The sequence below is a fragment of the Pseudophryne corroboree genome, chromosome 6, assembly GCF_028390025.1.
Source record: "Pseudophryne corroboree isolate aPseCor3 chromosome 6, aPseCor3.hap2, whole genome shotgun sequence".
In the NCBI taxonomy this organism is placed as follows: domain Eukaryota; kingdom Metazoa; phylum Chordata; class Amphibia; order Anura; family Myobatrachidae; genus Pseudophryne; species Pseudophryne corroboree.
The window spans coordinates 747,973,922-748,262,279 of NC_086449.1; the positions used below are offsets into that span (position 1 = coordinate 747,973,922).

The following is a 288,358-nucleotide window of genomic DNA, read 5'->3' on the forward strand; positions in this document are numbered from 1 at the left end:
CAAGTCCAGAGGACTGGCCCATAAGAAATGGCCCATCCTTAAATCGATTGCAGACAGACCGGCACAGCCGCCGCTGCTGCACAGTACACATAGCGGCAGGTAAGCCTACCGATATGGGAAAACGCTTGGGGCCCCCTTCCGCAAACAATTCTCAGTGTGTGCCCCCAGTGTCTTATTGGCATGCCTCCTCCAAAGCAGCATGTTCCCCACTACACAACATCACTACACCCCCCCCCCCCATATGCTACAATACTTGCTGCACTACATCACTAAACTACACCCCACCAATATGATGCACTACATCACTACGCCTTCCTATACGGTGCACTACATCACTACACTACACCCCCCCCCCAATACGCTTCACTACATCACTACACAACACCTAATATGCTGCACTACACTACAATACGCTGCACTGCATCTCTCTATACAGTTCACTAAGTCTTTACACCCCCATACACTACACTACATCCGCCTATATGCTGCACTGTCATTACACCCCCCATACACTGCTCTACATCAACCCTATATGCTGCACTGTCATTACACCCCCCCCATACACTGCTCTACATCAACCCTATATGCTGCACTGTCATTACACCCCCCCATACACTGTTCTACATCAACCCTATATGCTGCACTGTCATTATATCCCCCATACACTGCTCTACATCAACCCTATATGCTGCACTGTCATTACACCCCCTCATACACTGTTCTACATCAACCCTATATGCTGCACTGTCATTACATCCCCCATACACTGCTCTACATCAACCCTATATGCTGCACTGTCATTATATCCCCCATATACTGCTCTACATCAACCCTATATGCTGCACTGTCATTACATCCCCCATACACTGCTCTACATCAACCCTATATGCTGCACTGTCATTATATCCCCCATACACTGTTCTACATCAACCCTATATGCTGCACTGTCATTATATCCCCCATACACTGCTCTACATCAACCCTATATGCTGCACTGTCATTATATCCCCCATACACTGCTCTACATCAACCCTATATGCTGCACTGTCATTACACCCCCCCATACACTGTTCTACATCAACCCTATATGCTGCACTGTCATTACACCCCCTCATACACTGTTCTACATCAACCCTATATGCTGCACTGTCATTACATCCCCCATACACTGCTCCACATCAACCCTATATGCTGCACTGTCATTATATCCCCCATACACTGCTCTACATCAACCCTATATTCTGCACTGTCATTATATCCCCCATACACTGCTCTACATCAACCCTATATGCTGCATTGTCATTATATCCCCCATACACTGCTCTACATCAACCCTATATGCTGCACTGTCATTATATCCCCCATACACTGCTCTACATCAACCCTATATTCTGCACTGTCATTATATCCCCCATACACTGCTCTATATCAACCCTATATGCTGCACTGTCATTACACCCCCCCATACACTGTTCTACATCAACCCTATATGCTGCACTGTCATTATATCCCCCATACACTGCCCTACATCAACCCTATATGCTGCACTGTCATTATATCCCCCATACACTGCTCTACATCAACCCTATATGCTGCACTGTCATTACACCCCCCCATACACTGTTCTACATCAACCCTATATGCTGCACTGTCATTACATCTCCCATACACTGCTCTACATCAACCCTATATGCTGCACTATCATTACACCCCCCCCATACACTGTTCTACATCAACCCTATATGCTGCACTGTCATTACATCCCCCATACACTGCTCTACATCAACCCTATATGCTGCACTGTCATTACATCCCCCATACACTGCTCTATATCAACCCTATATTCTACACTGTCATTACATCTCCCCATACACTGTTCTACATCAACCCTATATGCTGCACTGTCATTACATCCCCCATACACTGCTCTACATCAACCCTATATGCTGCACTGTCATTACATCTAACCCATACACTGTTCTACATCAACTCTATATGCTGCACTGTCATTACATCTCCCATACACTGCTCTACATCAACCCTATATGCTGCACTGTCATTACACCCCCTCATACACTGCTCTACATCAACTCTATATGCTGCACTGTCATTACATCCCCCATACACTGCTCTACATCAACCCTATATGCTGCATTAAGTCATTATCAATCACCCCACCCCCACCCCCTACCACCCCATATGCTTCATTTATCACTACACTACACTAAATAATTACACAGATTTACAGGACCAGCACTACATAATGGGCGTTGTACAATGTGTACAATGTGGCCAATAGACAGTACAACAGTACAATGTGGCCAATAGACAGTAAAATATGCACTCTGCCCAGTCAACATAAATGTGCTACAGGTGCACTGTGGACACCCAGATCTCTGGAGTCTTACCCGAGTCCTGGCAGGCTGACAGCACATCCTTTCCTGCAGTCAACCCCCAGGAGATAGCTGGATGACTGTCCTCAGCGTTGTATCGTCGCCTTAGCGCACACAGCGGGTCATTCCGAGTAGATCGCTCGCTGCCGATTTTCTCAGCACAGCGATCAGGTGAAAAAACAGCATTTATGCGCATACGTATGCCCTGCAATGCGCACTCGCGACGTACGGGTACAAAGCCCTTTGTGGTTGTGCTCAGGTTCTAGCTAAGTTTTTCTCCGCACTGGCGGCTGCTAGAAGATTGATAGAAAGGGGGCGTTTCTGGGTGTCAACTGACCGTTTTCAGGGAGTGTTTGCAAAAACACAGGCGTGTCTGAAAAAACGCAGGCGTGGCTGGGCGTTTGCTGGGCGGGTGTGTGACGTCAAATCCGAACATGAATAGGCTGAAGTGATCGCAAGCGCTGAGTAGGTTCAGAGCTACTCAGAAACTGCACAAACTGTTTTTGCAGATCTCGCCTGCACATGCGTTCGCACTTCTGCTAAGCTAAAATACACTCCCCAGTGGGCGGCGGCATAGCGTTTGCACGGCTTCTAAAAACTGCTAGTGAGCGATCAACTCGGAATGACCCTCACAGTGAGGAAGTCCGCAGGACACTGGAGAGCAACTGCGTGAGGAACTACTGGGTCCTAGGGCCCACCAGCTACTGTTGGGGTGGTAAGTTTAAGAGACAGCGCAGGGTTTACTTTGGACAGGGGCCACACATAGAAAATAAGTCCATCAGCCACCCCAGCATAAATATTCAGCCCAGTTGGCGGGCACGTAGGCCCCTCTGGGCCCTAAGCAGACACTTTGGTTGCTTTGCGGTAAATCTGTCACTGCTGGGATGTGTAGTTCCACAGCTTGAGGACCACTTATTGCCCACATCACCTAGACTATAAATGCATACTAATTTATTTTTAAATTGTTTTGGGAGCCTCCTATTATGAAACATTTATACCACTTATTGTGAGGGAGGTCCTAGGTGACATGGCCACTAGCAGCAGGGTGGCCATGTCACTATTATACTCCTAGTTACTGCTGCTGCCCCCCTGCTTCTTGTGCATGCTCTCTGCTCAGCTGTGACACACTGAGCAGAGTGCGCTGCACACAAGCAGTTTCCATCCACAGCGTGATATGGCCGCCTATGCTTCCCAGAAGAGGCTCCCTGGGTCAAAGTTCTGTCCGGCGCATTCCGCAGAGAGGTCCAACCAACCCCATAGTATGTCTTCTGAGATCCACTCAGATCAGATACTAGCTGAAGGACCCAGCATTGCCCGGGTTTCCATTTTTCAGTTATTACATTATCAATGGGGATCAGTATGAATGACCGATGGATGGGATGCCGGTGGTCAGCATACCAACATTGGCATACCATCCATCATAATCCAGACAGTCCCCCAGTAAGCCCTCTATAACCCTCACCTTTTCCCTACCCTAACCCTCCCTTGTGGGCAGGGTCGGACTGGCCCACAGGGGTAAAGGAGAAACCACTGGTGGGCCCCACTGGGTGAGGGCCCACCTTCACCTCTAGGGATCAGATTGTAGACTGTGTACTTGAATTTTACATTATACATGTCCCATTATATGGCACAGGACTATGGTGGATTTTCTTTAGTGCATTGCTGTTATTACTCTGCTTCATTAGCATGCATGACCAGCAGTATTTACTATATTCATTTTTAAAGGGACCCAAATCATACACTCTCTAATAGTTAGCCAAGCCTCTGGTGGATGGCCACACCCCTAAGCATGGGCCCCTACCACAACATCCCCCCGGTGGGGCCTTCATGCCCCAGTCCAGCACTGGTTGTAGGTGCCTAACCCTGACCCTCCCTGATGGTGTCTAACCCTAACCCTCCCTGCTTGGTACATAACCTTACCTTCCCCGCTGCCTAAACTTTACCCTCCCCGCTTGATACCTAACTCTAACCTCCCCTCCTATGTGCCTAACCCTAACCCTCCCTCCGCGGTCCCTAACCCTAACCCGCCCTGCGCTCCCCCCTAACCCTGACGCCCCTCTTCTGCCCAAACCTAACCTCCCATCCCCCGCGGCAGGACACCAGTGCGTCCTGCTGTCAGGATGTTCGGGATGCCGGCTGTTGGTATTGTGACACCAGCAACCCGTACGGCGTCGGTATTTAGATGACGGGATAGCATCCCTCTTCGGGATCCTGGCGTTAACGAGGTAACTGCTTACCTATCAATGAGTTGGATGTAACTGTCAACATATTAAAAATAATTAGTAGCTCTTCCAACACACCCATGAGGTGGCTGCCCAGTGTCGTTTTTGTTTTTGCGGTGTCGCCAGCAGCCCTGATCCCCAGCTTTTTTTTCTGTTCAGTTTTATTATCACTTTTCCATTGCGAGATGGGTTTAAAGTTTTCCTTCTGTTATCAATGTTGCTATTTCAAGGTTTTAGGTACATAATTTTTTTTGTCTACCTACCTTCATTTCTGTCAGTTATGTTAGTGCATTGATCTATGGTTATTTCAGTTCAGTTATTTCAGGTCATTGAATTATGGTTGTTTCTGTCAGTTATTACAATTAGTACAGTTTTCATCCAAATCCATCCAGTGGAAAACCTAGAACAAGCTCCCTGTGTCAAAGTTCTGCCCAGCGTACACCGACAGGAGGTCTGACTGGGACCCCAACCCCCTAGTATATCTCCTGGGATCCAATGTTACCACTTTGTGAAGGTTTCTTCAAAATCCACAAACCAGAAATTAGAACCCTGTCATACACCACAAGCGCTAAAGAAGAATATCACCATAACGTTCCTTTTTGGACCAGGAGATGGGCTCTATTCTTCTGAGTAGAGTCTTCAATTTAGTTCAATACAAATATGGGATTTCTCAGATGTTGATATCATAGAAGACAAAAAATGGCGAGAACAAACCAATGTGTAGTACATACAATCAGGATTTGTTTTCAATCATACAGTGTCATAAGATGGATAATACCAATATGTCCCACTACTATTCTCCGATTTAATTATAGACCACCTCTAAGTTTCCTTTTTTGGGGTCAATTTCTTTTTAGGGTTATAAAGCCCCTGGAGTAATCTGCTAAAGTTCCAATCAAACTGGGGGAAACTTTATCACAGTTTTCTGGGGAAGGCAGATGATGCGTACCCCAACACTCACACTCTGTGTGCTGCTGACAAACATATAAAGGTATCTTTCGCTCTTTCAGCAATAGAGGTGATCCACTAAACGCGTACCCCAACTCACGATTTGGAAGGCTTTATAACTCCTATAAAGGTATCTTTGGGTATCTCCTTGGAGGTCTCGGTAGGGAGTCTCTGATGTGGTCTCCAGAGTGACAATCACACATAGAAAAATAAAAAACAGCCAATGTGTAGGAGGTTCCACTAATTTCAATATGGTGTGTAGGGTATCTCTAATGAATATTTAAATAGACATAGAGTGTACCCCACTTACACATGTATAGGGAACTTTACGCATATAATGGTTTCTTTCTTGTTAGACATACACCAGGCTGACACAAAATTTCAGGGATAAACGATCGATGCGTACCCCAACACTCACACTCAGGCAATCGGTTAGAAGCATATAAGGGTATCTTTTACTCTTCTAAGTATCAAATTGGTGATCATTCAATATGGCGTACCCCAACTCACGGTTTATTGTGGCGAAGGACTCTTATCAAGGTATCTTTGGACTCCCGGTAGAGGATGAGGTTTGTGTACTAGGACAGGTTTAGTTCCATTAACCCCAAAAAAAATGAAAAAATAGCAGGGCTCATACCAGACTTTAGATAAAAAAGTTTAACAAATTTTATTTAACAGTACAAGTGAAAAGCTATGTGCAGGAACAACCCCGCATGACAGTATCACAAGGAGAAAAATGTGGAATTAAAAATCGGCAAAGAGAGATGATTGACTCTTGCAAAAAAAAAAAAAAAAATTATTTTTAAAAGAAAAAAATCAACAATTAAAAAGGTATCAGAAAATCCGGATAAAAAGTGGCTACTCACACTCCAATTTGTCGACGCGTTTCTGCCCACATCTGGGCCTTTATCAAGACATGTTGGAGTGTGTTTGTAGCTTGATATTTAAATGGTAAAGCGCCAATGGAGGCTGAGCAGGAAGTGATGTCATAATTAGATAAATTTAAATATTCACTCTCCTTGCCGTTTTTTTTAAAAATCCCATACATAGACTATCATCCAGCTAAAACGGTGCTCAATGAAGTTCAGGAGACAGACAGACTATATAAAAAAAACAAACATTAATACATATTCAGTTGCGTATTGTAGCTGCCGGCGGAAGTGACGTGGCGGCGTTACGCTTTATGGGAGATGTAGTTTCTTTCCCCGTGCATCAGGTCTCTTATCACTCGTAACCCGCCGGACCGGAAACAGATAATAAGGTTTATGGGAGATGTAGTCTTTTTCATTAGGTATCTCAAAACGTCACCGGAAGCTGTATTATTTGCCGTGATGTACATGGGAAATGTAGTTCATTAGTGGGCTATGTTTTGACGTTTAGCCCATTCTTTTAACATGGTATTCCATAACATATGGGGTACAGACATGAGATCCTAGGTTGGCATTACAATATGTCTGGAGCAAGTGAAATCTAGAAAACAAAATCAAAGTCAGAATATCGATATATACATATATATATATATGGTTATTGATTTTTCCCGCAAAGGATATTATCCATATAAGTGATCAGTGACATGTCTAATAATCAAGACATTCATATAAAGTGCTTTGTGTATATTGCTGTAACACATCTGTGTGTTGGTATAATCTAATATAAGGAAATGTATTTAAACATGCAAAATGTCCAATTATTGGACTCATTATTCTGCATGTTATATATAAAAGACCTATTTGCACCCTGACTCCCAATTTTTATTTTTTTTTTAAATTGATTTATAAAAAAGGTACAGCAGCTATTTTGCAAGGAAAAATCTTTTAAGTCAAAACATGGATGTCGTATTTCTGAGGTGTCGGGATTCTATGGTCTGAGACATGTAAAAGGGAACAGACGTAACAATAATACAGCTACACAGTTAGCAAAAACCGAGATGAGTCTCATTTACAATTATAATACGCTGATCCCTACAGGATTAAACAGCGACTTTGAAATCAAATGGTTCATGTAAACTACCTTTTACTTTTTAAAAAAAATCTGGTCTGTGAAGATTTATACAGATAATTGGAACCTCAAAGATTTTTCCTTGCAAAATAGCTGCTGTACCTTTTTTATAAATCAATTTAAAAAAAAAAATAAAAAAAAATTGGGAGTCAGGGTGCAAATAGGTCTGCACACTGCACATTATTGCTCTCATGATCACACCGCACTTTATATGTGAAAGCACTTTAAATCTTATATTCTTTATTATGGCACTTTATGGTGGTATCGTTAGTAATAAATTTGATTACAGCATTTGACTATATGGGGAGTGAATATAACATGCAGAATAATGAGTCCAATAATTGGACATTTTGCATGTTTAAATACATTTCCTTATATTAGATTATACCAACACACAGATGTGTTACAGCAATATACACAAAGCACTTTATATGAATGTCTTGATTATTAGACATGTCACTGATCACTTATATGGATAATATCCTTTGCGGGAAAAATCAATAACCATATATATATATGTATATATCGATATTCTGACTTTGATTTTGTTTTCTAGATTTCACTTGCTCCAGACATATTGTAATGCCAACCTAGGATCTCATGTCTGTACCCCATATGTTATGGAATACCATGTTAAAAGAATGGGCTAAACGTCAAAACATAGCCCACTAATGAACTACATTTCCCATGTACATCACGGCAAATAATACAGCTTCCGGTGACGTTTTGAGATACCTAATGAAAAAGACTACATCTCCCATAAACCTTATTATCTGTTTCCGGTCCGGCGGGTTACGAGTGATAAGAGACCTGATGCACGGGGAAAGAAACTACATCTCCCATAAAGCGTAACGCCGCCACGTCACTTCCGCCGGCAGCTACAATACGCAACTGAATATGTATTAATGTTTTTTTTTTTTATATAGTCTGTCTGTCTCCTGAACTTCATTGAGCACCGTTTTAGCTGGATGATAGTCTATGTATGGGATTTTTAAAAAAACGGCAAGGAGAGTGAATATTTAAATTTATCTAATTATGACATCACTTCCTGCTCAGCCTCCATTGGCGCTTTACCATTTAAATATCAAGCTACAAACACACTCCAACATGTCTTGATAAAGGCCCAGATGTGGGCAGAAACGCGTCGACAAATTGGAGTGTGAGTAGCCACTTTTTATCCGGATTTTCTGATACCTTTTTAATTGTTGATTTTTTTCTTTTAAAAATAAATTTTTTTTTTTTTTTTGCAAGAGTCAATCATCTCTCTTTGCCGATTTTTAATTCCACATTTTTCTCCTTGTGATACTGTCATGCGGGGTTGTTCCTGCACATAGCTTTTCACTTGTACTGTTAAATAAAATTTGTTAAACTTTTTTATCTAAAGTCTGGTATGAGCCCTGCTATTTTTTCATTTTTTTGGGGGTTAATGGAACTAAACCTGTCCTAGTACACAAACCTCATCCTCTACCGGGAGTCCAAAGATACCTTGATAAGAGTCCTTCGCCACAATAAACCGTGAGTTGGGGTACGCCATATTGAATGATCACCAATTTGATACTTAGAAGAGTAAAAGATACCCTTATATGCTTCTAACCGATTGCCTGAGTGTGAGTGTTGGGGTACGCATCGATCGTTTATCCCTGAAATTTTGTGTCAGCCTGGTGTATGTCTAACAAGAAAGAAACCATTATATGCGTAAAGTTCCCTATACATGTGTAAGTGGGGTACACTCTATGTCTATTTAAATATTCATTAGAGATACCCTACACACCATATTGAAATTAGTGGAACCTCCTACACATTGGCTGTTTTTTATTTTTCTATGTGTGATTGTCACTCTGGAGACCACATCAGAGACTCCCTACCGAGACCTCCAAGGAGATACCCAAAGATACCTTTATAGGAGTTATAAAGCCTTCCAAATCGTGAGTTGGGGTACGCGTTTAGTGGATCACCTCTATTGCTGAAAGAGCGAAAGATACCTTTATATGTTTGTCAGCAGCACACAGAGTGTGAGTGTTGGGGTACGCATCATCTGCCTTCCCCAGAAAACTGTGATAAAGTTTCCCCCAGTTTGATTGGAACTTTAGCAGATTACTCCAGGGGCTTTATAACCCTAAAAAGAAATTGACCCCAAAAAAGGAAACTTAGAGGTGGTCTATAATTAAATCGGAGAATAGTAGTGGGACATATTGGTATTATCCATCTTATGACACTGTATGATTGAAAACAAATCCTGATTGTATGTACTACACATTGGTTTGTTCTCGCCATTTTTTGTCTTCTATGATATCAACATCTGAGAAATCCCATATTTGTATTGAACTAAATTGAAGACTCTACTCAGAAGAATAGAGCCCATCTCCTGGTCCAAAAAGGAACGTTATGGTGATATTCTTCTTTAGCGCTTGTGGTGTATGACAGGGTTCTAATTTCTGGTTTGTGTATTTGCGTTTTAAATGTGGTGACATTTATTCAGAGTCCTGTTACATCTAAGCAGCTTAGCGCCAGCTGAACCACCCCCACAATTCTTGTTTATATTCTTCAAAATCCATCCAGTGAAAGACCCATAACAGGCTCCCCGGGTCACAGTTCTTTCTAGAGCATTCCGCTGTGAGGTCCACCCGACTCCACCACCCCAGAATGACTTCTGGAATGCAATGTTTTCATTCTGTGAAGTTTTTTTCTAAATTCATCCAGTGGCAGGCCCAGAATAGGCTCCCTTTGTCAAAGTTCTGCCAATGTATACCAACATATATATATGTACCGAATCTAACCAGTGGTGCAAGTAGAAATTTTTTCTTAGGGGCCCTACACACTCGGCGATGCGCCGCCGAGGTGCCCGACGGCCGATACGGCCGACGAGCAACCCGGCGGCGGGGGGGCAGTGACGGGGAGAGTGAAGTTTCTTCACTCCCCCCGTCACCCGGCTGCATTGAAGTGCAGGCAAATATGGACGAGATCGCCCATATTGGCCTGCATGCACAGCCGACGGGAGATCAGCGATGAACGAGCGCGGGGCCGCGCATCGTTCATCGCTGGAGTCTCCACACTGAAAGATATGAACGAGTTCTCGTTCATTTATGAACGAGATCGTTCATATCTTTCAGAATATCGGCATGTGTGTAGGGCCTATCAGTGGTACTGATAGTAAAATTGGGTGTGGTCACGTGTCATGAGAGGGCGTGGTCACACAAAACTAGGGGAGTGGCTACATGACAACAGGGGAATGGCCACAATATGCCACACACCATAATGCCCCTTACACATTATGCCAAACACCGTAATGCCCATTACATATTATGCCACACACATAATGCTTATTACACATTATGCCACACCGTAATGCTTATTACACATTATGCCACACACCAAAATACCCATTACACATTATGCCACACACCGTAACACCCATTAGTCATTATGCCACACACCGTAATGCCCATTACACATTATGCCACACACCGTAATGCCCATTACACATTATGCCACACACTGTAATGCCTTACATATTATACTACACACCGTAATGCCTATTACATATTATGCCACACACAGTTATGCCACTGACACCATTTTATGTCCCACACACAAAAATGCCCCTTATAAATTATGCCCCAGCAGTGGGCTGGTGGTACTGAGTACCACCACCATATTTATTAATGATACTCTGTACCACCCCGTACACCCTACTTTCAGCACTGAAACTAACTCTCTCTGCACGTCATATCTGCCCCACCTACAGTGCACATGGTTTTGCCCATTAGAGGAAGATTTTGCTTTTGCAATCAACCTTGAATTAGGCCCTTATTCTGAGTAGGATGCAGTAGCAGCCATCCTTGTGTCTTTTGCCACCATCGTGTTTGCCACTAAAAGTCCTACCCCAATGTAAATCTGTGCTTCTGAATGTACACATACTGCGACGCACACTGTCAGCATCTGTAGCTGCTGAAATACTGTTTGTTGGGTAGACACAACCATCAGTCGCATCATCAAAAAATGCACCTGCCCTATGGCAAGTGCAGGAGTATGGTCTCATACGTGAGCAGGTGAGCATCTCCGTATGCAGCTGCTTTCAGTGACATAATCTCAATGTGCCTACAATGATCCCATACGACGCACCCAGGGCCGGCAACAGAAATCTTGTGTCCCGGTACACGGATATCTCTGGGACCCCCCCTCAACCACCGCACCCACACATCCCACCCTGGGAGCGAAAGATAAATGGTGTCAGGGTGAAAGAGCAATGGTTTAATGGAAAAAGAGCGAATAAGAGAAAGAGCGAGCGAAGAGTGAGAGAGAGGGTGTCACGGAGTGAGAGACAGAGAGAGAGGAGTGCGAGAGAGGGTGTCAGGGAGAAAGGGATAAGAGAGGGGAGAGGGAGAGAGAGAGAAGGCATCAGGAAGAGAGAGTGTGTAGGAAAGGGAGAGGCGCAAGAAAGAGAGGGAAGGGAGCAAGAGAGACTGAGAGAGACTGTCAAGGAAAGAAAGAGGGAGCTAGAGAAAAGAGGGGGGATGAGAGAGACAGTGTCAGGGAGAGAGAGAGAGAGTCACAGAGATAGTGTCAGTGAGAGAGACAGTCAGTGAGAGAGAGACAGTGGGCCTAATTCTGAGTTGATCGCAGCAGCAAGTTTGTTAGCAGTTGGGCAAAACCATGTGCACTGCAGGGGAGGCAGATATAACATGTGCAGAGAGAGTTAGATTTGGGTGGGGTGTGTTCAAACTGAAATCTAAATTGCAGTGTAAAAATAAAGCAGCCAGTATTTACCCTGCACAGAAACAAAATAACCCACCCAAATCTAACTCTCTCTGCAAATCTTATATCTGCCCCTCCCTGCAGTGCACATGGTTTTGCCCAATTGCTAACAAACTTGCTGCTGCGATCAACTCGGAATTACCCCCAGTGTCAGGGAAAGAGAGACAGTGTCAGGGAGAGAGAGAGAGAGAGAGAGAGAGGGAGAGACAGTGTCAGGGAGAGAGTGTCAGTGAGAGAGACAGTCAGGGAGAGAGAGGAAAAGACTGTGTCAGGGAGAGAGAGTCAGAGAGAAAGTGTCAGGGAGAGTGTGAGAGAGACACCATCAGGTGCTGTGGTGCTGTGCTTGTGAAGATCTGAAAGGAAAGTAAGGCAGCATGGGGTATCCTTAATGCGTTTCTCTGTGAAAACAAAACCACGGTTTCTGATGAAACCGTGGTTTTGTTTTCACGGAGAAACGTATTAAGGGTACCCCATGCTGCCTTACTTTCCCGTCAGTTCTTCACAAGCACAGCACCACAGCCTGCACTCCATCAGCAGCAACTGCCGTGGACTCTCAGCCACGAACGGCGCCCTCCCTCCCCTGTGAACTGAGCAGAACACCGCCGCTCCCACAAACTGTAATGGACCCTGCATGCTGACAGCGAGCCTCAGATGAGACCATAAGGAACCAGTGGTGAGCATAAACTTTCCTGGCGGCCGGGGAGGTAGTAGCACAGCGCCAGTCCAACATACAGCTGAGCATTTACCACTAGTGGTAAGCATCCACTTACATTCCCACAGAAAAATTTGGGACTTCATATTTTTCTTTGGAGTGGACCAGTCATATTGCCCTTTGGTTGTGGACATATGTGCAATATATAATTGGGATACGCTATATGGCAGCGTGTAATATTATCAGCAGTGAATAAACTTTTAAGTCATTTTTAATTTATGCATTGCATTTATAATATATGTTCTTAATTCATGTGATTGAATAAACTGTTTATGAAATAGTAATTGATATTTAGCGATCTTTTGTGATATTGCATGTCTCATATATATTTTCTATTGATCTGAGTACCACAGAATACTCAAATGGGAGCTGCTATAATTATATTGATATAAATATATTAATATAATTAAATAATTGGGTGACCAACAGCTTGTATTTATTTGCCTTTAAATAAAGCGCCTGATTTGATAATTTTAGGAGTTTATAATTGTCAAGTACTAGCTTGTTTAACCACTTAACTGACAATTTATTTCGCCGAAAACCGCTCCGAAATTGTCGGGTTTTTTTATGAGTGAATTAAGTGAAGAACATGACTTTAACCCTATCCCAAATGATTTTAGTAAAAAAAAAAAGGAAAATATATAGTTTAAAAAAAAATAAAATAAATAAAGTTGTTCAAACATCGAAACATTGACCAGGAACATCGCGACCATCGGAACATCGCGACAATCGCGGCTTTCATTTTGATAGCCGGGACAGCCTGCAGGTATTCGGGGGGGGGGGGGGGGGGGGGGATGGCTTGGGAGGGTTCATTTACTCTCCCCAGCGGCTGCCATTGTCTGCAGCCACTGGAGGGGGGGATCCTGCCATGCTGACCGATCAGCAGTGATCGGCAGCACGGCAGACACAGGGGGAGAGTGCAGGGAGGCAGAGGGACCTTCCGGTCCCTCTGACAGCAGCACCGGAGGGAAGTTTCTCTTCCCTGCCGCTGCTAACACTCTCTATCTGACTGGTCGCATCCTGTGCAACCAGGTCAGATAGAGCACTTGCAGTCATGGTCAGTTAATAGGCTGTGGCCATTGGTGGGGAGGGGTGGCGATGGGGAGGAGAATCTAAAACACGGGTGTGCCGCCGGCATTTTAGGGGTGTTCCTAAGCCGACAACTGCATCTTCCAATGCAGAGTCACTGGCTATGGCAGCTTACTTGCGACGTACATTCTGAACAACCTGATGGTTTACTCAGATGTCTGTTTACCGCGATGTCGCTGATGGTGATCTGGTGCTGTGTCTTTGGACAAAGGCAGCAGATTAGAGAAGCCGGATGTGGGCGTCTCATTACACAAGATGCCACCTTCAGCATTACCATCACATCTGTGCTCCATTGCGGCCGAAGATGCAGCACAGACACCACTTGTGTCCCCCTCTGAATCAGGCACAGAGTTGCATTCTTAGATGGTGTTGTTTTGTAGTTAATTCTAATTAAACGGAATACATACTATATCCTGGCGGTCGGGATGCCGGCGATCACATGTCCGTCCACAGCATTCCCGACATTGAAAATCCCGACATCGGAGGGAGTAAGAATTTATACTCCCCCCTGTCCCCTACCCTAACCATTGGAGGTGGCGGTTAGAGCTAACCTTAACCCCCCCCCCCCCCCCACTAGTGCCTAACCCTAACCTCCCCTTCCTCGGGCCCTAACCCATACCTTGAGAATCACCTTCGGGCTGTTGACTGTCAGTGATCCGACGCTGGTCTCCTAAGTGGTGTCAGGATTCTGGCGTCAGTCACATGACCGCTGGCATCCCGACAGCTGGAATGCTAAAGGCATCCCCTATAAACATGCATTGCCTTGTAATTCATTGAATTGATAGTATAGAAAACCATCAATAACCTAGCAAGCCACACCAACAGCCAAGCAAGATACCAAGATTTTACAGTGAGCCTCAATTATAATATTTATGGATGTACCTGAATCAATACACCATTACCTTTTCTTAAATGTCGACTTAGATTTCCCTTATATTGTCCCTGAATAACATTACTTTCTATAATAGAGCTGGGAATCATGGGGAATAATTTTACTCTTCAGTGGAATTGTTGCTTGTTTGCAAATGTATTACTGAACCTGAAACCAACTAATTGTAGTGTTTGTACTGTAGATTGGAATACACATTAATCTTTATAAAGTTCTACGCCATTAAACAATATAATGTGTGGTCTGAAGTAGAGATGAGTGGGTTCGGTTTTACTCGGATTTACCCGAATCTCATTATTGGCTCACGGACGTCACGTGTTTTGGTTAGCCAATAAGAAAAATCCAGAAAAAAAGAACTTGCGATAATTCTGGCGTTAAGAACCGAGTAAATCCGAACCCGCTCATCTCTAGTCTGAAGTGCTTGACTGGTTTCCAAAGTACACTATACTGTAGCTTCTAGAGAAAAAGTGGGTCATGCTGTAGTTACGGTAGAATAAAACTAACTTTGGAAGATGTTTATTCAAAGACTTTAGGTGGTCATTCCGAGTTGATCGCTCGCTAGCAGTTTTTAGCAGCCGTGCAAACGCTATGCCGCCGCCCACTGGGAGTGTATTTTAGCTTAGCAGAAGTGCAAACGAATGTATCGCAGAGAAGCTACAAAGTTTTTTTGTGCAGTTTCAGAGTAGCTCAAAACCTACTCAGCGCTTGCGATCACTTCAGACTGTTTAGTTCCTGTTTCGACGTCACAAACATGCCCTGCGTTCGCCTAGCCACGCCTGCATTTTTCCAAACACTCCCTGAAAACGGTCAGTTGACACCCAGAAACGCCCACTTCATGTCAATCACACTGCGGCCACCAGTGCGACTGAAATGCTTCTCTAGACTCTGTGCAATCTACATCGTTCGTTGCGCCCGTACAACGCGCGTGCACATTGCACCGCATTAGCATAAGCAGAACTGCCATTTTTTAGCCTGATCGCTGCACTGAGAACAAATGCAGCTAGCGATCAACTCGGAATGACCACCTTAATTAGGCGAATCCATAGATTGCGTTTTTTTATCAACATATTTTTATTGAGGTATTGCAAAGTACGTACAAATGAAGAATAATAAAATACACTGAATTTAACAGAAAAGAAGAATATCTGTAATACAGTATGACAAATTTTACAGTGCATCCGGAAAGTATTCCCAGCGCTTCATTTTTTCCACATTTTGTTATGTTACAGTCCTATTCCAAACTGGAATAAATTAATTTTTTTCCTCAAAATTCTACACACAAAAGTGGTCATTCCGAGTTGTTCGCTCGCTGCTACTTTTAGCAGAATTGCTAATAGGCTAAAATCCGGCAGTTCTGCGCATGCGTATAGCAATTTTACACAAAACTATGCTATTTTACTCACGGGCGATCTGCTGATCGTAGTGTGATTGACAGGAAGTGGGTGTTTCTGGGCGGAAACTGGTCGTTTTCAGGGAGTGTGCTAAAAAACGCAGGCGTGCCAGGTAAAAACGCAGGAGTGGCTGGAGAAACGGAGGAGTGGCTTCCCGGACGCTGGGCGTGCTTGTGACGTCAAACCAGGAACTAAACGGACTGAGGTGATCGCAATCTAGGAGTAGGTCTGTAGCTACTCAGAAACTGCAAGGAAATACTTAATAGCAGAATTGCTAATCTTTCTTTAGCAATTCTGCTATGCTAAGATACACTCCCAGAGGGCAGCAGCTTTGTGGCCCTCATTCCGAGTTGTTCGCTCGTTCTTTTTCATCGCATCGCATCGATTTTCCGCAAACTGCACATGCGCAATGTTCGCACTGCGACTGCGCCAAGTAAATTTGCTAAGAAGTTTGGTATTTTACTCACGGCATTACGAGGTTTTTTCTTCGTTCTGGTGATCGTATGGTGATTGACAGGAAGTGGGTGTTTCTGGGCGGAAACTGGCCGTTTTATGGGTGTGTGTGAAAAAACGCTGCCGTTTCTGGGAAAAACGCGGGAGTGGCTGGAGAAACGGGGGAGTGTCTGGGCGAACGCTGGGTGTGTTTGTGACATCAAACCAGGAACGACAAGCACTGAACTGATCGCACTGGAAGAGTAAGTCTCGAGCTACTCAGAAACTGCACAGATAAATCTTTTCGCAATATTGCGAATACTTCGTTCGCAATTTTGCTAAGCTAAGATTCACTCCCAGTAGGCGGCGGCTTAGCGTGTGCAATGCTGCTAAAAGCAGCTTGCGAGCGAACAACTCGGAATGAGGGCCTGTGTTTGCATTTCTGCTAAAAGTAGATAGTGAGCGAACAACTCGGAATGAGGGCCAATACCCCATAATGACGACGTGAAAAAAGTGTTTTTGAGATTTTTGTTTATTTATTTAAAAAAAAACTAAGAAATCACATGTACCGCTGGGATCCCGACTGTTGGGAAATCATACTGAATCCCTTTGTGTTAATGGTTTGTCCCAGCATGTAAGCTGTATAAAGTTAAAGTGCTGCCTTTTTAAATTTGCTAATCTGAGCCAATATACCCAGTTCTGTGGGGGTCATACCGACCCGTTCACACGCAGCGATTTTTTGCTGCGGTGTGAACGGGTCGGATATGCGCATGCGCGGCGGAAGCATAGCGCACGGGTGCTGTTGCCTGGTGACGATCGGCGCCGGGCAACGCCGCCGCCAGTGACAAATGTGATTGCAGTGGCGATCGCAAGAAGATGGACAGGCGGGAGGCGTTCCGGGATGGATACTCACCGTTTCCAGCCATTTTTGGGGAGTGGTAAGAAAAACGCAGGCGTGTCCAGCCGAACGGAGGGCGGATGTCTGACGTCAAAGCCGGAACCTGCATCGCTGGATCCGTCACACAGGGTAAGTAGGTCTAGGGCTAGTCTTGTTTTGTGTGAAACTTTTTTAGCATAGCAGGGCTGCACAAGCGTTCACAGTGCTGCTATGCTAAAATACACTCCCCATAGGCGGAGATTAGTTGATCGCACCAGCAGCAAAAAGTTGCTTTGTGCGATCAACTCGGTATGAGGGCCTATATACAGTGTTTTGGAACTACTGTATGTAAAACTAAAACATAGATTGCTGTGCAGTGCTACATATGTCTAGTAATACACATGACTGGGTCCTCCATTCCTCCCCCTCTGACTTCTAAGCCGAGGAAAATGTTTTAATTTATAAGGGGCAAAGGTAGCCAAAGATGGCCCCCGAAGGGGGAGGGGCGCAAGGCAGCTCATGGGGGCAATGGAGGGAGCCCCCCAGGCAGGGGGGATGGGGGGGAGGTAGCAGCCAGCACACCGGTCCCCCTTTTAGCACCTGGCTGATCATAACGCATACCTCCCAACATGACCCTCTCCAGGAGGGACAGAATACTCTGCTCCTGGACTTCTCTCTTCATTTACGATTGCCCTCACCTGTGCTGAAACACCTTTCTCTGAGTGCATTCACCCCCCAGCAAGGACAAGACACAGAACAACAGCAGCAGCAGCTACCTCCAGACAGAACAAAGGGACAAGCAGCAAGGGTGTTTTGGTCTGCATCAACATCTAATCAACAGCAGAGGCATCGGATTACATCCAGCCACATCCAGGCAGGAAAGCAGGGACACATCATACAGTGAGAGGGCATGAAGGTTAATCACACAGCCCCAGCAGTCCAGGGCATCAATCAGGCAGCACGGAATGCAGGAGGTCAGCCTGAGCGGAGGAGAAATCAACCCACTCGGTACATAGAGCATGTGGGCAGCATACACAGAGGCACTTCCCGTCCAGGGAGCATGCAGCCCAGCAAGAGGAAAGGGAGCAGAGGGGCGCCACCTGGTGGTCGGAGAGCAGAAGGACGGACACAGGCAGGGCATCCGAGCAAGAGAGCGGTGTGCAGAGGGGTAAGCAGTGCCAGGGACAAGGATGCAGAAGCGGAGAGCCAGCGCATGCTGGTGGACGTGTTGGCAGAGGGCACGGAATCGGACGGGTATGAATCAGGGGAGGAGGAGCGGGGCAGCAGCATGGTGCTGCAGGAGAAAAAACAGCCATCCACAGGATCGTATCATCATCAGCGCTCGCCTCACGGGCAGCCAGGAACCACGTATCGAGGCACAGGGGAGGTAGCGGAAGCAGCAGAGGCAGCCGAGCAAGGTCACAAGAGATGAGGGGAAAGTGGGTCTTTCTAGCGGAAACCCAGAAATACAACAGCCCCGCACGGCAGCCAGGATTCACCCCCAGCCGCTAGGGATATATGGAGCATCACCGGGCGACATCAGAGGACAACAGATCCCGGGAGGGTAGGCAGGGGTTCTTCACCCATTTCCCCCGGTTGATCTCCCCCCCCCCAGGAGAGGTTACCACGACCTTACTACCCCCTCCAGCGGACAACAGGCGATGCAAGATTTTCTGACGGAAGCCAGAGAAGGGAGGACGGCGAACCAAAGCGTACCCAAGAGCATCGCGGCACTGGCCTCTTCCAGCCAGGAAGCAACACAGTCAGGCGCTGCGGCAAGCGCAGCAGAGGGGCTGAGGACAGAGGCCGTCGCCCAGGCAAGCGCGGCGCTGGGAAGCAATGGATCGCCATTACACAGGAACGGTGAGTTAACTATTGCGTGTAATGCTTATGCTGTAAATGACATGTTACTGCAGGGTAATAGCGCACAAAGTTTTCCAGTTTCCAATTTAGCGCAGGGCGGTTTGTATAGCATTGCGCAGAGCTCAGGGGCATTGGGGGCTAATGTTAGTGAGCAGATCGAAGGGGGGGACAGTGAGTCTGGGTCAGAGGATGATGAGAAGTGTAAAGAGCTAAAGGAGCGGCTACGCTTGGCACGTGAGAATATTAAGAAAAAGAAGTTGGCAGCCCCAGGGGCTGACGTGGTATTGAGCAGAATAGGGCAAGCTGAGACGGTTAAGTCGGGTTTCTTGCAGCAGGGAGGAGCAATAGACCATGAACTAGACGCGCTAGACTCGCACCTACCCATGCGGCTCAGGAAGTAGATTGCGAAGGGAGACTTTATAGATATATGTTCCCTTACTGAGGAGGGCTGGATGGAGAAGGAAAGATGTAGCGAGAAAGGGAGTTGGCAGAAAGAGTCCTATAAAACTATTGAGCACTGGGTAACTGGCATGTTGGCGTACTCAGGCTGTTATGTGGCCGCGTACCCCGACATGGCGATGAATATGTTGAAGTACATTAACCTCATCTACTCCATGTGTAAGGATCAAGGGGGACAAGCTTGGCGCAAATATGACGAGGCGTTCAGGCTCAGAGCGCAGGGACAGAAGCCAATTAAGTTTGGCGCGAGAGACATTGGGCTATGGTTTAAAGCGCAGGCTAGGGGCGCAGTCGAGAAGGGTAGCGCGATGCAAAAGCTAGCAGGGAGGCCTGGCACGGCCAAGCAAGACAAGCTAAAATGCTATGCCTTTAACGATGCGCGTTGTACCAGACCCTCCTGTAGATTTAAACACGCTTGCACCCTCTGTAACGGGAGTCACCCAGCAAAAGAGTGCTTTAAGCAGAAAGGACAGCAAGGTGAGAAGGTATCCGGAGCGACTGTCTCTGGCAAAAGCAACTAGCCCAGTGAGGCTAGGGGGAATCTGGGAGTGGCTGTCCAGATACCCCATGCGGGCAGAAGCCAAGCTGCTACAGGAGGGCTTCCTGGGGGGTTTTAGGATCCCCATAAGGAAGCCCGTCGCCCCAAGCGCATGCACCACGAACCTGCACTCCATCTGCGCGCAGCCAGAGGCGGCACACGTAAAAATTGTTAAGGAATTGGCCTAGATAGGATGGCGGGTCCGTTCAAGGCCCCTCCGCTGCCAGGCTTAGTAATTTCCCCTTTGGGCCTAGTACCAAAGAAAGCAGTAGGGAAGTTCAGGCTCATTCAGCACCTATCTTTCCCGGAAGGGGAGTCAGTAAATGACGCCCTAGACAAGGAGCAATGTTCGGTGCAATACCAGTCATTTGATCAAGCAATTGCTATGGTTAAAGGGCAGGGGAAAGGAGCATTGTTAGCAAAGCAGTCAGCATTTAGAGTGCTCCCCCTGCACCCAGACAGTTTCCATCTCATGGGGTTTTGTTTTGACGGTTATTTTTTCATAGACAAGTGCCTGCCCATGGGCTGCGCCATATCCTGCGCATTGTTCGAAACATTCAGCTCATTCCTGCAATGGTGCCTGGATGTGCGCACAGGGCGCAAGGCGGTGGTGCATTACTTAGATGATTTTCTCCTGGCAGGTCCAGCGCAATCAGATCAATGCGGGCAGTTGCTGCAGGAGCTAGAGCGTATGCTAGGCGAATTCGGGGTTCCAATTGCCACGGAAAAGACGGAAGGCCCCAAAACAGTAATTTCTTACCTGGGCATAGAGATAGACACGGTGTGAATGGAGTGCCGACTTCCAGAAGAGAAGGTGCAGAAACTAGGCTACGAAGTAGGGGCATGCGCCAGGGCTAACAAAGTCACCCTAGAGAGGATGCAATCGTTGCTAGACCTCCTCAATTTTGCCTGCCTGGTAATCCCCATGGGTAGAATTTTCAAGAGACGATTAGAGAGGGCCACTGCTGGTGTGAAGAGAAGACAGCACCTCATACGCATCAGCAGGGACCTGAAAGATGATTTGTTGGTATGGGAGGGGCTTTTTCAGCACTTCAATGGGGTGCGTATTTGGCCTAAGGCTGCGCAGTCAAGCCGCGCGTTGGAGTTGTTCACGGACGCGGCGGGGGCCACAGGTTTTGGGGCATATTGGCAAGGCGAATGGTGTGCAGAGTCATGGCCAGACAGGTGGAAGGAGAAAGGCCTCACAAAGAACCTGGCAGCCTTAGAGTTATTTCCCATAGTGGTAGCGGTAGGCATCTGGGGCCAGAGGCCCGCGAACAGACGTATTCAGTTTTAGTGCGACAACATGGGAGTGGTGCAAGCAATAAACAATCAGTCTGCTTCGTCACCCCCGTTAGTAAAATGACTGCGAGGTTTAGTGGCGGCATGCCTCCGCCACAACATCACGTTCAGGGCAAAGCATGTGCCCGGCGAGCAGAATGTGATCGCAGATGCGCTGTCGCGTCCAAAATGGGAGCTATTTAGGGCAGCAGCACCGCTTGCGCAGGAAGAAGGCTTAACATGCCCCTCTCATCTTTGGCAGATAGTCGAGCCTGTCTAGGCAAGCTGGTGGAAAGGTCCCTGGCACCCAAGACGCGGAAAGCCTACAGGGCAGCTTGGGGGAAGTGGCAGCAATTTCAGAGGAGAGGAGCCTCACAAGGGCAAGACCCCTTGCGCCAGTTACTGTCCTTTCTGGGTAAGATGAGGCAAGAAGGAGTGTCGAAAGCCTCGGCTAGCACCACACTAGCAGGTATTTCCTTCTTTTCCAAGTTGCATGGCAAAGGGGACGATACTAAAGTCTTTTTGGTGCGCACCGTGATGAGGGGATGGGCCAGGGCAGAGCCAAGGAGGCCGGATAAGCCCGAGCCAGTAACTGAGGAAAGACTCAGGAGCATTACCCGCGTCATACAGGGCGTGTGCACTGATAAGAATGAGGCAAAGCTGTTCAGGGCAGCTTTTACTATGGCGTTTGGTGGAGCATTTAGGGTGGGGGAGTTGGCAGAGCAATCAAGCAAGACAGCAGGAACCGGCCTGCTGTTCAAAAACGTGGTGGTGAACGAAGACATGGTCTTGTGCAGGATCCACAGGTCAAAGACGGACCAAGGGGGAAAGGGGAGATGGATCCGGCTAGGCCAGCGCCGGGACTCAGCAATTTGCCCGGTTGTGGCAGCGCTAAAGTTCCAGGGGGTCAGGCCAGCAGGAGGGGAAAATTTTGTGATTCACGTAAATAGGGCGGCCCTCACCAGGTACCAGTTTGCAGCAGTTTTTAAGAGATGTGTGGCAGCATTGGGCTGGAACGCAAGCAAGTATGGGACGCATTCCTTCAGGATTGGCGCGGCTACGTCCGCAGCCAGTCAAGGACGCACCGCGGAGGAGATAAAGGGGCTAAGAAGGTGGAGGTCAGACAGTTATAAGAAGTATGTCAGGCAAGAGCTATCATTGTAACCTCCCTCCCCCCCCCCCCCCCCCCCCCCCCGTTCTTCACAGGGATCGGTGCATAAAGGAAGATTTGGATCATGGGCCATTCGTACGTGCATTGGGCAGCGCAGCGTGCTGCAGTAAGGCCATACGGGCGGCAGCTGGGGCTGCAGCCGGAATCAAGGAAGGTATTTTGGTACGGCAACAGGGGCATGGCATGGGCATAGGCCAGAGAGACACTGTGCAAGGCAGAGTGGTTGGCAGGGCGGCCGGACGTGATAGTGTTGCACCTTGGCGGGAATGATCTGGGACCTCGTGTGGCGGGGAGGGAGCGGTGCACAAGGCATGAAAGTAGGGGATTTACAGAATGCCTCGCATATTCACCAATAGGTGGCCGCACGCCTGGTTCCAGCATTAATACGGCAGGGGCCATACGGGTTGCGCGCCAAGGTATGGTGCTGTGCGGATGGTAGCTGGTCCCAAAATGGTAGGGGGCGTGGTCCCGTAACCACATGGTGGGGTCGGGCACGCCCCGGGTAGTACCAAATTGTAGGAGGCGGGGCCGCATACCCACGAAGGTGGGGCGGCCACGCCTCAGGTGGTACAACATTGCGTGAGCATGGTGCACCGCTCCCCTTGTTTTTTCGTGCCCTGCAGTTTGTTTTGGTTGTGATTATGTATTTAATCAATAAAGCTGTGACCTTTTGATTTGCCCAAGAAACTAAGTTATCTTGTCTCAGTTATTGGTTGACCAAACAGAGGTGCCGGCATGTCGCCCTCTCCCTCCTTATGAAGGAACTTGCATGTGGTAGGACCCAGCACGGTATTGTGCTGCCCCTCCTCTGGCCACCTGGTATGTGTTCTAATGAACCTGGAAGGCTAATGCTTCCTGTGAGCCTGAAAGCTATGGCTCTGCCTCTGCTCCTCCAGCTCGCAGGGCTGTGCTTCTGGCTCTGAGGTGGCAATAGACCCCAGGGACAAAGCCCTGTCTGAATGCGAGAAAAGATATGATCCCAAGTCCAGACACAGTGATACCAGGCATCGAGAACATGGCTGGTTGCACCTGGAAACTTACTAATACAGTCCTCGGACACTAAAGCTAAGATAAAGTCAAATGACCAGGAGGATTCTTATGCGCTAAGAGGTATTAAAACTATGGGGGTCATTCTGACCTGATCACACGCTAGTTTTTTTTGCTGCGCTGCGATCAGGTCCGAACTGCACATGCGTATGCACCGCAATGCGCAAGCGCGTCATACGTGTACAAAGCGGATTGTTGCTGAGTGATGGATTTAACGAAGAATCCATTCACACAGCCGATCGCAAGGAGATTGACAGGAAGAAGGCGTTTGTGGGTGGCAACTGACCGTTTTCTGGGAGTGTTTGGAAAAACGCAGACGCGTCCAAGCGTTTGCAGGGCGGGTGTCTGACGTCAATTCCGGACGCCAACAGGCTGAAGTGATCGCAGTGGCTGAGTAAGGTCTGGGCAACTCAGAAACTGCACAAAGCTTTTTTGTACCGCTCGGCTGCACAAGTGTTCGCACACTTGCAAAGCGAAACTACACTCCCCTATAGGCAGCGACTATCTGATCGCAGCGCTGCAAAAAGTAGCTAGCAAGCGATCAACTTGGAATGACCCCCTTTGAAAGAAAGGATAGTAACAAGGGGTAGCTATCACAGGTGTAGGGAGAGCAGCTGCTATGGGGCCCAGAGCTGAGAGGGGACCTCTTTACCTTGTCACAGTTACATGTGTTATATACATTTGGGTGATACATAGGGGCCCCTACAGACTTTGCCATGGGGACTACAATATATCTAGTTATGTTGTCCTGGACCTGCTCATTGTAATGTGGTATAAAATGAATTGGAGGGCATCTTACAGAATGTGAATTGTGGCATAATAAAATATAGAAACACTATAGTGCATACCTCCCAACATGACCCTCTCCAGGAGGGACACAATGCTCTGCTTCTGGACTTTTCTCTGAATTTAAAATTGCTGGCACCTGTGTTGAACAGGTTAATGGATAAGAAAGGTGTTTCAGCACAGGTGATGGCAATCATAAATTAAGAGAAAAGTCCAGGAACAGAGCATTCTGTCCCTCCTGGAGAGGGTCATGTTGGGAGGTATGATAGTGTGGCATAATACTAACTGGGGCAATGTAATGTGACATAATACAGTATGAACTGGGGCACTGTATGTCATAATGAATTAGGGGTACTGTGTTACATAATGTGTACTGGTAGCCTGGTAGACAATATGTGGCATAACATGAACTAGGGCACAACTGTGGTTAATAAAATTACCAACTGCTGCGAAGTGGTCTCTCTCTAGAACACAGGTTCTCAAACTCAGTCCTAAAAACCCAAAACAGTTCACAGTTTCCAGGTCTCCTCACAGAATCACAAGTGAGATAATCCGCTCCACCTGTGGAACTTTTAAAAATAAGAATTTACTTACCGATAATTCTATTTCTCATAGTCCGTAGTGGATGCTGGGGACTCCGTAAGGACCATGGGGAATAGCGGCTCCGCAGGAGACTGGGCACATCTAAAGAAAGCTTTAGGACTATCTGGTGTGCACTGGCTCCTCCCCCTATGACCCTCCTCCAAGCCTCAGTTAGGATACTGTGCCCGGACGAGCGTACACAATAAGGAAGGATTTTGAATCCCGGGTAAGACTCATACCAGCCACACCAATCACACTGTACAACTTGTGATCTGAACCCAGTTAACAGCATGATAACAGAGGAGCCTCTAGAAAAGATGGCTCACTACAGCAATAACCCGATTTTTTGGTAACAATAACTATGTACCAGTATTGCAGACAATCCGCACTTGGGATGGGCGCCCAGCATCCACTACGGACTATGAGAAATAGAATTATCGGTAAGTAAATTCTTATTTTCTCTAACGTCCTAAGTGGATGCTGGGGACTCCGTAAGGACCATGGGGATTATACCAAAGCTCCCAAACGGGCGGGAGAGTGCGGATGACTCTGCAGCACCAATTGAGAGAACTCCAGGTCCTCCTCAGCCAGGGTATCAATTTTGTAGAATTTTACAAACGTATTTGCTCCTGACCAAGTAGCTGCTCGGCAAAGTTGTAAAGCCGAGACCCCTCGGGCAGCCGCCCAAGATGAGCCCACCTTCCTTGTGGAGTGGGCATTTACAGATTTTTGGCTGTGGCAGGCCTGCCACAGAATGTGCAAGCTGAATTGTACTACAAATCCAACGAGCAATAGTCTGCTTAGAAGCAGGAGCACCCAGCTTGTTGGGTGCATACAGGATAAACAGCGAGTCAGATTTTCTGACTCCAGCCGTCCTGGAAACATATATTTTCAGGGCCCTGACAACGTCTAGCAACTTGGAGTCCTCCAAGTCCCTAGTAGCCGCAGGCACCACAATAGGTTGGTTCAGGTGAAACGCTGAAACCACCTTAGGGAGAAACTGAGGACGAGTCCTCAATTCCGCCCTGTCCGAATGGAAAATCAGATAAGGGCTTTTACAGGATAAAGCCGCCAATTCTGACACGCGCCTGGCCCAGGCCAGGGCCAACAGCATGACCACTTTCCATGTGAGATATTTTAACTCCACAGATTTAAGTGGTTCAAACCAATGTGACTTTTGGAACCCAAAAAACTACATTGAGATCCCAAAGTGCCACTGGAGGCACAAAAGGAGGCTGTATATGCAGTACCCCTTTTACAAACGTCTGAACTTCAGGGACTGAAGCTAGTTCTTTTTGGAAGAAAATTGACAGGGCCGAAATTTGAACCTTAATGGACCCCAATTTCAGGCCCATAGACACTCCTGTTTGCAGGAAATGTAGGAATCGACCCAGTTGAATTTCCTCCGTCGGGCCTTACTGGCCTCGCACCACGCAACATATTTTCGCCAAATGCGGTGATAATGTTTTGCGGTTACATCCTTCCTGGCTTTGATCAGGATAGGGATGACTTCATCCGGAATGCCTTTTTTCCTTCAGGATCCGGCGTTCAACCGCCATGCCATCAAACGCAGCCGCGGTAAGTCTTGGAACAGACAGGGTCCTTGTTGGAGCAGGTCCCTTCTTAGAGGTAGAGGCCAAGGATCCTCCGTGAGCATCTCTTGAAGTTCCGGTTACCAAGTCCTTCTTGGCCAATCCGGAGCCACGAATATAGTGCTTACTCCTCTCCATCTTATCAATCTCAGTACCTTGGGTATGAGAGGCAGAGGAGGGAACACATACACTGACTGGTACACCCACGGTGTTACCAGAGCGTCTACAGCTATTGCCTGAGGGTCCCTTGACCTGGCGCAATACCTGTCGAGTTTTTCCCAACGGTTTATAATCATGTGGAAGACTTCTGGGTGAAGTCCCCACTCTCCCGGGTGGAGGTTGTGCTGAGGAAGTCTGCTTCCCAGTTGTCCACTCCCGGAATGAATACTGCTGACAGTGCTATCACATGATTTTCCGCCCAGCGAAGAATCCTTGCAGCTTCTGCCATTGCCCTCCTGCTTCTTGTGTCACCCTGTCTGTTTACGTGGGTGACTGCCGTGATGTTGTCCGACTGGATCAACACCGGCTGACCTTGAAGCAGAGGTCTTGCTAAGCTTAGAGCATTGTAAATGGCCCTTAGCTTCAGGATATTTATGTGAAGTGATGTCTCCAGGCTTGACCATAAGCCCTGGATATTCCTTCCCTGTGTGACTGCTCCCCAGCCTCGCAGGCTGGCATCCGTGGTCACCAGGACCCAGTCCTGAATGCCGAATCTGCGGCCCTCTAGAAGATGAGCACTCTGCAACCACCACAGGAGGGACACCCTTGTCCTTGGTGACAGGGTTATCCGCTGATGCATCTGAAGATGCGACCCGGACCATTTGTCCAGCAGGTCCCACTGGAAAGTTCTTGCGTGGAATCTGCCGAATGGGATTGCTTCGTAGGAAGCCACCATTTTACCCAGAACCCTTGTGCATTGATGCACTGAGACTTGGCTCGGTTTTAGGAGGTTCCTGACTAGCTCGGATAACTCCCTGTCTTTCCCCTCCGGGAGAAACACCTTTTTCTGGACTGTGTCCAGGATCATCCCTAGGAACAGAAGACAAGTCGTCGGAACCAGCTGCGATTTTGGAATATTGAGAATCCAATCGTGCTGCCGCAACACTACCTGAGATAGTGCTACACCGACCTCCAACTGTTCCCTGGATCTTACCCTTATCAGGGAATCGTCCAAGTAAGGGATAACTAAAATTCCCTTCCTTCGAAGGAATATCATCATTTCGGCCATTACCTTGGTAAAGACCCGGGGTGCCGTGGACCATCCATACGGCAGCGTCTGAACTGATAGTGACAGTTCTGTACCATAAACCTGAGGTACCCTTGGTGAGAAGGGTAAATTTTGACATGAAGGTAAGCATCCTTGATGTCCCGAGACATCATGTAGTCCCCTTCTTCCAGGTTCGCAATCACTGCTCTGAGTGACTCAATCTTGAATTTGAACCTCTGTATGTAAGTGTTCAAAGATTTTAGATTTAGAATCGGTCTCACCGAGCCGTCCGGCTTCGGTACCACAACAGTGTGGAATAATACCCCGTTCCCTGTTGCAGGAAGGGTACCTTGATTATCACCTGCTGGGAATACAGCTTGTGAATGGCTTCCAAAACTGTCTCCCTGTCAGAAGGAGACATCGGTAAAGCCGACTTTAGGAAAACGGCGAGGGGGAGACGTCTCGAATTCTAATTTGTACCCCTGAGATATCACCTGAAGGATCCAGGGGTCTACTTGCGAGTGAGCCCACTGCGCGCTGAAATTCATTGAGACGGGCCCCCCACCGTGCCTGATTCTGCTTGTAAAGCCCCAGCGTCATACTGAGGGCTTGGCAGAGGCGGGAGAGGGTTTCTGTTCCTGGGAACTGGATGATTTCTGCAGCCTTTTTCCTCTCCCTCTGTCACGGGGCAGAAATGAGGAACATTTTGCCCGCTTGTCCACGAAAAGACTGCGCCTGATAATACGGCGTCTTCTCATGTTGAGAGGCGACCTGGGGTACAAACGTGGATTTCCCAGCTGTTGCCGTGGCCACCAGGTCTGAAAGACCGACCCCAAATAACTCCTCCCCTTATTAAGGCAATACTTCCAAATGCCGTTTGGAATACGCATCACCTGACCACTGTCGTGTCCATAACCCTCTACTGGCAGAAATGGACAACGCACTTAGACTTGATGCCAGTCGGCAAATATTCCGCTGTGCATCACGCATATATAGAAATGCATCTTTTAAATGCTCTATAGGCAAAAATATACTGTCCCTATCTAGGGTATCAATATTTTCAGTCAGGGAATCCGACCACGCCAACCCAGCACTGCACATCCAGGCTGAGGCGATTGCTGGTCGCAGTATAACACCAGTATGTGTGTAAATACATTTTAGGATACCCTCCTGCTTTCTATCAGCAGGATCCTTAAGGGCGGCCATCTCAGGAGAGGGTAGAGCCCTTACAAGCGTGTGAGCGCTTTATCCACCCTAGGGGGTGTTTCCCAACGCACCCTAACCTCTGGCGGGAAAGGATATAATGCCAATAACATTTTAGAAATTATCAGTTGTTATCGGGGGAAAACCACGCATCATCACACACCTCATTTAATTTCTCAGATTCAGGAAAACTACAGGTAGTTTTTCCTCACCGAACATAATACCCCTTTTTGGTGGTACTCGTATTATCAGAAATGTGTAAAACATTTTTCATTGCCTCAATCATGTAACGTGTGGCCCTACTGGAAGTCACATTTGTCTCTTCACCGTCGACACTGGAGTCAGTATCCGTGTCGGCGTCTATATCTGCCATCTGAGGTAACGGGCGCTTTAGAGCCCCTGACGGCCTATGAGACGTCTGGACAGGCACAAGCTGAGTAGCCGGCTGTCTCATGTCAACCACTGTCTTTTATACAGAGCTGACACTGTCACGTAATTCCTTCCAACAGTTCATCCACTCAGGTGTCGACCCCCTAGGGGGTGACATCACTATTACAGGCAATCTGCTCCGTCTCCACATAATTTTTTTCCTCATACATGTCGACACAAACGTACCGACATACAGCACACACACAGGGAATGCTCTGATAGAGGACAGGACCCCACTAGCCCTTTGGGGAGACCGAGGGAGAGTATGCCAGCACACACCAAAGCGCTATATATATACAGGGATAACCTTATATAAGTGTTTTTCCCCTTATAGCTGCTGTATTGTTAATACTGCGCCTAATTAGTGCCCCCCTCTCTTTTTTAACCCTTTCTGTAGTGTAGTGACTGCAGGGGAGAGCCAGGGGAGCTTCCCTCCAACTGAGCTGTGAGGGAAAATGGCGCCAGTGTGCTGAGGAGATAGGCTCCGCCCCTTTTTCGCTGACTTTTCTCCTGCTTTTTTATGGATTCTGGCAGGGGTTAAAATTCATCCATATAGCCCTGGGGGCTATATGTGATGTATTTTCGCCAGCCAAGGTGTTTTTATTGCTGCTCAGGGCGCCCCCCCCCCCTAGCGCCCTGCACCCTCAGTGACCGAAGTGTGAAGTGTGCTGAGGAGCAATGGCGCACAGCTGCAGTGCTGTGCGCTACCTTGGTGAAGACAGGATGTCTTCTGCCGCCGATTTTCCGGACCTCTTCTGTCTTCTGGCTCTGTAAGGGGGCCGGCGGCGCGGCTCTGGGACCCATCCATGGCTGGGCCTGTGATCGTCCCTCTGGAGCTAATGTCCAGTAGCCTAAGAAGCCCAATCCACTCTGCACGCAGGTGAGTTCGCTTCTTCTCCCCTTAGTCCCTCGATGCAGTGAGCCTGTTGCCAGCAGGTCTCACTGAAAATAAAAAACCTAAACTAAAACTTTCACTAAGAAGCTCAGGAGAGCCCCTAGTGTGCACCCTTCTCGTTCGGGCACAGAGATCTAACTGAGGCTTGGAGGAGGGTCATAGGGGGAGGAGCCAGTGCACACCAGATAGTCCTAAAGCTTTCTTTAGATGTGCCCAGTCTCCTGCGGAGCCGCTATTCCCCATGGTCCTTACGGAGTCCCCAGCATCCACTTAGGACGTTAGAGAAATGTATCAGTGAGTAATGATGATTACACCTGTGCACCTGCTGGGTGATCTGGAAAACATGAAGTGTGTGGGGTCCTGAGGACCGAGTATGAGAACCACTGCTCTAGAAGCATTGGGACAGGGGCCGCTTCAAAATATTGTTATAGGGTCCACAAAGTTTTGGCTACGCCCCTTGCTGGGTAGGTCATGGCCAATGTATAACACCACTACTTTCACATGGTGAACTTAATGGAACAGCCCTTGCAGGAGCAATAAACATCCAGCTATTAATGCTCTTCCCGCTACCTACTCCAGTAAGGATCCCGGCTGGCAAAAGGCCGACGCCGGAATCCCGACACTGATCAGAATGTCGGCGCTGGCATCCCAAATACAATCACAATGCCAGTGCCGGGATCCTCACCTAGTGACTGCCAGGATGTCTGAGAGGTAAGCCGGGTGGCGGTTAGGTTTAGGCTGTGGTAGGAAGGGTTAGGTTTAGGTAGGCTGCGGGGAGGGTGGGAGTTTAGGCACTGCCAGGGAGGGTTAGGGTTATTGTGCGGTGGTGGGGGAGGGAAGGGGGAGGTAGGTTTAGGTGGGGTAAGGGGTTAGTGTTAGAGGAGCAGGGGGTGAGGGATAGCATGCTTCCTGACCCCTGTCGAGAGATCTAAACAGCGGGATGCCGCAGTCGGTATTCTGACCGTCGACATTTCAGTCCCAACCCCTGCAGTTACAGGAGTGTTTAGCTATGGTAACATTGGCTGCTTCTCACTTGTCCTGCACAGACAGCACATTAGCCATTTCTGTCATTTGGGTTTATTAGAAACAGGTTTGCACAGAGCAGGATTTAGGCCCCATAGGGCCCTAGGCAAGATAGTCGTTTGGGCCCGGGTCTTGTTATAAAGTGAAAAAGTTTTATCAAACCTCACAGCAGCATTACAGATTGGGTCGATGTTTCGGTCCCACTATGGACCTTTTTCAAGACCAGTTACATACTGTAGCAAATAGGTTCACAATCCCAACTGGCTATCCTTGTGGAACTACAAGTACCATGCTCTGGCCACACCTCCACTCTAATCAACCAATAGACAGCGCCAGATCAAAGACACTCTTACATTTCCTATTAATAAACCATCTAGTACGTTACTTTTAATATATCAATAAACCATATGTTACCTGAGTGAGTAGTCAAACATTTTTTAGTTTACATCGCTGCTTGCGTATTCAATGTAGAGCGTGTGTCCCCGGCTATGGAGCGCGCACTGCCGGAAGTGCACGTTACTTGGAATGCACACATGACCGGCAAGTATCTCCTGCCGTGGACCGCACGCTACCGGAAGTGTTTATTTGCTGTTCTGAGAGGCATAGGCAGCAATCATACTGTATATTAAGAGGGAAGTCCAGGTAGACAGCATATCGTCCCATCTGGAATGGTCATGTTGGGTGGCATGCACAATCTGATATACACTCCCCCCATTCCCCCGGGTCCACATGTGTTAAGTGCCCGGCTTCCCCCCCATCCCAGGCTTAATCTGCCCTTGTCTATAAGTATCCCTGAACAATCTGTATTTGGTGTTGCCAGGGGTACTTGTAGCTTGTACAGGCATCCCCCAAGTGCGATTGGTAGGTGTATACCTTGAAGTGTGCTAAGCTTACACTAAGCATCCAGGCTCTCAGTATCCATATCACCATATCATGGGTAAGAGAACTATAGCAAGAGCTGAAGGAGTACACAAAAAAGAATTCAGCACATTTGGCTCCCCTGTCTTGTTTTTATTCTAGATATACTGGATATATTTATATATATCCAGTACTGGATATATATATAAAATTGAAGAAGGGATACTGTTCCCCAGGCCCTCCTCTGTCAGGGGCCCCCTCGATCGGAACACACTGACATCACTAGCTCTCCCTTTTGTGCAGCAGCAGAACCAGGCAGCGAGAATGTGAGCAGGACAGCATGCAGTGCAGGTAGAGACACAGGAGTATCAGGTTTCATGAGCTACCAATGGAGCTTTCCAACCAGAGGAGAGATAGGATGGGGGAGAGCGCTGTAAGTTACTTAGGGATCCCAGCTTCTCCTCCTCCCCACCTGTGTGTCTGGATCCTATGTAACCTGTTATCTAATGAGAGCATTCAGGTCTAGAGTAAGAGACACACAGAGAGTCCTCCCGAGTCTTGTCCCAGTGTGTTAGTTGTACAGAGGCTGCTGCTATTACACTTTTGCAAGATAAACTAAAGATTTTGTTTTTATAACTACATAAACACAACTTTTCCTTGTCTTTTTACCGTCATGGTTGAAAATAAATCACAGCACTGGCATATAGCAAAAAACAGTTGTCCTTCTAGGAATTAAAACCCGTAGTCAATCTTCTCCGCTCGCTCTGCCCATGCAGTTGCTGTATGAGTAATTAAGCTCAGCATGGAGAAAGAAAAGTGTACCCTGCAGATAGCGCAATTCCATTTCTTATCTTTCTAGGACACTGGTCTGCAGCGTGCGTCACTACACAGGATCAGTTCATTAAAAAAGGAAATGCTTTCACACAAGCAGGAATGGCTTTGCTGCATCACACTGGTTATGTACTGTATAAAGATAATTAAACCCTTCTTGGAAGCATGTTTGTTTTTCGTAAAGAAATATTATTGCTCTGAAAAGAATACAGACTTTATTTCAACAGTTGTGCTACAGTATATTGGGGGTCATTCCGACCCGATCACACGCTGCACTTCTCGCAGCCGTGCGATCGGGTCAGAACTGCGCATGCGCCTGCACCGCAGTGCGTCGGCGCATGGCAGTCATCGTTGTCTAGGGATCGCCTCTGAGACAAAGGCGGTCGCTAGGCGGGAGAGGGCTGATCGGCGGCGTTTAGCCGCCATTTAGGGGGAGCGGTCCGGCCAACGCGGGCGTGGCTGAAACGTTGGGAGGGCGGGCCGTGTCGGCAGCGTGACGTGTCACGCAGCCGCTGTGGCCAGCGAGAGCGACGAGTAACTCCCAGCCTGCCGCAGAAGCTGCGCTGGCCGGGAGTTACTCCTCAAATACAAAGGCATCGCCGCTGTGCGATGCTTTTGTATTTGTGCGGAGGGAACCGGCACTGACATACGGGGTGGACTAGCCCTGTGCTGGGATGTCCCCCCGCATGTCGGAGTTAACGATCGTAGCTGTGCTAAACTTAGCACAGCTATGATCAACTCGGAATGACCCCCCCTTGACACTTGATTAACCAGAACTTATCATTGAGGAGAATTATTAAATCTTGGAGCTAAAATTCAGAAGTTGCTCCGTCTCTGCTTCTAACTTTTTCTAGCACAGCCTGTAAACTGACAGAATCTGATTGGAATGCCAACTTCTCCACTCATCTCTTTTTATCTCTCTCCAAGATTTGATAAATATCCCCATAAATGTCTACATTTGTATTTTGTAGCATTGTCGCCTTACAACTCTGGGGCCATGGGTCCTTTTCCAGACTGGTACAGGTTGTTAGTGTTTATGGGAGGTATTAAATTAGCTGCGGTAATTTCGGAGCTATTCAATTCGCCCCCCTGTCTATTCAGTTGATGCTTGTTTTCACTCTTTTTATAGGGAAATTTTCACCAATGCCGTTTCACCTTTTTTTTTTTGTGAAAAGGCATTGGCGGAATATGTCTCAAAATCGCCAATCAACGTGTTTTCACTCCTGCTTAATTTTTCGCCTAGGCGAAAAAACGGCCCTGCTATTGAATAGGGCGAATCCCGATTTGCCCTAAAAATAGCGCAAATTCCACTTTTTTTCACCTAGGCAAAAAAAATGGACCTAATAGAATGCCCCCCTATGTGCTAAAGCTTCAACCCAGCTAAGCTTATTGCTCTATGCTAAATATTAAACTTATGTCATAACCCTTTTAACATCTAAAATGAGCACTAAAGGGGCCATTATTCATGTTTAAATGGAGCCCTTAGTCTGTAACCTCCACGAAGACAGGGCCTGTTGTCAGCAAAATCTTCCCTGCAAATCTATAGGGGGGTACACACGGAGAGATCCATGCTTAAATTCTAAGCAATCTGACTAGATTGCTTAGAAATGAAACACAAATCTCTCCGTGTGTATGCCCATAGTGATAGCGATGCTCGGTCCCACGCACCGCTATCACTGACTCTAGATTTGGCCTGCATGCAAGCCAAATCTAGTTAGATCGCTCATTTCACCACTGGGTGAAATGAGCGGCCCCTCGGTCCCTCCCCTCTCGCTCAGCACACATCGCGCTGTGTGCTGAACGGGGGGAGAGATGTGTGCTGAGCGGTCTGTGATAGATCGCTCAGTACACATCTCACATGTGTGTACCCCCCCTTCCTTATGTGTAATTAGAGATGTGCACTGACACCCATGTTTTGGGTTTGGAACTGTATCGCCTTCATGTTTTGGATCTGGATTTGATTTTGCCAAAACCGCCCTTGCATGTTTTGGTTTGGGATTTTTTTTTTTATATCATAAAAACAGCTAAAATCACATTCAATTTGGGCCTGTTTTTGTTCCTAGTATGGAAGAACTACCTCCGATCACTAATGAGGAGGTTGATGATGAGGGTGTTAATTACATTATAATCAGATAAAATAAATTTTAGATGGTTAACATCCCTACTTCTACAAACTTTGGCCTCACAAATGGAGCAGATGGATGCCTTCACAAATGTCAGGATTTGGGTAAAAATAATCCCACACCCAAGAGGTGGATTTTTTTCATTTTCTTTTTATCACGGGCAAGAACTACAGCCACTGGTGACTGACTTACACAAACAACATCATCAACATCCTCATCCTCAGTGTCAGATAGTAGTAGTGTACACATATCCCCCTTATCCTGTTCTATTTCTACACAAGAATCCTACATTTTTATTATGTCCTACTCCTAATCACCATCTTTACTTTAATTTCTCCCCACATATGCAGATGGTGCAGAAATGGTGGAAGGAGGCGAAAGAGCTTTCTCTATGAGGACAGTGTTAGAAATGTCAGACTCACACACAGCTAACCAGTGCCGTAACTAGGCATTTTAGCGCTGTGTGCAAGAAACGACAGTGGCGCCCCCCCATGGAAGATAGGGGCAGTGCGCGTCGTAGGCGCGCGCAAAATTTATAGGGGCGTGGCTTCACGGGGAAGGGGCGTGGCCACAAAATAATAGCAATTCATACTATGGTGCACAGTAGTCTACATTATTCAAATTACGCTGCACAGTAGCGCCACTACACCAGGTAGAGCCCCTTTTATACATTACAGCAGACAGCGTCCCCCTTTTTACACATTACGGCAGCCAGTCCCCCTTTTTACACATTGCGGCAGCCAGGACCCCTTTTTACACATTGTGGCAGCCAGGCCCCCTCTTTACACATTGCGGCAGCCAGGCCCCCTTTTTACACATTGCGGCAGCCAGGACCCCATTTTACACATTGCGGCAGCCAGGACCCCTTTTTACACATTGCGGCAGCCAGGACCCCTTTTTACACATTGCGGCAGCCAGGACCCCTTTTTACACATTGCGGTAGCCAGGCCCCCTCTTTACACATTGCGGCAGCCAGGCCCCCTTTTTACACATTGCGGCAGCCAGGACCCCATTTTACACATTGCGGCAGCCAGACCCCCTTTTTATACATTGCGGCAGCCAGGACCCCTTTTTACACATTGCGGCAGCCAGACCCCCTTTTTATACATTGCGGCAGCCAGGACCCCTTTTTACACATTACGGCAGCCATTCCCCCTTTTTACACATTACGGCAGCCAGTCCCCCTTTTTTCACATTGCGGCAGCCAGGACCCCTTTTTACACATTGCGGCAGCCAGGCCCCCTCTTTACACATTGCGGCAGCCAGGCCCCCTTTTTACACATTGCGGCAGCCAGGACCCCATTTTACACATTGCGGCAGCCAGGACCCCCCCTTTTTACACATTGCGGCAGCCAGACCCCCTTTTTATACATTGCAGCAGCCAGGACCCCTTTTTACACATTGCGGCAGATGGTGTCCCCCTGAGAGAGAGAGAGAGAGAGAGAGAGAAAGAGAGAGACAAAGAAAGAGAGAGAGGGATATACTTACCTTCTCCCCGCTGACAGGCTCCTCGTGCTGGCATCTCCCTCTCGGTGCAGGCAGTGAGATGAGAAGGAAGAGGAGGGAGGGGGAGCAGGGAGCCGCAGCAGCGCTATTTCATTGGTAGTAAGCGCCGCTGCAGCATCCCCCTCTCCTTCTGTATTGGCTGCCCGGCGCTGCTATGGATGCTGGGATGAAGGAACCGCATCCCAGCATCCATAGCAGCGCCGGGCAGCCAATACAGAAGGAGAGGGGGATGCTGCAGCGGCGCTTACTACCAATCAAATAGCGCTGCTGCGGCTCCCTGCTCCCCCTCCCTCCCTCCTCCTTGAACCCGGCGCTGGTCTCTTCTCCCTCCAGCCGCGCACGGCGCACACAGAGGCGGCATGTAATGAGTCAATTTGACTCATTACATGCCGCTGGCCGTTGCGCCCTCATGGCAACTGCGCTGTGTGCCAAGCCCCCTTGGCACACACGTAGTTACGGCGCTGCAGCTAACCAGGACTCAGGAATGTGTGACGGTTCTGAATGCACAGTTTGTTGTACTGCTTTAGTTGTTTTCATTTTTTTGACTCTGAGTGAAAAGTTCTAGTATCGTCATGAGAAACAGAAAATGCCTCACTGACAGTTGCAGAACCACTACTTATAAATAAAGACCAAGGCCTGAGTGTTTCCTTGCCCCTTAGTGTGGTGAATGGCATATTGTCAATTTTATGTTTCTCTACAGCTAACTTTCCTTTTGATGTTTTTTTCTTTACCATTGTAAAATTATATCCACAGTGCGAGAAATGTCAGACTCAGTGCCGTAACTAGACTTTTTAGCGCTGTGTGCAAGTAACCGCAACTGCGCCCCCCCCCCCCCCCGTCATGTTTTGAAATGAATGCTACCTCTCCCCCCTCCCCATCCCCTCCTATAATTCACACACCGCTAGTTACGCCACTGCCAGAGCGGCAACTAGACATTTTGGTGCCCTCTGCCAGAAAGAGAATTGCCCCCCCTCCGTTAGCCACATTACACTGCATGGTCACATTACACAGCACGGTAGCGTCCGCCAGTTACATTACACAGCACGGTTGCGTCCGCCAGTTACATTACAAAGCACGGTAGCGTCCACCAGTTACATTACACCGCACGGTAGCGTCCGCCAGTTACATTACACCGCACGGTAGCGCCTGCAGTCACATTACACCGCACATTAGCGTCCATTAGTTACATTACACCGCACGGTAGCGTCCGCCAGTTACATTATAAAGCACGGTAGCACCTGCAGTCACATTACACCGCACATTAGCGTCCATTAGTTACATTACACCGCACGGTAGCGTCCGCCAGTTACATTACACAGCACGGTAGCACCTGCAGTCACATTACAACGCACATTAGCGTCCATTAGTTACATTACACCGCACGGCAGCGTTCATTAGTCACATTACACCAGACAGTAATACTCCAAATATATATATAATAAGAATTTACTTACCGATAATTCTATTTCTCGTAGTCCGTAGTGGATGCTGGGAACTCCGTAAGGACCATGGGGAATAGCGGCTCCGCAGGAGTCTGGGCACATCTAAAGAAAGCTTTAGGATCACCTGGTGTGCACTGGCTCCTCCCCCTATGACCCTCCTCCAAGCCTCAGTTAGGATACTGTGCCCGGACGAGCGTACACAATAAGGAAGGATTTTGAATCCCGGGTAAGACTCATACCAGCCACACCAATCACACTGTACAACTTGTGATCTGAACCCAGTTAACAGCATGATAATAGAGGAGCCTCTAGAAAAGATGGCTCACTACAGCAATAACCCGAATTTTTTGGTAACAATAATTATGTACCAGTATTGCAGACAATCCGCACTTGGGATGGGCGCCCAGCATCCACTACGGACTACGAGAAATAGAATTATCGGTAAGTAAATTCTTATTTTCTCTGACGTCCTAGTGGATGCTGGGAACTCCGTAAGGACCATGGGGATTGTACCAAAGCTCCCAAAACGGGCGGGAGAGTGCGGATGACTCTGCAGCACCCAATGAGAGAACTCCCGGTCCTCCTCAGCCAGGGTATAAATTTTGTAGAATTTTACAAACGTATTTGCTCCTGACCAAGTAACTGCTCGGCAAAGTTGTAAACCCGAGACCCCTTGGCAGCTGCCCAAGATGAGCCCACCTTCCTTGTGGAGTGGGCATTTACAGATTTTTGGCTGTGGCAGGCCTGCCACAGAATGTGCAAGCTGAATTGTACTACAAATCCAACGAGCAATAGTCTGCTTAGAAGCAGGAGCACCCAGCTAGTTGGGTGCATACAGGATAAACAGCAAGTCAGATTTCCTGACTCCAGCCGTCCTGGAAACATATATTTTCCGGGTCCTGACAACGTCTAGCAACTTGGAGTCCCCCAAGTCCCTAGTAACCGCAGGCACCACAATAGGTTTGGTTCAGGTGAACGCTGAAACCACCTTAGGGAGAAACTGAGGACGAGTCCTCAATTCCGCCCTGTCCGAATGGAAACTCAGATAAGGGCTTTTACAGGATAAAGCCACCAATTCTGACACGCGCCTGGCCCAGGCCATAGCCAACAGCATGACCACTTTTTCTGTGAGATATTTTAACTCCACAGATTTAAGTGGGTCAAACCAATGTGACTTTTGGAACCCAAAAACCACCTTGAGATCCCAAAGTGCCACTGAAGGCACAAAAAGGAGTCTGTATATGCAGTACCCCTTTAACAAACGTCTGAACTTCAGGGACTGAAGCTAGTTCTTTTTTGGAAGAAAATCGACAGAGCCGAAATTTGAACCTTAATGGACCCCAATTTCAGGCCCATAGATACTCCTGTTTGCAGGAAATGTAGGAATCGACCCAGTTGAATTTCCTCCGTCGAGCCTTACTGGCCTCGCACCACGCAACATATTTTCGCCAAATGCGGTGATAATGTTTTTCGGTTACATCCTTCCCGGCCTTGATCAGGATAGGGATGACTTCATCTGGAATGCCTTTTTTCTTCAGGATCCGGCGTTCAACCGCCATGCCGTCAACGCAGCCGCGGCAAGTCTTGGAACAGACAAGGTCCCCGCTGAAGCAGGTCCCTTCTTAGAGGTAGAGGCCACGGATCCTCCGTGAGCATCTCTTGAAGTTCCGGTTACCAAGTCCTTCTTGGCCAATCCGGAGCCACTAATATAGTGCTTACTCCTCTCCATCTTATCAATCTCAGTACCTTGGGTATGAGAGGCAGAGGAGGGAACCCATACACTGATTGGTACACCCACGGTGTTACCAGAGCATCTACAGCTATTGCCTGAGGGTCCCTTGACCTGGCGCAATACCTGTCGAGTTTTTCCCAACGGTTTATAATCATGTGGAAGACTTCTGGGTGAAGTCCCTACTCTCCCGGGTGGAGGTCGTGCTGAGGAAATCTGCTTCCCAGTTGTCCACTCCCGGAATGAAAACTGCTGACAGTGCTATCACATGGTTTTTCGCCCAGCGAAGAATCCTTGCAGCTTCTGCCATTGCCCTCCTGCTTCTTGTGGCACTCTGTCTGTTTACGTGGGTGACTGCCGTAATGTTGTCCGACTGGAACAACACCGGCTGACCTTGAAGCAGAGGTCTTGCTAAGCTTAGAGCATTGTAAATGGCCCTTAGCTTCAGGATATTTATGTGAAGTGATGTCTCCAGGCTTGACCATAAGCCCTGGATATTCCTTCCCTGTGTGACTGCTCCCCAGCCTCGCAGGCTGGCATCCGTGGTCACCAGGATCCAGTCCTGAATGCCGAATCTGCGGCCCTCTAAAAGATGAGCACTCTGCAACCACCACAGGAGGGATACCCTTGTCCCTGGTGACAGGGTTATCCGCTGATGCATCTGAAGATGCGACCCGGACCATTTGTCCAGTGGGTTCCACTGGAAAGTCTTGCGTGGAATCTGCCAAATGGGATTGCTTCGTAGGAAGCCACCATTTTTACCCAGAACCCTTGTGCATTGATGCACTGAGACTTGGTTTGGTTTTAGGAGGTTCCTGACTAGCTCGGATAACTCCCTGGCTTTTTCCTCCGGGAGAAACACCTTCTTTCTGGACTGTGTCCAGGATCATCCCTAGGAACAGAAGACAAGTCGTCGGAACCAGCTGCGAATCTGGAATATTGAGAATCCAATCGTGCTGCCGCAACACTACCTGAGATAGTGCTACACCGATCTCCAACTGTTCCCTGGATCTTACCCTTATCAGGGAATCGTCCAAGTAAAGGATAACTAAAAATCCCCTTCCTTTGAAGGAATATCATCATTTCGGTCATTACTTCAGTAAAGACCCGGGGTGCCGTGGACCCTCCCTACGGCAGCGTCTGAACTGATAGTGACAGTTCAGTACCATAACCTGAGATACCCTTGGTGAGAAGGGTAAATTTTGACATGAAGGTAAGCATCCTTGATGTCCCGAGACATCATGTAGTCCCCTTCTTCCAGGTTTGCAATCACTGCTCTGAGTGACTCAATTTTGAATTTGAACCTCTGTATGTAAGTGTTCAAAGATTTTAGATTTTAAAATCGGTCTCACCGAGCAGTCTGGCTTCGGTACCACAATAGTGTGGAATAATACCCCGTTCCCTGTTGCAGGAGGGGTACCCTAATTATCACCTGCTGGGAATACAGCTTGTGAATGGCTTCCAAAACTGCCTCCCTGTCAGCGGGAGACGTCGGTAAAACAGACTTTTTGGAAACGGCGAGGGGAATACGTCTCGAATTCCAATTTTGTACCCCTGAGATAACACCTGAAGGATCCCGGGGTCTACTTGCGAGTGAGCCCACTGCGCACTGAAATTCACTGAGAACGGGCCCCCACCGTGCCTGAACTTGTAAAGCCCTAGCGTCATACTGAGGGCTTGGCAGAGGCGGAAAAGGGTTTCTGTTCCTGGGAACTGGCTGATCTCTGCAGCCATTTTCCTCTCCCTCTGTCACGAGCAGAAAAGAGGAACCCTTTTGTCCGCTTGCCAACCAGGACTGCGCCTGATAATACGGCGTCTTATTATGACAGGCGACCTAGGGTACATCCCCTTTTTTTTAAGGCAATACTTCCAAATGCCGTTTGGAATCCCTGACCACTTTACTGGTAGAATACAACGCACTTATACTTGATGCCAGTCGGCAAATATTCCGCTGTGCATCATGCATATATAGAAATGCATCTTTTAATTGCTCTATAGGCAATAATATACTGTCCTTATCTAGGATATCAATATTTCCAGTCAGGGAATCCGACCACGCCAACCCAGCACTGCACATCCAGGCTGAGGCGATTGCTGGTCGCAGTATAACACTAGTATGTGTGTAAATACATTTTAGTATACCCTTCTGCTTTTTATCAGCAGGATCCTTAAGGGCGGCCATCTCAAGAGAGGGTAGAGCCCTTGTTCTTACAAGCGTGTGAGCGCCTTATCCCCTGTAGGGGGTGTTTCCCAACGCACCCTAACCTCTGGCGGGAAAAGGTATACTGCCAATAACTTTTTAGAATTATCAATTGTTATCGGGGGGAAACCCACGCATCATCACACACCTCATTTTATTTTTCAGATTTAGGAAAACTACAGGAAGTTTTTCCTCACCAAACATAATACCCCTTTTTTTGGTGGTATTCATATTATCAGAAAAGTGTAAACATTTTCCATTGCATCAATCATGCAATGAGTGGCCCTATTGGAAATCACGGTTGTCTCTTCACCGTCGACACAGGAGTCAGTATCCGTATCGGCGTCTGTATCTGAGGTAATGGGCGCTTTAGAGCCCCTGTATGAGCTGTCTGGACATGCACAAGCTGAGTAGCCGGCTGTCTCATGTCAACCACTGTCTTTTATACAAAGCTGACACTGTCACGCAATTTCAACAGTACATCCCCTCAGGTGTCGACCCCCTAGGGGGTGACAACACTATTACAGACACTCTACTCCGTCTCCACATCATTTTTCTCCTCATACATGTCGACACAAACGTACCGACACACAGCACACACACAGGGAATGCTCTGATAGAGGACAGGACCCACTAGCCCTTTGGGGAGACAGAGGGAGAGTTTGCCAGCACACACCAGAGCGCTATATATATATATAGGGATAACCTTATATAAGTGTTTTTCCCTTTATAGCTGCTGTATTGTTTATACTGCGCCTAATTTGTGCCCCCCTCTCTTTTTTAACCCCTTTCTGTAGTGTAGTGACTGCAGGGGAGAGCCAGGGAGCTTCCCTCCAACTGAGCTGTGAGGGAAAATGGCGCCAGTGTGCTGAGGAGATAGGCTCCGCCCCTTTCTCGGCGTCCTTATCATCCGTTTTTCTGTATGTTTTGGCAGGGGTTAAATGCATCCATATAGCCCAGGAGTTATATGTGATGCATTTATTTTAGCCATATAAGGTTTTTATCGATTTATTGCGTCTCAGGGCGCTGCCCCCCCAGCGCCCTGCACCCTCAGTGACCGGAGTGTGAAGTGTGCTGAGAGCAATGGCGCACAGCTGCGGTGCTGTGCGCTACCTTATCTGAAGACAGGATCGTCTTCTGCCGCCGATTTCACCGGACCTCTTCGCTCTTCTGGCTCTGTAAGGGGGCCGGCGGCGCGGCTCCGGGACCCATCCAGGCTGAACCTGTGATCGTCCCTCTGGAGCTAATGTCCAGTAGCCTAAGAAACCCGATCCACTCTGCACGCAGGTGAGTCCGTTTCTTCTCCCCTTAGTCCCACGATGCAGTGAGCCTGTTGCCAGCAGGTCTCACTGAAAATAATAAACCTAAACTAAAACTTTCACAAAGAGCTCAGGAGAGCCCCTAGTGTGTACCCTTCTCGTCGGGCACAGAAATCTAACTGAGGCTTGGAGGAGGGTCATAGGGGGAGGAGCCAGTGCACACCAGGTGATCCTAAAGCTTTCTTTAGATGTGCCCAGACTCCTGCGGTGCCGCTATTCCCCATGGTCCTTACGGAGTTCCCAGCATCCACTAGGACGTCAGAGAAATATAGTTTTATACCATAGCGGAAAAATATTTACACACAATCTTATGTATTCAATTTACAGGGGACATTACATAAATGTATATGCAGTTTATCTTTTTTTCTTTATTATAGATAAACTACACAGTAGTTTATCTAATAAGTCACTGAGAGAAAGTCCAGAATTTCCAAACACAAGAAAAGTAGTTTGTTGTTGTATTTATGTTGTTTTACTGGAATAAGTAGTAACTAGCAGCACATACCTACAATATAAGGAGCACTTGCACGAGGGGTGGGAGGGAATGGAGGGAGAGACTTCACTTGCTGTGATAAGCAGCAGCTGCAGCCGTCGTCTCTCCTGTACCCGGAAGTCAGTGTACAGTGCAGGAGAGCAGGAGGAGGGGGGGCGGAGCAGAGCCCAGCAGCACACGGAGGACGGAGAGACTCTCACACACAGATTGCCCAGCGCTGCCTGCTCTGCCTGTGATCTATATTAGCAGCGCTGCCTCCGGCGGGGAAGGAGCCGGGCGCAGCGCTACTAATATACTGTACACTACAGCGGGCAGCGCAGCAGCTAATCAGTGTGGATGCTGATGGTGCGCCCACAGCGCGATTGCGCTGTGTGCAATGCCCCCTCAGCACACACCTAGTTACGGCACTGGTCAGACTCACACATAGCAAATCTCGACACCCCTAGACTCTCCTCAGGAATGTGTGACAGTTCTGAACGCATGGTTTGTTCTACTGCCACTCAAAAATAAAGGCCATGGTTTGAGTCTTTCTTTGCCACTGCGTGTGGTGAATGGCATGTTGGTAATTTTATGTTTTTCTGCACCATATTTTCCCTTTATTTGAGGTGTTTTCTTTACCACTGTGAATAGTTTTTTTTGGATTATAGATGCCCTGACTTAAACACTCTATACCCTTTGTCATTGGCTTTAGGAGATATCGTTGAAGGACTAGTATCGTAATGATTGGTGGCAGAATGAATGGTTAAACATGCTATATGAATTGTTATGTGTTTGAATAGACACGTACGCACTCTCTACAAGATGCCCTTGTCTGTTCATATAATATAAGGCTTGTGTGTGTCTTATCTTCAAGGACAATTACATACCAGATCAAAACTGTTACTTCTGTGTGTTACTAATTATCCTGCATGTAATGTCGTATGCTACTTCTATTTATCCAATCATATGCTTGCACATATTATATACACCCATGCACGTTGTCTTTATAAACCTTTGTTAACCATATAATAAAGCAGAGTGAATCTTAACTACTGGGTGTCAGACTCATTACATTGTATGTTAAGGATTGCTCTCACTGACGTCAGATAGACCATCACATCGAGGGGAACAAAGAGAGGCAGGGATCCTTTCAAGTGGGGGCTCGTCCGGGATTGTAGTTTTAAGCTGGGTTATACATAATTGATCATGGCCAGGGTGGTCACCACCCTCAAGAGGAATGTTAGAATCGCCATCTACAATAGCTACGTCAGGGGCACTAGGGGCGGGGGTGGTTACGTCTATGTGGAGGGTACTGTCAGGGGGGGCTATTCCTCCTGAGCCTCCTGAGCCTCCTTCTCCTTCCCCTCCTCCCCCTCCCCTTTGCATCGGCATTCGTGACAAAGCAACTGCAGCTAAAAGATCTGTGTCTTTTAAGGAGGGGTATAGGGGACTGTAGGGCGGAGGAGAAGAGTTTTTCAGAAACTTGTTGCTTCTAAATTCCTCAGCTTTGTGTAGTCGGGAAGTTACAGATTTTATTCTACGCTGTTTCTGCTTGATATTTTTGTCATACCAATGAGGTGCTATCGTGAGCCATTGCTCTCCTCCAGCGCGCATATATGTCATGTCCCATTGTGGGTCATGATCATACCACGGCCAGGCTTCCTTGTCTTCCAGACAAAGCCCTTTGATCATGTCCATATAAAATGGATAATTAATACCATCACGGGGGAATGGGCTGGGGCTGCCAACTTTCTCGGTCCACCCCGCTAAGTTATCTACCCAAGGGTTAACTAAATAATAATCTGTGGTGGAGTTACGGGCAACATACTCCTTACATGTTTCCCCTGGTAAAGGTGGGGGGTAAATGACTGTCTTACTCTGACCCCCTCCCATAGTAAAAAATGCAATTTGCACCAACTTTCTATGCGATTTTACAATAAAAAATGCAATTTACAACAACTTTCTATGCATGCATCAGCTAACCAGTTAATTAGTCATTGACAATATCACAATATTATCTGTATAGTGAGAACATGAAATCTTTTGACGTGTACGATACTTACCATTCGTACAAGATGTCAGAAAAATACAGCGTTTTAAACAGGAAGCAGGAAAAGTGTTTGAGTAAAGATATCTGGCAGACGAAAACTTACCAGCCGTCTGATCAAATATAAGAACTTATCTCACTACAAACATACAAGAATATATAGACGATCAAATCGAGGTATAATCTACGTTATGTATAGACCCCAGGTCTATTTTAAGTATCCCAGATACTCACGTCTCGTTATGTATAGACTCCCAGGTCTATTTTAAGTATCCCAGATACTAACGTCTTTGGAGAATTGCGCTTGGACCCCTGGTCCCTTCTCAGACGTATCTTTAAGTCCCAGACATTAAAGATGTTTGGTCACGTGTTCCCAGAACACTGACACGGATTCAGCTTCAGTGTATGACCGCAATCCCGTATAGCAAAGACAGACAATAAATTCTCTATCTTACCATTCGGGGACGATCACTGAATCGCGGACGGAGCCCCCACTTGAAAGGATCCCTGCCTCTCTTTGTTCCCCTCGATGTGATGGTCTATCTGACGTCAGTGAGAGCAATCCTTAACATACAATGTAATGAGTCTGACACCCAGTAGTTAAGATTCACTCTGCTTTATTATATGGTTAACAAAGGTTTATAAAGACAACGTGCATGGGTGTATATAATATGTGCAAGCATATGATTGGATAAATAGAAGTAGCATACGACATTACATGCAGGATAATTAGTAACACACAGAAGTAACAGTTTTGATCTGGTATGTAATTGTCCTTGAAGATAAGACACACACAAGCCTTATATTATATGAACAGACAAGGGCATCTTGTAGAGAGTGCGTACGTGTCTATTCAAACACATAACAATTCATATAGCATGTTTAACCCTTCACAGAATTTGAAGCACTAGTATGTGGTTCCTGTTTTTTTCTCTACTGATCATTATCCATATGGATAAACACGAAGTAGTACAAACAACAGAACAAAATAACTTTTTTTTTTTTTTTTTAATTCTGCAAATGATCGCTCACACTGTGGGATATCACAACACCTATATGTATGCGAACAACAATGCAGTGGGGTACTGCACACACAACAATTTGTACTTTTTATTAACTTTTTTTTTACTTTGTTCACATATAACATTGCGGAGTCACAATGCTTATGTGAACACAGTGTGGTATGACCTGCAACGTCATAGTACTTGCGTTATAAATACACACTTCTGTACGGCCTGAGGCGTCACAGTACTTGTAAGAATACACTGGAGAACGGCCTGCAGCGTCACAGTACTTGTATGGATACACTGGGATACGGTCTGCAGTGTCACAGTACTTGTGTTTAGGAGACACTGGGGTACAGCATAACACTTTTTTTTAACTTTGCTTTACTTTTTTTAAGTGTTTATAACTTTTTGAACATTTTTCTTACTTTTTTACTTTTTTATAAATTAAATATTGTTTTACTTTTTGAAATTTTTTATATTTTTTAACACTGGAGCAGATGGACACTGGACAGGTGCTTCGGTAGAACTGGAGTGGAAGGACACCAGACAGGTGCGTAGACAAAAATGGAGCGGATGGACACCGGACAGTTGCGTCAGCATCACTGGAGCATGTGGACACCAGACAGGTGTGTCGGTAGCACTGGAGCGGACGGACACCGGACACGTGCATTGGCAATACTGGAGCGGATGGACACCGGCAAGGGCGTAGCTACCATAGGTGCAGGCAGTGCAGCTGCTATGGGGCCCAGAGCTGAGAGGGGCCCATCTTCCCTGTCACCGTTACATGTGTTACTGTCTGTACATTTTTCATTAGTAGATACATAAGGGCCCTTACAAACTTTTGCCTTTGGGCCTACAATACATCTAGGTATGCCCCTGGTCCTGACCATTGTGATGTGATATAAAATGAATTGAAGGGGATTATGTTACATAATATGAACTGTGGGCACAATATCAAGTGGAGGCACTGTAATGTGTCATAATATGAACTGGGGCACTGTATGTCATAATAAGAATTGGGGTTACTGTGTTACATAATGTGTACTGTCAGCCCTACATTGTGACATAATGTGAACTAGGGCATTACAGGTTGAGTATCCCTTATCCAAAATGCTTGGGACCAGAGGTTTTTTGGATATGGGATTTTTCCGTATTTTGGAATAATTGCATACCATAATGAGATATCATGGTGATGGGACCTAAATCTAAGCACAGAATGCATTTATGTTACATATACACCTTACACACAGCCTGAAGGTAATTTTAGCCAATATTTTTTATAACTTTGTGCATTAAACAAAGTGTGTCTACATTCACACAATTCATTTATGTTTCATATACACCTTATACACACAGCCTAAAGGTCATTTAATACAATACTTTTAATATCTTTGTGTATTAAACAAAGTTTGTGTACATTGAACCATCAAAAAACAAAGGTTTCACTATCTCACTCTCACTCAAAAAAGTCAGTATTTCGGAATATTTGGATATGGGATACTCAACCTGTACTATGGTTCATAAAATAAAACAATGCTCTACTATGGGGCATAACGTTAACTAAGGTACTATGGCTCAAAAACTCAACTACGGTTGGTACTTTACTTCCTACCTCGCTCTATGTCTGTCTGTTTTTACCCAGTTTTGTTCTAATAATGTTGTTCTAATTGTAAAGCGCAACGGAATATGCTGCACTATATAAGAAACTGTTAATAAAGACATAGATAATAAATTATGGGGCATACAATTTACACCTGTTGCGGATAGGTGTATCTCTAGAAGCATTCAGACAGGGGCCATTTTAAAATATTGCTATGGGGCCCACAAAGTTCTGGCTACGTCCTTGGACACCGGACAGGAGCGTTGGCAGCACTGGAGCGGAAGGACACTGGACAGGTGTGTTGGCAGCACAGGAATGGATATACACAGCATTGAGCACAGGAGCAGCCACTGGAATGCATGGAAGGAGCAAAGCACAGTCCCTGGACAGACACAGCTCAGCCACACAGCAGAGTACAGCATATCCGGAGTGAAGAAAATGGTGGCTATCACTGCAGGAAGGGACTTATACATACCTCGCAACTGTCCTGATTTTCGCGGGACAGTCCCTTTTTTTAGGACTGTCCTCTGTCCCACCCGCGAGCCGCAGTGTCCAGCGGTGAGGTGGGCAGTTGGGAAGCTCCTATCAATGCAGAGAGAGCGACTGGGGCATGCCACCTCACTGATGGAACACGGGGCGTGGCGCTTGAAAGCGGCATTGTTGTGAGGCCACGCCGATTTCACATAGGACACGCCCATTTTTGGACGCGAGAGTTCCACTGTACAGATTTAAAATGTTGTGAGGTATGTTTATATGAACCCCCCAACACCACACTGCACTGCACTGGACTCTGCACTGCAGTCAGTGACATGGAACATGCAGGCAGTGTGGTGGCCACCCAGTCCCTCTATTCAAGTCCTCACCTCCTACCCTGATTCCCGACTCCCAGCCTGTTACAGAGAGCCTGCACCTTCTGTCCCCGCCGGTGCCTGAAGCTCAAGTTCCACTTGCTACGCCCCTGAATAATCAGTGCCGTAACTAGGCATTTTAGCGCTGTGTGCAAGAAACGATAGTGGCGCCCCCCCCCCCCCCCCCCCCAATGTAAGATAGGGGCAGTGCGTGCCGTAGGCGTGCAAAAAATTTATAGGGGCGTGGCTTAATGGGGAAGGGGCGTGGCCACAAAATAATAGCAATTCATACTACGGTGCACAGTAGTCTACATTATTCAAATTACGCTGCACAGTAGCGCCCCTTTTATACATTACAATAGACAGCGTCCCCCTTTTTACACATTACAGCAGCCAGTCCCCCTTTTTACACATTGCGGCAGCTAGTCCCCCTTTTTACACATTGCGGCAGCCAGGCCCCCTTTTTACACATTGCGGCATCCAGGCCCCCTTTTTACACATTACGGCAGCCAGTCCCCCTTTTTACACATTGCGGCATCCAGGCCCCCTTTTTACACATTGCGGCATCCAGGCCCCCTTTTTACACATTACGGCAGCCAGTCCCCATTTTTACACATTGCGGCAGCCAGTCCCCCTCTTTACACATTGCGGCATCCAGTCCCCCTTTTTACACATTGCGGCAGCCAGTCCCCATTTTTACACATTGCGGCATCCAGGACCCCTTTTTACACATTGCGGCAGACGGGACCCCATTTTACACATTGCGGCAGCCGGGACCCCATTTTACACATTGCGGCAGCCGGGACCCCTTTTTACACATTGCGGCAGCCGGGACCCCATTTTACACATTGCGGCAGACAAGACCCCATTTTACACATTGCGGCAGCCGGGACCCCATTTTACACATTGCGGCAGACGAGACCCCATTTTACACATTGCGGCAGACGAGACCCCATTTTACACATTGCGGCAGACGGTGTCCGAGAGAGAGAGAGGGAGGGAGGGGGGGGGGATATACTTACCTTCTCCCCGCTGACAGGCTCCTCGTGCAGCTTCCTCTCGGTGCAGGCTGTGTGAGGTGAGAAGGAGGAGGAGGGAGGGGGAGCAGGGAGCCGCAGCAGCGCTATTTGATTGGTAGTAAGCGCCGCTGCAGCATCCCCCTCTCCTCCTGTATTGGTTGCCTGGCGCTGCTGTGGATGCTGGGGAACCGCATCCTTAGCAGCGCCGGGCAGCCAATACAGGAGGAGAGGGGGATGCTGCAGCGGCGCTTACTACCAATCAAATAGCGCTGCTGCGGCTCACTGCTCCCCCTCCTTCCTCCTCCTTCTCTCCGCTGCCCGGCGCTGGTCCTCTTCTCCCTACACAGCGGGGCGCACGGCGCAGACTTCGGCGGCATGTAATGAGTCAATTTGACTCATTACATGCCGCTGGACGTTGCGCCCTCAGGGCAACTGCGCTGTGTGCCAAGCCCCCTTGGCACACACGTAGTTACGGCCCTGTGAATAATAGACCACTGAAATACAGAAGAGCAGAATAATGGAACATGTAATAGAACCCCTGTGTGTGAGTGAAATTGTACCTGCTTTCTTCAGGCGACGCTTGCGTCTTTGAGACCTCTCCCGACTTCTTCCTCAGGAGCCTGTGGCAGAAGAATAATCATCCCAAGGAGGACCCCACGGATAAAGGAAATGCAAATGGTGGTGACAACACGTTTATTAAATCAGGGGAGAGAAATGTCACCGTTTAATACACTCAAATGACGACTAAGTCTACCTCAGAGGCACGGGGTGGAATATCGCCTATCATCTGTATCATAAGCATAAGTGTCATCACATATCATTTGCATAATAAGCATAAACGTTATCACATATCATTTGCATAATGAGCATAAACGTTATCACAACTTAAACATAAGTGTTTCCTTTGAACACAGAAACAAAAAGAAAGTAACCCAAATGTCTTTTAACCCGGAGGGTTCAAGAATGTTCAAACAGTAAACTAACACGCCACTAGATGGCGATAGGCACTCAAATTAAAGAAAGTCTTTAACATGATTCACAGTCCGGAGAAGTCTATAAGTATCGGTTTAGGCGGACTACAAAAGTCACGTGATATAAATAACCCAGCTGCAGAGGGACCAACGTGGTGAGAGTGTACCGGCCTCAATATGAATTTATTGTAGGATTCCTCTTCGGGAGTGAGGCATGAGCTCTCAAGTGCCTTAATAATAGTCAGGACACTAACGTTGGCTTTTATCCCTGCGGATAACACAAACAGGCCCTTCGGCATGTATTACTTTGGGGTAGCACTGTAGATTTATCTTGACCTGGTCCCTATATCCCTGATGTGGGGCAGGCCAGAAGTCTTTAGCCTGATCAGGGCTGAGAGGCAGGGAAGTGAAGGCTTAATCTGGCCTGGTGTCAGTGGCGTGGGATATTTCACTAGGCTTACCCCAAGTCTTGGGTAGGCTGGCGGCAGCGCACGGCTCCGGTCCTGTAGTGCTGAGGTGACCGGCTGCGCAGGGCTCCCCTTCTCTGCAGGCTGTTCGTGGCTCCCCCCAGCGGTTGGCGGGCAGTTTGCGGCTTGCGGGTCCTGGCTCTCCCTCTCTGCAGTCGGATTGGGCGAGTTGCGGCTGGTGGCTTCCTTCCAGGGTCACACCTCCTCCACCCACGCTGCGGCTCTCTCCCCCTCTGTGCTGCGCCCGGCGGCGGTGATCGGCGTCTCTCTCTCTCTGGCGGCACTTGGCTACTCACAGCGCGGCCGCGGCTCTCCTCTGTGTGACGGGCAGGTGGGTGATAGCAATCGGGTCCTGGCTCTCCCTTCACCAGCCGCGCTCAGCCACACTGCTTCACTCTTCTCCTCCTCACAGTGAGTCTCCTCCTCTCCCCTCTTGGCGCGCAGCTCCTCCACCAATCATGGTGGTTCCTGAGCTTCCCACGCAGATCCCACAGCAAGCGTTGCTAGGCAATGTGGGCGGAAGAAGAATTAACCCCTACCGGGTCACTTGAGCAGTCTTGCAGGTAGCGTTGGCTGCCATTTGAGGCTGCAATGATATGCAGCAGGGATGCCCCAAACGTGGGTATCGCACACATATAAAATAAAATAAAATAAGCGACATATTCATTATTTGAATGAAACAAACAATAAGATTACATTTTGCCCACTGAATAGGAAAAACATGTTTTGACAATTCTGGCCCTTTACATGCTGTAAGGATAGTCAGGTAGCATAAGAAATTATTTTCAATAACAAAAAAAAGAGATTATCTTTACACATTTGCTCTTTTTTAATAAACATATGTATTGCTAACTGTCATATGAATTATTGTGCTGCTGAAGATTATAAAATGACAGAGCTCTACACATAACAAATATCTACTATATACAAGCGAAAATCCGTCCTTCTGTCTTTCTATCCACAGGATCGTGAAATTTTACATACAAGCGTAGTAAAGCACTGCGGAGGCAACTAAAACAATTAGAAATCCCTAGTACCCCTAGGGTGGTGGTGGTGGTGGGGGGGGGGGGGGGGACACAGCAGCACAGAGTATATCAGGAGACAGCATAACTACGGAATTGCTGGAGCAATGTACTCCAAAATTGGTACACATATGCCTTACAATCTGGGAACAAACACTGTGGGGGTCAGACACCCCTAGCACCCCTAGGGGTGAGGCAGCAGCACTGAGTATTTCAGCAGACAGCATAACTCTGGAATGCCTGCAGCAATTTACAACAAACTTGGTACACATATGACTTACACTCTGGAAACAAACACTGTGGGGGTCAGACACCCCTAGGGGTGGGACAGCAGCACAGAATATGTCAGCAGACAGCAAAACTGTGAAAGGCCTGGAGCAATTTACAACAAACTTTGTACACATCTGACTTACAATCTGGCAACAAACTCTGTGGGGGTTAGACACCCCTAGCGGTGGGACAGCAGCACGGAGTATTTCAGGAGACAGCATAACTCCCGAATGCCTGGACCAATTTACAACACACTTGGTACACATATGACTTACAAGTAGTAAATCTGAGTAAAACTGAACCTGCTCATCTCTACTTACAAGCTGGGAACAAACACTGTGGGGGTAAGACACCCCTAGCACCCCTAGGGGTGAGGCAGCAGCACAGAGTTTTTCGGCAGACAGCATAACTCTGGAATGCCTGGAGCAATTTACACCAACTTTCTACACATATGACTTACACTCTGGGAACAAACACTGTGGGGGTAACACACCACTAGCACCCCTAGGGGTGGACCACCAGCACAGGCTATTTCAGGACATGCAACCTTACAATCTATAGGGAAATAGGCATTGATACACAAGGATAGATGCTACCTATTGCATAATGGTCCAACAGATTGCTAGGTTTTTTAATGGGTAGTATGATATGATCACCCTGCAATGTTAGCCAAGTGTCAGGAGGGTGTGAGAGTAAAGAGACAAAATATGTGATGTTATGTGTACTGTACAGAGAGAATGTAATTAGATAGGGGAGCACTGAAGGTTATGTGAGTGGGTCTGGAATTTGATAGGCTTGTCTGAAGAGGTGAGTTTTCAGGGAACTTTTAAAGGTTTGGAGGTTAAAGGCGAGTCTTATTGTGCGTGGGAGGGCATTCCACAGAGTGGGTGAAGCCTGGATGAAGACCTGTAATTTTGAGTGTGAACAAATAATGTGTGTGGATGAGAGACGCAGATCTTGTGCAGAGCGGAGAGGTCGGGTAGGGAGATATTTTGAGATGAGTGAAGCGATGTATATTGGTGCAGTTTGGTTAATAGCCTTGTATGTCAGTAAAAGTATTTTATATTTAATACGGTAGAATATCGGTAACCAATGGAGGGACTGACAGAGCGGATCTGCAGATGATGAACGTCTAGCAAGGAAGATAAGCCTCGCCGCTGCATTCAAAATGGATTGTAGTGGTGAGAGCCTATGTTTGGGAAGACCGGTCAGGAGGATTAGAGTTTTTGCTGTGTCTTGTGTAAGATATGGTTGTATTTTGGATATGTTTCTTAGATGTAAGTAACATGATCTTGAGATAGATTGAATGTGGGGAACAAAGGACAGTTCAGAGTCAAGAATGACACTTAGGCAGCGATCTTGTGGAGTAGGGATGATTGCCGAGTTCTCAACAGTGATAGAGATATCAGGTTGGAAATTACTATTGGCCGGTGGAAATATAATTAATTATGTTTTGGAAATATTAAGTTTGAGGTGGCGAGATGTCATCCAAGATGAAATAGCAGAAAGGCATTCAGTGAGACGGCCCAATACAGATGGTGACAAATCAGGGGAGGATAGGTAGATTTGAGTATCATCTACATACAGATGGTACTGAAATCCGAAAGAGTTGATTAGTTTGCCAAGAGATGTGGTATAGATAGAGAAACGCAGAGGACCTAAGACTGAGCCTTGCGGGACTCCAGCACAGAGTATATCAGTAGCATGGATCCCCAGCACAGAGTATATCATATATATAAGAAACGAGATACATATATATAAGAAACTGTAAAAAAATTGATAATTTCACAGGGGCACTCACATGATGTGAGGAGGGGAATGGAGGCAGCAGGAAGCCACAGACTGAGAGTTGTATAGTGGGAAGAGCAGGGTCCCTTGGGGGAACAAAAAGGGATCCGGCCACTACATAAAGTGTGTCAGGGAAGCAAGATATGCCTATATACTAGATCTCCAACCAATGTAAATTAACGAACAACTATCATTCTCATTTACCATCCTCATCCCATAGCGAAGCATGGGTATTCAGCTATCTACAATGTTAGTTATACTGTGTGTTTAATATTTAAATTTATTTTTGAAAACAGACATTCTTAAAATCCCAGGCAATGCCGGGTACTCCAGCTAGTACAGTATAAATCCTTCCAATTAGCTGTGTGAGTCCAGCGAGCTGTGTTTGAGATCACAATTTCAGCAGTCACGGCAGAAAAATAAGCAATTGCGTAGATGTTACAGGAAAGGCAGCACACATGGCATAATGGTTAGCATTACTGCCTCACGTCACTGAGGTCATGGATTCAACTACCAGTCATGGCCCATCTAGTGGGGTTTGTATGTTCTCCCCGTGTTTCCATTTCCTCCCACATTCCAAACACATACTGGTAGGTTAAATGGTTTCTAAACCCTAGTTTGTGTGATAGAGGAGTGCGCTACATCGCAATCTCCTGTTACTGCATTGAAATAGGCCTGACACCTTTGCTAAGATGGCTGCCGGGACATTTTCTACCCATGCGCTAACCGGCGCCCCTGCACCAGCTTACCGAGAGTGTGTGATGCGGACCTGCTGCACATGTTCCTCTGGGGTGTGAGTACTGCTGTCACCTTCACTGTTACCACTAGAGATGTGCGCCAGACCATTTATGATGGTTTTGGATATGGATTTGCCTCTGATTCATCGTCCGGCTTCGGATTTGGATTTTCCAAACTGCCGTGACTGGCTTTGGATTTGAATTTCTTTCAAAAATTAACCAAATAAGCTAAAATCACATAACTTGCTCCTAGAATATTATTACCTCAATAACATTCATTTCCAATCTTTTCCAGTCAAATTTGACCACCTCACAGCTCACAATATTGTTATCATCACTATTGGCCAAAGGCTGCAGTTAACGAGGCCGAGCCTGGTACAGGTAATGTAATTACCCCTGATGGCCTGGACACCGAAATGTCCATTATGGGAGGAATCTCCCATCTCCTTCTATCCTCCTCAGGAAAGGGATATGTCTTGAGTACTTTATTGGGGATGTGAAAAACCTCTTCTGGGTTTAACCAGGATCTTTCAATAGGGTATTCAACTCTTCCCAAACCGGGAATGTCACTAATGATTTTGCAGATAGCATACAAGAATTTTCCTCTATTTGTATAGGTATTTCTAACAGATCCCTAATGGCATTGATAAATTGCTGAATTTTATATTCCAATCTATCATAGTGCCCCCCTCTAACTTCTGTGTTGATCTCTGTGTCGGCATCGATGTCCTAGTTGGCCTGCAAGACCTGAGGGGGTCCTAGATGAAATGGACTGATCCATATCTAGAGCATTCTTCATAGCTTTTTTACAGCAACTTAATAGAGTATGCCCTAATGAACTCTGAGGAATCTTATTTCCTAGGCTATCCAGCCATTCTGTCTCCATCCTAATGGGATGAAACCACTCAAGGCAATCCTGAGTACCTGGTACAGACTCTTCTGAGGAAGACACCTCCACAACCTCCAAAACATTTTGTACTGACATGACACTGACCAGTGATACTGAGCACTGTTCAGGATACTAGAAGTGACACGGAGCAGCAAGATACAGCAATGGGCTACTGTACTGTACTACTATATACTGGTCACCACAATGCAGCACTGACACTGAGCACAGATACTGAGCACTGTTCAGGATACTAGAACTGACACTGGGCAGCGAGAACAGCACTGGACTACTGTACTGTACTACTATGTACTGGTCACCACAATGCAGCACTGACACTGACCAGTGATACTGAGCACTGATGAGGATGCTAGAACTGACACTGGGCAGTGAGAACAGCTCTGGACTACTGTACTGTACTACTATATACTGGTCACCACAATGCAGCACTGACACTGACCAGTGACACTGAGCACTGTTCAGGATACTAGAAGTGACACGGAGCAGCAAGATACAGCAATGGGCTACTGTACTGTACTACTATATTCTGGTCACCACAATGCAGCACTGACACTGACCAGTGACACTGAGCACTGTTCAGGATACTAGAAGTGACACGGAGCAGCAAGATACAGCAATGGGCTACTGTACTGTACTACTATATACTGGTCACCACAATGCAGCACTGACACTGTGCACAGATATTGAGCGAGCACTAATGAGAATACTGGAACTGACACGGAGCAGCAAGATACAGCAATGGGCTACTGTACTGTAGTACTATATATTGGTGGTCACCACAATGCAGCACTGACACTGAGCACAGATATTGAGCTTTTTAGGCAGAGAACGCAGCCACGTCCTCTACGCTCAATCTACAATGTACGAGTGAAAATTGCGGCGACGCGCGGCTCTTTATATGGAATACAAATCTCGCGAGAATCCGACAGCGGGATGATGACGTTTTGCCTCGTTCGGGTTAACCGAGCAAGGCGGGAAGAACCAAGGCTGCCTCGGACCTGTGTAAACCACGTGAAGTTCGGGGGGGTTCGGATCTCAACGAACCAAACCCGCTCATCTCTATAGATTATATGGTGGGTTCTGGACCAATAAAGTGCTAAAGTAAAGGGGAGGGGGGGGAGAGGAAATGTATCAGCAAAAAATGTAAATCCAATTAACAAATAAGATCATTTACATAAAACACAGGGCATTGTTTTGAAATAAAATTCTGACATGTGAAAGACATTCAGTTGTTATCCGCAGACATGAGGAAAAAGCTGGATGAAGTACTTCAGGAAGCAGAGTGCCTCGCTGACAGGCTTTTATAGGGAAATTACTTGCCCGATATCATTAGTAAATGTTTCATTTTATGTATTATGAGTTTTTATTTCACAATAACAAAGTTTGTTAAATTTCCTAAATACAGAATCTGAACAGTATTTCAAGGACAGTGCTCAGTGATTTACATATCTCATTGCAAACTTCCCAACATTCTTGTTCTTCAAACCTGGGGGTAAATTTACTAAGATGGGAGTTCTATTTAAGATGGGATGTTGGCTGCCCATAGCAACCAATCAGATTCTAGATCTCATTATCTAGCACCTTCTAGAACATAGTACCTGGAATCTAATTTGTTGCTATGGGCAACATCACATCTTAAATAGAACTCCCATCTTAGTAAATTTACTGAGCTCCTTCAGCACGCGTGTTCAAAAAGGCAGCAACCCCTCATGGGAAGGTGTGTGGCCTCGCAGCACCCCTCCCCCAGTTTTCGTCACTGTGGGGGCGTGCCCAGCACTTTTCGAGATGCTGAGCTGCCCCCAGGCTCTCCCTACACAGTGAATAACGGCATGCACAAGCTGTACAGCACTCCCCCCCAAACTTCCCCCTACCCCCGCGGGACAATACATTAATTGTTTTTGCATGCTGGGTAAATGCTGCCTGCTTTTCATGTAGTCAACAAATGATGGACAGTTCTATTATTACACTGCAATTCAGATTTCAGTTTTGACACAACCCTCCCAAATATAAATCTGCGCATGTTACATATGTCATGTCTCCTCACAGTGCAACATAGTTTTGCTGGGAAGCAAAATTACTACTAGTTTTTGCTTTGCTTCCAACTCATATTATTAACCCCCATTGCTTGGTTAATTGCATTAATTACTGCATTATGAACCATGTAATGATTGACTTTCATTAAATCAATGCTAAGTCTACTTTCTGTGCAGGTGTATTTGGGCTAGGCATCACCTAATGTTAAATCAGTTTACTTGCCTTCCGGGCACTTGGGAGGGCACATGCATGCACAGTGAGGCATTGTTTGGGCATTTAGTTCTTCACTGCCCGTGTTCAGGTAGACCAGCGTTACAGGGCCAAATAATAGCTGCATATATCTGGTAAACTGATCTGCAGAATAAGGAAAGGAGGCCCATAGCTAAATGAAGCTCAGCTCCCTAATAACACTGACCATCAGACCTAGGGGGTAATTCAGACCTGATCGTAGCAGCAAATTTGTTAGCAGCTGGGCAAAACCATGGGGGTAATTCCAAGTTGATCGCAGCAGGAATTTTGTTAGCAGTTGGGCAAAACCATGTGCACTGCAGGGGAAGCAGATATAACATGTGCAGAGAGAGTTAGATTTGGGTGTGGTGAGTTAAATCTGCAATCTAAATTGCAGTGTAAAACTAAAGCAGCCAGTATTTACCCTGCACAGAAACAAAATAACCCACCCAAATCTAACTCTCTCTGCACATGTTATATCTGCCTCCCCTGCAGTGCACATGGTTTTGCCCAACTGCTAAAAAATGTCCTGCTGCGATCAACTTGAAATTACCCCCCATGTGCACTGCAGGTGTGGCAGATATAACATTTGCAGAGAGAGTTAGATTTGGGTGGGTTTTTTTTTGTTTCTGTGCAGGGTAAATACTGGCTGCTTTATTTGTGCACTGCAATTTAGATTTCAGTTTGAACACACCCCACCCAAATCTAACTCCCTCTGCACATGTTATATCTGCCCCCCCCCTGCAGCGCACATGGGGGTCATTCTGACCCGTTCGCTCGCTGCGTTTTAACGCAGCAGAGTGAACGGGTCCCTGCTGCGCTTGCGCCGGCGCCGTAGTGCGCTGGCGCATTCCAGACGGCCGAAGGCCATAGCAGTGATGCGATTGCCTCTGCCTGATTGACAGGCAGAGGCGATCGCTGGGCGGGAGGGGGCGGAACGGCGGCGTTTGGCTGCTGCTTCGTGGGTTTGGTCCGGCCAATGCATGCATGGCCGGACCGAACGGGGGGCGGGTCGCAGTGATGAGTAGCTCCCGGCCAGCACGCTAAAGCTGCGCTGGCCAGGAGCTACTCTTGAAGTGCAAAGGCATTGATGCTGTGCGATGCCTTTGTACTTCTGCGAGGGGGGCCGGACTGACATGCGGGGCGGGCTAGCCCTGTGCTGGGCGTCCCCCCGCATGTCAGGGAAGAAGATTGGAATGACCCCCATGGTTTTGCCCAACTGCTAACAAATTTACTACAATCAGGTCTGAGTTACCCCTCTAGTCCTTAATGCTTGCCAAGCCAGTTAGGTGTAAAGGAGCACAGGCAGTGGCAAACGCAGGATTTCTAGAGGGGGGGTTTCAAATGCAATCCATAATCTCCCACTCTGCGGAGCAAGTGCAGGAGTCTGGGGGAGCGGTAGAAGAACCTAGTAATGACCCTGAACATTGGTACTTTTTATACATTGGATACTGTATGGCATACAGTATTAATATTTAATGCTATAGATTGTCTATAGTATAGGCTGTATCAAACATATTTAAACAATATAAATAAGATAAGTGGTCAGGAAAAGGTTAAACATACCATACTAAATAAATAAACAAACAAACATAATACAACCAGTAGTAGACAGAAGTGCACTTTCTAAGCACACATTCTCCCACCTCATGGAAAGGCTTCTGTCTCTTCTTTCTGGCAGCTACCTTCATGTTATATATACCATTGCTATTGTTATTATAATTTGAGCCACTTGCCAAGAGGAGGGGGGTTTCCAGGCAACCAGAACCCCCCCCCCCCCCTGCACTTGCCTATGACAGGGGTCACTAGGCTTAGGGGCTACTGCATGCGCACTGGAACTGAGAGCCCAACTCTAGCTCTAGGTCAATAAAAAATAAAAAAAATGTATTAAAAAATGAAAAAAAAAAGTTAAAATAGAATATTGCAGGGAAAAAAAATTCTACACCATACATAAGATTCAAAATCTGGAACTGAAGCAGCGTGACTGTGAACTTGCAAGGCAAATGGAAAATAACAGAAAACATTTAATAACAGATTTTTATTTTGGAGATTGACATGTTGTAGATGCGTTATTTATTATTGTAATTGACATATGTGTTAGTGTATTTGCTGCATAGCTAGTACAATTGAGATATACAATATTCTACAGTTACAGTATATACAATGGTGTTATTTATGGATTGCAGTATCTACTTATCATATACTGTTGCTGCAAGATGGTTGCCTTTATTTGGAGGCACGGAGGCCAGTTATGATGGCACAGGCATGCTGTATTTTTGTAAGTGACTGAAATGTATTAAAATAGCACCAACCTTTAGCCAATCTGTGTCCCATATACTGTATAGTATTAGTAGATAGACAAATCTGTAACCAATCAGTGTGTTAAATGATTACAGGGCTAGGCCAGCTTGTAGCCAATCAGAATATTAGTATGGTTACACACTATGTTTATCACAGCCCAGTCTAGCACCTCCCAATGGGACTGCCTGTAGTATCTCTGACTGGCGGGTAGGACTTCCAATAGGAAGTCACTGCCAGTCACAGTGAAGCCAGTGCAGTCACGGACGGCATCTGGCTTCACGGACACTGAGCTAGGTGGTGGATTTTACCTGAGGGGGGTAGGGGGGGCTGCAGTTCCGCAGCCCATAGGTAAAATCCGCAACTGGATGAGACCATCCTATAGCCAATCAGAGCATAAAAACCATCACAGCAGAAAGCAACAGTTTTAATCTCAATAGTCTCAATGTCTACACATAAACCAAGATAGAGCAACAACAGTAACACCCATAAGTTGTACTGAAACAATAGTTGACATATTTATAAAACATACTTTGATGACTGTTCTGAAAATATACTCCAGTAATACTTCAAATAATATTTTAGTTGTCATTAGGTAAACATTTGGCTAAAAATAGTTTTTTATTGTCTCTGTTAACCAAAGATCTATCCTGAAAGGTTTATAGAGCAAAACCTGCCCTACAGATGTGTCCTCATATGCCTACAACCTTTACGCCATACGGAGCGAGACACTTGTGACAAGTGACAGGCTCTGACACGGATAGTGCAGAGTACTTATTCCCTAAATATTACATCTTAGTCGCATAGTAGCCACATACAAAGACACTCACACTGGGCCTGTTGCAGATGTGGTTGAAGATACTGGGCGGGATGTACTAAATAACATCGCTGCCTATCGCCACCATTCGTCACGATGCTAAGTGCATGTGTACTTACGGGTGTAGTATGGTTTGCCGGTGGTCGGGGTACCGGCAACCAGTATACCGACAGCTGGGCGAGTGCAAATGAGCCCCTTGGGGGCTCGCTGCGCTCGCCACGCTGCGGGCACGGTGGCGTGCATCTATTCTCCCACCAGGGGGGGCGTGGACCCCTAAGAGGGAGAAAAGATGTCGGTATACCGGCGGTCGGGATTCCGGCGCCGGTATGGTGGTCACCGGGAGCCCGGCCACTGGCAACCTGAAGACCACCCGTACTTACATATGCGCTTAGCATTGCGAAGGACAGCTCTTCTGATAAGAGCTGTCCTCCGCGATACCCGGCGTATCCTTGACTTGACAGATGTGCAGAATGACGGCGCCGGACGCGGGGCATGGTGGGAGGGATCTGATCAGATCCCTCAGACAGTGCTGCGGAGAGAAGCCCATAGGCTTCTATGGGGTATCGCCAGCAAAAGCTGGCGAACCCCTCCGCTGCACTGACCTGGCGTCTGGGCGATAGTACAGTCTAAAAACTCCAGTTTACCGCATTTTCCATTTAGTACATCCCGCCAACTATCACTGCGGGTTCTTTGGAAGCAGTAGTGATAGCTCTGCCTTGTAATGCAGCAGGAGGCATCTATTACAAACAGATGCCTCCTGCTGCAGCAGTGATCTATCCTGCATCCTAGCTAACAGCATCAGTTCACTCACTTATCGTCGGGTGGCTTGCAGCGGAGATCCCTGGCCTCTTCCCTTCCTCTAAACCGCGGTGACACTCCTCCATTTTCACAAACGCCCCCTCCCCACCCCGCAGTCAGCAGCAGACTGTCAATTACTAACAGTCTGCTGCTGTCCTGCATTACACTGTGGCACAGGGCACAGCTCCAACAGCATCTGAATTAGGCCCAGTGTACCAGAGATGCTAGGGTGCAATTTTTGTCGCAAAGGATATGATAGTACAAAGTTGCGAGTCAGTATAACGGGAAGTGGCGGGAGGAACAGCTGCAGTCGCTCATATCAGAGCCTTTTACTGAACAGATTTGCGACTTAGTCGCACACAGGTCTACAAGTACCACAAGCCCCAGTGTCCCTTCTAGTCATTTTAGCAGTGCAAATTAGGATGCTTGTAAGGACCTTGGCACACAAAGAGGGGCTATTTGGCACACCTACAGCAAAGGTGAATGAGGACACAGCTGTATACGGATAAACAAATCATCCTAGTCGGTTTCAAAAACAACTTGGGCATTTTTATCTATCAACAGCAGGTATTGTCAAAAAATAATGCATCAAAATGATGAAATACTATACAGGGAAATGGCTTTTGAAAACAACACACTGTAGCACAACCAAGTTAGACATGTGTCGGGGGCTGTCCATTCTCTCCAGCATGACGGAAACTCCCATGGTACGTCGTAGCACGGAAAGTATAGGAGTTGCCCCGGAGAGATCCGTCTGGTTGACTGTTTTGCAGCTTGTTTTTGCAGCCAAAAAACAAGAGAAACCCATTCCTATAGTTCTTATTCATCCATCCATAGAGGAGAGGATTGACAAATGTGGAGCACATGGCGATGACATGAAAGATGGTATAGAGAAGCTTGTACTCTTGGAATAGGAGGACCCAATCCAGGTCGATGGCCAATTGAAAGACATGGAAGGGAAGCCAGCAAACGGCAAACACGACGACCATCACCACCAGCATCTTGGTGGTATTTTTTCGTCGTTGTTGAGTTTCACATCTGGGTGTTGGACTTATGTGATTCTTAAGCTTCAGCCATATCCTGATATATGCGTAACAGATAACCACAAGAGGCAGAATGTACTGCAGAAGCAGCATTGACACACTGTAGATGGCTGCGTCTCTGTTGTTTGAGGGCCACTTTTCAGCACAGACGGCTATCCTGAGATTGAAGGTTGGTAAGTCCTCATACCTATACTCTCTAAAAACAGCCAGCGGGATGGCAAATATGGAAGCTGCCAGCCATGTGACTGTGATAGTTAAGATACTGAACTTTTTAGATATTCGACTGCTTAGGTGAAATACAATGCACCAGTATCTGTCCAGAGCAATGACGATTAAGGTGAGGGTGGAGACGTTGACACTCATAGCTTGTGCGTAAGGAAACAAATGGCAAAGTACTAAGCCAAATTTCCACTCATCTAGCAATGTGTAGACCAGGGTGAATGGCAGGCACAGGCTGTCCACCATAAGATCTGCCACAGCTAGGTTGGCTATGAAAAAGTTTGTTACTGTCTTCATGTTCTTGTATTTCAAGATTATGTAGATGACCAAGGAGTTGCCAACAAGTCCCAAGAGGATGATTAAAGAGTATGCTGCAATGAGGATCACCTGAACCCCAAGGATATTGGTGCTGTCCATCATGAAACTGGCACCATGGATAAAGTGGATGGGGGTAACTGTGCTCTTCAGTAGCCATCCCCTCACGCCAAGTTCTTCAGTCATGTTGATTTGCTTTAATGTCCCCATGTGTGCTGAGAAGGTTCCCTGTTTTAGCCTAAAACAGAAAAACAAGAGTGATGTTCATCAAATTAATCTTGAAAAGATTAATGGCAAAGTAATTTAGCAATATAAGAGTGACCATAAACTGCTAACCCCAGCCACAAACCAATAGGGCAGGCATTCCCAACCACGGTCCTCAAGGCACACCAACAGTGCAGGTTTTAGTGATATCCAGGCTTCAGCACAGATGGTTAAATCAAAATAACTAAGCTACTAATTAAGTCACCTGTGTTCAAGCCTGATATCACTTAAACCTGCACTGTTGGTGTGCCTTGAGGACCGTGGTTGGGAATGCCTGCAATAGGGTCTACCCTCCCTCCCCCTTACCAAATACACAAGTACCTGCTCTATAAATCATAGGGAAGCTCTTTAGTCAAATCTATCTGGTAGGAAATCTCTCTTCCCTGTAATAACATTACAACATACCTTTATTATCCCACCACCACAACAAACACAGACGTTCATTCAACATTTCTCAATGCATATTTAAATTAGGGATATATTTCCCTGTCATCCCTTAAAATTTACATTAGTACTCCCCTACAGTACCCTCTCCAATGTAATTAAGGTAAATGTAGGCAAACCAGTACAAACACTATCAGTCTAATGCAGTAACTGATTTTACCCAGGGTCTGCAAGGCTATTTGAGAATTGATAAAAATGGAATCCTCAAATTAAATGCACTGGCTCCAGTGTCAGCAGAATCATTAGTAGGAACGGAAGAGAATTCATTTTGATTTGACCTGTGCACAATCTCCCATATACTATAACAGAGACCACCAAAGCTCAAGCATACAAATAAAACTATATGAATACATAATAGTCTAGTAGAGGGTGATTTACAGTTGACTCCAATCAGACCTTTATTTGAAGATTTTCTGCTTTGCTCTTCAAGAAATGAATGCGGTTCATTTGTTTAGGACTAATGACCCTGCTGTGCTGTAAAACTGCATTTATACCATATCTGTTCAACCAGCGCTATCCCTGTGATCTTTAATTATGAAGCAGAAACAGAAAAATGGTCTTCACACAACTCGTGCTTAAACTCATTACTGCTGGGAATGGTGATGAATTCAAAAATACACTATTTGTATTTATTGTGTGCTTATGAACTGTTTTATAATCTCATTTTATCATTTGCTCATATGCCATTGCAAGTGTCTTCATATTCAGGTACGTTAAATGGTGGATTGGATATAAACATGCAATCTGCTCATTGCTCGTTTTTTAATGAAACATTCAAAGTGCTTAGACAAACAGGCATATTATAGTCTTATTTGCCTGTGTTACTACAACTCGACAGCTGCTGTAAAAGCTAATTCTGAAGGTGATCTGTCACTGGGACAGGTGTCGTAATAATTTTCCATATGCTGTAAACTTAAAACGCTCGGGGCTTATTCAGATCAAACTTTGATTTTAAAGCATGTTTAAAGCTATATTGAAGCTTTTTCATACCTAACTACATTCACAGTTGGAAACCCTGAGGCCTAATTCAGAGTTGATCGCAGCAGCAAATTTGTTAGCAGTTGGGCAAAACCATGGTGGTCATTCCGAGTTGTTCGCTCGTTGCCGTTTTTCGCAACGGAGCGATTAGGTGGAAAATGCGCATGCGCATGGTACGCAGCGCGCATGCGCTTAGTAATTTTACAGAAAACTGGAGATTTTTTACACAAGCTCGAGCTACGTTTTTTCAACGCTCGAGTGATCGTAAGTGTGATTGACAGGAAGTAGAGATGAGCGCCTGAAATTTTTCGGGTTTTGTGTTTTGGTTTTGGGTTCGGTTCCGCGGCCGTGTTTTGGGTTCGAACGCGTTTTGGCAAAACCTCACCGAATTATTTTTGTCGGATTCGGGTGTGTTTTGGATTCGGGTGTTTTTTTCCAAAAACACTAAAAAACAGCTTAAATCATAGAATTTGGGGGTCATTTTGATCCCAAAGTATTATTAACCTCAAAAACCATAATTTACACTCATTTTCAGTCTATTCTGAATACCTCACACCTCACAATATTATTTTTAGTCCTAAAATTTGCACCGAGGTCGCTGTGTGAGTAAGATAAGCGACCCTAGTGGCCGACACAAACACCGGGCCCATCTAGGAGTGGCACTGCAGTGTCACGCAGGATGTCCCTTCCAAAAAACCCTCCCCAAACAGCACATGACGCAAAGAAAAAAAGAGGCGCAATGAGGTAGCTGTGTGAGTAAGATTAGCGACCCTAGTGGCCGACACAAACACCGGGCCCATCTAGGAGTGGCACTGCAGTGTCACGCAGGATGGCCCTTCCAAAAAACCCTCCCCAAACAGCACATGACGCAAAGAAAAAAAGAGGCGCAATGAGGTAGCTGTGTGAGTAAGATTAGCGACCCTAGTGGCCGACACAAACACCGGGCCCATCTAGGAGTGGCACTGCAGTGTCACGCAGGATGGCCCTTACAAAAAACCCTCCCCAAACAGCACATGACGCAAAGAAAAAAAGAGGCGCAATGAGGTAGCTGACTGTGTGAGTAAGATTAGCGACCCTAGTGGCCGACACAAACACCGGGCCCATCTAGGAGTGGCACTGCAGTGTCACGCAGGATGTCCCTTCCAAAAAACCCTCCCCAAACAGCACATGACGCAAAGAAAAAAAGAGGCGCAATGAGGTAGCTGTGTGAGTAAGATTAGCGACCCTAGTGGCCGACACAAACACCGGGCCCATCTAGGAGTGGCACTGCAGTGTCACGCAGGATGTCCCTTCCAAAAAACCCTCCCCAATCAGCACATGATGCAAAGAAAAAGAAAAGAAAAAAGAGGTGCAAGATGGAATTATCCTTGGGCCCTCCCACCCACCCTTATGTTGTATAAACAAAACAGGACATGCACACTTTAACCAACCCATCATTTCAGTGACAGGGTCTGCCACACGACTGTGACTGATATGACGGGTTGGTTTGGACCCCCCCCAAAAAAGAAGCAATTAATCTCTCCTTGCACAAACTGGCTCTACAGAGGCAAGATGTCCACCTCATCTTCACCCTCCGATATATCACCGTGTACATCCCCCTCCTCACAGATTATCAATTCGTCCCCACTGGAATCCACCATCTCAGCTCCCTGTGTACTTTGTGGAGGCAATTGCTGCTGGTCAATGTCTCCGCGGAGGAATTGATTATAATTCATTTTAATGAACATCATCTTCTCCACATTTTCTGGATGTAACCTCGTACGCCGATTGCTGACAAGGTGAGCGGCGGCACTAAACACTCTTTCGGAGTACACACTTGTGGGAGGGCAACTTAGGTAGAATAAAGCCAGTTTGTGCAAGGGCCTCCAAATTGCCTCTTTTTCCTGCCAGTATAAGTACGGACTGTGTGACGTGCCTACTTGGATGCGGTCACTCATATAATCCTCCACCATTCTATCAATGTTGAGAGAATCATATGCAGTGACAGTAGACGACATGTCCGTAATCGTTGTCAGGTCCTTCAGTCCGGACCAGATGTCAGCATCAGCAGTCGCTCCAGACTGCCCTGCATCACCGCCAGCGGGTGGGCTCGGAATTCTGAGCCTTTTCCTCGCACCCCCAGTTGCGGGAGAATGTGAAGGAGGAGATGTTGACAGGTCGCGTTCCGCTTGACTTGACAATTTTGTCACCAGCAGGTCTTTCAACCCCAGCAGACCTGTGTCTGCCGGAAAGAGAGATCCAAGGTAGGCTTTAAATCTAGGATCGAGCACGGTGGCCAAAATGTAGTGCTCTGATTTCAACAGATTGACCACCCGTGAATCCTTGTTAAGCGAATTAAGGGCTGCATCCACAAGTCCCACATGCCTAGCGGAATCGCTCCGTGTTAGCTCCTTCTTCAATGCCTCCAGCTTCTTCTGCAAAAGCCTGATGAGGGGAATGACCTGACTCAGGCTGGCAGTGTCTGAACTGACTTCACGTGTGGCAAGTTCAAAGGGCATCAGAACCTTGCACAACGTTGAAATCATTCTCCACTGCACTTGAGACAGGTGCATTCCATCTCCTATATCGTGCTCAATTGTATAGGCTTGAATGGCCTTTTGCTGCTCCTCCAACCTCTGAAGCATATAGAGGGTTGAATTCCACCTCGTTACCACTTCTTGCTTCAGATGATGGCAGGGCAGGTTCAGTAGTTTTTGGTGGTGCTCCAGTCTTCTGTACGTGGTGCCTGTACGCCGAAAGTGTCCCGCAATTTTTCTGGCCACCGACAGCATCTCTTGCACGCCCCTGTCGTTTTTTAAAAAATTCTGCACCACCAAATTCAAGGTATGTGCAAAACATGGGACGTGCTGGAATTTGCCCATATTTAATGCACACACAATATTGCTGGCGTTGTCCGATGCCACAAATCCACAGGAGAGTCCAATTGGGGTAAGCCATTCCGCGATGATCTTCCTCAGTTGCCGTAAGAGGTTTTCAGCTGTGTGCGTATTCTGGAAAGCGGTGATACAAAGCGTAGCCTGCCTAGGAAAGAGTTGGCGTTTGCGAGATGCTGCTACTGGTGCCGCCGCTGCTGTTCTTGCGGCGGGAGTCCATACATCTACCCAGTGGGCTGTCACAGTCATATAGTCCTGACCCTGCCCTGCTCCACTTGTCCACATGTCCGTGGTTAAGTGGACATTGGGTACAACTGCATTTTTTAGGACACTGGTGAGTCTTTTTCTGACGTCGGTGTACATTCTCGGTATCGCCTGCCTAGAGAAGTGGAACCTAGATGGTATTTGGTAATGGGGGCACACTGCCTCAATAAATTGTCTAGTTCCCTGTGAACTAACGGCGGATACCGGACGCACGTCTAACACCAACATAGTTGTCAAGGACTCAGTTATCCGCTTTGCAGTAGGATGACTGCTGTGATATTTCATCTTCCTCGCAAAGGACTGTTGAACAGTCAATTGCTTACTGGAAGTAGTACAAGTGGGCTTACGACTTCCCCTCTGGGATGACCATCGACTCCCAGCGGCAACAACAGCAGCGCCAGCAGCAGTAGGCGTTACACGCAAGGATGCATCGGAGGAATCCCAGGCAGGAGAGGACTCGTCAGACTTGCCAGTGACATGGCCTGCAGGACTATTGGCATTCCTGGGGAAGGAGGAAATTGACACTGAGGGAGTTGGTGGGGTGGTTTGCGTGAGCTTGGTTACAAGAGGAAGGGATTTACTGGTCAGTGGACTGCTTCCGCTGTCACCCAAAGTTTTTGAACTTGTCACTGACTTATTATGAATGCGCTGCAGGTGACGTATAAGGGAGGATGTTCCGAGGTGGTTAACGTCCTTACCCCTACTTATTACAGCTTGACAAAGGGAACACACGGCTTGACACCTGTTGTCCGCATTTCTGGTGAAATACCTCCACACCGAAGAGCTGATTTTTTTGGTATTTTCACCTGGCATGTCAACGGCCATATTCCTCCCACGGACAACAGGTGTTTTCCCGGGTGCCTGACTTAAACAAACCACCTCACCATCAGAATCCTTCTGGTCAATTTCCTCCCCAGCGCCAGCAACACCCATATCCTCCTCATCCTGGTGTACTTCAACACTGACATCTTCAATCTGACTATCAGGAACTGGACTGCGGGTGCTCCTTCCAGCACTTGCAGGGGGCATTCAAATAGTGGAAGGTGCATGCTCTTCACGTCCAGTGTTGGGAAGGTCAGGCATCGCAACCGACACAATTGGACTCTCCTTGTGGATTTGGGATTTCAAAGAACGCACAGTTCTTTGCGGTGCTTTTGCCAGCTTGAGTCTTTTCAGTTTTCTAGCGAGAGGCTGAGTGCTTCCATCCTCATGTGAAGCTGAACCACTAGCCATGAACATAGGCCAGGGCCTCAGCCGTTCCTTGCCACTCCGTGTGGTAAATGGCATATTGGCAAGTTTACGCTTCTCCTCCGACAATTTTATTTTAGGTTTTGGAGTCCTTTTTTTTCTGATATTTGGTGTTTTGGATTTGACATGCTCTGTACTATGACATTGGGCATCGGCCTTGGCAGACGACGTTGCTGGCATTTCATCGTCTCGGCCATGACTAGTGGCAGCAGCTTCAGCACGAGGTGGAAGTGGATCTTGATCTTTCCCTAATTTTGGAACCTCAACTTTTTTGTTCTCCATATTTTATAGGCAGAACTAAAAGGCACCTCAGGTAAACAATGGAGATGGATGGATTGGATACTAGTATACAATTATGGACGGACTGCCACGGTTAGGTGGTATAAAAAAACCACGGTTAGGTGGTATATATTGTAATACAATTATGGATGGACGGACTGCCTGCCGAGTGCCGACACAGAGGTAGCCACAGCCGTGAACTACCGCACTGTACACTGGTTGATAAAGAGATAGTAGTATACTCGTAACAACTAGTATGACTGACTATGACGGTATAAAGAATGAAAAAAAAACCACGGTTAGGTGGTATATATTGTAATACAATTATGGATGGACGGACTGCCTGCCGAGTTCCGACACAGAGGTAGCCACAGCCGTGAACTACCGCACTGTACACTGGTTGATAAAGAGATAGTAGTATACTCGTAACAACTAGTATGACTGACTATGACGGTATAAAGAATGAAAAAAAAACCACGGTTAGGTGGTATATATTATAATACAATTATGGATGGACGGACTGCCTGCCGACTGCCGACACAGAGGTAGCCACAGCCGTGAACTACCGCACTGTACACTGGTTGATAAAGAGATAGTAGTATACTCGTAACAACTAGTATGACACTATGACGGTATAAAGAATGAAAAAAAAACCACGGTTAGGTGGTATATATTATAATAATACAATTATGGATGGACGGACTGCCTGCCGAGTTCCGACACAGAGGTAGCCACAGCCGTGAACTACCGCACTGTACACTGGTTGATAAAGAGATAGTAGTATACTCGTAACAACTAGTATGACTGACTATGACGGTATAAAGAATGAAAAAAAAACCACGGTTAGGTGGTATATATTGTAATACAATTATGGATGGACGGACTGCCTGCCGAGTTCCGACACAGAGGTAGCCACAGCCGTGAACTACCGCACTGTACACTGGTTGATAAAGAGATAGTAGTATACTCGTAACAACTAGTATGACTGACTATGACGGTATAAAGAATGAAAAAAAAAACACGGTTAGGTGGTATATATTGTAATACAATTATGGATGGACGGACTGCCTGCCGAGTTCCGACACAGAGGTAGCCACAGCCGTGAACTACCGCACTGTACACTGGTTGATAAAGAGATAGTAGTATACTCGTAACAACTAGTATGACTGACTATGACGGTATAAAGAATGAAAAAAAAACCACGGTTAGGTGGTATATATTATAATACAATTATGGATGGACGGACTGCCTGCCGACTGCCGACACAGAGGTAGCCACAGCCGTGAACTACCGCACTGTACACTGGTTGATAAAGAGATAGTAGTATACTCGTAACAACTAGTATGACACTATGACGGTATAAAGAATGAAAAAAAAACCACGGTTAGGTGGTATATATTATAATACAATTATGGATGGACGGACTGCCTGCCGACTGCCGACACAGAGGTAGCCACAGCCGTGAACTACCGCACTGTACACTGGTTGATAAAGAGATAGTAGTATACTCGTAACAACTAGTATGACACTATGACGGTATAAAGAATGAAAAAAAAACCACGGTTAGGTGGTATATATTATAATACAATTATGGATGGACGGACTGCCTGCCGAGTGCCGACACAGAGGTAGCCACAGCCGTGAACTACCGCACTGTACACTGGTTGATAAAGAGATAGTAGTATACTCGTAACAACTAGTATGACTGACTATGACGGTATAAAGAATGAAAAAAAAACCACGGTTAGGTGGTATATATTATAATACAATTATGGATGGACGGACTGCCTGCCGACTGCCGACACAGAGGTAGCCACAGCCGTGAACTACCGCACTGTACACTGGTTGATAAAGAGATAGTAGTATACTCGTAACAACTAGTATGACACTATGACGGTATAAAGAATGAAAAAAAAACCACGGTTAGGTGGTATATATTATAATACAATTATGGATGGACGGACTGCCTGCCGACTGCCGACACAGAGGTAGCCACAGCCGTGAACTACCGCACTGTACACTGGTTGATAAAGAGATAGTAGTATACTCGTAACAACTAGTATGACACTATGACGGTATAAAGAATGGAAAAAAAACCACGGTTAGGTGGTATATATTATAATAATACAATTATGGATGGACGGACTGCCTGCCGACTGCCGACACAGAGGTAGCCACAGCCGTGAACTACCGCACTGTACACTGGTTGATAAAGAGATAGTAGTATACTCGTAACAACTAGTATGACTATGACGACGGTATAAAGAAAGAAAAAAAAATACCACGGTTAGGTGGTATATAATTATACAATTATGGATGGACGGACTGCCTGCCGAGTGCCGACTGCCGACACAGAGGTAGCCACAGCCGTGAACTACCGCACTGTACTGTGTCTGCTGCTAATATAGACTGGTTGATAAAGAGATAGTATACAACAATATACTACTATACTGGTGGTCAGGCACTGGTCACCACTAGTCACACTGGCAGTGGCACTCCTGCAGCAAAAGTGTGCACTGTTTAATTTTAAATTAATATAATATTATGTACTCCTGGCTCCTGCTATAACAACCTGCAGTGCTCCCCAGTCTCCCCCACAATTATTATAAGCTTTTATACATTGATGTGCAGCACACTGGGCTGAGCTGAGTGCACACAGACTGAGTCACACTGTGTGACTGCTGTGTATCGTTTTTTTCAGGCAGAGAACGGATATAGCAGAGAACGGATATATTAAATAAAAGTTAACTTAACAACAACTGCACTGGTCACTGTGGTAAACTCTGTCTGCACAATCTCTCTCTCTCTCTTCTAATCTATTCTAATGGAGAGGACGCCAGCCACGTCCTCTCCCTATCAATCTCAATGCACGTGTGAAAATGGCGGCGACGCGCGGCTCCTTATATAGAATCCGAGTCTCGCGAGAATCCGACAGCGTCATGATGACGTTCGGGCGCGCTCGGGTTAACCGAGCAAGGCGGGAAGATCCGAGTCGCTCGGACCCGTGAAAAAAAAAAGTGAAGTTCGTGCGGGTTCGGATTCAAAGAAACCGAACCCGCTCATCTCTAACAGGAAGTGGGTGTTTCTGGGCGGAAACTGGCCGTTTTCAGGGAGTGTGCTAAAAAACGCAGGCGTGCCAGGTAAAAACGCAGGAGTGGCTTTAAAAACGGGAGTGGCTGGCCGAACGCAGGGCGTGTTTGTGACGTCAAACCAGGAACTAAACTGACTGAGGTGATCGCAATCTAGGAGTAGGACTGGAGCTACTCAGAAACTGCAAGGAATTATTTAGTAGCAGATCTGCTAATCTTTCGTTCGCAATTCTGCTAAGCTAAGATACACTCCCAGAGTCGGCGGCCTAGCTTTTGCAATGCTGCTAAAAGCAGCTAGCGAGCGAACAACTCGGAATGACCACCCATGGCCCTCATTCCGAGTTGTTCGCTCGCAAGCTGCTTTTAACAGCATTGCACACGCTAAGCCGCCGCCTACTGGGAGTGAATCTTAGCATAGTAGATTTGCCAACGAAAGATTAGCAGATTTGCGAATAGACAGTTCTTAGCAGTTTCTGAGTAGCTCGACACTTACTCTGCCATTGCGATCAGTTCAGTCAGTTTCGTTCCTGGTTTGACGTCACAAACACACCCAGCGTTCACCCAGACACTCCCCCGTTTCTTCAGACCCTCCCGCGTTTTTCCCAGAAACGGCAGTGTTTTTTCGCACACATCCATAAAACGGCCAGTTTCCGCCCAGAAACACCCACTTCCTGTCAATCACACTACGATCACCAGAACAAAGAAAAAACCTTGTAATGCCGTGAGTAAAATACCTAACTTAATAGCAAATTTACTTGGCGCAGTCGCACTGCGGACATTGCGCATGCGCATTAGCGACTAATCGCTCCATTGCGAAAAAAAATAACAACGAGCGATCAACTCGGAATGACCACCCATGTGCACTGCAGGTGTGACAGATATAACATTTGCAGAGAGAGTTAGATTTGGGTGGTGTGTGTTCAAACTGAAATCTAAATTGCAGAGTAAAAATAAAGGTGCCAGTATTTACCCTGCACAGAAACAAAATAACCCACCCAAATCTAACTCTCTGTGCAAATGTTATATAATAATCTGCTCCCCCTGCAGTGTATATGGTTTTGCCCAACTGCTAACAAATTTGCTGCTGCGATCAACTCTGAATTACCCCCCTGGTACATATTAGGCTACGACAAGAACCTTCTAAACCATGACCCAATTTACTAATGCCACACCCATTCCTTGTGAGACTGCACCCCATATGAGTAATCTATGTTCTCTTGGCTTCTATATACAGTATCTTATGACTTTTATAATTCTGTGTAGAATGTTTTGGTGCTTTTTGAGGTGCTTTTGCAGATATGTTGTTTCTCCATGTTATACATGCATGGGGACATTTATATAATCTGGGAGAGAGATAAAGTGGAGAGAGCTACGTACCAGCCAATCGACTCCTAACTGTAAATTTTCTGTAAAATGACAGAAGCTGATGGTCGGTACTTTATTTCTCTCCACTTTATCTATCTTCAAACTTTGATAAATATCTCCCACAGTGTTTAAATGATACACCAAAAAGATGCACCAAGCTTTAAAAAAAAAAAAAAAAAAAGATTAACAAAATTACAGAAGCTGATTGGTTGTTACTTTATCTCTCCCTCCATTTTATCTCACTAATGCCTTTATTTATCAATGAGTGATAAATTTCACTGTGAGTGATAAATTGCACCAGCCAATCAGCTCCTAACTTCCATGTCACAGGCTGTGTTTGAAAAATAACAGTTAGGAGCTGGTTGGCTGGTGCAATTTATCACTCACAGTGAAATTTATCACTCATTGATAAATTAGGGCGTAAGCTTTTTTTTAAAAAAAAATGAGCATACATCTGTGCTTGATAAAAGCATTGTCCAGGGCAGCCTAGGCAATTGCCTATTGGCGGAATCAAGGGTAGGGGGTGGCACGCACCAGCACTATCAGCGATGGGACCGAACCACCATCGCCGAGAAGCAGCTGGTGCATTGGCCGCAGGAAATTTAGGGGTGGGGATTTGCACCCCCCCCTCCTCTGTCTGTTGTTTGTCTGTGACCCCTCCCCCTTTCCAGCACCTGATACATAATTATCTCCAGGAATGACCGAGCAACTACCATTGTTTGTCTACTTGTGTGCGAGAGGCATTGAATGGGAGCAGTATTTGGAAGGCATGCTGTTCCTTGTAGTGCCAACAGGAGATCCTGTGGGTGGCTCCTGGGTAAGTTAGCTCTCTGTCTGGATGTGTTTTAGTAATAGCCTTTATCATGAGGCCTACTGTGACAAATTACATGGCCCTATGTGGGCACTGCTATTATGTACTGTTAGGACTGCTGACATCAGAGAAGCCTTGAAGTAGCTCAGCAGCTTAAACATGTGTTTGCAAACATGTGTAAACTAATTCTCTGAATTTCTATTACCAGATAGGTTCAGATATGGTTACAGGTAATTCTTAGTGTGCTGAAGGGAAATGTAGGGGTGGGATTTGCAACCCCCCCCCCCACCCCTCTCTGTCTGTTTGTCTGTGACCCCTCCTCCTTTCCAGCACCTGATACATAATTATCTCCAGGAATGACCGAGCAACTACCATTGTTTGTATGCTTGCCGCAGGCTGTGGTAATGGAGGGGCCTACTATAATGAGTGACTCATTATAGTATGCCATCAATGAAGTGTGGGCCATGGCAAATGAAGGAGGTGGGGGCTAGTCCACCCAGAGGGGAGCCCCTCTCCTCCTTTCCTCCTGTGCTCTGCAGCTGTTGCCAGGGAATGTCTGGATGAGACAACAGACTTCACGACTAGGCTCTCGCTGTGCCTGGTGTCGGTGCAAATAGCAGCGGAGAAGAGCCACTGCCGCCCTGCCCCTGCAATCCCTGAGCCAAACTCAGCGCTGTCATTATCATTCAGCTGAGCTAAATCAGCTCCTAACTCAGAACAAAGTGTGGGATGGAGAGTACAACACAATGTGGGATGGGGGAAGATAAGCACAGTGTCACAAGGCCACACCCTTTCTGTGCAGCCCTTTTAGGGCATGCCAAAGGGTCCCACATGGGGGCAGGGTAGGAACACCAGCTAAAATCTTGCCTAAAGCCCCAAATCACTCAGGGACGGCCCTGGTGTTGCCCAAGGGAATAATGTATTCCTTTTGAAGAGGTAGCAAGAAATAGGGACAAAAACACCACATGGAGTAGATTTTGAAAGAGGCAATAATATTAAATGCAAAACATGCCTGGTTTTACATTTCAGGGGCTAAGGTCTTTTTTGGGGCATTTGGGGTTTTTATTTCACTCAGTTTATACTCTGAACAGAAGTATAATTTGGTGCTGTAGACAGTAACAGGGACAATATAGATATGACCTACAGTAGGCTGACCATACTAGCCCTTTACACTGGGACACTCATGAATTACACAGGTTCTGTGGCTGATTGAAACCTGGTAACATGCAGGCTTGAAGTCAGCCAGCCACAGAACCTGTGTAATTCATGAGTGTCCCAGTTTAAAGGGCTAGTATGGTCAGCCTACCTACAGTCTGTTCATAGAAATTTACACTGGCCCCACCATTTCTCACATTGCCATTTCGAAGTCATAGTTACTGTAACATTACACATCTCTTTACAGGGCCACTCAGGGACGAATTACTGCTCATGCTATGATTATCTGTGCCGTAAATCATACCTCCTCCTCCATTATTTTTACTAGTTTATAAGTGATTATAACTAAAAGAAAACAGAAAAATCTATAAAATCAACAAAAAAAGTAAATAAAATGTTGCCCCCTGAAACATGAGCCCTTAGTTATGAAACTAGTTTGCCTACAATTATTCTCCTGGCCTAGCCCTGCTTTAGGGCCATCTGTAAATATGAGTGGTTGTACATTCACCAATGATACATCACTGTATTCTGCATTCAGCAGGAGGTGAAACTAATATGTTGATCAATTACCTATGAGTAAGTGCGGCTATATACCGGTCCTCCAAACTGCTGATATCTCTGTCACAATGCATACAAAAATCTGCGAGTCCAGGACAAGATCGGATTGTGAATGGGTGGACGGACGACTTGAGGTGCTATTGTAGCGTTTCCACACACAAACGCAGGATTTCTGGAGAGGGGTTTCCAAATGTTTGATTTTAGAGCAAGTGTTGCCAGCCCATTAAGGATGCATAATTAGCATGTAACAAGCTATAATCTGTCCCAAACAAAGTACAGTTTATGTATGTAATATAGTACATTAGACATATGCAGGCCCAATGATCACGTTAAACCACTTGCCAGATTTTCTCTCTAGTGCAATGAATGAGTGCTCCGACACACAAACACACACAGTAGACTTGGTAGGAAAATCTGCCACTGGGCATGGGCAGTAGCTCCATTCCACTTTTTGTACTGCATGTAGTGGCCGCTTGCCAGGATGTGTGTATGGGGATGTCCATGCAACTGGAACCCCCCCTCGCCCCTACCCTGGGCGTGTTTGCCTATGCTTGTGACTAATTAAATCGATACCTAATAATAATAATAATAATTGGCAACACTGGTGATTAGAGGCATGGGTTCTGAACAAACACACTTCTGTATATGACAAAGAAAAAAGCTAAAGGTATGCACTAGGTTATGTCAATATTTTTTAACCTAAAAACGGCAGATTTTGTTTTATTTTTAACTTCTTTCACTATTCCAGAGGTGTTACGTGACATAGGACGTACAGAAACAATTGCAAGTATGGCAAATGTGATATGGTTACTAAAAAAACCTGCGATATTAAGGCCTTGGAGGAGAATTTTGAGAATTCTCCTCCACTTCCCTTTATACATTTCAGTGAAACTAAAATAATGTGAAAGGGTTTGAAAAAACCCTATTTCACATTATTTTAGTAAAAATGATATTGATAAATATGCCTGTTAGTCACTAGATAGGCTGTGCACCAAAGGCGTAGCTACCATAGGTGCAGGCAGTGCAGCTGCTATGGGGCCCAGAGCTAAGAGGGGCCCACCTTCCCTGTCAAAGTTACATGTGCTATATACATTTTTTGCCATTGGGTGGTACGTAGGGATCCTTTCAAACTTTTTCCTTGGGGCCTGCAATATATCTAGGTATGCCCCTGGACCTGCTCATTGTAGTGTGGTATAAAATGAACTGGAGGTCATTTAAATGTTATATAATATGAACCGGGGCACTGTAATGAGGCACAAAATGAAAGGGATAATGTGAATTGGGGGTGCTGTGCGGCATAATGTGTACTGGCAGCTCTGAAATGTGGCATAGGGTGAACTTAAGCATTACTGCAATTCATAAAAGAAACTAGGGCACTACTATGGGGCATAACATTAAACAAGGCTCTACTATGGTTCAGAAAATGAAATAAGGCACTATTATGGGGCATAAAATTAACAACTTCTGCAGAGAAGTGTCTCTCTAGAAGCATTGGGACGGGGGCCCTTTAAAAATGTTGCTATGGGGCCCACAAAGTTCTGGCTACACCCCTGCTGTGCGCTATTATCCCCTCTAACAATATATTAATTGAGATTTACTATGAAGAGTTTTTTGTATTTGTTTTTACCACTTTACGACTAAGGTGTGTGGAACCAGTCCCAGGCATTGCAGGGGTTTAAATATGAGGGTGAACTTATGACCTTCATACATTAATGGCCCCGATTCTCTGATCCATCATCACAGATCACGGATTGCTGGTGATAATCAGCAATCCGTCAGGGATTCTGGGAAATTATAAATGTTAAAAATGCTCGATTTGCTGAACTCCACCATATTCGGTTGGGATTGGAGAATCGGGATCGGGACATTGACCCTGGTGCTCTCCTCTGGCTCTGGTTTTCTGATATTTGGCTCCTGCACTGTGCCCCCCGTCATCTGCTGTATACCGGCATTTACAGCAGTGTACAGCATCAGATGGCCGGGTCACAGTGCAGGAGCCAGAGATCACATGACTGGAGCTGGAGGAGAGCACCAGGGGACTGATCACTAGTAAGTATGCGGAGAAGGGTGGGTAGCAGCGCAGGGGGGTAGTCATGATGACGGGGGTGGCCCGGCGGCGGCCCAGCGGCGCATGTGCAGCCATTACTATATATATATATATATATATATATATAGGCGTGTGCAGGAACTGACACGGGGATGCTGCTCTAAGACTTCCCCCCTCAGCCAGGTAACAGACTACCTCCTCCATCCCTTGCTCTGGGACACAGACTGCTCACCTGGGCTGCCCAGGTAAGCAGTCTATGTCCCGAACAGGGGAGGGAGGGGGGAGTAGACCATAATGCAGCAAAGAAGGGAAGTCCCAGAGCGGCACCCCCGTGTCAGCTCCTGTGAACATATATATATATATATATATAGGAAAGAATTTCTCCGGCACTCCAAAAGTAAAGAAAACAATGTGCTGCGGTGCCCTCCTGGTTGGCTTGGCATAAGCTAACAATGCAGATGAAGGGTGATAGGCGGCACTCATGCAGACTGACACAGTGTCAGGCATTAAAAGGACACTTATCTTCATACGCCTGTGTCAGTCTGCATGAGTGCCGCCTATCACCCTTCATCTATATATCTATATATATATACAGTGGTTAAAGTGGGCCGGAACAGGGCGCAACCAGTTCCGTCACCTCTAATTGCAGGCGGGACCAGTTCCGCCTCCGTCCGGCCACAGCATCAGGTCCCCACTGCATTGTAAAGGTGGCAGCACCAATCAAAAGAAGGGGCGGCATTTTTAAAATCGGGCATGAGCCAATCACTGCTCACGGACCGCCAGCCAATGAGAAGCTGCCAAATGTCAGCTTCTCATTAGCTGGCGGTCTGGGAGCCGTGAGTGGCGCACAATCAAAGTGCGGCCTCGCTTTTTCCAATAGCAGCCCTGCCAGGTCCACTCACATCACATCTCCCCCCCCCCCCCAGCCGCCACTCAGTCACAGCGCATCTCCTCCCCCAGCCACCACTCAGTCACACCGCATCTCCTCCCCCAGCCGCTACTCACACCGCATCTCCCACGGAGTCCCACCTCCACCCCTCTCCTGCCAGGGGCAGCCAAGGCATGGGATTACTAATGTATTACATGGCACAGTTTTCCAGCGTGGCGGCGCGTCCTTTGCTGTGTGACGTTACACATCACTGCCGTCAGGTGTGAAGGAGGCGGCGGCCAGCGGGATTTGTGACAAGACTGATGCTGCTGTCTGCTGCTGCTTATCAGAGGTGACCACCTAGCTGCTGCTAATCGGGGATGGGGTCCGTGTCCTGCAGCTTCAGTCTATTAGGGCAGTGCCTCTGAAAAAGGTATGAGTGCACCTGCCACTGACTGTGAAGACTTTAATGTTTATAATGTTTTGTGTGTCAGAAAGGGGTGTGGCCTTATAAGGAAGGGGCGTGACCACACAAAAGTTGCAGTTGGAAAAAAGCGCAGGAGGTGAGTACCCGGGTGGCATGGGGGTTGCCTGGGGTGCACTTTGACTCACAGTGCACCCCAGGCAACCCCCATGCCACCTGGATACTCACCTCCTGCGCTTTTTTCCAACTGCAACTTTTGTGTGGCCACGCCCCTTCCTTGTAAGGTCACACCCCTTTCTGCGAAGGCGCGCGGGGTCGTGGGGGAGGTGAGTTCCCCCACCTCTCCAGGACCACTTTAAGCCCTGTATATATATATATATATATATATAGAAGAGAAAAACGTGGCACTCACGGCAGCTTGAATAAAGCCTGACGACAGTGGGGTGCCACTGAAACGTTGCTCTGCTACAATTCATTGTTGTGGTCGTGATTATTGAAATCTGCCGTGAGTGCCACGTTTTTCTCTTCTAGAATTGCTTTGTTTTACGGAGGCACCGGCGTTTGTCCTAATTAAGCTTATTGGAGTGCCTTGTCCATCTACTTATATATATATATATATATATATATATATATATACATCAAGAAATAGTATATCTCTGTGGAGCGCACTTAATGACTGAAATAAATATATTTATGTATAATACAATTTAATATGGTTATATTGGTTTCTGACAAAAAGAGGATGACATCACACAAACACCCTTTAAACTTTAAAACATCTATTGCTTTTTATTGCTAAAATAATTAAATTTCAATACTGATAAAAAATGATGTACACTTTTACAATGTGTTATTGTTCATTACAGCCAAAAAATTGAAGAACAACTTTTCCAAACAATAAAAGATTTTTTCACTCAACGCGTTTCGTCGTATGTCGACTTCTTCAGGAGTGTTTTTTATGAAAAGGTAATTAATTAATTTGAAACAGCTGTATTTTCACAAAATTATAATCCATATTTTACTAAGAATTATTATGTATAATTAACTTCCATAGTTTTGTAGTATTTAATGAATCTTCCTATTTGCGACCATCTGATGGTTAATATTAATCTTCCAAAGGCTTGTAATTAATTTGTCCAAATTTTTATTTAATTTACCTACAATACTTTCATATGTCCAAAAAATATATATGAGGATCCGGCAATGGGATAAATAATATTAAGCTTCTTTTATTTCCCAGCAGCTCTCCTTGTGTGTCCTCATACACAGAGATCCAAAAGTAGAAAATATATATATACATATTTATATTTCTTCTCCTCTCTCTCACTCTCTCTCTCTCTCTCTCTCTCTCTCTCTATATATATATATAAAAACAATAATTTCTCCAACATCCCCTGCCAAAGTATGCTGGTAGCAGCCCCACTACCGACAGCACATGGCTGCTTTCATAGGGGCTTGGCGTGTGTCCCCAAATTACAAGAGGGTCACACCCTGCTGAGTTCCCCGTTATAATTTTACCAGCTAAGCCTGTCATAGCCTGGTGCTGATTGCAGCTTTTGTCACCACACGGTATGTCCCCACACTAGCAGTAACGACCCCAGGCTGAGCTTTTGTCCTTGTTCACTTTTGGAGGGGTGTAGTATGGTATGCCGGCGGTCGGGCTCCCGGCGACCAGCATACCGGCGCCGGGAGCCCGACCGCCGGCATACCGACTGTGTGGCGAGCGCAAATGAGCCCCTTGTGGGCTCACTGTGGGCACGGTGGCGCCACACTATTTTATTCTCCCTCCAGTTGGGTCGTGGACCCCCACAAGGGAGAATAAGTGTCGGTATGCCGGCTGTCGGGATTCCGGCGCCGGTATACTGTGCGCCGGGATCCAGACAGCCGGCATACTGAAGACCACCACTTTTGGAGATGGGTTGCAACAGCAACATTTTTCTCTAATGGGCAAAACCATGTGCAGTGCAGGTGGGGCTAATGTAACATGTGCAGAGAGAATTAGATTTGGGTGGGGTGTGTTCAATCTGAAATCTAAATGACTGTGTAAAAATAAAGCAGCCAGTATTTACCCTGTACAGAAACAAATAAATAACCCACCTAAATCTAACTCTCTCTGCACATGTTACATCTGCCCCTCCTGCACTGCACATGCTTTTGCCCATTAGAGAAAAATGTTGCTGTTGCGATCAGATCTGACTTAGGCCCTCAGTTGCTGCAGTATTGGAAGCATTAATTATTGGTTAAATAAAATGCAGCCCTATGAGAATGCTCATTGAGTACACTATAATAATACACTATGCTACTTTGAATTCCCTTAATGAACACTCTACTAACCCTTCATCAAAGCGTGGAGAGAGCGAAAATCTTCTGTTTATTCTTTTAACTATAATTTTTCTCCATCTGTATGTACGAGCCCTTAAAGTTGAACATCCATTCATTTTGGAATAATTAGCGGTGATCTTAGCTGTACTCTGTTACAGAAATGATGGGAAATGGCTAGTAAGGAGATATTTCCCTGCAACATGTGATCTTACTGTATGACCGGAAGGCGGACAGCGCAGGGCAGTGTGAGAGTGAGTTCTAGCTGTAGGGGTTCACCCACATGCAGAGAGGTATTGAGATGATTTATTAATAAAACAGATGAGATCCTACAATTACACATTTTTGAGTATACAGCAAATTGGTAGAAAAGACACAATGATTTACCTTAAACTGAATCAATACCAGGGGGTAAATTTACTTAGATGGGAGTTCTATTTAAGATGGGATATTGCCCATAGCAACCAATCAGATTCTACTTCTCATTTATCTAGCTCCTTCTATAAGATAATACCTGGAATCTGATTGGTTGCTATGGGTAACATCCCATCTTAAATAGAACTCCCTTCTTAGTAAATTTACCCCCAGGACTGAAGGAAAATGAACTCTCTCCAGCATGGGGGGTAAAATAATGTGCGCAGGCGCTGAAAACATTAGCATGATTAGTATATAACTGTATATGGACTTTTGCTGCAAGTTTGCTATCCAGATCTCTTGATGAACACCAGCAAAATAAAATACAGAAGAGTAAAAAGAATAAAGATCTACAGAGTGACATAAAAAAAATCTGTGCAGGGATATTGTCCAAATAGAGTAAAATGGGCGACTCATTAGTGGATTGAAAAATATACATGGAATTGAATTGGGAGTAAGTTCCTGAAAAGAAACATTCTCACATAATGGCCGGCATATAATGAAGTCCGAGTTCAGTGGTCGTGCGGGGTGCAGGCCAAACTCTGATGTTTTTTTAAGGGGACAATCATGTACAAGGCTAAACCCTGCTTTGTACATGATTGCCCCTTTAAAAAAAAGTTCGGCCGGGATCCCACATGGCCGCCGAACTTACATCCTATCCAAAAAGTATATTTCGGAATATGATTCACAAGATACTGTGCAGGCATGTTGTGTTTGCATTGACATTGTCAGACAAGTCATCATCTTCTGCACACACTTGCAGGTCTGCATGGCCGGCATTCATGTCAGCATGTCCTAACTGCGAGGCAGATTTATTAAGCCTGGTGAAGTGATAAAGTGGAAGGTGATGACGCACCAGCCAGTCAGCTCATAACTGTCATTTTTCAAATCCAGCCTGTAACATGACAGTTAGGAGCTGATTGGCTGGTGCGTTATCACCTTCCACTTTATCACTTCTCCAGGCTTGATAAATCTGCCCCTGAATGTTTCCTACATGACAACTCCTCTACCAACCCCAGTTTCAACTTTTCAACCTATGCACCTATTCTCCCATAATGTCCTAACACTCCCACTGGGGCCTAAATGTATTAAGCCTTAACAAGAGATAAAGTGGAGACGGATAAAGGGGGAGATTGAAAAGTTGTTTGGGTGTCTGTTTTTTGCTATTAGATAGGATAAAACAGACACCCAACTGACTTTTCAAACAATTGAATACCCCCCAAAGAGTGATGAATGTCCAGCCAGCTCCTAACTGTCGTTTTTCAAACACAGCCTGTAATGTGACAGTTAGGAGCTGATTGGCTGGTACTTTATCACTCTTTATCCGTCTCCCCTACATTTCTTCTTAATTCTTAATACATTTGGGCCCCAATTCTCGGATTGCCTCCCAGATGCCTGGGCAAGTGTGCAAGTCTCCCCCTATAGCTGCCATCTGCCATCCACTCCCCGGGTACTTGATGACACAATTGGTGCTGGATTGCATTGCTGTGGCCCTTCCCATGCATTACAATTCCTTCCTGGGAAAGGGACAGTCAGACATTTGCATCATCATGGCCATGTCCCCTGCTGTACAAAGTCGCAATGCCCAGCTTGGAAAAGTGGGGAGTGGGTCCACAATCCATGTTCATGTTGACCTAATGCATGTCGACCTAATGGCATTGTCGACCTTCAGTGGTCGACCTAATGAGTGTTGACCTAAGTTGTGTCGACGTAACGTCCGTAACCCGCAAAGAATAGGTATTGTAATATCTAGCCCATACTGTGTGTTTGGCCTGAATTGACCAAGATAAATAAATTGACCAGAACTTACCTATCATTGATAAATATAAAAGGATGTTTTACATAAAGAGTCGGTCCCTGACAGGATCGGCACATCAGGCCGCTGATCCAGCACTGAATACATCAGAGGAAGTCTGCACCTGCAGCAATGAGGCAGCAGTTTATTAGCTTCATTAAAGGCTCATTCAGCAGGGCCGGATTAAGGCTCCAGGGGGCCCGGGGTACATTATACAAGGGGGGCCCCTCAGGACTAAATATAGTGTATATAGAAAGGGGAGGTTCCTTACATGTGTGTGTATATATATATATATATATATATATAAAAGATAGATAAAAGTATAAGCAGAAAGCTGTTGGAGGCAGTAATAAAAATATAGCACATGTTATTGAATAGACAACTAGCGTATGTATACACTGTAGAAAAACAATATCACACAACACACATACCTACAAAAAAAACACACGCACAGCACTAACCAATGTAATAGAAGAGGAGGAGATTTTGCTGGAGTTAAATGGTGGTGTGTTTGTGTGTGTGTGTGTGTGTGTTGTTGTAGCTATGCTGTGTGTTTGTAGGTGTGTAGTGTGTGTGTATGTGTATGTATGTATGCTAAGTAAGCATGCTGTGTGTGTGTGTGTATGCTATGTGTGTTGTGTGATACTGTTTTTCTACAGTGTATACCTACGCTAATTTTCTATTCAATAAAATGTGCTACAGTATATTCTGTTACTGCCTCCAACAGCTTTCTGCTTATACTTTTATCTATTTTATATATATATATATATATATATATATATATATCCAATTGTAAAGAAGGCACTCACCAGACTGATATTGAAATGCAAAAAGACGTTTATCGAATCTCACATAAGCGACTTAATCATGGTTGGTCGACGTTTCGGTCCCAAGCCGGACCTTTTTCCAGACCAGTGTGTACAATCGTCAGAATCACAAAACCAAATGACCCTCAGTGTGGAACTCTAAATACCCCACCAGAGCCCGCCCATCAGTGCAATCACCAATCATGGTCATTTAAATTACATATGGTTACATGCTCATTCCACACACATGGATCACATCATTGTGCATATCTGCACATCACTCACAAAAGTGTCACATATGTATAATATATGAATATTGTATAAATACTATCACACCGCTCACCTCTTACCAGCAAAGAACACAGCTGCGGGTGGAGCGCACGCCGTCGGTGACCCGCATAGGACTTCCGCCCTCATTCAGTCAAAGATAGTAACTTCCGGCCCCGTGGTTCCACACTGAATACTCAGTGGAACGCCCGTCGCGGGTGAACCGCAAGACGCTTCCGCCTCCAAAGGTGATGTCATTAAGGGGAGTCAAGACAGATACCGGAGCGTAGCTCAAAAGAGCTAAAACGTACCAAAAACTGGCATCATAGATAAATATAAATCAAAATGAAAATAACATGAGCATGATGACGTGTGTGGTTGTATATTAGTGGCATGAACCCTGAAATTTTTTTTTTCAAGTAGGGCAGCTTAGGTAGGTATAAGGAGCTCCACACCGGACAAGTACTGCATAATAGAAACCCGATATTCCACAAACATACATATAAAGACGGTATCTATAGAGACTTACTATAGAAAACTTAACAAATAACATAATTAAAACCTAATGCTCAGACTGAAGCGCTGGAACGCCATGTTGGACACCCAAAAATGCAAATTATGCAAAAAGTGCAAAAAGTGCAAAAAAGTGCAAAAAAGGGGGGCTGTATCCACAATATATAATGTTTAAAGAAAAACACTTAGATGGTTCTGTTCATTCAGCCCTCTTGGAGATACTGTTCCCAAATAGTGTATCCAATAAGCCTCTCTTTTTAGTAATAATACACCTCTGTCGCCCCCCCGTAGGGGTGGTGGAATCCAATCAATGATCATATGCCGCAATGTCACTACTTGGTGTTTCATCTGCATAAAATGAAGTGCCACTGGTTTATCAGTCTTGCCACTGGTGAGTGCCAACTGTATTGAGGATCTATGTTGGTTGATCCGTTCGCGGTAAGTCCTGATGGTTTTCCCCACGTACATTTTTCCACAGGGGCATGTGAGATAGTAGACGACATGATCCATCAGACATGTTAAATGGTGTCGTAGCTCAATTTTGGTGCCATACAGTGGGTGATTAAAGAACCGTCCAGTTATCATTGCTCTGCAGGTCATGCATTTTAGGCACTTGAAGCATCCTGGGTTTATATTCAACCAGGTAGTGCCAGATGTCATCGATGGTCGCATGGTTGGTCTCATCAGCATGTCCTTCAAGTTGGCACCTCTTTGCACGCTTAATAGAGGAGGTCGACTGCCGACTTTTTTGAATTTGGGATCAGTGCTGATCATAGACCAGTTTTTCTTTATTGTTCTCTCCACAGTGTGTAGGCCAGTATTGCAACTGGTCTTGAATATAATACGATCACGGTTCTTGATTTTGCTGTTAGACTTGTTCATATGTAGTCTCCGTGCTTTAACCAGACATCTATCCACCACTGTGGCTGTGTACCCACGTTCAATAAAGCGCTGTCTGCATTCACGTAGTTGTATGTCGGCATTGGTGCCATTGGAGTTGTTTCTTAATACCCTAAGGAATTGAGAGACGGGTAAATTCGACTTTAGCCTATCTGGATGATGGCTAGAGGCCCATAGTAGGGTGTTCCGGTCTGTGGACTTACGGTATAGGGTGTATTCCAAGACCGATGGTAAAGACGGATCCTTGTAAATAGTAACGTCCAAAAAATTAATACTGGACTCACTCAATGTGGCCGTTAATTTAATTGGACTGTTGAGAGCATTCAGGGTGTCCACCATGGCATAAAACAGTTCGGCGGAGCCCCGCCAGACAATAAAGAGATCATCGATATATCTCTTATAGCATACAATATGCTCGGCATAATTGCACAAAATATTTTCATGTTCATACTTTGCCATGTACAGATTGGCGAACCCCGGGGCCAAATTCGAGCCCATAGCGGTGCCCGCCAACTGCACATAGTAATCATCCTGGTATTGGAAATAGTTATCAGTAAGTACTAGTTTAATCAGACTCAAAATGAATTCAATAGGAGGACCCTCGTAAGGACCCTTAATCAGTGCTTCCCTTACGGCAGCAATCCCCTCCTCATGGGGAATAACAGTGTACAATGATGTTACGTCAAGAGTAGCTAGCAAACAAGAGGTTACATCATCAGTAATGAGAGCCAACACTCCCAAGAGATCGCTGGTATCACGAATATAGCTGTCCATCACCCTCACACATGGTTGAAGGAAATGGTCAACAAATCGTGCCAGTGGTTGTAACAGGGATCCTTGTGCCGATATTATAGGTCTCCCTGGGGGTCTTGTCAGGGATTTATGCACCTTGGGCAGGGTGTAAATGATGGGACAGATGGGGTGAGACACCGATAGGTAATCATAGACATCATCATTGATCCATGCATATTGTAGTGCCTGAGCCAGTAGGTCATCAACCTCCTTTTTGAATCGGGGAGTCGGATTGTGGGCGATCTTAGCATAGGTGTTAATGTCAGATAATTGTGTTTTAATTTCAGAATCATAGTCAGTGAAGTCCTGAAGGACTACCGCTCCTCCCTTATCTGCATTCCTAATTACCAAATTAGTGTTTTGTTTCAAGTGTCTTAATGCTTGCCATTCAGACTTAGATAAATTAGAATAGCCTCCGCTGCACCTGTTGTGTTGTAGTACCTCGCTGTCAATTACCTGTAAAAAGGTTTTCAAACTGGCGTTGTTGGAAACCGGGTCAAATTTACTGGTGTTTCTAAACATCGCAAGCGGCCTTGTTTCAGGCTGCGGCTGGTTATTAATAAATTTATTATCAAAGAATTCCCTGAGACGTAATTGGCGTCCCATCCTGTATCTTTCAATGGACCAATTAAATGACTTGAAGTTACAGGTCGGGACAAAAGAAAGCCCCTTGCTCAATAGTGAGGTTTCAGCCTCAGATAGTATATGCGAGGATAAATTAAATATTAAGTTCGGGAACCTCTCCCTCCTCGTCCCCGTGTTTTTGATCCTCCCCCTCCGCGGGTGGGGTCGCCTGTGGCGACTTTGGCTCTCCGAGCTCTGGTGCCTGGTCCTAAAAAAGAGGATGAAGCCCCCGTCCCGGATGGTGGTATGCTATCAGTAAATTCAGAGTCAGAAGAGGAATATCCCTGTGGATGACTAAATCTCTGCTGTCTATGATTGTATCTGTTCTGTCGGTTACGTCGCCACCTGGTGGATTGATCATCACCAGATAACCACTTGTATACCGAATGTTGCTGATAATCAGCTTCCACAGTCTCCCATTTTTTTCTCTTGAATGCTAACAAGTCAGTACGGTATTTATCAATTTGTAACTTGATTTTGTCTAACCAGTTCTCTGACTTGTCAGCCTTCAAACTAGAGGTGTATTCCCGTTCAAAGGTATCGATATCGCTCTTTACTTTTTTAAGCTCAGTCCCTACTTCCTCTACCACAAGTATAAGCAAGTCAGATGAACATTTGTTCAATATTCCACACCATTTCACACAGAAGGAGGGATTTTTTCTACCAATGGTGGGAGTATTGGCAATTCTAAATCCTCTAAGGATTCTTTTCTTCAGATAGTATTCGGACAAAAACTGTCCGTGGAGGGTCAAATCAATTTCCCTCTTTTTCAGTTTGTTAAGTTTGTGGAAAAGATCTAACGGTGTCCGAGCTGGTAACTGATCAAAGTCTGTCTGATTAAATAAAACTTTTTCAATATCGTCATCGGTATAACTAACAAATGCATTCTCCGCCTCACTTAAAGAGTTTTCATCCAATATGCCTACATTCAGAGACATTCTAAACCAGGTGAAAGTATGAACACTAGCATCCAGCGGTTCAGTCAACACATAAGCATAGACAATTAAAATAACCAAAAAATATGGTCAAATAGAAGAGGATACCTGACAAATTGCATAAAAATAATCACTAACAAAAATTTCCTTTAGAGAAAAAAATTGATATAGAGTCATCAAAAAACGAGAGAAAGACAACAATTGTCCATAACATTAATGGAGGGTGCTCACTTAGAGGTATATCGTATTGATATCATCAAATATTCCAAGGTAAGAGAAGTGGCACTCACTATACAATAAATGTCATCTGCTGGGGTGTCGCAGTTCCAGGGAAAAACTTGTGTCCACAAGGTCCCATATTATATCCAATTGTAAAGAAGGCACTCACCAGACTGATATTGAAATGCAAAAAGACGTTTATCGAATCTCACATAAGCGACTTAATCATGGTTGGTCGACGTTTCGGTCCCAAGCCGGACCTTTTTCCAGACCAGTGTGTACAATCGTCAGAATCACAAAACCAAATGACCCTCAGTGTGGAACTCTAAATACCCCACCAGAGCCCGCCCATCAGTGCAATCACCAATCATGGTCATTTAAATTAGATATGGTTACATGCTCATTCCACACACATGGATCACATCATTGTGCATATCTGCACATCACTCACAAAAGTGTCACATATGTATAATATATGAATATTGTATAAATACTATCACACCGCTCACCTCTTACCAGCAAAGAACACAGCTGCGGGTGGAGCGCACGCCGTCGGTGACCCGCATAGGACTTCCGCCCTCATTCAGTCAAAGATAGTAACTTCCGGGCCCGTGGTTCCACACTGAATACTCAGTGGAACGCACGTCGCGGGTGAACCGCAAGACGCTTCCGCCTCCAAAGGTGATGTCATTAAGGGGAGTCAAGACAGATACCGGAGCGTAGCTCAAAAGAGCTAAAACGTACCAAAAACTGGCATCATAGATAAATATAAATCAAAATGAAAATAACATGAGTATGATGACGTGTGTGGTTGTATATTAGTGGCATGAACCCTGAAAATTTTTTTTTCAAGTAGGGCAGCTTAGGTAGGTATAAGGAGCTCCACACCGGACAAGTACTGCATAATAGAAACCCGATATTCCACAAACATACATATAAAGACGGTATCTATAGAGACTTACTATAGAAAACTTAACAAATAACATAATTAAAACCTAATGCTCAGACTGAAGCGCTGGAACGCCATGTTGGACACCCAAAAATGCAAATTATGCAAAAAGTGCAAAAAGTGCAAAAAAGTGCAAAAAAGGGGGGCTGTATCCACAATATATAATGTTTAAAGAAAAACACTTAGATGGTTCTGTTCATTCAGCCCTCTTGGAGATACTGTTCCCAAATAGTGTATCCAATAAGCCTCTCTTTTTAGTAATAATACACCTCTGTCGCCCCCCCGTAGGGGTGGTGGAATCCAATCAATGATCATATGCCGCAATGTCACTACTTGGTGTTTCATCTGCATAAAATGAAGTGCCACTGGTTTATCAGTCTTGCCACTGGTGAGTGCCAACTGTATTGAGGATCTATGTTGGTTGATCCGTTCGCGGTAAGTCCTGATGGTTTTCCCCACGTACATTTTTCCACAGGGGCATGTGAGATAGTAGACGACATGATCCATCAGACATGTTAAATGGTGTCGTAGCTCAATTTTGGTGCCATACAGTGGGTGATTAAAGAACCGTCCAGTTATCATTGCTCTGCAGGTCATGCATTTTAGGCACTTGAAGCATCCTGGGTTTATATTCAACCAGGTAGTGCCAGATGTCATCGATGGTCGCATGGTTGGTCTCATCAGCATGTCCTTCAAGTTGGCACCTCTTTGCACGCTTAATAGAGGAGGTCGACTGCCAACTTTTTTGAATTTGGGATCAGTGCTGATCATAGACCAGTTTTTCTTTATTGTTCTCTCCACAGTGTGTAGGCCAGTATTGCAACTGGTCTTGAATATAATACGATCACGGTTCTTGATTTTGCTGTTAGACTTGTTCATATGTAGTCTCCGTGCTTTAACCAGACATCTATCCACCACTGTGGCTGTGTACCCACGTTCAATAAAGCGCTGTCTGCATTCACGTAGTTGTATGTCGGCATTGGTGCCATTGGAGTTGTTTCTTAATACCCTAAGGAATTGAGAGACGGGTAAATTCGACTTTAGCCTATCTGGATGATGGCTAGAGGCCCATAGTAGGGTGTTCCGGTCTGTGGACTTACGGTATAGGGTGTATTCCAAGACCGATGGTAAAGACGGATCCTTGTAAATAGTAACGTCCAAAAAATTAATACTGGACTCACTCAATGTGGCCGTTAATTTAATTGGACTGTTGAGAGCATTCAGGGTGTCCACCATGGCATAAAACAGTTCGGCGGAGCCCCGCCAGACAATAAAGAGATCATCGATATATCTCTTATAGCATACAATATGCTCGGCATAATTGCACAAAATATTTTCATGTTCATACTTTGCCATGTACAGATTGGCGAACCCCGGGGCCAAATTCGAGCCCATAGCGGTGCCCGCCAACTGCACATAGTAATCATCCTGGTATTGGAAATAGTTATCAGTAAGTACTAGTTTAATCAGACTCAAAATGAATTCAATAGGAGGACCCTCGTAAGGACCCTTAATCAGTGCTTCCCTTACGGCAGCAATCCCCTCCTCATGGGGAATAACAGTGTACAATGATGTTACGTCAAGAGTAGCTAGCAAACAAGAGGTTACATCATCAGTAATGAGAGCCAACACTCCCAAGAGATCGCTGGTATCACGAATATAGCTGTCCATCACCCTCACACATGGTTGAAGGAAATGGTCAACAAATCGTGCCAGTGGTTGTAACAGGGATCCTTGTGCCGATATTATAGGTCTCCCTGGGGGTCTTGTCAGGGATTTATGCACCTTGGGCAGGGTGTAGATGATGGGACAGATGGGGTGAGACACCGATAGGTAATCATAGACATCATCATTGATCCATGCATATTGTAGTGCCTGAGCCAGTAGGTCATCAACCTCCTTTTTGAATCGGGGAGTCGGATTGTGGGCGATCTTAGCATAGGTGTTAATGTCAGATAATTGTGTTTTAATTTCAGAATCATAGTCAGTGAAGTCCTGAAGGACTACCGCTCCTCCCTTATCTGCATTCCTAATTACCAAATTAGTGTTTTGTTTCAAGTGTCTTAATGCTTGCCATTCAGACTTAGATAAATTAGAATAGCCTCCGCTGCACCTGTTGTGTTGTAGTACCTCGCTGTCAATTACCTGTAAAAAGGTTTTTAAACTGGCGTTGTTGGAAACCGGGTCAAATTTACTGGTGTTTCTAAACATCGCAAGCGGCCTTGTTTCAGGCTGCGGCTGGTTATTAATAAATTTATTATCAAAGAATTCCCTGAGACGTAATTGGCGTCCCATCCTGTATCTTTCAATGGACCAATTAAATGACTTGAAGTTACAGGTCGGGACAAAAGAAAGCCCCTTGCTCAATAGTGAGGTTTCAGCCTCAGATAGTATATGCGAGGATAAATTAAATATTAAGTTCGGGAACCTCTCCCTCCTCGTCCCCGTGTTTTTGATCCTCCCCCTCCGCGGGTGGGGTCGCCTGTGGCGACTTTGGCTCTCCGAGCTCTGGTGCCTGGTCCTAAAAAAGAGGATGAAGCCCCCGTCCCGGATGGTGGTATGCTATCAGTAAATTCAGAGTCAGAAGAGGAATATCCCTGTGGATGACTAAATCTCTGCTGTCTATGATTGTATCTGTTCTGTCGGTTACGTCGCCACCTGGTGGATTGATCATCACCAGATAACCACTTGTATACCGAATGTTGCTGATAATCAGCTTCCACAGTCTCCCATTTTTTTCTCTTGAATGCTAACAAGTCAGTACGGTATTTATCAATTTGTAACTTGATTTTGTCTAACCAGTTCTCTGACTTGTCAGCCTTCAAACTAGAGGTGTATTCCCGTTCAAAGGTATCGATATCGCTCTTTACTTTTTTAAGCTCAGTCCCTACTTCCTCTACCACAAGTATAAGCAAGTCAGATGAACATTTGTTCAATATTCCACACCATTTCACACAGAAGGAGGGATTTTTTCTACCAATGGTGGGAGTATTGGCAATTCTAAATCCTCTAAGGATTCTTTTCTTCCGATAGTATTCGGACAAAAACTGTCCGTGGAGGGTCAAATCAATTTCCCTCTTTTTCAGTTTGTTAAGTTTGTGGAAAAGATCTAACGGTGTCCGAGCTGGTAACTGATCAAAGTCTGTCTGATTAAATAAAACTTTTTCAATATCGTCATCGGTATAACTAACAAATGCATTCTCCGCCTCACTTAAAGAGTTTTCATCCAATATGCCTACATTCAGAGACATTCTAAACCAGGTGAAAGTATGAACACTAGCATCCAGCGGTTCAGTCAACACATAAGCATAGACAATTAAAATAACCAAAAAATATGGTCAAATAGAAGAGGATACCTGACAAATTGCATAAAAATAATCACTAACAAAAATTTCCTTTAGAGAAAAAAATTGATATAGAGTCATCAAAAAACGAGAGAAAGACAACAATTGTCCATAACATTAATGGAGGGTGCTCACTTAGAGGTATATCGTATTGATATCATCAAATATTCCAAGGTAAGAGAAGTGGCACTCACTATACAATAAATGTCATCTGCTGGGGTGTCGCAGTTCCAGGGAAAAACTTGTGTCCACAAGGTCCCATATTATATCCAATTGTAAAGAAGGCACTCACCAGACCGATATTGAAATGCAAAAAGACGTTTATCGAATCTCACATAAGCGACTTAATCATGGTTGGTCGACGTTTCGGTCCCAAGCCGGACCTTTTTCCAGACCAGTGTGTACAATCGTCAGAATCACAAAACCAAATGACCCTCAGTGTGGAACTCTAAATACCCCACCAGAGCCCGCCCATCAGTGCAATCACCAATCATGGTCATTTAAATTAGATATGGTTACATGCTCATTCCACACACATGGATCACATCATTGTGCATATCTGCACATCACTCACAAAAGTGTCACATATGTATAATATATGAATATTGTATAAATACTATCACACCGCTCACCTCTTACCAGCAAAGAACACAGCTGCGGGTGGAGCGCACGCCGTCGGTGACCCGCATAGGACTTCCGCCCTCATTCAGTCAAAGATAGTAACTTCCGGGCCCGTGGTTCCACACTGAATACTCAGTGGAACGCACGTCGCGGGTGAACCGCAAGACGCTTCCGCCTCCAAAGGTGATGTCATTAAGGGGAGTCAAGACAGATACCGGAGCGTAGCTCAAAAGAGCTAAAACGTACCAAAAACTGGCATCATAGATAAATATAAATCAAAATGAAAATAACATGAGCATGATGACGTGTGTGGTTGTATATTAGTGGCATGAACCCTGAAAATTTTTTTTTCAAGTAGGGCAGCTTAGGTAGGTATAAGGAGCTCCACACCGGACAAGTACTGCATAATAGAAACCCGATATTCCACAAACATACATATAAAGACGGTATCTATAGAGACTTACTATAGAAAACTTAACAAATAACATAATTAAAACCTAATGCTCAGACTGAAGCGCTGGAACGCCATGTTGGACACCCAAAAATGCAAATTATGCAAAAAGTGCAAAAAGTGCAAAAAAGTGCAAAAAAGGGGGGCTGTATCCACAATATATAATGTTTAAAGAAAAACACTTAGATGGTTCTGTTCATTCAGCCCTCTTGGAGATACTGTTCCCAAATAGTGTATCCAATAAGCCTCTCTTTTTAGTAATAATACACCTCTGTCGCCCCCCCGTAGGGGTGGTGGAATCCAATCAATGATCATATGCCGCAATGTCACTACTTGGTGTTTCATCTGCATAAAATGAAGTGCCACTGGTTTATCAGTCTTGCCACTGGTGAGTGCCAACTGTATTGAGGATCTATGTTGGTTGATCCGTTCGCGGTAAGTCCTGATGGTTTTCCCCACGTACATTTTTCCACAGGGGCATGTGAGATAGTAGACGACATGATCCATCAGACATGTTAAATGGTGTCGTAGCTCAATTTTGGTGCCATACAGTGGGTGATTAAAGAACCGTCCAGTTATCATTGCTCTGCAGGTCATGCATTTTAGGCACTTGAAGCATCCTGGGTTTATATTCAACCAGGTAGTGCCAGATGTCATCGATGGTCGCATGGTTGGTCTCATCAGCATGTCCTTCAAGTTGGCACCTCTTTGCACGCTTAATAGAGGAGGTCGACTGCCGACTTTTTTGAATTTGGGATCAGTGCTGATCATAGACCAGTTTTTCTTTATTGTTCTCTCCACAGTGTGTAGGCCAGTATTGCAACTATTTACAAGGATCCGTCTTTACCATCGGTCTTGGAATACACCCTATACCGTAAGTCCACAGACCGGAACACCCTACTATGGGCCTCTAGCCATCATCCAGATAGGCTAAAGTCGAATTTACCCGTCTCTCAATTCCTTAGGGTATTAAGAAACAACTCCAATGGCACCAATGCCGACATACAACTACGTGAATGCAGACAGCGCTTTATTGAACGTGGGTACACAGCCACAGTGGTGGATAGATGTCTGGTTAAAGCACGGAGACTACATATGAACAAGTCTAACAGCAAAATCAAGAACCGTGATCGTATTATATTCAAGACCAGTTGCAATACTGGCCTACACACTGTGGAGAGAACAATAAAGAAAAACTGGTCTATGATCAGCACTGATCCCAAATTCAAAAAAGTCGGCAGTCGACCTCCTCTATTAAGCGTGCAAAGAGGTGCCAACTTGAAGGACATGCTGATGAGACCAACCATGCGACCATCGATGACATCTGGCACTACCTGGTTGAATATAAACCCAGGATGCTTCAAGTGCCTAAAATGCATGACCTGCAGAGCAATGATAACTGGACGGTTCTTTAATCACCCACTGTATGGCACCAAAATTGAGCTACGACACCATTTAACATGTCTGATGGATCATGTCGTCTACTATCTCACATGCCCCTGTGGAAAAATGTACGTGGGGAAAACCATCAGGACTTACCGCGAACGGATCAACCAACATAGATCCTCAATACAGTTGGCACTCACCAGTGGCAAGACTGATAAACCAGTGGCACTTCATTTTATGCAGATGAAACACCAAGTAGTGACATTGCGGCATATGATCATTGATTGGATTCCACCACCCCTACGGGGGGGCGACAGAGGTGTATTATTACTAAAAAGAGAGGCTTATTGGATACACTATTTGGGAACAGTATCTCCAAGAGGGCTGAATGAACAGAACCATCTAAGTGTTTTTCTTTAAACATTATATATTGTGGATACAGCCCCCCTTTTTTGCACTTTTTTGCACTTTTTGCACTTTTTGCATAATTTGCATTTTTGGGTGTCCAACATGGCGTTCCAGCGCTTCAGTCTGAGCATTAGGTTTTAATTATGTTATTTGTTAAGTTTTCTATAGTAAGTCTCTATAGATACCGTCTTTATATGTATGTTTGTGGAATATCGGGTTTCTATTATGCAGTACTTGTCCGGTGTGGAGCTCCTTATACCTACCTAAGCTGCCCTACTTGAAAAATTTTTTTTCAGGGTTCATGCCACTAATATACAACCACACACGTCATCATGCTCATGTTATTTTCATTTTGATTTATATTTATCTATGATGCCAGTTTTTGGTACGTTTTAGCTCTTTTGAGCTACGCTCCGGTATCTGTCTTGACTCCCCTTAATGACATCACCTTTGGAGGCGGAAGCGTCTTGCGGTTCACCCGCGACGTGCGTTCCACTGAGTATTCAGTGTGGAACCACGGGGCCGGAAGTTACTATCTTTGACTGAATGAGGGCGGAAGTCCTATGCGGGTCACCGACGGCGTGCGCTCCACCCGCAGCTGTGTTCTTTGCTGGTAAGAGGTGAGCGGTGTGATAGTATTTATACAATATTCATATATTATACATATGTGACACTTTTGTGAGTGATGTGCAGATATGCACAATGATGTGATCCATGTGTGTGGAATGAGCATGTAACCATATCTAATTTAAATGACCATGATTGGTGATTGCACTGATGGGCGGGCTCTGGTGGGGTATTTAGAGTTCCACACTGAGGGTCATTTGGTTTTGTGATTCTGACGATTGTACACACTGGTCTGGAAAAAGGTCCGGCTTGGGACCGAAACGTCAACCAACCATGATTAAGTCGCTTATGTGAGATTCGATAAACGTCTTTTTGCATTTCAATATCAGTCTGGTGAGTGCCTTCTTTACAATTGGATATAATATGGGACCTTGTGGACACAAGTTTTTCCCTGGAACTGCGACACCCCAGCAGATGACATTTATTGTATAGTGAGTGCCACTTCTCTTACCTTGGAATATTTGATGATATCAATACGATATACCTCTAAGTGAGCACCCTCCATTAATGTTATGGACAATTGTTGTCTTTCTCTCGTTTTTTGATGACTCTATATCAATTTTTTTCTCTAATGGAAATTTTTGTTAGTGATTATTTTTATGCAATTTGTCAGGTATCCTCTTCTATTTGACCATATTTTTTGGTTATTTTAATTGTCTATGCTTATGTGTTGACTGAACCGCTGGATGCTAGTGTTCATACTTTCACCTGGTTTAGAATGTCTCTGAATGTAGGCATATTGGATGAAAACTCTTTAAGTGAGGCGGAGAATGCATTTGTTAGTTATACCGATGACGATATTGAAAAAGTTTTATTTAATCAGACAGACTTTGATCAGTTACCAGCTCGGACACCGTTAGATCTTTTCCACAAACTTAACAAACTGAAAAAGAGGGAAATTGATTTGACCCTCCACGGACAGTTTTTGTCCGAATACTATCGGAAGAAAAGAATCCCTAGAGGATTTAGAATTGCCAATACTCCCACCATTGGTAGAAAAAATCCCTCCTTCTGTGTGAAATGGTGTGGAATATTGAACAAATGTTCATCTGACTTGCTTATACTTGTGGTAGAGGAAGTAGGGACTGAGCTTAAAAAAGTAAAGAGCGATATCGATACCTTTGAACGGGAATACACCTCTAGTTTGAAGGCTGACAAGTCAGAGAACTGGTTAGACAAAATCAAGTTACAAATTGATAAATACCGTACTGACTTGTTAGCATTCAAGAGAAAAAAATGGGAGACTGTGGAAGCTGATTATCAGCAACATTCGGTATACAAGTGGTTATCTGGTGATGATCAATCCACCAGGTGGCGACGTAACCGACAGAACAGATACAATCATAGACAGCAGAGATTTAGTCATCCACAGGGATATTCCTCTTCTGACTCTGAATTTACTGATAGCATACCACCATCCGGGACGGGGGCTTCATCCTCTTTTTTAGGACCAGGCACCAGAGCTCGGAGAGCCAAAGTCGCCACAGGCGACCCCACCCGCGGAGGGGGAGGATCAAAAACACGGGGACGAGGAGGGAGAGGTTCCCGAACTTAATATTTAATTTATCCTCGCATATACTATCTGAGGCTGAAACCTCACTATTGAGCAAGGGGCTTTCTTTTGTCCCGACCTGTAACTTCAAGTCATTTAATTGGTCCATTGAAAGATACAGGATGGGACGCCAATTACGTCTCAGGGAATTCTTTGATAATAAATTTATTAATAACCAGCCGCAGCCTGAAACAAGGCCGCTTGCGATGTTTAGAAACACCAGTAAATTTGACCCGGTTTCCAACAACGCCAGTTTGAAAACCTTTTTACAGGTAATTGACAGCGAGGTACTACAACACAACAGGTGCAGCGGAGGCTATTCTAATTTATCTAAGTCTGAATGGCAAGCATTAAGACACTTGAAACAAAACACTAATTTGGTAATTAGGAATGCAGATAAGGGAGGAGCGGTAGTCCTTCAGGACTTCACTGACTATGATTCTGAAATTAAAACACAATTATCTGACATTAACACCTATGCTAAGATCGCCCACAATCCGACTCCCCGATTCAAAAAGGAGGTTGATGACCTACTGGCTCAGGCACTACAATATGCATGGATCAATGATGATGTCTATGATTACCTATCGGTGTCTCACCCCATCTGTCCCATCATCTACACCCTGCCCAAGGTGCATAAATCCCTGACAAGACCCCCAGGGAGACCTATAATATCGGCACAAGGATCCCTGTTACAACCACTGGCACGATTTGTTGACCATTTCCTTCAACCATGTGTGAGGGTGATGGACAGCTATATTCGTGATACCAGCGATCTCTTGGGAGTGTTGGCTCTCATTACTGATGATGTAACCTCTTGTTTGCTAGCTACTCTTGACGTAACATCATTGTACACTGTTATTCCCCATGAGGAGGGGATTGCTGCCGTAAGGGAAGCACTGATTAAGGGTCCTTACGAGGGTCCTCCTATTGAATTCATTTTGAGTCTGATTAAACTAGTACTTACTGATAACTATTTCCAATACCAGGATGATTACTATGTGCAGTTGGCGGGCACCGCTATGGGCTCGAATTTGGCCCCGGGGTTCGCCAATCTGTACATGGCAAAGTATGAACATGAAAATATTTTGTGCAATTATGCCGAGCATATTGTATGCTATAAGAGATATATCGATGATCTCTTTATTGTCTGGCGGGGCTCCGCCGAACTGTTTTATGCCATGGTGGACACCCTGAATGCTCTCAACAGTCCAATTAAATTAACGGCCACATTGAGTGAGTCCAGTATTAATTTTTTGGACGTTACTATTTACAAGGATCCGTCTTTACCATCGGTCTTGGAATACACCCTATACCGTAAGTCCACAGACCGGAACACCCTACTATGGGCCTCTAGCCATCATCCAGATAGGCTAAAGTCGAATTTACCCGTCTCTCAATTCCTTAGGGTATTAAGAAACAACTCCAATGGCACCAATGCCGACATACAACTACGTGAATGCAGACAGCGCTTTATTGAACGTGGGTACACAGCCACAGTGGTGGATAGATGTCTGGTTAAAGCACGGAGACTACATATGAACAAGTCTAACAGCAAAATCAAGAACCGTGATCGTATTATATTCAAGACCAGTTGCAATACTGGCCTACACACTGTGGAGAGAACAATAAAGAAAAACTGGTCTATGATCAGCACTGATCCCAAATTCAAAAAAGTTGGCAGTCGACCTCCTCTATTAAGCGTGCAAAGAGGTGCCAACTTGAAGGACATGCTGATGAGACCAACCATGCGACCATCGATGACATCTGGCACTACCTGGTTGAATATAAACCCAGGATGCTTCAAGTGCCTAAAATGCATGACCTGCAGAGCAATGATAACTGGACGGTTCTTTAATCACCCACTGTATGGCACCAAAATTGAGCTACGACACCATTTAACATGTCTGATGGATCATGTCGTCTACTATCTCACATGCCCCTGTGGAAAAATGTACGTGGGGAAAACCATCAGGACTTACCGCGAACGGATCAACCAACATAGATCCTCAATACAGTTGGCACTCACCAGTGGCAAGACTGATAAACCAGTGGCACTTCATTTTATGCAGATGAAACACCAAGTAGTGACATTGCGGCATATGATCATTGATTGGATTCCACCACCCCTACGGGGGGGCGACAGAGGTGTATTATTACTAAAAAGAGAGGCTTATTGGATACACTATTTGGGAACAGTATCTCCAAGAGGGCTGAATGAACAGAACCATCTAAGTGTTTTTCTTTAAACATTATATATTGTGGATACAGCCCCCCTTTTTTGCACTTTTTTGCACTTTTTGCACTTTTTGCATAATTTGCATTTTTGGGTGTCCAACATGGCGTTCCAGCGCTTCAGTCTGAGCATTAGGTTTTAATTATGTTATTTGTTAAGTTTTCTATAGTAAGTCTCTATAGATACCGTCTTTATATGTATGTTTGTGGAATATCGGGTTTCTATTATGCAGTACTTGTCCGGTGTGGAGCTCCTTATACCTACCTAAGCTGCCCTACTTGAAAAAAAAATTTTCAGGGTTCATGCCACTAATATACAACCACACACGTCATCATGCTCATGTTATTTTCATTTTGATTTATATTTATCTATGATGCCAGTTTTTGGTACGTTTTAGCTCTTTTGAGCTACGCTCCGGTATCTGTCTTGACTCCCCTTAATGACATCACCTTTGGAGGCGGAAGCGTCTTGCGGTTCACCCGCGACGGGCGTTCCACTGAGTATTCAGTGTGGAACCACGGGGCCGGAAGTTACTATCTTTGACTGAATGAGGGCGGAAGTCCTATGCGGGTCACCGACGGCGTGCGCTCCACCCGCAGCTGTGTTCTTTGCTGGTAAGAGGTGAGCGGTGTGATAGTATTTATACAATATTCATATATTATACATATGTGACACTTTTGTGAGTGATGTGCAGATATGCACAATGATGTGATCCATGTGTGTGGAATGAGCATGTAACCATATCTAATTTAAATGACCATGATTGGTGATTGCACTGATGGGCGGGCTCTGGTGGGGTATTTAGAGTTCCACACTGAGGGTCATTTGGTTTTGTGATTCTGACGATTGTACACACTGGTCTGGAAAAAGGTCCGGCTTGGGACCGAAACGTCAACCAACCATGATTAAGTCGCTTATGTGAGATTCGATAAACGTCTTTTTGCATTTCAATATCAGTCTGGTGAGTGCCTTCTTTACAATTGGATATAATATGGGACCTTGTGGACACAAGTTTTTCCCTGGAACTGCGACACCCCAGCAGATGACATTTATTGTATAGTGAGTGCCACTTCTCTTACCTTGGAATATTTGATGATATCAATACGATATACCTCTAAGTGAGCACCCTCCATTAATGTTATGGACAATTGTTGTCTTTCTCTCGTTTTTTGATGACTCTATATCAATTTTTTTCTCTAATGGAAATTTTTGTTAGTGATTATTTTTATGCAATTTGTCAGGTATCCTCTTCTATTTGACCATATTTTTTGGTTATTTTAATTGTCTATGCTTATGTGTTGACTGAACCGCTGGATGCTAGTGTTCATACTTTCACCTGGTTTAGAATGTCTCTGAATGTAGGCATATTGGATGAAAACTCTTTAAGTGAGGCGGAGAATGCATTTGTTAGTTATACCGATGACGATATTGAAAAAGTTTTATTTAATCAGACAGACTTTGATCAGTTACCAGCTCGGACACCGTTAGATCTTTTCCACAAACTTAACAAACTGAAAAAGAGGGAAATTGATTTGACCCTCCACGGACAGTTTTTGTCCGAATACTATCGGAAGAAAAGAATCCCTAGAGGATTTAGAATTGCCAATACTCCCACCATTGGTAGAAAAAATCCCTCCTTCTGTGTGAAATGGTGTGGAATATTGAACAAATGTTCATCTGACTTGCTTATACTTGTGGTAGAGGAAGTAGGGACTGAGCTTAAAAAAGTAAAGAGCGATATCGATACCTTTGAACGGGAATACACCTCTAGTTTGAAGGCTGACAAGTCAGAGAACTGGTTAGACAAAATCAAGTTACAAATTGATAAATACCGTACTGACTTGTTAGCATTCAAGAGAAAAAAATGGGAGACTGTGGAAGCTGATTATCAGCAACATTCGGTATACAAGTGGTTATCTGGTGATGATCAATCCACCAGGTGGCGACGTAACCGACAGAACAGATACAATCATAGACAGCAGAGATTTAGTCATCCACAGGGATATTCCTCTTCTGACTCTGAATTTACTGATAGCATACCACCATCCGGGACGGGGGCTTCATCCTCTTTTTTAGGACCAGGCACCAGAGCTCGGAGAGCCAAAGTCGCCACAGGCGACCCCACCCGCGGAGGGGGAGGATCAAAAACACGGGGACGAGGAGGGAGAGGTTCCCGAACTTAATATTTAATTTATCCTCGCATATACTATCTGAGGCTGAAACCTCACTATTGAGCAAGGGGCTTTCTTTTGTCCCGACCTGTAACTTCAAGTCATTTAATTGGTCCATTGAAAGATACAGGATGGGACGCCAATTACGTCTCAGGGAATTCTTTGATAATAAATTTATTAATAACCAGCCGCAGCCTGAAACAAGGCCGCTTGCGATGTTTAGAAACACCAGTAAATTTGACCCGGTTTCCAACAACGCCAGTTTGAAAACCTTTTTACAGGTAATTGACAGCGAGGTACTACAACACAACAGGTGCAGCGGAGTGTTGGTATAGTGCGATGGATCGATACCATAGGTGTGCAGTGGGGAGCCTTAGATAAAGTATTACCTCAGGAGTTACCTTGTATACAGACAGAACGAGACTTGAGATGTATATCTCCTTTATATAGTACTGAAATAGCAGGATCAATACAACAGGTTTCAGTATCATCAGCTTATGTCCTTCTCCCTCAGAGACTCTTCTAGAATAACACATGTGAGGTAAAACAAACAAGTACATAACATATGCAACAGACAAACACTACATCTCTGTAACTATACAGCGCCATCTGCTGCCCCTGTACGGTAACTACATGCATATAAACGAAACCATAGTCTGTTGTCCATATTTCAACACCCCTTCTCAACAGACTGGGTTTCTTCAGTTAGACCCATCTTTGACGTAAGTCTCCAATGTCTCTCTCTGGTAAGAGGCTTAGTCATGATATCAGCTGTCATATCTTCTGTTGGGCAATAGTTCAACTCTATAAGACCTTGTTCCTGTAGATCCCTCAGGAAGTGATGCTTGACATCAATGTGCTTGGTTCTTGGGTTCACTCTTTCTGTTTGCGCTAATGCAATGCATCCTTGATTATCCTCATATATCTTGATAGGTTCTTCTTGAGTCATTCCTAGGTCTGATAGTAGTTGTATTAACCATACCACTTCTTGACTGGCGTGAGCTGCTGCAATATATTCAGCTTCTGTAGAAGATAGTGCTACGGTAGACTGCTTCTTGCTTGTCCAGCTGATTAATCCTTCTCCAATAGAGAATAGATATCCACTTGTGGATTTTCTGTCACTTGTGTCTCCAGCCCAATCTGCATCAACGTATCCTGTTAACTTGTGACTTGTGTTTGCTGAGAGCTTAAGCTTCTTGTTAATCGTTCCCTTTAAGTAACGAATTACCCTCTTAACTGCATTCCAATCCATCTTGGTTGGTTTAGAGACTTTTCTGCTTAAAATCCCGACTGCTGTGGAGATATCTGGTCTGGTGACGGTTGCAATGTATAGCAATTTTCCTATAGCTTTTCTGTATAGATGGTTATCCTCTAACAGGTTGCTCTGATCATTTGGTTCCTTTTCATAACTTGTCTCCATAGGAGTGCTTGCTGTCTTTGCATCTTGTATACCAAATTCCTCAATGGTTTCCTGAATTTTGTATCTCTGACTTAGTGTGAATGTTCCATCACTTTCTCTTGAGATTTGCATTCCCAAGTAATGCGTTATGTGGCCGAGGTCTTTTGTTTCAAACTGACGGTTTAGTTCTTGTAACAATTCAACTTCGTCCCCTTCTTGTTCGAAACAAACTAGCAAATCGTCCACGTAAATTAATACATAGAACCATCTTTCCTCTATCAACTTCGTATAGAGACATGGGTCTGCTTTGCTTCTGATGAATCCCTTTTCTGTCAGAACTCCATTTATCTTTGTATTCCATGCTCTTGCTGCTTGTTTAAGACCATATATACTCTTGTTCAGTTTACATACGTGATCTGGGTTCTGAGAATTCACGAAGCCTGGTGGTTGTTCCATGTATATATCTTCCTTTAGTTCGCCATGTAGGAAAGCCGTCTTTACATCGAAATGTTTCACTTTCATACCCTTTATGGCTGCTGTTAGGAGTAAGGTTCTAATGGTAGTGTGCTTCACAACTGGAGCAAACGTTTCATCATAATCTTCTCCAAATTTCTGTGAATATCCTTTAGGCAACAAGTCTTGCCTTGTATCTTTCTATTTTTCCTTCAGAATCATACTTGACCTTAAAAGTCCATTTACATCCTATGGCCTTTTTGTCTAATGGTAGTCTGGTCAATGTCCATGTCTGATTGTCTTCCATTGATTCCATTTCTTCTTTTGCGGCTCCTAGCCATTTCTGTGCTTCTCTTTCAGAAAAATTAGCAATTTCTTCCCATGATGCCGGTTCTTGTATGTTAATGGCTTTTGCTTTGTAAGATAAACGTGTAGGTGCTTTTCCCTTATTTTCTCTTGAAGAGCGTCTCACACCCTCGGATGCACTCTCATGAGTGTCGCTGGTATTTGTCTTGTGTTGTACTTCAACTTCTTGAATGATCTCTACTTCATCTGTTTCTTTGAATTTGGTGCTTTCTTCTTCTTCAGTAGAGTCTACTGGAATTATGACATCATCTCGTGTTTCTTCTATGAATGTCACACTGTTGCTTATAACTACTTTTCCAGTTCTTGGATTTAAGATTCTGTAGCCTTTTGAATGTTCACTATAGCCGACTAGAACTCCCTCTTCTGCTCGGTTCTGCAACTTGCTTCGTTTTTCAGCAGGAATGTAAACGAAGGCTCTGCATCCAAAAACTCTAATGTGCTTTAAGCTGGGTTTCTTACCGTGCCACAGCTCATATGGTGTCTTCCTTACTGCTTTGGAAAGTAGTCTGTTTTGAAGATAGGTGGCTGTTGCTGCTGCTTCACCCCAATATTTATCAGGTAGTCCTGAATCTGTAAGCATGCACCTTATCATTTCTGTTAGTGATCTGTTTTTCCTCTCAGATACGCCATTTTGCTCTGGTGTATATGGTACTGTCTTCTGATGCTCAATACCGAGTCCTCTTAAGTACCGTTCTATTTTCTGTCCTGTGAACTCGCCTCCATTGTCGCTGCGAAGAGTTAGCATATTCCTCTTGAACCTGTTTCTGGTCATGTTCACGTAGTCTTGCAGCTTTTCAAAGACTTCATCTTTACTTTTTATTAGATAAGTGACTGTGAACCTGGAGTAGTCGTCAATGAATGTCAGCATATACCTTTTGTCTCCTACGGTTCGCGTTTTCATAGGTCCGCATACATCACTATGTACCAGGTCTAGTGGTCTGGAAGCTCTGTTTTCACTTTTCTTAGGAATTGTAATCCTCGTTGCTTTTGCTTTTATACAACATTGACACTTCATCATTTCTGAACAGTCTGACACTTTGAGATCCCTGGCTAGGTCTCTCCTCTGCATTTCCTTTATGCAATCTGGGTGTCTGTGTCCTAATCTCCTATGCCACTTGTGAATACAGTCAGCGTGTTTCTGTGTACTCAGCTTTGCCTGCTGTGCTGCGATATCCAGACAGTATAAATGTTCTTTTATTCTGGCTGTAGCTAGTGTTTCTCTTCCGTTTTGGATAAAACACTTATTATTCTGAAACTTTACAGTAAGTCCTTTTTCTACTAGATTCTTTACTGATAGCAGTGCTCCCTCAAGCTTGGGAACATATAGCACATCTGTTACGGGTATTTCTGCATAGCTGCCATTACCCTTGGAGCATAGGAATTGACCATTCCCTTTCCCTTCTGCAATGATATTTGTTCCATCTGCTAGGTAGATTGTTTCTTTATGGTTCAAATCAAGTTCAGTAAAGAAGTCCTTGTTATTTGTCATGTGACTAGTCGCTCCTGAGTCTACATACCACTTTTCTGATAATTGGTTTACTGTCGCTTTAAATGTTCCATTCCACTTGTGTGCTCCTGTATCTGTAAGTGTGGCTTTGGCTCTTTGCTTGTGTAATCTTTCTGGTGGTTTGTGCTGCTCTGTCTTCCATATGGTGCAATCTCTTTTCAGGTGACCCACTTTCTTGCATCTGAAACATGCTCTTGTTTCCCTGGTGTGTGGCTTAGTGTCCGCCATTTTAAGTGCTTTCTCTGTGTCACTTTCAGTATTGCACTCTGTAAGCTCCTTTCTGCGTTGATACTCCTCTATGAGCCTGTTCTTCACAAAGTCTGGTGTGATTTCTGCTTCAGGTCTCATTTCTAGTGCGTTTATTAGTGCACTGTATGTATCTGGTAAACTGCAAAGGAGGATGGCTACTATGTGGTTGCTTTTGATTCCTTCTCCCATTGACCTGAGCTGTATGGTTATCTCTAGTAGTGCACTGATGTGTTCTTGCATTGTCTTGCCTTTATTAAATCTCATTTGATATAATTTTCTTAATAGGAATAGTTTGCTGTTCAAACTTGCTCCTTCATGCACTCTCTGCAAAGCACACCACATGCCTTTAGCTGTACTCTCTTGTCTGATGTGTATAAGCTGTTCATCTTCCACTAGTAAACTTATAGTGGCTCTTGCCTGTCTGTCCTTCTTAATCCACTGCTGATCCTCTCCTTCAGGTCTGTCTGCATTTATAACATCCCATAAATCATCTCTGGTTAATAGCATTTCTACTTTAAACTTCCATGTTTGATAGTTCTCATTAGAAAGCTTGCTAGCAGCTAGTCTGAGATCTGTGTAATTTGCCATAACCCTTCCTTGTATAGATCTCTCTATTCTTCTGTGGTATTAAACTTGTTTTACTCACAGTTTTCTTTCCAAGGTTCTCCTGGGTTGTTTCTTGTGCGTTACACAGTCTGCTGTCTGCGCCTGCTGGGACTTGCAGTGCGACTCGTGATCTGGATGCTGCTTGGGATGCACTCCTGAAAACTTTATCTTGTACAGACTCCAGTCTGGGCCCATAACCTGTTGGTATAGTGCGATGGATCGATACCATAGGTGTGCAGTGGGGAGCCTTAGATAAAGTATTACCTCAGGAGTTACCTTGTATACAGACAGAACGAGACTTGAGATGTATATCTCCTTTATATAGTACTGAAATAGCAGGATCAATACAACAGGTTTCAGTATCATCAGCTTATGTCCTTCTCCCTCAGAGACTCTTCTAGAATAACACATGTGAGGTAAAACAAACAAGTACATAACATATGCAACAGACAAACACTACATCTCTGTAACTATACAGCGCCATCTGCTGCCCCTGTACGGTAACTACATGCATATAAACGAAACCATAGTCTGTTGTCCATATTTCAACACGGAGGCTATTCTAATTTATCTAAGTCTGAATGGCAAGCATTAAGACACTTGAAACAAAACACTAATTTGGTAATTAGGAATGCAGATAAGGGAGGAGCGGTAGTCCTTCAGGACTTCACTGACTATGATTCTGAAATTAAAACACAATTATCTGACATTAACACCTATGCTAAGATCGCCCACAATCCGACTCCCCGATTCAAAAAGGAGGTTGATGACCTACTGGCTCAGGCACTACAATATGCATGGATCAATGATGATGTCTATGATTACCTATCGGTGTCTCACCCCATCTGTCCCATCATCTACACCCTGCCCAAGGTGCATAAATCCCTGACAAGACCCCCAGGGAGACCTATAATATCGGCACAAGGATCCCTGTTACAACCACTGGCACGATTTGTTGACCATTTCCTTCAACCATGTGTGAGGGTGATGGACAGCTATATTCGTGATACCAGCGATCTCTTGGGAGTGTTGGCTCTCATTACTGATGATGTAACCTCTTGTTTGCTAGCTACTCTTGACGTAACATCATTGTACACTGTTATTCCCCATGAGGAGGGGATTGCTGCCGTAAGGGAAGCACTGATTAAGGGTCCTTACGAGGGTCCTCCTATTGAATTCATTTTGAGTCTGATTAAACTAGTACTTACTGATAACTATTTCCAATACCAGGATGATTACTATGTGCAGTTGGCGGGCACCGCTATGGGCTCGAATTTGGCCCCGGGGTTCGCCAATCTGTACATGGCAAAGTATGAACATGAAAATATTTTGTGCAATTATGCCGAGCATATTGTATGCTATAAGAGATATATCGATGATCTCTTTATTGTCTGGCGGGGCTCCGCCGAACTGTTTTATGCCATGGTGGACACCCTGAATGCTCTCAACAGTCCAATTAAATTAACGGCCACATTGAGTGAGTCCAGTATTAATTTTTTGGACGTTACTATTTACAAGGATCCGTCTTTACCATCGGTCTTGGAATACACCCTATACCGTAAGTCCACAGACCGGAACACCCTACTATGGGCCTCTAGCCATCATCCAGATAGGCTAAAGTCGAATTTACCCGTCTCTCAATTCCTTAGGGTATTAAGAAACAACTCCAATGGCACCAATGCCGACATACAACTACGTGAATGCAGACAGCGCTTTATTGAACGTGGGTACACAGCCACAGTGGTGGATAGATGTCTGGTTAAAGCACGGAGACTACATATGAACAAGTCTAACAGCAAAATCAAGAACCGTGATCGTATTATATTCAAGACCAGTTGCAATACTGGCCTACACACTGTGGAGAGAACAATAAAGAAAAACTGGTCTATGATCAGCACTGATCCCAAATTCAAAAAAGTTGGCAGTCGACCTCCTCTATTAAGCGTGCAAAGAGGTGCCAACTTGAAGGACATGCTGATGAGACCAACCATGCGACCATCGATGACATCTGGCACTACCTGGTTGAATATAAACCCAGGATGCTTCAAGTGCCTAAAATGCATGACCTGCAGAGCAATGATAACTGGACGGTTCTTTAATCACCCACTGTATGGCACCAAAATTGAGCTACGACACCATTTAACATGTCTGATGGATCATGTCGTCTACTATCTCACATGCCCCTGTGGAAAAATGTACGTGGGGAAAACCATCAGGACTTACCGCGAACGGATCAACCAACATAGATCCTCAATACAGTTGGCACTCACCAGTGGCAAGACTGATAAACCAGTGGCACTTCATTTTATGCAGATGAAACACCAAGTAGTGACATTGCGGCATATGATCATTGATTGGATTCCACCACCCCTACGGGGGGGCGACAGAGGTGTATTATTACTAAAAAGAGAGGCTTATTGGATACACTATTTGGGAACAGTATCTCCAAGAGGGCTGAATGAACAGAACCATCTAAGTGTTTTTCTTTAAACATTATATATTGTGGATACAGCCCCCCTTTTTTGCACTTTTTTGCACTTTTTGCACTTTTTGCATAATTTGCATTTTTGGGTGTCCAACATGGCGTTCCAGCGCTTCAGTCTGAGCATTAGGTTTTAATTATGTTATTTGTTAAGTTTTCTATAGTAAGTCTCTATAGATACCGTCTTTATATGTATGTTTGTGGAATATCGGGTTTCTATTATGCAGTACTTGTCCGGTGTGGAGCTCCTTATACCTACCTAAGCTGCCCTACTTGAAAAAAAAATTTTCAGGGTTCATGCCACTAATATACAACCACACACGTCATCATGCTCATGTTATTTTCATTTTGATTTATATTTATCTATGATGCCAGTTTTTGGTACGTTTTAGCTCTTTTGAGCTACGCTCCGGTATCTGTCTTGACTCCCCTTAATGACATCACCTTTGGAGGCGGAAGCGTCTTGCGGTTCACCCGCGACGGGCGTTCCACTGAGTATTCAGTGTGGAACCACGGGGCCGGAAGTTACTATCTTTGACTGAATGAGGGCGGAAGTCCTATGCGGGTCACCGACGGCGTGCGCTCCACCCGCAGCTGTGTTCTTTGCTGGTAAGAGGTGAGCGGTGTGATAGTATTTATACAATATTCATATATTATACATATGTGACACTTTTGTGAGTGATGTGCAGATATGCACAATGATGTGATCCATGTGTGTGGAATGAGCATGTAACCATATGTAATTTAAATGACCATGATTGGTGATTGCACTGATGGGCGGGCTCTGGTGGGGTATTTAGAGTTCCACACTGAGGGTCATTTGGTTTTGTGATTCTGACGATTATACACACTGGTCTGGAAAAAGGTCCGGCTTGGGACCGAAACGTCGACCAACCATGATTAAGTCGCTTATGTGAGATTCGATAAACGTCTTTTTGCATTTCAATATCAGTCTGGTGAGTGCCTTCTTTACAATTGGATATAATATGGGACCTTGTGGACACAAGTTTTTCCCTGGAACTGCGACACCCCAGCAGATGACATTTATTGTATAGTGAGTGCCACTTCTCTTACCTTGGTATATATATATATATATATATATATATATATATATACACATAGGGCGGGATTTAAATCTTTTATCGCCACGATCTCCCGTCTAAAGTGACGGGAGATCGTGGGGCGATATTCTAATGACCCCTGTTTTCACGCTGATCGCGCCCACAAGAGACGGGTTTAGCCGCATAAAGCAGCTAAACCCGATTAAAGTCATGGGCGCGATCGTGAAAAGTCCCATTTCAGCGTCCAAACGGGTCACTTTTCGTGCATTTTAGCTCACCACCCCAGGGGGTGGCGAGCTGAAATGCTGATATCGCACCCATCGGCAGTAACATTTGAATACTGCCGGCGGGCGCAATGGGGGCGGGAGGGGGCAGGGAAGATTTGAATCCCGCCCATTATATAGTTAAGCACAGAAGCTGCTGCTACACATGCTCAGCAGCTCCTTCCACTGTGAGTTATGTGTCCAGTACAGAGAGCGCTGTTGATCAGAGCGCTCTGTGAGGAGCATTCACGGCCGTTCGTTAGTGCCTGTGGGTGAAGGGGGGCTTCTAGAGGGGGTGGAGCCAAGTATAGGAGGCGGAGACTGAGGCATTATGCACTCTGTAACCTGCCGCAGTGCCTTCCAACAGTCATGTAATATGCAGTGTAGAAATGGTGGCACTCATGGACTGTTCATCACCCAGAAATGAAGACTCACAGACGCCCGCAATACACCAATGTTTTATAATAACCTACGTCATGGTATCCTGAATGTTATAATAAAGCAAAACATTGGAGTAGCCTGCGGGCATCTGCGAGTCTTCATTTCTTGGTGATGAAGAGTCCGTGAGTGCCACCATTTCTATACTGCATAAACTGTATATATAGATATCAATATACACTCACACTGTGTGTGTGTTTATATATATATATATATATATATACACACACACACACACACACACACATATGTATCTGAAGTCATATAAAGCTGTATGCACTTCTCCATGGGGGTATCCATCCACAGGGGTGCTGCCTGAAGTGTCACAGCATAACAACTGTGACCATATGAAACGGGACACTCACCAATCCAGCACAAAAATCAACATTTTTTAATGTTTCAATGTACAGCTTGATGCAGTCGCCACCTTACCTGCAGCTGTCAAGGCGGCCGGGACAGAGGAAGAGAGTTGTGTCACCCGGCCAGGTCTCAACTTGAAACTATCTGGGAGCAGCTGTGTGCTACTACTACAGCTCCCCCTAGCCTGCGAACCCAGCCGCCCGGCTCTGTTAATATGATTGAGGACGGACAACGGAGACAGCTGCCACGTCACCATCACAGCTCCTCCGTCTCCCCCCCAAAACACAACAAAAGATCGGTCACCACCTGCGATGGATCGCGGCATGGGGGTTTGTAGGTAGTCATAACCCGCCCCCCGTGTGCGCTAGCCGCCGGTTGCAAATTCGTCTTAACTTTATTTAAAAAAAAAAAAAACATGCAAACTGCCAGTGCTTAACGGCAAGCACGGGGGGCCCTTAGATTTGGGGGGCCCAGGGTAATGTGTACCCTGGGCTCCCCCCTTAATCCGGCTCTGTCATTCAGGAAAGTGATTTGGTGACTTTTTACTTTGTATTATATTCCCAATGTGACAGGAGAAACGTACCCTGAAAATATTTGTAAGCACCAGAATAATTGATCATTATTAATGGAGCTTGCATGCATCTGCTGTACTCATATATACAGTTACAGTTTTGCTCATTGTAAGGGCTTGTATTTTAAAGTGCTGCTTGGATTTGTAAGCGTGAGTTGGTAACAGCAAAAGGTGAGTTAGAATACAGAAAAAGGTGAGTTATATAATACACTATATTTAAACAAGGGAGCGCTGAAAACAGGGTCAATTTAAATCACACATTTATTACAATCCACATATAGACAGCAAATAAAATCAAGGATAATATCCGGATATTAAAACATTATAGTGCACTTTTTATTCAGTCCCATGCCCTGAGCTCAAATTAATAAATGTCTATTCACGTAGACAGATCCGTTCAATCTCCGCTGGTTCACATTAATTGTGTCTAGCTGTAACCATGTTGTTTTGAAAGTAGGATTGGTTTAAACAAAACAACCTTTTTATTATTTGTATCCAGCCAAGTTGTATCAATCACTGGAGAGGCTCCTTAATATGTAACAGTAGGGGGAGAGCGCTGTGTAGTGAGTGAATGCACAGCGGTATGCTACGACCCCTACGAGGGGCGTTCACTACTTGGATTCTGGTGCCTGGAGCTCCTTCACAAACTGATCCCATTGCCGCACAGAGTGTTGTGGAAACCTGACTGGGGACAAAGCAATAGCAGGACCGAGCGAAAAACGATCCGCACCCCGAGGGAAGCCGAGGCGGCTGTGAGTATCCCTTCAAGGACGCGCTGCGGCTGGGACGTAGGGGTCGTAGCATACCGCTGTGCATTCACTCACTACACAGCGCTCTCCCCCTACTGTTACATATTAAGGAGCTTCTCCAGTGATTGATACAACTTGGCTGGATACAAATAATAAAAAGGTTGTTTTGTTTAAACCAATCCTACTTTCAAAACAACATGGTTACAGCTAGACATAATTAATGTGAACCAGCGGAGATTGAACGGATCTGTCTACGTGAATAGACATTTATTAATTTGAGCTCAGGGCATGGGACTGAATAAAAAGTGCACTATAATGTTTTAATATCCGGATATTATCCTTGATTTTATTTGCTGTCTATATGTGGATTGTAATAAATGTGTGATTTAAATTGAACCTGTTTTCAGCGCTCCCTTGTTTAAATATAATCTATGCTACTTGGGAATTGGTGGAACAGTACCACCGGTGGGAGCAGCAGAGATTAGGTGCTTTTAATTATTGGTAGTAATTAACAGATTTCTTGGTGGTATCATCATAGAGCGCTGTGTTTTTTAGATTTATTTATATAATACACAATCAGGAACACACATATTTGCAGTACCATTAAACTTCTGGTGAGGCTGCAAGGGGCTGACCTTGTGAGTGAGTGAGAGGGTCTCTTACTTGGAGTAGCAGAGGGTCTGTGATTGTGCGTGGGTGAGGGGCATTTTTTTTTTTAGCAGGAGCTGTAAGCCGAGTGAAAAGGAGGTGCAGTGAGCTGGAACAACTGCAACTGCTAAGAGGAGTGTCGGTGCCGCAGGAGAGACTACTACAGCTGCATAAAAGTGAAGGATCAAGAACCGCACAAAGATAGATTAGTATAAGCCAGCTTAATTATTGTATAAGTGAGATTGCTTGTCTTCTACTTTTTCTTTTTGCTTCTCTTCTTTGAGAGTAACAGGGAGTTAGACCTTACAAACAATATGGGAGGGGCTGTGATTGGGGACCTCACTCAGTGCATGTCGTGCAAGATGTATGCACACCTGGAGCTACCGGCACAGTGTGATTACATCTGCACGAACCGTTACGCGACTGAGGGAGATTCACAATCTCGAGCGAAGTTTAGACAGAACGGTGGAGGAGTTGCGGGAGGGGTCACTGGTAGAAGAGGATGATGATCAGGTAGCCAGCTGGGTCACAGTTAGAAGGAAGAAAAAGAGGGCGAGTCTCGACATCTCCGAACTATCAAACCCGAACAAATTTGCCCGACTGGACGAGGAATCGGAGGATGATAGTGAAGAAATGACGGTGCCGGAGGAGACTGCTCCCTCTAGCATCCAGAGGAGCGGTCCCTCTGGCGCAGTTGGGATAAAAGATAGTGAGGTACCTAGTCAGATGGTGGTGGTAGGGGATTCTATCATCAGGAAGGCAGATAGGGCAATCTGCTACCGGGACCGTGATCGCCGTACAGTCTGTTGTCTCCCAGGTACTCGGGTCCGGCACATTGCGGACCGGGTAGATAGATTGTTGGGAGGGGCTGGGAAAGACCCAGCGGTCTTTGTGCACATTGGCACCAATGACAAAGTTAGCGAAAGCTGGGATGTCCTTAAGAAAGACTATAGGGACTTAGGAAAGAAACTTAAGGCAAGGACATCTAAGGTAGTATTCTCCGAAATATTACCCGTGCCACACGCTAGTCCAGGGAGGCAGAGGGAGATTAGGGAGGTAAATGTGTGGCTTAGGGATTGGTGCAGGAAAGAGGGGTTTGTGTTCCTGGAACACTGGGCGGACTTTTCAGTCAGGCTCTTTTGTCGTGACGGATTGCACCTGACTGAGGAGGGGGCAGCGGTGCTGGGGGGAAGGATGGTTAGAAGGTTGGAGGAGATTTTAAACTAGGAGCCTGGGGGGAGGGTTTAGCTAGAAACTACGGGTCATGCAGTGAGAATAGTGGGGATGGCGGTAGTAAACGAAATGGGGGAGAAGTTGGGGGGAGGGTAAGAGCAGCCGGTAAGGTTACTAACATGGGTACTAAAAGAGATTTTACCAAAGCACTAACCAATGACGATTACAGGTCATCATTGCTACATAAGGTGAAAGATGTCCCTATCGCAAGGGAAAATACTTATCTTAGTTGTATGTATGTAAACGCTAGAAGCATTACTGGTAAAAAGTGTGAACTAGAAATACTTGCAGCAAGCAAACAGTATGATATTATAGGCATTACTGAAACTTGGTGGGACAAATCTCATGATTGGACAGTCAATCTAGAGGGCTATGCACTGTTTAGGAGAGACAGACTAAATAATAGGGTGGAGGGGTGTGTCTTTACGTAAAGCCGTTTTTAAAACCTGATATACGGGAAGATATTCAGGAGGGGACTGTAGACACTGTCGAGACATTATGGGTAGAAATTGCATGCGGGGAAAAAGGAATAAAAAAGTTAGTATTGGGTGTATGCTATAGGCAGTGGTGCAAGTGGGCGGGTACGGGTGGGTACGGCGTACCCGTAAGAATTTAGCCGTGGGTACGCCGTACCCACACCGACGGGCCGCCGCTCCTCTTCCTTCCCTCCCTCCCCCACGCCGCACCGCCGCACACGCCTCTGATGTGAGTGCAGGAGAGTGCAGCCTGCGCCTCTCGTTCCCCTCAGTCTCCGGTGGGTGTTTCAGTTTACTTCAGCGCCGATCCGTGAGCCAATCAGAGCTCGCACCCGCGAGCTCTGATTGGCTCACGGATCGGCGCTGAATTAAACTGAGACACCCGCCGAAGACTGAGGGGAACGAGAGGCGCAGGCTGCACTCTCCTTCCCTCACATGACAGACAGGAGGACAGCGACGGCAGCGGTGAGTAGGGGAGGGGGGCATGTTATACCTGGCACTGGGGGGCATGTATACCTGGCACTGGGGGCATATCTGGCACAGGGGGGCATATATACCTGGCACTGGGGGCATATCTGGCACAGGGGGGCATATATACCTGGCACTGGGGGATATCTGGCACAGGGGGGCATGTATACCTGGCACTGGGGGCATATCTGGCACAGGGGGGCATATATACCTGGCACTGGGGGCATATCTGGCACAGGGGGGCATATATACCTGGCACTGGGGGATATCTGGCACAGGGGGGCATGTATACCTGGCACTGGGGGCATATCTGGCACAGGGAGGCATATATACCTGGCACTGGGGGATATCTGGCACAGGGGGGCATGTATACCTGGCACTGGGGGATATCTGGCACTGGGGGGGCATGTTATACCTGGCACTGGGGGATATCTGGCACTGGGGGGGCATGTTATACCTGGCACTGGGGGATATCTGGCACTGGGGGGGCATGTATACCTGGCACTGGGGGATATCTGGCACTGGGGGGGCATGTATACCTGGCACTGGGGGATATCTGGCACTGGGGGCATATCTAGCACAGGGGGGCATATATACCTGGCACTGGGGGATATCTGGCACAGGGGGGCATGTATACCTGGCACTGGAGGATATCTGGCACTGGGGGCATATCTGGCACTGTAGGGGCATTTCTGTATCTGGCACGGGGGGCAATGTATATCTGACACAGTGGGGGCATTTGTGTATCTAGCACTGTGGGGCAATGTGTATCTGACACTGTGAGGCAATGTATGGCACTCTGGGGGCATTTCTGTATCTGGCACTGTGGGGCAATGTGTATCTGGCACTGTGGGGCAATGTGTATCTGGCACTGTGGGGCAATGTGCATCTGGCACTGTGCGGCAATGTGCATCTGGCACTGTGGGGCAATGTGTATCTGGCACTCTGGGGACATTTGTGTATCTGGCACTGTGGGGCAATGTGTATCTGGCACTGTGGGGCAATGTGTATCTGGCACTCTGGGGACATTTGTGTATCTGGCACTGTGGGGCAATGTGCATCTGGCACTGTGGGGCAATGTGTATCTGGCACTGTGAGGCAATGTGTATCTGGCACTCTGGGGACATTTGTGTATCTGGCACTGTGGGGCAATGTGCATCTGGCACTGTGAGGCAATGTGTATCTGGCACTGTGAGGCAATGTGTATCTGACACTCTGGGGACATTTGTGTATCTGGCACTCTGGGGACATTTGTGTATCTGGCACTCTGGGGACATTTGTGTATCTGGCACTGTGGGGCAATGTGTATCTGGCACTGTGGGGTTATATGTATCTGGCACTGTGGGGCAATGTATATCTAGCACTGTGGTGCAACGTGTATCTGACACTATTGGGGTCATACGTGTATCTGCCCCTCCCCCATATGTGTATCACGCCCCCATTTTCATTGGCCACGCCCCATGTGGCATTTGGCCACACCCATTTTTTTGCGCGCGCGCCTTCGGCGCGCGCACACAGTACCCGTAAGACATTTTTTCTACTTGCACCACTGGCTATAGGCCGCCTGGTATCAACGTATCTGATGAGGAATTGTTACTAAAGCAAATTGAAAGAGCAGCAGGAGTAGGAGACATAGTAGTGATGGGTGATTTTAACTATCCAGAGATAAACTGGAAAAACGATTCATGTGATACTGCTAGGGGCAATATGTTTTTAAACACACTTAATGATAACTACTTAGTTCAACTAATTGAGGAACCAACTAGGTACAATGCAATCTTAGACCTGGTATTAACAAACAATGGGGATTTGGTATCAGGTATTATAGTAGGGGAACCCATAGGAAACAGCGACCACAATATGGTCACATTCAATATCAGTTTTCATAAACAGCCCTATACTGGCTCAACTAGGACTCTAAACTTTAGCAAAGCGAATTTTGAAAAGATGTGGGTATTTTTCAGGGATATTTAATGGGAAGGTTTGTTTTTAGGAAAAAATACTACGGAGAAATGGGAGGTACTAAAATTCCTGCTAACTAAAAATACACTCAAATTTATTCCTACGAGCAGCAAAAAACGGAATAAAAATCATAAACCGATGTGGCTTAACAAAAAGATAAAGGAACTTATGGGCAAGAAAAGGAGAGCATTTAAAAAATACAAATCTGACGGGGAAGCAGAGTCATTTCAGCACTATAAGGAATGTAACAAAATATGCAAAAAGGAAATAAGAGCGGCTAAAGTAGAAACTGAAAAACTAGTAGCAAAGGAAAGCAAAGCAAATCCCCCAAAAATATTTAAATACATTAATAGCAAGAGATTAAAGAAGGAGAGTATAGGCCCTTTAATTGACAAGTTGGGAGTCTTAAGCAAAAATGATAATGACATAGCGGACACACTAAATTAGTTTTTTTTCAACATTATTTACTAGAGAAGACCCAATTCAGGGACTAACACATAATCTCAATAATGAGAATATCCCACTGATAGGTACTTATTTATGCGAGGAAGTAGTCTGTGAACGATTAAAACATTTAAAGATTAATAAGTCACCAGGTCCCGATGGTATTTATTCACCCAAGGGTTCTAATGGAGCTTCACTCTCAACTTGCAAAACCGCTATTTTTGATCTTTAAGGATTCAGTAATATCAGGTATGGTTCCCAAAGACTGACGTATAGCGGAAGTAGTGCCTATATTCAAAAAGGGAAGTAAAGCTGAACCAGGTAATTATAGACCAGTTAGTTTTACATCTATAGTGGGGAAAGTATTGGAAGGTATTCTAAGAGATAGTATTCAGAAGTTCCTTGAAGTCAGTAAGGTCATTAAAAGGAATCAACATGGGTTTATGAAGGACAGATCCTGTCAAACCAATTTACTTGGCTTTTATGAAACAGTAAGCGCAAACCTAGATCAGGGTAAAGAGGTGGATGTAATCTTTTTAGATTTTGCTAAAGCATTCGACACTGTACCTCACATGAGACTTATCTACAAGCTACAAGAATCAAGGCTAGGAAGAACAATATGCACTTGGGTCAAAAACTGGTTAGATAATAGGAAGCAGCGCGTTGTGGTTAATGGATCTTTTTCAACTTGGACTGAAGTGCTAAGTGGTGTGCCGCAAGGCTCAGTATTAGGACCGCTTGTTATGAGCCACGGCTGTGGCTCATTCCTGTTTTGCATTTTGGTTATGTATTTTATGTTATACTTCTGTTCATGTTCCCCGTGGGTGTCATGGGGTGTTCGGAGCTCACCCTTAAGGAAAGGGTACTGTTATGAACCACAGGTAGTGGTTCATTCCTATTTTATGTTTATAATTGTCTTGCAGGCCAGGTTTTCCCGTTGCTCTGGTTTAAGAATACTCTTGTTTGCTGCCGGTGGTGAGTCTGTGTAATTGCAGCTTGTTCCCATGTGTTCAGCCTCACCTGTCTGTTGATTGCACCTCTCAGTTGTGCAGCAGGGAAGCTGCACGACATAATTAATTAAGACTCTCTGTTATATTCTGGCTCAGTGCAATTCACAGACGCTGGTGATATTTCCTGAGTTCCAGAGTTCTTGAGTTCTGAGCTAGTCTCTGCCAGTTCCTGAGCTCCTGTCTAGCAGTGTTTGTCTAGCTGCTCTGAGTGTCGGTTCCTGAGTGTCGATTCCAGTGTCTGATCCTGTGTCCTGCCGTGAAGCGTTCCTGTCCAGGAGTCCTATGGCTTTGTCTGTGCCTGGGCGAGTGTCTGGCTTCTTGGTGTCCACCGGTCTGTCGTTTGGGATTCTGCCTGTCCTCCGGTTCTGAGAGTCTGTGTTGGCTGCATTAGGGGTTCCTGTCCATTTGCCAGTATTTGTACCGGTTCCGTGAGTAGCGACTTTGCCGCGTCCGTCGGCCTAGGCCGCAGTATTCTTTGGTTATATTTAGTTACTGGTGTTTTGCAGAGGGTTCTGCTTATGCTGTCACCGCCGGTACGCAAAAGTATTGTGTCGGCGTGTGGACAGCATTTCCTTTGTTGTTCTTTTCCTTTGGCGGCGTGCCGCACATATATTTAGTTTTAGGGTAGTTAGTAGCCCCTAGCTTTCTGTTGTTTTAGTTAGAGGTCCCCTTGTTATTATCCTGTCTCGGTTCACGCCTTGTCTCACGCTAAGACCTGGGGGCATCGGAGTTGGGCAGACATAATCCGCCCTTCAAACGCGGCTGCCGTGGGCCCAAGAAACCATAGTCACTCAGGCGTGAACTGACCACACGGGTAAAACAACGGAGGTAGGGTGCTAGGGGCTATTTCCACACCACACCTTATTTCAGTGTCACGTTCTGGTGCTCAGGACTCACTACGCAACATCTCCCTTGTTCTGAGCACCAGGTACCTAACATTATCACCAGCCATACAACAAAAAGAAATAAAACTTTTTCTTTTTTGGCCCAGTCCAGTGTCTTGTCTAGAATCCAGTCCTGTCAAGAATCCAGTCCTGTCTAGAATTCAGTGTGCAGAATCCAGTCCTGTCAAGAATCCAGTCCTGTCTTGAACTCAGTGTGCAGAATCCAGTCCGGTGTTTAGAATCCAGTCCTGTCTAGAACTCAGTGTGCAGAATCCAGTCCGGTGTTTAGAATCCAGTCCTGTTTAGAACTCAGTGTGCAGAATCCAGTCCGGTGTTTAAAAATCCAGTCTTGTCTTGTCTAGTTTAAAAATCCAGTCCAGTCTTGTCTTGTCTAGAATCTTGTCTTAGAATCTTGTCTTAGAATCATGTCTAGAATCATGTCTAGAATCTTGTCTATGAATCTTGTCTAAGAATCTTGTCTAGAATCTTGTCTTAGAATCGTGTCTAGAATCGTGTCTAGTCTAGTCTTGTCTAGTTTGAAATCCTCCTATGCCTACTATGCAAGCCCTGCAGCCCTGAACTCTGCTTTCAGTGCTTTGAAACCTGAGCGGCTGCAAGTTTTGCAGCAATCCTTAAAGCAACTGCAAAATCTTCTGACCAAAATTTTGCTTATTTTGCCAGAAGTTGTTGAGAGTTCATCCTATAAAGAGACTCTTGCTCACAGTATGGTGACAAGTGAATCCTCAGGTTTAATTAGAGAGAAAAAGTTTGAAAGTTTTCTGCGGCCCAGGCTCTCAGAAAAGGAGAGTCTGCGTCGCAGAAACTTAGATTTATGCCTGTATTGTGGGGGTTTAGGCCACTATCTGCAGACCTGTGAGTTGCGCAAGCCAAAGTGTGTCGACAAGTCCTGCCCTCTGGCCAAGTTGAGTCAGGATACAAGACCTACTCCTGTCTCTACTGTGGCAGAGGTACTTGTCACACAACCCACACTAAAAAGCACTCTGTCCTATAATTGGGGTCCTTGGGCTAGGGAGCCCCATTATAGATTCAGGAACCAAAGGAGAATGTTTCTCTCCTCTCTTGATTTTCCTGTTGAAGCAGAGTTGCAAACCCCTGGAGCGGTGCCCGATGCCCGGGGTCCTGGAGTGGTGCCCGATGCCTAGGGTCCTGGAGTGGTGCCCGATGCCCAGGGTCCTGGAGTGGTGCCCGATGCCCAGGGTCCTGGAGTGGTGCCCGATGCCCAGAGTTCTGGAGCGGTACCCGATGCCCAGAGTTCTGGAGCAGTACCCGGTGCCCAGAGTTCTGGAGCGGTACCCGGTGCCCAGAGTTCTGGAGCGGTACCCGGTGCCCAGAGTTCTGGAGCGGTACCCGGTGCCCAGAGTCCTGGAGCGGTACCCGGTGCCCAGAGTCCTGGAGCGGTACCCGGTGCCCAGAGTCCTGGAGCGGTACCCGATGCTCTAGGTTATAGAGGGACATCGAATATTATAGCTCAGGTGTCAATACCAGAAGGGGTCTCAGAAGCTGTTTCCCCAGGTAAGGACTTGAAAAGCGCAACCCCAGAAGGGTATCTAAAACCATAGTTCTAGAAGGGAACTCGAGAAGCAAAACCCCAGAAGGGGTCTTTGAAGTAATATCCCCAAGTGGGGTCTCGAGAGACGCAGCCCCAAAGAAGGGTCTAGAGGTCGCTTCCCCAGGAAAGGACTTAAGAGGTATAGCATTAGTGGAGGTTCTGAAGGTTATAGCTTCAGCAAAAGTCCCGGAAGTCATAGTCCCGGGAGAAGTTTTGATAATTATCGACTCAGAGAGGGAGGCTGACGGCCCAGTCCCTGAGTGGGAGGCCGACGGTCCGGTCCCAGTAAAAGAATCCAAGGTGCTGACCCCAGCGGGGTTCCCAAAGGCCACTGTCCCAGCGGGGTTCCCGAAGGCCACTGCCCCGGGTGGGGTTCAGAAAGTCACTGCCCCGGGTGGGGTTCAGAAAGTCACTGCCCCGGGTGGGGTTCAGAAAGTCACTGCCCCGGGTGGGGTTCAGAAAGTCACTGCCCCAGGTGGGGTTCAGAAAGTCTCAGCCTCGAGTAAGGTCAATAGTGACCAGGTCCTAGCAAAGCACTCTAGTCAGTCAGATGGGAAGGAAACAGATCCTGACTCTGTTGATATCTCAACATCTATAATCTTTGATGGGGACTTAGTCCAATTTCTGGCGCTTTACAAACACTATTACATCATTATGTTGTCTAGACCATTTCTGGGCGTCACTTCAGAGAACCTTGTGCTCTATCTGATATATTCCTTTAGAGGGGAGCCTTTTGAGTGGGCATCCAATTTAATGAAAACTGAAGATCCCATCCTTCAGGATCCCCCAGCATTCAGTGATGCAGTTAATAAAAGATATGGTTCCAAAGAAATTGGTTCAGGTTCCTCTAGGTCACCCGTCTTATCTGCTGAGAGTTCACCGTATACTGTAAACTCGGCACAAGAGTCTCAGCCCGTTGTTTTGACTGCAGGATGTGCTTTTCTGTCTTCTTCTAATTGTAGTACTTTGCCTGAAAGTTCAGCTCCCAAGTTTAAGAAACCAATCTCTGATTTGAACCCAGCCTTGCTGGGAGGTACCATCAGTTCAGACAATGTTTGGGGAATTACCTTGGTCAGACCTCAAGAACTTTGTAAAAGTAAGAAGAAGAAGAAAAAGAAATAATTATTGACTCTTGTCTTGAGATATATAAAAAAAAAAAAGATTTTTTTTCCTTGTCTTGTGTCCAGTGGCCACCGTCAAGAGGGGGGCACTGTTACAAGCTGTTGCCACAGCTTGTTTCTGTTTCTTATCTTTGTATGTTTATTCCAGTGTCAGGTTTATTTATGTATACCTTGTTTTGGAAAACCTGAATTTTGGGGTCCTTTGACCCCTCCTCAAGGTGGGGGTAATGTTATGAGCCACGGCTGTGGCTCATTCCTGTTTTGCATTTTGGTTATGTATTTTATGTTATACTTCTGTTCATGTTCCCCGTGGGTGTCATGGGGTGTTCGGAGCTCACCCTTAAGGAAAGGGTACTGTTATGAACCACAGGTAGTGGTTCATTCCTATTTTATGTTTATAGTTGTCTTGCAGGCCAGGTTTTCCCGTTGCTCTGGTTTAAGAATACTCTTGTTTGCTGCCGGTGGTGAGTCTGTGTAATTGCAGCTTGTTCCCATGTGTTCAGCCTCACCTGTCTGTTGATTGCACCTCTCAGTTGTGCAGCAGGGCAGCTGCACGACATAATTAATTAAGACTCTCTGTTATATTCTGGCTCAGTGCAATTCACAGACGCTGGTGATATTTCCTGAGTTCCAGAGTTCTTGAGTTCTGAGCTAGTCTCTGCCAGTTCCTGAGCTCCTGTCTAGCAGTGTTCGTCTAGCTGCTCTGAGTGTCGGTTCCTGAGTGTCGATTCCAGTGTCTGATCCTGTGTCCTGCCATGAAGCGTTCCTGTCCAGGAGTCCTGTGGCTTTGTCTGTGCCTGGGCGAGTGTCTGGCTTCTTGGTGTCCACCGGTCTGTCGTTTGGGATTCTGCCTGTCCTCCGGTTCTGAGAGTCTGTGTCGGCTGCATTAGGGGTTCCTGTCCATTTGCCAGTATTTGTACCGGTTCCGTGAGTAGCGACTTTGCCGCGTCCGTCGGCCTAGGCCGCAGTATTCTTTGGTTATATTTAGTTACTGGTGTTTTGCAGAGGGTTCTGCTTATGCTGTCACCGCCGGTACGCAAAAGTATTGTGTCGGCGTGTGGACAGCATTTCCTTTGTTGTTCTTTTCCTTTGGCGGCGTGCCACACATATATTTAGTTTTAGGGTAGTTAGTAGCCCCTAGCTTTCTGTTGTTTTAGTTAGAGGTCCCCTTGTTATTATCCTGTCTCGGTTCACGCCTTGTCTCACGCTAAGAACTGGGGGCATCGGAGTTGGGCAGACATAATCCGCCCTTCAAACGCGGCTGCCGTGGGCCCAAGAAACCATAGTCACTCAGGCGTGAACTGACCACACGGGTAAAACAACGGAGGTAGGGTGCTAGGGGCTATTTCCACACCACACCTTATTTCAGTGTCACGTTCTGGTGCTCAGGACTCACTACGCAACATCTCCCTTGTTCTGAGCACCAGGAACCTAACACCGCTATTGTTCAATATTTTCATGGTGCACCAGAGAGCATGGTGTCAATTTTTGCAGATGATACCAAATTGTGTAAAGTTATAAATGCGGAGGGGGATGCTGAGTCGCTTCAGAACGACTTCGTTAAATTAGAAGCTTGGACAGCGAAATGGAGAATGCGCTTCAATACAGACAAGTGTAAGGTAATGCACTGTGGTAACAAGAACAAAAATAACACCTACCTACTAAATGGGGTAAAATTAGGGGATTCTGTACTGGAAAAGGACTTAGGTGTCCTCATAGATAGCAAACTAAGCAGTAGTACCCAAAGTAGGACTGCAGCAAAGAAGGCTAATAAGATATTAGCATGCATAAAATGGGGAATTGATGCTAGGGACCAGAGTATTATACTCCCATTATATAAATCACTTGTGAGGCCACACCTTGAATACTGTGTACAATTCTGGGCACCTTACTACAAAAAGGATATCCTGGAGCTAGAAAAGGTTCAAAGGCGAGCGACCAAACCAATTAAAAGTATGGAGACGCTGGAATACGAGGAAAGGCTTGCAAGACTAGGCATGTTTACACTGGAAAAGAGGAGATTAAGAGGGGACATGATCAACATTTACAAATATATAAGGTGACATTATACAGATCTTGCGCAGGACCTGTTTTTGGTTAGATCAACACAGAGAACTTGTGCACACTCGCTCAGGTTAGAGGAGAGGAGATTCCGCACAATACGACGTAAAGGCTTTTTTACGGTAAGGACGATACGTGTTTGGAATTCCCTGCCTGAGGGAGTTGTAATGGCGGAGTCAGTCAACACCTTTTAGAATGGGTTAGATAAATTACTAATGGATAAGGATATCCAGGGTTACGGGGCATAGTCACGCACTATGGTTATTATAAAAAAGAGGGGTAAAACGTAACGGCAGTCATCAACTTCAGTCAAAATTTTCTACAAAATAATCATGCATAGGAGACTACAAATAGGTTGAACTCGATGGACAATTGTCTTTTTTCAACCTTAGATACTATGTTACTATGTTATATCACAGGCCAGACTCACATCAAAACGTAAGAAAATTGCTCATAACATGTTTTTGATACTTTGCTGCGAACCCCCTAATTACATTACATACAATGGTGTTACCATTACCATAGCAGTCTATGCGCCCAGCACAATTATGTCATCAGTGCACCCAGTTCTGATATAGCCCCCTAAAAATGTGACTTCATGGCATCATGCCTAGGTGACAGGGGGGCATCAGCAGAGCCGGCCTTAGCTATAGGCGGGCTAAGCATTTGCCTAGGGCATTCAAGCATGTCTAGGGGCAGCCAAGCATGTCTCTGCAGGATCTCATGTTGGGTGGGACAGTCTGCAAACTATCTTTTACTTTCCAAATGTATTCAGTCAGTACTTGTATACACTGCTGGTTACATTTGTCAAGTAGATTGCAGACAGTCCCTTAAACTTCCTGATAGCATTAGATTCTGCCAACATGCTTAAATGCTGCAGAGCCACCCAAAGGAGCCATCTAAGGCATGCTCTGGATAGGCACCCTAGCATCTTAGGATGCTCCAGGCAGCTCCGCAGGCTACCTGTCTGGAGCAGCTCCACTGTAGCGCTACTGGCTGCATGCAAGTGTCTTGTGGCTGCAAAGGTGTCACCCCCAGGCCTTGCACAGCCCTATTTACAGCCAAGCATGCACCTGCAATGGGGTCCCATTTTGAGGGTGATGTATACAGTGCTGAGAAAACAGGCAATATATAGCGGTGGGCGCGCTGCCTTGCCTGGACTACCCACTTGTGCTCTGTAAGTGGGCAGCTGCAGGAAGGGGGGGGGGGGTGCAGGACTGCCAAACAGTAGGTGGGGGTGCTAGTGGCTGGATGGGGTTGTAAGAGACTTTTCCACCTTTACGGTCAGCCGGGTAAGCCACCTGATTCTTGGGAGTCTTCCAGCAATTCCGGGAAAGTAGGCAAGCATGGTCTAGACCAACAACTGTAATGTATTTAATGTTAATAAATGGACAAGTCTAATTACCCTATTTGTACACAATATAAGAATGTAGTGAAGTGTAAGCTACAATTATATACAAATACAATATACTAATTCATTTCAGTAAAATAAAGTGAATTTAAAATTAAATATAACATCTGTAATTTTCCCTTTACAAATGATTTTCTGCCATAATCCAAATGGAAACTTTACATAAGAAATGTGACTAGAAGGCTGCAGCTACATATAATATAGCAGTCACGCTAACAAACAGAGCCGGCCATAGGTATAGGCAAACTAGGCGATTGCCTAGGGCATTTGATATGCCTAGGGGCATCAGCAGCTTATGCTGATTAAAATGATATGCTGCATGCCTATATTCTGTGTGTAGCATTTCATATGCAGATACAGTCACAGTCTCACACAGTATATAGGCATGCTGCATATCATTTTAATCAGCAGAAGCTGCCTGTGCATCCTAGCCACATAGCAATGCAAATAAGATGCATTTTCATAAAAAAAGGTGCCCGACGTTAGCATTGAGGCAAGATTTATGAGGACACATCTGTATCCAAGCAGAGGCAGAGGTCACAGTGTTAGTGGAAGTGTGAGTGCTGTGTGCATGTGAGTGGGTTGGTTGTGCAGTAGTGTTCGGAATATGTGTAAGGAGAATTATGTGTGTTATGTAAAAATGTATTAATAATGTGCAACATATGTGTTAGGGGCACTATGTGTGTCATTATGTGTATAAGGGCATTAATAATGTGCGGCATATGTGTAACAGGGTAGTACTGTATGTGTATCATTATGTGTATAGGGGCACTAATGTGCAGCAAATGTGTAGGGGGCACTATGTGTGTCATTATGTGTATAAGGGCATTAATAATGTGCAGCATATGTGTAAGGGACATTATGTGTATAAGAGCATTAATAAGGGTTGGCATAATGTGTAAGGTGCATTATGTTTATAAGAACATTAATAATGTGTCTCATAGGTATCCGTTCACATGGTCGACATTGACATGGTCGACATGGACACATGGTCGACACATGAAAATGGTAGACACATGAAAGGTCGACACGTGAAAAGGTCGACATGATTTTTTGTAACTTTTTTTTCTTTTGGGGAACTTTTCCATACTTTACGATCCACGTGGACTACGATTGGAACGGTAATCTGTGCCGAGCGAAGCGAAGCGAAGGCACCATGCGAGGGGACGCGGTGCACTAATTGGGGTTCCCAGTCACTTTACGCAAAAAACGACACCCAAAAAAAGTTAAAAAACATGTCGACCTTTTCATGTGTGGACCTTTCATGTGTCGACCATTTTCATGTGTCGACCATGTGTCCATGTTGACCATGTCAATGTCGACCAATAGTGGTCGACCTAATGACTGTCGACCATAACATGGTCGACCATTCATACCGGAACCGTCTCATATGTGTGAGGGGCATTACTGTGTGGTATTATGTGTATAAATGCATTACCAATGTGTGGCATTATGTGTATAAGGTGCTCTGCTGTGTGGCGTAATGTATAGAAAGGGCACTACTGCGTGGTCTAATGTGAATAAAGAGCAATAGGGTGTGGTGTAATGTGAATAAGGAGCAATTCAGTGTGATGTAATGTGAATAAGGGGCTCTACTGTGAGGAGTAACGTATATAAGGTAAAGTGGTACTACTGTGGGATGTAATATGAATTATGGACACTATCGCATGATCAAATGTGAATAAAGTTGCAGTGCTGTGTGGTGTAATTGGAATTGGGGTTACTATTGTGTGGCCATGCCCCTTGCCAGCAAAAACACACCCCTTTTTGGGCTTTGCGCCAAATGTGCGAACTGTTTCTATTTAAAATATATGGGGTAGGAACACCAAAATAAGGACTGCGATGGGTGGGGGGTGATGGTGCTGGGAAAGGGGTGCAAGGTCAGAGGCGGAACCAGCGGTTGTGCTAGGGGGCACCAGCCAAAATTTTGCCTAGGGCATCATATTGGTTAGGGCCGGCTCTGCTAACAAATGTAGAGCATGAAGGGAGAGGCATGCAGAGTCCATGTTGTATTGTACTCAGTGGAGTAATATTTCAGTAGCAAAATATAAGCAGCAACTGATTGGCCGTCAGGGAGCATTTGTGGGAGGTACTGGGGGTGGCCACCCAAACCAAGGCGTGTCTCGAAAGTTTCAGGACGTCACAGCTTGTGTCTGCGATTCCGTATGCAATTAAAATGGCTCCAGTGTCTTACTTCTGATGGCCATCGTAGTTACTCATAACGTCGATTATCCACCGATGGTTGCATCTTTGTACACAACAAGCAACGGATCTCAGGCACCTCCAGTGAGCATCTCAATACAAATCCCGATGGCTGTGATATTTGCATATTGTATCACAGCCACTGCATAATAATAACAGCTACAAAGACATTTTTGTACATCTCTGAATAATGTCCTAAGTACTACAGCCTGGAAAGGTCAAACTACAGATGGAGCCTCGCTCATCTAGCCTTCTCTGCTGCGCCTAGGCACACCAAGGCTTATAAACATAAGCCTTTCATCTTTTGTTCTCAGCTGCAACACAATACAGAGATAACAATACAGTAGGGGATTAAGTCCGACTGACCTGGCTCAATTAATCCTATTAAAGGGATAGAAGAGCAGGGCTCCATCTGTACAATCATCCAATCACTATTAAATATAAAAAAAAAATAAGATTAGCTCTCCTTCATATCTATACGGGTGACCTAGCGCATAACGACAGATATATTATGAACCATATATTAATAGCCACCAATATTCTCCTTGCGTTCCACTGGCGTACGAAAATAGTCCCTTCGCTAGAGGCTATTGAAAATGCGGTTCAATCACACCTCGAGTTTGAAACCACTGGGGCGGCTTACTCCTCTTCAACCTCCTGCCCATTAATTAGGTGGTTCCAATGGAGTGAATACAGAGCTCAAAGGACTTAAGGAGAACATACGCATTAAATGTAATTTTCTATTATGGACTTTCAGCTAGTACCTTTACAATAAGAGCTGTATTGCTCATCTTTATTGACACTTATGTTCTTGTCTATTGTTTACGACGCTGTGATTTGAGTTTTATTTTAATGATTATATAACATTATCTGAAACAGTCTGTTACTGTACTGATACTTTCAGATAAATGTCCGTACCATATTGCTGTATTTCCCCCCCCCCCCCCCCTTTTCTTCTTCTGTACCCCTTCTTTCTTTTCTAAGTAAACTTGTTAAAACCTCAATAAAAATATAATTTGGAAAAAAAAAAAAACAAGTGCAATTATGTTTACAAGGTAAACATGCTATAATTGTTAATCGTCTGTCCTATCCTAAATGTCCAGATCTACCCCTATGGTGGAGTCAGAGAAAGCAGGGCATGGTCCTACATTCACAATGGGATCCCCGTGTGATGGCGGTGGTTACCACTCAGCTTCTGAATGTGATACTTGGCTGGAGTCAGAGATGTACTGTACGTAGAGGCGGATTGGCCATAGGTTTTACAGGGAAGATTCCCGGTGGGCCGACGCACCCGTGGGTCCTGTTTTGTTTGAGGACATGTGGTCAGTTTTATAGACATAATGAATAAGATGCAAAATAATTTGCATATATGAAAATACTCCTCGATACTCGTATGGTTCCTCGATACTCGTATGGTACAGCTCCGCCAGCACGAGGGACAGATGCAGGCTCCAAAAGATGGTCAGAACCGCAGAGAAGATCATCGGGGCCGACCTTCCCTCAGTCCAGGACCTGTACCTGTCCAGAGCTAAAAAGCGGGCAATGAAGATAGTAAAAGACCAGCTACACCCCGGCCACAGCATGTTTAACTTGCTTCCTTCAGGCAGGCGTTACAGGGCCATCCCCGCCAGCTCCACCAGAAGCTTCAAAAGTTTCTTTCCCCAAGCGGTCCGCCTGCTGAACTCCTGAACATTGACTGACTAGACATACATGTAACTAACTTGTGTCCCTACCAGGGGCGTCAGAACGTTGGGGGGGTATATATAATACAGTATTCTGTTGGTGGAGTCACAGGTAAGTTTCTGCCTTATTGTGTACGGCTGTTTGGTTTGATGGAGCTGGGCCGGACTGCACACCCTAACTTCAAACATAATAAGAAGTGCTACCATGCTAAGACTTGTAGTGGCACACAGAAAAAGGAAAATTGCTTGTGCACACTTCAAACACTAAGAATACTAATAATTAGAATTATTATAATTAACTTCTTAGTTTGGCTAAAAGTGCGAGCCCTCCTACCACGGCAAGGCGAACCTTTATCAGGTGGGTCCCTACAGCCCTAATACTGACACAGTATATAGTATATATTTATCCAGGACTTACCTTTCATAGTGTCCATTCTAATGTGTAGACTGCTATGCTCAGAAACCTTATTATTACTCCATGTTAAAATGAAGTTTATTATAATTATTCTGATTATCAGTAATCTTAGTGTTTGAAGTGTGCACCTGCATTTTTCTTTTTTCTTCTTTTTTTTCTGTGTGGTTAAGTTTGATGTAAAGCTTACTGTGGGTTTTGTGCTTCTGTATCCCAGGTTCCTGCAGTTACAGCATTCTCCGCAGTGGAATATCCCCCCCATTTCCTTTGTAACTGAGGTTTGTACTAATTCTTTATAATTCCTAAAGTGCTTCTTATCTGGTCTCTGTTTTAAATCAGGGGCTTACTATATCTGATTGTTGTTGGAAAGTTTCTGAGTTGTGTGTCCTTATGTAATATATGTCAGTCTTGGTTTTGGTCGCCGATCAGTGTATTGGATCGGCATCCGGAAATTGCAGCACTAATCAGGGCTGCCATCAGAAATTGTGGGGCCCAGGACAGCCTGAATAGACTGGAATGCAACAGGTTATAGGTTTGAATCCTGGGTATGGCAATATATTGAAATGTGTTATTTATTAAATTGTATTATACTGCCTAAGCACTCCTAAAGAAACGCTCTGCGGCACCAGCCTCTCTTTCTGCCCCTCCTCTTCCTGCAGCCCCCACAGCTTACTGTTCTGGGCACCAGTTGCTAGTGCTGGGAGAAAGTCACAGGAATGAGGAGGAATACAGGCAGGAGGCGGCGCTCAGTCCGGCTTTGGTATTAAGCATAGAAGTGAAATGATAGTCGCCAAATAATATGTATCCAGGTGTAACGGACTCTAATGTGATTCTAGGGGATTTCATAGTGATTGGCAATTGTATCACAGAATGTCTATAAGTCCCGTACCAGTAACTTCTTATGTTATACACTACAGTACACGGTGGTGATTGATTATGTATACTCTCCTCACCCACTGTATCCAGCAGACTGAATATTATAGGAAAATCCTTTTGGGGCCAAAATCTCCTCGCCAATTTGGTTGTTCACTGTCACTTGCTATAAATCTCAAACCTTCAGGGTTACAGTCATATTTCGCCAGTGACGTGCGGTGAGGTCCGGGCCTGGGGAGGCACTGCAGCTAAACACCCCCCCCCCCCCCCCCCCCCCGGGAAAAAAAAAAGTGCAGTCCCCCTACACCACTAAAACCAGCACCAGGCAGAACCAGCCAGGGGGGATAATGCCATAGCAGGGGAGACACTCAGTGTGGGGTCCCCCTGCCATGCCATTAAACACCCCCCAAACCAGTCAGCCCAGGGCTGGAATTCCTCGGAAAGTGGGGCCCCCAAAAAATCTAAATGGGGTCCCCCCTCCCGAGCAACAACCAGCACTGGGCTGATAGCCCAGTGCTATGCCCCGCACCCCTGGTGGCGGTGGGTGCGGGGTTCATTGTATGCTAATACTGTTCTTTACAGGTGGCCTACAGATCCCAGCAAGCCTGCCCCAGCATGCTGGCACTTGGAGAACCACAAGTGCCAGCATGCCCGGACATAAAGGGCCCGCTGGCACCTGTAGTCCACCTGCAAAGACTAGTAATATTGTTCTTTACAGGTGGCCTACAGGTCCCAGCAAGCCTGCCCCAGCATGCTGGCACTTGGAGAACCACAAGTGCCAGCATGCTCGGACATAAAGGGCCCGCTGGCACCTGTAGTCCACCTGTAAAGAAAATATTGAAAAAAAACCAAGACACATTCTTTAAAAAATCCTTTATTAAACTGGGTCTTCACCTGGGGGCGGCGGCCTTTAAGCTCTTTTGCATGGCCGCCGCCTTCCCAGGGCTTCCGGCGTCTTCACCTGGGGGGGCGCCACCTCCCCAGGGCTTCTGGGGTCTTCCTCCGGCGTCTTCACCTGGTGTGCGGCGGCTGCTAAGCTCTTTTGCATAGCCGCCGCACATCCAGGACTTCCACGACGTCTTCACCTGGGAGGCGGCGGCCTTTAAGCTCTTTTGCATGGCCGCCGCCTTCCCAGGACTTCCAGCATCTTCACCTGGTGGGCGGCGGCTGCTAAGCTCTTTTGCATAGCCGCCGCCCATCCAGGACTTCCACGGCGTCTTCAGGAGCTCCTCTCCGCTCCTCCTCCGCCGTCGGACTGACAGCCGCTGCCTCGCGCTGACTTATATAAGTCAGCGGGAGGGGGCGGGGCGATGACGCGGCGAGCCATGATTGGCTCACGGCGGCCATCTTGAATTTCAAAAATGACGCTGAGGCGCCATTTTTGAAATGGGTACCGCTTCCGCTGCCAAACTCTGCACAAGAGGTCTGAATGCCGCGTCCCGCCGCCGCTACCGCCGCTCGCCTCTCTGCCGCCAGCACCTCCGCCGCCCGGCCCGCCGCATCCCGCATCTCCGCCGCCCGCACCTCCGCAGGTACCGACGCCCACACAGTGATTGACAGCGGATCCAGTGACGGATCCGCTGGCCAATCACTGTGCCTTCACTCACAGGGACGTGCTTTCATAGGTTGAAAGCACGTCCCTGTAGGAAAGCGGCACCACTAATGGTGCCGCTTTCCCATGTTATTTCAATGGGCTTTTCCTGCCCATTGCTAGGCCCCGCCCGCGCCCACCCCCCGCTCCCCATACCTTTCCTAATCACTACGGGAGGCACCACGCTCGGTGCCTCCCAAACTGATTTTCACATAGGTAAAATAATAAAGAAGATACTTATGTGTCATAAGTATCTTCTTTGTATTATTTTACTCATTAATGACAGGGGAGGCACTGCCTCCCCTGCCTCCCCTGACTGCACGTCCCTGTATTTCGCTGCATTATGTTGCTGAAATCCTTTTCGTATATTACTTATATGCTCCCCTGTTCTTTCTACCCATAGATCCTACTGTCTATCCCACGTGCTGCCAGTTGGAGCTGCATCCAGCAGATATACAGTGTTGTGTTGGTGGAGGCACAGGTCAGTCTCTGTCTTATCGTGTACGGCTGTTTGGTTTGGTTTGGTTTGGTTTGATGTGAAGCTTATGGTGGGTTTTGTGCTTCTGTGTCCCAGGTTCTTCAGGTTACAGCATTTTCCGCAGGGGATGATCCGCCCGTTTCCTCTGTAACTGAGGTTTGTACCAATTCTTTATTATTCCTAAAGTGGTTCTGATCTAGTCTCTGTTGTAAATCAGGGACTTTGGTGTATTATTGTATATAAGGAGGTGACATAACTTGCAGGTAACTAGTGTGTACTGTTCCAAGCTTGCTGATTTAGAATGTTAAGGACTTTGGGCCTAATTCAGACCTGATCGCAACAGCAAACTTTTTCTCTAATGGGCAAAACCATGTGCAGTGCAGGTGGGCCAGATGTAACATGTGCACGGAGAGTTAGATTTGGGTGGGGTGTGTTCAAACTAAAATCTAAATTGCAGTGTAAAAGTAAAGCAGCCATTATTTACCCTGCACAGAAACAAAATAACCCGCCAAAATCTACCTCTCTGCACATGTTACATCTGCCCCACCTGCCGTGCACATGGTTTTGCCCACTATAGAAAGATTTTGCTTTTGCTATCAGATCTGAATTAGGCCCTTACATCCTTATATTCTGTACGATCTTTGCTTTCTTGACATGTGGTTGTAGAAATACATCAGTGTATTCTGATAGATTCGCTGACAGTGAATTTATATGTGATGTAGGGGGTCTCTCTGGGGTTCTCTCCAAATCCTTGTGTATATTGGGAGAAAATAAAAAACTGGGGTCACTTGGTGTGGGTTATTGAGGAATTCATACTCTTATTTGTTGAGGATACCTTCTTCCTTCTCTACCTGAAGTGGACTATGAAGGACTTCCTGAAGTGTTGTTGCGGGTCCTGTTTCGATTTACATTATGTGTCTGTATCCCCTAATGTCCAATGTGCTTCCTCTTATATTGGGACTTCTTCATCAGTACAATACCCCCTCCCTTCCTCTTCTAATGCTTCTCTCTGATTTTGTTAGATTCAGACATTTGTGATAATTGCCAGTGTCACCCAGCACCGCCTATACACGTGTTGGCATAACGTTACCTAGCAGATGACTTGGGCTTGACGCTAGCTCTGAGTTGGTGTGTGTGTTTGTTTGTTTGTTGTGTGTTTTTGTAGCGTTGTTGCATGCATTGTTTGTAAAAAAAACTGCTTTTTTAGTGTTAACGTTCCTGGAAAAATGTTTCCATCCAAATATGTTTCAAAATTTTATTTTTTTTCTTGGCTGGTTTAAACTGTAGGGGTCTATTTACTAAGCCTTGGACAGAGATAAATTGGATGGAGATAAAGTACCAGTCAATCAGCTCCTAACTGCCATGTTACAGGCTGTGTTTGAAAAATGGCAGTTAGGAGCTGATTGGCTGGCACTTTATCTCCATCCAAGGCTTAGTAAATAGACCCCTAATCCTTTGTTCAAACGTGAGATGTGGGATTCTGACAGGATTTCTCCACTTAAATGAAAGGTTCCTATTGGTTTAGTGTTGGATTTCTCTGTGGTGTGTTTTAGATCCCTCTCCTCCTCAATCTCCTCTTCTAGTTACCTTTTCAGTGTTGTGTTTCTCCATCCAGCTGTTGTTCTCAGTTGTGTTGGGATTGTTGGGTTCTGACTAGAGATGAGCGCCTGAAATTTTTCGGGTTTTGTGTTTTGGTTTTGGGTTCGGTTCCGCGGCCGTGTTTTGGGTTCGAACGCGTTTTGGCAAAACCTCACCGAATTTTTTTTGTCGGATTCGGGTGTGTTTTGGATTCGGGTGTTTTTTTCAAAAAACACTAAAAAACAGCTTAAATCATAGAATTTGGGGGTCATTTTGATCCCAAAGTATTATTAACCTCAAAAACCATAATTTACACTCATTTTCAGTCTATTCTGAATACCTCACACCTCACAATATTATTTTTAGTCCTAAAATTTGCACCGAGGTCGCTGTGTGAGTAAGATAAGCGACCCTAGTGGCCGACACAAACACCGGGCCCATCTAGGAGTGGCACTGCAGTGTCACGCAGGATGTCCCTTCCAAAAAACCCTCCCCAAACAGCACATGACGCAAAGAAAAAAAGAGGCGCAATGAGGTAGCTGTGTGAGTAAGATTAGCGACCCTAGTGGCCGACACAAACACCGGGCCCATCTAGGAGTGGCACTGCAGTGTCACGCAGGATGTCCCTTCCAAAAAACCCTCCCCAAACAGCACATGACGCAAAGAAAAAAAGAGGCGCAATGAGGTAGCTGACTGTGTGAGTAAGATTAGTGACCCTAGTGGCCGACACAAACACCGGGCCCATCTAGGAGTGGCACTGCAGTGTCACGCAGGATGTCCCTTCCAAAAAACCCTCCCCAATCAGCACATGATGCAAAGAAAAAGAAAAGAAAAAAGAGGTGCAAGATGGAATTGTCCTTGGGCCCTCCCACCCACCCTTATGTTGTATAAACAAAACAGGACATGCACACTTTAACCAACCCATCATTTCAGTGACAGGGTCTGCCACACGACTGTGACTGATATGACGGGTTGGTTTGGACCCCCCCCAAAAAAGAAGCAATTAATCTCTCCTTGCACAAACTGGCTCTACAGATGCAAGATGTCCACCTCATCTTCACCCTCCGATATATCACCGTGTACATCCCCCTCCTCACAGATTATCAATTCGTCCCCACTGGAATCCACCATCTCAGCTCCCTGTGTACTTTGTGGAGGCAATTGCTGCTGGTCAATGTCTCCGCGGAGGAATTGATTATAATTCATTTTAATGAACATCATCTTCTCCACATTTTCTGGATGTAACCTCGTACGCCGATTGCTGACAAGGTGAGCGGCGGCACTAAACACTCTTTCGGAGTACACACTTGTGGGAGGGCAACTTAGGTAGAATAAAGCCAGTTTGTGCAAGGGCCTCCAAATTGCCTCTTTTTCCTGCCAGTATAAGTACGGACTGTGTGACGTGCCTACTTGGATGCGGTCACTCATATAATCCTCCACCATTCTATCAATGTTGAGAGAATCATATGCAGTGACAGTAGACGACATGTCAGTAATCGTTGTCAGGTCCTTCAGTCCGGACCAGATGTCAGCATCAGCCGTCGCTCCAGACTGCCCTGCATCACCGCCAGCGGGTGGGCTCGGAATTCTGAGCCTTTTCCTCGCACCCCCAGTTGCGGGAGAATGTGAAGGAGGAGATGTTGACAGGTCGCGTTCCGCTTGACTTGACAATTTTGTCACCAGCAGGTCTTTCAACCCCAGCAGACCTGTGTCTGCCGGAAAGAGAGATCCAAGGTAGGCTTTAAATCTAGGATCGAGCACGGTGGCCAAAATGTAGTGCTCTGATTTCAACAGATTGACCACCCGTGAATCCTTGTTAAGCGAATTAAGGGCTGCATCCACAAGTCCCACATGCCTAGCGGAATCGCTCCCTTTTAGCTCCTTCTTCAATGCCTCCAGCTTCTTCTGCAAAAGCCTGATGAGGGGAATGACCTGACTCAGGCTGGCAGTGTCTGAACTGACTTCACGTGTGGCAAGTTCAAAGGGCATCAGAACCTTGCACAACGTTGAAATCATTCTCCACTGCACTTGAGACAGGTGCATTCCACCTCCTATATCGTGCTCAATTGTATAGGCTTGAATGGCCTTTTGCTGCTCCTCCAACCTCTGAAGCATATAGAGGGTTGAATTCCACCTCGTTACCACTTCTTGCTTCAGATGATGGCAGGGCAGGTTCAGTAGTTTTTGGTGGTGCTCCAGTCTTCTGTACGTGGTGCCTGTACGCCGAAAGTGTCCCGCAATTTTTCTGGCCACCGACAGCATCTCTTGCACGCCCCTGTCGTTTTTTAAAAAATTCTGCACCACCAAATTCAAGGTATGTGCAAAACATGGGACGTGCTGGAATTTGCCCATATTTAATGCACACACAATATTGCTGGCGTTGTCCGATGCCACAAATCCACAGGAGAGTCCAATTGGGGTAAGCCATTCCGCGATGATCTTCCTCAGTTGCCGTAAGAGGTTTTCAGCTGTGTGCGTATTCTGGAAAGCGGTGATACAAAGCGTAGCCTGCCTAGGAAAGAGTTGGCGTTTGCGAGATGCTGCTACTGGTGCCGCCGCTGCTGTTCTTGCGGCGGGAGTCCATACATCTACCCAGTGGGCTGTCACAGTCATATAGTCCTGACCCTGCCCTGCTCCACTTGTCCACATGTCCGTGGTTAAGTGGACATTGGGTACAACTGCATTTTTTAGGACACTGGTGAGTCTTTTTCTGACGTCCGTGTACATTCTCGGTATCGCCTGCCTAGAGAAGTGGAACCTAGATGGTATTTGGTAACGGGGGCACACTGCCTCAATAAATTGTCTAGTTCCCTGTGAACTAACGGCGGATACCGGACGCACGTCTAACACCAACATAGTTGTCAAGGCCTCAGTTATCCGCTTTGCAGTAGGATGACTGCTGTGATATTTCATCTTCCTCGCAAAGGACTGTTGAACAGTCAATTGCTTACTGGAAGTAGTACAAGTGGGCTTACGACTTCCCCTCTGGGATGACCATCGACTCCCAGCGGCAACAACAGCAGCGCCAGCAGCAGTAGGCGTTACACGCAAGGATGCATCGGAGGAATCCCAGGCAGGAGAGGACTCGTCAGAATTGCCAGTGACATGGCCTGCAGGACTATTGGCATTCCTGGGGAAGGAGGAAATTGACACTGAGGGAGTTGGTGGGGTGGTTTGCGTGAGCTTGGTTACAAGAGGAAGGGATTTACTGGTCAGTGGACTGCTTCCGCTGTCACCCAAAGTTTTTGAACTTGTCACTGACTTATTATGAATGCGCTGCAGGTGACGTATAAGGGAGGATGTTCCGAGGTGGTTAACGTCCTTACCCCTACTTATTACAGCTTGACAAAGGGAACACACGGCTTGACACCTGTTGTCCGCATTTCTGGTGAAATACCTCCACACCGAAGAGCTGATTTTTTGGGTATTTTCACCTGGCATGTCAACGGCCATATTCCTCCCACGGACAACAGGTGTCTCCCCGGGTGCCTGACTTAAACAAACCACCTCACCATCAGAATCCTCCTGGTCAATTTCCTCCCCAGCGCCAGCAACACCCATATCCTCCTCATCCTGGTGTACTTCAACACTGACATCTTCAATCTGACTATCAGGAACTGGACTGCGGGTGCTCCTTCCAGCACTTGCAGGGGGCGTGCAAATGGTGGAAGGCGCATGCTCTTCACGTCCAGTGTTGGGAAGGTCAGGCATCGCAACCGACACAATTGGACTCTCCTTGTGGATTTGGGATTTCGAAGAATGCACAGTTCTTTGCTGTGCTGCTTTTGCCAGCTTGAGTCTTTTCATTTTTCTAGCGAGAGGCTGAGTGCTTCCATCCTTATGTGAAGCTGAACCACTAGCCATGAACATAGGCCAGGGCCTCAGCCGTTCCTTGCCACTCCGTGTGGTAAATGGCATATTGGCAAGTTTACGCTTCTCCTCCGACAATTTTATTTTAGGTTTTGGAGTCCTTTTTTTACTGATATTTGGTGTTTTGGATTTGACATGCTCTGTACTATGACATTGGGCATCGGCCTTGGCAGACGACGTTGCTGGCATTTCATCGTCTCGGCCATGACTAGTGGCAGCAGCTTCAGCACGAGGTGGAAGTGGATCTTGATCTTTCCCTAATTTTGGAACCTCAACATTTTTGTTCTCCATATTTTAATAGGCACAACTAAAAGGCACCTCAGGTAAACAATGGAGATGGATGGATTGGATACTAGTATACAATTATGGACGGGCTGCCGAGTGCCGACACAGAGGTAGCCACAGCCGTGAACTACCGCACTGTACTGTGTCTGCTGCTAATATATAGACTGGTTGATAAAGAGATAGTATACTCGTAACTAGTATGTATGTATAAAGAAAGAAAAAAAAACCACGGTTAGGTGGTATATACAATTATGGACGGGCTGCCGAGTGCCGACACAGAGGTAGCCACAGCCGTGAACTACCGCACTGTACTGTGTCTGCTGCTAATATATAGACTGGTTGATAAAGAGATAGTATACTCGTAACTAGTATGTATGTATAAAGAAAGAAAAAAAAAACCACGGTTAGGTGGTATATACAATTATGGACGGGCTGCCGAGTGCCGACACAGAGGTAGCCACAGCCGTGAACTACCGCACTGTACTGTGTCTGCTGCTAATATATAGACTGGTTGATAAAGAGATAGTATACTCGTAACTAGTATGTATGTATAAAGAAAGAAAAAAAAACCACGGTTAGGTGGTATATACAATTATGGACGGGCTGCCGAGTGCCGACACAGAGGTAGCCACAGCCGTGAACTACCGCACTGTACTGTGTCTGCTGCTAATATATAGACTGGTTGATAAAGAGATAGTATACTCGTAACTAGTATGTATGTATAAAGAAAGAAAAAAAAACCACGGTTAGGTGGTATATACAATTATGGACGGGCTGCCGAGTGCCGACACAGAGGTAGCCACAGCCGTGAACTACCGCACTGTACTGTGTCTGCTGCTAATATATAGACTGGTTGATAAAGAGATAGTATATTCGTAACTAGTATGTATGTATAAAGAAAGAAAAAAAAACCACGGTTAGGTGGTATATACAATTATGGACGGGCTGCCGAGTGCCGACACAGAGGTAGCCACAGCCGTGAACTACCGCACTGTACTGTGTCGGCTGCTAATATATAGACTGGTTGATAAAGAGATAGTATACTCGTAACTAGTATGTATGTATAAAGAAAGAAAAAAAAACCACGGTTAGGTGGTATATACAATTATGGACGGGCTGCCGAGTGCCGACACAGAGGTAGCCACAGCCGTGAACTACCGCACTGTACTGTGTCTGCTGCTAATATATAGACTGGTTGATAAAGAGATAGTATACTCGTAACTAGTATGTATGTATAAAGAAAGAAAAAAAAACCACGGTTAGGTGGTATATACAATTATGGACGGGCTGCCGAGTGCCGACACAGAGGTAGCCACAGCCGTGAACTACCGCACTGTATTGTGTCTGCTGCTAATATATAGACTGGTTGATAAAGAGATAGTATACTCGTAACTAGTATGTATGTATAAAGAAAGAAAAAAAAACCACGGTTAGGTGGTATATACAATTATGGACGGGCTGCCGATTGCCGACACAGAGGTAGCCACAGCCGTGAACTACCGCACTGTACTGTGTCTGCTGCTAATATATAGACTGGTTGATAAAGAGATAGTATACTCGTAACTAGTATGTATGTATAAAGAAAGAAAAAAAAACCACGGTTAGGTGGTATATACAATTATGGACGGGCTGCCGAGTGCCGACACAGAGGTAGCCACAGCCGTGAACTACCGCACTGTACTGTGTCTGCTGCTAATATATAGACTGGTTGATAAAGAGATAGTATATTCGTAACTAGTATGTATGTATAAAGAAAGAAAAAAAAACCACGGTTAGGTGGTATATACAATTATGGACGGGCTGCCGAGTGCCGACACAGAGGTAGCCACAGCCGTGAACTACCGCACTGTACTGTGTCTGCTGCTAATATATAGACTGGTTGATAAAGAGATAGTATACTCGTAACTAGTATGTATGTATAAAGAAAGAAAAAAAAACCACGGTTAGGTGGTATATACAATTATGGACGGGCTGCCGAGTGCCGACACAGAGGTAGCCACAGCCGTGAACTACCGCACTGTACTGTGTCTGCTGCTAATATATAGACTGGTTGATAAAGAGATAGTATACTCGTAACTAGTATGTATGTATAAAGAAAGAAAAAAAAACCACGGTTAGGTGGTATATACAATTATGGACGGGCTGCCGAGTGCCGACACAGAGGTAGCCACAGCCGTGAACTACCGCACTGTACTGTGTCTGCTGCTAATATATAGACTGGTTGATAAAGAGATAGTATACTCGTAACTAGTATGTATGTATAAAGAAAGAAAAAAAAACCACGGTTAGGTGGTATATACAATTATGGACGGGCTGCCGAGTGCCGACACAGAGGTAGCCACAGCCGTGAACTACCGCACTGTACTGTGTCTGCTGCTAATATATAGACTGGTTGATAAAGAGATAGTATACTCGTCGTAACTAGTATGTATGTATAAAGAAAGAAAAAAAAACCACGGTTAGGTGGTATATACAATTATGGACGGGCTGCCGAGTGCCGACACAGAGGTAGCCACAGCCGTGAACTACCGCACTGTACTGTGTCTGCTGCTAATATATAGACTGGTTGATAAAGAGATAGTATACTCGTAACTAGTATGTATGTATAAAGAAAGAAAAAAAAACCACGGTTAGGTGGTATATACAATTATGGACGGGCTGCCGAGTGCCGACACAGAGGTAGCCACAGCCGTGAACTACCGCACTGTACTGTGTCTGCTGCTAATATAGACTGGTTGATAAAGAGATAGTATACTACTAATATTATATATACTGGTGGTCAGGTCACTGGTCACTAGTCACACTGGCAGTGGCACTCCTGCAGCAAAAGTGTGCACTGTTTAATTTTAATATAATATTATGTACTCCTGGCTCCTGCTATAACCTATAACTGGCACTGCAGTAGTGCTCCCCAGTCTCCCCCACAATTATAAGCTGTGTGAGCTGAGCAGTCAGACAGATATATAATATATATAGATGATGCAGCACACTGGCCTGAGCCTGAGCAGTGCACACAGATATGGTATGTGACTGACTGAGTCACTGTGTGTATCGCTTTTTTCAGGCAGAGAACGGATATATTAAATAAACTGCACTGTGTGTCTGGTGGTCACTCACTATATAATATATTATGTACTCCTGGCTCCTGCTATAACCTATAACTGGCACTGCAGTAGTGCTCCCCAGTCTCCCCCACAATTATAAGCTGTGTGAGCTGAGCAGTCAGACAGATATATATAATATTATATATAGATAATAGATGATGCAGCACACTGGCCTGAGCCTGAGCAGTGCACACAGATATGGTATGTGACTGAGTCACTGTGTGCTGTGTATCGCTTTTTTCAGGCAGAGAACGGATTATAAAGTAAACTGCACTGTCCTCACTAGTAAACTCTCTCCACTCAGTCTCTACACTTCTACAGTAACAGTACTCCTCCTAGTCAGCTCCAGTAAATCTCTCTCAGTCTCTTATAATCTAAATGGAGAGGACGCCAGCCACGTCCTCTCCCTATCAATCTCAATGCACGTGTGAAAATGGCGGCGACGCGCGGCTCCTTATATAGAATCCGAGTCTCGCGATAGAATCCGAGCCTCGCGAGAATCCGACAGCGTCATGATGACGTTCGGGCGCGCTCGGGTTAACCGAGCAAGGCGGGAAGATCCGAGTCGCTCGGACCCGTGAAAAAAAACATGAAGTTCTGGCGGGTTCGGATTCAGAGAAACCGAACCCGCTCATCTCTAGTTCTGACTTGTGTCTGGTGTTTTATACACACCTAACTCTACAAAAATCGTTCCCCCATTTTATTGCGGGTCGTGTCCGTTCTGTAAGTTGTCAATTTTGGGGGGTCTGTGCTTACGGTCTCCCCATTTCTCTGTGTAAGTTGACCTCCTCAGTGTAGTGAGGTCTAGGTCCCACCATCCTTGTTCTAGTGATTGTCTGGTGCCTGTCTATTTCTTTTGTGTAGATTTAAAATTCTGTAATTTTGTCTTCACTCTCTATGGATTCCTCTAACTATTCTTCCTTATGTGTGTTATTTTCTTTCTGGAATCTTAGATACTGTAGTTTGCAATTAGGGAGTCCAAACCCAGGATGAGCGGGATCCCTGGATATAGGCCAAAAAATGTCCGTGATTCAATCCCGCGATTGAAAGTTCCAATCCTGGGGATTGCGGAGTTTATCTGCCCCATTGTTTTTTAATGCCAGGCAGCGTTGAGGGTCCTCAGGAGGCTCAAGATGCTGCCTGGCTCCTTTCTTGCGGCTCCCCCTACCTCCGGCAGTGTGTACTGCGCAACATAGCATGATGTAAGAGGTCACGCTGCGCAGTCTGATGCCAGACGCCCATGCCACCCGGCCCGCACCTCGCCACCTGCAGCCTGCTAGCCCTCCCCACCAATGATGATGAGTCTGATTCCAGATGCCCGGACCTCACCTCTTCACCCACAGCCCGCGAGCCCAGCTCCCACCCACGATGATGAGTATTTGTGTGGATGGGTCTTCTATCCAATCCCGGGTATCCCGGGATTTAATTTTTTTTAATCCCAATACCCAGGATTGAAAAAAAGACCCGGGATTGGCCTCTCTATTTGCAGTGTAGTCCAGGTAGTCCTTTGTGAATGTCCTCCTGTTGTTTATTCCTTTGTAAGCTGTAGGTGTTTCAATGTAGTCTCATTTCTTTCTCTAGTATTTTGTGGATTTGTAAATCCATCAATCTTCAGCGGCTAGAGTCCAATAATCCCGTATGTGTTCCTTGCGTTATACTGCAGGTGTTACTTCCCTGGGCTGCTATAGTCTAGTGCAGAGGTTCCCAGACACGAACCTCAAGGCACCCAACGGTCCAGGTTTTAAGTATATTCATGGCTCAGCACAGATGGCTAAATCAAATTGACTGAGCTACTAATTAAGTCACCTGTGGCCAAGCATGAATATACTTTAAACCTGCACCGTTGGGGTGCCTTGAGGAACTTATTTGGGAACATCTGGTCTAGTGGACTAAACATAAATGGTAATAGAAGTTGGCTGACTTTACTGCTCTGGATCAGTAACAGTCCGCATAGCTGCCTGCATGCAAGAGGGGTCCAACCTCTGTGGAACATATAATAACAGAATGCATGCGGCGCTCAGTCCAGCTTTGGTATTAAGCATAGAAGTGAAATAATAGTCACCAAATAATATGTATCCAGATGTAACGGACTCTAATATAATTCTAGGGAATGTCATAGTGATTGGCAATTGTATCACAGAATGTCTATAAGTCCCTTACCAGTATCTTCTTCTGTTGTACACTACAGTACACGGTGGTGATTATGTATACTCTCCTCACCCACTGTATCCAGCCAGACTGAATATTATAGGAAAATCCTTTTGTGCCAAAATCCCCTCCTGGCCAATTCGGTTGTTCACTGTCACTTGCTATAAATCTCAAACCTTCAGGGTTACAGTCATATTTCGCTGCATTATGTCGCTGAAATCCTTTTCTTATATTACTTATATGCTCCCCTGTTCTTTCTACCCATAGATCCTACTGTCCATCCCACGTGCTGCCAGTTGGAGCTGCATCCAGCAGATATACAGTGTTGTGTTGGTGGAGGCACAGGTAAGTCTCTGTCTTATCGTGTACGGCTGTTTGGTTTGGGTTGGTTTGATGTGAAGCTTGTGGTGGGTTTTGTGCTTCTGTGTCCCAAGTTCTTCAGGATACAGCATTTTCCGCAGTGGATGATCCACCCATTTCCTTTGTAACTGAGGTTTGTACTAATTCTTTATTATTCCTAAAGTGGTTCTGATCTAGTCTCTGTTGTAAATCAGGGTCTTTGGTTTATACTACATCTGGTTTTTGTGGTAAGGTCTCTTTGAATTGAGTGCCGTTATGTAATATATGCCAGTGTCAAGTAAGAATTATATGTATATCATACACATACTAACGGCAGATTCCCACTCACACCACAGCCCATGGAGGAGCAGAGGAAGTGAGAGCAGTGACACGGGTAACGCACAGCCCATCTTCCACTTACCTGCCTAATAGCGTCTGTAAGAACTGATACTGTTCTCATTAGATAACGTAAGATGCTGTGTAAGAGGTGTGAGACATGGAGCATTGCAAACTGCGGACATTACCGTGTGCAGAATCCCCATATACTATATACAGTGTCAGTGTTTCTGTAACCACTAAGAGGACTTGATGTTGGTTCAGACCAGTACACAGTGCAATTTCCCTTACAGAATCTGGAAAGCGTTTGTGGTATAAATGTAAATGACGAGGGGTCTCCCCAAAAGTACATTTCCCCATCCTAGGAAAGAAAAAGGAAAGGCTCATTTATTTTATTTACATACTTTTAAGCTACATCTCAACATAATCAGCATTAAGGGCTAAACACTTGTCATAACATGACGCCACTCTCCATGGATAGGAGCCACGATTTCACCTCAGCCTTGACAGCGTCCATGTTGAAATTCAGTTCATCACACAATATTGGTCCAGTTGATGAGCGGCTAATGTCCTCATTCAAATGGTCCTGAATGCACTTTGCAGTCGGACACACTTCACAGTGGCGGCTCCATAACGCAAGACCACGTCACTCCAAGCCACAAGCTACTGTACTTGCGTAACCATTGTTTTTCTCCTGAAATAGGGAAACTTACTTTTGAGAAACCCCTTGTAGATTAAAGCAATTCTGCCAGTTCCATGTATTTGGGATTGTAGTAAAGATACATTTGATATGGGCGTAGCTTTCACAACCCTTGATGTTTAAAAGGGGTGGATGGGGCATGTAACTTCCAGGTAAGAGCCCCGGTGGGCTGTGAGGACTGCGGGACCGCCTGTCACATGGGGCCAGCCCTCAGTAGTGCATCAGTTTTCTCGTATGACAAGTAGCTCGCCGGGGCCTGTCAGTGGCCTGCCCAAGGAGGAGCACCAAGCTACTGACATTGCGAGAAGAGGCTGTCTTCTCCTGAGACAGAGAGTTCCTCCAGTCCAAGACAGAAGTATGCAACAGACACGCATCAGAAGCAGAGCAGTCAGGATCCAGTAGTCTGGGGTAAGTGCTGTGACCTGGAGGGACAGGGGGTTGGCGTGACGGGGTAGGAGCCTGGAATGGCAGGAGGTAAGAGGGGCAGGGCAGGTGGCTGGAAAGACAAGTAGGAGGCTGGAGTCACAGGAGGGAGGAGTGACAGGAGATAAGAGGCTGGAGTGACATGGCAGGAGCCTGGAGTGGCAGGAGATAAGAGACTGGAGACATAGGGGACAGGAAGCTTGAGAGATATGGAGCAGGAATTTGGAGTGACGGGGCAGGAGGCTGGAGAGACAGGACAGGAGCCTGCAGTGGCAGGAGGTTGGAGAGATGGGGCAGGAGGCTGGAGAGACAGAACAGGAGCCTGCAGTGGCAGGAGCTTGGGGAGATGGGGCAGGAGGCTTAAGTGGCAGGAGGTAGGAGTGACAGGAGATAAGAGGCTGGAGACATAGGGTACAGGAAGCTTGAGAGATATGGGGCAGGAATTTGGAGTGACTAGGCAGGAGGCTGGAGAGATGGGGCATGAGGCTGGAGAGACAGGACAGGAGCCTGCAGTGGCAGGAGGTTGGAGAGATGTGTCAGGAGGCTGGAGGAACAGGAGGCTGGAGTCACATGGGGCAGGAGGCTAGAGTGACCTTGGGCTGGATAGTGAAGAGACACAGTAGGCTGGAGGGGGCACAAGGGACAGGAGGTGACAGAGGCCATGAATCTGGTTGAACCTCTGTTGTACGACCATGACTATGGATATATTTCTACACAAAGATACATCTCCCGACATGATGTACATGAATAATGAATAGCGATTGAAGACACTGTATGGCCTGGGAGGATCAATTTCCTCAGAGGTTCCCTGCTGCAGAGAAACCACCATATAGGTAAGGTATATTTATACAGGGTCGGACTAGCCCACAGGGGTACCAGGGAAACCACCGGTAGGCCCCACTGCCTGAGGGCCCACTCCTTCCTCTAGGGATCAGGTTCCAGACTGTGCACTTGTATTATACATGGTAGATATGTTGCATTACACTGCACTAAACTGGGTGGTTTCAGTATGCCGACTGACGGGATCCCAGCGCACAATATACCGCCGCCGGAATCCCGACAGCCGGCATGCCGACACTTATTCTCCCTCGTGGGGGTCCACGACCCCCCTGGAGGGAGAATAAAATAGCGTAGTGTGCGTAGCGCGCCACTGTGCCCGCAAGGGGCTCATTTGCGCTCGCCACACTGTCGGTAAGCCGGCGGTCGGGCTCCCGGCGCCGGTATGATGGTCGCCGGGAGCCCGACCGCCGGCATACCATACTGAACCCCACTAAACTATTGTGTAATTTAAGCCTTTGTGGAGGCTGGCCACACACTCTTTGTAGGCTGGCCACACCCCTAAGTATGGGCCCCTATAACTGCATTCCCCCCGGTGGGCCCTTCATGCTCCAGTCCGACACTGTATTTATATATAGTGCACACAAAATACCAGCATATGTAAAATTATTATTTTTTAATGGAGGTGCTATTAGAACTTTTCACCCTGGGCCCTACTGCAAGGAGTGATACACTTGCATGACTGGCAGTCTGCCGGTGCCTGCCATAGCAAGCAGAGTGACCCATGGAGGATCTCCTAACATCATGAGATCTGGCCATCCTTGTCATGTGAGGAAGAGCTCAGTGGGAGGGCGTACAGGGGTGGGTGGGCTTCGGAGGCCCCTGTCACCCACTGCTCTACCTTAGCAGAGCAAGCGGTGAATAGATGCCGCACGCAGCGTCTATTCCATGGAGAGACTGACTGGGAGTGGAGTGCTGGGCATGCCCTTAGTGTGGTTCGCAGGCGCTGTGCTTCCCATGAGGCCATGCCCCCTTTTTCTGGCATGCACCTCCGACATGTGTAAAGGTCCCAGCCGCTGCTACTAGAAGGTTGGGAAGTATGCTTTATAGCGTTTCCTGCAGTGCTATCAGCACTAGGGCTAATGGTCTGCAAACCTCACCAACATTTGCTCCTGGCCATGCCTACATATATGTCCTCATACATCTTTACTGCAGTCACACCAAACAGCCCCTCTTGGCACGCCAGGTCGCAGGAGAATCTCCTAGTGTCGGTCATCTTTTATGTCACAATTACAGGACGCACGAGGAGACTGTGCTGATTGATTTGATAAATGACACTGGTATATTGTGATTGACATGAAGTGGGCGTTTCTGGGTGGCAACTGACCGTTTTCAGGGAGTGTGTGGAAAAACGCAGGCGTGCTAGGGAAAAACGCAGGCGTGGCTGGGGGAACACTGGGCGGGTTTGTGACATCAAATCTGGAACTGAATAGTCTGAAGTAGAGATGAGCGGGTTCGGTACCTCGGGATCCGAAACCCCCCGAACTTCACCCATTTTACACGGTTCCGAGGCAGCCTCGGATCTTCCCGCCTTGCTCGGTTAACCCGAGCTCGCCCGAACGTCATCATCCCGCTGTTGGATTCTCGCGAGATTCGTATTCTATATAAAGAGCCGCGCGTCGCCGCCATTTTTACTCGTGCATTGGAGATGATAGCGAAAGGACGTGGCTGCGTTCTCTCAGTTTCTGTGTTCAGTGTGCTGCAAATATCTGTGCTCAGTGTGCTGCAAATATCTGTGCTCAGTGTGCTGCAAATATCTGTGCTCAGTGTGCTGCAAATATCTACGTTCTCTGCCTGAAAAACGCTCCATATCTGTGCTGCATTGTAGTATATAGTAGGAGGACAGTGCAGAATTTTGCTGACCACCAGTATATATATAGCAGTACGGTACAGTAGTCCATTGCTCTACCTCTGTGTCGTCAAGTATACTATCCATCCATACATGTGCTGCATTTTAGTTGTGCGCAGTATATAGTAGGAGGACAGTGCAGAATTTTGCTGACCACCAGTATATATAAAGCAGTACGGTACAGTAGTCCATTGCTTTACCTCTGTGTCGTCAAGTATACTATCCATCCATACCTGTGCTGCATTTTAGTTGTGCGCAGTATATAGTAGGAGGACAGGGCAGAATTTTGCTGACCACCAGTATATATATAGCAGTACGGTACAGTAGTCCATTGCTCTACCTCTGTGTCGTCAAGTATACTATCCATCCATACCTGTGCTGCATTTTAGTTGTGCACAGTATATAGTAGGAGGACAGTGCAGAATTTTGCTGACCACCAGTATATATATAGCAGTACGGTACAGTAGTCCATTGCTCTACCTCTGTGTCGTCAAGTATACTATCCATATGTGTGCTGCTTGTGCTGTTTGGGGACTATTTTTTAAATCTGCCATCCTGTCTGACACTGCAGTGCCACTCCTAGATGGGCCAGGTGTTTGTGTCGGCCACTTGGGTCGCTTAGCTTAGCCATCCAGCGACCTTGGTGCACCTCTTTTTTTCTTTGCATCATGTGCTGTTTGGGGACTATTTTTTAAATCTGCCATCCTGTCTGACACTGCAGTGCCACTCCAAGATTGGCCAGGTGTTTGTCTCGGCCACTTGGGCCGCTTAGCTTAGCCATCCAGCGACCTTGGTGCACCTCTTTTTTTCTTTGCATCATGTGCTGTTTGGGGACTATTTTTTAAATCTGCCATCCTGTCTGACACTGCAGTGCCACTCCTAGATGGGCCAGGTGTTTGTGTCGGCCACTTGGGTCGCTTAGCTTAGCCATCCAGCGACCTTGGTGCACCTCTTTTTTTCTTTGCATCATGTGCTGTTTGGGGACTATTTTTTAAATCTGCCATCCTGTCTGACACTGCAGTGCCACTCCTAGATGGGCCAGGTGTTTGTCTCGGCCACTTGGGCCGCTTAGCTTAGCCATCCAGCGACCTTGGTGCACCTCTTTTTTTCTTTGCATCATGTGCTGTTTGGGGACTATTTTTTAAATATGCCATCCTGTCTGACACTGCAGTGCCACTCCTAGATGGGCCAGGTGTTTGTGTCGGCCACTTGGGTTGCTTAGCTTAGCCATCCAGCGACCTTGGTGCACCTCTTTTTTTCTTTGCATCATGTGCTGTTTGGGGACTATTTTTTAAATCTGCCATCCTGTCTGACACTGCAGTGCCACTCCTAGATGGGCCAGGTGTTTGTGTCGGCCACTTGGGTCGCTTAGCTTAGCCATCCAGCGACCTTGGTGCACCTCTTTTTTCTTTGCATCATGTGCTGTTTGGGGACTATTTTTTAAATCTGCCATCCTGTCTGACACTGCAGTGCCACTCCTAGATGGGCCAGGTGTTTGTGTCGGCCACTTGGGTCGCTTAGCTTAGCCATCCAGCGACCTTGGTGCACCTCTTTTTTTCTTTGCATCATGTGCTGTTTGGGGACTATTTTTTAAATCTGCCATCCTGTCTGACACTGCAGTGCCACTCCTAGATGGGCCAGGTGTTTGTGTCGGCCACTTGGGTCGCTCTGCTTAGCCATCTAGCGACCTTGGTGCACCTCTTTTTTTCTTTGCATCATATGCTGTTTGGGGACTATGTTTTAAATCTGCCATCCTGTCTGACACTGCAGTGCCACTCCTAGATGGGCCAGGTGTTTGTGTCGGCCACTTGGGTCGCTTAGCTTAGCCATCCAGCGACCTTGGTGCACCTCTTTTTTTCTTTGCATCATGTGCTGTTTGGGGACTATTTTTTAAATCTGCCATCCTGTCTGACACTGCAGTGCCACTCCTAGATGGGCCAGGTGTTTGTGTCGGCCACTTGGGTCGCTTAGCTTAGCCATCCAGCGACCTTGGTGCACCTCTTTTTTTCTTTGCATCATGTGCTGTTTGGGGACTATTTTTTAAATCTGCCATCCTGTCTGACACTGCAGTGCCACTCCTAGATGGGCCAGGTGTTTGTGTCGGCCACTTGGGTTGCTTAGCTTAGCTATCCAGCGACCTTGGTGCACCTCTTTTTTTCTTTGCATCATGTGCTGTTTGGGGACTATTTTTTAAATCTGCCATCCTGTCTGACACTGCAGTGCCACTCCTAGATGGGCCAGGTGTTTGTGTCGGCCACTTGGGTCGCTTAGCTTAGCCATCCAGCGACCTTGGTGCACCTCTTTTTTTCTTTGCATCATGTGCTGTATGGGGACTATTTTTTAAATCTGCCATCCTGTCTGACACTGCAGTGCCACTCCTAGATTGGCCAGGTGTTTGTGTCGGCCACTTGGGTCGCTTAGCTTAGCCATCCAGCGACCTTGGTGCACCTCTTTTTTTCTCTGCATCATGTGCTGTTTGAGGACTATTTTTTAAATCTGCCATCCTGTCTGACACTGCAGTGCCACTCCTAGATGGGCCAGGTGTTTGTGTCGGCCACTTGGGTCACTTAGCTTAGCCATCCAGCGACCTTGGTGCACCTCTTTTTTTCTTTGCATCATGTGCTGTTTGGGGACTATTTTTTAAATCTGCCATCCTGTCTGACACCGCAGTGCCACTCCTAGATGGGCCAGGTGTTTGTGTCGGCCACTTGGGTCGCTTAGCTTAGCCATCCAGCGACCTTGATGCGCCTCTTTTTTTCTTTGCATCATGTGCTGTTTGGGGACTATTTTTCAAATCTGCCATCCTGTCTGACACTGCAGTGCCACTCCTAGATGGGTCAGGTGTTTGGGTCGGCCACTTGGGTCGCTTAGCTTAGCCATCCAGCGACCTTGGTGCACCTCTTTTTTTCTTTGCATCATGTGCTGTTTGGGGACTATTTTTCAAATCTGCCATCCTGTCTGACACTGCAGTGCCACTCCTAGATGGGTCAGGTGTTTGTGTCGGCCACTTGGGTCGCTTAGCTTAGTCATACAGTGACCTCGGTGCAAATTTTAGGACTAAAAATAATATTGTGAGGTGTGAGTTGTTCAGAATAGACTGGAAATTAGTGATGTGCACCGAACATTTTTCGGGTTTTGGTTTTGGATTCGGTTCCGCGGCCGTGTTTTGGATTCGGACGCGTTTTGGCAAAACCTCCCTGAAAATTTTTTGTCGGATTCGGGTGTGTTTTGGATTCGTTTTTTTTTTTACAAATAACCCTCAAAAACAGCTTAAATCATAGAATTTGGGGGTCATTTTGATCCCATAGTATTATTAACCTCAATACCCATAATTTCCACTCAATTTCAGTCTATTCTGAACACCTCACACCTCACAATATTATTTATAGTCCTAAAATTTGCACCGAGGTCGCTGGATGGCTAAGCTAAGCGACCCAAGTGGCCGACACAAACACCTGGCCCATCTAGGAGTGGCACTGCAGTGTCAGGCAGGATGGCACTTCAAAAAAATTGTCCCCAAACAGCACATGATGCAAAGAAAAAAAGAGGCGCACCAAGGTCGCTGGATGGCTAAGCTAAGCGACCCAAGTGGCCGACACAAACACCTGGCCCATCTAGGAGTGGCAGTGCAGTGTCAGGCAGGATGGCACTTCAAAAAAATTGTCCCCAAACAGCACATGATGCAAAGAAAAAAAGAGGCGCACCAAGGTCGCTGTTTGACTAAGCTAAGCGACCCAAGTGGCCGACACAAACACCTGGCCCATCTAGGAGTGGCACTGCAGTGTCAGGCAGGATGGCACTTCAAAAAAATTGTCCCCAAACAGCACATGATGCAAAGAAAAAAAGAGGCACACCAAGGTCGCTGTGTGACTAAGCTAAGCAACACAAGTGGCCGACACAAACACCTGGCCCATCTAGGAGTGGCACTGCAGTGTCAGGCAGGATGGCACTTCAAAAAAATTGTCCCCAAACAGCACATGATGCAAAGAAAAAAAGAGGCACACCAAGGTCGCTGTGTGACTAAGCTAAGCAACACAAGTGGCTGACACAAACACCTGGCCCATCTAGGAGTGACACTGCAGTGTCAGGCAGGATGGCACTTCAAAAAAATTGTCCCCAAACAGCACATGATGCAAAGAAAAAAAGAGGCGCACCAAGGTCGCTGTGTGACTAAGCTAAGCGACCCAAGTGGCCGACACAAACACCTGGAACATCTAGGAGTGGCACTGCAGTGTCAGGCAGGATGGCACTTCAAAAAAATTGTCCCCAAACAGCACATGATGCAAAGAAAAAAAGAGGCGCCCCAAGGTCGCTGTGTGACTAAGCTAAGCAACAAAAGTGGCCAACACAAACACCTGGCCCATCTAGGAGTGGCACTGCCCCCAAACAGCACATGATGCAAAGAAAAATGAAAGAAAAAAGAGGTGCAAGATGGAATTGTCCTTGGGCCCTCCCACCCACCCTTATGTTGTATAAACAGGACATGCACACTTTAACGAACCCATCATTTCAGCGACAGGGTCTGCCACACGACTGTGACTGAAATGACTGGTTGGTTTGGGCCCCCACCAAAAAAAGAAGCAATCAATCTCTCCTTGCACAAACTGGCTCTACAGAGGCAAGATGTCCACCTCATCATCATCCTCCGATTCCTCACCCCTTTCACTGTGTACATCCCCCTCCTCACAGATTATTAATTCGTCCCCACTGGAATCCACCATCTCAGGTCCCTGTGTACTTTCTGGAGGCAATTGCTGCTGGTGAATGTCTCCACGGAGGAATTGATTATAATTCATTTTGATGAACATTATCTTCTCCACATTTTCTGGAAGTAACCTCGTACGCCGATTGCTGACAAGGTGAGCGGCTGCACTAAACACTCTTTCGGAGTACACACTGGAGAGAGGGCAACTTAGGTAGAATAAAGCCAGTTTGTGCAAGGGCCTCCAAATTGCCTCTTTTTCCTGCCAGTATACGTACGGACTGTCTGACGTGCCTACTTGGATGCGGTCACTCATATAATCCTCCACCATTCTTTCAATGGTGAGAGAATCATATGCAGTGACAGTAGACGACATGTCAGTAATCGTTGGCAGGTCCTTCAGTCCGGACCAGATGTCAGCACTCGCTCCAGACTGCCCTGCATCACCGCCAGCGGGTGGGCTCGGAATTCTTAGCCTTTTCCTCGCACCCCCAGTTGCGGGAGAATGTGAAGAAGGAGATGTTGACGGGTCACGTTCCGCTTGACTTGACAATTTTCTCACCAGCAGGTCTTTGAACCTCTGCAGACTTGTGTCTGCCGGAAAGAGAGATACAACATAGGTTTTAAATCTAGCATCGAGCACGGTGGCCAAAATGTAGTACTCTGATTTCAACAGATTGACCACCCGTGAATCCTGGTTAAGCGAATTAAGGGCTCCATCCACAAGTCCCACATGCCTAGCGGAATCGCTCTGTTTTAGCTCCTTCTTCAATGTCTCCAGCTTCTTCTGCAAAAGCCTGATGAGGGGAATGACCTGACTCAGGCTGGCAGTGTTTGAACTGGAACTGACTTCACGTGTGGCAAGTTCAAAGGGTTGCAGAACCTTGCACAACGTTGAAATCATTCTCCACTGCACTTGAGTCAGGTGCATTCCCCCTCCTTTGCCTATATCGTGGGCAGATGTATAGGGTTGAATGGCCTTTTGCTGCTCCTCAATCCTCTGAAGCATATAGAGGGTTGAATTCCACCTCGTTACCAACTCTTGCTTCAGATGATGGCAGGGCAGGTTCAGGAATGTTTGGTGGTGCTCCAGTCTTCGGCACGCGGTGGCTGAATGCCGAAAGTGGCCCGCAATTCTTCGGGCCACCGACAGCATCTCTTGCATGCCCCTGTCGTTTTTTAAATAATTCTGCCCCACCAAATTCAATGTATGTGCAAAACATGGGACGTGCTGGAATTTGCCCAGATGTAATGCACGCACAATATTGCTGGCGTTGTCCGATGTCACAAATCCCCAGGAGAGTCCAATTGGGGTAAGCCATTCTGCGATGATCTTCCTCAGTTTCCGTAAGAGGTTGTCAGCTGTGTGCCTCTTCTGGAAAGCGGTGATACAAAGCGTAGCCTGCCTAGGAACGAGTTGGCGTTTGCGAGATGCTGTACTGGTGCCGCCGCTGCTGTTCTTGCTGCGGGAGGCAATACATCTACCCAGTGGGCTGTCACAGTCATATAGTCCTGAGTCTGCCCTGCTCCACTTGTCCACATGTCCGTGGTTAAGTGGACATTGGGTACAACTGCATTTTTTAGGACACTGGTGACTCTTTTTCTGAGGTCTGTGTACATTTTCGGTATCGCCTGCCTAGAGAAATGGAACCTAGATTGTATTTGGTACCGGGGACACAGTACCTCAATCAAGTCTCTAGTTGCCTCTGAATTAACGGTGGATACTGGAACCACGTTTCTCACCGCCCAGGCTGCTAAGGCCTGAGTTATCTGCTTTGCAGCAGGATGACTGCTGTGATATTTCATCTTCCTCGCAAAGGCCTGTTGGACAGTCAATTGCTTACTGGAAGTAGTACAAGTGGTCTTCCGACTTCCCCTCTGGGATGACGATCGACTCCCAGCAGCAACAACAGCAGCGCCAGCAGCAGTAGGCGTTACACTCAAGGATGCATCGGAGGAATCCCAGGCAGGAGAGGAATCGTCAGACTTGACAGTGACATGGCCTGCAGGACTATTGGCTTTCCTGGGTAAGGAGGAAATTGACACTGAGGGAGTTGGTGGTGTGGTTTGCAGGAGCTTGGTTACAAGAGGAAGGGATTTAGTTGTCAGTGGACTCCTTCCGCTGTCACCCAAAGTTTTTGAACTTGTCACTGACTTATGATGAATGCGGTCCAGGTGACGTATAAGGGAGGATGTTCCTAGGTGGTTAACGTCCTTACCCCTACTTATTACAGCTTGACAAAGGCAACACACGGCTTGACACCTGTTGTCCGCATTTGTGTTGAAATAATTCCACACCGAAGAGCTGATTTTTTTTGTATTTTGACCAGGCATGTCAATGGCCATAAAAACAGAAAAAATCAGCTGCGCAAGGTATCAGGGAAAAAAGGGGACAATACAGATTATAGGAGAGCCGATGTATATATATAAATATTATATTTTATTAGCTGAAAATAAATAAAATTAGCAATAGCTAATGATGACAATAAATATTGTATATTAAGAGAGCACACCTTGGCTCAGTATATCCGTTTAAACAGACACCAGCTGTGTCAGTTCTCTAAATAAAAGTCCACAAAAAGATGTGAAGTCCAGCTGTTATTTGAAAGCAATATGTGGTAATAGCCGTGAAGCTGGATACTGAAGATACAGTGAATGATCAGTGGAATAGATGTCCCATATCATGAATTAGTGGAATAATCCAGTGTTAGTTACTGATTATATACCTCTCCTTGGGTGGGCTGGTCCAGAGCCGAGCGTCCTCGTCGATGTATCCTGCAATGCCCACTGTGCGAGTGCCGCAAAAGAGAGGGAGCCGTGGATTCACTATGAAGTGAGAGCCGTGTGCTGGTATGAGCGGCTAACAGAGAGCCATGTATTGATGTAGACGGCTCAGAAAATCAGGTCCGCGGCTGTTCTGAAATCTCTGTGGAGATGTAAGACGGCTGGCGGGGAGAACAAACCCGCTAATGCTTTCAGGTCGGATACCTTGGCAGGTGTGCAAAACAGGAGGCGTGGCCATATTCGTCCCACGGACAACAGGTGTCTCCCCGGGTGCCTGACTTAAACAAACCACCTCACCATCAGAATCCTCCTTGTCAATTTCCTCCCGAGCGCCAGCAACACCCATATCCTCATCCTGGTGTACTTCAACAGTGACATCTTCAATTTGACTATCAGGAACTGGACTGCGGGTGCTCCTTCCAGCACTTGCAGGGGGCGTGCAAATGGTGGAATGCGCAAGCTCTTCCCGTCCAGTGTTGGGAAGGTCAGGCATCGCAACCGACACAATTGGACTCTTCTTGGGGATTTGTGATTTAGAAGAACGCACAGTTCTTTTGCCAGCTTAAGTCTTTTCATTTTTCTAGCGAGAGGATGAGTGCTTCCATCCTCATGTGAAGCTGAACCACTAGCCATGAACATAGGCCAGGGCCTCAGCCGTTCCTTGCCACTCCGTGTCGTAAATGGCATATTGGCAAGTTTACGCTTCTCATCAGATGCTTTCAATTTTGATTTTTGGGTCATTTTACTGAACTTTTGTTTTTTGAATTTTATATGCTCTCTACTATGACATTGGGCATCGGCCTTGGCAGACGACGTTGATGGCATTTCATCGTCTCGGCCATGACTAGTGGCAGCAGCTTCAGCACGAGGTGGAAGTGGATCTTGATCTTTCCCTATTTTAACCTCCACATTTTTGTTCTCCATTTTTTAATGTGTGGAATTATATGCCAGTATCAATAGCAATGGCCTACTACTATATATACTGCGCACAACTGAAATGCACCACAGGTATGGATCGATAGTATACTTGACGACACAGAGGTAGGTAGAGCAGTGGCCTACTGTACCGTACTGCTATATATTATATACTGGTGGTCAGCAAACTGTGCAAAAATGAAATGCACCACAGGTATGGATGGATAGTATACTTGACGACACAGAGGTAGGTACAGCAGTGGCCTACTGTACCGTAATGCTATATATTATATACTGGTGGTCAGCAAACTGTGCAAAAATTAAATGCACCACAGGTATGGATGGATAGTATACTTGACGACACAGAGGTAGGTACAGCAGTGGCCTACTGTACCGTAATGCTATATATTATATACTGGTGGTCAGCAAACTGTGCAAAACTGAAATCCACCACAGGTATGGATGGATAGTATACTTGACGACACAGAGGTAGGTACAGCAGTGGCCTACTGTACCGTAATGCTATATATTATATACTGGTGGTCAGCAAACTGTGCAAAACTGAAATGCACCACAGGTATGGATGGATAGTATACTTGACGACACACAGGTAGGTACAGCAGTGGCCTACTGTACCGTAATGCTATATATTATATACTGGTAGTCAGCAAACTGTGCAAAACTGAAATGCACCACAGGTATGGATGGATAGTATACTTGACGACACAGAGGTAGGTACAGCAGTGGCCTAGTGTACCGTAATGCTATATATTATATACTGGTGGTCAGCAAACTGTGCAAAACTGAAATGCACCACAGGTATGGATGGATAGTATACTTGACGACACAGAGGTAGGTACAGCAGTGGCCTACTGTACCGTAATGCTATATATTATATACTGGTGGTCAGCAAACTGTGCAAAACTGAAATGCACCACAGGTATGGATGGATAGTATACTTGACGACACAGAGGTATGTACAGCAGTGGCCTTCTGTACCGTACTCCTATATATTATATAATGGTGGTCAGCAAAATTATGCACTGTACTCCTACTATATACTGTCTACAATGCAGCACAGATATGGAGTGTTTTTCAGGCAGACAACGTATACTGGTGGTCACTGTTCAGCAAAACTCTGCACTGTACTACTCCTCCTATATAATATTATACTGGTGGTCCCCAGTCCCCACAATAGAGCAGCACACTGAGCAGAGATATGGAGTGTTTTTCAGGCAGACAACGTGTACTGGTGGTCACTGTCAGCAAAACTCTGCACTGTACTCCTGCTATATATACAGCTGCTCCCCAGTCCCCACAATTAAGCAGTGTGAGCACAGATATATGCAGCACACTGAGCACAGATAAGGAGCGTTTTTTTTCGGGCAGAGAACGGATAAAACTGGTGGTCACTGATCAGCAAAACTCTGCACTGTACTCCTATATTATACAGCTGCTCCCCAGTCCTCCCCACAATTAAGCAATGAAGCACAATCAATCAAGTTCAACAATAAACGGAGAGGACGCCAGCCACGTCCTCTCCCTAACATTTCCAATGCACGAGTGAAAATGGCGGCGACGTGCGGCTGCTTATATAGAATCCGAATCTCGCGAGAATCCGACAGCGGGATGATGACGTTCGGGCGCGCTCGGGTTAACCGAGCCATACGGGAGAATCCGAGTATGCCTCGGACCCGTGTAAAATGGGTGAAGTTCGGGTGGGTTCGGTTTCCGAGGAACCGAACCCGCTCATCACTACTGGAAATGAGTGGAAATTATGGTTATTGAGGTTAATAATACTATGGGATCAAAATGACCCCCAAATTCTACGATTTAAGCTGTTTTTGAGGGTTTTTTGTAAAAAAAACATCCGAATCCAAAACACACCCGAATCCAAAACGCGTCCGAATCCAAAACATGGCCGCGGAACCGAATCCAAAACCAAAACACAGTGATCGCAAGCGCTGAGTAGGTTTTGAGCTACTCTGAAACTACACAAAAATGTTTTGTAGCCGCTCTGCGATACAACCGTTCGCACTTCTGCTAAGCTAAAATACACTCCCAGTGGGCGGCAGCATAGCGTTTGCACGGCTGCTAAAACTAGCTAGCGAACGATCAACTCGGAATGACCCCCATGGTGCAAAGAGCAATGTTGTGCGGTAACCCATAGCAACCACTCAGATATCAGCCTTTAGCAGTCTGACACATCCATACTAATGACAGCATATATCTGATTGGTTCCTATGGGTAAAACGTGTATTCTATTTGTAGTATTAATGTGCCTTCTTTATTTATATTTCTAAGTAACAAAACTAACCCCAGGAACGCTGGAAAGCTGAAACAAGACGTTTAGCTCATCAATCACATTACGCATCTGATACTTGTCACCAGGTAAATATTTATTTGAAGGATTATGGGGCCGTGCAGGCTGGGCTGGCAGACCGTATAATCCAAACAGCATTTCTGCATTTCCTACGACTGCTCTGTGATTACAGAAAACGGACACTAACAATTGTCAGGATACAGTAATTTACTAATGCTCCGCTAAGGATAGAGTATACTGTGGCTGTGGGGCAATAATCACTTCTTCTGAAAGGAATATTGGGGCTAATTCAGACCTGTTCGCTCGCTAGGGTTTTTTTGCAGTCCTGCGTTTGCATAGTCACTGCCCATAGGGGAGTGTATTTTCGCTTTGCAAGTGTGCGAACGCATGTGTAGCACAGCTGTACAAACAGATTTTGTACAGTCTCTGATTAATCCAGGACTTACTCAGCCTATGCGAACACTTCAGCCTGTCTGGGTCCGGAATTGACGTCAGGCACCCTCCCTGCAAACGCTTGGACACGCCTACGTTTTTCCAACCACTCCCTGAAAATGGTCAGTTGACACCCATGAACGCCTTCTTCCTGTCAATCTCCTTGCGAAAGCCCGTGTGAATGGATCCTTCGCACAAACCCATCGCTGAGCGGCGATCCGCTTTGTACCCGTGCGACGCGCCTGCGCATTGTGGTGCATACGCATGCGCAGTTTAGACATGATCGCCCGCTGTACGAAAACGCAGCCTAGCGATCAGATCTGAATTACCCCCATTGATAGGTAGAGTAAAACATGGGTATTTCTGTTTACCAGTAATTGCACTGATTTACATACAGGTGATCTTTAAATATACATACTGCCCATGTTTATTTAAACACATAAAACAAAATACTTTAATATGAAAATGCAGAATTACAGTAAATATATAATTAAAGAACACTAATTGCACTAAAGGACAAAGGAACGGGGGATTGAAAGTGAGAAGATAAAAAAAGCAAATAAAAAGTGTGAAAAGGAATGAGAATAAATTAATTTTAAATGTAGAAAGTAAAAACATTTTTAAAAGTAGAGAAAGAGAATTGGGAGAGAAAAAAAAAGAAGTGAAAATGACTGAAATAAATAAAAGAGCAAGAAAGGAAGAGGAAAAGAGAGAAGATAAAACAGTAAAACAAAGTGAAAAATTAAGGGCCATATTCAGGTTTGTTAGCAAACCAAAAAAGATAGCAAGATATAACGTGCAGATAGAGTTATGGTGACCATACACTTGTGAGATTATCGGTACTAGCCTTCGATTTCGACCACATCTGTCAGAGAAATCGGGGGATTGTATGCACATTTAAGGTACCTTTCGACACGATGCGCGGGCACGCCGGTCGAATATCGCGTCTCAAGATATTATGTGCTGCACTTAATATTTATCGAATCGTGGCGTGATCACATGCTGTTTTTTACCACTTTCAATTTATCTCATCGCGATGTGCGATATGTGAAGACAAGAGACGACTTCCTGGCCACTCCTCTTCCCCTCACTGTGCACATGACTGGATAGAAGGCTAAACGCCATTACACTGTGCCACTGACCACCAATGCTTATTATTGTTATTTAACACCACTGCCCACCGTTTCTGCTGCTCTACCCAGTATTATACAGGCCCCCTGCCCAAAATGCTGCACTTCTGCAAGCCCCAGCCAGCCGCGCCCTTAACGCCATTATACTGCACCACTGCAACTCACATCCCACCGTTATGCTGCTGCACCCTGCACACCAGTGTATTCTCACTACATATTTCAGATAACTCACACCGGGTGGTATTCATGTGACCGCCGGTCAGCTGACCGACAGTCACATGACCTCCTCCACGAGCCCGACGGCTCACTATCCCGATGGTCGGCATGCCAACCCACAGGGACTATTTCCACTCGTGGGTGTCCACGACACCCATAGAGTGGGAATAGAACGCAGCGTGGCGAGCGCAGCGAGCCCACAAGGGGCTTGCTGCACTCGCCCCTCCCCGTCGGGATCCCGGCGTCGGTATGCTGCCGGGATCCCGGCGTCGGTAAGCTGACCGGCGGTCAGGAGACCGCCGGTCACCAGTACTACACCCCTCACACCAGTAACTGGAAAACAAACTTTATTTAACCTGAATAGTTTACTTTTTTCATGTTTATTAATTTTCCTTTTTTCATCAGCCTGTACCGTGAGGAGGAGTGTCTGTGGCTGACGTCCTCACCGGACTACAGCAATAAGCAGAAGAGGGAGTCTGCTTACACATGGATGGTGGACTACTCCAAGCCCACCTTCTCTGCTGCCTCGGTGGCCTGGGTCCGTAAGAAGATCACAAATCTACGGACAGTCTTTGTGAAGGAGAATCGCAAAGTGGAGGAGTCCAAGAGATCAGGGCCTGGCGCAGACGTGTATGTGCCGCAGTTGTGGTACTTTAAGGATCTCAACTTCCTCCTCGAGAAAAGGTCTGCTAAGGAGTCCATGGTGGTGATGGCCGAGTTCGAGGAGGGAAGTCTGGACGAGGCCGAAGGTGTAAGTTGCCTTTTTTTTTTCCTTGCAGTGCCGCGTATAGTTGCATCAGGTGGTCCCAAGGAGGAAATTGGCGCAGAAAAAAAAATAGTTAGACTATCCACTAAATATGTTTCTCTTTACCCTACAGACACCTGAAGAAGACCTCAGCCGGACCCCCGCCCTCATCAACATCTCCCCTGAGGAACCTACCTCTCCGCTGCAACCTACTGGGAAGAGGAAGCCGCGGAAAACAACATTTGTAGAGGACCCTCTCCTAGCGGAGGCACGTTCCCAACTGCTGCGTAAACCTGACGAGTTTGATGACTTTGCTGCGTATGTCAGCAAAACAATGCAGAAGGTTTCTGTGCAGCAGCAGGTCAAGTGCCAGCACCTGGTGTCTCAGGTGTTGTACGAAACACTATCAGGGTATCTGACACCGGAGTGGAGAGTCCACTGCCCTGAACCTAAAGCACCTGCTCCTCAATTACCATTGTCCTTTTGTTCCCCACCACCCACCTACCCTACATCTTCTACTCGCCATCCCAGCTATCATTCCGGGTATCCGCAACCACAGGCCCAATCCAACTACCCTTCCTCCACTTTCCATCCTCCTCAAACCCCTCCTCCACAAATCATCCACCCTTCCCATTTTCACCAACCCCCAACCCCATTCACGCACCCATCCCCCACTTTCCAATCTCCTCCTCAAACCTGTGGACGAGGAGGAGGAGGAGACAAGTCTCTTTGAAATGTAGGGTGATTCTCAATTACTGGTGCCCTTGTTATACATACCAACAGATGTGGTGAAGTCTGATACTACGGTGAGTGTCAACGCTTTCAGGCGGACAATGCACACATGCTGCTAGGGACAGGTTGATGGTAACGGGAACCCATCTTTCTGCCCCTAGCTGCATGTGTGCATTGATCCCCTGGCTGCGGTGCCACTCAACACCGCAGTATCAGAATGCACCACATCTGTTGGTATATATAACATTCCTGCTGCCCTGGTATATACGGTGATAGATCTGTTACACTATGATATACTGCGTTTTAGTGGCGCCGCTTTCAGGTGGACAATGCACACATGCAGCTTGGGTCCGGTTGATGGTGCCAGGGAGCCTGAAGCCGGTCCTACCTGCATGTGCGCATTGTGCCCCTGAAAGCGCTGCCACTCCAAAAACAATGTATATCATACTGCACAGTATATCATACAGCACTTATATATTGCAACAGATGTGGTGCATTTTGATACTACGGAGTTGGGTGGCACCGCAGGCAGGGGCACAATGCACGCATGCAACTTGGTGCAGGTTGATAGAACCGGGTACCCATCAACCTGTACCAAGTTACATGTGTGCATTGTGCCCCTGCCTGCGGTGCCACTCAACGTTGCAGTATCAAAATGCACCACATCTGTTGCAATATATATAGCATTTTTTTTTTTTTTTTCATTTTATACATGTAATGATGAACATGTGGTGCATCATGAAAACATAATATTTGCTGACATCTAGCCATGTCGGCCACATATGTCTTGAAATAAAAAGAACATATTTATTCAAAGCAATTTCATGTGCTTCATCATGAAAAGTTTATACTGTTTACAAAAGTTCAGCCATGTTGGCTACATATTTAAAAAAAGGTATAGGCATTTTTATACTTTTCTCAAATTGTAAAGCTGACCTTGCTATATATAGCAACAGATGTGGTGCATTGTGATACTACACCATTGAGTGGCACCGCAGGCAGGGGCACAATGCACACATGCAACTTGGTGCAGGTTGATGGAACCGGGGACCCATCAACCTGGACCAAGTTGCATGTGTGCATTGTGCCCCTGCCATTGTGCCTGAAATTGCAGTGTCGAAATTAAGCAGCCAGTATTTACCCTGCACAGAAACAATATAGCCCACCCAAATCTAACTCTCTCTGCACGTTACATCTGCCTCACCTGCACTGCAACATGGCTTTGCACAATTGCTAACTTTTTTTGTTTGCTAACAAACCTGAATAACCCCCAACGTGAGGAAAAGAGGGAGACAGAGAGAAAGACAGAAGTGGACATATAAACAAAAATTTCCCTAAACTTTTAATATGACCAATCTAGAACAGGGATCTTGGTTTGAGAAGTAACTTTAACATCTGCAGACATTAAGGGGGACATGTATCAAGATTAGCACATGCTGAACTATCTTGCAGATACTGTATATCGGCACTGTGTGTACAGCTAACCTGCCAACCGTCCAATATCCCGGCCACAAAAACCGCCAACAATGACATCACAGCTGGATCGGAAAAATTATATGCTCACCCAGTTCTGATGTCTGGCCAGATATATTGCACACCTGACTGGTAAGAGTCTATGCTTATGAAATTGGCAGCTCTTTGGCAGACCCGGCGGTTGGTGGATCTGTCGGCATAGTGTTATGCTGCAGAAAGGGGGTGGGGTAGGTTTAGGCACTAAGGGGAGAGGTTAGGGTTAGGCATTAAGGGGGAGGTTTGGGTTAGGCTGTGGTAAGGGAGGGTTAGGGGTAGAGGGAAGGTAGAATACTTACCTCATCCCTGTCGGGATAGTGACATTCAAGATGCCGCCATCGGTATTGTGACTGCTGGCATCCAGTCCGCTGGGATCGCATACCAATCCCGTTGACTTGCCAGGCTGTGGATAATAAAGGCAGTAGTGGCACCAATGTAAGTATACACCATTACAGTATATGAGCACTTAGACAACAGTGAGAGTCCATTCCAATGTGGACATTTCCTTTAAGAAACAATGGTGATCATTCCGAGTTGTTCGCTCGTTGCCGATTTTCGCTATGCTGAGATTTGTTGCTTAATGCACATGCGCATGGTACGCAGAGCGCATGCGCTAAGTTATTTAACACAAAACTTAGTAGATCTGCTGGTGTTCGTGCGGCGCTTTTCAGTCGCACTGCTGATCGGTGTGTGATTGACAGGAAAGGGGCATTTCTGGGTGGTAATTGAGCGTTTTTCGGGAGTGTGCTAAAAAACGCAGGCGTGTCAGGGAAAAATGCGGGAGTGTCTGGAGAAACGGGGGAGTGGCTGGCCGAACGGAGTGCGTGTTTGTGATGTCAAAACAGGAACTAAACGGACTGAGCTGATCGCAATCTAGGAGTAGGTCTGGAGCTACTCAGAAACTGCAGTGAAATATTTAGTAGCAGTTCTGCTACTTTTTCGTTCGCTATTCTGCTAAGCTAAGATACACTCCCAGAGGGCGGCGGCCTAGCGTTTGCAATGCTGCTAAAAGCAGCTAGCGAGCGAACCACTCGGAATGACCACCAAAGTGCATATTAAACATACACATTAGCTACAGTGGGTAAACATTTAAACATCACAACTTGGGCGTATCTGACAATGTAAGGAAATATAAGTTTTTCAGCACGAGTATTTGAAAATGTAGACTCTTGCCATAAATTTATAAACCTGGAATTTAAGCTGAATGCGCATGTTTGCTGCAGACTGTGAATAGGCCTTTAGCTATAGTAATAAAACATATGTTTTAAAACAAGTGTTGTATTCAGTTTAGTTCCTTTTTAAATATAGATCACTCCAGTTGTTTTTCAGAGTAGTCAGTACACAAGTATTTTTCTCTGCGGTGCTGCTAGACGTTCACTGTGAGCCCAGCAGCTACTGTAGGGTTCTCTCCGACACATCATGCTGCTCCTGCTAATTACTTAACAGAATACTGTATGGTGAGCTCTTATCTGACAAAAAATATTCATCGAGGCAAGGGGAAAATGCATTGTAACAGATAATATAAAAGTTTGCAGACATTGAAAAAAATCTGACAATGAAATCTATAGTTTGTCTACTTAAGATAATTGCTCTGATCATTTCATTTCCAAATTCTTTTATCTTATTTCTACCTTCCTCATAAATGCCACTGATATATTAGTAAGGTAGCGACTGGAATAACTATCCCAGGTGCAGTGGCGGAACTTGTGAGTGGTGCATTCAAGTGCAAAAATATAATTTGGAATCCCCCTCCTCCACCCCAGCCCAAGTTCACAATATGCCAATGGCAGTGGGTGACAGTGAGAGGCAGAGGGTGACAGCGTAAGGCAGGGGGAGACAGAGGATGGCAACGGAAGGCAAGGGGAGGCAAGGGGAGGCAGAGGGTGACAGCAGAATGCAGGGGGAGGCAGTGGTTGACAGGGGGAGGTAGTGAGTGGCAGGGAGAGACAGTGAGTGACAGTGACAAGTGTACAAGCACAATGTCCTGTGTGGTGTAGAGAACAGGGAACATGTACCTTGGAGGGGGCAGGAACACAGCAGCCTCTGCTCTGTCTGTGACAGGGGCTCCTCCTCTTGTGCTTTCCGCAGTTTGGCACTTGGTCTGGCAGACTCTGACGGTGCCAGTTACACCAGGTGTGAGCTGCCATTCATTCACAGGGCGGGATGTACTAACCTCCCCCGTTGCGTTATTTGGCTTGCAGCGCTGACCAAGCTCTACGCAGAGCGGAGGAATCAGTGGCCGTGGTGGTGATGATGAGAGGAGAATGAAGACGGGGAGTGTGGGGGAGCAACGACTAGCGCCGGGCAGCGGAGCGGTGACCAGTAGCCGCGAAGATAATACAAAGAGCGCTGAGAAAAGCCAAATAACGCGGCGGGGGAAGTTAGTACATCCCGTCCACAGACAGTAGTGAATCAGAATAAATGTACAGCTGTCTGTTAATTAGAGGCTGTATGTGGCTGTGATCCTCAACACTGATAGGTGGCAGGATTCCTCTTTCAGTCCGGCACACACAAGGTCAGTCCAGCCTAAGTAAGGTTAGCAGCAGGTCTCTCAGTCAATGCGGCCCTGTTTTCTTGCACTGCCCTTACCAAGTAATATCCTTGTACTTAATAGTTCTGGTAAAATGTGCCCAAATGCTTAATAAGGAGAAGAAACAGTTTATTGCCGCACACCCAGAATTCAGTAACCACCATACAGTACATAGAGCATCCCTGTGATTGCCATACAATACACAGAGCATCCCAGTAACCATAATACAGTACACACACCATTCCAGTGACCGTCATACAGTACACATACCATTCCAGTGACTGTCATACAGTACACACACCATTTCAGTGACTGTCACACAGCACACACAGCAACGAGAGTCAGACTGTCAATAGCAGAATTGATACTTTTCAAGACAAAATAAAAGTAAAAATAATGGTGTCCAATGGAATAATCTGCTCCAACCAGCTGTGCATGTTAAGTCCTCCTTTGTGGGATCAGGATCTGATTTCATCAGGGAGACTGTCCCTACACACTCCGAAGTCTTTTAACCACCCAATATGGACAGTTATATTTAGGGTCATTTCTAGACAATATGGCTCCTGGGGTGAAATTTGCCCCCCACTACAGATATTTTCCTGACCCATGTATGAGGCATGACTGTCCACTGACCCATGTACAACTGTCCCCTAACAGGTGTGTAACTGTCTCCTGACCTGTGTATGACGTATGAATGCCCCCTGACCTGTGTATGACGTATGTTTGGCCCCTGACCTTTGTATAACGTATGAATGCCCCCTGACCTGTGTATGACATATGAATGCCCCCTGACCTGTGTATGACATATGAATGCCCCCTGACCTGTGTATGAAGTATGAATACCCCCTGACCTGTGTATGACGTATGAATGCCCCCTGACCTGTGTATAACGTATGAATGCCCCCTGACCTGTGTATGAAGTATGAATACCCCCTGACCTGTGTATGACGTATGAATACCCCCTAACCTGTGTGTGATGTATGAATGCCCCCTGACCTGTGTATAACGTATGAATGCCCCCTGACCTGTGTAAGACGTATGAATGCCACCTGACCTGTGTATGACGTATGAATGCCCCCTGACCTGTGTATGACATATGAATGCCACCTGACCTGTGTATGACGTTTGAATGCCCCCTGACCTGTGTATGACGTATGAATGCCCCCTGACCTGTGTATGACATATGAATACTCCCTGACCCAGGGGTGCTTTTACAGAGGAGGGGGCCGTGTGCACCTCTGGGTGGGCCCCCACCTCTGCACAGCGCGGTAGTCACCGGCAATATTCTGGAGTCTACTGCGCATGCGCAGGTCTCTAGAAACATGGCGCCTGCCATGTTCGGAGAACAATTTAGCTATTGCGCATGCATGGCGGCCATTTTAGCTGCGCTTTTTACCGCGAGAGCAGCGCTCGGCGCTGGACTCCGGAAAGGTGAGTATTAGAATATCGGTGCAGTGTGTGCGGTGTGGGCCCCTGTGCACCGCACACATTGCACCCATTATAGAAACGCCAAAGCCCTGACCTGTGTATGACATACAGTATGAATACCCCCAGACCTGTGTAATACATAAGAAATGAATTCCCCTGTGTGATGTAAAAAAACAAAACTGTGAACATAAATCTTTCTACAGTAATGGTTGAGAAAATGACATATGTGTAATTCTTTATGCTGCCTTGGTGTTTAAACATCCATTTCATTGACAGAGTTTTATCTATTTCTCTGACATAATTAGAAAAGAGTGGACCCAGAAGAAAATAGTAGAAGATTAAATAAGGAATGATGGAGTCATCACATGGGGATGTTTTGCACACCAGAAGACAACTCAATGTTTACTTATGCTTATAAGTTATAGTATTTGGTCAGCCTAAAACCTTCTTATCAATTATTTATTACCAGGAGAAAAACCTTAAGGGTCAAAATGCTCAGGAGATTGCAAAATAGGATCAGGACTTGCCCTCACCTGTCCGTCTATGCTTCTAACGTGCCCATCATCTTTTTTACAGTCATCCAACTCTGGCTACTCCCCATCTGCCACCAGCATCTACTGTACGTCCTCCTTCTTACTCCATAGCTGTCACTGTGTGTTCTATCCCCTTAGGTTCCCACTCTCTGTCTCTGCGCTCTTTCAGCTGCCTCTGATTGGTGGACAGCTCTGGCCATCCACCAATCAGCAACATGAGTGTGCATTTACTGCTGGAATGTCCCACCCAGAGACAGGGACAGATAGAGAGTCTGCTTTGCAGTATGAGTGGTGATACAGCCGCCTATCAGTAGCAGTATCATAGCCTGTTCTCAGGCTGAGCGGAAACTGGGGTTGGAGTGCTCCATGCAGTTACATGGCTTGCCTGTTCCTAAAAATAACATCAGTTATAATGATAGTGGCTTTTTACTTAAATACAGACACAGCTACAAAGTCATCCAGAGTCCCTTGGTCCTTGGCCTTGTGGATAGACCAGTGTTGCAGCTAAAGTTTCTTTGGACCTGAGCCGGGGTGCTCAGGACAAACAGCTAGTCTGTAGATATTGGAAACATACTACAATAAATCAGAATTCTTGTCATGTTGATGCTTCCACAAAGAGGGAAAGTACAAAACGCCCTGACTCAACAAATCATATCAGGGTTGATTTGGCCAGCAATCTCTGGGTCCCAGTTCCATTTCTGCCGCTGCTACTGAGCGATCTCTGGCTCTCAGTTCTTGCTGTGCCACTGAGATAGCTATCCAGTCTTCTAAACTCCTCCAAAGAGTCAGGGTAGGGTGCACTTACAGAGATCCATCTTCCCTACAAGGTTGCAAGGTAGGTTAATCAAACTTCCTTCCATCTGTATCTTGGTTCTACCATTACAGGAAAATGTGTAGAATCCTTTCTAAAAATTCTGTCCTGGATATTTCCTGTAGCTCCTTTTCAATATAGGAAGAACATGTAATGGTAATAATAATAATAATAACATATTACCATATATAGTATATGTGTGTTCTAAATCCCATGTTATTAATTGTTTGCTAGTAAATAACAATGCAACTTACCTAATTTGCTTCTGGTGTCTTTCAGGCCGGAGAACTATAGATCTTGCTGTTATAACTGTGGCATGGCTACACATATAATTCCATTATAAAAGAACATCATTTATATTCAGTAGTGAAGCAATAGGTTTTTGATGTCTACTGTTGTGACGGCAGTGGTGCACGCAGGGGGGGTTTCCAAGCACCCAGAAACCCCCCTCCACAAAAAAAAGTAAAAAATGTCTGCTGCATTTTGCGAGCCGAGTATTATTAATGGCTGTCTAGTGTCCTCTGCAGCCTGCTGTCTTCCTGGTGGCACTTGTAAGTGCTTACTAAAAGTTTACTTTATTTTAATTATAGTACATATATATCCATGTGCATACATAAACACACGCATAACACATGATATATATACATGTGTATATATACGTGTACTGTGTATATATATATATATATGCATGTTTAATATGCTATGTGTATATGTATATATATATATATATATATGTACAGTATATACGGTATATATATATGGGTAGATATGTATATGTGTGTATGTATATATATATATATATATATATACACACACACACACACTAGTTTTACGGACCCAGCATATACTGGGTCACCTCAGTCCCCACCCGCGTGCTTGGCTCCACCCAATTCTGGAAACCCCCCCATGCAAATCCTGCGTTTGCCACTGGACGGGAACAGAGGTCTCTCATCTCATAGCAACCCATCATACATTTGCCTTCATTAAGCTGCTTAAAGCTTCTGACATACCTCCCAACTTCTAATGGACGACAAGCAGGACTCTTTTGCGCGGCGCAACCGCTTCTGCCATAAAGGGTGTGTGGTCTCATTGAAAGGGGGAGTGGCTTTGCAGCAATGCAGCGACCACCTGCCATGCCTCCAGTTTTTGTCACAGTGGGGGCATGGCCACGCGTTGGCCATGCACCCCGTCCCTCTGTCTCCTGTGAATAGACGCTGTACGTGGAATACTGTATACAAAAACATTTATATAAGCATTAAGAGAACATAAACCTTGTATTCAAAATATGTTTCTTTTTAAAGTTGTGTGTAAACATGAAAAGTCAAAGAATGATTTACAGTATATTGTGCTGAAGGTGGGAGGGGTCTTTGGGAACATCTGAGGAGTCAGGGGGTGTAGTCAGCTATATAGAAAAGCAGTTACACTGGCACATACTCCCTTTCCCTACAAGAGAGAATAATCTACCCTTGTGTTTTCGTTCAGCGTTCTCTTCTCACCTGCACATGACGGCTCAAACTCCTCATCAGCTGCATTGTCCTCTGGCTCAGCGAGCTATTTTTGCTAGAGCAATTATACGAGGAAGCATAAAAAAGTGCAGCTTGCACAGACACTGGCTCTGTACTTCCGCACTCTTTGTCATTTTCCATGTATCCAGTACTTGCAGTGCTTGGGGCATAATGGCAAACATGGTACCAATTCTACCTGAGCACATCTAATTCTTTCCTCACCTTTTCCCTGGAGCTCAGACTCCATAATTGCAAGAAATCAGGCAGTATCCCAGAAAGGTAATTTTTTTTATTTATTTATTTATTTATTTTTGCTTCTCTGCAGCTGTTACTTTTCCAGTGTTTATTGGGGATAATTCAGATCAGATCACAGCAGCAAATTTGTTAACTAATGGGCAAAACCATGTGCACTGCAGGGAGGGGCAGATATAACATTTGCAGAGAGAGATAGATTTTTGTGGGTTACATTGTTTCTGTGCAGGGTAAATACCGTCTGCTTTATTTTGACATTGCAATTTAGATTTCAGTTTGAACACACCCCACCTAAATCTCTCTGCACATGTTATATATGCCCCAACTGCAATGCACATGGGGGGTCATTCCGACTTGTTCGCATGCTGCTGTTTTTCACAGCGGTGCGAACGGGTCGGTTCTGCGCATGCGCAGTGGCCGCAATCTGCAGGTGCGTCTTTGCACAGGGACGACCGTCGCTGGACAACGACAAGAAGAACGAAGAAAGCGATCACTGCCGCGATCGCAAGAAGATTGACAGGAGGAAGGCGTTCCGGGGCATCAACTTACCGTTTTCTGGGAGTGGAGAATCCAACGCAGGCGTGTCCAGGTGTTTGCAGGGTGGGTGTCTGACGTCAATTCCGCGACCGGACAGGCTGAAGACATTGCAGCGGATGAGTAAGTTGAAAGCTACTCAGAAACTGGACAAAATGTTTTTGCATAACACGGCTGCACAAGCGTTCGCAGCCCTGCTATGCAAAAAAACCCTCCCCCATAGGCGGCGTCTAGTTGTTCGCACGGGCAGCAAAAAGTTGCTACGTGTGATCAACTCAGAATGACCCCCATGGTTTTGCCCATTAGCTAACAATTTTGCTGCTGCGATCAGATCTGAATTAGGCCCCTTGTCCTTTTCTCATTTGTTGGTGTACAATGCAGTGTACCGATACTATTGTTATTATTGTTTATTTATCTCCTATCTCGTTTCTTCCCCACCACAGGTATTGACATCTGGAAGCGGTTCGAGTCCTTAAGGGGGGTACACACGGAGAGATCTGTGCTTAAATTCTAAGCAATCTGACTAGATTGCTCAGAAATTAAGCACGGGTCTCTCCGTGTGTATGCCGCGCGTTGCTATCGGTGACTGTAGATTTGTCATGCATGCAAATCTGCTGAGTGGGGGGAGAGATGTGTGTTGAGCAGTCTGTGCTAGATCGCTCAGCACACATCTCTCCCCGTGTGTACGGGGTTTAAAAGTGCTCTAACAGCATTGGCCAAACATCTGCCCAATTTATAATTTTAACAGGAGTTACCCTGTAAGCCTCTTCCCTCACAGCATGATGTGAGTATTAGTAGCCTTCACATTTACAGTTTACCGCTCTAATACATACTTACCAACTTCTGAGCTGCTCCCTCCGGGAGGGAGCAGCCGGGTCACATAGGAGGGAGGAGCGGAGGAGACAGTACTGGGGCGTGGTGACGCGATCGTGTCATAGCGGCTCCACCTACCACTTTTAAATGTGCCATTACTGGCATTGAGAATTTGGGAGTGGGGCTACGATGACGCAATTTAGCGCGAATCGCGTCATTGCCCTGCCCACTTCTCCTCTGTGGCAGGATGCTGCAGGGAGCGGGTGCTGGTGCTCAGGGGCGGTGGGGGTGCAGCAGGATGCGGGAGACTTGCCCACTTTCCTGGTGGGCCGGGAGTGCTGCACGATTTTGGGGAGCCTCCCAGCCTTTCCCGGAGAGTAGGCAAGTATGCTCTAATATGCTTGCCCAGATTTGTGGCAAGGCTGCATGAGACTCTGTGCAAAGGGGTTAGCTGTACCTGGATGTTTTTGAATCTCAAAAATACCTGAATTTATAATTATTAAATCTCGGTATAACTGGATTCAAAGCAGACTGTGGATTGGGCTCACTGTGAGCGCACTGCGCTGTGATATCATCATTGAGAGCAGCCGCATCACTGGACTGCGAGCCTTCCTCTAGCAGGTATCTGCTTCTTAATACTATCTCCTGGAGGCCCAGTCCCCGTCTTCTCTCCCCCCCCCATTCCCCCCAGGCTCTCCACCCCATCTACCCAATATGAGCAGAACCTAAAGCAACATATCCCGTTCTGGGAGCAGGAGGTACAGTATGCAGCTAAGCCTGGGACACTAAGGAGTCTATTTACTCTATGACTGGCTGGTACTTTATCTCCAGCCAAAGCTTATTCCCATGAATGTGTATATGGGGGTCCATAGCAGGTATTGGAGGTACCTTATATGCTGCAGTCTTCAGTTTTTGCTTGCAGAGCCATGGATTGCTGAGCTAGGCCCGGTAATTAATGCATACTTGCCTACATTTGAAAAACCATGTCAGGGTGATGTGACAGTAACACCCAGGGGTTAAAGTGGGGGGGGGAACGAGGTGGAACTGGGTTCCTTCAGCTGTAATGGTAGGGGGAACTAGTTCCACCTCCTCCATTGTCCTGCACAGTAATTCCAACAGAAAAACCTGCCCCATCACCTACGTCAAGAGATGATGCAGGTGGCGCTAGGGTTACTGATAAGTAGAGATGAGCGGGTTCGGTTTGTTGAGATCCAAACCCCCCCCGAACTTCACCTATTTTACACAGTTCCGAGGCAGCCTCGGATCTTCCCGCCTTGCTCGGTTAACCTGAACGCGGCTGAACGTCATTATCCCGCTGTCGGATTCTTGGGAGATTCGTATTCTATATAAAGAGCCGCGCGTCGCCGCCATTTTCACTCGTGCATTGGAGATTGAACGGAGAGGACGTGGCTACGTTCTCTGCCTGAAAAGCTCCGTAATCTGTGCTCAGTGTGCTGCAAATATCTACGTTCCCTGCCTGAAAAGCTCCATATCTGTGCTCAGTGTTCTGCAAATATCTGTGCTCAGTGTTCTGCAAATATCTGTGCTCAGTGTGCTGCATTTTGGTGACCAACAGTATATAGTTGTACAGTACAGTAGGCCATTGCTGTATCTTGCAGCTCTATGTCACTGCAAGTATCCATTCCATATCTGTGCTGCATTTTTGTGAGCAGTATATATAGTAGTACAGTGCAGCATTTTGGTGACCAACAGTATACAGTTGTACAGTACAGTAGGCCATTGCTGTATCTTGCAGCTCCGTGTCACTGCAAGTATCCATTCCATATCTGTGCTGCATTTTTGTGAGCAGTATATATAGTAGTACAGTGCAGCATTTTGGTGACCAGCAGTATATAGTTGTACAGTACAGTAGGCCATTGCTGTATCTTGCAGGTCTGTATCACTACAAGTATCCATTCCATATCTGTGCTGCTTTTTTGTGAGCAGTATATATAGTAGTACAATGCAGCATCTTGGTGACCAACAGTATATAGTTGTACAGTACAGTAGGCCATTGCTATTGATATAATAATATTACTGGCATATAATTCCACACATTAAAAAATGGAGAACAAAAATGTGGAGGGTGAAATAGGGAAAGATCAAGATCCACTTCCACCTAGTGCTGAAGCTGCTGCCACTAGTCCTGGCAGAGACGATTCAATGCCATCAACGTCGTCTGCCAAGGCCGATGCCCAATGTCATAGTAGAGAGCATGTAAAATCCAAAAAACTAAAGTTCAGTAAAATGACCCAAAAATCTAAATTAAAATCATCTGAGGAGAAGCGTAAACTTGCCAATATGCTATTTACGACACGGAGTGGCAAGGAACGGCTGAGGTCCTGGCCTATGTTCATGGTTAGTGGTTCAGCTTCACATGAGGATGGAAGCACTCATCCTACCGCTAGAAAAATGAAAAGAGTTAAGATGGCAAAAGCACAGCAAAGAACTGTGCGTTCTTCTAAATCACAAATCCCCAAGGAGAGTCTAATTGTGTCGGCGGTTGCGATGCCTGACCTTCCCAACACTGGACGGGAAGAGGTGGCGCCTTCCACCATTTGCACGCCCCCTGCAAGTGCTGGAAGGAGCACCCGCAGTCCAGTTCCTGATAGTCAAATTGAAGATGTCACTGTTGAAGTACACCAGGATGAGGATATGGGTGTTACTGGCGCTGAGGAGGAAATTAACAAGGAGGATTCTGATGGTGAGGTGGTTTGTTTAAGTCAGGCACCCGGGGAGACACCTGTTGTCCATGGGATGAATATGGCCATTGACATGCCTGGGCAAATTACAAAAAAAATCACCTCTTCGGTGTGGAATAATTTTAACAGAAATGCGGACAACAGGTGTCAAGCCGTGTGTTGCCTTTGTCAAGCTGTAATAAGTAGGGATCTTCCCGCCTTGCTCGGTTAACCCGAGCGCGCCCGAACGTCATCATCCCGCTGTCGGATTCTCGCGAGGCTCGGATTCTATCGCGAGACTCGGATTCTATATAAGGAGCCGCGCGTCGCCGCAATTTTCACACGTGCATTGAGATTCATAGGGAGAGGACGTGGCTGGCGTCCTCTCCGTTTATAGAGAAGAGAGTGAGACAGTAGAGAGAGACACAGTAGTAATTTTGGGGAGCATTAGGAGGAGTACTAGTTACTTGCTGAAGTGATAGATAGTGTGACTGTATATTTTCTGACTTGTGGGGGAGACACTGACAGTGGGGAGCAGTTAGAGTCTGAGAGCAGGACTCAGGAGTACATATAACGTACAGTGCACACTTTTGCTGCCAGAGTGCCACACTGCCATTGTGACTACACTGACCACCAGTATAATATATATTGTGATTGTCTGCTTAGGAGTACTACTTGCAAGTTGCTGATAGTGTGACCAGTGACCTGACCACCAGTCACCACCAGTTTAATATATATATATATATATATATAATTGTATATTATATATATATATAATATTGTATACCACCTACCCGTGGTTTTTTTCTTTTCTTTCTTCTTTATACATACTACTATAGTAGCTTACTGTAGCAGTCTGCGGTGCTGCTGAGCTGACTGTGTCCAGCAGGTCCGTCATCAGTCATTACATAATAAATATATATACCTGTCCGGCTGCAGTACTAGTGATATTATATATATATATTGATTTCATCTCATTATCATCCAGTCTATATTAGCAGCAGACACAGTACGGTAGTCCACGGCTGTAGCTACCTCTGTGTCGGCAGTCGCTCGTCCATCTATAATTGTATACCACCTACCCGTGGTTTTTTTTTCTTTCTTTCTTCTTTATACATACTACTATAGTAGCTTACTGTAGCAGTCTGCGGTGCTGCTGAGCTGACAGTGTCCAGCAGGTCCGTCATCAGTCATTACATAATAAATATATATACCTGTCCGGCTGCAGTACTAGTGTGATATTATATATATATATATATATTGATTTCATCTCATTATCATCCAGTCTATATTAGCAGCAGACACAGTACGGTAGTCCACGGCTGTAGCTACCTCTGTGTCGGCAGTCGCTCGTCCATCCATAATTGTATACCACCTACCCGTGGTTTTTTTTTTCTTTCTTCTTTATACATACTACTATAGTAGCTTACTGTAGCAGTCTGCAGTGCTGCTGAGCTGACAGTGTCCAGCAGGTCCGTCATCAGTCATTACATAATAAATATATCTACCTGTCCGGCTGCAGTACTAGTGTGATATAATATATATTGATTTCATCTCATTATCATCCAGTCTATATTAGCAGCAGACACAGTACGGTAGTCCACGGCTGTAGCTACCTCTGTGTCGGCAGTCGCTCGTCCATCCATAATTGTATACCACCTACCCGTGGTTTTTTTTTTCTTTCTTCTTTATACATACTACTATAGTAGCTTACTGTAGCAGTCTGCGGTGCTGCTGAGATGACAGTGTCCAGCAGGTCCGTCATCAGTCATTACATAATAAATATATCTACCTGTCCGGCTGCAGTACTAGTGTGATATAATATATATTGATTTCATCTCATTATCATCCAGTCTATATTAGCAGCAGACACAGTACGGTAGTCCACGGCTGTAGCTACCTCTGTGTCGGCAGTCGCTCGTCCATCCATAAGTATACTAGTATCCATCCATCTCCATTGCTTACCTGAGGTGCCTTTTAGTTGTGCCTATTAAAATATGGAGAACAAAAATGTTGAGGTTCCAAAATTAGGGAAAGATCAAGATCCACTTCCACCTCGTGCTGAAGCTGCTGCCACTAGTCATGGCCGAGACGATGAAATGCCAGCAACGTCGTCTGCCAAGGCCGATGCCCAATGTCATAGTACAGAGCATGTAAAATCCAAAACACCAAATATCAGTAAAAAAAGGACTCCAAAATCTAAAATAAAATTGTCGGAGGAGAAGCGTAAACTTGCCAGTATGCCATTTACCACACGGAGTGGCAAGGAACGGCTGAGGCCCTGGCCTATGTTCATGGCTAGTGGTTCAGCTTCACATGAGGATGGAAGCACTCAGCCTCTCGCTAGAAAAATGAAAAGACTCAAGCTGGCAAAAGCACCGCAAAGAACTGTGCGTTCTTCGAAATCCCAAATCCACAAGGAGAGTCCAATTGTGTCGGTTGCGATGCCTGACCTTCCCAACACTGGACGTGAAGAGCATGCGCCTTCCACCATTTGCACGCCCCCTGCAAGTGCTGGAAGGAGCACCCGCAGTCCAGTTCCTGATAGTCAGATTGAAGATGTCAGTGTTGAAGTACACCAGGATGAGGAGGATATGGGTGTTGCTGGCGCTGGGGAGGAAATTGACAAGGAGGATTCCGATGGTGAGGTGGTTTGTTTAAGTCAGGCACCCGGGGAGACACCTGTTGTCCGTGGGAGGAATATGGCCGTTGACATGCCTGGTGAAAATACCAAAAAAATCAGCTCTTCGGTGTGGAAGTATTTCAACAGAAATGCGGACAACATTTGTCAAGCCGTGTGTTGCCTTTGTCAAGCTGTAATAAGTAGGGGTAAGGACGTTAACCACCTCGGAACATCCTCCCTTATACGTCACCTGCAGCGCATTCATAATAAGTCAGTGACAAGTTCAAAAACTTTGGGCGACAGCGGAAGCAGTCCACTGACCAGTAAATCCCTTCCTCTTGTAACCAAGCTCACGCAAACCACCCCACCAACTCCCTCAGTGTCAATTTCCTCCTTCCCCAGGAATGCCAATAGTCCTGCAGGCCATGTCACTGGCAATTCTGACGATTCCTCTCCTGCCTGGGATTCCTCCGATGCATCCTTGCGTGTAACGCCTACTGCTGCTGTCGCTGCTGTTGTTGCTGCTGGGAGTCGATGGTCATCCCAGAGGGGAAATCGTAAGACCACTTTTACTACTTCCACCAAGCAATTGACTGTCCAACAGTCCTTTGCGAGGAAGATGAAATATCACAGCAGTCATCCTGCTGCAAAGCGGATAACTGAGGCCTTGGCATCCTGGGTGGTGAGAAACGTGGTTCCGGTATCCATCATTACTGCAGAGCCAACTAGAGACTTGTTGGAGGTACTGTGTCCCCGGTACCAAATACCATCTAGGTTCCATTTCTCTAGGCAGGCGATACCGAAAATGTACACAGACCTCAGAAAAAGAGTCACCAGTGTCCTAAAAAATGCAGCTGTACCCAATGTCCACTTAACCACGGACATGTGGACAAGTGGAGCAGGGCAGGGTCAGGACTATATGACTGTGACAGCCCACTGGGTAGATGTATGGACTCCCGCCGCAAGAACAGCAGCGGCGGCACCAGTAGCAGCATCTCGCAAACGCCAACTCTTTCCTAGGCAGGCTACGCTTTGTATCACCGGTTTCCAGAATACGCACACAGCTAAAAACCTCTTACGGCAACTGAGGAAGATCATCGCGGAATGGCTTACCCCAATTGGACTCTCCTGTGGATTTGTGGCATCGGACAACGCCAGCAATATTGTGTGTGCATTAAATCTGGGCAAATTCCAGCACGTCCCATGTTTTGCACATACCTTGAATTTGGTGATGCAGAATTTTTTTAAAAACGACAGGGGCGTGCAAGAGATGCTGTTGGTGGCCAGAAGAATTGCGGGACACTTTCGGCGTACAGGCACCACGTACAGAAGACTGGAGCAACACCAAAAACGCCTGAACCTGCCCTGCCATCATCTGAAGCAAGAAGTGGTAACGAGGTGGAATTCAACCCTATATATGCTTCAGAGGTTGGAGGAGCAGCAAAAGGCCATTCAAGCCTATACAATTCAGCACGATATAGGAGGTGGAATGCACCTGTCTCAAGCGCAGTGGAGAATGATTTCAACGTTGTGCAAGGTTCTGCTGCCCTTTGAACTTGCCACACGTGAAGTCAGTTCAGACACTGCCAGCCTGAGTCAGGTCATTCCCCTCATCAGGCTTTTGCAGAAGAAGCTGGAGACATTGAAGGAGGAGCTAACACGGAGCGATTCCGCTAGGCATGTGGGACTTGTGGATGGAGCCCTTAATTCGCTTAACAAGGATTCACGGGTGGTCAATCTGTTGAAATTAGAGCACTACATTTTGGCCACCGTGCTCGATCCTAGATTTAAAACCTACCTTGGATCTCTCTTTCCGGCAGACACAAGTCTGCTGGGGTTCAAAGACCTGCTGGTGAGAAAATTGTCAAGTCAAGCGGAACGCGACCTGTCAACATCTCCTCCTTCACATTCTCCCGCAACTGGGGGTGCGAGGAAAAGGCTCAGAATTCCGAGCCCACCCGCTGGCGGTGATGCAGGGCAGTCTGGAGCGACTGCTGATGCTGACATCTGGTCCGGACTGAAGGACCTGTCAACGATTACGGACATGTCGTCTACTGTCACTGCATATGATTCTCTCCCCATTGAAAGAATGGTGGAGGATTATATGAGTGACCGCATCCAAGTAGGCACGTCAGACAGTCCGTACTTATACTGGCAGGAAAAAGAGGCAATTTGGAGGCCCTTGCACAAACTGGCTTTATTCTACCTAAGTTGCCCTCCCACAAGTGTGTACTCCGAAAGAGTGTTTAGTGCCGCCGCTCACCTTGTCAGCAATCGGCGTACGAGGTTACTTCCAGAAAATGTGGAGAAGATGATGTTCATTAAAATGAATTATAATCAATTCCTCCGTGGAGACATTGACTAGCAGCAATTGCCTCCACAAAGTACACAGGGAGCTGAGATGGTGGATTCCAGTGGGGACGAATTGATAATTTGTGAGGAGGGGGATGTACACGGTGATATATCGGAGGATGATGATGAGGTGGACATCTTGCCTCTGTAGAGCCAGTTTGTGCAAGGAGAGATTAATTGCTTCTATTTCGGTGGGGGTCCAAACCAACCCGTCATTTCAGTCACAGTCGTGTGGCAGACCCTGTCACTGAAATGATAGGTTGGTTAAAGTGTGCATGTCCTGTTTATACAACATAAGGGTGGGTGGGAGGGCCCAAGGACAATTCCATCTTGCACCTCTTTTTTCTTTAATTTTTCTTTGCGTCATGTGCTGTTTGGGGAGTGTTTTTTGGAAGGGCCATCCTGCGTGACACTGCAGTGCCACTCCTAGATGGGCCAGGTGTTTGTGTCGGCCACTAGGGTCGCTTATCTTACTCACACAGCTACCTCATTGCGCCTCTTTTTTTCTTTGCGTCATGTGCTGTTTGGGGAGTGTTTTTTGGAAGGGCCATCCTGCGTGACACTGCAGTGCCACTCCTAGATGGGCCCGGTGTTTGTGTCGGCCACTAGGGTCGCTTATCTTACTCACACAGCTACCTCATTGCGCCTCTTTTTTTCTTTGCGTCATGTGCTGTTTGGGGAGTGTTTTTTGGAAGGGCCATCCTGCGTGACACTGCAGTGCCACTCCTAGATGGGCCAGGTGTTTGTGTCGGCCACTAGGGTCGCTTATCTTACTCACACAGCTACCTCATTGCGCCTCTTTTTTTCTTTGCGTCATGTGCTGTTTGGGGAGTGTTTTTTGGAAGGGCCATCCTGCGTGACACTGCAGTGCCACTCCTAGATGGGCCCGGTGTTTGTGTCGGCCACTAGGGTCGCTTATCTTACTCACACAGCTACCTCATTGCGCCTCTTTTTTTCTTTGCATCATGTGCTGTTTGGGGAGTGTTTTTTGGAAGGGCCATCCTGCGTGACACTGCAGTGACACTCCTAGATGGGCCCGGTGTTTGTGTCGGCCACTAGGGTCGCTTATCTTACTCACACAGCTACCTCATTGCGCCTCTTTTTTTCTTTGCGTCATGTGCTGTTTGGGGAGTGTTTTTTGGAAGGGCCATCCTGCGTGACACTGCAGTGCCACTCCTAGATGGGCCCGGTGTTTGTGTCGGCCACTAGGGTCGCTTATCTTACTCACACAGCTACCTCATTGCGCCTCTTTTTTTCTTTGCGTCATGTGCTGTTTGGGGAGTGTTTTTTGGAAGGGCCATCCTGCGTGACACTGCAGTGCCACTCCTAGATGGGCCCGGTGTTTGTGTCGGCCACTAGGGTCGCTTATCTTACTCACACAGCTACCTCATTGCGCCTCTTTTTTTCTTTGCGTCATGTGCTGTTTGGGGAGTGTTTTTTGGAAGGGCCATCCTGCGTGACACTGCAGTGCCACTCCTAGATGGGCCCGGTGTTTGTGTCGGCCACTAGGGTCGCTTATCTTACTCACACAGCTACCTCATTGCGCCTCTTTTTTTCTTTGCGTCATGTGCTGTTTGGGGAGTGTTTTTTGGAAGGGCCATCCTGCGTGACACTGCAGTGCCACTCCTAGATGGGCCCGGTGTTTGTGTCGGCCACTAGGGTCGCTTATCTTACTCACACAGCTACCTCATTGCGCCTCTTTTTTTCTTTGCGTCATGTGCTGTTTGGGGAGTGTTTTTTGGAAGGGCCATCCTGCGTGACACTGCAGTGCCACTCCTAGATGGGCCCGGTGTTTGTGTCGGCCACTAGGGTCGCTTATCTTACTCACACAGCTACCTCATTGCGCCTCTTTTTTTCTTTGCGTCATGTGCTGTTTGGGGAGTGTTTTTGGGAAGGGCCATCCTGCGTGACACTGCAGTGCCACTCCTAGATGGGCCAGGTGTTTGTGTCGGCCACTAGGGTCGCTTATCTTACTCACACAGCTACCTCATTGCGCCTCTTTTTTTCTTTGCGTCATGTGCTGTTTGGGGAGTGTTTTTTGGAAGGGCCATCCTGCGTGACACTGCAGTGCCACTCCTAGATGGGCCCGGTGTTTGTGTCGGCCACTAGGGTCGCTTATCTTACTCACACAGCTACCTCGGTGCAAATTTTAGGACTAAAAATAATATTGTGAGGTGTGAGGTATTCAGAATAGACTGAAAATGAGTGGAAATTATGGTTTTTGAGGTTAATAATACTTTGGGATCAAAATGACCCCCAAATTCTATGATTTAAGCTGTTTTTTAGGGTTTTTTGAAAAAAAACACCCGAATCCCAAACACACCCGAATCCGACAAAAAAAATTCGGTGAGGTTTTGCCAAAACGCGGTCGAACCCAAAACACGGCCGCGGAACCGAACCCAAAACCAAAACACAAAACCCGAAAAATTTCAAGTGCACATCTCTAGTAATAAGTAGGGGTAAGGACGTTAACCACCTAGGAACATCCTCCCTTATACGTCACCTGGAGCGCATTCATCAGAAGTCATTGACAAGTTCAAAAACTTTGGGTGACAGCGGAAGCCGTCCACTGACAACTAAATCCCTTCCTTTTGTACCCAAGCTCCCGCAAACCACACCACCAACTCCCTCAGTGTCAATTTCCTCCTCCTTAGACAGGAACGTCAATAGTCCTGCAGGCCATGTCACTGGCAAGTCTGACGAGTCCTCTCCTGACTGGGATTCCTCCGATGGATCCTTGAGTGTAACGCCTACTGCTGCTGGCACTGCTGTTGTTGCTGCTGGGAGTCGATCATCATCCCAGAGGGGAAGTCGGAAGACCACTTGTACTACTTCCAGTAAGCAATTGACTGTCCAACAGTCCTTTGCGAGGAAGATGAAATATCACAGCAGTCATCATGTTGCAAAGCGGATAACTCAGGCCTTGGCAACTGTGTTGGTGTTAGACGTGCGTCCGGTATCCGGCATTAGTTCACAAGGACTTAGAGAAATTCTTGAGGTAGTGTGTCCCCGGTACCAAATACCATTTAGGTTCCACTTCTCTAGGCAGGCGATACCGAGAATGTACACAGACGTCAGAAAAAGACTCACCAGTGTCCTAAAAAATGCAGTTGTACCCAATGTCCACTTAACCACGGACATGTGGACAAGTGGAGCAGGGCAGACTCAGGACTATATGACTGTGACAGCCCACTGGGTAGATGTATTGCCTCCCGCAGCAAGAACAGTAGCGGCGGCACCAGTAGCAGCATCTCGCAAACGCCAACTCGTTCCTAGGCAAGCTATGCTTTGTATCACCGCTTTCCATAAGAGGCACACAGCTGACAACCTCTTACGGAAACTGAGGAACATCATCGCAGAATGGCTTACCCCAATTGGACTCTCCTGTGGATTTGTGATATCGGACAACGCCACCAATATTGTGCGTGCATTACATGTGGGCAAATTCCAGCACGTCCCATGTTTTGCACATACATTGAATTTGGTGGTGCAGAATTTAATACAAAACGACACGGGCGTGCAAGAGATGCTGTCGGTGGCCCGAAGAATTGCGGGCCACTTTCGGCATTCAGCCACCGTGCCGAAGACTGGAGCACCAGCAAACACTCCTGAACCTGCCCCGCCATCATCTGAAGCAAGAGGTGGTAACGAGGTGGAATTCAACCCTCTATATGCTTCAGAGGATGGAGGAGCAGCAAAAGACCATTCAAGCCTATACATCTGCCTACGATATAGGCAAAGGAGGGGGAATGCACCTGACTCAAGCGCAGTGGAGAATGATTTCAACGTTGTGCAAGGTTCTGCAACCCTTTGAACTTGCCACACGTGAAGTCAGTTCAGACACTGCCAGCCTGAGTCAGGTCATTCCCCTCATCAGGCTTTTGCAGAAGCAGCTGGAAAGATTGAAAGAGGAGCTAAAACGGAGCGATTCCGCTAGGCATGTGGGACTTGTGGATTGAGCCCTTCATTCGCTTAACCAGGATTCACGGGTGGTCAATCTGTTGAAATCAGTGCACTACATTTTGGCCACCGTGCTCAATCCTAGGTTTAAAGCCTACATTGTATCTCTCTTTCCAGCAGACACAAGTCTGCAGAGGTTCAAAGACCTGCTGGTGAGACACTTGTCAACTCAAGCGGAACGTGTCCCGTCAACAGCTCCTCCTTCACATTCTCCCGCAACTGGGGCTGCGAGGAAAAGGCTAAGAATTCCGAGCCCACCCGCTGGTGGTGATGCAGGGCAGTCTGGAGCGAGTGCTGACATCTGGTCCGGACTGAAGGACCTGCCAACGATTACTGACATGTCGTCTACTGTCACTGCATATGATTCTGTCACCATTGAAAGATTGGTGGAGGATTATATGAGGGACAGCATCCAAGTAGGCACGTCAGACAGTCCGTACGTATACTGGCAGGAAAAAGAAGCAATTTGGAGGCCCTTGCACAAACTGGCTTTATTTTACCTAAGTTGCCCCCCCTCCAGTGTGTACTCCGAAAGAGTGTTTAGTGCAGCCGGTCACCTTGTCAGCGATCGGCGTACGAGGTTACTTCCACAAAATGTGGAGAAGATGATGTTCATCAAAATGAATTATAATCAATTCCTCCGTGGAGACATTCACCAGCAATTGCCTCCAGAAAGTACACAAGGACCTGAGATCGTGGATTCCAGTGGGGACGAATTAATACTCTGTGAGGAGGGGGATGTACACACTGAAAGGGGTGAGGAATCGGAGAATGATGATGATTGAGGATGAGAGATTGATTGCTTCTTTTTTTGGTGGGGGCCCAAACCAACCAGTCATTTCAGCCACAGTCGTGTGGCAGACCCTGTGGCTGAAATTATGGGTTTGTTAAAGTGTGCATGTCCTGTTTATACAACATAAGGCATCTTGCACCTCTTTTTTTTTATTTATCTTTGCATCATGTGATGTTTGGGGCCAATTTTTTTAAGTGCCATGATGTCTGACACTGCAGTGCCACTCTTAGATGGGCCAGGTGTTTGTGCCGCCCACATGTGTCGCTTAGCTTAGCCATCCAGCGACCACAGTGCACCTCTTTTTCTCTTTTCTTTGCATCATGTGCTGTTTGGGGACTATTTTTTAAGTGCCATCCTGTCTGACACTGCAGTGCCACTCCTAGATGGGCCAGGTGTTTGTGTCGCCCACTTGGGTCGCTTAGCTTAGTCATCCAGCGACCTCAGTGCAAATTTTAGGACTAAAAATTATATTGTGAGGTGTTAGGTGTTCAGAATAGACTGGAAATGAGTGGAAATTATGGTTATTGAGGTTAATAATACTATAGGATCCAAATTACCCCCAAATTCTATGATTTAAGCTTTTTTGAGGGGTTTTTGGAAAAAAACACCCGAATCCGACAAACATTTTTCAGGGAGGTTTTGCCAAAATGCGTCCGAATCCAAAACACAGCCGCGGAACCGAATCCAAAACCAAAACACAAAACCCGAAAAATTTTCGGTGCACATCTCTACTGATAAGCTGCAGCCACCTCACCCTTCCTCAGGTCCTGGTAGCTCCATGGTCCTCCTCCATCCACAGCGCCCACCCGTCCTGGTACTCACACATGATGTGTCTGTTGGACAGCATTCATCACCTCCTCAGGTCCCAGTGGCTAAATGAGTTCCACCACCTCTCCAGGACCACTTTAAGCCCTGGTAACACCTATCAGCGTGGACGTGCACTGCTACATGTGAGAGGCGTGTCATAAACATGACTTACAGCCAAATGTAAATGAGCCCCAAAGTTAGAAAGATATACTTGTTGAAGAAAAGACATTGATATTTTGCAGGATTTGTTTGTGTATTGTGCTTTACAAGAGGTTCCATATACTGTAAGTGGCCACAAGAAACCTTGGCCCTCATTCCGAGTTGTTCGCTCGGTATTTTTCATCGCATCGCAATGAAAATCCGCTTAGTACGCATGCGCAATGTTCGCACTGCGACTGCGCCAAGTAACTTTGCTATGTAGAAAGTAATTTTACTCACGGCTTTTTCATCGCTCCGGCGATCGTAATGTGATTGACAGGAAATGGGTGTTACTGGGCGGAAACACGGCGTTTCAGGGGCGTGTGGCTGAAAACGCTACCGTTTCCGGAAAAAACGCAGGAGTGGCCGGAGAAACGGTGGGAGTGCCTGGGCGAACGCTGGGTGTGTTTGTGACGTCAACCAGGAACGACAAGCACTGAACTGATCGCACAGGCAGAGTAAGTCTGAAGCTACTCCAAAACTGCTACGAGGTTTGTGATCGCAATATTGCGATTACTTCGGTCGCACTTTTAAGAAGCTAAGATACACTCCCAGTAGGCGGCGGCTTAGCATGTGTAACTCTGCTACATTCGCATTGCGACCGATCAACTCAGAATGAGGGCCCTTATTTGAACATGCATGTAGCCATAGGGATCATTTAGGTAAATGTATTATAGCGTCACGATGCACACTTCCTGCTTCGTCTCATTACCGAGGCGAAGCAAGAAGGGACAATGACAAGATGTATTAACATCTTGTCTGCTGAAGCGCTCCCCCCTCCGGCAATGTCCCCAGAGAATACAGCTCAGAGCTGGCGCGTTGTCCCGGCTGCTCTGTGCATGTGCGGGATCTCGCTACTCACAGGAGATCACCAGCGCAGTCCCTGCTGTGGTCTACCAGCATCGCCACCTGTAGCTCTCCAAATTGACAGCTGCAAGTGTCAGAACGGTCATCATGCATTGCTCAAGCATATCGGTCTGCTATCTTTTAGATAGCAGCGCTGATATGCCCCTGTCACTGTGCCCGCACGGCAGCCATCATACATGGGGGAGAAGCGGTAGAGCGCACATAACGTGTGCTGGTACCGATTGTCCCCCATTTCACAGGGTAATACATTTACCCCATTGCGCCTTATAGCCAATGCAGGGAAATGGCACTGATGAATGTATATATGTCTAATTTTTTCCCTCCTCCCTAAGAATGTAAAAGCTACATAATGGGGCTAAAATGCAATCAGGGAGATTGATGGACTGTTTAGGGAGTCAGGGAGATTGGCACTGTTTCAGGAAGTCTCCTGCAGAATGCGGGAGGGTAGGCAACTATGAGTTAACGCCATCTGAAGATGGCATTAGCCCATAGTAGTCCATGGGCTACATATTGCATACAGTTCTGGGATAGGGATCCGCAGGGTCCCTCCCTGACAGTCACCACTTGCAGACCGCTCATGAACATCGGTGTACATGGCGCCCAAAGAAATAGTAAAGGGATCGCCTGTCCCTGCTGGTGTTTTTTAATACATTTGTGTGAATCCTCATTTCGTATTGTCATAACAATGAATAAAGACTCGATAATGTATATATTTTTCCAGTGGAAGAAAAGTAGGTGCACCTATAAGAATTGTTTTATTCGCCTAATTCCTTTCCTGACGACAGAACAAATGAATAGTAAGTTGTCAGAGGTGTGATGCGAATGTAGACAGACCCTCTGACAAATTGCCCTGGTTTAAAGCTGTTCTTTATAATTAGTTTTCTGCAGCTGCACATGAGCTATCAATCCAGTGTAATGATTACCTTTTCCAAGCCTTATATCTTAATACCCAGTCCATCATCACTGTTCTAACATACATTTTGAGATACGTCCATTATACTCTGTATTTTCTATAGCTACGGTAAATTTCCCATTCACTTAAAGTGTTCTGTGATATTATCCTGGGGTAAATACTGTAGTTCGGATCCCCTGGGGAGGTCACACACAGATTTTGTATAATGGTCCAGATATCAATCACAATTGTCATCTACAATATGCTCAGCTGTAGAAGGAGGCAAACTCTGGTTCTACAGCTGTAGTGGAGCTACAAGTGCCAGCATGACCTGTGTACCTCCATCAGGATTAAAACTCCCTAGAAGAGACAGCTACTTATGCTGTTGGGAGTGCTTCATTTATTACTGACATACATCAGAAGCATGGCCTCTCATTCTGGATTTTTTCAAAGCAGATAATGAGCTAGAGCTTCCATTGACGGTATATTGAAAAGGAAAATATAGTCGTACATTTGCTGGAGCTGTTTATTCACTCTTCCGTGCCAATGGCTCTGGATGCTGCAGACAGTATTTCATACAAACACAGCTGCGGGCAATGATGAGCTTATGAATGACTTTCTGAGAGACAGCTAGACTGCCTTTCATGGAGACACTTATTAAAGTGTCCGTAAGATATGAAGTCAGATGTTGCAGATATTTAGGACTGTACCTGTGTTGCTGATGAGACTGTGCAGAAATGTCATCAGTATCACATACAGCTGTTGTACATCACCTGTCAATGGCAAACACATCTCAGCCCAGAATCTCATGCACTCCAGTGGAGTGTGTAAATCCATCTCTCATCTTCCCTGCCCCCCGGCGCTAACATTTTCTGCTCCACTAAGAGCTCTTTTCCACTACTTATTATTTTTTACATGCTCTGATTATCATACTAGGATATATTATAACCTGTCTCGTTCAAAACAATTTGTCTTAACTCTTAAGCTAAGAAATTTAATTTACCTGTTTCTTATATGTAACAATTACATTATAGTAATTTATTGAATCACTCTAAGTGATGTATACAGGCTTTGAAGCTGAGCTCTATTTGATTATAGAACATAGGAGCCATCGCATGCAACCTCTGTAACCTGTCTTAATAGAAATCAATATACATGCCACCAGGCCACTTATCTTGTCATACTTTTGGAGTGTATATAATATATAGCAGGCTGGTATTTTCAAATGGCAGAATCATTACTTTACTGCAGCATAAAAATGTGTTACGTTGCTGGATTTGGTACCGTCAGATCCACGGTATAGTGTGTGATGAAAACAGCTTAGCATAAATGTCTTTTGTTAATGTCATTCTTGGTGCAGATCTATAATAAAAAGAGTAAACTAAGCTTTTGGATGTGAGTCTTAATCAGCTATACCATGCTAGTTGTGGAAACCACCACTGTGACTACAGGCACCTACCAGGGTTGCTAGGTTGGAGCAGACATAGCAACACAGCGTCATTTTTAAGATGGATAAAATTCCCTCATAATGGATCCTGCCCACCGACACCCCTATTGCATTGGACGAGGCAGGGACATGATAACAATATTTGCTCTGAATCACGTCATTATAGCCACTGCACCCAGGCCATCCCCCCCAACACACACTACCCTGCACCCATCCCCATCCCCCTCCCCTTCCTCCACTACCCTGCACCCCCTTGCTACATGATCCTGTGAACTGTGACCTTTTGCAGAATGAGGGCAGGTTTGTTATGATGAAAATTGTGCCACTACATCCCGTGCAGTTGCCACTTGGATCTCTTCTCTGGGATCTCCCAAAGACAAGGCCACGAAATGGTTATGGATCAATGGGTCGATCTGGATTAGGTTGACAGTCAATAGGTTGACCATTATTGGTCGACATTGACATGTTCGACACAGGAAAAAGGACAACATATAAAAATTATCGTCACAAGACGGTGACACATAAAAAAAGGTCGACATGACATTTTAAACCTTTTCGCTCACTATGCTGTGGGCAAGGTACCTCACTGCAGTGGCGCACGCAGGGGGGTTTTCCGAGCATCCAGAAAATAAAAAAATAAAAATTATTATTATTATTTTTTGCTGCATGAGTATTATTAATGGCTGTCCAGCGTCCTCTGTACACACAGACACACTAGTTTTACGGACCTAGCATATACTGGGTCACCTCAGACCCCACCCCCCGTGCTTGGCTCCACCCAGTTCTGGAAACCACCCCATTCAAATCCTGTGTTTGCCACTGCGCTGCACTCCGTACAGGTCACTATTCCCAATCATAGTCCTAGTGGATGGTACAGTATGAAAAAGTAAAAAATATATTAAAAAAAAGTCACGTCGACCTTTTCATGTGTCCCGTGTTGGCCATTTTAATGTGTCAACATTTTTCATGTGTCGACCATGTCAGTGTTGACCAATAGTGGTCAACCTGTTGACTGTTGACCTAATCCATGTCGCCCTACCATCCGGATACCCTTGAAATTAGGCAAGTGTATATATAGGGAACGTTCTCGTGAAAAATTCCTCTTTTGCTAAGTTGTTGCCCTCTGTTACAAAGCCACCCCTGCCAGCGCCAGCCATCCCAATGGGAATGAGTACTGTATGTATGGTTTTAGCTAATGATCTGCATCCTGAATCATATGTTTCTTCTATTATACCTCTATACCGTTTACATTAACAGCACATTAAAGTGGAGTATCAAACCACATTAAATTGTAATCAGCTATTTATATCAGTAACATGGACAGGATGTCACATAATTGTATTTTAAACCATGGCACCGTATCCAGATGGTCAGTAAAATACTGTCTAAATGAACCCTTTTATTTAAGAGCTTGCTACAAGCTGAGAGGGGATGTAGTTATGTGACCGATGGTCACAATAACTCCCCCTGCATTCCAAACCCTCAAAAAACAGAAAGTCAGCATGCCGATTAGAAGGGACTATTCCCACGACACCCATAGAGTTAGAATAGAAACTGTGGGGAGCGCAGCAAGCCCGCCAAGGAGCTTAGTTGCGCTCACCGCCCCCGCTGGCATTCTGCGGCTGGGATCCCGGCCCGCCGGTAATACAGACCCAACCCACTGTGAGATGTAAATCGTTGCTCTTTTCTAGCCGAGATACTGTAAAACACTATACAATACGCTGATAGGAGAACCCCTGATCTAAGGTTGGCATGTCATACATTTATTGAGGGTCTTGGGTAAATATCCACACACTGTACAGTGAACACTCAGGGGCCTATTTACTAAGCCTTGGATGGAGATAAAGTACCAGCCAATCGGCTCCTGTCATTTTTCAAACCCAGTCTGTGACATGACAGTTAGGAACTGGTTGGCTGGTACTTTATCTCCGTCCACTTTATCTCCATCCAAAGCTTAGTAAATAGACCCCTAAATTACTTTGAGACCTCATATTGTAAAATTACAGTACATCCTCCGTTGTCATACACAACCACACTTGTCATGTAGATTACAGAGGAGCGGGAGATGTCATGCCATCTAATCTGCTCACACCAGTCATATCACTTCAGCGGGCTAGTTTATTCAGAGCACATATGATGTATTCATTAGAAAATTCCACTTGATAATAATTTAGTTAATTAATATCATGTTTTTAATCATTTACTTCTGCTCTTTCTGGTATAATGATAGGACACAATACTGCACTGGTGCCTCAAACATCCATGTATACACATCTGTGCTGCATCTTACAGAATCAGCTATTACAGTTGCTCTATCAGTTGGATATTTACAAAGTTGGTGTATATACTGTACAAAAGGTATACTACTACTACTACTACTAATAATAATAATAATAATAATAATAATAATAATAATAATACAGGTTGAGTATCCCATATCCAAATATTCCGAAATACGGAATATTCCGAAATACAGACTTTTCTGAGTGAGAGTGATATAGTGAAATCTTTGTTTTCTGATGGCACAATATAAACAAACTTTGTTTAATACACAAAGTTATTAAAAATATTGTATTAAATGACCTTCAGGCTGTGTGTATAAGGTGTATATGAAATATAAATGAATTGTGTGCTTAGATCTGGGTTCTATCACCATGATATCTCATTAAGGTATGCAATTATTCCAAAATACGGAAAAATCCGATATCCAAAATACCTCTGGTCCCAAGCATTTTGGATAAGGGATACTCAACCTGTAATAATAATAATAATAATATGTACAATAATCAATTTTTGTCTGTGGAAACAAAAATGGCAGCAGAAGCAACTTGAAATAGCAATCTTTTTACAACGATATAATAGCTCTGCCCCAGTTTCATCAATTACTGTGCATTGTTTGATGGAAAGATATAGATAACAAGGATGAAAGACAATGCCAATATTTATATACAGTAAGGTTGCTTGCGTTACTCTGCTTTTGGAACTCCTGATATGAGCTGCATATGAGGCACATTCATAGCACTCACAGGGGCAGATGTACTATTCCTTGAAGAGAGATAAAGTACCAGCCAATCAGCTCCTAACTGTCATTTTCAAATACAGCCTGTAACATCACAGGTAGAAACTGATTGGCTGGCACTTTACCTCTCTCCACTGCATCCCTCTCCAAGGCTAGTACATCTCTTCCACACTCTTTTAGCAATCTTCAGTATAATTATAACTTACTGCATTTCTACCCAAAGATCTGTTTTTTCAATGTTAATGAGAATGAGAAAAATACATGGGTCAAAGTGGTCTGACAGGTCAGTGGTAACACTAGAAATAGATATCCACATATCATATACACATACAGGTTTTCTACTGCACAAGGGGTTAATCTACTGCATTCTGATGTTTTACATCCACCGTCTTACACAGATAAGTCCCATCTGGCCGATATGAAAATGCATACATGCACAAAGATAATACACAGCCTGGTTTTACAGTGTTATCCATCAAATCTACAAGTCTGATTTATAAAGCAGTATCCTCAGTTTCAATGTGATTACTGCCTGGTCTCTGGATATATCTATATGAAATCCTAAAAGATCAGCAAAACTTTACTTTGTTTCAGCTGATGAGATATCATTATACAGTAATTCTCCACTCTCCTTGAAGTGACTGCCAGGAGAATACAGTCTATTGTTTCTTGGTGAGATTTATATAAAACAAGCTGTGCAAAGAGCACAAACGACACAAGACGCGTAGTTCGTTACCTGTGGAATTTACATCCCTGAACCCCTGGACCACAGTGCAGAAGACTTTGGCTGCAGATGTACAACAGACGCAGAATCCGTCAGCTGGATACATGTGTGAGGCTTAGAGAGACAGCATCATTGAAGAGAAGGAGGTGGACCTACTTCTGATGCTGCCTGCACACTGAACAACCACACCAAAGGTTTTAATCCTTTAGGGAACACATTTAAATACTTATCTTCTTTCTCCCCCTGTGGATTTGCAGTGGCTGACAGGTGCGGAAATGACAGAATAGGCAATGAAAGCCCTGGAGTGAAGTAGTAGAATAGATTTAGCTAGAAGGAGAGGTTCTTCATAGGGATCCCCAATCGGCACAGCTCATTTCACACTCTCCCAATTCCTGGTGACAATTCCGCCTGCTCCCAGCAGTCAACTTCATAGGAAAAGATTGGATTTCAGACATTTGCGGGGAAAGATACGGTCAGAAAACTTCGCTAAACGCCTTGTGTTAGGAAAAGTCGTTTGTGCTCCTGAGTTCCATGAAGAAATGGCCGAGACAGGAGGCAAGGGAAAAGGAAAGGCACATGGAAGTCAAAGAAAAGAGATAATAAACTTTTAAGGGTTGCCATGGAAACCACATGAGGCTGAAGAAATCCTTGTAGAAGTGCTGTAAACTGTATCTAACATTTTAAATTCAACCAGCTAGTTAAAAAAAAGTCTATGAATGTATGTATGGCAGAGATATAGCACTAAGAGGATTATCATATTATCCTTAGAAGCAAGATATTTTAGAACATTATAGCGCTCCTTCATACATTTAATTTGTTGTCAGGCAAGCTTGCTGTACTTAGGTAAAGATCTATTAGTTTTTAACTCACTGCAATTTGCCACGGTTCTGTGATAGGAGCTGCCATTAGAGATAAGCAAAGGTGCAGCGCAATTTGGGGTGCAGCTAAGTTTGTGGTGAGAAAGGCACATTTCGGCAGTACGGTCTTACAGGAGGGAGGCGCTGATTGCTCCGTTTCTGCAGCACCGGCTGTGATACACTGCGCCGATCCCTGGGGAGCTTACATTCCCGCAGGCACCATCAATATTATAAAAGCATTTACAGGTACAGTTAGTGCTTATGTTTTATCCGCCCCCTAGAACCCCCCTCCACCCCCCATTGTGATGGGGTTAGCTGTGAGGATGTCGGCGGTCACCTGACCAACATCAGAATCTCAATACAATTTAGAAACCTGGTGCTAGAACACCGACTGCCGACATCCCGAAGGTAAGTGTTGGGGTGATGGTTAGGGTTAGGGCCCACGGGTGATTAGTGTTAGGCACTGTGGGGGGTAGCTCTAGCAGCCCCCCCCCTGTGTTTTAGCCCTAGCCACTACCCCCGGTGTCTTACCCCTAGCCCCAACTACCCCAATCTTAGCCCTAGCCCCTACCACCCCAATCTTAGCCCTAGCCGTCACTCCAGGTGGGTTAGGGTAGGAGGCAGGGGAAGGGTAAACAAATTACCCCCTCCCTGTCGGCATATTAATTGTTGGTGTCGGTCGGCATCCTGAACGCCAGCATAATGTATATTTGGTCTGTGCTAAAGCCCCCATTCAGCAACCACCACTGTGTAGAACTCTTGATCCCCCATTCCACAAAATCCCATTGTGCATTGTGTTTGTAAATTTACATTTCACCAACTGTATAATCATTCTGCTATCTGATATGGTGTGGTGGGCTGGGGTAAGCCAAATTTTGCCAGCGAAGCGTCAGAAATTGAGCCGACATATCCGAACTGAGACGACTTTCGCTGAAGAGATTTGTTAATGGTGCTTCAGTAATCTCTACTTGTGGCGCTGATCTCTCACAGAATGTACCAAATTTACTGAGCGTTAAGAAAGTTTTACTAGTAAAAGGAAAGAAGAGTCAGTTTCACCAAACGTTATTGCTAGTAATGAGGCCCTATAATGATTATCAGGATTTCCATGCACTGTAATAACGGAATACTTTCTACCTACTGCGCAGGAAGAGATGTTTTCCTGACACATGACAGCTTTACAGCATTAGACTCCACATGATTTAGGTTAGAGTCTTTCACATACAAGGTCAGTGCAAGGTTCCTTGGTGCCCCAGGCAAAGCTTCAGTCTACCACCAACAGCCAATTCTCAGCATTTCACAAACTTGACTTTTAAAATAATAACGGTTGTTGTCTTTTGGCTGGCAAGACTGCAGTCCAGGTGCACTAATGTCCATTGTCCAAATGCACTAATGTCTGATGCAGAACACTAATTAGGCTCCACTGCTGCCCAGGGGCTACTGCAGGTTTTCTAAAGTTTCCAGCTGTTAGACCTCAAAAAAAAAAAAAAACCAAGACAGACAAACTAACTAAACAACAATGAAATAAGTAGAAATAAAAAAACCTCGTCGCAATACGCCCCCCATCTGCGTCCACGCACTAATTGCGATTGCGTCACAATTATGGCTGCGCAGTATAGAATAACAGACCAAACAATGCAAAAATAAATGCAATATTGTACAACAACTTGCTGAATAACTGTATCACCTTTAAAGCCAAGCCACACATACAGTAATTCCCTGCATTTCTTAGGGACCATCCTGTTACCCAGCAACCTGCATTGCAATTTAGATTTTAAACCTAATGCCCCCGTAATAGCATGTTTATTGGCATATGCCAGTGGCAAACGCAGGATTTGCATGGGGGGGTTTCCAGAACTGGGCGGAGCCAATCACGGGGGTGGGGACTGAGGTGACCCAGCATATGCTGGGTCCGTAAAACTAGTGTGTGTGTGTGTGTGTGTGTGTGTGTATATATATATATATTTATATATATATAAACACACATATATATATATACATACAGACACACATACATATACACATATACATAGCATATTCAACATGCATATATATATATATATATATATGTATATGTGTGTGTACACACACATACAGTACATATATATATATATATATATACACACACATGTATATATATATATTGTGTGCGTGTGTGTGTGTGTGTGTGTGTGTGTGTGTGTGTGTGTGTGTGTGTGTTTATATGTATGTATGTATATACATGTGTGTGTATATATGTATGCACATGGATATATTATTATTATTATTATTATTATTATTATTATCCTTTATTTATATGGCGCCACAAGGGTTCCGCAGCGCCCAATTACAGAGTACATGAATAATCAAACAGGAAAACAGCAAATTACGGTTGATGACAGTATAGGACAAGTACAGGGTAAATACACATAGTTAAATCAGCAGATGACCCTGGAATAAGTATCAGGTGGCCGAAGACTGCTGGAGTTGATGCAGTTGAAGATTATTAAAGTAAGAATGGATAAGCACATGAGGGAAATATATATATACTATAATTAAAATAAACTTTTATTGCTCTTACAAGTGCCACCAGGAAGACAGCAGGCTGCAGAGGACGCTAGACAGCCATTAATAATACTCATGCAGCTAAAAAAAAAAAAAAATATATATATTTTTTTAGTGGAGGGGGGTTTCTGGGTGCTCGGAACCCCCCCCCCCCCCCTGGGTGCGCCACTGTATGCATATTGCTCTTTACTACACCGGTGCTCACTTTTGTGGGAGCCTCTTGCCTGAATGTAATGCATACTCTCAGTGCCATTGAATTTCATTACCTCCCACACAATTTGCTAGTGTACGGCTGAGAATAGAGGGGAAGTCCGGGAGGATTGCCTTCCCTTACTGGAAACCAGACGAACAGAGACAGGGCCTAATTCAGACCTGATCGCTAGCAAGCGACTTTTGCACTGATAGTCACCCGCCTACAGGGGGAGTGTATTTTAGCTGTGCAAGTGTGCGATCGCATGTGTAGCAGAGCTGTACGAACAGATTTTGTGCAGTTTCTGCGCAGCCCAAGACTTACTCAGCCGCTGCGATCACATCAGCCTGTCCGGGACCGGAATTGACGTCAGGAACCCTCCCTGCAAACGCATGGACACGCCTGCGTTTTTTCCAGACACTCCCTGAAAACGGTCAGTTTACACCCACAAACGCCTTCTTCCTGTCAATTTTCTTGCGATCCCTCGCCATCCCTGAGCGGCATTCCGCTTTGTACCCATGCGACGCGCCTGCGCATTGCAGTGCATACGCATGCGCAGTTTGGACCTGATCGCCCGCGAAAACACACAGCAGCGATCAGGTCTGAATTACCCCCACAGTCCATAACTATGAGTGCTGCCACCTGAACTGACACATTTTTAAGTCATATTTGCAGAATCTTCAGCTATTCTCCTGGAAGTTGGTGTTAATGTGTATCTACTGTACTGTACATCATTGCCTTTGGACTGGCTTTGTTCAATCACTTTTCCATCGTGAATTTGGATCCAATACTCACCAACTAGTTCACATCTACAGAGAACAGTAATTATGTTTTTCTACACCTCATTACTAGACTGTGATCCGGAATAAGGATAGCATAAGGATATAACTGCACGTCTGGTCTACAGGTGTTACAATTATTCTACAGTTTGTTGTGCAATATTGCGTTTACTATATTTTATACTTGTTTATTTTATTGTTGTATGTTTTTGTTGTGTTTATATTAATAAATTGATTCCTCATATAACAATTGCTTTATTTTACTGCGCTGTCTTTTTGTATTACTTTTTTGTGATGATTTGTTTGAGTCCCTGGTCTACGTATTAAGTACTTACTGTATAGCCAGTATTCAAAGGATTCAGTATGATATCCCGGCGCTAAGGGCTGCTGGGAGCTGTAGTTTATTGAGTGCATTTTCTTCCCTGTAATGCGGTGCGTTGGGACACTGGCGCCAACAATAGTCACTGGCTGCTGTGCGAGTCCCCAGGAGAGCCACTGCCAAATGGAGGACAGCAGCCTAGCTGCTTCCAGGAGGAGAGGCAGGAGAAGCATTACCCCCCCCCCCCCCCTCCCACACTCGCAGTACCTCCAGCCTCCATCCGCAGCACCCGCACACACACCCTCCACCACCCACGGAGGCTCCGGACCCCCTCCCCCACCCGCAGCACCCGTCCCACCCACGGTGGCCATGGACCCCCACCAGCAGCAAACACCCCTCCCCCACCACCCCACCAGCACCACCTCTACAACCACCCCTCCCCCACCTGCGGCACCACTGGCCCCCATCCGCGTCTCCACCGCACCCGCCACTCCCCCAACCACAGCACCTACTAGGTGATTCATCAGGCCCTGCGTGGACTGTTCACGCCTTTGCAAGGGGCTACGACACCTTAACCATTGCACACCCTTTGTCCGTGCAATATTTAACCACTCACACAATTATGATTGGAGGTAATACTCCATATAATACAACTATTGCACGTCACAAGAGCGTGCAAGGGTTAAGGGGTCGTAGCCCCTCACAACGGTGTGAAGAGCGCCCGTAGGGCGCGATGAATCACCTAGTATAGCATAATTTGCACAGGGCTCACTGCAGTGTTTTTTTGTTACTTTTTTTGTAGTAAATTTTGTCACATCCAATTACCCATTATGGGTATGGGAAATGCAATCTTGTTATAAAAAAAAGGTGAATTAAAGTATCAGGCAGCAATACAGGTTTCTTACCCAGTAGTCAGAGGATGAAACCAGCCACCAGTACTTGAGAGTCCTCTGTAGGTTCCAGGTCTGCCACCCTATCCTGGAGCTGGTGTCCTTCTCTGTTGGTGAATAACCCACTCCTCCTCAGAGCTACTAATCCCCATTTCTGGTGTCCTCCCTGGTCAGTTCCATTTTTCCAGCACCTGGCAGAAAGAAAATGCTGTGTTGATATTGGCCCTCATTCCGAGTTGTTCGCTCGCTAGCTGCGTTTAGCAGCATTGCACACGCTAGGCCGCCGCCCTCTGGGAGTATATCTTAGCTTAGCAGAATAGCGAACGAAAGATTAGCAGAATTGCGAATAAATAATTCTTTGCAGTTTCTGAGTAGCTTGAGACCTACTCCTAGATTGTAATCACCTCAGCCCGTTTCGTTCCTGGTTTGACGTCACAAACACGCCCTGCGTTCGGCCAGCCACTCCCCCATTTCTCCAGCCACTCCTGCGTTTTATCCTGACACGCCTGCGTTTTTCCGCACACTCCCGGAAAACGGTCAGTTTCCGCCCAGAAACACCCACTTCCTGCCGATCACTTTAACGATGAAAATTCTTCGTTCAGACGTGAGTAAATCTACTAAGTTTTGTGCTAAAATACTTAGCGCATGCGCTCTGCATACCATGCGCATGCGCATTTTTGCCTTAATCGCTCTGTTGCGAAAATCGGCAACGAGCGAACAACTCGGAATGACCCCCTATGATCCTAATACCAGGGATTGCAGACATGGGCATGAGTGAGCACTTTCCAGACTTCCACATATAAACAGGCCAATCATCATGACAGCATGAGAGTAACCAGCCTCCCAGCTGGCCTCATTGTCGCCCAATGATCATAATTCCTAAATCTGGATTTCTATTCTCCTCACAAAATGATGTAATTTTTCTACTTTTATGTATTTAGGGAGACATTGGGGCTGATAGTGCAGGGGGTGTACACGCCCACATGCCACTGGCCACACCCACATAGCACTGGCCACACCTCCTCTCACAATTGTGCGTGATCATTTTCAGCCCCAGGCCCATGTGGCCTTTAATCTGGCCCTGCTCTTTCCTTTCTGGCTAGGATTGGCTATTGGTCACTGTGCTAGGGGCCTAATTCAGACCTGATCGCTAGGGTGCATTTTTTGCATCCCTGCTACCAGGTAGTTGTCGCCTACAGGACGAGGGGGTAGTCGCTGTGCAGGGGTGCGATCGCTTGTGCAGAGAGCTGCACAAACAAAAGTTAGTGAAGTCTCTGCACAGCTCAGGACTTACTCTTCCACTGCGATGATCCGGGACGGAGCTGACGTCAGGAACCCTCCCTTCAAACGCCTGGACACGCTTGCGTTTTCATGGACACTCCCTAGAAATGGTCAGTTGACTCCCACAGACGGCCTCCTGCTGTCAGTCTTCTTGCGATCACTTTCGTCGTCCATCGTCCATTTGCGACGCTTTCGTTCGTTGCAGTCCATCGCTCCCCGTTGCTGGCGGGGCCTCGCGCCTGCGCAATGCTACGCCGGCACATGCGCAGATCAGACCCGATCGCTGCTATGCGAAAAATGCACAGCAGCGATCGGGTCTGAATGACCCCCTAGATCTGTGACACTTTTCTGTTTGATGCTCATTCTTACTTGGACAGTATGTACTGTTTTGTTGCTGTGATTTACACTGTTTGTTGCATGCTTCAATAAAGAAAGACTACCGATCCGCCGCCGAGCTGCCCGACGGCGGAAGCGGCCGACGGGCGACCCGGCAGTGGGGGACAGTGAAAAGAGGGAGTGAAGTTTCTTCACTCCCCCCGCCACCCGGCTCCATAGAAGTGCAGGCAAATATGGACGAGATCGTCCATATTGGCCTGCATGCACAGGCGACGGGCAATGAACGAGTAATGAACAAGCGACGGGCAGTGAACCAGCAATGAACGAGTGTGGGGCCGCGCATCGTTCATCGTTGGTGCCTCCACACTGAAAGATATGAACGGTATCTCGTTCATTAATGAACGAGATCGTTCATATCTTTCACTAAAATCGCGCAGTGTGTAGGTTCCCATTACAAGGACTTGAGGAATTGTCTTCATAATTAGGTTAGAAGTGGTGTTTAATGGTGTGTTTAGAACCCCAGGGATGTGTTAGTAAAAACAGCATACTAAGACCAAGAGCTTTTGGGCTTCTGGAGTATGGAGGCCCAGTTTGGTCTTCAGGACCTCTTTTCCTCTAGTCTCAGAATAGTCTTCAGGGCCTCTAGTCTCAAAATGGGCTAATTAGTGCTTTCACCTGTATGAGTAAGGCTGTCAGTCTCATTGCCTGTGGAGCAAGATGCTGGCTTGCAGAGAGACACCATTACACCATTAGTGAGTATTGTACTGAATTGCCGTTTTGGTGAATAGGACAGTAGGCCCTTCTCACACATGGGGATCTATCCAATTAGGTGCAAGCTACCTTGTACGAGCTGCGGGTTGCCATTTTTTCCTGCAAACTCGCACTGCGCATTGCATTTGCAATCCAATTCCAAACTCACATTGCTTCGTTCAGAGGAAATTTTCATTTTGGTGAGAGAACCCCTCTAGGGATGTGAAAAGGTGAGGAAAATCTTTACTGTAAGCAAAAATGTTGGGACTTGCTTTAGAACCCCTTGAATTTTCTGTATAGTCAGAGCTGGACATGCGAGGATCTATGTTTATGATTAATTGTTGCAGCAAATAGAAATAGCTGAGGCTGCTTGTACCAAACACCCTGGCCTGGTGAGCTGCTATTTGGGCTGCTGTATGAAAGTGCAACCCACTACCCCAGATGATAACCTTAACCTGATCTTGCCGCACTCTCATTATGATGTGATCAAATAATTATAAGAAAAACTCAAATTTCTGCAAACCACATTAGTCCCCATTACTGCATGATATACAGTAAATGCACCTTTCATCAAATGTACAATAATGTCACCTTCAATGGTGTATCTACGGGTGCAGGGTGTGCAGTGCACTTGGATCCAGGGGGCCCCCGCATTGCACACCCTGCACTCTCGATTGACACTGTGTATCCTGCATGATGCACTGGATCCCTATGTTTCTCTTAACATCTTTATAGTGCTGTATTCAGAAGATGGCACTGCACAGGAGCTCGTAAAGACTATGGCACATGCATGTCACCATGCACCCCCAGGCCCCAGTGTGTATGTCCCCATGCCCCGGTGTGTATGTCACCATCCCCCCCAGGCTACAACATGTGTGTCACCATATCCCCCCAAGCCCCTATTTGTATGTCATCATTCCCCTCCCTCCCTTTTCAGGCCCCAGGGTGGGATGTACTAATGTACAATGCCGCCCATCGCCACGATACTGATCGCGTATGTACTTACATTTGCGATCAGCACTGCAGAGGACAGCTCTTCCGATTAAAAGTTGTCCTCCGCGATGCGCAGCGGCAGCCGGACTTCCGGTATTCGGTCCCGGGAGTCAGTCTGCGCATGCGCGTGGTGATGGGCCCGGCCGCGGGGCATGCCGATCGAATCCCTCACACAGTGCTGCAGAGAGAAGACCATTGGTTTCTATGGGGTATCGCCAGCAAAAGCTGGCGAACCCCTCCTCGGTGCTGACCTGGCGGTTGGGGGATAGTACATAAGGAAAATGTGGTAAACAAGGGGTTTACCGCATTTTCCATTTAGTACATACCGCCCCCAGTGTGTATGTACCTATGCCCCATCACCCCTCAGTCTGTATATTACCATTCTCCCCCAGGTCCCAGTGTGTAAGCCTCCATTCACCTGCAGACCCCAGGGTGTATGTTACCATCCACCCCCAGGCCATGTGTGTGGCACTATAGTCCCCCCCCCCCCGCTGTATGTATATCAGGATTCCCCTGACATAGTAACATAGTGACATAGTATCTAAGGTTGAAAAAAGACAATTGTCCATCGAGTTCAACCTATTTGTGGTCTCCTATGCAGGATTATTTGGTCTAAAATTTTGACTGATGCTGATGTCTGCCATAGCGTTCTATCCCTCTTTTTATAGTAACTATAGTGCGTGACTATGCACCATAACCCTGGATATCCTTATCCATTAGGAATTTATCTAACCCATTCTTAAAGGTATTGACTGAGTCTGCCATTACAACTCCCTCAGGCAGGGAATTCCAAACACGTATTGTCCTTACCGTGAAAAAGCCTTTACGCTGCATTGTGCGGAATCTCCTCTCCTCTAACCTGAGCGAGTGTCCACGAGTCCTCTGTGTTGATCTAACCAAACACAGGTCCCGCGCAAACTCTGTGTATTGTCCCCTTATATATTTGTGTCAGGAATCTGCATTTTCCATCACATCACTGCTGTGGAACTACAGGTTCCAGCAGTTCAGTTCTGTTCCAGTTCTCGTTTTCAGTCCTCTGCAGCCTGGAGTACATAGTGCTTCAACTAACTCACAGCTGATCTGGACACCCAATCCAGCTAGTATCTCCGCCTGCAGTTTGTGTCCAATCACTGCTGGGCAGGTGGTATAACTTCCAGTTTGTGGCTCTCTCACATCGCCTTGGACAACACGGCACATCCCGTGAACAGACCGCTCCTGTTTGCAATCCTCTGTCTACAGAGATTTCCTTGTGTATTAGACCTGTGGAACAACAGGTCCCAGCTGTTCCAGTTCCCAGTTGTTCCTGTGTTCCTGTGGAACTACAAGTTCCAGCAACCCCTCCAGCTCTCCTGCGACATTCAGTGTGCAAGTTCCTGTGTTCCTGTGGAACTACAAGTTCCAGCAACCACTCCAGCTCTCCTACTGCATCCAGTGGTTCCCTGTGTTCCAGTCTCCAGATCCCCTGTGTTCCTGGTTATCCTCCTGCATCTCTGTGGAACTACAAGTTCCAGCAACCACTCCAGCTCTCCTGCTGCATCCAGTGGTTCCCTGTGTTCCAGTCTCCAGATCCCCTGTGTTCCTGGTTATCCTCCTGCATCTCTGTGGAACTACAAGTTCCAGCAACCACTCCAGCTCTCCTGCTGCATCCAGTGGTTCCCTGTGTTCCAGTCTCCAGATCCCCTGTGTTCCTGGTTATCCTCCTGCATCTCCGTGGAACTACAAGCATCAGCAATTCCTGCATTCATTTACAGGCTTCACACCAATCTCCAACACAGTGTGCTTCAGCCTCAGCTGTAGAGACTCCATCTCCAGGTGCAGCTCATCACCTCACCTGTGAATCAGCTTGCAAGCTGCCTGTGCTTTCCAATAGCACTGTGAACCCTGCATCAAGTCTTCTGCATCTGCTACCAGGTTTGCTACCATTATCATCACCTCTGCTGGCTCCACGTGTTTATCATCTCTGGTTCCCATACCAGCATATTGCCATAGACTCTCACTGTATTGCCATAGACTCTCACTGTATTGCCATAGACTCTCACTGCATTGCCATAGACTCTCACTGTTTTGCCATAGACTCTCAGCTTCCACGCTGCATCATACCCATTGCATTTATTATTGTTTATTTCTCCAAGTATTCCTGCTGCCATATTGTTTTATCTTTCTGCTTAATAAACAACATTGCGCACATGCGCAGGAATCCAATCCAGTATCCTCACTTCTTCCATCCTACCTCCACTGACCCACTAGCGCCCCCTCCGGGGACACAAACCAGACCGAACCTGACAGTTTGTCCAAGGCCCATGGACTCGGATGGTGGTCAGAATGTGGGGTCAGGGGCCTTACAAAATCTGGTCTCCCGTTTGGATGGTCAAGAGGCTGCGCAGCAGCAGATGTTCCAGTTCCTACAGGGAATGTCTATCCGTTTGGATACCTTGCAGCAATCCCTTCCAAGTTCTGTTGTTTCTCCAGTTCCTGTTCAAGTCACTCCTGCTCCAGTCATTTCAACTTTCCCTGCACAATCCGTTCCTGTGGATGGATCTTGCTCAAGTCAGTCCTATGGCAGTCCCTTCACAGCTAATTCTCCTGAGAGAGCGACTTCCTCCTTTGAAAGCTTCAAGACTCCTTTGTTGTCTGCTGTGAACTCTGAACCAATAAGCACTCTTTATCATCTATTGGAACAACTTCAAAGTCTCCTAACAAAAATCATTCCAATAATGCCAGAAATCCTAGGTGGTGCTTTAAACGCAGTCAAGAGTACCGCTCAAAGTATTGAGACTAGTGCGACCTCCGTGTCAACTTTTCTTCAAGCTAAAGTCTCTTCTCCTATGCAGAGAGAGGGCAGATTCCAGAGCTACCCGCGCTCCAAACTAACGGAAGCTGAACGCCGGCATCGCAAGCAGCTTCACCTCTGCTTTTACTGTGGGAGTTCTAGTCATCTTATTAAGGACTGTTCCTTCCGCAACTCAAAAGTTGGTGACAGGTCCCAGCATCACAGTGTTTTCACCTGCAAACCTTCCAATGTATCCTCTGCAGTTTCAAGTTCCTTTACCTCGGACAGGAGAGTCCAAAAAGTATACGATTGGGGTCCTGTGACAAATAGACCCAATCCCAAGTTCAGAAATCAACAGAGACTATCTATGTTACCCATAACTAAAGTAGTTTCTGTGCCTACAGCCCGAGAAGGGGCGTCTGTGCCTACAGCCCGAGAAGGGGCGTCTGTGCCTACAGCCCGAGAAGGGGCGTCTGTGCCTACAGCCCGAGAAGGGGCGTCTGTGCCTACAGCCCGAGAAGGGGCGTCCGTGCCTACAGCCCGAGAAGGGGCGTCCGTGCCTACAGCCCGAGAAGGGGCGTCCGTGCCTACAGCCCGAGAAGGGGCGTCCGTGTCTACAGCCCGAGAAGGGGCGTCCGTGTCTACAGCCCCAGGTGGGGCATCTGATGTTGTGACCCCAGTAGGGGTATCTGATGTTCAGGTTCCAGAAGTGGCATCCGGGCATGCAACTCAAAGAAGTGTGTCTGATCTATTAACCCCAGGAGGGGTCTTTAGAGTTTCAGCCTCAAGTGAGGAATCCAGGGCCAAGATCCCAGGAGGAATTCTTAAAGTCACAGATACAGACATGAACTTTTGTTTGCCAACTTCAGAGAGTGCTACCAGCTCAGTACCACTCCAAAAGGGATCATCAGAACATCCGGATTCTGTCTATACAGAGTCAAGTGTCAATGGACCTAGCCCGGTTCCAGCCGTCGGTCCAAAGTCTCCACTGGTTCCAGCCAGCCTGAGTGGCTCCAATGATGGGCTACCTCCTTCGGTTCCAGCCGATTCCAGAATCCTCGGATCAAATCCGGTCCTATCCGTCAGTCCGAGGACTCCACCGGTTCCTGCCGATTCAAGCTCTTCCGGACCCAATCCGGTCCCATCCGTCTGTCCGGATCAGCCTCCTCTGGTTCCAGCCAGCCCGAGTAGCTCTGTTTCCAATGCTGAGCTACCTCCTTCGGTTCCAGCCGATTCCAGCATCCTCGGATCAAATCCGGTCCTATCCGTCAGTCCGAGGACTCCTTCGGTTCCAGCCGATTCCAGTCTCTTTGTATCAAATCCGGTCCTATCCGTCAGTCCGAGGACTCCTTCGGTTCCAGCCGATTCCAGTCTCTTTGTATCAAATCCGGTCCTATCCGTCAGTCCGAAGACTCCTGCGGTTCCAGCCGGTTCAAGCTTATCTGGACCCAATCCGGTCCCATCCGTCTGTCCAGATCAGCCTCTTACAGCTCAAGTCAATTCAAGTAGTCCTGGACAAATCCCTGTTCCATCCGTTTGTCCAAAGTTGTCGTCAGTTCCTGCCGATTCCAGTTCCTCTGAACCCGGTGTGGTTCTCTCCAGTGTTTCAAGTAAGCAACTCCTGTCGCTATGTCCAGAGTCTACAGTTCTTGCAGATATTGCAGTTGCCTCAACCCAGATGGAGGCTCTACGCATCTCACCCCAAGATGAAGCTTCTAGCATTCTGTCAACCTCAGCAAAGAATTCCCGTCAGTCAATCCAGGAGATGACGTCCTCTCTCCACCCTCGAGCATTTCAAGTTGATTCTACTCCTGCTTCTGAATGCTTATTCCAGTCCTCTACTCTCAAGTGTCCGACATGGTCTTCCGAGACTTCAACTGACATTCAGCCTTCCAAGTGTCCACCAGATACAAAAGCTCCAGTCTACTTTGATGGTGACTATGCTCAGTTTCGTGCAGTGGCGAGCCAATACCTCGCTTTTACTGAGTCGGAACCTTCAGTGACTATTTCTCCAGCCAATGCAATCAGATACTTCCTCCTGTTCTTCAAAGGTAGAGCACTGGACTGGGCGAATCCTCTCATTGAATCTAAAGATCCGCTACTGAGTGATCTTCCCGCTTTCTGCGAAGCCGTAAAACAGGAGTTTGCTCCAAAGTTTATGCATTCAGAGTCATCTGGGCATTCTGGCCAATTTGTCAACAGTTTGTCTACTGCTAAATCCTCTCCAACATCTCTGTCTGTGCAAGATCAGGATACATTAGACCAAGCTATTAAAGATTTCCAAGCTGTAAAGTCAAGACAAGGTTCTCAGACTTCAGATTTGAAAGTTGCATATACTCCCGTGTCTCCATCCTACAGCAACACTTCTGAAAGTATTGACTCCCCGGATTCAACATCTGATCAGTCTTCCAGTTCTCAGTTTTTCGACTCAACTCCTTCCAAACATGAACAGGTTCTGTTGCATCAATGTATCAGAGATTTCAAGAATTACAAGAATTGGAGAGCTCAAAAACCAGCTCAAAGTCTACCATCTGTTGATGTAAGTGTTGGCTATGCTGCCGTTACCCCTAGTCCTGGTGTCTCATATAGCTTCAAATTCACTGGTCCACAGGTTGTCTCAGATAATGTTATTCCTAAACAAAAGGCTCCCATGACCACACTAGACCTGGACTTTGACTCTGAAAGTGAGTTTGTTGATAAAGACTCAAGTTACATTATGGGAGGTTCTATCCTTCCTAGCTATGCCTTTTCCCAGGAAGTAAATTCTGTCTCAAATGACCATGAATGGTCTACTTGTTCTGACGGGGAAATTCTGTCTTCTGAAGATGAAAGTTGGGAAGACTTTTGAGGACCTCTGCTTTTGTGTATTTCTAAGTTCTTTTTCAAGGTTCCTCCAAGTTCCAGCGTGGGTGTTCGGTGCCCACCCATAAAAGGGGGGGTACTGTCAGGAATCTGCATTTTCCATCACATCACTGCTGTGGAACTACAGGTTCCAGCAGTTCAGTTCTGTTCCAGTTCTCGTTTTCAGTCCTCTGCAGCCTGGAGTACATAGTGCTTCAACTAACTCACAGCTGATCTGGACACCCAATCCAGCTAGTATCTCCGCCTGCAGTTTGTGTCCAATCACTGCTGGGCAGGTGGTATAACTTCCAGTTTGTGGCTCTCTCACATCGCCTTGGACAACACGTCACATCCCGTGAACAGACCGCTCCTGTTTGCAATCCTCTGTCTACAGAGATTTCCTTGTGTATTAGACCTGTGGAACAACAGGTCCCAGCTGTTCCAGTTCCCAGTTGTTCCTGTGTTCCTGTGGAACTACAAGTTCCAGCAACCCCTCCAGCTCTCCTGCGACATTCAGTGTGCAAGTTCCTGTGGAACTACAAGTTCCAGCAACCACTCCAGCTCTCCTACTGCATCCAGTGGTTCCCTGTGTTCCAGTCTCCAGATCCCCTGTGTTCCTGGTTATCCTCCTGCATCTCTGTGGAACTACAAGTTCCAGCAACCACTCCAGCTCTCCTGCTGCATCCAGTGGTTCCCTGTGTTCCAGTCTCCAGATCCCCTGTGTTCCTGGTTATCCTCCTGCATCTCTGTGGAACTACAAGTTCCAGCAACCACTCCAGCTCTCCTGCTGCATCCAGTGGTTCCCTGTGTTCCAGTCTCCAGATCCCCTGTGTTCCTGGTTATCCTCCTGCATCTCCGTGGAACTACAAGCATCAGCAATTCCTGCATTCATTTACAGGCTTCACACCAATCTCCAACACAGTGTGCTTCAGCCTCAGCTGTAGAGACTCCATCTCCAGGTGCAGCTCATCACCTCACCTGTGAATCAGCTTGCAAGCTGCCTGTGCTTTCCAATAGCACTGTGAACCCTGCATCAAGTCTTCTGCATCTGCTACCAGGTTTGCTACCATTATCATCACCTCTGCTGGCTCCACGTGTTTATCATCTCTGGTTCCCATACCAGCATATTGCCATAGACTCTCACTGTATTGCCATAGACTCTCACTGTATTGCCATAGACTCTCACTGCATTGCCATAGACTCTCACTGTTTTGCCATAGACTCTCAGCTTCCACGCTGCATCATACCCATTGCATTTATTATTGTTTATTTCTCCAAGTATTCCTGCTGCCATATTGTTTTATCTTTCTGCTTAATAAACAACATTGCGCACATGCGCAGGAATCCAATCCAGTATCCTCACTTCTTCCATCCTACCTCCACTGACCCACTAGCGCCCCCTCCGGGGACACAAACCAGACCGAACCTGACAATTTGTAGATGTTGATCATGTCCCCTCTTAGTTTCCTCTTTCCCAGTGTAAACATGCCTAGTCTTCCAAGTCTTTCCTCGTATTCCTGCGTCTCCATGCCCTTAATTAGTTTGGTCGCCCGCCTCTAAACCTTTTCTAGCTCCAGGATATCCTTTTTGTAATATGGTGCCCAGAATTGTACACAGTATTCAAGGTGTGGCCTCACTAGTGATTTATATAGCGGGAGTATAACACCCTCGTCCCTTGCATCAAATCCGTTTTATGCATGCTAATATCTTATTAACCTTCTTTGCTGCAGTCCTACTTTGGGTACTACTGCTTAGCTTGCTATCTATGAGGACACTTAAGTCCTTTTCCAGTACAGTATCCCCTAATTTTACCCCATTCAGTATGTAGGTGTTATTTTTGTTCTTGCCCCCACAGTGCATTACCTTACACTTGTCTATATTGAAGTGCATTCTCCATTTGGCTGCCCATGCTTCTAATTTAACTAAGTCGTTCTGAAGAGATTCAGCATACTCTTCCGTATTTATAGCCGTACACAATTTGGTATCATCTGCAAAAATTGACACCATGCTCTCTAGACCTTCTGTTAGGTCGTTAATGAAAATGTTGAACAATAGCGGTCCTAATACCGAGCCTTGTGGCACACCACTTAACACTTCAGTCCAATTTGAAAACGATCCATTGACCACAACGCGCTGCTCCCTATTATCTAACCAATTTTTGACCCAAGTGCATATTGTGCTTCCTAGCCCTATTTCTTGTAGCTTGTAGATAAGTTGCATGTGTGGTACTGTGTCGAAAGCTTTGGCAAAGTCTAAAAAGATTACATCCACCACTTTACCCTGATCGAGGTTTGCACTTACTGTTTCATAAAAGCCAAGTAAGTTTGTTTGAGAGAATCTGTCCTTCACAGATCCATGTTGATTCCTTTTAATGACCTTATTGGCTTCAAGGAACTTCTGAATACTATCCCTTAGAATACCTTCCAGTACTTTCCCCACTATAGACGTAAGACTAACTGGTCTATAATTACCTGGTTCAGCTTTACTTCCCTTTTTGAATATAGGCACTACTTCCGCTATACGCCAGTCTTTGGGAACCATACCTGATATAACTGAATCCTTAAAGATCAAAAATAGCGGTTTTGCAATTTCAGAGCTCCATGGAACCCTTGGGTGAATTCCATCGGGACCCGGTGACTTATTAATCTTTAAATGTTTCAATCGGTCACAGACTACCTCCTCACTTAAATAAGTACCTATCAGAGGGATATTCTCATTAATGAGATTGTGTGTTAGTCCCTGAATTAGGTCCTCTCTAGTAATTACTGTTGAAAAAAACTAATTTAGTGTGTCCGCTATGTCACTATCATTTTTGATTAAGACTCCCAACATGTCTTTTAAAGGGCCTATGCTCTCCTTCTTTAATCTCTTGCTATTAATGTATTTAAAGAATTTTTTGAAAGAAAGTGTGTATGTTACTATTCACTCCAAGCCCCAGTGTGTATGTTAACCCCCCCCCCCCCCCCCCACGCCGCCGCCTTACCCCCACCCAGTGTGCATCTACTGGGGGGCACCAGCCAAAATCTTGGTTAGGGCCGGCTGTATAGACACAAGACAGCCTGTAAATGCCACTGTGTCATTACCACTTGGCACTGCATACATTCCACTGCCACTGTGGCCCCTGTGTTTACTCCACTCCTTCCTTGCTGGACCCATTGCACCTGTATTCCTGTATTGTGTTCTACCTGGTTATGAACCAACCCTGCTTAAGATATTCATTATGTGGACTAACCTCGATCACACACCACAGACACCTATATCGACACCTATAGATTCTGTAATATCAAAACTTTTACTTTACTTTCTTAAAAAAGAAAATAGAATCACCTGGCCAGCGGCCTAGCAAGTCTCATGCACGGGAGCCTACTGTGCCTCCCCCCAGCAAGAGGCAGCCCTAGGTATGTGCCTAATGTGCATAGTGGAAAATCCACCAGGGCATATTGGTCAATATGTACCCAAAGCATTGTGCTAAAGATATGTGACTGTTGGGTTATTTGAATGTGACAGTGGAAAAGCAATAGGGAGTTGCTAGGGCAGTGAGGGGGTCCTAAGATCCTGGATGTCCAGTTATACCCTTATGGTAACAGGTCCTAGACGTATATTTTTTACTCTATAGGAACCAACAGAACGCTGTCTTAAATATGACAGTACGTGACTTAAACTGGGAACTCTATGCAATCACAACATCACACCGCTACCTACAGCATGAGGAATGCTGGGCCTGCTTATGTAATATAGGAGCTTTCCTAAGCCTGCTAAGTCTAATAAACAGGGCATGTGAGTCCAAGCCTTCCAGGATCTGCAGGGAGCAAGGCTGCTTTAGTATTCAAGGCCACTTTTGATTCTCCAGCTTTTGGATAATTGATTTGCTGGTACTTACAGATCCACAGTGATTTGATAGCAGTGACGTGCAGTCAGGGTAAGCAAGTTATGCAGAGCATTACCTGTTATACTCCAAAATTTGCCAAGGCTTGGACATAACAAAGAGGCTAATTCAGACCTGATCGCTGCTGTTCAGGTCTGAACTGCGCATGCGCCGCAGGGTGCATGTGCATGCAAGAGAGGCTATCGGGATCTCAGCCCAGTGATTGCCTCTGCCTGATTGACAGGCAGAGGCGTTCGCTGGGCGGGAGGGGGCGGGTTGGCGGCATTTGTCTGCCGTTTTGGGGCTGCGTGACGTCACACGCCATCGCTGCGACCCGGAATGCGACAAGTAGCTCCAGCCAGCGCGCAGGATCTGCGCAGTTAGGCAGCTACTTGTCAAGTACAAAAACATCGCTGCCGTGTGATGCTTTTGTACTTGTGCGGGGGGGTCGGGCCTGACAAGCGGGGTGAACTAGCCCTGTGCTGGGCGTCCCCCCCCCATGTCAGAGTAAATGAACGTAAAAGTGCTAAATTTAGCACATCTACAATAAACTCTGAATTACCCCCAAAGTTGGATACAGACAAGACGGTGCCAAATAGTAATAGCAAATGATGAACAAACCAGAGAGAACAAACAATGATAGACAATAGGGACAAAAGGGGAAGGAAGGAGGGGGGATATAAAGGTGATGGAATATGAGTGGTGCCCAGATTTTACGCTGAGGTTCCGGGGACTTTATCTAATCCACTGGGTTGTGGAGTAGATGTAAGTAGGTTTTATAATTTCTGTGCAGGGTAAATATTGGCTGCTTTATTTTTACACTGCAATTTAGATTTCAGTTTGAACACACCCCACCCAAATCTAAATCTCTCTGCACATGTTACATCTGCCCCACCTGCAGTGCAGCATGGTTATGCTCAATTGCCTACTTTTTTGGTTTGCTAACAAACCTGAATATCCCTATAGTCAGTAACAATAAGGTAAGCCCTTTAGGAAACAAGGAAGAGAAAATTGAGGATAAGAAACCACAGGTCTAATAACATTAAAACAGAGGATACCCTTTGGACAGCGTTTCCAAGTTATACCACGATGTCAACTTGACCGCTTGTCTGATGTATTCTCGTGTAGAAAGTGGCAGAGTACTGTATGTAAATAGGGGAGCCAAATCTCAAAAAGATTCTCAGCCCTGGCCTCAACTTCGAGTGAACATTCTATCCAATCCATTTGGTAAAGTAATGTTACCCTAGGGAACAGCAATGAAATAGGTATTTCCTCTGCACTAATTCACTTTTCTTAGCTGCTGCCATGATACGGGACAAAAGCATTGCCACGAGCCTTGATCAGCAGAGCGTGGGGAAGGGGGTACGAATATGCCACAATGCCCATGTCATATCATTCGAAAATGTTATGCCCAGGTCCCCTTCTATGTAAATCTGGACCTGTAGCCAGATGAATATACATTTTAAATTTGCATCTCAATAACAAGGTGATTTTTTCAGCAAATAACTAAAGGGATAAAATCTTTGTTAAAACAAATGATTTTTTTTTATTGGTATTTGATGTGGCAGATATTGTTTATATAACATTTGTACAGGACTGGTTTGCATGCTTTTGTTTTATTAAAAGTCTAGGTTTGAATGATTTGGAATCTGGTAAAATTGCACTGGACTTGCCCATCCGTGGGTGCATGATAGATCAAAGTATGAAACACACTGATAGGTAACTTATCTCTCTGGGTATGTCCAAAGTGGCAAAACGCGTAGGATTTGTATAATTGGACATTGAGGATTACCCCTTGTTGGATCTCCTTTCTTTTTTCTTCATATTCCTGGTACCCAGGTATTGAGGAAAGCATCACTGGACTATGCAGACCTTTTCCCAGCCTGGGTGACTGTGCAGACATTCCTCATATAAGCTGTTCTATGTACAGTAGGGTATTTCTATATTTGGCATTAAAGCTGTTAAAAAAGTGGGTCATGTACAAAGTCCCCCAAATGCAAGCCTTTTTAGCAACAGCAATAAGACCAGGGTATGTTATTGTAGATGAAAGTGCTCAGAGAATAATCCCCATCAGCATGTAGCAATGAGTCCAATGTATAGAAATGTAATGCCAACGATGAGTGCAGTCCAGCACTATGAAACAGAAACTGGAAGATAGGCGGGCATTGCACACTAAATCATGGGCAGGGTTTCTCTTACGTCCTAGAGGATACTGGGGATCAATTAAGTACCATGGGTATAGACGGGTCCACTAGGAGCCATGGGCACTTTAAGAATTTGATAGTGTGGGCTGGCTCCTCCCTCTATGCCCCTCCTACCAGACTCAGTTTAGAAAATGTGCTTGGAGGAGCCGGTCATGCTTATGGAAGCTCCTGGACAGTTTTCTGCATTTATTTTTCTGTTTGTTATACTCAGGCAGGACTGGATGGCACCAGCTTGCCTGCTTCATGGTACTTAGAGGGGGAGGGGGAACAGCCCAACCTCTTGAAGAGTTAATAGTCCCGTTCCCCGCTGACAGGACACTAGCTCCTGAGGGAACTATTCGCAAGCCCCACCATGGCGAGCGTACATTCCACGCCGCCACCCCTAACAGAGCCAGAAGAGTGAACAGTAATAAGCCGGCGTCCCGGTTAGCGGGTCGCCGCCCATTATGGCGGCACGAGGGTATGGAGATGCACGGCTTCTAACCGGGATGGATTGCGTCTCCAGACTCAGTACACAATTGCGTCTCAGTACACTGTACACAGTACCCACACTGGCAAACAAAGCCTTAAAACGATTCTCTTTTCATTTCAAGCACAAATTACCTCAGCCAGTAGGGGGCTTCACTATGAGAGGATCCAGCAGCTCATCAGCGCCTTTTTCCCTCTGCAGTGGACACCAAGGCTGACTGAACAGGATGCGCAGCTCCTCCGCTGTGACTCCAGATTACCTCAGCGGTACCAGGGGGGGAGCGATTATTAGTGTACTAAGTCCCCAATCTGGGTACTTAGTCTGCGACCCGGCTAATAAGGGCGCGGTGTGCTGGCTCCAAAATACCTCTGTGTCTCCCAGGAAGGGCTATTTGTGGGTTAATTGCACTTTTAACCTTTCGTGTGTGTGTGCTGTCACAATTACAATATGTCAGGCAAAGAGTGTGTTTCATGTACGGCAGAGTGTTCCTCTTCCCCAGGGACCTCACTACTATGTACTCAGTGTAGTGCACCTTCCCAGGCTAGCGGGGCTGAACCAGCGTGGCTGGATTCACTAGCTAGTTTTAGCAGCCATGCAAACGCTATGCCGCCGCCCACTGGGAGTGTATTTTAGCTCAGCAGAAGTGCGGACGGTTGTATCGCAGAGCGCTTGCAAATTTTTTTTTATGTAGTTTCAGAGTAGCTCAAAGACTACTCAGCGCTTGCGATCACTTCAGACTATTCAGTTCCGGATTTGACGTCACAAACCCACCCAGCATTTGCCCAGCCATGCCTGCGTTTTTCCTGGCACACCTGTGTTTTTCTGCACACTCCCTGAAAACGGTCAGTTGCCACCCAGAAACGCCCACTTCATGTCAATCACTCTGCGGCAAGCAGTGCGACTGAAATGCATCGCTTGACCCTGTGCAAAACGACATCGTTTGTTGTGCTCATACGTCGTGTGTGCGCATTGCGTTGCATACGCATGCACAGAACTGCCGATTTTTAGCCTGATCGCTGCGCTGCGAACAAATTCAACTAGTGATCAACTCGGAATGACCCCCATTATTCCAACTTGTTTGTGGTACCGAAACCGGACGGTTCGGTAAGGCCGATTTTTAATCTAAAATCGTTGAACCCGTACTTACTGTACAAGTATTCAAATTCAAGATGGAGTCTCTGAGAGCGGTGATCTCAGGTCTGGAGGAGGGGGAATTCCTAGTGTCTCTGGATATCAAGGATGTGTACCTTGACATTCCGATCTGGCCACCTCATCAGGCTTATCTATGCTTTGCACTACAGGACTGTTACTACCAGTTCCAGGCCCTGTCATTTGGTCTCTCCACGGCACCGACGGTGTTCACCAAGGTGATGGCAGAGATGATGTTTCTCCTTCTCAAGCAGGGAGTGAACATAATTCCGTACCTGGACAATCTGTTGATAACGGCACCGTCCAGGGAAAGGTTGTTGGACAGCATTGGTCTCACATCCAAACTACTCCTGGATCACGGGTGGATTCTAAATCTCCTGAAATTTCACTTAGAGCCAACTCGGAGGCTCCCATTTCTGGGAATGATACTGGACAAAGAGTCACAGAAAGTTTTTCTTCCATTGGAAAAGGCATTGGTAATCCAGTCCATGGTTTGGGATGTCCTGAAGCCATCCCGGATATCGGTGCATCTATGCATTCACCTTCTGGGGAAAATGGTAGCCTCTTACGAATCATTTCAGTACGGAATGTTTCATGCGAGGCCCTTCCAGCTGGATCTGTTGGACAAATGGTCCGGATCGCATCTTCAAATGCACCAGAGGATCCGTTTGTCGCCAAAGGCCCGCATCTCCCCTCTGTGGTGGTTCCAGACTTCTCACCTAATCGAGGGCCAACGGATCGGGATTAAGAATTGGGTTCTGCTAACCACAGATGCAAGCCTCAGAGGTTAGGGAGCGATCACCCAGGTGGTCCAGTTTCAAGGAAGATGGTCAAGTCAGGAAGTCATCCTTCCAATCAACATTCTGGAACTCAGGGCTGTATACAATGCCCTTCTGCAGGCCTCATATCTTCTTCAAGATCGGGCCATTCAGGTTTAGTCGGACAATGTGACGGCAGTAACATACATAAACCGACAGGTCAGAATGAAAAGCAGAGCAGCACTGTCAGAGGTATCAAGAATTCTTTGGGCAGAACAACATGCTGTGGCATTGTCGGCGGTCTTCATTCCGGGAGTAGACAACTGGAAAGCAGACTTCCTCAGCAGAAATGACCCCAGGGGGGAGTGGGGCCTTCACCCGGAGGGGTTCAGGTGCTTGACACGTCGATGGGGATGTTCACATATCGACATGATGGTCTCTCATCTCAACAAGAAGCTTAAGTGGTATTGTTCCAGGCCAAGAGACCCACAGGCAGTGGCAGTGGACGCTTTGATGACTCCATGGGTCTATAAAATGGTGTACATGTTCCCTCCACTTCTGGTAATCCCAGGAATTCTGAAAAGAATAAAAAGGGAAAAAGTTCAAGCAATTCTCATTGCTCCAGACTGGCCAAGAAGGGCCTGGTACGCGGACCTTCTGGAGATGCTCCTGGAAGATCTGTGGTCTGTACCTCTTTGCGAGGATTTTCTGCAACAGGGCCCGTTCGTCTATCAAGACTTAACACAGCTACGTTTGACGGCATGGAAGTTGAACGGCTGATTCTAGCCAGGAGAGACATCCATGAAAAGGTCATCCCGACTATGATCCAAGCCAGGAAGGGGGTAACGCCTAAACGTTACCACTGTATTTGGAAGAAATTTCATCTGGGACGTTTCCTGCTTTTTCTGTGTCACGATCCTGACTGTAGTTCTCGTATTTGGTGACTTACCCCTGCCATCTGTCCTGGATCCTGTGCCTTTTTGCTCACTGAGATAAACAGCATGCCAATACCATGAGTTTCCTGAGTTCTCTGCCTGGAAGGTTATAGTTAACGAGCTCCACCTGTGGTGATCTTTTGTGTGAGTCTGAATTCAGCAATCTGAAGTTTAGGCCTAAAAGGCCAGCATCCTGTGTTTGCAGAAGTTCAGGCTTCAGTGTTCTCTCGGCCTGCTAGGCCTCGCTCCACTTCACAGCCTAGTCTAGAGTACTCACATGACAGTGACTGTTTCACCTGACCCAGAGCTGTCCAATCCTGTGCCAGCCTGAGACTCTCTGAATCACCTGACACTGCTCACCAATCACCAAGGACCAGGAAGTATAAGTCTGGAGTTGGAAACGCTGCCAGTTCCTCGTGTCACACACAGCTCTGTGTGAGCTTTGAAGCTGAGCTCCCTAAAGGTAACCCTTGTACTTTAGTTCCTGTAAAAACTCTGTTTCTTTGTTACCCAGTTTGGATTACATTTGTGCTGCCATTGATGTCCAGTATTTCCACGAGTCTCAACTTAAAGGCACAGTACAGTATTCCACCGTCTCCACTTGGCACATTTGCAGTGTTTCATCTTAAAGGCACAGTCGCAGTATTCCACAGTCTCAACTGAAGACCACAGCTGCAGTATTCTACCGTCACAGCCGCAGGGTTTTTCAGCCTCGTACTAGAGTTATAGCCACAGTCATCGTTCTACTTTCAGTTGCGTTTCCAGTTATATCCGGTACCAGCACGCATTCCAGTTGCATCCCAGTCTCACCAGTAACCAGTCCATCTTACTATCTTGCCAGTAACCTTGAGTACACAAGCACCTACTCCTGTGACACTGTATCCAGTACAGTCTCACCTATACATTCATCATCCTGCTATCAAAGTCCCTGGTAATCCAGTGGTCAGGATACGGCTTCCTCTGCCGAGGCCCGGGTTCGATCCCCGGTCAGGGATTGCTCCTTCTTCTCACTGATTCCTACAGACCAGCCTAATATTCACATAGTCCTCCAGTTGCCAGCACAGACTTCACTAACACCGGGTTCACAAAACCACAGTCATGACAGTAGGAACTGGCCTCCTGGACCCGGCCGAAAGTGTTTGTCTGACGCAGGACCTCCTAAGCAATATTGCAGGACGCTTGGAGGGTTTGGAGTCGACTCAGCATCAATTGGCACAGTGTCTGCAGCAGAATTCATTCTCCAGAGATTCTCTGACCTTCTGCACTAAGACTCCTGACCAACTGCAGATTTTCTACCAGATGTAATTACAGTTACAAGAACTTTTGTCTAGTATTCTTTCTGTGATGCCTGATCTCTTCAGGAATACTACCAACGTTGTTGATCCTGTTTTGTCCCGTCCAGTTAATAGAGTCTCTTCCTCTGTGCAAGGAAAAGTTTTTCATCAGAGCTATCCACGGCCCAAGCTCTCTGAAGCTGAACGTCAGCGGCGTAGGGAGCTACACCTCTGTCTTTACTGTGGAAATTCCGGTCATTTTGTAAAAGACTGCATTCTTCGCAAGCCAGGGAATGGTGACAAATCTCAGTATCATAGTGCTCATGTCTACAAGTCATCCACAGTAGCTGATCCTGCTACTGCTGACGGGGGTATCAAGAAGGCTACTCTGAAAGAGACTCAAATTTATGACTGGGGTCCGGTGATTAAAAAACCTTATCCCAAGTTGGGTATCCAGAGAAGAATGTTCAAGCCATTTAGAGTCACAGAGGAGTCCGTGCCTACAGCCCAAGGAGGGGCGTCCGTGCCTACAGCCCAAGGAGGGGCGTCCGTGCCTACAGCCCAAGGAGGGGCGTCCGTGCCTACAGCCCAAGGAGGGGCGTCCGTGCCTTCAGCCCCAGGAGGGGGTTCAGAGCGTCGAGCCCCAGGAGGGGGTTCTTCAGAGCATCCAGCCCCAGGAGGGGGTTCTTCAGAGCGTCCAGCCCCGGGAGGGGGTTCTTCGGAGCGTCCAGGGCCGGGAGGGGGTTCTTCAGAGCGTCCAGCCCCGGGAGGGGGTTCTTCAGAGCGTCCAGCCCCGGGAGGGGGTTCTTCAGAGCGTCCAGCCCCGGGAGGGGGTTCTTCAGAGCGTCCAGCCCCGGGAGGGGGTTCTTCAGAGTGTCCAGCCCCAGGAGGGGGTTCAGAGCATCCAGCCCCAGTGAGGGGTTCAGAGCGTGCAGCCCCAGGAGGGTTATCCAGTGTTCAGGCTCTAGTAGGGGCATATGAGTCTTCTACTCAGGAAGGAGTGTCTGATCTGTCAACCCCAGGAGGGGTGCTGGAGATAGCAACCCTGAGAGAGGTGTCTGATTCATCAACCCCAGGAGGGGTCACCACAGTTTCAGCCCCAAGGGAAGTATCCAGAGTCAAGTTTCCAGATGGGAATATTTGTGCTACAGATGCAGTTATGAACTCCTGTTCGCCGTCTTCTGAGAGCACCACCATGTTGGCATCCAGCATGGTTCAGGTCCAGGATGGACCATCTGAACACTTGGATTCTACTCACTCCGGTTCCAGCCGGAATCAGTCCGTCCCGGTTTCAGCCGGTCCAGCAATACCCCAGGCCCAGCCTGGTCAGTCCGTCCCGGCTCCTGCCGGTCCAGCAGTACTCCAGGCCCAGCCTGGTCAGTCCGTCCCGGTTCCAGCCGGTCCAGCAATACTCCAGGCTCCACCTGGTCAGCCCGTCCCGGCTCCTGCCGGTCCAGCAATACTCCAGGCTCCACCTGGTCAGTCCGTCCCGGTTCCAGCCGGTCCAGCAATACTCCAGGCTCCACCTGGTCAGCCCATCCCAGTTCCAGCTGGTCCAGCAATACTCCAGGCTCCACCTGATCAGCCCGTCCCGGCTCCTGCCGGTCGAGCAATACTCCAGGCTCCACCTGGTCAGTCCGTCCCGGTTCCAGCCGGTCCAACAATACTCCAGGCTCCACCTGGTCAGCCCATCCAGGTTCCAGCCGGTCCAGCAATACTCCAGGCTCCACCTGGTCAGCCCGTCCCGGCTCCTGCCGGTACAGCAATATTCCAGGCTCCACCTGGTCAGTCCATCCCGGTTCCAGCCGGTCCAGCAATACTCCAGGCCCAGCCTGGTCAGTCCGTCCCGATTCCAGCCGGTCCAGCAATACTCCAGGCTCCGCCTGGTCAGTCCGTCACGGTTCCAGCTGGTCCAGCAATACTCCAGGCCCAGCCTGGTCAGCCCGTCCCAGTTCCAGCCGGTACAGCAATACTCCAGGCCCAGCCTGGTCAGTCCGTCCCGGTTCCATCCGGTCCAGCGATACTCCATGACCAGCCTGGTCAGTCTCCTTTGGCTCCAGCCAATTCAAGTATCCTCGGATCCAATCCAGTCCTACTCATCCAGCCAAAGATTTCTCCAGTTTCAGTCTGTTCAAGCTCATCTGGACTCAAACGGATTCCAAGCATTGGTCCGAGTAAAGAACTTTTGTCAGTTGGTCCCAGTAAAGGACTTCCACCATCGAGTTCTAAAATTAGACTTCAGTCTGTCTCTGATTCTGTTTCCTTGTCTTCCAGCACTGAGTCTACAGCTTCCGCGGGGAATTCTAATACCTCTTCTCCTCGATGTCGGGATAATTCTGCTGTAGCATCTAAAGTCAAGAAAAATACCAAGGCTATTGACCTAATGTCTGAATGTGTACCTCAGTCTAACGTTGTTTCAGTGGCATCTGTTTCCTTGAGTCCAATTTCATCCTCCACTCAGTCTTCAGAACATTCAGCCAATGCTCCGTTCTCTGACCCATCGCTTTCTGAGCAAGATAATGCCTTGATGAACCAATACATTAGGAATTTCAGGAATGCCAAGAATTGGAAAACAGTACAAAGACAACAGCCTGTTGATTTAAGAGTAGGTTATGTTTCCATTGATTCCACTCCAAGTTCCTTGTGTTGTTTTGAACATGTTAATGCAGCTTACAAAATGGATGTAGTTACTCCCAAAGAAGACTGGTATCTTCCAATAGACTTGGACTCAGACTCTGAATTTGATCCAGTTTATGATGCTACTTCTTTCAGGGGAGGTCCCATGTTTTCTAAGGAAGTTTTTTCTTTACAGGAGATTCCGCTCTCCCTGGTCAAAACCAAATGTTCCCGTAAGAAGAAGAGGCATCAACGAAGGTCCTAAGTTCTTCTATATGAATTTCTCAAGTTCCTCTAAGACCAAAGATGGGTGTCCGGAGTCCACCCTTGAAGAGGGGGGTACTGTCACGATCCTGACTGTAGTTCTCGTATTTGGTGACTTACCCCTGCCATCTGTCCTGGATCCTGTGCCTTTTTGCTCACTGAGATAAACAGCATGCCAATACCATGAGTTTCCTGAGTTCTCTGCCTGGAAGGTAATAGTTAGCGAGCTCCACCTGTGGTGATCTTCTGTGTGAGTCTGAATTCAGCAATCTGAAGTTTAGGCCTAAAAGGCCAGCATCCTGTGTTTGCAGAAGTTCAGGCTTCAGTGTTCTCTCGGCCTGCTAGGCCTCGCTCCACTTCACAGCCTAGTCTAGAGTACTCACATGACAGTGACTGTTTCACCTGACCCAGAGCTGTCCAATCCTGTGCCAGCCTGAGAATCTCTGAATCACCTGACACTGCTCACCAATCACCAAGGACCAGGAAGTATAAGTCTGAAGTCTGGAGTTGGAAACGCTGCCAGTTCCTCGTGTCACGCACAGCTCTGTGTGAGCTTTGAAGCTGAGCTCCCTAAAGGTAACCCTTGTACTTTAGTTCCTGTAAAAACTCTGTTTCTTTGTTACCCAGTTTGGATTACATTTGTGTTGCCATTGATATCCAGTATTTCCACGAGTCTCAACTTAAAGGCACAGTACAGTATTCCACCGTCTCCACTTAAAGGCACAGTTGCAGTGTTTCATCTTAAGAGCACAGTCGCAGTATTCCACAGTCTCAACTGAAGACCACAGCTGCAGTATTCTACCGTCACAGCCGCAGGGTTCTTCAGCCTCGTACTAGAGTTATAGCCACAGTCATCGTTCTACTTTCAGTTGCGTTTCCAGTTATATCCGGTACCAGCACGCATTACAGTTGCATCCCAGTCTCACCAGTAACCAGTCCATCTTACTATCTTTCCAGTAACCTTGAGTACACAAGCACCTACTCCTGTGACACTATATCCAGTACAGTCTCACCTATACATTCATCATCCTGCTATCAAAGTCCCTGGTAATCCAGTGGTCAGGATACGGCTTCCTCTGCCGAGGCCCGGGTTCAATCCCCGGTCAGGGATTGCTCCTTCTTCTCACTGATTCCTACAGACCAGCCTAATATTCACATAGTCCTCCAGTTGCCCGCACAGACTTCACTAACACCGGGTTCACAAAACCACATTCATGACATTCTGCAGTTGGGTGTGGATGTGGGCCTACGTCTGGTCTCCATAAAAGTTCAGATTTCGGTCTTGTCCATTTTCTTTCAGAAACAATTGGCTTTTCTCCCTGAGGTCCATACGTTCTTGAAAGGCGTTCTGCACATCCAGCCTCCCTTTGTGCCTCCCACGGCACCTTGGGATCTCAATTTGGTGCTGCAGTTCCTCCAATTGGACTGGTTTGAACCGTTATAGGAGGTAGACGTAAAATATCTTACGTGGAAGATTGTCACACTGTTGGCCTTGGCTTCAGCAAGACGTGTGTCGGAGTTGGGGGTGTTGTCTCACCAGAGCCCCTATTTAATTTTCCATGAGGACAGAGCTGAACTCAGTACTCATCAGCAATTTCTTCCTAAGGTGGTGTCTGCATTTTACATCAACCAACCCATTGTGGTTCCGATTGTTACCGACACCTCTGTTACTTCAAAGTCTTTGGATGTTGTGAGTGCTTTGAAGGTATTTGTGAAGAGAACAGCTCATCACAGTAAATCAGCTGTTTGTTCTTTACGATCCCAATAAGATATGTCCTGGGGGGCGTGGCCTAGCTGGACATGGAGTAAGACGTGATCTCCTAGCTCCCCAGCCTAATACTCCTGCTATCTATCCTGCTGCCCTGTCTGACTGCCCAGATAGCCCTGCACGGGTGTCCGAGGAGCTGCTGCCTGTTCTGAGCTGTATTTGAGGGGACTCCTGTGCCTCACTGCTGCGTACTGTGTCCCTGTGTGTGCCGCGCTGTACTGACCGGACGCGGCCTGTCTGTGATGGGTGCCATCTTGGGAGCCACTGTAGCCTGCTGTGTGTGCCCTGCTCCCTCCTCCCGGCCAGCCTGACTTGCCCAGTGGTTACCTGGGGGACGGATCGCGGGGACCACTGCCTTGCCCATCCTGCAAGTCGGTCTCCCCTTTCAATGCTGGAGCTGCTGTTATGGACGTGCTGACTGTGCGGGACCGCCAGGCGGCATCTTGGAATTGGCGGAGAGCGTGGCCTTGCTCCCGCCTGCACCTCTCCCCGCTGCCCGCTGTCTGTATTGTCGGACCTGGAGCCTCAACTACTGAGGAGTGAAGTGCCTGCTGCACTGTGTGGCCTGTTTGTGGGGGTGATATCTCCAGCATCTCTGTGCTGTCTCCTGTGGCCATTCTGATCATCAATCTTCTATGCAGACCCTGCTAAAGCCTGCCTGTTTCTACTGCTGCTGAAGGTGCCTGGAAGCTGTGGGGTGGTGAGTGGTGGTGTACCCCTCTCACTCCCCTCCCCCTCTGTGCTTATGTGTTTCATACCTCCCTGCTGAGTCTCATTATATTTTGCCATTTGTTTCTGAGAGAACTGTGCACTCCTTGAGGCGATTTCTCTCCATTCCATGCTCCTTACTCTCTCTGGATTTATATTACATATCTCTGCGGTGTCTGCTGGAAGATTTATAACATAACCTTCATTTCCCTGGCTCTGATGTGTTAGCCTGATGGTCCGGGGATGCCGCACCTCTGCTGTGGCCCGTCTACCGCAGTTTGCTCACATAGAACGGACTCCTGCTTCCTCTGCATCTTCATCTCCATCAGCTGCCTCCTCTCTCCTCTCTCCTCTCTCCCAACATGGCGGAAGTTGCTGAAGTCACTATGTCTCAACTTTTACAAGCCATTACGGACTCTGAGAAGTGTCTTGCGGATAACGTGGCGGAGGTTCATATCAATATCGCGTTTATACGCCAAGATATGCAGAAGCTCCGGGACAGGGTTGCGGAGACGGAGAACCGCATTTCTACACTGGAAGACTCCTGTACACCTATTCCTGCCCGGCTTACTACCCTGGAATCACAGATGTCTGCGTGTAAACTTAAATTGCCGGATATCGAAGGACGCCTCAGATGGAATAATGTTTGCTTTGTGGGCCTTCCCGAAAAGGCGGAGGGTTCCCAACTGGAACAATTTCTGGAAACCTGGTTGTTACCCACATTCGGCAAGGAATCGTTTACCCCACAGTTTGCTGTTGAGCGGGCCCACCGAGTTCCTACCCTCCCCCTTCCTCCGGGTGCGCAGCCCAGGACTTTTATCGCTAAGATCCTTCATTACAAGGACAGGGATGCTATATTATGTCTTGCTAGGATTAAAGGCCTGCTGGAGCATGGGGGTCAGAGGGCAGCGTGTTTCAGGACTTTTTCAGCTGAGGTCCAGAAATCCCGTTCACAGTATACACAGGTTAAACAGAGGCTGTGTGATCTACAACTACAATATTCTATGTTATACCCTGTGTGGCTCTGGGTGGTGTCTGGCAACCACACATATTTCTTTGACACTTCACGGGAAGCTTCGGCTTGGATAGACTTGCAGCCTAATCACCATGCTGCTCCACCTTGAGTAACTTTTATACCTATTACTTGCTTAAGTTTTATTTTTCTAGCATTTATTGATTGATCCCTGTGTGTTGGATGATTACGGTAATGCTTTTTGGCAGGGCCGATATTTACATATTTGTTACTGACATGTTTCTGATGATAGGCTGGGGACTTCATGTGTAATATCGCTATAAAGTGGGTGGAGTGTGTTTGTACCTGAGGTTCAGTTGTTTCGTGATTGGCCGTATTCCGTCTTCAGCGATATCGAGGCCAGCAACTATTCTTCTCGTCACCTGTAAAGCTGGGACAGAAGGACCAGGAGGACCTCGGGAGGACAACCCAAACACAGTGTGCTCAAGGACCATTACACAGGGATACGGTGACAACCATTTATTGAACTGAAAATATCAGTCACCGCTGTAGCTCAATTCTCATTAGGAGCAATTGCATAGGCTGAACATCACTACAATACCCTGCTTCTTTCCCTGTCTATAACAGTATTCACAGCTTAGGTATCTCAAAGGTATAACAATGACTGGATCAAATAATCAAATATATCACATGCAAGAACAATCATTTGGAAGGTAATGTTATCTTAGGGTAAGGAATGTCCTGACGGTAATTTGGAATCACTTCCTAAACTGTCCATAAGATGGCGTTGCACGCCGGGCACCAATGTTCAGTTCCTGCACCTCAGTGGGCATTTGCGGTCAGTGTCCCTTTAATAAAACACTTACACTCTAACAGAGAACTCCTGGGAAGACGTCAGTGGACGTAAGGTAAGTATTCGTAGGAAGGTGGGTAGAACTAACTGTTGGTAATATAACACAGCAGCAATGCTTAACGGTACTGACCGTATTTGTATCCACGGAAATGGTAGATCAATTTCACCCTATAATTTGATAATGCAGCTCAGTAAAGTCACAACCTGGGGGGGCAGCGGTGAGGTGCTGCTATCTGGAGGAGTCTTTGACCGGAATGTCTGGGGTCAGGGGCGTCCCCCTTGTTTCCCCCCTATATTGGACACAGCTGGTGACAGCTTCCCCCTATATTGATAGGACACAGTAGTGGCAGGCCCGTGTAATAAGGGTTGAGGGAGGCGTGTGAGTGTACCTGCTGTGCGATGGTGATGGTCACCTTCCTCCTCTTGGTGCTCATTCAGCATCCTCCTGGTAAGCTGTCTTTTAGCAGCGGCTTTTGCTCCCCCTGTTGCCCGGCTCTCACATCTTCAACATACTCCCCTCCGGGTCCCAGCTGGCTGCGTGCAGCGGCTCACCTCAGCGGCACCGGCTAGTGATCGTGGTCGGGTTCTCTCTCTGGCCGCTGCAGTGACCCGGCGGTCTTGGCGGCAGGCAAGTCTCTGCTCGACGGCAACTGGCGGTTGGCAGCTCGCGGCTCAGACGCGGGTCCCGGCTGCACTCTCCTGCAACGTTTCTCTCTCTCTCCCTCTTGGCGCGCCCCGCCGATCAGCCGCGCTTCTTCTCCCCTTCAGGTCAGCTCCTCCTTCCTTTTCCGTGCCAAGACTCTGCTCCAATCCGGGGCACCAGGGGTTCCCGCTCTCTCTCCCTCCTGGTTGGAGATTACTAGGTCCTAGTGCTCCCCGTCCCACTCTCTGTCCATGGGCTGTTGCTAGGCAACTGCAGAGGGGAATTGTTAACACTGTCAGTGCCTGCTCAGTTGACAGGCCTCCCCAGGCAGCGCCCACCACAGTTAGGGACCTGAATGGGGCAAGAGTGGGATCCCACACTTGGGTACCACACATGTCCTATAGGTTATGGGGTTTCGTTGCCCCCGCACTTAGTTGATTTTTCTCTTCTAGTCTGACTCTCTTCTAGAGTCTTTGTAATGTTTGGGAATAGGTGTAACTATGTTTGAGTTGGTATGCGGGGTGGGGGTGGTTGGGTTTTGTTATTTTTCTTACCTTTGTTTTTTTTTGTGTGTGTGCTTTTCTTGTGCTGTTATGTATTATGCGTGCTGACCTATGTCTGTACTCTTTTTGCGTGGGGGGTGGCTGGTGCCGTGATGGGGCACTGTTGGTTTAGTGTTTCTGTACTCCAATTCTATGTGTCACTATGGTAAACATCTTCTCGTGGAACGTTCACGGCCTTAATGATAAGGTCAAGTTTTAAAGTATATTAAGACCCAAAATCCGGGTCTGGTTTGCCTCATGGAGATGCATCTTATTGGCAGCTGAGTTCTTTTGCTCAAGAAACCTTGGGTGGGGTGGACATTTCACTCCACCTTCCATTCTAATTCTAGGGGTGTATTGCTGCTGATTCATAAAAATCTGAATTTTGTATGCCCCCCCCCCCCCCCCCCTTATAACTCTGGAATTCTTGTGAAGGCATGTGCCTTCATGCAGGAATTTCCCTCTGTCCCAGCTATATGCATTGGTGACTTTAATGCTGTTATGGATGGGGCTGCTGATAGATGGAGGCCTACTACCCAGAATACAGTTACTGGACCCATTGTTTTTGCCTGCCTGGTCTCCGAGCTTGGTCTTGTGGATGTCTGGCGCTTGCACAATCCATCTGTCAGCTGTTGCTCCTGTTTTTCAAGTTCACATGGAGTATTAGATATGGCACTGCTTATCCGCTCATTACTTCCCTGTGTATCCTCAGTGAGATATTTGCCCCGTAGGATATCTGATCACTCCCCTGTATTGTTATCTATGAGCCTTGATATACCTAAAGGAGCATCCTTTTGGATGTTTAACCCCTTTTTGGTTGACACAGATGGGTACAGCTCATGAATTAATTGTGCTCTGGGAGGAGTTTTTTACTAATAACCCTATTAGCCATAATGCCCCATTGGTATGGGATGCCTATAAGGCTTTCCTGCATGGTTCATTAATTTCCAGGGTCGCCCAGTTGAATATATTTATTAAAAAATCTGAGGGGGGAGTTGGAGAGGAGGAGTGTTGAGCTTGAACAGACTTATTTGCATAGTGGCCTCCCTGCGGATTGGGTAGAATGGCTGATTGTTCATAAGCAATGGACGGATTTACTTTTTGATAAATCAAAGAGATGTTTACTGTTTCGCGCCCATGGTTTCTATTTGCAGGAGGATCTGTCCGGAAAATTTCTGGCCTATTTGACTAGACAGGAGCGGGCCACCACCACTATGCATAGTATTAGGAACATGTCTGGCGTTGTTTGTACGGATACCCCTTCTATAGCTTCTAGTTTTTATGCACACTTTCTGGATGTTTATAGCTCTAGGGTGCAGTACACACATTCAGCATTATCTGATTTTTTTAACAGGATAGAGGTTCCCGCCCTGAGTCCCGAGTCATGGCAGCTTTTGGAAGCGCCCATCACGTTGGAGGAGGTTGAAAATGCCATTAGGTCCTTTCCCAGTAATAAGGTCCCGGGGGTAGATGGTCTCCCTATGTATAAAACTCATTTGGATTTTTTTGCCCCCAAACTTTTGTTAAGTTTTTCATCTTTGTTGCAGGGTGGTACTCTTCCCCCTTCTATGGCTGAGGTGCTGGTGATGCCAGAGGCAGAACTCTGGGAGGCAACGGAGTCATCTGCCGCCGGGCTCCTGCTCTGAAGGGGGCACCTCTCCTCCCATTCTGTGACACCATTGAATTAAGTTAATTGATAGCTGCCGCTATCTTTTCAGTGTCCGACTTCCTCAGTGGTCCCTGCACCTTACAAATCACACCCTCTTTATTATACTGAATATACACATTTTACAAGTGTCACACCCAGGATTAGAAACCACAACCTATTACACTGGAATCAGTCACTTTACTGATGAAGCTATTTGCTCCTGTATAGGAAATATGAGAATTCTAACTATATGAAGATACTTCTCTGACAATTACACGTAACTTCTACTTCATATAGTTAGAATTCTCATAACTCCATCAGTAAAGTGTCTGCTGTTAGTGTAACAGGTCATGGGTTCTAATCCTTGGTATGACTGCTAAGAAATGTGTGATTTAAAATAAAAGACAATTAAATGTATAAATACAGTATATACATTTTTTTCAGAACACACGCACACATACATACATATATTTATCTTAATATAGGAAATAGGGGGGCACCAATATTTATCTTGCCTCCGGGCAACTGGGACGAAATTACGCCACTGGGTGGTGCTGATATCGAAGCCGGGTGTTAGCGCTCCGGCTTAACACTGTGGTGCTGGAACTGGTCCATTTTGATAAAACTGGCTTTATGGTCGGCAGATCTACCACGGTTAATTTCAGACGTTTATTTGCATATATGCAGTTGGCGGGTGATGAGTTGGACGGTGCGATTGTTGTTTCTCTGGATGCTGCCCGCGCATTTGACTCTGTAGAATGGGTGTATCTCTGGGAGGTTCTTGTAAGATTTGGAATAGGCCCGAATTTCTTGTCCTGGGCTAAGCTCTTGTATTCCTGTCCGGCTGCAAGGGTTATTGTCAACAGCTTCACCACTGAGTCTTTTCTGCTGGGGAGGGGGACTCAGCAGGGGTTCACTACGGCTGGCCGGCGGTCGGGCTCCCGGCGACCAGCATCCCGGCGCCGGGAGCCCGACCGCCGGCTTACCGACAGCTTGGCGAGCGCAAATGAGCCCCTTGCGGGCTCGCTGCGCTCGCCACGCTGCGCTCGCCACGCTATGGGCACGGTGGCGCGCTACGCGCGCCACACTATTTTATTCTCCCTCTATGGGGGTCGTGGACCCCCACGAGGGAAAATAAGTGTCGGTATGCCGGCTGTCGGGCTCCCGGCGCCGGTATACTGAGCGCCGGGAGCCCGACCGCCGGCAAACAGAAGACCACCCCTCAGCAGGGGTGCCCTCTGTCCCCGCTACTTTTTGCTCTTGCCATGGAGCCCTTGGCTTGTGCTGTTAGGGCTGCCGTGAATATAACAGGAAAAAATTGGTTTATAAGCAGACGACATGATATTATTTTTGAAGGATATCTCCCTTTCATTGCCCGCCCTTCTCGAATTGGTACGAGAGTTTGGTTCTCTCTCGGGTATTTGTATTAACTGGGACAAATCAGTGGTGTTTCCGTTGAGCCCCTCTACATCACCTCCCCTCTCTTACAATTTTCCCCTTTAGTGGTGTACCCAGTTTAAATATCTTGGTATTCAAATTTCTCATTCTCCTAAAGATTTTGTAGCCTTGAATTTGACCCCACAGATTGATAATTTACGTGTAAAAACTCGAACCTGGCAGAAACTCCCTTTGACTATTACGGGTCATGTGAACATTGTTAAAATGATCATCCAACCTAAATTTCTTTATATACTGCAGAATGCTCCAGTTTATATCTCTGTCTCCCATTTTTTGTTGATTTCCTGATATGTTGCCTGTTTTATTTGGGGAGCTAAACGGGCCCGTATTGCATACAAAAAACACTTTGTAGACCCAGAGTGGAGGGTGGTCTGGCATTGCCGGATATACGCCTATATTATTTAGCTGCCCAGCTGGTACAACTAAGTGAATGGGTCACTCCGGGGGATTATGGGAATTTTCCGGTGGCTTTTTTAGATAAAGCTGGCGTTTTCTCCGTTACAGTTTTTATTAGCACGTACCTCATTTTCTTCTCTTCCTCCATTACTGCAACAGGCTCGTAGAGTCTGGCTGGCCAATGAGAAGTTGCTGGGAGACTCCACTACAGACCCCTGCTCTCCACTTTGGAACAATATGTCTTTTACTGAAACTTATGGTTTAGAGGGTGCCTCTGGCTGGGCCTCCTTCGGGATGTCTGCCATGGGACAACTTTATCAGGATGGGGTGCTCCATAGTTTTAATTATTTATCTACTACGTACGCCATCCCTAAACAGTATTTTTTTCGGTATTTGCAACTCCGACATGCACTGTCAGCGCAGTGGAGGGGCTCTTCTCCGCAACTCTCTGAATCCCCTATTCATACAATAATTCGTACGTTGCCTTCTCGTGGAAGGGTTTCTGTTCTCTACTCCTCCCTCCTCTCCTCCTCTGGGTCGGATGGGCTAAGTGCCCTCTGAGCTAAATGGGTACAAGATTTGGGAACATTAGATGATGAGGATTGGGACCGTGTCCTGGCCTCCCCACGTGGGGCCACGGCGAGTGCTAGATTCCAGCAGATACAGCTATATATCCTACATAGAGTCTACTGGGCTCCTTGTGGTTTGTTTAAGTTTGGAGGCTCGGCTTCTGATAACTGCCTGAAATGTTCTGCTCCAGCTGCTGGGTTCTGGCACCTGCCCAAGGGTGTATGGTTTCTAGAAGGATGTTGCGGCCTCTGTGTGTCACACTGGTATACAGATTCCGCTGATGAATCCACGTATCTGCATATTTGGTCTCGATTTACAGGAATCCCTCCCGTCTCACTCTCGTCTTTATGTCAATAACACTTTAACATTAGCCCAACATTAGCCCAAGTGTGTATAGCCCACAACTGGATGGCTTCTGCCCCTCCGTCATCTGCTGAGTGGGTTGCCCTAGTGAATACTACTCTCTCCCATGAGCATTTTATGTATAATAAACGCAACTGCCCAATGAAATTTGATAAGGTATGGGGCCCCTGGAAGAACTCTCGGCACTTTATTGATCCTTAGCCATAAATACTATGTGGATGTGTTATATTTAACGCTGGGTTACCCCTGGTGCGGACCGGTCTACTTCCCACGCATCTCAGCACGCACCTAAGCACATGACTTGATTTTCTTTTCTCTTTAATATTCTGGTGAACAGTACAGGAAAATCCTTTAAATTTATTGATGTTGTAATGTCTCTTTTGTATTGTCGCTGGCTAACTTAATTTAGAACCCTTAATACTGGGTGGTCTTCAGTATGCCGGCTGTCGGGATCCCGGCGCACAGTATACCGGCGCCGGGATCCCGACAGCCGGCATGCCAACACTTATTCTCCCTCGTGGGGGTCCACGACCCCCCTGGAGGGAGAATAAAATAGCGTGCCGCGCAAGGGCTCATTTGCGCTCGCCACACTGTCGGTATGCCGGCGGTCGGGCTCCCGTCGCCGGTATGCTGGTCGCCGGGAGCCCGACCGCCAGCATACCGTACTACACCCCTTAATACTCTCTGTTTACAGCCTATGGAACTGTTTGGCATTTATGCGCCTGATGTATAGATATGCCTCTCTCACTCACAGTCTTGTTAATATCTATAGGCGACACATGAAGAGCACAATCATGGTTTTACAACTGTTTATTTTTATGTTAGTTTTTGTCTTTTCTTTATTATATGTTACTATGTTACTTTATTATTTGTTATAAAAAAAAAACTTGATTAAAAAAAATTGGGTGTCTTGCTTCAAAGCAGTCAATTGCATGCTGGATCAGGCTCACTATCCAGCATGCTTATTCCACGGCAGGATTGCCGGTTCCAAAATCTGTACAGGCCCACTCGACTAGGTCAGTGTTTTTTTTTGGGCGGCTGCCCGTGGTGTCTCGGCCTTACAGCTCTGCTGAGCAGCCCCTTGGTCAAATTCAAACACGTTTGCAAAATTCTATAAGTTTGATACTGTGGCCTCTGAAGACCTTCAGTTTGGTCAATCAGTTCTGCAGGACCCTCAGCACTCTCCCACCCGGTATGGGAGTTTTGGTACTACCCCATGGTACTAAATGGATTCCCAGTATCCTCTAGGACGTAAGAGAAAATAGGACTTTAATTACCTAACAGTAAATCCTTTTCTCGTAGTCCGTAGAGTATACTGGGTGCCCGCCCGGTGCTTCGTTCATCCTGCACTGTTACTTGGTTAAGTATTGTTGTTTGGTTCAGCTGTTGCTGTTCCTGTTCCAAGTTTGGATAGCATGGCTTTCCTCTTGTTTGTGTGTGCTTGTTCGGAATCTCACCACTATCCTTTTATATACTTCTCTCAAAGTATTTCAGCCTCCTCGGGCACAGTTTCCTAGACTGAGTCTGGTAGGAGGGGCATAGAGGGAGGAGCCAGCCCACACTATCAAATTCTTAAAGTGCCCATGGCTCCTAGTGGACCTGTCTATACCCATGGTAGTAAATGGATCCCCAGTATCCTCTACGGACTACTAGAAAAAGATTTACCGGTAGGTAATTAAAACCCTATTTTTACAATGCATCATTTATTTCGGCTTCTCAATAAGGGGCATATATTCATATTTATGAAAACATATTTGCAGGATATCTCCCAAAAACACCCATTTTTGGGATGTACCTGTAAATATTAAGGATCTCCTGGAAAAGCAGCCTCTACAGTATATGTTCCTATGGGGACTGCAAAAACGCTGAATTTTTCCAAGCCCCATATTTCAAAGCATTGTGGAGTTTGGCCCCGGTAACTAACCCCATTGTAGCCTATGACTAACCGATCACAAAACATTCCAGGAGAGTGATGCGTAAGATCCCTCCCCAGCAATGGCTGCTCATACATGCGCTGTCAGCAGACCATGCATGCACAGGAGTGCGGCCAGCCTCTGAAACCGGAAGTAACCCTGTCCCACCAGCAATAGCAATCAATTTACTTTTACTGGAGCCCCTGTCCATGGATGTTTTTTTACTACATCCTGCCAAACCATGATTTCTTATTGCCACTTCAATTATCTATAAGAAATGATAATTATCAGGACTAAAATCCAATAATCAATAATATGCCCTTAAATCTCTGCACAAAAGACCTAGTGGGGTATATAAATATCATTCGATAATTTTTTTTTAACTTAATTATAACTCTATATTATGAATAACAGTTACAGTGGGTGTCTTGTTCTAATTCCCCTAGGGGCATATTCATCATGAAAAAATTGTGCAACAAGAGTTTTTTGCTTTTAGTTTTCAATTCTCATTGTATTTTCTCACAATTTTTGCAAGAGAAAATTATCACTTCGGAAAAACTGGTCTTTTTGAGAAGTCGGTTTTTCGGAAAGTGATAACTTTCCCCCTTTGAAGTTCCCCCACCGTCCGTAACATCCATCTGTGCCCTGGCCCTGGCCGCTCATCCCACCGCCGGCAACATCCATCTGCACCCCGGCAGCTCCCCCCACCACCAGCAACATCCATCTGTGCCCCGCCCGCTGCCGCTTCCCCACCGCCAGTAACTTCTATCTGTGCCCGACCGCAGCCGCTCCCCCCTCCGCCCATCAACGTTAATCTGTGCCGCGGCCACTCACCCCACCGCTGGCACCTTCCATCAGTGTCCCAGCTGCATCTTCTCCCCCTGCCCCGCCGGTAAAATCCCCCCACCACCGCAGCCGTCCATCCCCCAGCCGGAGGAGAGCAAGGGGGAGCTAAGAAAGCAGGGCTAGATAAGCCGCAGAAAACCCTACACACAGCGGTGAGGGATCTGAATAGATCCCGCCGCTACACATGCTGTTACACAAGCTGAGCACATTCGGGAAGCTGTTCGCTATCTCAGGGTGACAAACAGTTTCCCTTTCAAACGCCCCCAAAAATGCTTTTTCGGAGTTTGATGAATATTACAATTTCTACATTCCCTGGGTAATGTAGAAATTGTGACATTTAAAGGATGATATGCCTTTAGATTTTAATTTGCTGATATCCAGAGAAAGCTTTCAGTGTTAACAGCACCAAAACAGACACAAGTAGGCTAAATAAATACAAAACAAAAAACTAAACAAAAGCAGATACTGGCGACCAATCGTAAACACTACATACAGTATAGTCACTCTGTAATTATTAATTAAATACACTGTAAAAACTCATTATGGGAATTCAAAAATTATATCTTGATGATAGCTTTTAAATTCTATCCGAGAAGTGTTTTTACATGGACAAGGTTTAACTAAACTCCAGGAAATCCACAATATTATACAACTAATAAATGTGACATTATATATTCCTTACAATAGATTCTTCATATAAGTGTTTTGCCCGGGAGCACTATACATAAGTGTTTCTCTTAAAGCAGCAGCAGCAGCATTGTGCCTGGGCTGAGGGATGACTACAGTATATTTATTAAACCCTGGGGCACAGATTGGGAAATTCCATCTTGCAAGCTAAATAGAAGCCTCACAAACACAATGGCATTGCAAGGCTATTATTACATACAAATCTGGTTTGGTCAATGTCAACTAAAATGCCTTCCCTTGAACAATCAGACTTAACGGCGATTAAGTTACTGTTTGAGAAACTACATTATAGACTTTAATTTACATATTTGTGACCAAAACAATGTTTAAATCAAAATGTTCACTTGTCTACAGCAAAATGAAATAGAAAAATTAGAGATACTTGTATTTTTTTTTTAAATATGTTTATTCAGCAGAACAAATAGGTATTCAATGTTACAAGAAATAACAAAAGTATGAACATTTACATAAACACAAACATGGTCCTGTATTCTATGGCAAGAGAGATATACCAAGGCACAAAAACAAGAGGCAATATTCATTAGGCGAGGGTATATAACCTTAAACCACATGATAACATTATTAAAGTTTGCTATAATTAAAATTAAAATGTACAATTAAAAAATTTTGAAATTAAAAGGGGGGTATTCCTTTATCCGGGAGTTCCAAATTAAACCAGGTGGATAGTCTAACTGCCCTCCGCACCGACTCCTTCGTTGATTCTGGCAGAGTGCATATGTAAGGTAACCATATATTAAAACATTTGTGTGCTTTAGATTCAAAGTCCAAAAAACATTCAGACCAACCCACCTGGTACAGATAAAGAAGACGAGGAGTCACCAATGAGAAAGACACAGGTTCAGGCTTAATCCACTGGGAAAGAATAGTTTTTTGTTGCAGCAGCAATTTTTGCTAAGAGGAGGCGATTACCTTTAGAGATAGAAAGGGGGATTAAAAGGAAAATGGTTCCATAGGAACCAGGCCATGTGAGTCGTAAAGAAAATATGTAATATATTATTGATATAGGACCCCACTTCATTCCATAAGGATTGTATTAATGAGCATGACCACATACAATGTGTCAAATCTGCCTCGGGTGTAGAGCATTTGAAGCAATTGGAGGTGTCCGAAGCACCTATCAAAAAGTGTAGTCTAGGAGTGTAGTACACCCTGTGAAGTAATTTATAGTTCATCTCTGCATATGATGTTTATTCAGGCTAATGCAGGATGCTATAAGAGTTTTTAAGGGGATATCTGGAAATGTGATTGACCATTTAGCCATACCAGTAGAAAGGGTAGAGATATTTAAAGTCCTCCTAGCATCATTAAAACCATGTGGGGGAGAGTGACCAGTCAGTAAGGAGTTGAATAAGGTCAGGAGGTGGGGCAGTAAATGGGATGAGAGTAGTTGGTAATATTCAGCCCCAAAACCATCAGGGCCTGGAGATTTGCCTTTTGTGAGCGACTCAATTAAGAACTGAAGTTCAAGTTCCTTCACAGAACAATCAAAGAGTCTCTCTCAGCTTCAGTTAAAGTTGGGAGATGTGCGTCAGCAAGGAATTGCATGCCGAGGGATGGAGAATCTGGAGGAGCCATGTAAAGCTCCTGATAATAACGTAGAAAATGTTCAGAGATAAGTGAGGTGTCCGTGATGGGGGCCTGGGGATCCGCACTGAGTTGTAGAATATAGGAGGGAGAGTTATACGTATTCACCAAATTGGCCAGTAGCCTACCCGGTTTATTAAAGCCTCTGAAATATCTATTACGTTGAGCATTATGCGAGTATTGGGCACGCTCAGTGCGGAGGGCAACATACGCATGTTTTGCGGCCAGATAAGTTTGTTGATTATCTATAGCAGGGATGGGGAACCTTCGGCCCTCCAGCTGTTGTTGAACTACACATCCCAACATGCCCTGCAACAGTTTTAGCATGGCAAAAGAGCAAAACTGTAGCAAGGCATGCTGGTATGTGTAGTTCAACAACAACTGGAGGGCCGAAGGTTCCCCATCCCTGATCTATAGATTCATGGAGTAGCAATGCGTCATAAGCTTTTGCCAAAGAGTGACTCAGCTCATCTAGCTTGACAGTCAGTAATTTGCGTTTCCTGGACACATATTCCATTATCTGATCACGGATCACTGCTTTTGATGCCGCCCAAAACAAATTAATATCATCTAAATGAGTGGTATTGTCCATCATGTAATTCATAAAAGCTTGTTCAATATGGTTACGAAAATCAGTAGATTTATGTAGATAGCTAGGGAATCTCCAATTATATGATGTAAAAAGAGGTGTTTCCAATAATAAGGTGAACCAGACAGGGGCGTGGTCAGATATGTCAATAAGTGCTATACCTGAGTCCTCTACACGTTGTTAAAGGGAAAGGGCTATCAACCAAAAATCTATCCTTGAGGATGTATATTGGGGGTGGGAATAAAAGGAATATTCACGTGCTGTAGGATGTTGGCACCTCCAGGGATCACAAAGCTGTAGAGAATCAATTAACAGCTGTAGAGGGTGTGAGGATGTACGTCCATCACCACCAACAATGGAGGATCTATCTAAACCTAAAGAAATTACATTATTAAAGTCCCCACCCAGTATGAGTGGTCCTTCCGCCCAACCCTGCAATTTCACAAAGAGTTCAGTGAAAAATAGAACATTCAGGGCAGTAGGGGCATAAATAGCTGCTAACCTATATAATGAGCCACATAACAATATCTTTAAAAATAAAAAGCGGCCTTCACGGTCCGTCCAGGTATCATGAATTGTAAAGTGTAAATGTTTTCTAAACAGTATAAGGACCCCTCTACGTTTAGCCGTGAATGAGGCAGCTCTATGGGGGTCTTTTCGAGTTGATCGTAGCTGTGCTAAATTTAGCACAGCTACGATCAGGCACTCAGACATGCGGGGTGACGCCCAGCACAGGGCTAGTCCGCCCCGCATGTCAGTGCCGGCCCTCCCCTGCAGAAATGCAAAAGCATCACACAGCGGCGATGCTTTTGCATTTGAAGAGTAACTCCCGGCCAGTGCAGCTTCTGCGGCTGGCCGGGAGAACCTCCTCGCTGCCCGGGTCACAGCAGTTGCATGTGACGTCACGCAGCCACAGTGGCCTGCCCCCCCAATGGCATTGGCTGGACCAGGCCCCTTAAATGGCAGCTTAACGCCGCCGTCCAGCCCCTCCCGCCCAGTGACTGCCTCTGTCTATCAATCAGGCAGAAGCGATTGCTACAATACAACGGCCTTCGGCCGCCCAGTATGCGCTTGTCCATGTGTCTCTTAGGACATTAGGATATTTTATATCCCAGTGCGTTTCCTGAAGGATTGCTACGTCAGGTTCAAGGCGTTTGAGGTGAGTCAACACTTTACGCCTCTTGATTGGGGAGTTTAAACCCTCCTCATTCCATAATATAAATTTTAGACTTTTCTGTACCCTGGTAGAATTATCGTGAGAGGTAGTCATATAAACCTATACCCATTTTGGGCCAGGAGAAAAACGTGAGTGTGAGTTGAGATCGTCCCTTACCCGTCCCAGCGAGCAGGCGGTGGGGACACAGTGAGAGCCTAGAATACCATAACTTCACAATTAAATGAGAATAAGACATACCTATAATATACCAAATGAACATTAGAAAGTGTTTTTAACTTTTGTTGAACCGGAAAAGGCGAACCGACGGGACGCCTAAATAAAATATAAAATATCAAACAGCCAAGAAAAGGAGAAAAGAGAGAGAAAAATAGGGAAGGGAAGTAAAGAAGCGGTTGAAGCCCGAAACGGGCCTAGAAACACCCAGCAATTAAATGGCAGGGAGAAGCAACCATAGGGTGTATAGGAAGGAAAAGGACCTGTAGGCTGCATAGAAAGACATGGAAAGATTTACAATGAAAAATTGACAGTAAGAATTGAACAATATCAGCAAAAGCCATAAATAACCCGAATGTAAAGTAAGCGTAAGATAGTGACCATAGGTCACATGGCAATCATTCGCCATCGGACGTATGAGTCTGTGAAGCAGACGAGAGTGAGTCCACAAAGTTCTTTGCAGCATGTGGAGATTCAAAGAACATTTTCCCGTTGTGGGATACCCTCAATTTTGCAGGAAATAATAAAGCAAGGCGGAGATTCATAGCCAACAGTCGTTTGCAGATCGGAGCATATTCTCTTCTCTTCATGGCAACCATGTAGGAAAAGTCCTGAAACAATAATAATTTGGCTTCCTGATAGCGTAGGTCTGAGTGTTTTCTATAAGCCTCGAAGAGTTGGACCTTGTCCGCATAGTTTAGAAGTTTCATTATCACCGGGCGGGGTCTGTCACGGGAGACCTGTCTGGGCCAATTCTGTGAACACGCTCAACAATCATTGCACCCAAACTAAAGGAGGCGCCCAGTGTTTGTGGGAGCCAATCCGAGACTAGTTTCATAAGTTCAGCAGGTTTGACCGATTCAGGAATACCTATGATACGAACATTGTTCCGTGTACTGTATTTCTATTCTCCAAATCTTCCAGCTTATCCTGCATGGAAGCTACTACTTTTTCATGGTTAGATATGGTAGTGTGCGCGGTGGTCAACTCATCTTCCAAATCCGAAATCCTGTTCAGCCTCAGACAGTCGTTGCTCATGTTGTGTAAATTGAGCAAGAGCAGAGTCCAATTAATTTTGGAGAGGGGCCAGTTTTTGATCAAGCAAGGTAGCAAGAAGATGTGTAAGTTCCTGCATGGGGAATGAACCGACCGTCTCCGAGGTGGGAGCAATCACTTCTGTTCGTTTGGGACTGTTGCAGGGACCAAAGGCGGGTGATTGAGGGGAGCAAAGGGCAGAAAGTTCCTTATTACGTCCTTTCCCAGCTTGGTTACCCCGGAGTCCCCATGCCGATTTCGCCACAGACTTATCCATGAAAGTGGCAGTAGAGAGTTGAAATCAGAGGCAGGTGGTCTGAGGCGTTGAAACAGTAAGGGGTCCCAACAATGCAAACAATGCGTGTAGAAGACTGTGAGCCCAGTTTAGCAAAGCTCCATTGGGTAGCACAGTAACTGTAGTGATGGTGAGCTGTGATGTAGCGTGCCTCCAGTCAGAGCTCCAGCAGTATGCAGTAGCCTGTATCATATAAGCACGTATCCCCTGTGATATGTAAACAGCTGGGGTAATACTGGCCTGCCAGCGATATATTGGCAACAAGGGTTTTTTTTATGTGGACTCTTCCACACCCTAAGGTCACAGGCAGCCCAGGGGGAGGTAAGGGGAGAGAGAGAGCCACAGCGCGGATGAGGTTGAGAGGGGGGGAGAGAGCCGTTGCGGCAGCAGCGCCAGGCCTATCCAAAATGGCGGTCGCACCTGTAAACACAGGGCTAGAGATCCGGTGGTCTGGGAGAGCTGGGAGATGGTGAGTTACCGCAATCGATGCCAGGGCTCTTACAGGCACCGGGGGTGGTAATGACCGGAAATTACCCGCACTCCGCTGTTTGTAGATGGTAGTCGAGCCGGGAGTCAGAGGGGAGCTCTGCAAGCAGCGGCCGTTCAGCGCGGTCCGCCCACCGGAAGTCGAGATATTTGGTTTGTTTTTGTTTTTTTAACAAACACCTCCATCTTCAGAAAACATAACTATCACATTTCCAGCTTGTAGGAGTAATCACGACACAACCGCATCATGCCGCTGAACTCCTCCCAACGAGCAGAGTGCTACGGGCAGGCTGGGGGAGTAAATTGCAGACTCCTCCTGAGATCGGGCAGCAGCAGCAGCCAGCAGGCGCCCCGTGCGATTGCATGGCTCCCCCTGCTGGTAGAAATGGCCTTGCTTGTTTGAATAATGCATAGCACCAGGATCTCAGCTCCCATGGAGGCATTCATAGAGTCGATGTTCCTTGCTTCGGAGTACGGCGTTGTTGAGCATGATGTGTTGGCTTCGGTGGGCTTCTTCTCCTTTTGCTCGTGAGCGGCTGCTGACGTGCAGTTATGTCACTAAAAAAGATTGCTGCTGCGCAGACACTGGGAATCAGGCCCTGTCTGCGATATCTTCAGCTATGGAACTTAGAATCTTTTACGTATATATTTTTGCCCCTTTTTATTTTTCAAAACCGCAATAAAGTTGTCTGGGGAAGAAACCTAAAAAATAGAAAATTATATGAAACTAACATTATAGTCATGATGTTAAACATAGATCCTTCCCAGGCAATAATAAAGGAGTTCCAATTAGCAGCAGCGTGTTCCTGATAAGGATATGAGCTAATCTGGTGCTTCTGTTATATGGTTATTAAGTATCAGTGGGCACTCGGCATCTGATTCTGTTATTTCATTAGTCTTTAGTGAACCCGTAAAGAGCATGTCACTGCATAACGCCTTCTCGGAGAGTGTGGGGAAACATGAATCATATCTGCCATCATAGAGTATTAGAGGAGCCTTAGCTTCTTTTATATGCTGTTTAATCAGTTGCACATGGGCTAATGCAGTTTATTTTTATCATGTTTCAAGAAAAGAGTCACTCGGAAGGAAAGCCACAAAAAGTAATGTAAAATTAAGAACATCCAAAATGATCATATTAACTTAAGACCTAGGGCCTAATTCAGGCTGGATCGCAAATCAAGATCCAACCGTAATTTCTGCGTTTGCCCGGCGGGCGCATGTGCAATGCCCCACCTGTGCATGCGCCCGCATTTACAGCGGGTGCCCTGCAGCAAATGTAAACGCCTCTGCCTGATTGAAAGGCAGAGGCCTTTATGTGGGAGGAGGGGGGCGGCAACGCTCTGTTTCAAATGGCGGAGATGGAGCGTTGCAGGGGCAATGGGAGGAAAATGGGGGGCGTGGTGGTGTGAATGGGGGGTGTGGTGTGATCGGGGCAGCTGCGTGACTTCACATGCAGCCGCTCCGATCAAAAAGATGACGGTGGGGGGGCGTGGCCTGGACCTGGCTTTGAACAGACGTGCAGTTTCAGAGCTCCTGCTGCCTGAGGCCAGATTCCTGCTTAATAACTGTCCCCTACGGCTTTTTTCCTCCTGACCTACCCCACCTGTAGCCCTGCTTGGCGTGCGGGTCTCAGGGAAGATTTCAAAGTGGCCACCCGTGACGTTTGGTGACTGAGGCCTACCACCCTTGTTGAGACCGGGGCCTTGAGTTTGGCAACTCCCCGGCCGTGAGCTCCGGGGACGTGCTGGAGCCGGACCGGGATCGGTGGTGGCTCCCTCCCGCCCCGGACGAAGTTCCCCCGCTGCCTATCACCTGCGCTGAGGCTCCGGGACCGGAGGTGAGATCGGGGCTCCTCTAGCTGCCCTCCTGAGTCGCGGCTGCGGCGGGCCTGCGTATGCCCCTCTCCTCCCGGCGGCCATCTTCTTCTGAACGACTCCCTCTCCTGCTGCCCCGTCCCGCTCCGACGAGCGCCGGACGCGCTCCTCCGCACCCCAGATCACCTAGACGCCCTCCTAAGGTGGAGTGGAGTGGCTGGCTGCCTCATTCGGAGCTCCGGACGTTCGCAGCCTATATTAGAACCGGGAGCCGCGGCCTAGATTTGGGCCTCCCCCCACCGGAAGTGCCATATCACCGTGGAAACCTGGAGCTGCCCCCCTCCCAGCCTGCCTACACTCCTGGGTGACAATTTTCAATCAACTACTTCTCTCCTACCTGCTGATCCCTGCATTCTGCAACAGGGAAGTGCCTAGAGGGAAGTGTGCCCTATCAGTCCAGTCCTGTTTCATTTTTTTTAAGCTGCAGTGCTGCTGGATCCTGGCTGTGTGCCTGACCTCTCACACCTCTCTCCCGGCTGGGAGCTTACCATCTGGGTCCCGCGCGCTGGAGATGACCCCCCCTGCCTGGCCCTGTGTGATACCGATCTTCTGATGTAGTCCTGACCGCTTGTCCGCCACCACCCGTGTTCTTTATGCTTACCTAACTTTCCGCCTTACATTCTGCGAGATCCTGAGCTTCTTTATCACCGTCATTCTGCCTAGGGAACCGCGTCTCATTGGAATGCCTCCTAAAAAGGTCAAAGGGGGGCTGCCTCCCAGAGTATCTTTTCCGCCTCAGAAGACGACCCCTGCCGCCTCTTCTCTACGGAAGTCCTCGGTTGCTGTTTCCCCACAAGATACCCCCTGCAGCCCTGCCTCTATGCCGGGATTTGACCCGGATTCTGATGCACCTCTCACGGTCAAAACCCTGTATCAGACCCTCTCAGCGTTTAAATCTGAGTTGACTCAAGATCTCACAGCCGCTCTTCGGGAGGTTAAGACGGAGCTGCACGCTATAGGAGACCGTACGGACCATTTAGAGAGGAAAGTAGAGGAACTGGTCTCGTCTCATAATGACCTCATAACGGCCCACGACCAGCAGCAAAGTGACCTTGAGGCGTTTAAACTCAAGATTGCAGATATAGAGGACAGATCCCGGCGTAATAATATTAAGATCCGAGGCATCCCCATCTCCGTGCAGAATTCAGAGTTGGAGAATTACGCTACCGTGCTGTTCCAGAAACTTCTGCCTAGAGCCGACCGAAAAGAGCTGCTTATAGACAGGATTCATAGACTCCCTAAACCTCGCTCCCGAGAGATACGCTCTAGAGATGAGCGGGTTCGGTTCCTCGGAATCCGAACCCGCCCGAACTTCAGCTTTTTTGACACGGATCCGAGCGACTCGGATCTTCCCGCCTTGCTCGGTTAACCCGAGCGCGCCCGAACGTCATCATGACGCTGTCGGATTCTCGCGAGGCTCGGATTCTATCGCGAGACTCGGATTCTATATAAGGAGCCGCGCGTCGCCGCCATTTTACACGTGCATTGAGATTGATAGTGAGAGGACGTGGCTGGCGTCCTCTCCGTTTAGAGAAGAAATAGATAGGAGAGTGAGAGTGAGACAGTGACACTTCATTTACTGGAGCTTAGGAGGAGTACTCAGACAGAGAGTGCAGAATTTTGCTGATAGTATTAGTTAGTTATACTAGTGACTGACCAGTGACCACCAGTGCAGTTTTATATTATTTAATATAATCCGTTCTCTGCCTGAAAAAACGATACACAGTGACTCAGTCACATACCATATCTGTGCTCAGCCCAGTGTGCTGCTGCATCATCTATGTATAATATCTGACTGTGCTCACACAGCTTAATTGTGGGGGAGACTGGGGAGCAGTTAGGTTATAGCAGGAGCCAGGAGTACATATTAAAATTAAACAGTGCACACTTTTTTTCTGCAGGAGTGCCACTGCCAGTGTGACTGACCAGTGACCTGACCACCAGTATATAGTATACTATATTGTATTGTGAATGTCTGCCTGTAAAAGTTAAACACACGTCGTGTGACTTGTGTGGTGTTTTTTTATTCTATAAAATAAAAAACTCATTCTGCTGACAGACAGTGTCCAGCAGGTCCGTCATTATATAATATATACCTGTCCGGCTGCAGTAGTGATATATATATATTTTTTATATCATTATTTATCATCCAGTCGCAGCAGACACAGTACGGTAGTTCACGGCTGTAGCTACCTCTGTGTCGGTACTCGGCAGTCCATCCATAATTGTATACCACCTACCCGTGTTTTTTTTTTTCTTTCTTCTTTATACATACTACATCTCATTATCATCCAGTCTATATTAGCAGCAGACACAGTACAGTACGGTAGTCCACGGCTGTAGCTACCTCTGTGTCGGCACTCGGCAGTCCGTCCATAATTGTATACCACCTACCCGTGGTTTTTTTTTTCTTTCTTCTTTATACATACTACATCTCATTATCAACCAGTCTATATTAGCAGCAGACACAGTACGGTAGTCCACGGCTGTAGCTACCTCTGTGTCGGCACTCGGCAGTCCATCCATAATTGTATACCACCTACCCGTGGTTTTTTTTCTTTCTTCTTTATACATACTACATCTCATTATCATCCAGTCTATATTAGCAGCAGACACAGTACAGTACGGTAGTCCACGGCTGTAGCTACCTCTGTGTCGGCACTCGGCAGTCCATCCATAATTGTATACCACCTACCCGTGGTTTTTTTTTCTTTCTTCTTTATACATACATACTACATCTCTTTATCAACCAGTCTATATTAGCAGCAGACACAGTACGGTAGTCCACGGCTGTAGCTACCTCTGTGTCGGCACTCGGCAGTCCATCCATAATTGTATACCACCTACCCGTGGTTTTTTTTTCTTTCTTCTTTATACATACATACTACATCTCTTTATCAACCAGTCTATATTAGCAGCAGACACAGTACAGTACGGTAGTCCACGGCTGTAGCTACCTCTGTGTCGGCACTCGGCAGTCCGTCCATAATTGTATACCACCTAACCGTGGTTTTTTTTTCTTTCTTCTTTATACATACATACTACATCTCTTTATCAACCAGTCTATATTAGCAGCAGACACAGTACGGTAGTCCACGGCTGTAGCTACCTCTGTGTCGGCACTCGGCAGTCCATCCATAATTGTATACCACCTACCCGTGGTTTTTTTTTCTTTCTTCTTTATACATACATACTACATCTCTTTATCAACCAGTCTATATTAGCAGCAGACACAGTACGGTAGTCCACGGCTGTAGCTACCTCTGTGTCGGCACTCGGCAGTCAGTCCATAATTGTATACCACCTACCCGTGGTTTTTTTTTTCTTTCTTCTTTATACATACTACATCTCATTATCATCCAGTCTATATTAGCAGCAGACACAGTACAGTACGGTAGTCCACGGCTGTAGCTACCTCTGTGTCGGCACTCGGCAGTCCATCCATAATTTTATACTAGTATCCATCCATCTCCATTGTTTACCTGAGGTGCCTTTTAGTTGTGCCTATTAAAATATGGAGAACAAAAATGTTGAGGTTCCAAAATTAGGGAAAGATCAAGATCCACTTCCACCTCGTGCTGAAGCTGCTGCCACTAGTCATGGCCGAGACGATGAAATGCCAGCAACGTCGTCTGCCAAGGCCGATGCCCAATGGCATAGTACAGAGCATGTCAAATCCAAAACACCAAATATCAGTAAAAAAAGGACTCCAAAACCTAAAATAAAATTGTCGGAGGAGAAGCGTAAACTTGCCAATATGCCATTTACCACACGGAGTGGCAAGGAACGGCTGAGGCCCTGGCCTATGTTCATGGCTAGTGGTTCAGCTTCACATGAGGATGGAGGCACTCAGCCTCTCGCTAGAAAAATGAAAAGACTCAAGCTGGCAAAAGCAGTAGCACCGCAAAGAACTGTGCGTTCTTCGAAATCCCAAATCCACAAGGAGAGTCCAATTGTGTCGGTTGCGATGCCTGACCTTCCCAACACTGGACGTGAAGAGCATGCGCCTTCCACCATTTGCACGCCCCCTGCAAGTGCTGGAAGGAGCACCCGCAGTCCAGTTCCTGATAGTCAGATTGAAGATGTCAGTGTTGAAGTACACCAGGATGAGGAGGATATGGGTGTTGCTGGCGCTGGGGAGGAAATTGACCAGGAGGATTCTGATGGTGAGGTGGTTTGTTTAAGTCAGGCACCCGGGGAGACACCTGTTGTCCGTGGGAGGAATATGGCCGTTGACATGCCTGGTGAAAATACCAAAAAAATCAGCTCTTCGGTGTGGAAGTATTTCACCAGAAATGCGGACAACATTTGTCAAGCCGTGTGTTCCCTTTGTCAAGCTGTAATAAGTAGGGGTAAGGACGTTAACCACCTCGGAACATCCTCCCTTATACGTCACCTGCAGCGCATTCATAATAAGTCAGTGACAAGTTCAAAAACTTTGGCCGACAGCGGAAGCAGTCCACTGACCAGTAAATCCCTTCCTCTTGTAACCAAGCTCACGCAAACCACCCCACCAACTCCCTCAGTGTCAATTTCCTCCTTCCCCAGGAATGCCAATAGTCCTGCAGGCCATGTCACTGGCAATTCTGACGAGTCCTCTCCTGCCTGGGATTCCTCCGATGCATCCTTGCGTGTAACGCCTACTGCTGCTGGCGCTGCTGTTGTTGCTGCTGGGAGTCGATGGTCATCCCAGAGGGGAAGTCGTAAGCCCACTTGTACTACTTCCAGTAAGCAATTGACTGTCCAACAGTCCTTTGCGAGGAAGATGAAATATCACAGCAGTCATCCTGCTGCAAAGCGGATAACTGAGGCCTTGACAACTATGTTGGTGTTAGACGTGCGTCCGGTATCCGCCGTTAGTTCACAGGGAACTAGACAATTTATTGAGGCAGTGTGCCCCCGTTACCAAATACCATCTAGGTTCCACTTCTCTAGGCAGGCGATACCGAGAATGTACACGGACGTCAGAAAAAGACTCACCAGTGTCCTAAAAAATGCAGTTGTACCCAATGTCCACTTAACCACGGACATGTGGACAAGTGGAGCAGGGCAGGGTCAGGACTATATGACTGTGACAGCCCACTGGGTAGATGTATGGACTCCCGCCGCAAGAACAGCAGCGGCGGCACCAGTAGCAGCATCTCGCAAACGCCAACTCTTTCCTAGGCAGGCTACGCTTTGTATCACCGCTTTCCAGAATACGCACACAGCTGAAAACCTCTTACGGCAACTGAGGAAGATCATCGCGGAATGGCTTACCCCAATTGGACTCTCCTGTGGATTTGTGGCATCGGACAACGCCAGCAATATTGTGTGTGCATTAAATATGGGCAAATTCCAGCATGTCCCATGTTTTGCACATACCTTGAATTTGGTGGTGCAGAATTTTTTAAAAAACGACAGGGGCGTGCAAGAGATGCTGTCGGTGGCCAGAAGAATTGCGGGACACTTTCGGCGTACAGGCACCACGTACAGAAGACTGGAGCACCACCAAAAACTACTGAACCTGCCCTGCCATCATCTGAAGCAAGAAGTGGTAACGAGGTGGAATTCAACCCTCTATATGCTTCAGAGGTTGGAGGAGCAGCAAAAGGCCATTCAAGCCTATACAATTGAGCACGATATAGGAGGTGGAATGCACCTGTCTCAAGTGCAGTGGAGAATGATTTCAACGTTGTGCAAGGTTCTGATGCCCTTTGAACTTGCCACACGTGAAGTCAGTTCAGACACTGCCAGCCTGAGTCAGGTCATTCCCCTCATCAGGCTTTTGCAGAAGAAGCTGGAGACATTGAAGGAGGAGCTAACACGGAGCGATTCCGCTAGGCATGTGGGACTTGTGGATGGAGCCCTTAATTCGCTTAACAAGGATTCACGGGTGGTCTATCTGTTGAAATCAGAGCACTACATTTTGGCCACCGTGCTCGATCCTAGATTTAAAGCCTACCTTGGATCTCTCTTTCCGGCAGACACAAGTCTGCTGGGGTTGAAAGACCTGCTGGTGAGAAAATTGTCAAGTCAAGCGGAACGCGACCTGTCAACATCTCCTCCTTCACATTCTCCCGCAACTGGGGGTGCGAGGAAAAGGCTCAGAATTCCGAGCCCACCCGCTGGCGGTGATGCAGGGCAGTCTGGAGCGACTGCTGATGCTGACATCTGGTCCGGACTGAAGGACCTGACAACGATTACGGACATGTCGTCTACTGTCACTGCATATGATTCTCTCAACATTGAAAGAATGGTGGAGGATTATATGAGTGACCGCATCCAAGTAGGCACGTCACACAGTCCGTACTTATACTGGCAGGAAAAAGAGGCAATTTGGAGGCCCTTGCACAAACTGGCTTTATTCTACCTAAGTTGCCCTCCCACAAGTGTGTACTCCGAAAGAGTGTTTAGTGCCGCCGCTCACCTTGTCAGCAATCGGCGTACGAGGTTACATCCAGAAAATGTGGAGAAGATGATGTTCATTAAAATGAATTATAATCAATTCCTCCGCGGAGACATTGACCAGCAGCAATTGCCTCCACAAAGTACACAGGGAGCTGAGATGGTGGATTCCAGTGGGGACGAATTGATAATCTGTGAGGAGGGGGATGTACACGGTGATATATCGGAGGATGATGATGAGGTGGACATCTTGCCTCTGTAGAGCCAGTTTGTGCAAGGAGAGATTAATTGCTTCTTTTTTGGGGGGGGTCCAAACCAACCCGTCATATCAGTCACAGTCGTGTGGCAGACCCTGTCACTGAAATGATGGGTTGGTTAAAGTGTGCATGTCCTGTTTATACAACATAAGGGTGGGTGGGAGGGCCCAAGGACAATTCCATCTTGCACCTCTTTTTTCTTTTATTTTTCTTTGCGTCATGTGCTGTTTGGGGAGGGTTTTTTGGAAGGGCCATCCTGCGTGACACTGCAGTGCCACTCCTAGATGGGCCCGGTGTTTGTGTCGGCCACTAGGGTCGCTTATCTTACTCACACAGTCAGCTACCTCATTGCGCCTCTTTTTTTCTTTGCGTCATGTGCTGTTTGGGGAGGGTTTTTTGGAAGGGCCATCCTGCGTGACACTGCAGTGCCACTCCTAGATGGGCCCGGTGTTTGTGTCGGCCACTAGGGTCGCTTATCTTACTCACACAGTCAGCTACCTCATTGCGCCTCTTTTTTTCTTTGCGTCATGTGCTGTTTGGGGAGGGTTTTTTGGAAGGGACATCCTGCGTGACACTGCAGTGCCACTCCTAGATGGGCCCGGTGTTTGTGTCGGCCACTAGGGTCGCTTATCTTACTCACACAGTCAGCTACCTCATTGCGCCTCTTTTTTTCTTTGCGTCATGTGCTGTTTGGGGAGGGTTTTTTGGAAGGGCCATCCTGCGTGACACTGCAGTGCCACTCCTAGATGGGCCCGGTGTTTGTGTCGGCCACTAGGGTCGCTTATCTTACTCACACAGTCAGCTACCTCATTGCGCCTCTTTTTTTCTTTGCGTCATGTGCTGTTTGGGGAGGGTTTTTTGGAAGGGACATCCTGCGTGACACTGCAGTGCCACTCCTAGATGGGCCCGGTGTTTGTGTCGGCCACTAGGGTCGCTTATCTTACTCACACAGTCAGCTACCTCATTGCGCCTCTTTTTTTCTTTGCGTCATGTGCTGTTTGGGGAGGGTTTTTTGGAAGGGCCATCCTGCGTGACACTGCAGTGCCACTCCTAGATGGGCCCGGTGTTTGTGTCGGCCACTAGGGTCGCTTATCTTACTCACTTTGCGTCATGTGCTGTTTGGGGAGGGTTTTTTGGAAGGGCCATCCTGCGTGACACTGCAGTGCCACTCCTAGATGGGCCCGGTGTTTGTGTCGGCCACTAGGGTCGCTTATCTTACTCACACAGTCAGCTACCTCATTGCGCCTCTTTTTTTCTTTGCGTCATGTGCTGTTTGGGGAGTGTTTTTTGGAAGGGACATCCTGCGTGACACTGCAGTGCCACTCCTAGATGGGCCCGGTGTTTGTGTCGGCCACTAGGGTCGCTTATCTTACTCACACAGTCAGCTACCTCATTGCGCCTCTTTTTTTCTTTGCGTCATGTGCTGTTTGGGGAGGGTTTTTTGGAAGGGACATCCTGCGTGACACTGCAGTGCCACTCCTAGATGGGCCCGGTGTTTGTGTCGGCCACTAGGGTCGCTTATCTTACTCACACAGTCAGCTACCTCATTGCGCCTCTTTTTTTCTTTGCTTCATGTGCTGTTTGGGGAGGGTTTTTTGGAAGGGACATCCTGCGTGACACTGCAGTGCCACTCCTAGATGGGCCCGGTGTTTGTGTCGGCCACTAGGGTCGCTTATCTTACTCACACAGTCAGCTACCTCATTGCGCCTCTTTTTTTCTTTGCGTCATGTGCTGTTTGGGGAGGGTTTTTTGGAAGGGCCATCCTGCGTGACACTGCAGTGCCACTCCTAGATGGGCCCGGTGTTTGTGTCGGCCACTAGGGTCGCTTATCTTACTCACACAGTCAGCTACCTCATTGCGCCTCTTTTTTTCTTTGCGTCATGTGCTGTTTGGGGAGGGTTTTTTGGAAGGGACATCCTGCGTGACACTGCAGTGCCACTCCTAGATGGGCCCGGTGTTTGTGTCGGCCACTAGGGTCGCTTATCTTACTCACACAGCGACCTCGGTGCAAATTTTAGGACTAAAAATAATATTGTGAGGTATTCAGAATAGACTGAAAATGAGTGTAAATTATGGTTTTTGAGGTTAATAATACTTTGGGATCAAAATGACCCCCAAATTCTATGATTTAAGCTGTTTTTTAGGGTTTTTTGAAAAAAACACCCGAATCCAAAACACACCCGAATCCGACAAAAAAAATTCGGCGAGGTTTTGCCAAAACGCGGTCGAACCCAAAACACGGCCGCGGAACCGAACCCAAAACCAAAACACAAAACCCGAAAAATTTCCGGCGCTCATCTCATTCCGCTCATGAGGGTGCATTTCTTCACAACCAAAGAACGCATCCTGAAAGCGGCCAGGGAAGCGGGCGACTCCGACTCGGATGTGCTTGGCGGATTACAACTGTTTCCGGACTTCTCTGCTCTGACCTTGGCCAAACGATGAGCATTCCTCCCTATCACTTTGGCACTTCGCGACCAAGACATCACGTATAGATGGGGTTTTCCGGTGAAGCTCGTCATCTCGTATGAAAATAAGTTCTACACAGTGACTTCATTGGAGACCGGAGTCAAATTTATATTGTTGATAGGCATATTAGCTCCTGCTTACTTTTATTTTTCCCGTTCAGTTTCATGGGTGGTGGCGCTAGGCCACATGTTCCCCCCTGGTAATATACTACTGCATTTTTTTGCTTTCCTTGCAGTAGTTATGCCGACCCGATGTACTGGGTCGTTTTGGTTTGTTCCTTTCCTCTCCCCTCCCTTCACCCTTCCTTTCCCCCCCCTATTTTATGATGTAGGTATTCGTTGTTTAAGATAGTCCTACCTCTGTATGTGTCAAGGTCTTTCACCACCCACAACGTGCATTAGTTTGCTCCGATGGTTCAGGTATTATCCATGAATGTTAAGGGTTTGAACTCCTCTAATAAGCGAAGGCTGGCTTTGGGTTATTTTGCTAGGCATAAAGCAGATATCGTCACGCTGCAGGAGACACACTTTTCATCTGTAGCACCGCCTATTTTTAAAGATCGCAGATTCCCTCTAGGTTATTTTGCTAATGGCCCTTTTAAAAGGAACGGTGTGGCCATATTGTTTAGGGACTCCATCTCCTTTATTTTGCATTCTCAGATAGCTGATAAAAATGGCCGGTATCTTATATTGAGCGGCCTTTTAAACGATAAGCCGGTTACTCTGGTCTCTGCATATGCCCCGAATTCAAACCAAGTTGCTTTTATTCGTAAGTTGTGTGTAGCTATTCAGAAGATTCGTACGGGCTCCCTTCTGCTCACGGGGGATTTTAATTTAGTCCTTGACCCTAAACTGGACAGGTCTCCTAGGCCCTCTCCTTCCTCTACAACCTCCCCCAACGCCCCCTCTTTAGCCTTTCGTAACCTCTTAGCTGAATTTGACCTCTATGACATCTGGCGAGTGCAAAACCCTACTGGTCGGGAGTATACTTATTATTCCCCCGTCCACAACTCTTACTCCCGTATTGATTTTATGTTTTCAGACAAATGGACCCTCCAGTTTACCAGATCCATGGACATTCTCCCTATAACTTGGTCAGACCATGCCCCGCTGACTCTTAAATGGGATGTTGCTAGTCAACACTCTCCCCCCCGCCCTTGGAGACTCTCTCCTCACTTGCTGTCTAACCCAGTCTCAAAAAAAATCATAGTTGACAGTATCTCGTCCTATATGGAATTTAATTCCCCCTCAGACACGTCCACCCTGAACTTTTGGTGCGCACTTAAGGCCGTCACCCGGGGGGCAGCGATTCAGGAAGGAGCGCAGCTTAAGAAACTTAACCTACAACGCCAGGCCGATTTGGAGCTCAAGCTGAAGGACTTAGAGGACAAAAATCAATCTAAACCTACGAAAACCGTACAGAAGCAGTTAGCCGACATTACGTCCCAACTCCAGAAATTACTTATGGCGCGCACCCAGGCCTCACTAAATAGGATGCGTCAGAAGTTTTATATGGCAGGGAACAGGACGGGGAAAATGCTTGCCCGTAAGCTTAGGGCTCAGCAGGCTCGGAATAGAATCAAGCTCATTGTATCCCCCACAGGCACCAAAATTTCTAATCCAAGGGAGATAGCGAATCAGTTTGCCAACTTCTACTCCCAACTTTATAACCTCTCGACTGATCCTTCTATCCCCCAGCCTACCCCTCCTCTATCAACTCCTTCTTAGCTGATATAAACCTCCCAACTATTTCAGACGATGAATTAGCATTACTGAATGCCCCATGGTCCTTATTGGAAACCCTCCAAGTGATCAAGTCCCTTCCTCGAGGTAAGGCGCCGGGCCCCGATGGCTTTATTAATTACTTTTATGTTTCGCTCCAAGACCTCCTAGCTCCCTCTTTGGCGGCAGTTTACAACGACATTACCTCTCAGGGCATCCTCCCTGAGGAGATGCTTGAGGCGCGTATTGTCACGATCCCTAAACCGGGCAAAGATGTGACCTCTTGTCAAAATTAATTGCGTTACTGAATGGGGACATTAAAATATATGCTAAATGAATAGCTTCTCGATTGAACGCCCTCCTCCCCTCCCTGATACATTCGGACCAGGTTGGCTTCATCCCTGGGAAGACAAGCGTCTGATAATACACGCAGGGTTTTTAATCTTGTCGATTCCCTAGCCCCTAAGCATGGTCTCCTTCTGCTATCTTTGGACACAGAGAAGGCCTTTGATCGTTTAAACTGGTCTTATATGCGAGAAGTTCTACTAAAATTTGGCCTGCGCGATCGCATCCTCTCTTCGATATTAGCTCTGTATAGCTCCCCGTCGGCCCGGGTCTTCAGTAATGTTTTTTTATCTCGTACTTTTCCAATTTACAATGGCACCCGCCAGGGCTGCCCTCTCTCCCCTCTCATTTTTGTACTGGCCATTGAGCCACTGGCAGCTAGGCTTCGAGCGGACCCTCAGTTCCCTGGATTGCGATTAGGCGCCTCGCTACACAAACTATGTTTGTTCGCGGACGATGTTCTTTTATTTGTAACGGACCCTTGCACTACACTTCCCCATTTGCACAATATTTTAGATATGTACTCTGCAGCATCCTATTATAAATTAAATGCATCTAAGACCGATGCTTTGCCAATTAATCTCACACACTCCTTGCCCCTATTACGTGCTCAGTACCCATACAACTGGCAAACATCCTCGATACGATATCTAGGTATCTCCATACCCCCATCTACCTCTTCTGTTTTTGAGGTTAATCTTCCTTCTCTGTTGTCCTCCCTTCAGCTGTTCACCAAATTATGGCTCAATTATGAAGTTTCTTGGTTGGGGCGTCTGGCCGCTTTTAAGATGTCCTTGCTCCCTAAATTAATGTTCTTGTTCCGAACTATCCCTTTTATTTTCCCCAAGAAATATCTAGATAAGTTCACTACAATCCTCACCAATTATATATGGTCTTTGCGCCCGCCTAAACTTGCCCGCGCGAGGATGTCTCTACCGAGGAGAGCCGGTGGCCTGGATATGCCTAATTTACCATTGTTCCAGGAGGCCTGCCTCTTGGCCCAGATTAAAGAATTCTGCAGAGATAAGTGTCCGGGGTGGACGTGTCTGGAGGAGGCGACCTGCCCCCGCTTTCCCCTGAAAGATCTCTTTTGGCTGCCCAAACCCCTTCGCCCACAGAACTTAAACCTCCTTCCCTCTACCCGAGCCACGCTCCAGGTTTGGGATAAATTGACTGCGGCCATATCCCCCTCATATCATAATATGTTTTTGATATCGCTACGTACGGTGGCCGCCCTAGTCCCTAACCTTAATTTGGCGGGCTGGCGGTCCAGGGGGATGGCGGTCCTGGGAGATTTGTTTAATGGGTCTGTGCTCGCCTCCTTTTCTGATATTCAGGGACGCTTCTCTTTGCCTGACTCTGAGAGGCTTCAATATTATCAAATCCAGCACTGGTGGACTAGCCTCCACCTTACTCCCACCCCACCACCCCCTGGTATTCTGCATGCCATAGGCCGATTTTCTATTGCTACTTCAAAGGGGGAGATTTCCTTCTGGTATAGAATATTACTGTCAATGATCCCCGTTTCTAAATCTAGAGCCCAAATCAGGTGGGAGGCGGATGTTGGCTGTGTTCTTCATGATTCTCAATGGCAGCACATTTTTATGTCATCTTTTACTATGTCTAAATGCCTGAATCACTCCGAAATGCATGTCAAGCTACTTCATAGATTATACCTCACACCTGAAAGGTTGCATACGATTTGGCCTGCATGTTTGAAGTTTTGTTGGCGTCTGTGCGGAGAGATAGGCCACCTCTTCCATATTTTTTGGACATGCTCCCATATTCAATTGTACTGGGTGGAGGTATTTGGGCTCATCAACAAAGTTTTGAATCTTGATTTGTCCCCCTCCCCCCTTATAGCTTTATTAAATGTATACCCTCGATCCGTGTGTGCACATTTACACTATGTCTTAGGACATATCTGTCTCGCTTTAGCCCAAAACTGGAAACAGCCCACACCGCCTCCCCTATTGAAGGTGTTACACAAAATACAGCTGCATTTCTTGATGGAGACTGAGCACATCACATACTCCTTCACCGCTAAATCTCCCCTTGTGCGTTGGATGCCCTGGCATCTGTTTATCACGGAGGGTGAGGGTGCTACACTCATACTACGCCCCCCTCCCGTGGACATGAATCCTCCAGCCCTTTCGGCTGATGAGGCTCCCTCCCCCCCTCCTCAGCCAGGGATGAACTTCTACTCAGTGTTGTATTTATAATATGCCCATTGCCGCCTTTATTTTTGTTTTTCTTTTCCCTGTATTACTATTTCTCATTATACTAGGTTCACTGCAAATTTCTTTGATGTACCTGTTTGATTGACTTTGACCTGTCTGTACATGTTTGCCATTACGTTGTCTCATGTATTTATGTACCTACTCCCCCCCCCCCCTTTTTTCTTTCTTCTGTACCCCTGTTTTGCAACACGAAAATTCAATAAAAACTATTGATGAAAAAAAAAAAAATAGATGATGGTGGGACTCCTGCTGTCGCAGCCAAGCTGCGCTGGCAGGAGGCTTCCCTAATTTCTGCGACCCTGCACTAATTGCGGGCAATCACTATTAGTGCGGGTCACAGATGGGGGGAGTGGCGGTTAGCATGCTGGGCAAAGGATTGCAAATTCTACTAAAAAGCAGATCCATAATTCAGTCCGGATCGCAAAAAGCTAAATCTTTCTCTAATAGGCAAAACCATGTGCACTGCAGGTGGGGGCAGATATAACATGTGCAGAGAGAGTTAGGGTTTATTTTGTTTCTGTGCAGGGTAAATACTGGCTGCTTTATTTTTACACTGCAGATTAGATTTCAGTTTGAACACACCCCACCCAAATTTAACTCTCTCTGCACATGTTATATCTGCCCCACCTGCAGTGCACATGGTTTTACCCATTAGAGAAAAATGTTGCTGTTGCGATCAGGTCTGAATTAGGTCCTTAGTTAGAGCAGGGCTGTCTTGACAGCGGTGTAGGCCCTGGCCAAAGCAATGCACTGCAGCCCCTACCCATCCATTATTGGAATAAATTATATTTATATCTCATAATTTACCCCTCCAGCGGTTCCGAGCTGTCTCTCCACATGCTTCCAGCCATCCACTAATTAGCATACTGACAATCATTATCTGGCTGGCTGCAGGCTTGGAGGCACGTAGAGAATGCTGTTGTTGCCTATCCGCTCTGATTGGGGATAAGGTATCAATCTGAGAAATTAAAAAGAGTGAGCATACTACAGTATATATTTATTATACTGTATATTCAGCCAAAAAATTATTCTAAACAATGTTACACTATTTTGTGCATCTGTGTATGGGAAATCATTATGCACTATAAGACATGATTTAGTTATTGTGAAATAATTCTCACTATTAAGGTAATCACAAACACCTACTGTCACTAAAACAGGGATCATTATATTCTTTTTATTCTCCTAGGCCTCCTGTGCCTTATACATTTTAATTGATCTTTTAACATGCCAAGGTCACACGATGCCACCTGTAAGCTTGTATCACACTTATTTGTCCAAGAAATCAAGGACAAAAACACAGACTAAACATCAAGAATAAAATGGGTTAATTACTAGAGATGAGCGCCGGAAATTTTTCGGGTTTTGTGTTTTGGTTTTGGGTTCGGTTCCGCGGCCGTGTTTTGGGTTCGACCGCGTTTTGGCAAAACCTCACCAAATTTTTTTTGTCGGATTCGGGTGTGTTTTGGATTCGGGTGTTTTTTTCCAAAAAACCTAAAAAACAGCTTAAATCATAGAATTTGGCGGTCATTTTGATCCCAAAGTATTATTAACCTCAAAAACCATAATTTCCACTCATTTTCAGTCTATTCTGAATACCTCACACCTCACAATATTATTTTTAGTCCTAAAATTTGCACCGAGGTCGCTGTGTGAGTAAGATAAGCGACCCTAGTGGCCGACACAAACACCGGGCCCATCTAGGAGTGGCACTGCAGTGTCACGCAGGATGGCCCTTCCAAAAAACCCTCCCCAAACAGCACATGACGCAAAGAAAAAAAGAGGCGCAATGAGGTAGCTGTGTGAGTAAGATTAGCGACCCTAGTGGCCGACACAAACACCGGGCCCATCTAGGAGTGGCACTGCAGTGTCACGCAGGATGTCCCTTCCAAAAAACCCTCCCCAAACAGCACATGACGCAAAGAAAAAAAGAGGCGCAATGAGGTAGCTGTGTGAGTAAGATAAGCGACCCTAGTGGCCGACACAAACACCGGGCCCATCTAGGAGTGTCACTGCAGTGTCACGCAGGATGTCCCTTCCAAAAAACCCTCCCCAAACAGCACATGACGCAAAGAAAAAAAGAGGCGCAATGAGGTAGCTGTGTGAGTAAGATAAGCGACCCTAGTGGCCGACACAAACACCGGGCCCATCTAGGAGTGGCACTGCAGTGTCACGCAGGATGTCCCTTCCAAAAAACCCTCCCCAAACAGCACATGACGCAAAGAAAAAAAGAGGCGCAATGAGGTAGCTGTGTGAGTAAGATAAGCGACCCTAGTGGCCGACACAAACACCGGGCCCATCTAGGAGTGTCACTGCAGTGTCACGCAGGATGTCCCTTCCAAAAAACCCTCCCCAAACAGCACATGACGCAAAGAAAAAAAGAGGCGCAATGAGGTAGCTGTGTGAGTAAGATAAGCGACCCTAGTGGCCGACACAAACACCGGGCCCATCTAGGAGTGTCACTGCAGTGTCACGCAGGATGTCCCTTCCAAAAAACCCTCCCCAAACAGCACATGACGCAAAGAAAAAAAGAGGCGCAATGAGGTAGCTGTGTGAGTAAGATAAGCGACCCTAGTGGCCGACACAAACACCGGGCCCATCTAGGAGTGGCACTGCAGTGTCACGCAGGATGTCCCTTCCAAAAAACCCTCCCCAAACAGCACATGACGCAAAGAAAAAGAAAAGAAAAAAGAGGTGCAAGATGGAATTGTCCTTGGGCCCTCCCACCCACCCTTATGTTGTATAAACAGGACATGCACACTTTAACCAACCCATCATTTCAGTGACAGGGTCTGCCACACGACTGTGACTGATATGACGGGTTGGTTTGGACCCCCACCAAAAAAGAAGCAATTAATCTCTCCTTGCACAAACTGGCTCTACAGAGGCAAGATGTCCACCTCATCATCATCCTCCGATATATCACCGTGTACATCCCCCTCCTCACAGATTATCAATTCGTCCCCACTGGAATCCACCATCTCAGCTCCCTGTGTACTTTGTGGAGGCAATTGCTGCTGGTCAATGTCTCCACGGAGGAATTGATTATAATTCATTTTAATGAACATCATCTTCTCCACATTTTCTGGATGTAACCTCGTACGCCGATTGCTGACAAGGTGAGCGGCGGCACTAAACACTCTTTCGGAGTACACACTTGTGGGAGGGCAACTTAGGTAGAATAAAGCCAGTTTGTGCAAGGGCCTCCAAATTGCCTCTTTTTCCTGCCAGTATAAGTACGGACTGTGTGACGTGCCTACTTGGATGCGGTCACTCATATAATCCTCCACCATTCTTTCAATGGTGAGAGAATCATATGCAGTGACAGTAGACGACATGTCCGTAATCGTTGTCAGGTCCTTCAGTCCGGACCAGATGTCAGCATCAGCAGTCGCTCCAGACTGCCCTGCATCACCGCCAGCGGGTGGGCTCGGAATTCTGAGCCTTTTCCTCGCACCCCCAGTTGCGGGAGAATGTGAAGGAGGAGATGTTGTTGACAGGTCGCGTTCCGCTTGACTTGACAATTTACTCACCAGCAGGTGTTTGAACCCCAGCAGACTTGTGTCTGCCGGAAAGAGAGATCCAAGGTAGGCTTTAAATCTAGGATCGAGCACGGTGGCCAAAATGTAGTGCTCTGATTTCAACAGATTGACCACCCGTGAATCCTTGCTAAGCGAATTAAGGGCTCCATCCACAAGTCCCACATGCCTAGCGGAATCGCTCCGTGTTAGCTCCTCCTTCAATGTCTCCAGCTTCTTCTGCAAAAGCCTGATGAGGGGAATGACCTGACTCAGGCTGGCAGTGTCTGAACTGACTTCACGTGTGGCAAGTTCAAAGGGCATCAGAACCTTGCACAACGTTGAAATCATTCTCCACTGCGCTTGAGACAGGTGCATCCCACCTCCTATATCGTGCTCAATTGTATAGGCTTGAATGGCCTTTTGCTGCTCCTCCAACCTCTGAAGCATATACAGGGTTGAATTCCACCTCGTTACCACTTCTTGCTTCAGATGATGGCAGGGCAGGTTCAGTAGTTTTTGGTGGTGCTCCAGTTTTCTGTACGTGGTGCCTGTACGCCGAAAGTGTCCCGCAATTCTTCTGGCCACCGACAGCATCTCTTGCACGCCCCTGTCGTTTTTTAAAAAATTCTGCACCACCAAATTCAAGGTATGTGCAAAACATGGGACGTGCTGGAATTGGCCCAGATTTAATGCACACACAATATTGATGGCGTTGTCCGATGCCACAAATCCACAGGAGAGTCCAATTGGGGTAAGCCATTCCGCGATGATCTTCCTCAGTTGCCGTAAGAGGTTTTCAGCTGTGTGCGTATTCTGGAAACCGGTGATACAAAGCGTAGCCTGCCTAGGAAAGAGTTGGCGTTTGCGAGATGCTGCTACTGGTGCCGCCGCTGCTGTTCTTGCGGCGGGAGTCCATACATCTACCCAGTGGGCTGTCACAGTCATATAGTCCTGACCCTGCCCTGCTCCACTTGTCCACATGTCCGTGGTTAAGTGGACATTGGGTACAGCTGCATTTTTTAGGACACTGGTGACTCTTTTTCTGAGGTCTGTGTACATTTTCGGTATCGCCTGCCTAGAGAAATGGAACCTAGATGGTATTTGGTACCGGGGACACAGTACCTCCAACAAGTCTCTAGTTGGCTCTGCAGTAATGATGGATACCGGAACCACGTTTCTCACCACCCAGGATGTCAAGGCCTCAGTTATCCGCTTTGCAGTAGGATGACTGCTGTGATATTTCATCTTCCTCGCAAAGGACTGTTGGACAGTCAATTGCTTGGTGGAAGTAGTAAAAGTGGTCTTACGACTTCCCCTCTGGGATGACCATCGACTCCCAGCAGCAACAACAGCAGCGCCAGCAGCAGTAGGCGTTACACGCAAGGATGCATCGGAGGAATCCCAGGCAGGAGAGGACTCGTCAGAATTGCCAGTGACATGGCCTGCAGGACTATTGGCATTCCTGGGGAAGGAGGAAATTGACACTGAGGGAGTTGGTGGGGTGGTTTGCGTGAGCTTGGTTACAAGAGGAAGGGATTTACTGGTCAGTGGACTGCTTCCGCTGTCGGCCCAAGTTTTTGAACTTGTCACTGACTTATTATGAATGCGCTGCAGGTGACGTATAAGGGAGGATGTTCCGAGGTGGTTAACGTCCTTACCCCTACTTATTACAGCTTGACAAAGGGAACACACGGCTTGACACCTGTTGTCCGCATTTCTGGTGAAATACTTCCACACCGAAGAGCTGATTTTTTTGGTATTTTCACCAGGCATGTCAACGGCCATATTCCTACCACGGACAACAGGTGTCTCCCCGGGTGCCTGACTTAAACAAACCACCTCACCATCAGAATCCTCCTGGTCAATTTCCTCCCCAGCGCCAGCAACACCCATATCCTCCTCATCCTGGTGTACTTCAACACTGACATCTTCAATCTGACTATCAGGAACTGGACTGCGGGTGCTCCTTCCATCACTTGCAGGGGGCGTGCAAATGGTGGAAGGCGCATGCTCTTCACGTCCAGTGTTGGGAAGGTCAGGCATCGCAACCGACACAATTGGAGTCGGACTCTCCTTGTGGATTTGGGATTTCGAAGAACGCACAGTTCTTTGCGGTGCTACTGCTTTTGCCAGCTTTAGTCTTTTCATTTTTCTAGCGAGAGGCTGAGTGCTTCCATCCTCATGTGAAGCTGAACCACTAGCCATGAACATAGGCCAGGGCCTCAGCCGTTCCTTGCCACTCCGTGTGGTAAATGGCATATTGGCAAGTTTACGCTTCTCCTCCGACAATTTTATTTTAGGTTTTGGAGTCCTTTTTTTACTGATATTTGGTGTTTTGGATTTGACATGCTCTGTACTATGACATTGGGCATCGGCCTTGGCAGACGACGTTGCTGGCATTTCATCGTCTCGGCCATGACTAGTGGCAGCAGCTTCAGCACGAGGTGGAAGTGGATCTTGATCTTTCCCTAATTTTGGAACCTCAACATTTTTGTTCTCCATATTTTAATAGGCACAACTAAAAGGCACCTCAGGTAAACAATGGAGATGGATGGATTGGATACTAGTATACAATTATGGACGGGCTGCCGAGTGCCGACACAGAGGTAGCCACAGCCGTGAACTACCGCACTGTACTGTGTCTGCTGCTAATATAGACTGGTTGATAAAGAGATAGTATACTCGTAACTAGTATGACTATAAAGAAAGAAAAAAAAAACACGGTTAGGTGGTATATACAATTATGGACGGGCTGCCGAGTGCCGACACAGAGGTAGCCACAGCCGTGAACTACCGCACTGTACTGTGTCTGCTGCTAATATATAGACTGGTTGATAAAGAGATAGTATACTCGTAACTAGTATGTATGTATAAAGAAAGAAAAAAAAACCACGGTTAGGTGGTATATACAATTATGGACGGGCTGCCGAGTGCCGACACAGAGGTAGCCACAGCCGTGAACTACCGCACTGTACTGTGTCTGCTGCTAATATAGACTGGTTGATAAAGAGATAGTATACTCGTAACTAGTATGTATGTATAAAGAAAGAAAAAAAAACCACGGTTAGGTGGTATATACAATTATGGACGGGCTGCCGAGTGCCGACACAGAGGTAGCCACAGCCGTGAACTACCGCACTGTACTGTGTCTGCTGCTAATATATAGACTGGTTGATAAAGAGATAGTATACTCGTAACTAGTATGTATGTATAAAGAAAGAAAAAAAAACCACGGTTAGGTGGTATATACAATTATGGACGGGCTGCCGAGTGCCGACACAGAGGTAGCCACAGCCGTGAACTACCGCACTGTACTGTGTCTGCTGCTAATATAGACTGGTTGATAAAGAGATAGTATACTCGTAACTAGTATGTATGTATAAAGAAAGAAAAAAAAACCACGGTTAGGTGGTATATACAATTATGGACGGGCTGCCGAGTGCCGACACAGAGGTAGCCACAGCCGTGAACTACCGCACTGTACTGTGTCTGCTGCTAATATATAGACTGGTTGATAAAGAGATAGTATACTCGTAACTAGTATGTATGTATAAAGAAAGAAAAAAAAACCACGGTTAGGTGGTATATACAATTATGGACGGGCTGCCGAGTGCCGACACAGAGGTAGCCACAGCCGTGAACTACCGCACTGTACTGTGTCTGCTGCTAATATATAGACTGGTTGATAAAGAGATAGTATACTCGTAACTAGTATGTATGTATAAAGAAAGAAAAAAAAACCACGGTTAGGTGGTATATACAATTATGGACGGGCTGCCGAGTGCCGACACAGAGGTAGCCACAGCCGTGAACTACCGCACTGTACTGTGTCTGCTGCTAATATAGACTGGTTGATAAAGAGATAGTATACTCGTAACTAGTATGTATGTATAAAGAAAGAAAAAAAAACCACGGTTAGGTGGTATATACAATTATGGACGGGCTGCCGAGTGCCGACACAGAGGTAGCCACAGCCGTGAACTACCGCACTGTACTGTGTCTGCTGCTAATATAGACTGGTTGATAAAGAGATAGTATACTCGTAACTAGTATGACTATAAAGAAAGAAAAAAAAAACACGGTTAGGTGGTATATACAATTATGGACGGGCTGCCGAGTGCCGACACAGAGGTAGCCACAGCCGTGAACTACCGCACTGTACTGTGTCTGCTGCTAATATATAGACTGGTTGATAAAGAGATAGTATACTCGTAACTAGTATGTATGTATAAAGAAAGAAAAAAAAACCACGGTTAGGTGGTATATACAATTATGGACGGGCTGCCGAGTGCCGACACAGAGGTAGCCACAGCCGTGAACTACCGCACTGTACTGTGTCTGCTGCTAATATAGACTGGTTGATAAAGAGATAGTATACTCGTAACTAGTATGTATGTATAAAGAAAGAAAAAAAAACCACGGTTAGGTGGTATATACAATTATGGACGGGCTGCCGAGTGCCGACACAGAGGTAGCCACAGCCGTGAACTACCGCACTGTACTGTGTCTGCTGCTAATATATAGACTGGTTGATAAAGAGATAGTATACTCGTAACTAGTATGTATGTATAAAGAAAGAAAAAAAAACCACGGTTAGGTGGTATATACAATTATGGACGGGCTGCCGAGTGCCGACACAGAGGTAGCCACAGCCGTGAACTACCGCACTGTACTGTGTCTGCTGCTAATATATAGACTGGTTGATAAAGAGATAGTATACTCGTAACTAGTATGTATGTATAAAGAAAGAAAAAAAAACCACGGTTAGGTGGTATATACAATTATGGACGGGCTGCCGAGTGCCGACACAGAGGTAGCCACAGCCGTGAACTACCGCACTGTACTGTGTCTGCTGCTAATATAGACTGGTTGATAAAGAGATAGTATACTCGTAACTAGTATGTATGTATAAAGAAAGAAAAAAAACCCACGGTTAGGTGGTATATACAATTATGGACGGGCTGCCGAGTGCCGACACAGAGGTAGCCACAGCCGTGAACTACCGCACTGTACTGTGTCTGCTGCTAATATAGACTGGTTGATAAAGAGATAGTATACTCGTAACTAGTATGACTATAAAGAAAAAAAAAAAAACCACGGTTAGGTGGTATATACAATTATGGACGGGCTGCCGAGTGCCGACACAGAGGTAGCCACAGCCGTGAACTACCGCACTGTACTGTGTCTGCTGCTAATATAGACTGGTTGATAAAGAGATAGTATACTACTAATATTATATATACTGGTGGTCAGGTCACTGGTCACTAGTCACACTGGCAGTGGCACTCCTGCAGCAAAAGTGTGCACTGTTTAATTTTAATATAATATTATGTACTCCTGGCTCCTGCTATAACCTATAACTGGCACTGCAGTGCTCCCCAGTCTCCCCCACAATTATAAGCTGTGTGAGCTGAGCACAGTCAGATATATATATACATTGATGCAGCACACTGGGCTGAGCAGTGCACACAGATATGGTATGTGACTGAGTCACTGTGTGTATCGTTTTTTTCAGGCAGAGAACGGATATATTAAATAAAACAAACAACTGCACTGTCTGGTGGTCACTGTGGTCGTCAGTCACTAAACTCTGCACTCTCTTCTACAGTATCACAGCCTCAGGTCAATCTCTCTCTCTCTCTCTCAACCCTAATCTAAATGGAGAGGACGCCAGCCACGTCCTCTCCCTATCAATCTCAATGCACGTGTGAAAATGGCGGCGACGCGCGGCTCCTTATATAGAATCCGAGTCTCGCGAGAATCCGACAGCGTCATGATGACGTTCGGGCGCGCTCGGGTTAACCGAGCAAGGCGGGAGGATCCGAGTCTGCTCGGACCCGTGAAAAAAACATGAAGTTCGTGCGGGTTCGGATTCAGAGAAACCGAACCCGCTCATCTCTATTAATTACCCATGAAAGTAAGTAGCAGTGTACTGTAATCCCCTGTGGCATGCTAGCAGCACACACGGGTCTCTGTCTCTCTCCCGGACAAGTCCCTAAATTAAGACTCGGAGCACCATGTTCTGCTATCACAGCTAATCCAATGTAAAGTGTTTATCAGATTTCTTACATCTAGCTGCAGCTGTTTTACTACACACAATGAGATGGGATAATGCTACACCAAATGTGCAGCATGAAAGTAGTAAACACACATATTTGCTACAAGCTAGTCATATTTCCTCATCTTCACAAGATACAGCATCTGTCTGTGGCTATAACCTAAGGATTTTTCTATTTTGTTTTTTTATTGATACCACAATTATTGCCATATAATGCAGAAAACATCACAGTGACCGCCATATAATGCTGAGAACATCACAGTGACCGCCACATAATATTGGATGATTGTTTATCACTAGTTACCAGCCTGTGAAAATGACTGAACAACATAACAGTAATGTCAGCATCGGTGGCTGTGCGTGGCCGATCGAAGCAACTCTTGAATTGCTCCGTCAGGCGCCATCTAGTGGCCACCGGTGCATAAAACACTTGAATTCTCCCCATAGAGGTGGGGAGCAGCGTTAGCCTTTTATTATATAAGATGTACCCAAATACAATAGTGGGTAAAAATATATATTTTTAACTGTAGAAATGTATATATTGTATATGATGTTTTCACAAAAAGGCATTTGCACAGCGATATGTTTATGTTGTTATTCACATCTAGGTAATCATAACAGTTGCAGATTCAACTGGCAGATTCCTTTTTATAGCCAGAGGGCCACTCAATTCCGCACAGACCTGTACAGCTGACTGTCATATTTAGGCTGCTCACTGCCGTCAAGATGGGGGGCAGGTACTAATTACCTGAGCTCGGGCCATCCTCCTTTCCTGTCAGCAGCAGTTTTGTTCTCCAGCCAGCACACGCTGCTATGTTCTGGCTGAGTTGTGGTGGTGCAGAGAGGCTGCTGCCACTTGGGAGATGGGGGATCAGTCGCCCCTCTCTGGATTTGTCCCTGGCTGTGGGGCACATTAGCACCATGGGTTATCTAGTTGAGGATATACTCATCATTATCTTTTGCTATATCTCTACTGGCAGGTTGGCACCCGGCTTATTCACTGCGCATGATTGGCCATTGCACAGTTTAAGCTGCTGAAGATGGATATGAATATTCTCCAGTGAACACATAGCCTACAGTAGCTAAAGACATAATCCTGAGGAAGGCTGAGGCCTATACGCGTTGGATGCACAGAGCACCAGTAACTTCATCAGACCACAGTGCACTTGAATGTAGAGACAGCTGTCTGCTGGGTACTGCACTGAACACAGGTATCTCACAAAAACTTTGAACCTGGCGTGTGTAGGATCACATACACAGGAATCAATAACACGGAGGGGCCAGTCCAAACACTTCAATTTTCAAGTGGATAACCACAATACCCACCAGCACTCCCGATTACCGGTTGAAAGCGGGAGGACGGAGGGGGTGGACGACACCTCCCTTGCCTGGTAAACACTTCTATAGGACTTCATCTACCAACTCTATTCACTTACACTGCTATGTAGAGTACTTATGCTCTGCATACAGAATTTCATCATATTTACCCTATCCATTTACGCAGTATTGCATTCAGTTTGATAATAACTATGGTATGGAACATTTACCTAGACAGAGACTGAGAGGACATAAGACATTTATGTTCTGTGACACTGCAGACTTACCATTCATTTCCTTGCATGGGCATGTGTCTTTATATGCTTATGTACTAATTTGTGATACTTGTTGTCCACCACTTGATTTGAAGACTTATACTAGTAAATAGATATTGCATAGCTATTGTCTATATCATTTCATCTTTTTTACAATTGTATTATATTTGAGCTTAGAGCAGTAATTTTTGTGTGCATATACAAAGCCTTTTGTATATGGCATTAGCTGTCGTTGCCCGGATGTAGTAAGGACCCCGACGGTCACCATCATGATGGTCACAATACCTGCTAAGAATCCCAACTTCCAAAATACTGATGAATCCTGGCAGTGAGTATTTGGGTTTGGCACTAGAGGGAGGGTTATGGTCAGGCACTAGAGGGAGGGTTATGGTCAGGCACTATGGGGAGGGTTATGGTCAGGCACTGGGGGAGGATTAGGGTTTGGCACTAGAGGGAGGGTTAGGGTCAGGCACTAGAGGGAGGGTTAGGCACTAGGGGGAGGGTTATGGTTAGGCACTAGGGGGAGGGTTAGGGTCAGGTACTGGGGGAGGGTTAAGGTCAGGCACTAGGGGGAGGGTTAAGGTCAGGCACCAGGGGGAGGGATAGGGTTAGGCACTAGGGGGAGGGTTAGGGTTAGGCACTAGGGTGAGTGTTAGACTCAGGCACTAGGGGGAGGGTTGGGGTTAGGCACTAGGGGGATGGTTACGCCCTGGGGGGGTTAGGCACTAGGGGGATGGTACGGGGTTAGGCTGCAAAAAGGGATGGCTAGGGTTTGGCTATCAAAGTGGACAAGTAGGGTTAGGCTATATTATACCCAACCTGCCTAAACCAAGCAGGGCTGCCATCAGAAATTGAGGGGCCGAGGAAAAACCAAATACGCAGAGCCCCCTTTTCTCCCGCCGTAAGAAAAAACATCTCTACATTTAGGGGAGAGTATGGCAGGGAGAGTAAGAGGCCGTAGCTGATGGGTAGAGGGTGACGGGGAGAGGCAGAGGTTGATGGGTAGAGGGTGACGGGGAGAGGCAGAGGTTGATGGGCAGAGGGTGACAGGGTGAGGCAGAGGCAGTGGGTGATGGGCAGAGGGTGACAGGGAAAGGCAGTGGGTGCTGGGCAACAGGAGCTGACGGGAGAGGCAGTGGCGACAGGGAGAGGCGGAGGGTGACAGGGAGAGGAAATGGGTGTCACAAACCAAATACGCAGAGCCCCCTTTTCTCCTGCCATAAGAAAAAAAATCTCTACATTTAGGGGAGAGTATGGCAGGGAGGGTAAGAGGCAGTATACCTGATGGGTAGAGGGAGAGGCAGTGGTTGATTGGCAGAGGGTGACAGGGTGAGGCAGTGGGTGCTGGGCAACAGGAGCTGACGGGAGAGGCAGTGGCGACAGGGAGAAGCAGAGGATGACAGGGAGAAGAAATGGGTGTCACAATATACATACTTCTAGGCAGGGTCATTTTAACAGAGGACGAGGTCCGTGTGCAACCTCCTCCCACCAGGTGTCTGGTAATCGCAAAAGAGTCTGAGCACTAGAGGGGCACAGACTCTATTGCGTATGCGGAAGTCTCCAGGTAAATGCACCTCTAGGACTACAACATCAAGCATACCTGTATATAATACTGCACCTCTACAACATATACACCTAATAACACTGCATCTCTAGGACTACAACACATATATCTAATAACACTGAAGCTCTAGAACTACAACGCATATACCTAATAACACTGCTCCTCTAGGACCATCACAGCAAGCATACCTGTATAATAACACTGCACCTCTAGGACTACAACACATATACCTAATAACACTGCTCTTCTAGGACTATACCACACTATGCATACTGTGCCCCCATGACCATGGCTAACTATTAGGGATGTGCACTTGAAATTTTTCGGGTTTTGTGTTTTGGTTTTGGGTTCGGTTCCGCGGCCGTGTTTTGGGTTCGACCGCGTTTTGGCAAAACCTCACCGAATTTTTTTTGTCGGATTCGGGTGTGTTTTGGATTCGGGTGTTTTTTCAAAAAACCCTAAAAAACAGCTTAAATCATAGAATGTGGGGGTCATTTTGATCCCAAAGTATTATTAACCTCAAAAACCATAATTTCCACTCATTTTCAGTCTATTCTGAATACCTCACACCTCACAATATTATTTTTAGTCCTAAAATTTGCACCGAGGTCGCTGAATGACTAAGCTAAGCGACCCTAGTGGCCGACACAAACACCTGGCCCATCTAGGAGTGGCACTGCAGTGTCACGCAGGATGGCCCTTCCAAAAAACACTCCCCAAACAGCACATGACGCAAAGAAAAAAAGAGGCGCAATGAGGTAGCTGTGTGAGTAAGCTAAGCGACCCTAGTGGCCGACACAAACACCTGGCCCATCTAGGAGTGGCACTGCAGTGTCACGCAGGATGGCCCTTCCAAAAAACACTCCCCAAACAGCACATGACGCAAAGAAGAAAAAAAGAGGCGCAATGAGGTAGCTGTGTGAGTAAGATAAGCGACCCTAGTGGCCGACACAAACACCTGGCCCATCTAGGAGTGGCACTGCAGTGTCACGCAGGATGGCCCTTCCAAAAAACACTCCCCAAACAGCACATGACGCAAAGAAAAAAAGAGGCGCAATGAGGTAGCTGTGTGAGTAAGCTAAGCGACCCTAGTGGCCGACACAAACACCTGGCCCATCTAGGAGTGGCACTGCAGTGTCACGCAGGATGGCCCTTCCAAAAAACACTCCCCAAACAGCACATGACGCAAAGAAGAAAAAAAGAGGCGCAATGAGGTAGCTGTGTGAGTAAGATAAGCGACCCTAGTGGCCGACACAAACACCTGGCCCATCTAGGAGTGGCACTGCAGTGTCACGCAGGATGGCCCTTCCAAAAAACACTCCCCAAACAGCACATGACGCAAAGAAAAAAAGAGGCGCAATGAGGTAGCTGTGTGAGTAAGCTAAGCGACCCTAGTGGCCGACACAAACACCTGGCCCATCTAGGAGTGGCACTGCAGTGTCACGCAGGATGGCCCTTCCAAAAAACACTCCCCAAACAGCACATGACGCAAAGAAGAAAAAAAGAGGCGCAATGAGGTAGCTGTGTGAGTAAGCTAAGCGACCCTAGTGGCCGACACAAACACCTGGCCCATCTAGGAGTGGCACTGCAGTGTCACGAAGGATGGCCCTTCCAAAAAACACTCCCCAAACAGCACATGACGCAAAGAAGAAAAAAAGAGGCGCAATGAGGTAGCTGTGTGAGTAAGATAAGCGACCCTAGTGGCCGACACAAACACCTGGCCCATCTAGGAGTGGCACTGCAGTGTCACGCAGGATGGCCCTTCCAAAAAACACTCCCCAAACAGCACATGACGCAAAGAAGAAAAAAAGATGCGCAATGAGGTAGCTGTGTGAGTAAGCTAAGCGACCCTAGTGGCCGACACAAACACCTGGCCCATCTAGGAGTGGCACTGCAGTGTCACGCAGGATGGCCCTTCCAAAAAACACTCCCCAAACAGCACATGACGCAAATAAAAATGAAAGAAAAAAGAGGTGCAAGATGGAATTGTCCTTGGGCCCTCCCACCCACCCTTATGTTGTATAAACAGGACATGCACACTTTAACCAACCCATCATTTCAGTGACAGGGTCTGCCACACGACTGTGACTGAAATGACGGGTTGGTTTGGACCCCCACCGAAAAAGAAGCAATTAATCTCTCCTTGCACAAACTGGCTCTACAGAGGCAAGATGTCCACCTCATCATCATCCTCCGATATATCACCGTGTACATCCCGCTCCTCACAGATTATCAATTCGTCCCCACTGGAATCCACCATCTCAGCTCCCTGTGTACTTTGTGGAGGCAATTACTGCTGGTCAATGTCTCCACGGAGGAATTGATTATAATTCATTTTAATGAACATCATCTTCTCCACATTTTCTGGAAGTAACCTCATACGCAGATTGCTGACAAGGTGAGCGGCGGCACTAAACACTCTTTCGGAGTACACACTTGTGGGAGGGCAACTTAGGTAGAATAAAGCCAGTTTGTGCAAGGGCCTCCAAATTGCCTCTTTTTCCTGCCAGTATAAGTACGGACTGTCTGACGTGCCTACTTGGATGCGGTCACTCATATAATCCTCCACCATTCTTTCAATGGTGAGAGAATCATATGCAGTGACAGTAGACGACATGTCCGTAATCGTTGTCAGGTCCTTCAGTCCGGACCAGATGTCAGCATCAGCAGTCGCTCCAGACTGCCCTGCATCACCGCCAGCGGGTGGGCTCGGAATTCTGAGCCTTTTCCTCGCACCCCCAGTTGCGGGAGAATGTGAAGGAGGAGATGTTGACAGGTCGCGTTCCGCTTGACTTGACAATTTTGTCACCAGCAGGTCTTTGAACCCCAGCAGACTTGTGTCTGCCGGAAAGAGAGATCCAAGGTAGGTTTTAAATCTAGGATCGAGCACGGTGGCCAAAATGTAGTGCTCTGATTTCAACAGATTGACCACCCGTGAATCCTTGTTAAGCGAATTAAGGGCTCCATCCACAAGTCCCACATGCCTAGCGGAATCGCTCCCTTTTAGCTCCTCCTTCAATGCCTCCAGCTTCTTCTGCAAAAGCCTAATGAGGGGAATGACCTGACTCAGGCTGGCAGTGTCTGAACTGACTTCACGTGTGGCAAGTTCAAAAGGTTGCAGAACCTTGCACAACGTTGAAATCATTCTCCACTGCGCTTGAGACAGGTACATTCCACCTCCTATATCGTGCTCAATTGTATAGGCTTGAATGGCCTTTTGCTGCTCCTCCAACCTCTGAAGCATATAGAGGGTTGAATTCCACCTCGTTACCACTTCTTGCTTCAGATGATGGCAGGGCAGGTTCAGGCGTTTTTGGTGGTGCTCCAGTCTTCTGTACGTGGTGCCTGTACGCCGAAAGTGTCCCGCAATTCTTCTGGCCACCGACAGCATCTCTTGCACGCCCCTGTCGTTTTTTAAAAAATTCTGCACCACCAAATTCAAGGTATGTGCAAAACATGGGACGTGCTGGAATTTGCCCATATTTAATGCACACACAATATTGCTGGCGTTGTCCGATGCCACAAATCCACAGGAGAGTCCAATTGGGGTAAGCCATTCCGCGATGATCTTCCTCAGTTGCCGTAAGAGGTTTTCAGCTGTGTGCGTATTCTGGAAACCGGTGATACAAAGCGTAGCCTGCCTAGGAAAGAGTTGGCATTTGCGAGATGCTGCTACTGGTGCCGCCGCTGCTGTTCTTGCGGCGGGAGTCCATACATCTACCCAGTGGGCTGTCACAGTCATATAGTCCTGACCCTGCCCTGCTCCACTTGTCCACATGTCCGTGGTTAAGTGGACATTGGGTACAACTGCATTTTTTAGGACACTGGTGAGTCTTTTTCTGACGTCCGTGTACATTCTCGGTATCGCCTGCCTAGAGAAGTGGAACCTAGATGGTATTTGGTAACGGGGGCACACTACCTCAAGAAATTGTCTAGTTCCCTGTGAACTAACGGCGGATACCGGACGCACGTCTAACACCAACATAGTTGTCAAGGCCTCAGTTATCCGCTTTGCAACAGGATGACTGCTGTGATATTTCATCTTCCTCGCAAAGGACTGTTGGACAGTCAATTGCTTGGTGGAAGTAGTAAAAGTGGGCTTACGAATTCCCCTCTGGGATGACCATCGACTCCCAGCAGCAACAACAGCAGCGCCAGCAGCAGTAGGCGTTACACGCAAGGATGCATCGGAGGAATCCCAGGCAGGAGAGGACTCGTCAGCCTTGCCAGTGACATGGCCTGCAGGACTATTGGCATTCCTGGGGAAGGAGGAAATTGACACTGAGGGAGTTGGTGGGGTGGTTTGCGTGAGCTTGGTTACAAGAGGAAGGGATTTACTGGTCAGTGGACTGCTTCCGCTGTCGCCCAAAGTTTTTGAACTTGTCACTGACTTATTATGAATGCGCTGCAGGTGACGTATAAGGGAGGATGTTCCGAGGTGGTTAACGTCCTTACCCCTACTTATTACAGCTTGACAAAGGCAACACACGGCTTGACAAATGTTGTCCGCATTTCTGGTGAAATACTTCCACACCGAAGAGCTGATTTTTTTGGTATTTTCACCAGGCATGTCAACGGCCCTATTCCTCCCACGGACAACAGGTGTCTCCCCGGGTGCCTGACTTAAACAAACCACCTCACCATCAGAATCCTCCTTGTCAATTTCCTCCCCAGCGCCAGCAACACCCATATCCTCCTCATCCTGGTGTACTTCAACACTGACATCTTCAATCTGACTATCAGGAACTGGACTGCGGGTGCTCCTTCCAGCACTTGCAGGGGGCGTGCAAATGGTGGAAGGCGCATGCTCTTCACGTCCAGTGTTGGGAAGGTCAGGCATCGCAACCGACACAATTGGACTCTCCTTGTGGATTTGGGATTTCGAAGAACGCACAGTTCTTTGCGGTGCTTTTGCCAGCTTGAGTTCTTTTCAGTTTTCTAGCGAGAGGCTGAGTGCTTCCATCCTCATGTGAAGCTGAACCACTAGCCATGAACATAGGCCAGGGCCTCAGCCGTTCCTTGCCACTCCGTGTGGTAAATGGCATATTGGCAAGTTTACGCTTCTCCTCCGACAATTTTATTTTAGATTTTGGAGTCCTTTTTTTACTGATATTTTGTGTTTTGGATTTTACATGCTCTGTACTATGACATTGGGCATCGGCCTTGGCAGACGACGTTGCTGGCATTTCATCATCTCGGCCATGACTAGTGGCAGCAGCTTCAGCACGAGGTGGAAGTGGATCTTGATCTTTCCCTAATTTTGGAACCTCAACATTTTTGTTCTCCATATTTTAATAGGCACAACTAAAAGACACAGAGGTAGCTACAGCCGTGGACTACCGTACTGTGTCTGCTGCTAATATAGACTGGATGATAATGAGATGAAATCAATATATATATATATAATATCACTAGTACTGCAGCCGGACAGGTATATATATTTATTATGTAATGACTGATGACGGACATGCTGGACACTGTCAGCTCAGCAGCACCGCAGACTGCTACAGTAAGCTACTATAGTAGTATGTATAAAGAAGAAAGAAAAAGAAAAACCACGGGTAGGTGGTATACAATTATGAATGGACGAGCGACTGCCGACACAGAGGTAGCTACAGCCGTGGACTACCGTACTGTGTCTGCTGCTAATATAGACTGGATGATAATGAGATGAAATCAATATATATATATATAATATCACACTAGTACTGCAGCCGGACAGGTAGATATATTTATTATGTAATGACTGATGACGGACCTGCTGGACACTGTCAGCTCAGCAGCACCGCAGACTGCTACAGTAAGCTACTATAGTAGTATGTATAAAGAAGAAAGAAAAAAAAAAAAAACACGGTTAGGTGGTATACAATTATGGATGGACGAGCGACTGCCGACACAGAGGTAGCTACAGCCGTGGACTACCGTACTGTGTCTGCTGCTAATATAGACTGGATGATAATGAGATGAAATCAATATATATATATATATATATAATATCACTAGTACTGCAGCCGGACAGGTATATATATTTATTATGTAATGACTGATGACGGACCTGCTGGACACTGTCAGCTCAGCAGCACCGCAGACTGCTACAGTAAGCTACTATAGTAGTATTTATAAAGAAGAAAGAAAAAAAAAACCACGGGTAGGTGGTATACAATTATGGATGGACGAGCGACTGCCGACACAGAGGTAGCTACAGCCGTGGACTACCGTACTGTGTCTGCTGCTAATATAGACTGGATGATAATGAGATGAAATCAATATATATATATATAATATCACTAGTACTGCAGCCGGACAGGTATATATATTTATTATGTAATGACTGATGACGGACCTGCTGGACACTGTCAGCTCAGCAGCACCGCAGACTGCTACAGTAAGCTACTATAGTAGTATGTATAAAGAAGAAAGAAAAAAAAAAAACCACGGTTAGGTGGTATACAATTATGGATGGACGAGCGACTGCCGACACAGAGGTAGCTACAGCCGTGGACTACCGTACTGTGTCTGCTGCTAATATAGACTGGATGATAATGAGATGAAATCAATATATATATATATATAATATCACTAGTACTGCAGCCGGACAGGTATATATATTTATTATGTAATGACTGATGACGGACCTGCTGGACACTGTCAGCTCAGCAGCACCGCAGACTGCTACAGTAAGCTACTATAGTAGTATGTATAAAGAAGAAAGAAAAAGAAAAAACCACGGGTAGGTGGTATACAATATTATATATATATTATATACAATTATATATATATATATATATATATATATTAAACTCACTGGTGGTGATTATTAAACTGGTGGTCAGGTCACTGGTCAGTGGTCACACTATCAGCAACTTGCAAGTAGTACTCCTAAGCAGACAATCACAATATATATTATACTGGTGGTCAGTGTGGTCACAATGGCAGTGTGGCACTCTGGCAGCAAAAGTGTGCACTGTACGTTATATGTACTCCTGAGTCCTGCTCTCAGACTCTAACTGCTCCCCACTGTCAGTGTCTCCCCCACAAGTCAGATAATACAGTCACACTATCTATCACTTCAGCAAGTAACTACTAGTACTCCTCCTAATGCTCCCCAAAATTACTACTGTGTCTCTCTCTACTGTCTCACTCTCTTCTCTATAAACGGAGAGGACGCCAGCCACGTCCTCTCCCTATGAATCTCAATGCACGTGTGAAAATGGCGGCGACGCGCGGCTCCTTATATAGAATCCGAGTCTCGCGATAGAATCCGAGCCTCGCGAGAATCCGACAGCGGGATGATGACGTTCGGGCGCGCTCGGGTTAACCGAGCAAGGCGGGAAGATCCGAGTCGCTCTGCCCCGTGTGAAAAAAACTGAAGTTCGGGCGGGTTCGGATTCCGAGGAACCGAACCCGCTCATCCCTACTAACTATGTCACTCTATTGTGCATTACCCACTCCTGGAGACTCCTCTGAGCATCAGGACCCCACTACAGTATGTCCCCGACTCACCTGTGCTGACCGGCAGCTGCAGACAGTATTGGTGTCAAAACTACTCACCTGTGTCGCACTAAGTACCTAATACAGACTGATCGCAGCAGCAACATCTTTCTCTAATTGGCAAAACCATGTGCACTGTACTGATTTGGGTGGGGCATTTTCAAACTGAAATTTAAAATTGCAGTGTAAAAATAAAGCAGCCAGTATTAACTCTGCATAGACACAAAATAACCCACCCAAATCTAACTCTCTCTGCACATGTTACATCTGCCCCCCTCCCTGCAATGCACATGGGGGGGTCATTCTGACCCGTTCGCTCGCTGTGTTTTAACGCAGCAGTGCGAATGGGTCCCTACTGCGCATGCGCCGGCGCTGTAGTGCGCCGGCACTGTAGTGCGCCGGCACATGCCAGATGGCCGAAGGCCATAGACGGAAGCGATCGCCTCTGCCTGATTGACAGGCAGAGGCGATTGCTGGGCGGGAGGGGGCGGAACGGCGGCCGTTTCATGGGTTTGGTCTGCCAACGCAGGCGTGGCCGGAACGAACGAGGGGCGGGCCGCAGCGGCTGCGTGACGTCACACGCAGCCACTGTGGGCCGGGGAGCGATGAGAAGCTCCCGGCCAGCACGCAAAAGCTGCGCTGGCCGGGAGCTACTCTTGAAGTGCAAAGGCATCGCCGCTGTGCGATGCCTTTGCATTTCTGCGAGGGGGGGGGGCGGCACTGACATGCGGGGCGGGCTAGCCCTGTGCTGGGCGTCCCCCAGCATGTCAGTGTGAATGATCGTAGCTGTGCTAAATTTAGCACAGCTACGATCAACTCGGAATGACCCCCATGAGGGTAATTCAGAGTTGACTGCAGCAACAAATTTGTTAGCAGTTGGGCAAAACCATGGTGGTTATTCCGAGTTGTTCGCTCGCTAGCTACTTTTAGCAGAAATGCAAACACAAAGCCGCCGCCTTCTGGGAGTGTATTTTAGCATAGCAGAATTGCTAACGAAAGATTAGCAATTCTGCTATTAAGTATTTCCTTGCAGTTTCTGAGTAGCTCCAGACCTACTCCTAGATTGCGATCACCTCAGTCCGTTTAGTTCCTCGTTTGACATCACAAACACGCCCAGCGTCCGGCCAGCCACTCCCCCGTTTTTCCAGCCACTCCTGCATTTTCTGCTGGCACGCCTGCGTTTTTTAGCACACTCCCGGAAAACGCTCAGTTACCACCCAGAAACACCCACTTCCTGTCAATCATTCTCCGATCAACAGAGCGACTGAAAAAAAGCTTAGTTCGCCCGTGAGTAAAATAGCATAGTATTGTGTAAAATTGCTTAGCGCGTGCGCCCTGCTGTGCATACGCATGCGCAGAACTGCCGGATTTTAGCCTATTAGCAATTCTGCTAAAAATAGCAGCGAGCGAACAACTCGGAATGACCACCCATGTGCACTGCAGGAGGGGCAGATATAACATGTGCAGAGAGAGTTAGATTTGGGTGGGTTATTTTGTTTCTGTGCAGGGTAAATACTGGCTGCTTTATTTTTACACTGCAATTTACATTTCAGTTTGAACACACCACATCCAAATCTAACTCTCTCTGCACATGTTATACCTGCCCCGCCTGCAGCGCACATGGTTTTGCCCAACTGTTTACAAATTTACAGCTGCGATCAACTCTGAATTACATTAGAGAAAGATTTTGCTGCTGCGATCAGGTCTGAATTAGGCCCTAAGTCCCTGTCTCACCTGTTTCACACTACATCCCCGTCTCACCTGTTTCACACTATGTCCCAGCCTCACCTGTGTCCCACTACTGTATGTCCCCATCTCACCTGTATCACACTATGTCCCAGCCTCACCTGTGTCACACTACTGTATGTCCCCATCTCACCTGTTTCACACTATGTCCCAGCCTCACCTGTGTCACACTACTGTATGTCCCCATCTCACCTGTATCACACTATGTCCCCATCTCACCTGTGTCATACTACGTCCCCAACTTACCTAAATCACACTGTGTCTCTGTCTCACCTGCGTCATACTACATCCCCAACTCACCTACTGTATGTCACACTACAACTGACTCATTATAGTGCAGGGGGCTGCATGTCTCTTTGTTGCGGTGGGCCCCCTATCAGGCCAGGTCGGGACCTCAATGTCTTCTTTAAAGTACCAATGATGTTGAAAATGTACTAGGTATATAGCATTCATTAATGTTCTTTGAATATTTCTCCAAAGTCACCTACTGTAGATCAGAAAAAAATAAAATAAAAATGACTGTCCTTATAGTAGTATTGTTGTCAGCACACAAGTTATATTTGGTTTATGAATGTTTTATCCAAAATCAAAAGTTTGGATTAGAAGGTAATTTTCAAGAAAAATGGGTTGTACATAAGGTTAGGCACTCATTCTGCCCAAATATGCCACAAACTTTTATTGTAATCCAACAACCATGCAGATTTAAGATGGTACTGTGGTAAAAAGGAGACGAAAAAAAAGACAACAAAGAAAAGAAAATACAGTATAAAAAGAACAAAATACATACATAAGACAAACACTAATAAGGATGGACAAATGGGGGACAACCAACATGGGACAAACTCACATCTGGGTATCTTCGTTGATGTCTCCAGAAGCACCCTTCTCAGGCAGAATTCTCCTCCTGGTACCTTAAACATCGGTGTGAGCTTGTTCCACTTGTGTCCGAACTGAAGATTTCTGCATTAACAGTATTGACTTAAAGCCAGTGGCTAAATTGCTGATAACTTGTTGGTGCTTGCAGCTTGCAGGCTATTACATGTACCCCTACGTCTAATAATGTTATGTGTGATGCAAGTCGTTTTCAATCTGCTTTATACAAATCTGATGGTTATTCAAAAAAATTCTATGGTGGTGTGTATATGTATGGTGATGTGTATATGTATGGTGGTGTGTATATGTATGATGGTGTGTATATGTATGGTGATGTGTATTTGTATGGTGGTGTGTATATGTATGGTGATGTGTATTTGTATGGTGGTGTGTATATGTATAGTGGTGTGTATATGTTCGGTGGTGTGTGTATGTGTATGGTGGTGTGTATATGTATGGTGGTGTGTATATGTATGGTGATGTGTATTTGTATGGTGGTGTGTATATGTTTGGTGGTGTGTAATGTATGGTGGTGTGTATATGTTCGGTGGTATGTGTATGGTGGTGTGTATATGTATGGTGATGTGTATATGTATGGTGATGTGTATTTGTATGGTGGTGTGTATATGTTTGGTGGTGTGTATATGTATGGTGGTGTGTATAGAATTTGAAAATGTGTCTAATATATATATGCAGCCAGTTGCTCGGTTCAAAAAGGTGATTATTTGCTATGTAAAAGGCAAACGTGAGCCCAGATTGTCATCAACATATGAATATACTACAAAAATAGGAAGGGGATAAAAAGAGAATCATTTGCAATACACTGTAAACCGAAGAAATCCAGAAAATGTGCCATGGATATATAAGCTGTACGTAAGTATGAGGTGTGATCATTAGAAAACGTTGCATGTGTATTTAGCAGTTAGACAAAAAGTAGTCAAATACTTTTCAGTTATTTCTACAGAACACTGTAGATTACACGCAGCAGTAAGGGTCTTTCTTTATGTAACGCTGTTTATCTATTACCTGACCAGTTTGTTAAGAATGACAGCGCCACCTAGCGGCCATGTGTGGTTTTGCATTGTACAGCAACACTGAATGACTGTGATTGTGTCCTGTTACCTGTGAGATAATGGGGGTCATTCCGAGTTGATCGCTCGCTAGCAATTTTTAGCAGCTGTGCAAACGCATAGTTGCCACCCACCGGGAAGTGTATTTTCGCTTTGCAGAAGTGCGAACGCTTGTGCAGCAGAGCGCCTGCAAAATCTTTTTGTGCAAAACAAGACCAGCCCTGTACTTACTCATTGTGTGCATTGATTCTAACGACGGAGGGACGGCTTTTGACATCACACACCCGCCCAGCGAACGCCCAGCCACGCCTGCGTTTTTTCTGCCACGCCTGCGTTTTACCAAACACTCCCTGAAAACCGTCAGTTGCCACCCAGAAACGCCCTCTTCATGTCAATCTCCTTGCAACTGGCTGTGCGTTTGGAATCGTCGCTAGAACCAGTGCAAAACCACAAAGGACTTTACACCCATACGACGCGCATTGCAGTGCATACACATGCGCAGATTAGCTGTTTTTTTCACTGATCGCTACGCAGCGAACAACGGCAGCTAGCGATCAACTCGGAATGACCCCCTATATTCACAAGATTATAGTTCCTACCAGTGATGTGAGGCAGTTGAGGCAGAGCCTTTCCTGTCATACTAATGTATAAGCTAGAGTTTTGACTATACAAAGTATTTGAAAAATACAAAGAATATATTATAAATATCTACTTTGTATTATTCTAATCATTTTTATAGACAAAACTCTGGAGTAAAAAGTCTATTACAGGTGAGGCAGTGCCTCCCCGCCTATCTTTTCCACAAATCTCTGATCAAAATTCACCAAATTTCCAGCAGTATACACTGCTGCACCTGTGTATAATGCCCACATGTATATACTGCTGCACCTGTGTATAATGCCCACATGTATATACTGCTGCATCTGTGTATAATGCCAACATAAACCCTAGGGCTCATACATGGGCCGAAGGTGGACTTTTTTTTAAAGGGGCAATCATGTACAAGGCTAAACAATGCCTTGTGCTTGACTGCCCCTTTAAAAAAAACTTTAGAGTTCGTCCGGCATCCCACACGGCCGCCGAACTCGAACTTCATTACATCCCGTCCATTATATGTAAATTTGGCTCTATTAATAGCCAGTGCCTCCCTAGCCATTTACCTCACCGCATGTCACTGGTTCCTACTGTACATCATCAATTGCCATGGCTGCTTTATTCCTTATTCCATAGCACGGACGTCACTGGTATCACTAATGGCACCTATACAGATTCACCCACAATGCGACGCCCCCTAACAACAAGAATGTGGCCTTTGGAATTGTTGCTGCTGTATAGAGGCATAACTAGGGGGTGTCGAGCAGGGCACGTGCCCTGAGCGCTGTGGCAAGCCCAGCATAGGGGGCGCCACCGGCCAGAGCTTTGTACCTGCCCGCCTCTGCCATTGCGTTGCTGCCTGCCTTCCTGTCCGTTACCATTGTGCCACCGAGCTAGGCTCTTGCTGCTCGGCGGCGTTCCTGCAGCACGCAGCTCCTTCCTTCCTACCACTTTATTTGCTGCTGCTGGGAGGAAGCGTGACCGCAATGACAGCATCACACTCTCTGAGCTACCCGCAGAGGAGCCAGGAATTGGAAGGCCCTTGCTTGCTGGAGGGGTCCGGCAGAAGCCAGCACACGCTGCTGACCATGACGTGACACTGGACTGGAGACTGGAAGACTGCAGTGGTATTTCTCTGCCTGCACAGTAAGGGGGGGGGGGGGGGGGGCGGGATGCGATCCCAGTGAACCTAGTGATCCCAGTGATCCCCGTGATCCCCCTCCCCATACTTCTGCTAGTAGTAGGGGCATAATTTTTCAGTATGTTTTTTTGGGGTGCGTGGCCAAGCCAACGTGATTAGGCCATGCCCCCTGAATTATCCGACCCAGCTACCCTCCCTGTGAAGTGACTCCTCCTGACCTGCCTGCCACTGGAGGAGCCATGTTGCTGACCATGAGGAGGAGATCTGTGTTGTGAGGTGAGAGGGGTGCTGTGATGAGAGGGGTGCTGTATTGTGAAGGGACTGGGTTGCTGCATTGTGCTATGAGGGGATGGGGCACTGCATTGTGCTGTGCTGAGAGGGGAGAGGTGCTGTGATGGGAGAGGGGTGCTGTCAGGGCCAGCCTGACGCATACTGTATGTGAGGTACGCGGACGCGTAGAGCACCAGACAGTAGAGGGCGCTGCTGCAGACAGTAAATCACTGTCACTCTCTATAGCGCCGCCGACACCCACCCTGGAACAGAGTCCTCGCTCATAAATGAACAGCTGTGCGACCGCCCGCATCCTAGTAGGAGCTGATAGAGGTGGGAGGTATGTGCCTCTGCATGGCTGCCAGCTCTCCCTGTACAAAGTGTTTGTGTATGTCAGTGCAGTGGCGTGCGGTGAGGTCAGTGGCTGGTGAGGCACTGCAGCCATAATGTCTGCCGAGTCCCACCAATGACCCCTACCGCCGCCGAGCCAATGTCCGCTACCACCCACGAGCCGATACCTGCTAGGTTATGGCTAAAACCCAGTTGGAGAAAGAACCTCTGACATCACTAGGGCCGAACAGGGTACCCGAAATGTACCCTTGTGGGCTTGCTTCATTCGCCACGCTTTGGGCACGGTGGCTTGCTCCGCTCGCCACCAGGTTACTAAAGGTAGTAGTGGGTGGCGTGCATAGTGAAAGAACTGTCCCGCCAGCCTAGCTCCTCCTCCTGACATCAGAGGTTCTTTAGCCCACTTGATTCTAGCATCTACCATGCCCGCTACCGCCACTGTCCCTGCGTGTGCGACCCATCTCAGGCGGTCTGAAAAGGGGTATTACTTGTACAGCCGGCTAAAAAGAAGGGGCCCCGGATGAAGAAGGCACACTGACCCCTCCTTGCTGAATACACCTCTGTGCGTGCAGGGTCGGTGCAAGGTTTTTCAGCACCCTAGGCAAATAAACAGCAAACACCCCCACCCCCACTCAGCAAAATACCGAGCCCCTGAGGTGAAAATGTGCAGACACAGCATATATATATATATATATATATATATATATACAGAAGCTCGGCTCCGGCACTCCAGAATATAACAACCTGCTAAGGTGCCTTCCCTGTGGGACCAGCCCACTGAACATACAGACCGAATTGAGGCGGCACTCAAAGACTTAATGAATTGGTGAAGCAGGCATCCGAGCAGGGATGCTGTTTTTATTAGTGTTACGTTTCGGGGACGTATCCCCTTCCTCAGACAACAGTACAGTGCAACAAACAGATATATATACACAATGTGTAATTAGTGCAACTTACCCCCCTTCCCCCGCTCACAGCAGCATGCATCGCGGTCCACCGGACTTCCCCGCTCGGCACATCCGGATTCTGCGTCACCACAGTGCAGGAAGTGACGTACGTGGGCCGGCCGGTTGCCACGACGACGCGCTGCAAGCTGTGATACAAAAATGTAAACAGATGTATAACATCTACAAGTTAAATACGTACAATGCATTTTTTGGACAAAACATTGTGATAACAATTAAAATCTGACATACATGTAAAGCGCTAATACAAGCTCGAGTATGCCTCTCACGTAAATCATGTAACAAAGTGATAAAAAACAAAGTGATAAAAAACGTACATTGTACTCCTATAGTGCCTGCACTATATAATAGGAGCCTATGACCTGTACTGTGAGTTGTATTTAAGAGTTATTTTTGCTTAACAATTTAAATGTTGAATATTAGAGATTAAATGTTACAAGGACTTACACACTTTATTGGAGGATCATGAGTCACCAGACCTGGATAATTCTCCTGTACATATCATGTTGTTAACCATTATCATTTTTTTCATTTTTTCAACACAGTATATATTAGCTGGCGCCCCTCAGAAAACCCTTATAAAAAGTTGATGAGTCCTAAGGATTCATTAAGGCCCCTTGGTGACATACAATCTAATTTAAAAATCCATTTGGATTCCAATTGGAGCAATTTTTTGCCCCTATCACCTCCTCTTAAAGAGGCTGGAACATGGTCTATTGCCTTATATCTGAGGCTGGCTAGATTATGTCGCTGAAGAACGAAGTGGCGGGCAACGGGCTGGTCACTCATGCCAGCTATTAATGCCGCCCGTATAGTGGACCTGTGTTGTGTCAGTCTCACTTTGAGCTGGCATTCTGTTTTGCCGGCATAATACAGCCCACAAGGGCATACTATGACGTAAATGACGAACCTGGTGGTGCATGTAAGTGGCCACCTAATTTTAAACCGCTTGCCAGTTTGTGGATGCGGGATGGTATCGCCAATGAGCATGTAAGAGCAAGTTGTACACCCTAGGCATTTGAAACACCCATTTTTTCTACTTAGGAAATTACTCTGTGCCCTGGGTTGACAAAAGCCAGTTACGTCGGTCTTTACCACCATATCTTTGATGTTTCTACTACGAGAGTAGCAAGGCATTAGCCTGTGATTTTGAAAGCATTTCAAGTCCGGATCTGAAGTGACCATTTGCCATAGGTCTTTTGCGCGTCTTGCGGTCACAGGACTGCTGGTATTGTATTCATTAACCCAGGGTGTCACAGCTCTGTTTGTGTCTATGTGTTTCTTCTTTAATTTCTGGGCTACATTATCTTTAGCTTTCTCACATGCCTTGTATAATTCAGCTTTAGCATAACCTCTGTCGCAAAAGTTGTTAATCATTTCACCTAGTTGTAAATCTCTCATGACCACGTCAGAATTATTTCTACAGACCCTAATGAATTGTGAATATGGCAGACTACGTATAATGGACTTGGGGTGGAAACTGTCAGCATGAAGGATTGTATTCCTGTCAGTGGGTTTTTTGTATAATGAGGTGGTTATCTTGCCATCCTTTAATTGGATAAGCACATCAAGGTAACAAACCTCACTTTTGCTAGCCGTGAGGGTAAGTTTAATGGGGCTACTGGACTGGTTTTGTTTATCAATGATCTCTATCAACAACGCTAGGTCCTTATTCCAAATAATTAGGAGATCATCTATGTATCTGTAATATAAGGACATGGCCCCTGACGTTTCAATCTTTTCAAAGAACAAACACCTCTCCACCTCCCACATGTAACAATTGGCGAAGGATGGGGCTACCGGTGAGCCCATCGAGCAGCCAGTCAATTGTATAAAGAAACCCCCATTGAACAAAAAGAAATTATGCTCCAAAGTAAATGCCAATAATTCCATAAAAAAACCAATGTCAGGACCTTCATATAGCTTGTTGCCAGTGATCAGACGTGCCACTGCCGCCAGTCCCGCTTGATGCGGAATGCAAGTGTACAAGCTGGCGACATCCAAGGTGACCAACGTCGCATCACTGGGAACCTGTTCTAACACAGCCAATTTATCAAGCAACATCCCAGAGTCCTTAAGATATGTGAAGATATCCTGTACACACGGTTGCAGATAATAATCTAGATATATAGCAACAGGTTCACACAGAGACCCTCGGGCAGAGATAATTGGTCTCCCCGGGGGCCTCTGTGCGTCCTTATGTATCTTCGGTAAGGTGTACAGCAACGGCACCACTGGCCATTTGGTAGTTAATTTGTCACATACTGTTTGCGGGATAAATCCTTCACTCACAGCATGCTTCAGTATGGCGTCCAATTTCTGTTTAAATATTGTGGTGGGATCGTGGTCCAAGGCTCTAATATATACTGTGTTGAAAAAATGAAAAAAATGATAATGGTTAACAACATGATATGTACAGGAGAATTATCCAGGTCTGGTGACTCATGATCCTCCAATAAAGTGTGTAAGTCCTTGTAACATTTAATCTCTAATATTCAACATTTAAATTGTTAAGCAAAAATAACTCTTAAATACAACTCACAGTACAGGTCATAGGCTCCTATTATATAGTGCAGGCACTATAGGAGTACAATGTACGTTTTTTATCACTTTGTTACATGATTTACGTGAGAGGCATACTCGAGCTTGTATTAGCGCTTTACATGTATGTCAGATTTTAATTGTTATCACAATGTTTTGTCCAAAAAATGCATTGTACGTATTTAACTTGTAGATGTTATACATCTGTTTACATTTTTGTATCACAGCTTGCAGCGCGTCGTCGTGGCAACCGGCCGGCCCACGTACGTCACTTCCTGCACTGTGGTGACGCAGAATCCGGATGTGCCGAGCGGGGAAGTCCGGTGGACCGCGATGCATGCTGCTGTGAGCGGGGGAAGGGGGGTAAGTTGCACTAATTACACATTGTGTATATATATCTGTTTGTTGCACTGTACTGTTGTCTGAGGAAGGGGATACGTCCCCGAAACGTAACACTAATAAAAACAGCATCCCTGCTCGGATGCCTGCTTCACCAATTCATTAAGTCTTTGAGTGCCGCCTCAATTCGGTCTGTATATATATATATATATATATATATATATATATATATATATATATATATTGTTTGTCATTTGGACCCATCCTACACCGCTACATTCATTGGTTCCCACTGTGCATATGGAGATTATATATATAGAGAGAGAGAGACACCCACACATTAATGTTTTGGCATGTTATTATGGTCATCTGCAGGCAGCTGACACCTCTCAGGCACTAGAGAGTTGCAGCTGCTGCAGAACCTCCTGCCGGTCACATGACTGACGGCTGCCTGAGGTACTGACCATGGTTGCCTTTCTGTTCTGGCTGATGCTGTGGCTACGGATGAGGGAAGTCGCCCTTGAAGACCCACTCGTAGTTTTTCCGGGTTTTGACTCCCTGTCGCCGCCGCTGGTCAAGGCTGGCTGTGAGGGGGTACAGATCAGTCGGTAGTTGGGGAAGCCCTTCCCTGCCTGGGAGAAGGTGCCACCCCCG

General features: G+C 46.4%; 1 protein-coding gene across 1 annotated transcript; it reads right to left on the reverse strand.

Annotated features, from left to right (window-relative positions):
• Window positions 1-61,263: 61,263 nt before the first annotated feature.
• On the reverse strand, window positions 61,264-195,975 carry LOC134935656 (neuropeptide Y receptor type 2-like). The gene is made up of 2 exons (XM_063930575.1): window positions 195,462-195,975; window positions 61,264-64,935 (listed from the first exon to the last, which is right to left on the reverse strand). The coding sequence occupies exon 2, from the start codon at window positions 64,905-64,907 to the stop codon at window positions 63,774-63,776; it is 1,134 nt and encodes a 377-aa protein (XP_063786645.1). The 5' UTR covers window positions 64,908-64,935; window positions 195,462-195,975; the 3' UTR covers window positions 61,264-63,773.
• Between the last annotated feature and the right edge of the window lie 92,383 nt (window positions 195,976-288,358).

Excerpts from the sequence above, each read along its gene's own strand:
- LOC134935656 (XM_063930575.1), bottom strand. The coding sequence starts at position 64,907 with ATGGGGACATTAAAGCAAATCAACATGACTGAAGAACTTGGCGTGAGG.